This window comes from Pituophis catenifer, unplaced genomic scaffold, assembly GCF_029215685.1.
Source record: "Pituophis catenifer annectens isolate HBS135680 unplaced genomic scaffold, rPitCat1.0.hap2 SCAF_1, whole genome shotgun sequence".
Taxonomy (NCBI): domain Eukaryota; kingdom Metazoa; phylum Chordata; class Lepidosauria; order Squamata; family Colubridae; genus Pituophis; species Pituophis catenifer.
Window position 1 is genome coordinate 123,961,879 of NW_027256881.1, and position 282,383 is coordinate 124,244,261.

General features: G+C 38.1%; 1 protein-coding gene across 1 annotated transcript; it reads left to right on the forward strand.

The window, feature by feature from the left end:
• The first annotated feature begins 7,794 nt into the window (after window positions 1-7,794).
• DST (dystonin) lies at window positions 7,795-223,322 on the forward strand. Its single transcript, XM_070932929.1, has 92 exons — window positions 7,795-8,703; window positions 14,426-14,592; window positions 30,942-31,054; window positions 31,170-31,276; window positions 32,658-32,777; window positions 33,810-33,905; window positions 34,006-34,133; window positions 38,444-38,537; window positions 40,198-40,352; window positions 41,459-41,921; window positions 42,020-42,148; window positions 42,361-42,438; window positions 42,528-42,689; window positions 42,788-42,892; window positions 44,380-44,475; window positions 44,952-45,077; window positions 45,743-45,895; window positions 46,310-46,464; window positions 46,631-46,757; window positions 47,856-48,039; window positions 49,519-49,676; window positions 51,891-52,069; window positions 52,251-52,389; window positions 53,238-53,431; window positions 55,161-55,323; window positions 56,018-56,101; window positions 56,889-56,996; window positions 59,249-59,347; window positions 61,678-64,359; window positions 68,682-68,816; window positions 72,122-72,210; window positions 72,504-72,639; window positions 85,246-85,398; window positions 85,855-86,088; window positions 87,795-88,079; window positions 89,084-89,629; window positions 92,954-93,130; window positions 94,569-94,692; window positions 97,003-97,211; window positions 97,848-98,165; window positions 98,340-98,506; window positions 99,421-99,577; window positions 103,255-103,378; window positions 108,872-108,940; window positions 109,831-110,066; window positions 110,455-110,584; window positions 114,420-114,619; window positions 116,292-116,787; window positions 117,902-119,376; window positions 135,573-135,734; window positions 137,920-138,090; window positions 147,147-147,313; window positions 148,458-148,617; window positions 148,854-149,180; window positions 149,489-149,573; window positions 154,432-154,673; window positions 157,800-158,006; window positions 162,415-162,534; window positions 162,661-162,768; window positions 164,199-164,417; window positions 165,943-166,146; window positions 168,172-168,403; window positions 168,726-168,952; window positions 169,741-169,863; window positions 170,297-170,398; window positions 173,728-173,829; window positions 175,766-175,939; window positions 176,845-177,000; window positions 179,026-179,223; window positions 179,787-179,915; window positions 181,209-181,379; window positions 183,434-183,589; window positions 183,786-183,992; window positions 185,455-185,574; window positions 190,090-190,259; window positions 191,633-191,792; window positions 192,804-192,998; window positions 194,489-194,617; window positions 196,618-196,761; window positions 197,434-197,622; window positions 199,054-199,183; window positions 199,539-199,702; window positions 201,363-201,525; window positions 202,709-202,863; window positions 202,995-203,069; window positions 204,614-204,631; window positions 210,582-210,699; window positions 216,554-216,622; window positions 217,363-217,562; window positions 218,053-218,163; window positions 221,897-222,020; window positions 222,321-223,322. The coding sequence occupies exons 1-92, from the start codon at window positions 7,993-7,995 to the stop codon at window positions 222,584-222,586; spliced, it is 19,584 nt and encodes a 6,527-aa protein (XP_070789030.1). The 5' UTR covers window positions 7,795-7,992; the 3' UTR covers window positions 222,587-223,322.
• Window positions 223,323-282,383: the final 59,061 nt, after the last annotated feature.

Sequence of the window (282,383 nt, forward strand, 5' to 3'; positions counted from 1 at the left end):
GGTTGATTAGATCCAGGTGCAGCCATTGTTTGTAATGAAAACATTTGCTATTTCTAGTCCCCTCTTATTTGCTTACTTGAATTTCTGTGAGGCTGAGATGGAAAAAAGCTGTTGGAATATCTTATTGTAGTTTCCCAAAATTTCCAAGGTACAGGTAATCCTCATTTATTGACCATGATTGTGATTAGCAACTTAGTTGCTAACAAAGCAGTTGCTAAGTGAAACTGTCATGTGCTTGTAATTGTACATAAGCCTTCCTTTGCTTTACATACAAGGATTAGTTGTAAAGTTACTTTTCATCACCGTCATAACTGCAAATGGTTGCTAAACAAGGCAGTTGCTAAAGAAGGACTATCTCCAAGGGAGTACACACTCAGGGGCTTTATAAATGATTTCGTTTTGAATAGATATTTAAATAAAGTGCTGGTTCGAAAATGAATGAATGGCTGTCTGCTTTATTAGCTATGAATGGTTGATCTTGTCTTATATTGATAGAAATCTGTCCATGTGACAAATACTGTCCATTCATTTTATGTTCTGTCTTTTATTTTCCTCAACCTGTTCAACTTTTTCTAATTTATTATCTATGCTATTATCTCCTTTATATATAATAAATACATTTATTATCCATGTCAGAAATATAGGAACTAGAAAGGGAAAATACTTTCACTGCATCTCCCAAATATGTGAATAATTGCTTACTGAATTTCACCTCAAGGGACTAGTCTGCCTTTAACTAGGCCAAGACAGAATTGGTTCATGGTGCAGCCCTTCATACTCTTAGCAACTGCATCTAGAGCCATAATTTAAAGATTTGTCCCCTCTTTTTTTTGTTCCTTCTCATTATTCAGCTTTCCTAATGCGTATCAGGAAGGCAATTGCTTACAAAAGCAACTGTTTGCTTACAAGCTTAGAACAAATAATAGAGCCAAGCTATTATTTCAATAGTAGTAGGATTCAAACTTTACCTGATGATGTTATTCAGCTAATAGCGGCAATTAGCCTGGCATTGGAGAAGAGGTTTTTGGAAGGCCAACTTCAGTGTTAGAATTTTGTAATTTGAAAGAACATCTTATGCATAACCTTTAAAATTGTATATTTTGGTTTCTCTTTATATGGTCTCTTACCACAAATTATCTCAATGTTTGCTTTATTGCAGTAGACCTCAACTTATGAATGTAACGGAACCTGCTCATTATTGCCATAAGCCATAACAGTAATTAAGTGAGATGCCCAAGTGATTGCCTCACTTAACAACCTCAATCCCTGCTTTCTCTGTTGCAGTAGTTAATGAGAGCATGGGGTGCCTCAGGATGAGAGAGGCCCTGGGAGTCTTCGCACTGCACTTAGCCCAGGCCTGCAGTGTAGCACCTCCTCAGTTTACATGTGGCCTGCCCCAGGGACGGGTTTCAAAACCCATAACTACCAGTTCATGTATGGGTGCATGTGCACTTGGAAGTGTCCGGGTGGGTGGGCAGAGGCTCCTGCTGCTGCTGCTACCAGTTCACCCGATCCGGGGCGAACCGGTAGCAACCCACCACTGGCCTGCCCTGAGCCTCCTGAAGCCTCCCCCATCCCCTGTACTCCACTTCCCACCCCACTGTTTTCCTTGAGGCATGGGGCCTACTTTCCCAATCCACTGTGTCCCTGCAAGTCTTAGGCTTGCTGCTTTTCATGCTGCTAGGTCTCCCCATTCCCTATCACTTACCTTTTTGGTAGATCTTCAGCCTGGCTCCTTCACACTGTCTTCCCAGACAGTGAAGGCTGCTGGGCACCCACTTCCAGAACGGCACACGCAGCATCCATTATAGGGGAGCTGTGCTCTCTGGAACTCTGGAGATCACATTGGAGAAGGAGAACTGGCCCTTTGCCTCCCTGGAGGCTTCAGGGTGCCATCCCCAAAGTGGTTGCCATTTTGGAGCAGCCGCAATGGCAACTGCTCCAAAATGGTTTCTGCTTTCGGGATGGCCTACATGGCATCCACTATATAGGGAGGCTGAGGGATGGAGCTCCGAAAAAGGTGTTCAGGAAGAAGAGACAGCTCATCTGTTCCTGAACCTCCCCATACAGTGGTGGTCGCATGGTGCTATGCTGCAAGTGGGCATCATTACTTGGAGGCCAGAATTAAGTAGGAAGGCCATGTATCAGAGCAACTGCTTCCTCAAAGATCTGCCAAAGAGAAAACTACATTTAACAGAATAACAGAGTTGGAAGGGACCTTGGATGTCTTCCAGTCCAACCTCCTGCTTAAGCAGGAACCCTATACCACCATTTCAGACAAATGGCTGTCCAATCTCTTCTTAAAAGCCTCCAGTGACGGAGCACCCAATAAATTTGATGTGAATTCTTTAACATTATATTAAATGTAATTAAATTACATTATTTATTTGATTAATATTCCCCCTTTTGATCCTGAGCCCAAGGTAATATACAAAGCACTCCCTTCTCCCACCCAGTTTTCCTCACAGTAACAACAAAATCGTGACATAGGTTGGGCTGAGAGAGAAAGAGAGACAGGGTGGTTTCCCTTGGCTCAGATTGCATAAACCTGGATTTCCCCAGTGCAAGTCCCAAACCTTAACAATTATAAATGATTGCTCTTAATTTATATGTTTAATGTTCTCCTTACCTCACAATAAACATTACTAATTGGTAGCATTTTTAGAGGTCCCCAAAATCTGAGGTATCAAGATTTGCCTGTCTGAATGAGTATATAAAAAGTTCTGTCCATTAGAGTAATCTTGTGTCTCTGTTGTCATTGACAGATCACTTCTTGATGAGTGAATCCTGATTCCTGGCCAGGATAAACCTGTGCAAGAGAGGAGAAATGTTAAATTGCTTGATGTAATTGCTCAATTGGTTGATTCTGATGATACGCTTGGGCAATTTCTTACAACTTTTGTTAGTAATATTTCTTGATTTTCAGACTATTAATAGCATTAATCCTAGGCACCCTATTCCCTTTTGGGAAGGGAGGTCAGGTCCTTTAGTTTATTAAGGAGTTGGACTTGGATGGGGGTGGGGTATGAGCTGTAACCAAGTGGAATAATTTTTGAGACTGTTAATTGTGAATGGAATAATGAAAACCCAGTTGAATCACTTGCCAGTCAAGAAGGCTTAGATACTTTCTTCTGTTGCATCCACACACAATAGGACAGCATTGCGTTTCTCTGTTGTGCATCATCTTTGGCCTTCTGCAAGGTGCAGCATTTTCTTCAGAAGATTGTTGAGGAGGGAACTGGAATAGTTGGGAGCAAACTCTGAAAAAATTGTGTCTTTTTTTGGTGGCATGGTTCTATCTAAATTTGGTCTTCGGAGTTGATGCATGCCATAAGGATCTAACTTTGGTAGCTGCTCATTCAGCTATAATGGATTCTTTTGGGGATGCAGACATCTAAGATGTGAGCATGAGGAGGATATGTAGAAAGTTGAGGATTGCAGAGAGGGCATGTAGATATTTGACTTTCATATTTTTGGTTGGTTGAATCATCCAAAAGATGGCTAGTCAAGAGGAAATTATCAGTGCCTCCTTGAAAGAGAGGTTTTTCTCTCTACACCATAATAAAAGACAAAAATAATAGTTCATTTGTACATTTATAAACCATTAAAGAGCCGAGGTGGCGCAGTGGTTAGGGTGCAGTACTGCAGCTACTTCAGCTGACTGCTAGTTCAGCAGATCAGCGGATCAAATCTCACCGGCTCAAGGTTGACTCAGCCTTCCATCCTTCCGAGGTGGGTAAAATGAGGACCCAGATTGTTAGGGGGCAATATGCTATTTAGTATACTGTCTTTGGTGTAAGCCGCCCAGAGTCCTCGGAGAGTGGGTGGCATAGAAATATGACTAATAAATAAATAAATAAATCTCATATTTAGTTAGGCTGCTAACTATGCAAGGTGCAGGGACTACACAGTGCCTACTGAAAGATTTGCACTTGTTGGCAGTTGGCTAATGGGCCCAATATAAGATGTTGGCGTTGACTTTTTAAGCCCAAGTAGCTCAGGTTCTGACCTTTCTACCAGTTTGTATCTACTGCTTTGAAGGTATCCAGTTGTTAAGGTCAACAGGAAAGGCCCTTTGGAACTTACGGTTTAAGTCTCATCTTTCTGGCATTCCCTTGGGAGATGTGCTTAATCCCTACTCTCTCAGCTGTTTTGCCAGGATTTGAATTGTTAGTATGATTTCAGTAATAATTTTATTGATGTTCTAACATACGTTTTCAATTTTTTAATATTAAAATTTGTTTTACATTTTGCTAGGCATCTTGAGCACTCGCCAGAGCAAAACTAGGCTATGCATGCAAAAGGTAACAGGTAACAGTAACAGAGTTGGAAGAGATCTTGGAGGTCATCTAGTCCAACCCCCTGCTCACGCGGGAGACATACTAGGGATTCGAACCGCCAAACTGCCGACCTTTCTGATCGACAAGCTTGGTGTCTTAGCCACTGAGCCACCTAACCAGGCAAATCATTAAAAAAAAGTACATAAATTGGCACAAATTTTTATCTTTTAAGTAAGTGGCAAAATGTTTTTAATCAAGACAAAATCATCGCCAGATGTTGACAGTTTGAGAAATCCTAGTATAGATTATAAATCAGGAATTTATGTTGACCTTTTGAGTCTTCCTGTTGATGTTACTTTTTTTTTTTTGTTCTTGAAAGATGAATAGTGGAAGTGAGAGCACTGAACATGATACGTGTTCCATTAATCTGGAACAAAGAATAATAGAATATATTGTACATGTGTACATAATAGTACTTATTGTAAACTGGGGAATGGCAGCTTTGTCTCACTAGAAAGCAACAGAGAATCCTGCCAGTTTAGCTGCAAAATACAGAAGCAAAAGCTTTTTTATTTTTTTTTCCTCAAGGGAAGCAGATTTGATACGCCAAGGGAGTCTTAGTCCTGTTGGCTTTAGCATGGAATGGTAGTTCCATTTATACTTTAAACAAGCAGAGGTAAGGAGACTATAAATATAACCGTCAACTCCATCCTGTTTGCTGTTTCAGTTCCTGAGTTCCTAAGCTTCTGTTACAGATCAGAAGAGCACGTTCCTGGGCAAAACATTTTGTCCGTCTAAAAAATATTTTCTTGCTTGTTTGCTTCACTTCTTCCTCCCAAGTCCTTAGAATGAGATGCTAAATGAACTGGAAAGTGATGACCTCTTCCTCACCTCCGAAGAATTACATATTCCCATTTTATTCCTTGTCTGCAGAAGAAAATCTTACGATTAATCTGTATTATTTTAAGGTTCCACTAATACTATGAATTTAAAAAAAACGTGCTGGGGAAAATTTCTATGATTTTTCTGTGAATAATGATAGTATCTTCATTTTTTTTTTTTTTTAAGAAATAGAAGTGTTTAAGAAAAAAAAATCATTTCTGAGCATTTTTCATTCATTTTTTTTTTATTCTCTGAAGTGGGGTTTCTTCTCTTAATTTTCTATACACATGTACACACAGTTTTTTCAAGTAACTTACAATATGTATTTTAGTATTTGCTGTTCAGTTTAGTCTTTAGTGTTGGATATTCAATGAAGTAATGACATATACCAGTATGTATCACTAGCAATAGACTTATATACCACTTCATAATGCTTTACAGCCCTTTCTAAATGGTTTACAAAAGTGGCCCCCAACCTTTTGGGTTCCAGGGACTGATTCCGTGGAGAGACGTTTTCCCGCAGACCCGCGAGGGCATGGTTTCACATGTTGCCTGCATCCCATGGATGGGGCTGTCACTGCGTTTTTGTATTTACCAGATGAGCTATTATTTTTGGACTTCCAGACTTACCGTAGCTTGCCAAGTTTCTTATCAGTAAGCTAACTGCGCATGTCTACATTCCTTCTCTTTCTTCTTCTAACTTTCTTTGTTCTCCTGCCAAGAGAGATCCGGCAGGAACATTGCCAAGATGTAACTAATTAGACTAGTGAGATGTTTTATTTTCTTTATAACAAAGTAAATGAGTTTTTCTTAGAAAATATATCTTCGGGTTTATTTTCTTGCAAAAGTATGCACAAGGAAAATGCCACGATTCACCTCTAACTCAGGCAATTACCCCAGGATGGGAACGGGGCTGATTGCTTTGTTTGTTTGTTTTTGTGGCCCAGTTTCCAGAACCGGTCCATAGACCGGGGGTTTGGGGGCTCCTGATTTACAAAGTCAGCATATTGCCCCTAACAATATAGATAGTAAAGTAATTTTGATATCTTTTCTCTTTTCTTTATCAAATCATTATATCCTTTGATATTACTGTTACTACAGAGAATATTTGATACATGCTAGAAGGCCCCAAAATATTCACAATATGACTGTTGTGAATATTGGGGCCCTCATTTTTTTTTCCATTGTGCATTTTGTAAATTACATTAATCAGTTATGATGAATTTAAGCGCTTGCATGAAGCAAACACCAGTTGAAACCCACCATTGCTCTGCCTGCTTTAATCATACACATTTATCCCAAGAGCTGTGGTGGTGTACTGGTTAGAATGCAGTACTGCAGGCTACTTTTGCTGCCTATCAGCTGCCGGCAATTTGGCAGTTTGAATTCTACCAGGCTCAAGGTTGACTGAGCCTTCAATCCTTCTGAGGTCAGTAAAATGAAGACCCAGATTGTTGGGGCAATTTGCTGACTCTGTAAACCGCTTAGAGAGGGCTGTAAAGTCTAAGTGTTATTGCTATTATGTCGCATTCAACTTATTTTTAGGTTACTCCTGACATACCTCAAAAATGCTCATGTTATTCTATGCAAGTTAGGACTTCTAATCTAGAGAATATCTTGCTGGATAAACTAAATTTAATGTAATGTTAAGGCACCAGACTAAAAAGTATGAGACTGTGAATTCAACTTTTGCCTTAGCCATGAAAGTCAGCTAGGTGACGTCATGGTCGTCACTTTCTCTCAGACGAACCCACCTCACAGGATTGTTGTTCTCAGGAAAATAGGAGGAGGAAAGTGTGTTGGATACAGTATGTTCACCTCCTTGAGTTATTTGTAAAAATAATAGATGGGATCGGGGTGAAATGCTCCTGAATCAGACTGGGTCACCTGATCTGGTAGCAATCTTGGCCGGTGGTTCGGCGATCCATTAGCGATGGCCACTGGGTGTCATTACTTCCTGGTTTTAACTGGGAAGTAATGTGTTTGTGCCTTCTGCGCATGTGCAGAAGGTTTTGCGCATGCACAGAACGTCTGCGTGCGCATGTGATGCGTGGCACGTGCGCTTCCGAACCGGTAAGGAAGGTAAGTAGATTTTACCCCTGGACAGGATACAAATAAGTAAAATACTGCTACCCAATTCATCAACAAGGAGGCACATTCAGTGTCCTGAAACATATTCAGGAACTAATTTTCTAAACTTCGCATATGGTATTATTTTCTTGCAGTAGCTTTGACCAAAATCAGATATTAAAATCTTTTTGTCTGGACGCTCGTGTAGTACTTTCTTAATCTTCACATTTTTTTTTTTATTCGTTGGAGGGAAAAATCTATTACTATCTCACATTAATGGCCAGATTTTATAAGTTGTCTTTTGAATCAAATCTTTTATATATGGTGGCATTTGCTCTTGAACTCAAATGCTGGTTAAGAGTTTCAAACTGGTTTTGGCTTTTTGTTTCAGTTCGTAGTGAGGTAAAGTTCAAATCTACACTGGGCCTTTTATGGCTAATATATATTATGTCATTTCTGCAGAATGCTGTTGGCATTCCAGTTTAGTGCTGAGGCTGTGATGTTTGCTTAAGAGGATTGGTGGCCAGAAATAAGCCTTAGTGTCTAATCAGACACAGGCCCAGCCTGGGAACAGAGCCACAACATTTATTGCGTATGCATTTCTCATAAGCAAGATGGCTACATCCTGATGTCGGGGTTGCAGGCTAAAAGATAATCAGGCTATTAGCAGAAAGTCCGTATCTCTATCTGGAAACATTTATATTCATGTCAGCCTAATGAAAAGGCAACATCTGTGCCACTGTGAGACATTCTGAACTAAATGGGGAATCTCTGTGGATGTGTCAGGACTGACAAAGAAGAAAAGAGTTTGGATCCTGCGAGAGCTCCTCTACGTCCTCCAAAACAGTCTCCTGGAAGAAAGTTCTTAGCAAGAAGTTCTCGAAGGAAATGGGAAGAAAAGCCCCCTGAAAACAGTAAGGAAAAATGTGGAAAAGAAGAAAGCAAAAGAAAGAATTCTACAGAGGGATCAAAATATTCCCGGGAAGTGTCATTGGATAAATCTGTTGCACAGAAGTTTCTGACAGAAAGAACTGACCGGTTTGGGGGTAGCAAAGTTGCAGTTGATCTTCTTAAAACAGAGACCATCAGTGATCCATGCACCAGAGATGATGCTTATAAAAGAACTGTTGGTAAGGCAGAAGTGAAAGGAGAAACGCTGCTGAAAGAAATAGGGGTAAATCCAGAAAAAAAGGAGGGGGAATATTTCTATGATGGTATCCTAAGACAGTTAAACAGAGAAGGGCTTCATTTGAAAAAAGAGCCCAAGTCAAGCAAACACCCTGGAGATGATGCATTAAACAAAGATCGTTTTAGAACTGTGGGGGATGCCTCAGAATGGAAAAATAAATATAATTTGCATCTATTGGAATATCATGCTCAGAAATGTTCACAGCAAGTATATCCTTATTCTGAAGCTTTGCCTTTTTCAGTGGAAAATGCAGCTTCCACCATTTTACACAACAGGAACAAGGTAAATATGCTACAGAACTAAACCAGTATAAAGGAATAGACAAAAATAGAAAATAACAAAGACTTGAGTATTTAATTTGGGTTAGGAAAATGTTTGTTGGCTCTTGCATGCTGAAAATTCCATCAAATTAAAAATCCTAATTGTGGTGTTTCGTGGAGATTTGGAATAATGGCTCCAATGATTTTTTTTTATATTTTGAAAAATAACAACATAAATAATTTTGAGCAGGCCCCTCTTAAAAACAGTTACCTCTGTTATACCTTGAATATCTTTCAACTAAATTGTGTTCACTGAGCTTATTGGATGCATTGTTTTACTTGAGGGAATACAGTGCAAAAGCTGTGCATCCCAAATGTGTGTAAGCACTGAGGGAATTTTGGGTATGCTGTTGTTACCATCCCATTAAGCTTCATATCTGTTTATTCATCACAGTTTGGAACCACCCATCTCCCTTAGAGTAGAGTAGAGGCGGCGGCTTTGCTGTCATATGTAACCTATATGTGAAAGGAAGATTAGGATCTCATTTTTAAATGAGATAATTTTTCCCTTCAAATTTGCCAACAATATGCTAATGGGTTTTTCCTCTCTGTCAAACTTCCATTTATTGGATAATATAAAATGCAAGGTTTTCTTCCTTTGAGGTAAACATAATAACATCACCATTTTTTCTTCATATGTGCTCATTGAATTATTCTTGTATTGTTAGCTTTTACGCACAATACACTGAAGTGAATGTCCTTCATGCAATAGTTACACGTATCTAATTCCAAAGTGAGAAATACCCTGTTCTTGTATGGATGCAGCAACAAACCCCCTCACTTATTCAGCCATACACATTTTTTGTTTCAAGCTATCTCTCTCTGTTTCTTTTAGCATGGTCTTTTCCTACAAGGTAAACACCTTGGGCTTTGGCCTTTGTAAATGGCCATTCCTTCTGTACTTTGCCCCAAAGATCTGAGCTGAATCATTTCCATGTGATTTAACCCTTGCCCAAGTGATACCTGAAACTGAATCCTACCTCCGGCTCAGGGCAGCAGTGAATTAGTGCATTGTTTTATGATGGAATGATCAAAGGGCAAAGATTTATGAACTTGTTTAAATTACCCTTCAGATACCTTTGAGTTGCAAAATGCATTCTGAATGCTTGTCCCTTGTCAACTGTGCCCATTCGTAACATGTACAGCATTTTCCTGGGGCGAGAGAAACTTGCTTTTTTAAAAAAATCCTTTTGCTTCAGGATAAATCAGAGGGGATTATAGAATTAGAAACGTGGAATGTAAAGATTGGAGGGAATCTTGGGGACACAAAATCCAACCCTCTGCCAAGTGCACACTTACACTTCCCACTTACAGCATATCCCCAAGGATGGCTTACCAGTTTCTGCTGAAAATGAGAATCCATCAACTCCTATAGTAATCTGCTGCTTTGTTGAATAGCTGTTGCCACTAGGAAGAGCTTCTCTGTGTTTCAGAGGTTTCTGTTTGACACTGCTATTCAGCATATGAGCTATTATTGCTGTCTTCAAGGTTATAATTTAATCATGTGCCTCACAGATTTCCATGGGGGGGGGGGAACCAAAACTCAACATTTCAAGTAGCTTATCGGAATCATGCTTGTTAAAAAGAAAACAGGCACTTTTTCAAATCCCTCTCATAGGCCCAATACATAAGACAGGAGAAAGATTATGTTAAAGAACCAGAAATAATGATCTAAACTAGGATTGCTTATGCAAAAGAATTATTTTTTAGTTTTGTGGCTGTTGTGACTTTTGATGAGTTGAGAGAGGGAAGAGAATTCAAGCAGTCAAGTATATCAGCAGAGAGCAGGGCTTTATTTTAATTTTCTATCTAATCTAACCAATTGTTCGCAGACTTATTTCCTTCTCTCCCATAGGTCTGTGGGACTAGGGAGGGTGGGAAAAGAAAAGCTAGAGTTTTAATTCCTCCCCCAGCTTTCCCTTCCCCATCCCTAACTTGGAGTATCATTTTGGATAGAGAGCAAAGATGTAAGAATTCTGAAAGAAGAGAATGATTGCTTCCCCTGCCCCCCCTCTCCCGCCCCCCCGCCTCCCCCCCTCCCCGTGAAGCAAAATGATCTCATGGGATTCTCCCGCATTTTCCATTTGCTGTTTGTCCTTAATGACGGAAGGCCTGGTTTTAATTGCATGAAATTCTGATGAACATCTTCCATTGTATGAAAGGAGATGAAAGATGACTGTTGTAGGGGTGAGGGAGAAGAGTAGTTTAGAGACATTTTGGAAGTACAATCCACTTCTCCACTTCATGAGCCTGGGTTTAGCAAATCTTTAGCAATTGCAATTTAAATTCAAATTCTGTCCTTTTGTTTGTGTTGCTGGTGCATGCCATTTGCATGAGTCAGTGCGGATGTAACTGACAGTCTTGAGAATTCTGCTGCTTCCAAAAGTCACTTCTGAAGAGGAAGCAATTGTGCACTGGTTCTGCTGTGTTCTTTCCAATGTAGACAGTTGTTGAAAGTCATTCAACTGTAAAATAGGCCAAAGGTTTAGTCCATTTCTTATTGCACTGAGCACTAAAGAAGATACTTCCTTCAGTTCAGTTTTTGTCAGAATAGGGGAATGGTTTTGCTGTTAACTATATTAAAAAGGCATAAGGGAAAGGAAAATGTGATACATATTTGTAGCATACACTGTGATCTCGACTTATGACCACACTTGAGCCCAAAATTCCTATGGCTAAGTGAGACATTTGTTAAGTGAGTTTTGCCCCATTTTACGATCTTTCTTGCCACAGTTGTTGGCATTCACAGTTGTTGATTCACAGTTGTGAATCATTGTAGTTGTTAACTTAGTAATACGGTTGTCACGTGAATCTGGCTTTCCCATTGACTTCGCTTGTCAGAAGGTGGCAAAAGTGATCACGTGATTCCAGGACACTGCAGTTGTCATAAATATGATTCAGTTGCCAAGTGTCTGGATCAGGGGTGGGTTTTACTACCGGTTCACAACAGGATTGCGCAGATCGCTGATGACGACATCCGGGGAGGTGAGCGGGGGCCCCTGCTGGTTTTACTACCGGTTGTTGCGAACCGGTCTGAACCGGGGGCAACCCACCATTGGTCTGGATGTTGATCATGTGACCATGGGGATTGCGCAATAGTCATAAGTGTGAAAAACTTACAAGTTGCTTTTTTCAGTGGTATTATAACTGAACAGTCACTAAATGTATTGTTGTAAATTGAGGACTACCTGTATATTGTTTTAATAAACTCTCCTAAAGGATAACTTGAGGTATCTCTTTAATCTTGGAGTTTCAGTGCTTTTGTTTTTTACAATGTTGAATGTTCAAGGTTTTTTTAATTTCCCTTGATTCATAGAACTGATTGGAGATAAGCATCAACATTATGATATGCATTGCTGGTTTTCTTTTCTGAATGTATACAGGTAGTCCTTACAACAATGACTGTTCAAAGTTACAAAGACACTGAAGTCATTTTATGACCAGTTTTCACACTTATGACCGTTGTAGCATCCCCATGGTCATGTGATCAAAATTCAGATGCTTGGGAACCGACTAATGATGGTTGCTGGATCCTAGGATCACGTGATCTCCTTTTGTGACCTTCTGACAAGCAAAGTTAATGGGGAAGCCAGATTCACTTAACAACAGTTTGACTAATTTAACAACTGCAATGATTCACTTAGCAACTGTGGCAAGAAAGGTCGTAAAATGGGGCAAGCTCACGTTAACAAATGTTTCACTTAGCAACAGACATTTTGGGCTCAATTGTGGTCATAAATCAAGGATTAACTAGTTAGGAGTATAACAAGCTTGACGTTCATATGAAAGCTGATTTTTTTTTTTTTTTTTTTTGCTTTGATGCCTTTAAGTCATTTTTTTCATTCCTGGCAAATCAAAGGGACAAATCCCTGCAGTTTTCTTTTTAAGATTTCTGCAAAGATTTTTCATTACCTGCTTCCTGGTGCAGAGAGAGAGAGAGAGAGACTGACCGACCCAAGGTCACCCAGCTGCTTTCTGCCTAAGGCAGGACTAGAACTCAAGACTGTTCCAGTTTCCAATCCAGCACCCATAACCATTACACCAAACTAACTCCCTAAAACTGATTTAGACATCCGGTATTTGATCGTTCTTCCTATGGCAAAGATTGTGCATTTCCAAATACATGTTGGGGAGTAAGCAAGAGGAAAGAATGGTTATTGTTATTGTATGTCTGTCAGAGGTTAAATCTCCCTGTGCATATAAAGGTAAAAGTAAGCCATCTTTAAGGGAAGTTTGATTTCTGATGACTTACTCATACAGCTTTCTTGGCATCAGAACAGAAATGATTTGTCCTTGTCTTTTGGGGAATTGCTTTTGCAATTTGTCAATCTAGCCTTCAACCCTAACTTTCCTAGTAACCTTCCACTTAAATAGTAACTTAATTTATTGGAGATCAACTATAGTCTTCCAAGTGCTGTCACTTAGCAGATAAAAAGGTAAACCTTAAAAAAAAAAAATCTACTGTAAATTTTTTCCTGTTCTGTTCTTTTAGCCGCTGCAGGCTGAAAGGCTTTGAAGTCATCTGATTTTCCAAGGAGAAATCCTCCCGAATATTTTAAAGCAGTGAAATCTCTACAGACAAATGAACTATTTAAGCTACATATTTCAGAATCTCTTTTTCTTTCATCTTCAAAGAACTTCATTTTAACCATTGAAAATAATGGGATTCTTACGCTATCATCAAAAGATGCTATAAAAACTTGAGGAGTGGGGGGAGTGGTTCACCCTGGTTTTTCTAAAAAGACAGGAAATTATTACCCAAAAATGTTTTTCTACTTCATGTTAACATATATTGCTGGCACTGTTCCAATTGCTTTGCTCTCACAAGATAACATTCAGGTCAATTTTTTAGCCCTACTGTTCTTGTTTGCTTTTATGTATTTTATCTTAATTATGCTCTTAAATGACGTGACAGACAGTCGGAGGATTTCATTGTGCTTTCCTTCTGATGAATCATCAGCTTAGGGTCCATATGTTAATAATAATAAAAATGCATATATTATCTGACTCCTAGTGACTATCCACCCAGGGATTGACTTGAATTAGTACATTTCCCTAGTACACCATTCCTTGGTTAGTGACCAGCTCAGTCAGTGACCGTTTGCAAATACAGCACTAATAAAAAGTCATTAAAAAGTTCATTTTCTGATCAGTGTATGAATTTACAACCAAATTTGGTGCACCTGACAACAACGCATGCCAGAGTGGGAGTAACAACAGAGAGTAATATTTTTTTCTGAATGAGATGGACACAACCAGTGACCTTTACAGCATCTTTATCATGATCTCTGCTATGTTTTCTTAACGACAATTTCCCTTAATGACCTGGTTGCCGGAATAGAACTTGGTCGCTAAAAGAGGTGTATGAGTTGTTCTAGGCTCTGGCTGGTGTCAGCTTTGATGGTGTCCAGCCATCTTTGGCACCCTGGTTTCCTTTTACCATTAACACTTCCAAGCATAATTGTTTTACCCAGTGAATCTTGCTGAGGTATCTGTGCCATTTGGAGATTTTGTCCCAACAGATCAAGATTGTACTTGGAGTTATTTCAACTCTTTCAACAGTAATGGTATTTTCTCCACTCTAATATTAGTAGAGTGGGGAAAACATGAAGTATCACTGATTGTATTGCTATTAGTAATTTGATTCTTTATTCACTTGATTGACTTATTCTATTTTCATACAGATTTCTGATATCCATGTTACTGGAGAGTCAGAGGATATGTCTGCTAAAGAGAGATTGCTTCTTTGGACGCAACAGATAACAGAAGGTTATGCTGGAGTTCGCTGTGAAAATTTCACTACCTGTTGGCGAGACGGGAAATTATTTAATGCCATCATTCATAAATACAGGTATTTGCACTTTCGTTAAGAATGTATGTGGAAATAATTATTCTGAGGAATTAAAAAGTTGCGAAGATTTATCATTACAACCTGAGGTCTGTTTGGTAAAGCACGCATCGTACATTGTAGCAATTGAACAATGGAATCAAAGAGGTAATCATCTTAAAGACTGTGATGTTATATCTTATAAGGTACATTATTTGGAATTTGCCTTCCTGGGCCTTGATATTGTTGTCCAAACAGGGGTCAAAGTCTAGCAAAAAACATCTAAAAATGTATAATATGAAGGTAGTGGAGACATTAGAACAAAATCTCATTTTAACAGACCATCTGGGATGGAAGAAATATGTTGAACCTAAAATATCCGTTAAATTTGAAAGTATGTCATAGGTATGATTAACTATATTTGATTTGCGTCATGAAGCCATAGTGCAAGGCATATATTGTGGTGAATATTGTAGAATTAAGGTAAAATTTATCTACATTTAACTGCCTTGTTTGTACTACCTGAGATGCAGAGAAAATTGTTATTTTGCAGGGGACGGACGGACAGACATGTTTTTATATAGAACTGTAACCTGTTGCATCCATAATCTGCTAAACAGGGATGAATTATATCAAGATTTCATGGTAGTTTATTTAAGAAACTCGGCTTCCAATTGTATGTATGCATTTTTAAAACATGGCTCGGGGTCTTTAAGGGTATGTTTGAGAATTTTTGAGCAATGTCTGATGATAGCTCAGAAGCCAGAGGGGCATCTCATTGGGTTGTTCAGGATCAAGTGACCTCTAAAAATCTTTACTGTGGTTTTTAATAGGGATAAACATAGCTCTGAGTTAAAGACTGTCCTTTATGGGAACTGAAGACATTCCTGGAGGCTGGGATCACAGTGGCTGTTTCCTTGTCATCAGATGACAGGATAACAGAGATCATGTTCCCAGATGTGAGAAACTTTTAAAATACTGGTAGCTTGTTAAGTGTTTTTTATATAGGAGGGAGCAAGTAACCAACTATTTATAATGAGTGGAAGGAGCAGAAGAGGTGAAATAAGTTAACATTTGTTGACCTCTACATGACTTTCCCTTTTTCCTTGTAAGGGCTACACTGCAGAAGAACTGCAAGAGTTGGCATTTAAATTTAGGCTATGAATTGATTAAATCTGGATCCTATGTGTTGGGTGTATTAGAAAGTGTTCCTTGAATAAATGTGTTCTTTATTTATCCTGTCTGATAATTGATTCTCACTTTTCTGTGTATATTTAGATTACATATATAAAAAAAGTATATATCTGCTTTCAGAAAATTTATTGCTGAAGCCACCAGAAATTCCTTTCTGAACTAGTTAATTATTTTGTGTCCATGGGTGTTTGTTAGTTGTTTTGTCTCCATGCTGTATCTCTGAAATTATAAATGTTAAATAAAACAGAACATACAAAATTTAAAAACAGTTTAAAAATAATTAAATATTTTTGGCCGCAATTTAAAACAACCCAATTAAAATCAATTAAATTTAACCAAAACAGTGGGATCAAGCCAGCCCGGCTAGATGAAATAAATAAGTTTTCAGGGCCCGACGAAAAGTCCGGGGGTCTGGTATTGTACGTATCTCTGGGGGGAGATTGTTCCAGAGGGTGGGCGCCGCCACAGAGAAGGCTCTCCCCCTGGGGGTCACCAGCCGACACTGTCTGGCGGACGGCACCCTGAGGAGGCCCTCTCTGTGCGAACGTACTGGCCGGTGGGAGGCTATTGGTGGCAGAAGGCGGTCTCATAAATACCCCGGCCCTAAGCCATGGAGCACTTTAAAGGTGGTCACCAACACCTTGAAGCTCACCCGGAAGACCATCGGGAGCCAGTGCAGCTCGCGCAGGAGAGGTGTCACAAGGGAGTGCCCTGTCGCTCCCATAATCCCCCGCGCGGCCGCATCCTGGACCAGCTGGAGCCTCCGGGTGCACCCCAGGGGGAGCCCCATGTAGAGAGCATTGCAGTAGTCCAGGCGGGAGGTGACGAGTGCCTGAGTGACCGTGCGTAGGGAGTCCCGATCTAGAAAGGGACGCAACTGGCGTATCAGGCAAACCTGATAAAAAGCCCCCCTGGCCATGGCCGTCATATGCTCTTCTAAAGACAGCCGTGCATCCAAGAGGATGCCCAAGGTGCGAGCCCTCTCCGTGGGGGCCAGTGATTCGCCCCCAATAACCAGAGATGGCACCAGCTGGTTATATCGGGACGCCGGAAGCCACAGCCACTCGGTCTTGGAAGGGTTGAGTCGGAGCCTGTTTTTACCCATCCAGGTCCGCACGGCCTCCAGGCACTGGGATATCACTTCAAGGACATCGTTGGGGTGGCCTGGGGTGGAGATGTACAGCTGGGTGTTGTCAGTGTACTGATGGAACTCCACCCCGAAGCCATGGATGATCTCACCCAACGGCTTTACATAAATGTTGAACAGAAGGGGCGAGAGGACCGACCCTTGCGGCACCCCACAAACAAGGCGCCTCGGGGTCGACCTCTGCCCTCCTGTCAACACAGATTGCAACCGATCAGAGAGGTAGGAGGAGAACCACCGCAAAACGGTGCCCCCACCCCCCAACCCCTCCAATCGGCGCAACATGATACCATGGTCGATGGTATCAAAAGCTGCTGAGAGATCTAATAGGACCAGGATAGAGGAGCAACCCCTATCCCGAGCCCTCCAGAGATCATCCACCAACGCAACCAATGCGGTTTCCGTGCGGTGCCCAGGCCTGAAGCCGGATTGGAGCGGAATTGCTATCATACATCAGATATGTTTTTTATCTGGTAGTTGTATAGTAGTACCTGAAGTTCAACATCATTAAGCCGGTTTAGGTATAAGACATATATAACCTGTTGCCATGGGTCTTCTGTAATAGCTGTATCTGTCTTCTTGTTGAACTGGAACAGTAGGTTATTGGTAGCATTCAATTCAGTTATTTTATGTTATTTTGTAGGGGTACAATTCTACCCCATACTAAATACTTGATTGAGATGGAATAGGAAAAGACAAAGTATAGTTTACTTTCAAAAAAGTTAAAATGCATTTTTGTGGAAGCTTGTTTCATTGTTCTGTTTTATTTTTTAATTTATGTTATAGAATAGCAACTACAAAGCTGTTATGTTTGTTTTCTCAGAAATCAGTGAGATTTTGGGGTTACATCTTGATGATATTTTTAAATACATATAAAATAAGTTAAACTAGAATAAAATTTCTAGAATTGATGATATCTAGAAGGTTAATTTAACATTTTTATATAATTTGTTGGCACGACTTGGACTCCTCTTAGGAATCTAAAGATAATTATCCTATTTCAATATAGTATTGGTTCCTATTAGTAGTTGTGCTACAACATCGTAACAAAATATAAAAAGGCCATGTGTAGAAAGCATACAGTTTTAATCAAATAAAATCCAGGGATTTCCTGTCTTACTGTTCAGTTGTAATGATCCTAATATTGAAAAGCAAATACAATTTTGGGGTTTCCTTAGAAATAAGCAAAATTACTTCTAAGTAAATATGTGTAGTACAGTCAACATAAGAAAATGTTTTCAGATGTTTATGGGAAATTGAGAGAAATTAGGTAAGCCACACCAAAAGGTATAAATCATAATACATTGTTTTATTGTGACCCCAATTTTTTTTTGGCAGGGAGAGTATGTTCTTCCTGATCTCCTTAGAATTCATAATGAGCCTTAATATCATCAATCATGGTAGCTTTCATAATTGCTTCGGAAAGTAGGAGACGGGGACACAGTATTAATAAGGATTCCTTTCCTTCCTAAATCTGTCAGCAGGGAAAGTGAAGAGAGTGGTTAGTGGTCTCTTCATTCTAGAGTTGGCACGATTCATGTCTCTTTCCTTTCCTTTTTTTTTCTTCTGTATGAAAAAAAAATCAGTTTATCAGTTTCAATAGCTATCGATCTCCTTGACTTCCTTGGATTGGTCCAATCAAGCTCTCGTTAAAGTGAGAAGCCTGTGCAATAGTAACTTGTGCCTTTGTGAATTCTAGGATAGACTACTGTTATGAACTCTACAAGGTTCTGCCTTTGGAGGCTATTTTGAAGTTAGTATAAAATGAATTGTCCTCTATAGCTCTGATATAGTGGGTGCTAAATTAGCTTCCAGTAGGATTCTGAATACAATTCAAAGTGTTGATTTTGAACTATAAAATACTATTTTGGCTTGACTCCAAGCCAAATCTATCTCTAGGACAGTCTTCTTTAAATAGAATTTTAGAACAAACCAGTTCTGACTGAACATCTCATATAGGAATATTAAGAATCCCCCCTACGAATGAAGTTTAGGGAGAGAGGAGACCAGTGGGGAGATTTTTGGTCGTAAGAAGAAGGCTGCACCAGAGATTTGACTAGCACCCTCTGTCTTGGTTTTTAAAAATGAAGTTAAGACACAGCTATTTTCCAGAGTGTTTAGTTTGAGAGAACTGTTACGTGGCTTATAAATATTAGGAATAATGATAGTTTTATCTGTTTGATTAATTTTATCTTTTTCTTTTTATCTATATTTTAACTTTAATACTGCAAAGCCAGGGACTCACTGAGAAGTTTAATAATATATAAAAGTTTTAAATAAATGCAATAATTGGGGTGAAGTAGAGAAAATTATGGAGCCAGGCCTCTCCCTTTACTGATCTCTAGGCAAAAAGATAATGTTCAGCTTAGCAAAATAGTCATTTCAAACATCTACCTTTTAAAAGTTATTTCCCTGCCTTTTATTTATTTTTTATTTCTTCACAGATGTAATGGCTTAAAACTTGTTAAATCAATCTGTATTTATTTTGAAAAGATAAATACCAATATTACATTTATGATCATAATTGTTAATTGGGGTTGTGTGTACAAATAAAATAAGCAATACTATCACCATAGTCATGTTTCTAATAGGGCATAGCAGTAGATTGGAAGATGATTATAACAGAATAACAGAGTTGAAAGGGAGTCTTATAGTCCAATGCTATGTTCAAACAGGAGGCCCTATACCAGTGATGGCTAACCTTTTCCAGACGGAATGCCCAAAGCGCACGTGCCTGAAGCCCCAAAATACAATGCACACTCACCCCCATGCATGCACATGCCCCCCGCATGCACCCCACACATGTGCGTGTGAGAACCCCACATCCGCCCCGTGCATGCATGCCCCCACCCTCTGCCCCCCATGCATGCATGTGTGCCCTCCGCACGTGCCCCACACATGCATGGCAGAGACCCGACGACCAGCTGGCTGGTGGGAGGCGCATGTGCATGCGCGGTGGAACTGAACTGGGGCGACAGCTCGCGTGCCCACAGCCCTATACCATTACAGACAAATGGTTATCCAATCTCTTCTTATGGCTCTGATTATTTATTTTGAAGCCCAGGAAGGAAGCAGATAGGCACAAAACAGAATGTAAGGAATAATTCATTAATTATAACATAATTATAATTAATATAATTTCCCCAATTTCAAACAAGAAATGAACACTATGTCAAAATAACAGAGTTGGAAGAGACCTTAGAGTCTTCTTAGTCCAACCTCCTATTCAAACAGGAAACCCTGTACATTTCAGATAAATAGTTGTCCAATCTCTGATTAAAAACCTCCAGTGTTGGAACATCCACAACTTCTAGAGGCAAGTCATTCCACTGATTAATTGTTCAAATTGTCAGGAAATTTCTCCTTAGTTCTAAGTTGCTTCTCTCCTTGATTAGTTTCCACCCATTGCTTCTTGTCCTGCTTTCAGGTGCTTTGGAGAATAGTTTAACCACTTCTTTTTTGTGGAAGCTCCTTAGATATTGGAACACTGCTATCATGTCCCCCCCTTGTCCTTCTAGGAGGTGGTACTAACACTTCATGTGATCATGATTGTGACTGCTTCTCAATGCTGTCAATCATCTCTCTTTCTCTCTCTCCCCTCTCCCTCCCCTCTCCCTCTCTCCCCCTCCCCCCCTCTCTCCCCCCCTCTCCCTCCCCTCCCCATTTTCTCATTTCATATAGCTTCTGTCAGTTATTTTATGCTCTGGCTGGTATTAGCTTTGATGGTGTCTATCCTTTTTACCATTGCCTTTTCCAGTATGGTCCAGTACTTGCTTGAGGTCCCAATTCAGAAAAATGGGGAGAGTTGAATCAAGACCTCCCGACCTACCTTGTAAAAACCTTACCAGGAAAATATTATGGATAGGCTTTCAAATGAATCAGGTTGGATTTCCTTCCACCCCCCAAAATATAAATGTATAAGGTAATAGTAGAAAAAGCTAAGCTCAGAATGATTCGAATGCAGAAAAATAATATTACTCATTATTCCTTTCACTTGCGGATGAAATCTGTATGCAGCAAGTTTGAATAGGTTTTACGCACATGGTATAAAAATGCACATAGCCTCATGAATATGGAATGGAATGTGTCTTGTTTATCAAGCAAAGCTTTTCACCAGTTTTTGTGAAATGTCTGAGCCAACAGTCAGGAAAACCATATGAAAACAATAAATACCAGCCATGAAAGTATTGTGTAGCAATACAAAGAAAATTGGAGGTGCACAGGAAAAAAAAAAGACGTATAATAAACTGATTAAGCATCAAGCACACCTGGTCTGTTGTGCAGCAGACTTAGCTGGAGACTACAATAAGGCTTCTGAAAAATGTGGGAATATTATCTACAGAAGTAAAATAATAAAAAAACCCAGTTCAAGAGATTGCAATTGTATTGAGTAGATGAGAGATTAACTCAGAGCCTTTTGGCCCTGCTGAGAAGCTCTTTAAATTGAGCTTCCGATGAGAACCAGTAGCAATCCCCGAGAAGAGGAAGAGAAGCTATTCAGAAGCGGAGATCACGCTTCTCAGATTTTGTGAGGCAAACAGAGCTGTGTGAGCTGCCAGATCCATTAAAACATGGCAGAAGTCAAGGCAAAGAATTTTAGGTGGGGAAAGTTTGCAAGATGCAAGTCTTGCTTTAAGGCAAACAAATCATATATACTGTAGCAGAGGTTTGGTCTGGAACATTGGTTTCCTGCCAGCCCACAAGGCAAGGGCTGCACGCTCTGTACTATGGCGATTGTTAAAACATGTTGCAGGCGATCAAGATCTAACTTGAATACATTCCTCCGGGATAGGAGAAGCAAGGATGCCAACGTTTGCCGCAGCATGTCAGTTGCCTCTAGCTACAAATGGGGGAAGAAACAAAATATTACTAAGTGTCAAGCCTTGGATTGCTACGGGATACATTTGAAAGGAAGAAGGCCTCTATTATGTGCACCTTCAAGTTTCTGCTTGCTGTTTTCTACTGTGCAGCTTATTCTTGCTTTTTCTCCAAGCAGGGAAATAAAAGCTCTGCCCAGGAAGAGAAATTTGGTAAGCTTTGCTTGACTGAATTGAAGCAAGTTTCCACTTTTCTGCTGCAGGGGATCATTAAACATTAAAGCTTTCAGACTAAGAAAAGAAACAAAATTTCAGGTGGAGTCAAGTGAATGTTTAATAACAAAATAAAATAAAGTTAATTTAGGAAAATTCCCTTGATGAAGAAGGATCTTCAATATATCCCAGAGAGTATGTAAAACTTAAAAGCAGATAACTGGCCAGATCGCAATGTTAAGATCGCTGCTCCTTTAATTACAATTTTGCAGGAGTTTTTATTTTCTTATTTCTGAAGCTGGCCTCCCCAAAATCACATTAAACTACCTTGTGACTTTCTTGTGGTGCACTTTAGATCCATCAGAATTATTTAAGTTCTGTTTATTCTTTTAAGAACAGTCACGGTATATTGCAACATAGAAATTCTTTCTACTTGCTGCTATAATGTGGATATCAGAAAATAAGCCTACTCTTGTTTACTGTCAGGAGGTGGTGCCTCTGGTCTTCCCTTTTTAAGGAAAGTTGTTGAGAAAGTGGACTGTAGTTAAAGAGGATCCTAGAGCAAATTAATTATCTAAATCAGTGGTGGGTTCCTCCCGGTTTGGCCCAGTTCCGCCGAGCTGGTAGCGGTGACGATATGATGTCACCGAACCGGTTCTGCACCCCCCCACCCCCGTCCCCCACGTTATTCTTACTTTTTATTTGGCCCCACTCCCAATCTATTGCTGCCTCCTGAGTCCCAGCTGATGGGCTATAAGGAAAAACTGTTTAAACTCTTGCCACGGGGCTTCAAAGGGCCGCCCTACAGCTGATCAGTGGTAAAAGGCGGTTTGGTGGTAGACCAGTGCCTCCAAAAACAAATCAGTAGACCGGTGCCTGCAAAAATAAATGGGTAGACAGGTACAGCTCTGCAAGCAGTTAAAAGCCTGGTAGACCAGTACCTCTGCTAAATCCTAAAGAATTGTCACATGACCATCAAGACACGCCCACAAAATAAGCCACGTCCACAGAACCGGTAATAAAAAATTTTAGAACCCACCCCTGATCTAAATCCATTTCAGTTTAAGGTTGGGATTTAGTGTAGAGGCAGCTTTGGTTGCACTTGGACATGACCTATGGTGAAGCTATGATGGCAGTGAGCTTTTGATACTGTTAACCATGGTGTCCTATTGGACCAGTTGGGGGCACTATTTTAAATTGGTTCTTCTTCTTTTTTAAGAGCTGGTTTTTATTGTTGTTGCTTGTGGGGAATTGGGAAAAATCACTCCCTAGGGGCCTATTTTGTGGGGTTCCACAGGTGTCCTTTTAGTTCAACATCTACATGAAACTTTTGGTCTATATGATCTGCAGGTTTGTGGTTCTCTGTCATCAGGATGCCGATAATATCAAATTATAGCTGCTACCCCAGGCCACCCAAATGAACCTTCTGAGACTGCTGTAGGGCCTGAAGGCTATATAAGCCTGTATGGGGAGGAAATGAATCTGATTCAATCTTCTCCTGACCTCATGGATGTGGATATGAGAGGCACCTAAATATTGGAATATTCTACCTTTAATTTTGGATGGATTCCAAAATTCCTGGACTCACAATCCCTGTTTGATGAGCAAGAGACAGTTGTGGCCAGAAAGGTCTTTATACATAACTCTATTCAGTGCATCCTGGATCGAGAGTGCTTTCAGACAGTTTTCATGCTCTAATCACCTTTTAGCTTGACTGCTACAATACTTTCTACATGGGCTTGCTCTTTTTTTTTTTTTTTAATTTGATTTATATGCCGCCCTTCTCCGGAGACTCAGGGCGTCTTACAATGCGTTAAGCAATAGCCTTCATACTTTTGTATATTTATACAAAGTCAGCTTATTGCCCCCACAAACTGGGTCCTCATTTAACCTACCTTAGAAAGGATGGAAGGCTGAGTCAACCTTGAGCCTGGTAAGATTCGAACCTGCAGTAATTGCAGGCAGCTCTGTTAATAACAGGGTACCACTGTACTACCAAGGCTCTTGAAGACCACTTGAATGCCCTTGGCTACCATCTAGCAGTTATCTGGATTTCTGCAGGATAAGAGTTAAAGAGCTGAGTGTTGAGATCATAACTCTAGCAGGAACTTTCGAGTTGATGGAATGAACTTTTTAAAAGAACGTTCTACGAGAAGAGAAGCTAAGGAATCAGTGTAGCAACCACCAGGAAGGGAATTTCCTACTATGTACCATAAATTGCAGAAGCACAAATGTCAAGTCCTTTCTATTACACTTTCAAATATGAGGGGTCATTGGTGCTCTCTGAGTTTATATTCTGTTGTCTTGCCTGTCTGTGTGGGTGGGGGCAGTCTTAGGGATTCTTTGGTTGGGCTGTTTACGGCTCTCTGGCAGTTTCTTGATTGGGGTATTGCTTACTTGATTGTTGGTATCCCATTTTACAGTTTGTGTCTCAAAAATAAAATTTATGACAAATAATATAATTAATAGTAATGATCGTAATAGTTGAAAGATGCTATTGTTGTTTCGCATGGATGAGATAAACTCAAGAAAAAACCTGAGCAGTGTGAAAATTACATGATAAGTCAGTAAACAGAGGCAGGGCAGAGCAGGTTTAGCTCTGCCTCAAATGGAGTTACGCTTGCATTATAAACTTCGCCTGCCTGATTTTTGCATAATTAATCTGCAAACTCAGCATCCCATAATGGAATGACAACAATTTCTGACAATGGTGCCTCTCACTCAAAGGTGGGCAAAACCACTTTAATTCCTCTTTCAGTCATAACGTATTAAAAGAAATCACAATGTGCATGTTGGGACATGGCGTTTGAATGTGTTGAGTTGTTCTTCACCTTGGAGAAATTCATAGATGTCTCTATTGCCAGGCCATTATTACCCTTTATGAGTACAGAAGTCAGTATGTATATTATTTATTTATTTATTTATTTATTTTATTGAATTTCTATACCGCCCTTCTCCCGAAGGACTCAGGGTGGTGTATAGCCAAAAATAAAACCATGACAATATAAAAATTAAAAGCAATTTAAAACAATTAAATAAATTGCCCAAAAAACTCTAATAAAACAACCCATTAAAATAGTAAAATGTTATTATTTACAGTGTGTATGTTTCGCCCGTGTAAACCTTAAAGCTAATTGTAGTGATCAAAACAAAAGCTTTCCATTCCCAGCCCAGGTTTTCTGCTGATAAAATAATGGGGCTATGCACTGCTTCGGGTTCAATCCTGGAAATAAGTTTTGGAGCGCATGGAAACATGAATGCAGCGCCCATTGGCATTCAGGCTACCAAGTCCTGAACATTTCTGCTTAAATGAGTTGCCAGCAGTTTTCTGTGTTCTATACCTGTGCCCTGTGAAGCACCTTTTCAGAATGAAATTGGAAGTATGGTCTAACTATAGTAAATAAAGGAACTTCTATGAGAATGACACTGAATTCATAGAAGTAAAAAAAAAAAAAATTCTATTTTTTTTTGTAAAGAACTAGTCAGACATTATGCTAAGAACATCATTATGCCTTGCTGTGAAAGAACAATTTTGAATGAATTGAAAGTAGCTATATATAGTATATAGCAGTGGTGGCGAACCTTTTCGGCACCGAGTGCCCCAAACCAGAACGTGCATGCACATGCATGCGCCGGAATGCCAGAAACTCGAAGACCAGTTGGCCAGCGCACATGTGCATGCTGGAAACCAGAAGAGTAACTGGCAATGGCACGCGTGCACACAGACAGGGCTCTGTGTTTCACCTCTGGCACACGTGCCATATGTTTGCCATCACAGGTATATAGTTTTCTTAAAACTAAATTTTTCTGAAATGAATGGCTAATGGCTAATGAATTTAGTTTAACAAATTTACTGGGGCTGACTATTGAGGTAAAACTATATAGCAAGGCCATAGAGATCAATGAAATAGCATCTACTTTAGTTACTCTGGGAATATAGATAATCCCCGACTTATAATCATTTATTTAGTGACTTTTAGGCTTTTAGTTTGTTAGGATGTAAGAGTGTACTATGTGTACATAGAATACAGTTGGTATTGTTTGGCTCAGGTATAATGTCCTGTTCCTGTGTACATTTCCTTAGAACAGGAACTGTATTCTATGTACACATAGTATACTCTTATATCCTAACAAACTTTATTTGTGTTAACTTCTTAACTCTGGGTGTGTCTGGATTGGTTACTGTCCCTACCTGCTCTCCAACAAAGTTACTGTACGTGATAGAAATGTGCCTGCAGGGAAGTATTTGAATAATCTAGATATTTGCCTATGAATACTTACTAGTAAAAATTCCTGTGATATATATTTGGTTGTATTTATTGCTTTTGCTTCTTGGTAAAAACAAAATTATAAATTGGGGAATCAGTTAAGAAACTTTTAAACACATTTACAAAACAACTAATACCAGAATTATAAAAAAAAAAAAATACAAGTGCTAAACAGGCAGGGGTGAAATTCAGCAGGTTCTGGAGAACCGGTAGCGGAAATTTTGAGTAGTTTGGAGAACTGGCAAATACCACCTCTGGCTAGCCCCAGAGTGAGGTGGGAATGGAGATTTTGCAATAGCCTTCCCCCAGGAGTGGGGAGGGAATAGGGATTTTGCAGTATCCTTCTCCTAGAGTGGGATGGGAATGGAGATTTTGCAGTATCCTTTCCCTGCCATGCCCACCAAGTCACACCATGCCCACCAAGCCACGCCCACAGAACCGGTAGCAAAAAAATTTGGATTTCACCACTGTAAACAGGGATTTCATATCCTTTATGCACTAGAAATCTATTTGTTAAATATATTAAGCAATGTTGGGAATGAGGTGAAAAACCTATTACTATCTTTTTGGATGAAACAGTTGCACAATAAGTTATCTCTACTATTAAGGTTGCTTAGAAAAATTCCAACTCAATCAGTAATTCATTTTTAAAATATTTTTACTGTTGATTGTTTATTACTGAATCAAATATAACAAAGGAATATTTTTAAAATAACTTATAGATGTTCCTACATGATCAAGTTGCTTGTTCAGCCATACCTTAACATCTTCGGAAATATAAATTATTATTACATTTAAAAAAGCTGGCAAAGCTTCTGATCTGGTTGGCTACTTCAGTCGCACATATACAGCTAGTCCTCACCTTACAACAGTTCTTTTACTGATTGTTCAAAGTTAGAACAGCACTGAAAATAGTAACTTACGACCGTTTTTCAGACTTACAGTCATTGCAGCATCCCTGTGACCATGTGATCAAAATTCAGATACTTGGCAATTGACTCATATTTATGACAGTTGCAGTATCCCATGGTCATGTGATTGTCTTTTGTGACTTTCTGACAGGTAAAGTCAATGAGGAAGCCAAATTTAGTTAACCATGTTACTAACATACCAACTCCAGTGATTCATTTAATAACGGTGGCAAGCAAGATCGTAAAATGGGGCAGAACTCACTTAACAAATGTCTTGCTTAGCAACACCAATTTTGGGCTCAATTGTGGTCATAAGTGAAGGACTACCTGTACTATTTTATCCCAATAGTGCTGGGGATTGATAATGATGCCTTTTAAAATAAGGCATTTCCTACTTCTTCCACCGAAGTGTGTATAACTGATTTTGAAGCCTGGCAAAGATTCTGCAGATTAGGAAAACTCTTGTTTGATTTTTTTCTTTAAAATAGTCATCCAAAAATGTTGACGGTGACCTTGGCAGGTAAATTATAGATGATATCACAGGGGCATGGTGTTACAAATGTTCCTTTTCCTCTAGGATCAGTTTCAGTTGGCTTGCAATGGTGGCAATGACATTCAGCCTTAGACTTTGCAGGTTTTCACAGGGAACGATAATCTTCCAAATCCTAGTTAACATCTATTGCATTGTAACAGTTGCTTTGGATAGTCAGATGGATGGCATATAAATTTAATAATAAATAAATCTGCATGAAGCTACTGAGTGAGTTCATCTATAGCAGGGTTATCAAACTCAATTTCATTGTGGACTGCATCAGGTTTGTGTTTGACTTCTGTGGGGTGGATGCGTGGGGGTGGCCAGGGTGGGTATGGCCAAGGTGGCCATGGCCAGCTTGATGTCACTCATATCGGGGGCACAATATTAGACCTCCCCAAAACTAAGACCTGGTGCCTTTTTCGGTGGTCCAAAAAATATAAGACCTGGTCATATTTTTTGGGAAACGTATCTATTAAGAAGCCTTATGAAACCCATTAATATTTTTTATCTTCTCTTAATTTGATATTGGAACTATTGGCCTGCTTTATTTGACAAACAGAAGCTGGAGTTGAATACAGACTATTTTTATATTCCAAAGCTGAGGAAATATTTAACCTGTGTTCATTGACATCAGAGTAAATAGGGTTATAGTTGAAATTAAAGCAAGACTGAAAATTCTAGGGGAAAAAAAATACTACTGCATTGAAAACTAGAGAGATGTATTGCCAGCATTAGTGTACCAAGTCAAAGACAATCACAGTACAAGCAGTTTACATTTTTTCCCTGCTCTTTCCCTTTCTTTGCATTCATATATTTTCTCTGGTAGGTTCAGTGAGAAATCTGCTGTAGAATGACTCACACTTTTATAAAGTCTGGATAATGCATCTTTTATCATATGTAGAATAAGTACATCATACATGTATTTTCAACATGTATTTTATCATAGCTGGAAAGCTTTAATAATTAACAAATTCGGGTATAACTATATAGGTGTGCGATTTTTAAATATCCCTTTAGGATAGGTACCAGAGTTATCTTAGATATACATATACATTACTATATTATTTATAAAATGAGGCTGAAGATAATTGTAACTAATATTAACATTTTAAACGATGGTTAGTACCAATGAGAGCCCTGGTGGCGCAGCAGATTAAAGCACTGTTATTAACAGTTATTAACATCAGCTGCCTGCAATTACTGCAAGTTCAAATCTCACCAGGCTCAAGGTTGACTCAGCCTTCCATCCTTTCTAAGGTAGGTAAAATGAGGACCCAGATTGTGGGGGCAATAAGCTGACTTTGTATAAAATATACAAAAGTATGAAGGCTATTGCTTAATGCATTGTAAGCCGCCCTGAGTGTCCGGAGAAGGGTGGCATATAAATCAAATAAAAAAAAAATGATAAAGTGAAAGAGACAAATAATTTTTTTCTGTCTGATATTTCCCTATGCATTTATTCCGGTGAGTAATTTACCGAATGGATTTGAGCTTCATTACCTGCAACAACTGGAGATAATAGGTTTGAAATTTATAGCACAAACATGGTTGCCCTTGGAGTCACCTTCTTTTGTTATAGACCAAATTTCAGCTTGCCTCTTTTTGAATTAAAGAAAAACATTCTGCATTGCAGTCTGCTTAGGTGGTAGTGGCATATTTTTTTTTCCCACTAAAAAGCTAGCAAATATACTACAGCTTGCCCTTTCTTGTTTTGAAAAACTGGCAGCTGAATAGACATAGTTTTGTGTTTTGCATATCACAAGTTGCTTCATTGCAATCAACATGTGTGAAATGTCTCAGAAGTCAGGAGAATCAGAGCAACATCTGTATGTTTTTAGATAGATTTCCCCCTTTTTGCAGTTTCCCAATACATTTGCTTCAAAAACATCCTTGTTTATTAATCTGTTAGTGACACAAAAGACCTATTTTTCCAAGTCCGTTATTGTTATAGTGAATTTCATAATTCATTATCTGAATGTTGAATCCAAAGATAATGTTTTCCTAAATCAATTGAAGAAAGTAATAACTTTTATAGTTTAAATTGGGGAGTTTGGGGATAATAGGGTATTAATTGAAGGGCTTGGGCTTGTTGTTGATACCTTTGATTGAAGTTGTCTTTTTTTTTAAGAAAAAAAAATCAGAGCTTTTCCACTATTTAAGGGATTACGGCAAAAACGTACTTCAGCCAGAAACTGAAGAATAAATATTAGGGTAATGTCTTTAATGGTCGGATGAGTGGAGGGGACTATAAGGTTAATTGTATCCTAGCTGAAATGTACGATGACTATCATTAGGAAAAGGATGCTGACTAAAATTTATCATCCACCCATTTTGGAATTGGAAAACTGTATTTAGAGAGCACTGTGTTTTTAGACTCCATTTCTGTTATCACTAACTAGCATGGCTAGAGGCAAGGGTTTGTTAGAGTTACAGATATAGAAAACATCTGATCATCATCATGTTTTCTGCTCCTGTCTTAATTTTCTTTCTTTTTTTTCTGATGGTTGTTTCCCCCCACTTATGTCTTTCTTCACATGAATGGTCAGGATTCTCTTTAGCTCATTTGGGAAGAAGAAGTGACAAGATAGGCAGAAAGTGAACTATTTATTGTGCATGAGCATGCTGAAGCAGAACTTTAGTGGGGAGAGGAGAGGGAGGAGAAAGAAAGAAAGAAAGAGGAAGAGAAGAAGAACAAACAACAACAACAAAGACTTGTATGCAGCCTGCCTCTCAACAGTTCTGGTTGACATGTCATAGAAACTGCAGTAAAATCAATAACACATAAAAGATATAGAAAAAAGTTGGCAAGCATGATGAAGCAGGGAATTATAGTAAGACAATTTATGGTAAGACAATTTCATCATAAGGTGTAGTTTCAGGTCTCATCATTTTGAACCACCCCTCTCCTTAAAATGTTGTTCACCACTTTTCCCTTCTAGAAAAGGCAGAAGAGGTAAGGCACTTCTGGGTAATTGTAAGATATCCAGAGCTAATGTTTTGGAGTAACAAGGGATTCTGATCTCAACCAGTGTCTTCTCTATGTAAAAGACTGGAAGTTTCCACTCCGCTGTCTTTCCCTTGTGATAAAAACATATCTCCAAAAACTTAAGTCATTTTTTCCCCCGGAGAGAATATTCCATCTGGGACCTGAACAGCTGAAATGTAGGGCCCATTTCCTCTGAAGTAATAGCCTTCATCATTTCCCTTGAAAAACCTCATCTTCAGAAATAAATGAAGACCACCGTTCACATATTGTCCTCCAAAAACAGATTAAATTCTTTTCTTTTACAGGCCGGACCTGGTAGACATGAATACTGTTGCTGTTCAAAGCAACCTTGCAAATTTAGAGCATGCTTTTTTTGTAGCTGAAAAACTTGGAGTTGCCAGGCTTTTGGATCCTGAAGGTGAGTTGATGAATTGCAAATACTGTTGTTGACTGGCTTCAAAAAGCTTGACAGGAAGCCTGATGTTGTGGTATCTGTATTGTAAACATTGCCTATGTCCACTTGTACATTTTAGATGTCGATGTCTCCTCGCCAGATGAGAAGTCAGTAATCACTTATGTATCATCACTTTATGATGCATTTCCCAAAGTACCTGAAGGTGGTGAAGGCATTAGTGCACATGTAAGTAAGAAAGTAGTTTTATACACTCACAGCAATTTTTAAGCAGAAATACTGAAACGTTATGTAACGTTAAGAGTGTGAGCTGTCTGATTGGGGCGCAAAAACTTATATAACTGCTATTTACTGCATAGAACAAGTTGAATAACGAGGTCATAGAATGATAGTACTAAGAAGTGAGAGCTCTCCCTTTGGTCATACTTTCTCTATGCAGGGAAGGTGAATCTACTTCCTTCTTCAGATGCCATGTTCTGTTGGGCTTACCTGATATTTAAACTGTTGAGCCAGGGCATTTTGAAATGAGTCCTCATGGATATGATGCTAATTAAAGTATATCATGAAATTGGCCACTAAGTGTATGAGTGGGGCTTCTTCTTCAAGCCGACCCACTAGAACAGTGTTCCCCAACATTTCTGGATTGGCAGCCCAGCGCAGGGTGGGGGGGGGGAGAAGAGAGAATGGTTTTGTGTGAAGGGCAGGCACAGGCATGTTTGTATGAGCAGTGGGCGCGTACACCCACCGCTCGCACAAGTGGAACTACAAGTGCCTTCACCTGCTTCTCGTGTTAGTTGAGCTGGGTGCGCACACATGCATGCGCCAGCCCACCGCTCATGTGGCCTGGTTGTGAATAGGCCACAGCCCAGTAATGGGAACCTCTGCACTAGAGCATAGCCATGTGTGGAAAGAAAGCATAAAGTCCTGATGTGATAGAGATAGAGTTATGAAGTTAAAAACAGGTCACTTGAGAGGAAAAGAGGAAAAAAGGAAAAAAAGAGGGATATTGACAGAAGAGGACTTCAAAAAAAAAGTATAATGCTTATAATAAGGATGGACTGTTTCCCAGGGTAAGCAAGGCAAATGCTAGGAATATAAGATAGAAATCAGGTGAACAGTAGATAAGAGAACTAAAATCAGATAACAGAACGATACATGGACTACAAGTATAGAGGTGCTTTAAAGGAGAGTGGACAAAGAATGAGCAAAATCTCATACTGGGTATAGGAGAGGAGCAGGGGTGGGTTCTACTTACCTTTACTACCAGATCGCATCGTGCCCACACATGCGCAGATCACCTATAATGACATCTGGGTCAGTGGGTGGAGCCTCCCGCCGGTTTTACTATCGGTTCTTGCGAACCGGGGGCAACCCATCACTGGAGAGGAAAATTTGAAAGCCAAAGAAGTACAAGGCTGAAAGATCCAGTTTCTACAATGTTATTCAAAAATTGCTTGCAAAAGGAGGCTTTGCCAATTTAAATTGTAATTTTGTGGACACTTTAGGACTAAGTTAGATAGAGCTGATTGGTTGCTTATCTATAATGCAACAGATACAATTGACAAGCAATGTCTTTATAATTGGTGTGCTACTTTATTGCTTCTCTTAGGATGTTGAAGTCAAATGGATCGAATATCAGAATATGGTGAACTACCTCATCCAATGGATTAGGCACCATGCCACAATAATGAGTGACAGAGCATTTCCAAATAACCCTGTAGAACTCAAGGTGATTATTTTTTCTTTTGTTTATATTTCCAGAATACAGTTTTTAAAGACTATTAGGTACTACTCCTTTAGCGTAATCACCTATTCATTTATAGTGATTCACTAAATTCCCATGTCCTTTAAATGGCACTGCTGGAACATAAAATACTTATTTCAAGAAGGGTCTGTCTTTTTCCAAAAACAGAATTTTCCCAAAGTCAGCTGCACCACAATGCAGAATGGGTATAGAAGAGAGTGAATTAAATATGCCAGTACAGCTCTTCTTGGAACTTAAGAGGTTGGCATAGTTTGCAGTGTTAAATGTCCCTTTATGTAAAAATGCTGGAAGCTATTATGTCAGAGAGAATGTTAGGTTAAATTCCTTCTCCCTCTCATGTTATTTTCCTAAAACATAACTTTTATGCATGAAGTTCTCACCAATGGATTATCTTCTGTCCTTATCACATGATCTTGAGTTGGATGGCTATATAAATTTGATAAATAAATCCTCAATCAATCTACTATTACATGGCAATGGAAAAAAACTGGATTTCTGGTCAATTATGTATAAACATAGTGATTCTAGATATTAGAATCTTGGGAAGGAGCCACAAATCTAAATAGTGTTCATATAAAGATTAAGCAATAAAGGGCATCTCCCTGGCTTGGAGGCATTAAAATGCATTTTAATCTGAGGCTGCGCAAGCCACTGCCACGGCTAACATAAATTTAGTGGTTTGGATTCTTGTCCTGTTCATAAAAGAGACATCAAACAGAATTCTCTGCAGCACTTAACTATGGGGATTACATCCATGAACACCAACGGGTAGAAGATTTAAGTTAACCTTGGACTTAGAGAACCAAGATGGCCAAGGGAAACCTGAATGGGAGATATACGGTTTAATTCTCTCTTTTCTTGTAAATCCATGTATTTTGTTCTTGATATTAAGTAAGTTAGACAATTTGGTTTCAAAGTAATGAGGATGACAAGTTTTTATAAGCCTTAGAAAGCCAGAATATCTCAGTAAAGACTTCAATGTTTGTTTTCCTTTAGGCACTTTATAACCAATATTTACAATTTAAAGAAACAGAAATTCCACCAAAGGAGATAGACAAATCAAAAATCAAGCATCTATATAAACTACTAGAGGTAAGCTATATTGTGTGGACTGGTGCAGGCTGGATTTATTTCTCACTTTTATGGTTGATTTGGTTTTTCAATTTTATGCAATTATTCCTTGCCTTCAAAGGTTTGGATTGAATTTGGGCGTATCAAGCTTCCTCAAGGCTACCACCCAAATGACATTGAAAAAGAATGGGGGAAGCTAATTATTGCTATGTTGGAAAGAGAGAAAATGCTTCGACCAGAAGTTGAAAGGTGGGTTGATTTTTCGTTTTATAGGCATGTTTCCCTGCCGGATTGAAACTGCTCAGTAGGATGCATTATATAATAGACAGAGACATTTTAATCTTGAAACAAAGGCAGTCAAAATTTCCTTTGTAGAAATGAATTGTCGAGTGGGCTCATTAATTGGATATTGCTTTTAAATTGAACAAATATCTGTATTTATGCTTATTTTTATTGACATAATTATCAAGCAGCTTATGCAAAATTCTGTATTAAATAGCAAATATGTAACTATAACCTTGTCTGATGGTTTGCCCATCAGAATTTGGACAATTATTCCAGTTATCCAACATTGCTTACAGTTAAACAGTTTTCTCAAGGTTCATGTTTCAATCCTGACCAACTTTTGAGTAGATAATCAATTTTTTATTAAGGTCACAGACCAGCAAAAAGTAGATAATATTTTCCGAAGTTTGCCAGGGCATTTACAGAATTGAGTGGACTCCCACTATCTTTTTCTCAGAAGCCTCAAGAGGGTTAAAGTGGCGGTTACCCCAAGTCTTGGTGACCCCCCCCCCAACTGAGATGGCAGACCAAATCCCTTGGAAGGGCAGTCTTGGTAGATTGCATCAGAGCCTTGTGCCATGGTGTCTGCTCAAGGAAATTCATACTAATGCCAAGGACATTGTGTGCCATGAAATCAAAGCAAACAGGCTGACTCCCCAAGGCCACGTGCAGTCTTGGTAGTCTTTTCAGGACTACTTGAGCCTCCTAGATAATTACTGAGAATTCGCATTATGTTCCCTGCTAGTCTGAGGCAGAGAAGAGATGAAAGCTGTACCCTCGGCATCCAAATAAATTTAACAATGAAAAATAATGAATTCCTTGTCCCCTTTCAAGGAAAAACTGAAAATCTTGCTTGGGCAAGATATGAGACAATGGCTTTGCCCATTCCACTGGTTACCATACTCATCTTAAGTATGACCCTTGCCTTTCAAGAGTTATGATTTATACCAGATACAGATGTGTGTGTGTGTGTGTGTGTACATGTATGTATGTATCTTATAATAATTAACTTTATTAATTTAGTGGCATGCAAAATAGCAGTGTTGCAAATTCTATGCAATCTGGCAATTGAATTATCCCTGTCCACCTGTTTTCCCCTTGTATTACAGATTTCCCCGTTAAAGTCTGTCCCATTAGTCATGAGAGTTAGACTACCATTTTGTGGGCAGCATACTTTTGAATCCTAGAGCTGGATATAGGCAATCATGCAAAGAAATTCTACAGTTTTTTTGTTTTAGCCATTACAATTGTGTAAACTAAATCTATCTGTGGGAATGAAATGAAATTTAACTTCTTTGCAATTATTTTTAAGTAGAATCCCTCTATTGGGCATATAACATGGACATGGGCATCTATATGAAAAAATTAAGGGAGGGGATATGATATGTTCATTATGTAACTTGACCACTTGAGTCAGAATCATGACATAATCGCACAATTATGACATTAGCACATTAGCACAATTATAACATTATGTTTCCTTATGTTATCATGCAAGTACTACAAATGCTTCTGGCTGGACATAGTCAAAATTGGTCGTCCCCGTCCCCCCATCGACAACCTGCTTCTGAGCATCCCCTAAACCTTCATTTTTGGGAAAATGCTGAATTAAAGGGTATCCTGTGGGTGGGTTAAAGCAACAAAAAATTGGGAGGCAAAGACTAGATACCATCATCATGCTTGAGGTTTGTTGCTACTGCAAATATCCATTATGTAGAAAGTAAACCAGCAAAGGCCTAGAGCAGTGTTTCTCAACCTTGGTAGCTTGAAGATGGGTGGACTTCAACTCTCAGAATCCCCTAGCCAGCGCTGCTGGCTAGGGGATTCTGGGTGTTGAAGTCCACCCATCTTCAAGCTTCCAAGGTTGAGAAACACTGGCCTAGAGATTAATAAAGGCTGAGTACTCAGCAGCAGGTGAGATTGTCTCAAGCATCTATTCTATGATTACCATATTGCCCTTCCTGAAGCAAAATATTTTTTTCTCTATATATTTTGACTGATTGTGGACCTTAACTTGTTAATATTTTATCTATGTATTAATTTTTCTCTCAGATTATCCAACCAAGAAACCTTTAGTTTGCCTTTTATTCTTTCTTGACTTTGTCCAGATTTTCCTCCAGCTTAACAAAGTAAGAGAGCAAAAGAATTGCTCTATTCATTCAGGGCTTTGTTTCTTCTTTACACGGTAGCCAAAGGGATCCCTCCCACTTCCTAATGATTTCCCTCAGTATACATTGTGTTTAGTAGGAAAACAAAAAGTTGGAGTAATCTGTGGTCAAAATTGGTAGGAAAGGGACTTGATGGGCAGAGAGGGAGGGACCTTGCTTGAGGTCTGTGGGGAAATGGATTAGTTTGATGGGCCAGCTAGAAGTTCCTCATCCCTGCTGTTCATGGAAAGGGTGGTGTGCCTCAACCTAGGTTGTAGTATTTTTTTTTTTCTCCCATCATTAAACCCAACTTTTTCATCTTGTGTGTTGTCTTATCGAAGGGACCTTCTGTCATGAGGGGAACTTGGGAAAAACTAGCTATGTTTGAGAAGAGGCATATATAAGGCACTGGCATCATGGAATTATATCATTAATTCCCAACATTTCCAATCAGTGTAGCCTCTCTTGGAGTATAGATATATTCAAAGATTTTTTTGGGGGGGAGTATTTTGCATCACAGTTGTTGAAAGTGTCTCAGTAGTTTTGCGGTAGCATTTGTTAACTTTAGTGGGTAAGAGCTAAAGAGTGAGAAAACCCAGTCTTTGCTAGAATAGACATTTTGTATTTGGGTTGCAAAAATCCATTTGATTTCCATTTGATCTAGATTTAGATAACTAGATGCGAGCAAAGAGTTTTGAGTTTGCTTTATCTTTGCTATCATCACAATTTTCATATATGATAAGCCTAGTCTTAACAGTTTAGAATAGCATTAATATAAACTGGGGGGTCAGTTACAGAATAGGGATTTGTTGAACAATAAGATTCATTATAAAATAATTGCTGATAAAGGAAGTGTAGTGCTGAAGGAGAAGCGGCCTCAATTTCCTTAAGAAAATAAAGACTATAGAATTCTAATGGTTGGATATAATGTTGATACTCCTTGCCAGCAAGAAATCAGAACACCTGTGTGTGCTGGCATTTTTGCCTGTACACGTTCAAAATCTTTTTAATGCCAAACAGTCAAAGGAATCGCTACCACATTTTATAGAAAAAATTATAGCAGTCAGTAAACTGACATTAGTGTCCAAGCCTAGCCACACGCTAGCTGATTGCAAAAATAATCATTGACTCTGCAGGTCTGATCTTTTTAACCTAGTAATTGCACAGTGAATCTGTTTAAATAGAACAACAAAAACATTTATAAATACATTCTTAATTTGAATTCTGTGCAAGGTAGTCTGTGCAAGATGAACTGTAATGCCGGTCCTGTTTTTGCTGTAATATAAGCAATTATAGAAAGCACATGAAGTTGGAGCATAGCTGGATCAAAATGAAGACAGACCTGGATGAAAGACCACTAGAGTATCCCATGTAAAAGCAACTATATAATGAATAATGAATCATTTCATTAAAAAAAAACAACAACTCTATAGAATGACTATTGATCAATTATTTTTTTTTACAACTTGGGAGTTGCAGATCTTTAAAATAAGATCATCTTATCCTGTCCCATATCAGTTAGGTTTCTGAGATTGGATGACAGTTACCTAAAGGTATTTGGCACTTTTCCTTCAATGTTAACGCCCTAATCATTCTGATTAGTCCCTACTTGTACAGGCACTTAAAAAACCGAAGAAGCCAAGCCCACATTGGCATATATAGCTGAAGGCAAAATCTGAAGAGGAATGATATTTACAGGATTTTGAATATGCACGCTAAAGCCTATTTAAGGATCCAATGGTGGAACTGCTCTTAAAGCTAGCTCCTTTTTGGTAGCTGTGCACGTTCTGCTTTTTTTCAGTTTTCAAACAACCAAGGAGCTTTTTGACTATGAAAAATGAATGCTAACAGTTATGGCTACCAGAGTAGTGACTCTTTTAGTAATAGCACTAGTACCCGAACCAGCATTGATTCTAATGAAAACTTCGTATCTGTTAACTGTGGGCCAACTCTTGTTAATTCGTGTATAAGCTTCGGCAATGGTCCAATGGAAGGATCCAGGTAAGTTTGATATTACATTGCAGAATTTGGTTCAGTTTTATTTGGTTACAGTTAATACTGCTTTCTTGTATGGAGAACAAGAAATTACCAGCCTTATGGGACTTGTCTTAACTTTGATGTCTTTAGGTTAGATATGCTGCTGCAAATTGCAAACAGAGTTCAGCGGGACAGCCTGAGTTGCGAAGACAAGCTAATGCTTGCTCGAAATGCTACGCAGTCAGTAAGTAGTTTTGAATATCTAGTTTTTGACTTTTTTCCTAAATTGAAAACCCATGTGGATTATTGGATAAAGAGTAGAAGGACAGCATCTTTGTTTAGATCTTGTACAATCTGGTACTTACCCAGTGGCTAAAACAAATGGTTTTAGCCACTGGGTAAATGGCTTTAGCCAATGGCTAAAACACTCCATGGTTTCAGGCTTTGCATTTTTAAAACGGGAATTACGAAAACTCTTTTCAAGAATTATTTGGAAGATGAGAAGAATTATCTGTACTTATTAATAGCTCATTTTGGAGTACCATAGAAATGTCATCAGGCATGCAGTGAATTGACTAACAACATGAACTCATCTTTTACACATTATGCCACCTTTCTGGTTTAAAAGCATTTTAAAGTAGTATAAAGCTGTATTAAATTTTTGCCTATGCCAATAAGGCATTGGGAACATATATTGAGAGCCTACTAAACATTTTTAAAGGAAGACAGTATATGCTTATTATAATTTCACTGCAGTTTTGAAGACTGTCAGTAAACTTGGAGAAGGTAGAGAATGCTCAGGAATATTGTATCTGCCAGAAAGGAAAAACAAATGCTAGATATGCATTAGTGTTAATAGGTAATATTTCAAGTTAAGACTATGGAGTGTGTTCCCGCTATATATCCTGAATTTGATATTTATTTTTAATATTCAAGAATAGGTAAAGGTTTTTCAAATTGAAAATACATCAAAAGTCAAGGGATTATACTTTTTTTTGGCATTGATAGCTACCTTATGAAATTCATGTACTTAGGATAAATTAAAATTTCAGGAGGTATTTGACCACTGAGTTTAACCACTCAGTGGTTAAACATGCTGAGCTTGTCATCTGGAAAGCTGACAGTCAGGGTTTGAGACCCAAGTGCTACACAACGGGGTGAGCTCTCAATACTTGCCCCAGCTCCTGCGCACCTAGCAGTTCGAAAGCATGCAAATGCGAGTAGATAAATAGGCACCACTTCAGTGGGAAAGTAAGAGCATTCCACGTGCCTTGGCTTAGAGTCATGCTAGCCACATGATTACGGAAATGTCTGGACAATGTTGGCTCCCTTAGCTAAGAAACAGAGATGAGCACCGCCCCCTAGAGTTGGAAATGATTGGACAGGGGAAACCTTTACCTTTACGGTAAATTTCAACTTGAAAAACATAAAATCCAGTTGTCTCATGTTTTATCCAGTCAAAAAAAACCTCCTTTGTATCCATTTCAGAAAATAAGCAATCACAGCTGCTTAAGCAACCTTTTGCAAAGTATTTTAATATAGGAAAATAATGTTAATTAATCATTTTGATGATAATTTTTCAAAATAGTTCTGTATGTGCAGGTATCTTTATCTAAATGGAGAACCTACTATTTATGTACACTACTGTTTTTGGAGAGAGCAATCTATATTGAAAATTTGGCTTGACATAATAAATAGTTGGTCTAAAATTAAGCTGTTACAGATATATTTCATGAGAATTGATTTTATCTTACAACGTATTTTTCAGACACAAGCATCTAAAAAATTTATAAATGAGCTTCATTATTATCTGTCCCAAAAAAAGGTTATTAGTGTAGAAGAACCTAAGTATCTCATGAAGAACTTATTTGTGTGGTTATTTTTGTTTGTTTGTTTAAACTTAGGATAGGAAACGATTAGAAGCAGGCCTGCAGTTCCAGAATGAAGCTGAGATTGCAGGCTATCTACTTGAGTGTGAGAATCTTCTCCGCCAACAAGTTATGGATGCCCAGATTCTTACTGATGGAAAATATTATCAAGCGGATCAATTAGTCCAAAGGTACATACATTAAGATTACTATTAAGGGATAGGAGCTCCTAGTTTGTCTCATACCAGTAACTATTCTGCCCCTGGCAATTTTTGCAACTTTAATAGAAATTGGTTTGGCTTACTTTGTTCTGTGTTCAAGTTGTTTAAACAATTTATTTAAGCACTGCTAATCTTGACTTTAATTAGGATATCCATTAATCTATGCTTGAGCTAGAAAGTGATTTGAAAAGCAGTGCATAGATAATTCTGTTTTAAAGTCTCTGAAATCCTTTCAGTTGCCCTGTAGTCCAGGTTAAGACAATTCTATCGTATACCAGTAAGTATGGTTTAGGATATCCCATATTCAGCATGTGTCTAGCAATGTCTTCCGCTACTTTTATGAGACACTTTTCGACTGTAAAATCTTCACCAGGTCCTAGGTAAGGCCAGTACCAGCAGGAACACTGCCGTTGTCAGTCCTTTTACTGGATGAAAAGAAAACCTCCCATTTCTCCTTTTTTTCCTCAGTATAAAAGCCATTCCCTGCAGCCTACCAAGCTGAGACCTCATGTTAGCGAGAGCATAGTCTGCTCTGGGTGGTTTCCAGGGGCTATATGTGGCTCACAGGTTGACTTTTACTATCAAGTATGGACTAACATTGCTACCAGTATGTAGAATAGCCTTTTTGATGCTGTATGCATTTTTCCTATTCGTAGCTATATGGTTTGATTCCTGTTCTTAATAGTCACTTTTGTGCTTCCTTCTCAAAGATACACAAAGATATCTTAAAGAATCTGTCATTTTAATCTGAGAAGAGCATATTATTCCCAAGCATAATCAGTAATCGCATTTGAGACAAAACTGATTATATGGGCTTATTGGTCTTTTTATATGATTACTTTTTACATCCAAAAACATACAGCTTGACATTTTATGGTCTTAGTTCCATTATAGCATTAATGCATCAACTTTTTGCAGTTTATAAAAGGATTTATTAGAACAAATGGATCTGACTCTTTTATTATGATAGTTAATTTAATTATTTAATTCTGTTTTCTATTATTATTGTTCATAAAAATTCTGAGGTAGTTGATAGTCAATTTCTATGGTGAATGCTTTTCTCTCTTTTAATGTAGGGTTGCAAAACTCCGAGATAACCTTATGGCCTTAAAAGCAGAGTGTTCCTCAATCTACAACAAGGGGAGAATACTAACAACGGAACAGACCAAGATGATGATATCAGGAATAACACAAAGCTTAAACTCAGGATTTGCACCAAGCCTAAGCCCTAATTTAAACTCTGGACTAAATCAGGGCTTGTCTCCCTCCTTGACCTCATCGAGCCTGACGTCAGGTTTATCATCAGGTTTTTCTCCAAGATTGACCCCAGCCATCACCCCAGCATACACTCCGGGCTTCCCACCACGGTTAATTCAAAGCTACATAACTGGAGTTGACACAGGTGGACTTCAAACACTCAAGTTGACACAGATTCGGAAACCTCTGATGAAATCAGCTTTTATTGATCAGAATTTAACAGAAGAAGAAGTCAATATGAAGTTTGTCCAGGACCTCTTAAGATGGGTAGATGAAATGCAGGTAACATCTTGACATGCATGGTCTTCATCTGCACTTGATCATTGTTTCTTATTTATTCGATGGGATCAAGTTTAATTTTTTAAACGTCTCTTTACCAGGTACAACTTGACCGAGCCGAATGGGGTTCAGATTTGCCAGGTGTTGAAAGCCATGTTGAAAATCACAAGAATGTTCACAAAGCTATTGAAGAATTTGAGTCAAGTCTTAAAGAAGCAAAAATCAGTGAGGTACAGCATAACAACACCTTGTGACTGTACCTATTTTAAAAACAAGCATAGGTTTTAACTTGTTGTATAACTGCACTTGGCTTAAAGAAGAATCTCTTTGTTATATTAATTAAATGAATAACAAGAAATGCGTAATCCTTCTGTTAACTGTTGTGTATCTGGAGGCTTTTCTTTAAAAAAAAAAACCCTCTAATCCAATTTGTTCTACACAGATGCAAATGACTGCTCCCCTCAAACTCAGCTATGCAGAAAAATTGCACAAACTGGAGAGCCAATATGCAAAACTCTTGGTAAGATCATCGTCAAGAAGTCCAGGTCTCAGTGGGATGTTCCTTGATAATGTAAGCAAAATCAATCTTCGTTTTTTTGTCTTTTCAAGAATGCATCCAGAAATCAGGAAAGACACCTCGACACCCTTCACAATTTTGTATCACGAGCCACTCGGGAACTTATATGGTTGAATGAAAAGGAGGAGGCGGAAGTTGCACATGACTGGAGTGAAAGAAACACAAATATAGCAAGGAAAAAGGAGTATCATGCCGTAAGTTTTAGTAATGTCTTAAAAATAAAACTGAACGTATTCTTTCCTACTTGCTTCAAGTTTCAAAAGCTTTTTTTTCTGTTTTTTTAATTTGAAAGGATCTGATGAGGGAACTTGACCAGAAGGAAGAAGTTATTAAATCAGTACAGGAAATAGCAGAACAATTGCTCTTTGAAAACCACCCTGCGAGATTAACTATTGAGGTAGGTTATTAAATCTGGCTTTAGAAGCCAGATTTTTGTAGGATTCCGAATTTAAAGCAGCAGTTTTAAATATCTTTCTGAAGAATTGCAGCCTTCCCCAATTTGTATGTATGTTTGTTGTGTTTATTCTAACCCCAACGTCTTCCCCCCCTCCCCCGACTTGTTGAAAACCTTGGAGAAAGTTGATACACAATCTTGTATCATTCTTTTCTGTTTAGTCCTCTGCTGTATTTCTGTTTCCCACAGTAGTCAATGACAGGCATCACTGATTTCATCTTGTACACATTAGAGCTCCTGATAAATATTTATGTCTGGGTTCTGCTTTTCCATTTTGTGTTATTGCTGCGTATATAATTTTCTTGCGGTATACATTTAGTTGAGTATGACTCAGTGATTTATTAGTCTTGAAGATGCAGTATGACACCTTGCTAATGTCCTAAAATGAAAGAAACAAGATTGCAAAACATGGCACTCCTATTTAGGGTTCCCATTGTGATTTCTTCCTGAGTATTCTATTATATTCTGTTCTATCTCTTGCCCTCACTGGCTGTGTTTCACTGGTGATTGTTTTTGAGTTACTTAAAAAGGAATGCAGAGCACTCTTTTTTCCCCCATGGAGAATTCCAATACCACAGCACCATCTACTGTTTTGAGTAAGAGTGAATCTAGTATACCTAGAAGGGGGCAGTATTGCTCTTGTTCATATGTAATAAGAAACTTCTTTCTCCCTGTAAATGTTTCGTTGTTGTTATGTGTCACAGTGGCATATTATTATAGATCTTACTTGGACATTATATTTATTTTGGACTAGAATTAAGATATATAGTGTAGGTCAGTGCTCTCAAACTTAGCAACTTTAAGAAGAGTGGATTTCAGCTCCCAGAATTCTTCAGCCAGCCATGGGGGTTGAAATCCACTCAACGTAAACTTACTAAGGTTGAGAAACACTGCTGTATGTAACCGCTTGCAACTAAAGACAGTAGCTGGCCAATATGGGCACCTCCCAGTTTCAGAACTGACCACAGGTTAGTTGATTCTGTATCTCTGTCAGAATGGATATTCTGCAACAATACTTAAATACTAGAAGCAGATGGACTCTTATGATCTGTCCTTGTTATTAAACAATATGCCCTACTGGATTCTGTAGCGAGCTTTTTTGCTTCTTTGTTAAGTGTCAGTAATTTTAGCCAATTTGACAGGCAGCCACTGTACAATAATTCAAGCCATAGCCAAGGTATTTGGGTTCTAAATGGCAGTCAACCTGGCTTTCCAGAAAAAATTTATTCATTTTTGTAGAGCACTTTATATTTCAGAGGGTAGATGCTTTTGTTCTACTGCATACTGCTGAGACAATGGGGGAGGGAAAAATCAATGGGGGGATGGGGGAGGGAAAAAGCAATTCCTCATATTCTTTCTCTCATTAGAGAGAACTAGGGCTGGGGTTGCATAGACACGCATAGTTCTTTCTCTCTTTTTGTATCCTTCAGGCCTACCGAGCTGCAATGCAAACCCAGTGGAGCTGGATTTTACAGCTCTGCCAATGTGTTGAACAGCATTTAAGAGAAAACACTGCGTATTTTGAGGTATGGATTAAATTGAAAATACTGTGGCATGATTGCAGATTTCAGCTGTAGCTATACCACCAAGAAGGAAATTCAAATGTGGTTCTTAGCTAAGCAATATAGAAGAATGGTTTTATGATACAGTTTTTACCTGTTAAATTGAGATGTTTCAAACAGACTATTTTTTATGTTATTCCAATAGTGATTCTACTGATCCAGTATATTGTATATAAATCTTGTGAAAAAAGTCAGTAACCATTACTGTTTTGATCTCTTTGTTTGCTGTCCTAAAGGCATTTAAAGTTTGATTCTTTCCCAACCTCTTCCCAATTCCTTTTCCTCTCTTGTTTTAACAATTCCTCTGGTTTTATAATTTTATTTCCAACTGAAGGTGGGAGTGACAAGACTTACATAACCCCCCTCTCTCTCCCCCCCCTCTGTATAATAAACATATTTTCAGTAGTGCCTTATTAAATGAAAAGTTTGTTTCATTCTAGTTTTTCAATGATGCCAAAGAGGCTCTAGATTACTTGAAGAATTTACGAGATGCTGTACATCGAAAATACAATTGTGATAGATCCAGCAGCATTCATAAACTAGAAGATCTGATCCAAGAGTCTATGGTAGGAATGTCAATATGTTAGGTGATTTTACCCTTCAAGTATGTGCTTTTTCTAAGCTATTGTGCTTTTTGCTAGGGTGATGCATACACACAAAGACATGTGTGCTGTGTCTATTAGCAAACCTTTTCTTCTACTGAGAAGAAGAAATTCCCTATAAAAACAAAAGTAATTTGCATTTATTAGTTTTCAGTATTGGAATCTAATTAAGTGGCATGTATGAATCAAGCTATGCCCAAAATAACCATTATTCTTGAAACTGGAATGAATAAACCTAAATACATTGGTGAAATTATTTCAGATAGATCATAGCCTGCCTTGTTCAAGAACTGTTGTCATTTCTGCCAAATACAACTATAATTAATAGAGAATAGTAATTACTGTACAAAGCATCATTCCTTAAACTGGTTCCCTCCAGATGTATTGCAACAACAGTTCCTAGGATTCCAGCCATATGAGAACCCTGAGGATGGGAATAATCTCAACAAATCTGCAGATCATCAATTTGGAAAAGGCTGTCAAAATGTACCCGATTGTGTCTCTTGTGAATCACATCTTGGAAAAGAAACCCAACTTTGGGGGGAGGGGAGGGAACCAAAAAAACCTTAAAACATTTCCAAGAAAAGAGTGCTTAATGTTTAACATTTCCTCTTTAAATTGGCATCTAGGAAGAAAAAGAACAGCTCCTACAGTACAAGAGCACCGTGGCAGGCCTTGTGGGCAGAGCAAAGACAATAGTTCAACTAAAGCCGAGGAATCCCGAAAATTCCCTCAAAACGTCCATCCCAATTAAGGCCATCTGTGACTATCGACAGATTGAGGTTGGAAGCTTTTACCATCTTCGAATCAGTTACAGGGAAGAAGAAGATCCTGGGCTGGGTATTGATAACAAACTCCTGGAAGTCTCCTCCATACCCCGCAGAACTTATTGATTGATTGATTGATTGATTGATTGATTGATTGATTGATTATTGCGATTTATATGCCGCCTTTCTCCCTGGGGACTGAAGGCGGCTTACAAAATGACAAATTCCAATACAAATCACAATGAAATAAAATTAAAATCAGCAACCCTATTAAAAACAGTTTAAAATTATGACAGTGTGTTGCCACAGCTGGGGGCTGAATCAGTTTTACTTTGTTCTTTTGTCACTTTTTTTTTGTTGCATCAGTTGTTGACAGAGGTGCTTTGAGAAAGGCTCATTCAGTTCTTCTGTTTTTCTGTTCACAACTAGATAACCATTTACAAGGATGATGAATGTGTCCTGGCAAGCAACTCTCATCGAGCAAAATGGAAAGTGATCAGCCCAAGTGGCAACGAGGCCATGGTTCCCTCTGTTTGTTTTACCATCCCTCCTCCCAACAAAGAAGCCATAGACACTGCAAATAGGTAGGAATTTGGCAGAATGTGCATACACCAAACCCATATTAATGTCACTTGCTTTTTCAAATCATTCTGAAAAACGTATGCAGTCTAGGGAATTTATTACCAGTATATTCTTAAAATTCTCTTGTGATATTGCTTACTTAATCCCCTTACATTTTATGCATTTCAGAATTGAGCAGCAATATCAGAATGTCCTAGCTCTGTGGCATGAGTCACACATAAATCTGAAGAGTGTAGTTTCTTGGCACTATTTAACAACTGAAATTGAAACTGTTCGAGCAAGTAATGTGGCTTCGGTAAGTTCTTTGTGTATTCCAACTCTCATTTGGATATCTAGTTAGGTCCCCACCCCAGCATTCAGTATTTCAGAAATGTGGGCTTAAAATGAAGAATTTGCATTTTACCATTACAATGATAGGTAAAAATTGAGAAGAGTTTCATATTTTATATAGCGGACATGATGCTAAAGATGTATCAATATTATATGGGAATTTGCTATAAAAATGCTAAAAAAAATCTGAGTGGGACAATATCCAGTAGATGTGGTTCCATGGCTGTTTTTCCTTATACACTGTATGTATATACTGTAGACATTGTATTCCTGAGAGGCACCTTTCTGTAGGAGATGACCAGGCTGAGCCCGAGGGAAGGGTCAAGCATATCATCAGTCTTGAGTCTGTTTACACCAGGGGTGGGGTCTACTTACCTTTACTACCGGTTTGCAACGAAAAGCTTCTGTGCATGTGCAGATCGCTGATGACGACATCCAGGGTGGTGGGCGGGGCCTCCTACCGGTTTTACTACCGGTTCTTGCGAACCGGCCCAAACCGGGGGCAACCCACCACTGGTTTGCACCCACAAGTGAACTAAGTCCAACCCACCTTGACTTCCATTGACTTTTATCTACCACCAATTTACTTTGGCTGTTAGTAGTTCAGATTCTTATAGAGAACTTAAACTTGCAATAAATCAGTGGTGGGTTGCCCCGGGTTCGCACCGGTACTATAGAACCGACAGTAAAACAGGCAGGAGGCTCCACCCACTGGCCCTGATGTCATGAAAATGCTTCTGCGCTTGCACAGAAGAGTGCGCGCGCAAGCAAAGCAAGTGTGTGCACGCGGCCCCATTGTGAACCGGTAGTAAAGGTAAGTAGAATCCACCCCTGCAATAAATCTTTATATCCATTTGAACTGCCTGGATCTTCTGATTTCCCTGGCGCTTGATACTTCCTGGGCTTATTGTGTCAAAATTTCAGTAACTGATGGGTTAAAGGCTTTATGAATAAGAGCTTTAAGAGCAGTCTGTGCTATACGTTTATATCATGGAAAGGGAAGGAATGTTACCTATTGTTGGAAAGATTTTAAATTTGACTCCAATTTTAAAACATTTTCTAGATCAAAACACTCTTGCCAGGTGAACATCAGCAGGTTTTAAGCAACTTGCAGTCTCGCTTTGATGACTTCTTGGAAGACAGCCAAGAGTCCAAAATCTTCTCTGTTGCTGACATTGCCCAGTTGGAAAGGGAAGTGAATGTATGCAAGCAGTACTACCAAGAGCTCCTTAAGTCTGCCGAGAGAGGTAAGTGTGTAAATCATCTCAGAGAGGAGATTCTTATAAATTCCTTGATGTGATTGTGTTGCTTTAGATGTGGTTTTGTCATGTCAACTACACTCTTTTAATTGGATCATAGCAATACTAGTGCAAAGTTGAAGGTTCTTGTTTGCCAGTAACAGAAAAGAGGGACCACAGTCTTCTGTATCCTTTCTTTCCAGGGTCTTATCGTGTGATCAATTATTTACATGAGTCAGATATCTGTAATAGATTGCACATCTGATATATATATATGTGTAAAAGCAGGATGCTCTTCCTAAGATCAGGATAAAATCATACTTGAAAAAGAAGAAAGTGACCCCTACCAATGGCTTACAACTTACCTCCTTTTCATTATTATTGCTGGTAGTGCACTTTCTACATATGGATATGGAAGAAAGGGCTGGCACTTCTGCATAAGTGTTCTCATTTGAATAATATGCATTCTGATTTTATTTGAAGGTCTAAAATGAATACTGGAATATATTGATATTGTTGGAGAACAGATTATTATTTTAGCAGGCTCACGTGGATACATGCTTAGTGCTGTATCATGGATGTATCACAGATACTGTTAAGACTGCCAATATAAATTACTAGGAAGAGTATATCTACTGTTCTCTTTAAAAATAATATCTGTGTTTGCATAACATAACTCAATATTCATCTATCAAAATGTTTGAACATTCATTCTTACGTGTGTAAATGGCTCTTTTCTTAAAATGTTCAATACTCAAGTTTCCAATGCCTACATAATTCTAAAAAAGTGGGTGCATATATTGTAATTATTTATTCAGATTGCTAATGATACAGAACAGAATAAAGTAGCAGATTATAGCAAATTAAAATGTATTTAGGTCATTCTATAGGATAATGATATGCTGTGTTGAAATAAGGGATAAGGGATTCATTACTATAGCCTTAATATGATCCTGTTGTAGAATCATCTCAAGAAGAACCATGCACAGGCAATCCAATTAAACAGTACCAATGAAAATGGAATTATAGCACTATGTTTAATATGATAATCCATTTTTTTGAGAAATTGCTTGGATTAATAAAAAAAGCTAAGAATAGGAACATTTAAGAGAAGTTACATTATTTACGCATAAAGATTAATTCTTAAGCAACCTGTTTCTATCATCTGAACATTTCTGGGAAATTTGCGATACCCGAAATTCAAGATGACTTTATTTCTGTCAAATAGAAAAGATATTTTAAAGGTGGTAGAAAAGGTTGGAAACAAGAAATACATAACACCAATCCTTCCTTTTCACACCACCTTATTATCACATCCAGTATTTCTCATTATCACTATCCAGAACAGTTGGTTGCACGTTAATTTTGGGTTTCAAGGAAAGTTATATTTCTAAACTTTGAAACTTTAATTGTAGAATATTGCATGGCAGCAGATGAAAAAAATAAAATTAGTTGGCTTAACTTACATGTGTGCATTGGTTTCAACAGAGGAGCACGAAGAATCTGTTTATAATTTATACATCTCAGAAGTTCGAAACATCAGACTTCGATTGGAGAATTGTGAAGATCGCTTGATTAGACAAATTCGGACTCCTCTGGAGAGGGATGACCTACCTGAAAGTGTGTTCCGTATCTCTGAACAAGAGGTAAGTCTTCTCAAATTGCTGATGAAAACTATCCCTTTGAACATTGAAATCAGTTCAAATGACTTATTGCATTAAATTAATTGGAAAAAGCTACGTCTGTTAAGGTTTGTTTTTTTTAAAATACTCGGAATAAGTACGAATTATTACAGATTGGAATCAAAGTCTTATGGGAGAATAAATAGAATTCTTCTCTGCACTATCAAAATTCATATGAAATACAATACAGGTAATCCTCGACTTACAACCATTCGTTTAGTGACCATTCAAAGTTACAATGGCACTGAAAAAAGCGACTTAAGACCATTTTTCACAATTATGACTTTTCCAGCATCTCCATGATCATGTGATCAAAATTCAGATACTTGGCAATTGGTTCATATTTATAACCATTGCTGTGACCCAAGATCATGTGATCACCTTTTGTGACCTGACAAGCAAACTCAATGGGGAAGCCAGATTCATTTAATACCCGGGTTACTAACTTACCAACTGCAGTGATTCACTTATGTACTGAGGCAAGGAAGGTTGTAAAATGGAGCAAAATTCACTTAATAAATGTCTCACTTAACAACAGAAATTTTGGGCTGAACTGTGGTCATAAGTCGAGGACTACCTGTACTCCAGGGAAGTATTTAGTGTTCCTATCAGGCACAGTTCCAATCCCGATTGTTACTATTTCCTTCCACCCCATCATTACTCTTACGTAAAGAAAAGAAACTGGGCTTCCTTGCTTTGTCAATCCTCTGATGGTTTCATTTGACCTCTTCAGATGAAGATCATTCAGACACAAACACAAATTATGGTGCAAAAACAGAAACAACTATAAGGTTTGGCTTATAACGTGTGAAAATAGTTGGTTTATCATTCTGCACCTTGCAGTTTATCATAGTGGGCAAACTTAGCTAATGACGATTTGGTCAACATGAAACATGTTTAATTAGGACATACTTTCCATGTGGCATTTCTTGAAATACAACTGAGATAAAACTAAAAACAGTTCTCTACCTTCTTTTGTGTATGTATTTGGAAATATTATAGTTGTCACATAATGTTTCATGCCAAGTTCTTCACATAACCCCCCTTTTGGGGGAAAAAAACCCCAAGGGCCTAAACTGGGTGTGTCCAACCCGTGGTCCACAGGCTGCATGTGGCCCTGGACAGCTCATAATGTGGCCCCACAAGATTGTAAATAATAATAATAAAGGAAGTTTGTTATTTATGTACATTAACTCTAATGGTTGAAGACAATTCCATTTCACTCAGTGCAGCCTGAGTAAGCCAAAAAGTTGGACATCTATGGCCTAAACCATTGGACTGGAAATTAATGTTGAGTTGGAGATAGGTTTCTAATTAGGGAGAAAAAAAGATGTAGGTTTTCAGCCACATTAACATAAAAAATGTAACATGTTGTTGTGCTTTCATTTACAAATACTTATAAAAAAGAAATATGATGGGCACCTGTTCTGCCCCAGCTCTGGATTTCCAAGGATATTGACACACACCAACGGTCCTTATCAAATTTATTAAGTAACAAGAATAAACAAGACCGGCAAAGGTTGGCAACCAGCCCAGAAAACAAGATATGATAAACCAAAATACTCTGATAATAATACAAGTTGTTTCCAGCAAGAACGCACTAGCTGCGTGTAACTTAAATAGGCTAAGGGAGTGGCCAATTATCCTCAAGCCCTACTCTCAAGTAGACCTCCTCCTCCTGAGTAGCCACTCCTGCCTTTTGGCAGCCCTGTGTGCCCGAGCATTGAGGAGAGGCTCCTCCACTTCATTCTCTCCACTGGAAGGAGCCTCTGGAGGTTCTGAAGGCCCTGACTGGGTCTCTGTCTCTGGCACCACATCCCCTTCAGCCTCCTCGCTGTCCGACGCGAGCGCTGGCTGTGCAGGCTGCTGGCGCGACATCACACCAGCCTCCTCTTCATCGGGATCAGCCACGATCCGTGCAGGCTGCTGGCGGGCCACAACAGCACCTTAACCAACCAGCGCAATAGCCTTAATACAAACAAGGAAGGAATAAGATGGCAGGGAGGTAGGTGTTAATTAATCCTCCAAGAAGTGGATTCAAGTCTAGAAATATGCTATTGTAGCTGTGGCTTATGGTTCTTGGGGACTTCAGTTCATGCTCTTCCCTTCGTTTAAGAATATGATTTGTGAAAACTCTTTGCTGCAGATGAAATAAGCCTCACCATTCTTTTTCTGTAGAAGCTCAAAAAAGAGCTGGATCGACTCAAAGATGATTTGGAAACAATCACAGATAAATGCAATGATTTCTTCAGCCAAGCTGCTGGTTCCCCTTCGGTCCCAACTCTGCGGTCTGAACTTAATCTTGTAATTCAGAACATGAATCAGATGTATTCCATGTCTTCCATTTACATAGAAAAGTAAGTAAGGCCTTTTATTGCACACAATCATCTTTACTGTAGCAATATTTATTAGCCATGAAAATAGCTGTGTGAAAAAGATTTCTTCTTTCAAAAGGATAGAATTAAATTGAATTCAGTTATCAAAAACTTTATTGTTATTTTTAGAGGTTATTAGTAGCACACGTTTTATTTGTTTCAGGTTAAAAACTGTAAATTTGGTGCTCAAAAACACTCAAGGAGCTGAAGCTTTAGTAAAACAGTATGAGACCAAACTTTGTGAGGAAGACCCATTAACTGCTGACAAGAGCAATATTGAGAACCTGATGGGTACACTGAAGGTATGAATATGGGTATTAATTTAGTATTGTATTAATATTAAGATAAAACATGTTACAAACTACATAATGAGTGACTTTTGAGAGAGTGAATACTTGCAATGTGAAAGCAGAATTGGAATTACGGATAATTGGCTGATAAAATATAGTCAGTTCAAATAATTGTGAATGTCATCATTCCATTGTATCCCTTTACTCGAAGCTGAGCTACATATTACACTGACTGATAATAAAAAAACAGTCCAAATCTGCCAATTTCAAATATTGAAGTATTTCTTCCATTCTCTGGCCTTAAAGACAAAAATAGTTGAAGTAATCTACTAAAAAACTATTTCCCTTTTCCTGTCTTATATCCATAATAAAGACATTTCTTCAGGAACAATGAAGTTGTAGTCTAGACTTTTTCCTTGCTCTCATTTTTCCCTCCTGCTTGGGAACATTGAAAAATATTAACTTCATGTGGAATAAACTCTGGAATACTTAATTGTATTTCCATGCTACATGATAAGAATCCTGTAAATATTATAACATTACATGTGTTTGGCAATATTTAGTAAAGTGAGTATGTTTGTTTGAATATAATATTCAAATATGACATACTAAAATATGACATACTAAAATATGTGATTATGTATAATATAGTAGTCCTCTCTTATTTATTAATCCATAAATGTGTGAGTTATAGTTCTCATTGGCCTTACCTGGCATATTGATTGACCATGTTGATTGAGAATAATAATTGCAATTTGATGCATCTGGAGAGGGTTGGGTTTGGAGCCTGAATATGGCATTTGGGAAGATGCCACTAGGAACAATATTGTCTGTTTGTCATCACATAATTTATTCATTAGCAATGGAGATCCGAAGTTGATGAAAAAAGAGAAGTATTCCATGCCTTAGAAGATGAACTCCAGAAAGCAAAAGCAATTAGTGATCAGATGTTTAAAACACACAAGGAGCGTGATCTTGACTTTGACTGGCACAAAGAGAAAGCAGATCAGTTAACTGAGAGGTGGCAAAATGTTCATTCTCAGATTGAAAACAGGTTGGTATTTTCTTTTTAAAAACTATACTGACAAGACTCAACTCATCAAGGAAGTATAAAATAATCTCATTGCATGATACTGAACTGTCAGATGTGTAATGAATAGAACGACTACATTTAGCTGCATTTACATTTAGCCATTAATTTGAAAGACATCATTTTGACCATGATAGAAATAATATTGGAAAGAATGTGACAAAATAGTCAACTCTAAATGGTATGTAGGATGGCAGTAGATCTATCTGTCAGTAAAAGCTGAAGTCACCTTGTGCTTGCTCTTTTCCTCACTTTCCTCCCAGGTCACTTTTCTCAATGACTCTCTTGAGTAAAAAAGAGTCAGGGAATTATGATCTTCAGGAAAATTATCTGTTAGGGAGAGGATTCATCATTTTTTTCCTACGGTGATGTTAGATCAAACTTGGGCTTAAAGCAGCCGGGCCTGCCATTTATTAGAATAATGGTGAACTTCAGTTCATGAATGAGTAAGAAATAGGGAGTAAGGAAACCTATTTATTACAGTTTTTTAGAGTATAAAAAGTGTGTAGACATTAATTAAAAGTAATTGGTAGGTTTTTACATTTGAAATATTGTTTTCAAAACTAATTGCATTCTATAATGAACAATTAGACTGAATCAATCTGGAGGCTCTGTAATAGAAATGGAAATCACTGTAGGCAATAGTGGTTTTGTGGCTTTTCCCAGGAATGCTTTTGCAATTTTTATGAGTGTAGTACCTATCTGAAATGCCTCAAACATCTATTTTCCTGGTCAGCCATGTGATCCTGAGAAAAAAATGCAGCTGCTTTGATGAGTTGGAGATGGATGCTACATGAGGGTCCCTGCTCCCACTGTAGCACCAGTTTTTCTTTTGAATCCAAAGCACTGTATAGCCCCACTAATTATACCTATCATTTTAGTTCAGTTGCATTTAGCATAACATTAAATTATTGCCTACTATTCCTTAGTAGTTAGTATTTTTTATATCTTTGCCTCGGAAACAGGTATATAAAACTTGCCATGTACTCATTTGCAATACAGTGTGATATAATTGACAGAATAGTGTTTTCTACAATGAACTTGAATTTAAGTGAACTCGTGAAGAAATATTGATTGTTTATTGCTGGTTTCCACACTGCAGTTCCAAAATTTACCTAATGAGAAATAAGTTCAGAGAATAGCCCTCCAGTGGTGGTGGTTCAGAACTGCAAGATAAGTTTAAAGTTTGTAATCATTTCTGTTTTGAAGTTATTTACTGCCTGGCATTTCTAACAAGGGACAAGCAGAGGCTTCTCCCCCTCCCCCAAAAAACAGAATAAGGACCACTATATTGATTTTTAGTCTTTATGGAAAGATGTCCTGTTCCTTAGTATATATCCCTTATACAAGATAATTTCTTGATAATGTTAGTTCACTTGTAGAAGTTAAGCTTTCACTGAAATGTCAAAATATTGTTTTACTAGTTTTGCAGTTCTTCTATATTAATCCTGAGAAAAATACTTAATGAAAGATTTTACTAGTGAACTCTGGCAAGCACAGATTCTCAGTTTCAGCCCTATGTTAATAACAATCTATTACACGAAGAAGAAAATAATATGAGTTATCTTAAGGTGTTGTACAACTGGAGAATATGTGCCAAGTATTATTACATCTTTATAAAAAGCAGTTACTGCAGTGGTTGCATTAAAATAACAATTTGTTCATTTCTGAATGGCTCTCATGTCAACTATAGGTTGCGTGACTTGGAGACCATCAATAAATCACTAAAGTACTACAGAGATACTTATGGTGCACTGGATAACTGGATTAAGCAAGTTGAAGAAACACAGCAAAAATTTCAGGAAAACCCACCTCAGAACAGTAAAGCTCTGGCGAAACAGCTAAATGAGCAGAAGGTACAATCATGAAAAGTTCTGTAATATCCCTTAAATGAACCGAATTAATATTTCAGCTCCACTGATCGATTGTGTGCCATTGAATCATTTTTTTTTTTACCTCTTAGCGACCACATGGATTTGTTCCTAAGCTGATCTTTTAGGTCTTCCCACAGTGAACTCATTGTTATCATTACTGTAACTGAATCCATTCCCTTCTCTCCTCTTTCAGTCTTTCTCAGCCTTAGAAACTTTACCAGATTGCTAGGCGTTCTGCATAATTTGATTCTGGTCATTTGTGCCTCAAGTAAGAACTCCGGGTTAATTTGGTTGAAGATCTCCTAGTTTGTTTTCTTGGCTGTCCATGGTAGTTTTAGGAGTCTTCTCCAACACCAAAGTGCAAAGGACTCAATACTCTTCTTTATCCTGCATTTTCAAAGTCCAGTTAACCTAAATAGCAATGTTCGTTTCAACTATTTAAAACAGTCTCGTTTTAAATGCTGTATTGTAATGTCAGCATATAATTTGAGATAGTTTGACAGCATATGTAATTCTTAACAAAAAAAATAAATAGATTTAGTAGATCTAAACAACATAGTGCTTTTCTCTATTGGTTTACTTAAGTTATTTAGAAAGAGGAGGTTATAAAATGTATGCATTTAAATATTTTTTATAAAGCATTGTTATATATTGAGTGCCACTACTTATTTTATAGATGCTGGTGTCTGAAATAGAGATGAAACAAAACAAACTAGATGAATGCCAGAAATACTCAGAACAGTATTCAACTGCAGTGAAGGTAAACCTGCAATTCTGTGTGTTTACTTATCAAAGTGAAAATAATCATGTGTACAGGTAGTTCTTGACTTGCAACCATTTGTTTAGTGACTGTTTGAAATTACATCACTGAAAAAAGTGACTTATGACTGTCACAGCATCCCCAAAATCACTTGATCAAAACTTGGGCCCTTGGCATCCAGCGTGTATTTACAATGGTTGCAGCATCCTGGGGTTGGCAACTTTCCCAGCCAATTTCTGGCAAGCAAAGTCAGTGGAAGAAGCCAGATTCACTTAATACCATGTGATTCACTTAATAACTGCAGTGGTTCCCCTAATAAATGTTGCAAAAGCTGTAAAACCAGACATGATTCACTTAACAACTATATCTTATTTAGCAAAGGAAATTCTAGTCCCAATTGCAACAGAAGTCAAGAACTACATGTATTAAACTGTCACAGTTGTCTTTTTGCTGTAGTTGTTATCTGGAAATTTGGGGCTGCTTTCTCCTATTATTACTCCTATCCCCTTTGTGTAGTGATCTTCATTGGTGTTGCAAGAATGACCATCCTCATCCTGAGAAAATGTTTTTTATATTACCAAAGCAATATGCAATGACATGATAGAAGCTGCTTTTTCCCCAGCTCTGGCAACTCTAGAGTTCAAGAGGAGTTGTTCACCCCTTGCTATGTTCAGGTTTTACTACACTCGTATCATGGCCTTTTGTTATGAACTGTATTTATACTCTCAGAGAGATCCTTAGTAGGGAACGTGTGATACCCCACCCACCTCCTCTCTTTTTTTGGTAGGATTATGAATTGCAAACAATGACATACAGAGCCATGGTTGATTCCCAGCAAAAATCACCTGTAAAACGCAGAAGGATGCAGAGCTCCTCTGACTTCATTATACAAGAGGTAGGCTGTTTGTTTAAGTAGTTACTTATTTATGTGTTTTCAGACCTAGCCTTCACATTGCAAAACATTAAATGACAGAGGTTGGAAAAAGGAGAGCCATCAACCAAAGTTACACAAAAGTGGTAGTAGCACTAGCATTGGCACTTAGACTTATATACCACTTCACAGTGCTTTCCAGCCCTCTCTAAGCGGTTTACAGAGGCAGCATATTGCCCCCAACAATCTGGATCCTCATTTTATCCACCTCGGAAGGCTGGAAGGCTGAGACAAACCCTGAGCCTGGTGAGATTCAATCTGCCAAACTGCTGGCAGCCGGTGATCAGCAGAAGTAGCCTGCAGTACTGCACTCTAACCACTGCCCCACCGCGGCTCTTTAACTAATTACCCAGTTAATTACAACATAAACAGAAGCCAGATGAAGGAAGTTACCCTAGCAGCCGAACGTCAGGACATGTTTTGAAGATGTTCATCTGACTGTTGTCTCTTAGTGAGGTCTTTGACATATAGGGAAGATCAGGTTTTTTTTTTCCAACATGAAATTGCAGATAGCCACTTCCTTCTCATCATTTTGTCATTCATTAACATTTAAGCCCTAAAGAAACTTGGAGTCAAGACATCAAAATGATTAAGAATGGAGTTGATCAAGATTAGTTAGGATTTTTTAATGATAGTTTTTTAAAGTTTAGTTTCTGCAAATGATCTTTCCCATTTTCAAATAATTCAGATATTCAGTGTTTATTTAGTAGTCAAATTTATACCCCATCTTTATTTTGTTTGATTGAAGTCACTTCCTACCTCCTGTTTTCTCCACAACCATAACCCAGCGACGTGGTCAGGCTGAGAGAGAATTTCTGGTCCAAGGTCTCCTAGCCAGCTTTCATGCCTATGGAAGAACTAGAATTCAGTGTCTCCTGGTTTCTAATCTAACATCTTTAAGAGATGGGTCTAACTTGTGGAGTTCTTGCTTTTGCTGTATGTCATAGTTTTATTTTTGTAATAATAGTTATTAACTATGTTGGTCCTGTTTCTGTGACATACTAGATTAACTCCCGTTAAGGGAAAGTGTGTTGCATGAACTCCAGAACTGGATCAGTTGATGCATCCAGTTAACCAGGGAGCTAGATTTAGCTTCAGAAGGCCAGAGCTTGTTTGAGGCTTAGCTCAGTGCCCCAGTTTCTAAAAGCTGACTGCCCCTTCTGATGTCTGTGATTTAGATATAGTTCTAGAGTGCCTCCGAGAAAGCCACATTGACAGAAAGTGCATAATCACAACAGGCAGATCATTTTATTACAATCACAAGGCCAGAAAATAATAAAACACGTAATAGTTACCTACAGAAGGTGGATAGAAGTAAGCTTCTAACTTTGTCCACAGTGGTAATGATACTGGTTTTGCCAGTGCAGACTTTAAAAAGTGTTTTAGTAGATGACTAAGGATGCCTGCAGCACAGCCTCTTTTGCAGTGGCTAGAAGAGCCTAGAAAATGACTACCAGGAACATTGTTTGAGATATCCAAATTCATGTGTTGCTGGTACATAGAAATGAGCTAATGCAAACTATGCCTGTTACACCTTTAGAATCTTAAATCTCCTTTTCCACTGTACTGAACGATAAGAGGTCTCATTTAGAAAACACTGCTAGGCTGCATTGCATATGATTATTAAAGCTAGTGGTTTAAAGTATGAGGATTTAAGAATTAGGAAATGAATTCCATGACAGCAGTAGCATTTAGGCTTATATATCACCCCACAGCACTCTCTAAGCAATTTACAATGTCAGCATTACTTGCATATTGCCCCCACAATCTGGGTCCTCATTTTACTGACCTCTAAAGGATGGAAAGCTGAATCAGCCTCAAGCCCATCAGGATCAAACTCCAGGCTACAGGCAGAGTTTACTTTCCATTTTTTTACTTCCAAACTCGATTGCAAACAATGACTTCAGAAACAGAGTGGTCAATGCCTGGAATGCATTACCTGACTCTGTGGTTACATCCCCAAACCCCCATAACTTTAACCTTAGATTGTCTACTGTTGACCTCACCACATTCCTAAGGGGTCTGTAAGGGGCATGCATAAGCGCATCAATGTGCCTACCGTCCCTGTCCTACTGTCCCCATTTACTCGTATCCTTATCCTGTGTTCATAATCATGTTTATACTTATATCTGTTATCTTACGTGTTTGACAAATAATAATAAAACATAAATTTAAAAAAATACTGCATTTTCAGCTATTCATCTGTTTCATTTTAGTTTATGGATTTACGAACACGATACACAGCCTTGGTAACCTTGATGACTCAGTATATAAAGTTTGCTGGTGACTCTTTGAAAAGATTAGAGGAGGAAGAGGTAAGTCAATAAATATTATCAAAAGGAACAGTAGAACAATAAACTTGCAGTTATGCCTTTAGGTGAAAATGTAAATATCAGAATTTCTTTATCGGCTTTATGTTATTTATAGGCAGTATATGAAACTGGTGTAATAAATGCATATTATATGCATTTTGTATGCCATACTGGCTCTTTAATAATTCTGATTTAAAAACTTCCTCATCAACCTGATTATTTTTCACCTGTAAGTTGCTAAAACACTTTTCTGTGGTATTGGGTCTTCATAGAAATCTCTCAGGTACAGAGCAATCCATAAAATTAACTCCTTTATGTAAAGTTATGTTAAAGATAAATTTTATTGCATTGTTAAAGATGCAGAAGGAATTGATGATCTGTCTTTTCCATATATAGTTCTGTCAGGTAATGAGAAACCCAATCTCTCATGAACAAGTCAGAATGTCTAGTTTTGACTTAATAGTTTGCTTAGTCACCTTTCAGAAAAACAAATACTATTCTGTAAACAATTGATTGGACCAATTCATCAGAGTTCTTTCATTCTATTACACTATTTATTGTCATCATGAGAACAATGTACAGGAATCATCTACTAAAACTTTACCATACTTCGTATTTATTGGACCTAAACAGTCAGTAAACTGCTATTTTAAATATCTTTTATGGGATAATTTGGCATAGGAAATAACTTCATTTATAGTGTTGGAAGTTGGAGAAATAAATAGCAGCAGCCATTCTCCATTTTAAAATGTGTGGCCAGAAAGTGACCACAAAAAGAGAACATACCAGAAGAAACAAATCATATTGACAATACAGCTAACAATAAAGTCAAATTATTTAGTCTTTGGAAATGGTATTAGTCTGGGGGAGTCTGGACGAAGTCACATGCAAGTAAAGGCTCCTTAATTCATCGCACCATATGTAATATCGAGCAAAACAGTTGTAGAAAATCTTTGTAGAACGAGTATGGCTGGTTCTGAATCTGTTGTTCGGCTGTGAGTGAAAAAAAAACACCACAATGAGAAATAATAAAGAGAAGCAATAAATAAAAATAATAAACATTGGTAGAATCTTTGATGGGAAAATGAAATTAAAATTAAGAGATGGGCAACTAACCTACAGAGATTATGCCAAAAAAGTGTGATTTTCTGTCAGAAATCTAAATTTGAAACCATCATAAAGATCATTCCCTAGAACAGTATAGTCATAGGATGCCTGTGGGTTTAACTGCTTTCAAACTAATTCCAAATGGCCTTGTAAGGTTTATAAAAGTTATGCGGTGGATTTGCCTAATCATTTATTTATAATTGGTTTATATTTACATATAAAGTACAGCAATGTGAATCCTATATTACGCATAAATAAAATTGTAATTTCAGTGGATTTACTCTGAATAGTCAAGATCCAAACTCTTAACAAAAACATTCTTAGTTGTATCCTGTGCTTCCAGAATTAGAGGTTTACAGTGGAACTATAATTATGAAATTTTAAAAATAGTGCTGCAACATGTTACTGTTTCTTTAGAAATTGGATATGAAAGTAAAATTTTATCACAATCATTTGAGATATGATGGAAATTCAGTTCTATTTAAATAGTTTTTTGATTGAATGTGACTCTGTTAAATAGTGAAGCAGACGTGGGTAAAGGTGACTTTGCACTGGCACCTTGGTGCTAGTTTATATACATGAAAAAAAAAAACCTCTACAATTTTAGAATAAGGTTCTTCTGTTTTCATCTGGATAGAGGAAAAAATGACAAAAATTTATTACATGGATTATTAATAATTCAATTATTAAAAATAATTAAAAAAATAATAATGATTATTATAGTAGAAAGATATGCTTATTCCCTAATTCAGTCAGCTTTCAGGGCCATCAGGTTTATGAAAGTATTTTCAAACTGAATCAAGAATTGTCCTATGCACTAAAACTTTTCTTTTCGTATTCAACTAACCCTAACATGCCGAAATGCTTTTTTTTTTTCCTTGCATGATGTTTATTGCTGAGAAGTTATTCCACATTAGCTTTCAAGCAGAGACACATGCAAGTCTGCTTTGGGGCAGAAACTTCCAATCCTTGAACAGCTCTTGTCCTGAATGAGCAGAGAATTCTTCTTGAGGACATCAGTTGGTGGACTCCTCACTGCAGCTTTTTCTTTCCTCTTGTGGTGTCTTTCTGAGTGGGACAGTGGTGGTGGTGGGCAGCAGTCTGTGTTGCTGAAATATGCTGTAGGTAATAGTGTAAGTATTTGCAACCATGTGTTAACCATTTCAATACATTTCAGTACTGCTTTAAAACAAACAGTAATACTTCTTTCTTCTTTTACTTTTAAGACCTTGAAAAACAAGGAGGCCCTTGTACGTGGGGAATTTTCTAACCTGGAAGAACAGCAGAAAGCAGTGTTGAATGAGAACAAGAAACTTATGGCAAGAATAAGTGAACTTGAGAAGGTTCTGGAGGAGATAAGGAAACAGAAGTTGCAGCTGGAGGAAGAACTTCCAAAAGCCAAAGAAGATGCAGAAAGGGAATTAAAGAAGCAGCAGAAGAAAACTGAAGAGATCTGTCTTCAGAAAGTTAAGGCTGAGCAAGAAGCGAAGCGAATTTCCATGGAATTAGAGGATGTCCTTAAAGAGAAAGAAGCTGCAGAACAGGAGTTAGAACGTGTGAAACAGCTCACTTTGAAAGCTGAGGTTCAAAGAAATGCAGTTGAAGAAAACCTTAGGGCTTTCAGAATTCAACTTGAAGAAAGCAACATGATTCGAAAAACCTTTGAAGAACATTTAAAAAGGAAAGACACAAGTCTTCAGGACCTGGAGCAGCAAAAAAAGGCTTTAATGGAAGAGCTGAAGAAAAAAACAGCTGAAGAAGAGAAGCTTTTGAAACTAATTAAGGAAATGGAACGTGATCTCGAGCTGCAAGGTAGTTCAGTGAAAAACAAATTCAGAGAAAAGGAAATAACTGACATCAGAAGGCAAATTACTATAATAGGAAGAGAAACTTGCGCAGACATTTTCAGAGAAAAGCAAGACATAAAGAACATAGAGGAATTCCAACAAATAGTAGATGAACTAACGGTAGCCAACAAGAAGTCTGAAAAAATAATTAAGGATTTAAAATACGAACTTCATGAACTTGAGCTACAGAATGCATCCTCTGAAGAAAAAGCTCGTTTATTAAAAGAAAAACTAGATGAAGCCAATCATTCTCTCAGACGCCTTAAAATAGAGTTGGACCAAAAAGAACTGGTTGAGCAAGGTTACTTGGAACAACTAAAAGAATTTGACAAGCAGCTGCAGAAAGCCACAGGTAAAGCTGAAGAAATAATGCAAGAATCCATGGAACTTAAAAGAATTAATATGAATTATCAAGAAGACTTGAGGTCAATTCAGAAGGAAAAGGCACAGTTAAAGAGGGAGCTGGAGGAATTGACAAGGACACACACAGAAATCGAAATTATTGCTCAGCAGTTGCGTTCACAGATTGCCTCTCTTCAACAAGAGAAAATGATAGCTGAACAGAGAACTATATCATGTAAAGGGGAAGCAAGCAATCTGCAAGAGCAATTTAGAAAACTGCAGGAGCAATTGCTTCAAAAAACAAGAGAAGAAAAAGAGAGCCAGCTGACTATTCAAAGACTGAAAGATGACTTAGCCGACAGTAATCACTTGGTAGAAAAATTAAAGCAAAAGGTGGAGGAGCTTACCAGGTGGAATAGTGAAACCAAAATTATGATGACTGAAGTGCACACTGAATCAGAGAGGATAGTTCTGGAGAGACAGATTATTGACAGGAAAAATGACGAATTAAAAGCTTTGGTTGATAGCTTCAAGGAGCAACTCCGTGTTACAAATGAAGAGCTGCACAAACAGATCATAATTGAGCAAGAGCACTTGGATAAAATCAAGAGATTAGAAGATGAGTTAGTCAATGCAAAAGATGTAATTAATGAGTATAAGCAGAAATGCGACAGGGATATCACTTATAACATGAATACTGAGATGGAGCTAAGAAACTTAAACACTCAGGTGAGTACATTCGCTATGGAAATTAAAATGAACGAGCAGAAAATCCAGCAGCAACAAGCTCATATTCAAGAACTCAACAATAAGATAAAGAAGCTGCAAGATGATTTCCACCAGAAGACTTTAGATGAGCAAACGGCACGTAAAAAGATGGCATTGCTCCAGGAAGAGTCAATTAAATACAAGCATTCTGCCGAAGAATTTAAGAAGAAATTTGATAAACTCTTGGAATCGCACAACATTGCTGAAAATGACATTTCAGGCATAAGGATGGAATGCATCACTTTACAGCAAGAGAAACACATGGCTCAAGAAAACATCAGAATGTATCAGATTCAGATTGAAGATTTGCAGAACAGACTTCAAAAATGCCGTGATCAGCTGCAACAAGGGAAACATGCAGAAATGGAACATTTGCAGAAGTACCGCAAACTAGAAGAGGAATTCCAAATGCAGAAACGAACAATGGAACACTTGAAGCACCAAATAGATCTGCAGAAAAGAGAGCACTCCAATCAGTTGCGTTTGTTTCAGAACGAGATCAACAAAAAGAATGTCCAGTTGGACTTTGGATTGAAAGGACTTGACTATGGTTACTTGGGAGATGCCTCTCTGAGAGATTTTGAACAACGTAAAGTCTGTACAAATACTTCTCCTTTATTAAGAAGAAGGCAAACTGAGATTAGCAGCACAGGTTGTAAATCTGAACAGCTACTCGCTCAGAAATTGCAAATGGTTTCCACTGATTCATTGCCACGAGAAAAGCCATTCCAGATGTCTGGAATCGCTCACTCTTTGGGAAGTGGAGTAAACCAACAATCGTATTCGGAGTATGTTTCCCAAACAAGTACACAATTTGAAATCAGCATTGATAACAACAAACCCACCACAAGATTATCAGAAATAGATAACTTGAGAGATGGCAAATTCCTCAATTCACGACATGAAGAAAATTATGAAATGGGATTAGGGAAACAACTGCATCCGCTGGAGGTACACCATACAATTTGATATTTATGGCCTTCGTTGTACTTTCTGCCTTAAGCATTCTTTAGCACTTTTCTTTTCTTCTACTGAAGGTTAAAGTTAGTTATTTAAAAGGTGGCATCAGATCCGTAGAAAAAACATATTTATTTAGATGTACTTTCCACCTACATGTCTGGCTAAAAATGCTAAATGTGTATATATTATTAGAAAGATAAATACGCACAATTCAAATCAACATCTACATTATGAGATTTGTAACAAAAATGCCCCTTCCTAAAAAAGTTTCTGTTCAGGATTCTCTACTAATCCCACCTCAACCCCCTGCATGTTTTCCCTCTCTTCCAGTTATCACTTCTATTGTGTGGCACTTTCACTCTTCACTAAGCTTGTATTTTGTCCTTTTAGATTTTTTAAATAGATTTTTTTGTACTTTGTAAAAGATGACTTTCCCTTGGACACACCAATGTCTAGTTTTGGCTACAGTCCGACTATTGTGGATCGTGACACCTACCTATTAGCTGGAGTAAAGATCACCAGTTGCAATATTTAAATCGTAGGCACTAAAGCATATTCTTTCTTTTTCTATTGTTTTTCTGTGTTTCCATTCAGCTTTCTTGCTCATATAGCTTCTGTATTGTCAGTACTAATAAACTGGCTGATGCTTATTTGCTGTTTGTATTCTGCATTCCTCCCTCCCACTTACTGTAATACATGATGTTGCTTTCTAAATATAATATCCTTCACAATGTTAAAAAAAATTCCTGTTTACAGATAGTGAACAGCAAGCAGTATGGTGTACATGCTGAAGCTTCTACATATAATCAAGAAAATGGCAAGACATTTGGTAATGAAGGAAGACTTCTTGAGGGATACAGAGCATCAGAAGGGTTTAGAAGTGAAGATGTTTCAAAGATCAGTACTGCCTTAGAGGAGAAGCAAGCCAAGGAGATTCCTACTGAATATGATAAAATAAAATTTCAAGGCCTCCGAGAGGAAGTAAATGCCAGGCAGTTGATTGAAGTTAAGCTTCTAGACTTGACCACAGCTGGACAGCTCCACTCAGGGAAGAAGGCCATTGCTGAGGTGCAAAAAGACCTTGAGATTTTTTTAACAAAGCCTACTGCAGTAGCTGGGCTGTACATAGAAGCTAGCAAAAACAAGATCTCTCTTGCTTCTGCAGCTAAACAAAGAGTAATTGATAAAACATCAGCTCTAGCATTGTTAGAAGCTCAGGTTGCCACAGGTTTCATCATTGATCCCATAACTGGTAAAAAATTCTCAGTGGATGAATCGGTCATCAGCGGACTGGTAGATTATGAATGGAAAACCAGGCTTCTGGAGGCAGAAAAGGCAGTTTTAGGTTATCTGTTTTCTGGGAAAAAGCTGTCTGTTTACCAAGCAGTGGAAACTAGAATCTTAGAAAGGCAAAAAGGCAAAAATATTCTTGAAGCTCAGATTGCCACTGGGGGAGTCATTGACCCTGTCAGAAGCGTCCGTATTTCTCCCGAGATTGCAGTGGAGCTAGGGTTGCTGAATAACACAATGTTGAAATATTTACACGAACCTTCCAGTAACAAAAAAAGCTTTGAGAATCCCAATAACAGGCAAGCCATGTATTATAATGACCTGCTGAAATTGTGTGTGCTTGATGTAGCTAGCAAATGCTTCCTGCTTCCTGTTGGGGAGAGGAAAATAAGCACTCCATCTGCAGAAAAGATTCATAAGGTATCTGTGGTTGACATTAACACCGGTGCGGAAATGACTTCCTATGAGGCATATAAAAAGTCCCTGATAGACAAAAGTACATACCTTGAGCTATCTAGACAGGAATTTCAGTGGAAAGAGTCCACATGCTTTGATGCCAGTGGAAATTCTTACTTTGTTCTGACAGACCTGAAAACGGGGCTGCAGTTCAATATTGATGAGGCCTTAATTGCTGGCAAAATAGACAGAGTGTCAGTCAGTAAATACAAGGAAGGGCATCTTACAGCTAGTGAGCTTGGTGACATTTTGTTGACCAATTCCAAGCCACATATCGATCTCCATAGTCCCATTGCCGGGGTCTGGCTGCCTGAGACAAATGAAAGAATGGCTATTGCAAAAGCTTCTCGCAAAAACCTGGTGGACAGGAACACTGCACTGAGGTGTCTGGAGGCTCAAATCTGCACAGGAGGGGTAATTGATCCCTTGACTGGAAAGAGGTACCCAATGTCAGAAGCCTTGCAAAGGGAGTTAATTGATGAGGCATGTGCTAAACACCTTCAGCAATGTGAATTGGTCTTCACTGGCATTAAGCACCCTTTATCAAACAGTATTGTCTCAGTCACCGAAGCAATAAATAAAAACCTTCTAGACAAAGAAGTAGGCACTCGCTGCTTGGAATATCAGCATTTGACAGGTGGGTTGATAGATCCCAATTCTCATTCTAGATTGTCAATGGAGGATGCCATCAAGAATGGCCTAATTGATGCTGTTACTGCCACAAAAACTCAAGATGATAAATTCTACATAAAAAGCCTGATGTGCCCTAAGACAAAAAAGCAATTAACCTATCAGGAAGCTCTCCAGGGAGCTATTTTTGACTGCCATACAGGGCTACGCTTGCTAGAAGCCTCAGAGCTGATCACCTCAGGTATATCAAGGCTTTATTATTCTACCCAGTAATTAAACTAACCTAGCCGTTTATTTTTTGAGACAATTTTTTTGTAACAACAGATTATTCTTAAGAGTAAACAGGGAGCATACCCCACAATCACTAGCACTGATGACATTATCTTGTTGGGTAGTTTGAATGTTTGCAAGTTTACAGCCAAGTTCAAAGACTGCACCAAGGACTCCACAGTTCAACCCCGAGCTATAAATATTCTCTTCTGTTGGAACAAAGTTCTATTCTGTGGTAAGGGACCAAACTGTCACATCATAGAAATAATTCCCACTTATATAATTGTACAACATGGTGGAGGGAAAAAAATCACTCAATCCCTGAACCTTGCAACACAGTTTGGCTTTGCTTATATATGGTTGTTTGCATACTCTAAATCTCGTATTGCTCTATGCTTGTTACCTTAGAACACAATAAAATTTAGATATTTCTATGTTTTACTGGTTTCTGTGGAAGATTTAAATTCATGCTTAATTTTTCTCATAATGCAACTGTACTTCAGTTATGATTGGATTGTGCTTCAGTTGCTGTTGTTTTCTATAAATAAAAATAGTAGCTTATAAAAAGATGAATTATATTGATATGTTTCACTTCATTCTAATCTGGTTTTTGCCATTCCAGCTGAACTTTTTAAATTTATTTTTTTAAAAAATATATTCCATTGTAATCAAATCAGTGTAAGTTATTAAAAAATCATGAATTTTAGGATTTCCACCAAAGTTAAGTACAGTAGAGAGCTAAGTGTGTAGACTCTCTCATAATGACACTTAAATGTTTATTTTCATAACTACTTCTGCCCATTTTCAGGGAATAGTAAAACATGGAATTATAAACTTGCAGAGGTTCATAGACAAATTATAAGAAAAAAATATATATTAAAAAGGGTAAAAGATGCAAATTTCCATTAAGCTGAGTCTGTCAAAGTAAGGTAGTACAATCTTAAATACTTGATAATGAGTTATATTCACTGAGGCCTATATCGTAGTTTAAATATTTAAGATTGGTCAGTCAAAAAATTTAAGGACTGTTTTATACTCCTGTTATATCAATTAAAATGAATTTTTCTCTTTATTTTGGCACTTGAGTCTTTACATTGCTTCTAATTGGAGCCTTAAATTATCAGTGGAGATGGCTATACAACTGTCAAATGGGTTCCTTTCTGATGGATCAATTATCGCCTGCTGAATAAAAATTGTATGATATTTTGTCTATGGGAAGGGTTTTAGGTATTTTATATTAATGAAATGTGATAACTTCTTTAACTGCATGATATCAGGTGTGAGTTTATATCTAATGCAAAAGCTGCAGTTTAACTAATAAAAGTTTTCCTTCCCATTGTTAGGAGACTAACGGTTTCTGTCATACGCATTGAATCAGCTCTGTATAGAAGAATGTGTTCATATGTATCATAATGACTATCCTGATTTTTAAAAAAAAAAAAAAACCTTCAAATAAAGGTTGATTTTTTTTAAAAAAAATATTAATCCCCCCCCCTTAATCCATACATAATGATACAGCAGCAACTGGGATAAAAATAAAGTTTATTTAACTCTGGCATCTTCGACAATACATTTCTTAACAGAATAATTATGTTTGGTCTGTACCTATTGTTTAATGTTCAGCAGTTTTAAATATTTCTGTATTTGTAATGCCCATTGTTCATCAGAAATCAATGGAAGAAGAAAAGAAAGAACATGTTGAAAAAACTGGGGACTTACTGAAATGGGTTACAGAAATCACAAGGAGCCTCAACAAAGGCAGCGGAGAAAGGGCTGAAAAAGCAGATTTTCTTAAGAAGCAGGTATTAAAACATTGCTTCAGTGTATGTAATAAACAGCTGCATGGATCTGTAATGTTTTATTTTTGCATGTCTGTGGTTCTACTAAGGAGTCAACTATGGCTCGTGCACATTATTTCATTTCTTCATACCAGCAAGCTGAAGGGTCTCAGGCAAGATTCTTTGTATGCCCTATATCAGTCCCAATAACATTCTCCTTTGGTTTCAAATTTTCATAAAATTTATATTCAACTATACTAGTACTTAGATTTATACATCACTTTTCTCAAAGAATAAACTTGTAATGATTCCATAAAGTAGTGAACATTTAGAGAAAACATGTCGATGTATGATTTTGGAAATGGGCCATGAAGGCACCTGCTCAATTCAACTGGTATCTGGCAAGTGGCTGCGCGAAAGAAAGGAAGGAAGGAAGGAAAGAAGGAAAGAAAGAAAGAAAGAAAAAGAAAAAGAAAGAAAGAAAGAAAAAAAAAGAAACTACCTGGAATGAGGGGTACAGGGGTTATGACTGCTAAAATAATTTATGTCTCCAGAGTGTCAGGGCCAACCCTGTCAACCTAGTTGGATGATTTGTGGGGAGGGCGGGTTTTTTTTTAAAGACGTGAATTTTGGGGTGTCGTGGTTTTTTTTAACCATGGAGGGCCTGTTGGTTATGTGAATCACATGTTGCCACTCTTAGTAAAGAACAGTATATTCGAAAGTACAGTTTAGCAGTCCATGGTATTTTCATAGGGCCAACAAAATAACAGGAAGCACATATCTAACATTACTGGTTTCTGTTGCATAACCTCGGAAGAATCAACCTTCATATTAAGGAGAGTATGGTCTGCGAACCCAGCTTCTTCTGATTTATTCAGCAACATCTGGGTAAACAAATCATAGCAGAGAATGTTGTGTGAACTCTGCTAAAATCCATTCAAGTTAAATTTACACTAAATTAAAATATCCTTTTGTTAAAATTTAAAATTTTACCTAATACATAAATTGAACATATTAATTCTAAGTTTCCCTCAGAAAATAGTTCTCAACCAAGAATGGAGCATTATAGATATATTTTTGCTAGATATACTTACAGATTTTTGCATGAGTAGAAGATTTTTAACTAGTTTCTATCCATTCAGTGAATATTACTGTAACGGAGGCATATTTTATAGATTTGGATTCAAATTTCATCTTAAATCTTAGCAGTTATAGTCAGAAGAAAGTAAGCTCGATATTTTTCTTTTGAAAAATCCAAAACAATGTCATCATGGATATTGTAATTAAAGAGATGATTATTTGTTTGGCTACTACCCCTGCTGATTTCTCCCTTCAGGATTATATTGAACCAATATTATGATAGCAAAGAATATTCATTGTGCTCCGTATATCAGACTCTTCAGTGCAGACATCACAGAATTAGCCATCAGGAGAACATTTTTATATTCATCCTCATACCTTAGTTTCAAAATATAGTTCAGTGCTGGGAGCATTCAGAGAAACAAAAGAAAAAGGGAGTGGCTTAAAAAAAAAACATGGCCTGTGAGAATAGCCCCGGATTGTCACTATGAGCAATCCAAAGAGTCTATTTTAGTGCCTTAATTAGCTCACCTGGATCATTCAGGACAGTCATTTTTTAGAAACTAGAAAGCTGTAGCTACTTCCAGTGTTAACAAACAAGGATATTCCTTTGCTCTTCTGCCCCTTTTTTAAGAGGGACTGTCTCCCAGCTTTCTGAAGTAAGTGTTGTGATGTACCATGATAAGGATAGTAAGAATCTAATCTCCTGACAGAGTGTCATTTACAAAGAAATACTTTCAGTAGTAATACGGATTGTGGATGGCTATGGACTGTTTCCACCTTTATTTATATGACATTATTAGGTCTTTTCGTAGAACTGTTAGGTTATGTAAGAAAAATATTTGGAACTACAGCAAGTATTCTTTTAGCATATATTTTTATGACTGTTGTAGGCACCTAGTGGATAGTGTCCTTCCACAATGAATGAAATATTCCACTTAGTGCTCAGAGCAATTTCGCAATTACTATAATAATTTTAAATTAATTTGAACACTTGAAAAGCTTATGAACTGCGTAAGCTTTCAATTGCACTTAGACTGCACCTCATCTAATGTTTTGCTTCTGTCAGTCACATTAGGCAAAAGTGAATTAAAGATAAGAAGACTGGAGAATAGCAAATAAAAGCTTAGTCATTCAGATCTACAAGTTCTTCTATCTCATGTTAATGTTCTTCATTTTCAAGCTATGTCCAAGATAGGCTTATAGTAGCCATGAAGTAAAAATTCCAGTAGAAAAGATTATGTGTATCTCAGAATTGAACCCCAAAGGGAAAGTTGTAGTTTGTTCTTCAAAAAGAGTTTTTATTAATATGTCCGAGGTCCGAGGTGTTTGATAAATTACATCTTTGACTTGGCTCCAGTCCATTTTGGGAAAAGATTTGTCAAAGTTAATTCAATCTTTGTTTTTAACTAAGAAGAACTGATGATTGGTATAAATTACAACCCTTGACTTAGAATCAGTCATAAATGAAATATCAAAATCCTAATTTGTCATAGTAATTCCTGCATTCCACCTCCCCCAAACAGGTAAACAAAAATTCTGCCTGGTGATGCATTATATTCCTCCAGCTAATGTAAAAAATACAAAACTAGAAATAAGCTTTTGAGATGCATAATTATCTTCAACTATAGGTTGAATATTGAGTGTATTCACTTTAGTATCATAATAAAATTGTAAAAATAATAAAGGTGAAATACAAATAAATAATCAGCCTGTTCTCACTTGACAATATATGCTTACCTAAAAGCCACCTAAAGCAAAAACCAGAACAGTTTAGGGAAAAAAATTAGAGGCATAATTAGTACATGCTTATTTATTTAATATTTCTTTACATTCATAATTCACTGTTTTTGCTTCCTGTTAAATTAGCTGTGCGATTGCTCTCCTAATTAAGCATATGTTAGGGTATTTCAGTTCTAAGTTTTGATTTAAGTTCCTGGCTTCTGTTCCCAAGGAAAAAAGATACAAGAATGCCCATCTTAGCACATCTATGAGAGGCTTATTTTTGTATGTGTATATGTGTGTCTGTATATGTACACACAGTATGATCTGGCTTGTTCAAAAACAAGAAATTAATTCGGGGACAAAGCAGGCATGGCAATCTATTCTGTATTAATATCAAATGTGAATATACTTCAAATACACATTTTTTTTTGCTTAATCTTAAAATATTTTATATTGTTTAAAGTACATTTTAAGTCTGTTATAAGAGCCTTGTAGATATTTGAATGTACTATCTTATTTTCTAGATTTCTTCTGATGAATTATCAGCCAAGAAAGAACAGCTATCAGAGGCTTTGCAAGGAACACAGATATTTTTAGCAAAACATGGTGACAAGTACGTTACACTTATTTTGAAATGTAATGATGCTATTTCAACCTTTATAACAGCATCTAGCCTTTTGATATGTTGAATAGTATAGTTTCTGAAACTTAAGAAAAGGGGTTTGAATTAATTTTAAAAGGAACTTTGGTCTTTCCTATACCAAAGTGCTTTTGGAATGTTGTTGTGAACCATCCTAGTGTTCAGGTTGTTGGTAAGCCAAGATTTATCAGAATCATGGCTTCTTATTCTATGCTATTGCAATCTATTTTTGAAAATCACATATGTACCTTTAATTTGTATTATAGAATGACAAATGATGAGAAAAACGAAATGGAAAATCATATAAAGTCCTTGCAAGAGTGTTCCAAACTCTTATCCAATGAAGGTTTGATACAGTTGGAGGAAGAAAGAAATATAGAAGATGAAAACATGGATGCAAAGGTAGCCTAAAACCTATATTACTGATGATCATGTATGGTCTAAACCTTACTTATTGCATGGGTATTGAATTGTATATTAATACTATTTTTTTAAATCCTGCATTAAATTGTGTACATCGGACAAAAGGAAGACTAAATGAGAATTTTCAGTATTTTTTGTGTAATAAGAATTATTACTGAATGTATAAAAAGGAAAATATAGTCATACATATATGAATAAATCTTTAAATTTGTGTCTTGCATGAACTAAGAACAAAAAAAAAAATCATACATCACTTACCTTTCTTTTTAAAACCCATCTTTTACAAATTCTGTTTCAGAACCCTGACACCCTGCAAAAATTTGGTAGATTATACTTCTTGCTTTGTATATTTATTTCAAAAGTTCATTAAATTTCAGCTGGTTACATACTTTTGAAAGGGCGCTCTCACTAACTGTGAGATAAATACCTTTAAGGCCTATCATGATCTGTAAAAAGTATTACAAAATGTCAGTTAATATATGCAATATATATAAATATATTTAATATATGAAAAAACATATCTTTCACATGTGCATTAAATGTTTCTAATGGATGACTTTCAATGCAAACCAATTGCAATGCATTTAGGTGGTTACAGTGGTGTCGACATAAAAGTGCTGTATGCTGTAAACATGAGTAGCATGACTATTGGTATCACTATTTTCTGAATATCCTTAACTTCTCACCAACCACATAGATGGCATGACAGTTTGTCTTCCAGGAACGTGTCTTTTTCTCTCACTCTATGACCATTGGCTCTTGTATTCCACTAACCTTGTTGATGTGTGCAGAACATAGACTTTTGGTTTGCTGATGCATGCCATGTCTCAATCTTGTATCACACCATGTGCAGTTGAATCACTGACATAGATCATTTCTGCATTGACTTGCTAACATTCACAGTCTTGCTCCAAATCTGGTAAGTAAATTATTTTTATTGCCGTCTACAGATAAGTATTTAAATTCAGAGATTTCATGTTTTAATATTTATTGGATACTGAAAAAAAAAATGTATTTTTATGTTCTTAGGTAGACAAAGTCATAGCTGGCATCATTGATCCGACTACCGGAGAGATGTTTTCAATCTTCCAGGCAATTTATAAAGGCCTTATTGACTATGATACTGGAATCCAATTACTTCAGAGGCAGATTATTTTATCTGGTTTAATTTCACCTACCTTGGGAAGGAATTTTGATCTTGAACAAGCAAAGACCCTTAAACTTGTTGATGAACAAGTTGCATCGGAATTGCAAGGTTTGCAGAACGCTAAGAAGGTTATTTTGCAACTGAGTGCAACCACAATCCCAGTTGTGACTGCTTTGGAGCAAGGAATCATTTCAGAATCTTTGGCTGTTAAAATTCTTGAGATCCAGCTTTCTGGAGGATACCTAAAAATAGCTGGCACAGAAGAACCACTAACTTTGCACAAAACTTTCCAAAAGAACCTGATTTCTGGCACGCTATATGCTAAGATCCTAGAAAGCCAGGACAGATCTAGAGAACTTATTGATCCCAATACTGCAGAAAAGTTATCATTTGAGGAATTGCTTGAAAGAACTGTCGTACACAAAGAAACAAGCTTAAGGTTTTTACCAGTGGCTCTTCAAGAAAGAAGCAAAATAACACTAACGTGTGGAAGGAAAATAACTGTTATGAGGGCAGCTCATGAAGGACTCATAGAGAAGGAGACTATGTTCAGGCTGTTAGATGCTCAGCTACTTTCTGGGGGCATAATTGATCCCAATTCAGATCACAGGATGACTGTCGAAGAAGCAATGAGAGAAAGAGTTATAGATCAAGATACTGCCTGTGCTCTTTTGACTCGTCAAATTCAAACAGGTGGAATCCTATCACCGAACTCCCCGAAACGTTTGACTGTAGATGAAGCTGTGCAGTGCAACCTGATCTCTTCTACTTGTGCCTTGCTGGTGTTAGAGGCACAGCAAGGTTTTTTAGGACTCATTTGGCCACACAGTGGTGAAATATTCCCTGTATCTATATCTTTGCATCAAGGCATGATATCTAACGAACTGGCCTGCAAAATTTTAGATGGGAGGCAAAAAATAGCAGCACTATATATTCCAGAAACCTCTGAAGTAATCAGCTTAAATAATGCAGCCCAGCAAGGAATTATAGATAGTAACATTTTATCCATTTTGAGTAATATTACTCTTCCTGATGAATTGCCAAATGGGGATAATGTGCCATTCCCATTGAAAAGGTCTGCAAGATGTTTCTCGTTTTATGAATTCCATCCATCTACACAGAGTGAACAAAGAAAGGACATTGAACATCTGAACACCAGCAAACCCACAAGTCACCACTCACAACAGAATCAAAAGCTATTCATGTCTTACCTAATGATAAACAGTTATATGGATGCAAATACAGGCCAGAGACTTTTGTTGCATTGTGGTGACTTAAATGAGGCTGCCAGTTTGTTAATGGATGACAAGAACCCTGAATGCATTACAGTTGGAACTGAAGAACAATTTTGTGAATCTTCTGAAAATAGGGAGGGTCCATATCTTGAGCAACTGCCTAAAAATATAATACTTAACTCTGTTACTGGCAGTGCTTTAGGTCAAGAGACAAGTATCCAAAGTATGCTTAGCAACAATAACAGGGGGGAATTTCAAGAAGTTCACCAGAATTTAGTTAACCAATCATGTGCTAAAGCTGATGAGGCAAAAGAGTCCCTTGATAAGCATTTGCAAGGAAATCTTCTTTTAAGCAGAAATGAAGTTGGCATATGCATGATAGACAGGGAAAATGAGAGTGGCAATGAAAATCTTTTAGGTAGCGTAGATAATGTTTTGGATATAAATAATCCTTCAGCATTTATTAATGGAAGAAAACAACCAAACAACACTGAGGAATGTTCACCTCACTTTCTGCAGGATAATGAAGAAATTATATTAATAAAAGATGAAGAAAAAGTTAATTTCCAGAATAGTTTACTTACCACTGTGAAAACTAGAGATAAATCTTTAAAAGAGCCTACTCAGGAAGAATTAGGGGCTTGTAATGAAAAATGGATATTACAGTCAGATGCTAACATCATTGCTGCATCCGATAATAATAATTACAGAGTATCTCCTTTGGAACCTAGAGAGCCTACTCCTGATAACCTATTATTAGATAGTTGTATGAATAGCCATTGGACATCTGTGATGGAAAATAATTTTTCTAAGGATGATCAACCATTGAAAGACAACATCGCTTTGATAAATCAAGAACAGATTAAAACTGAAAGAAATGAATCTCTGGAGAGCAATATTAATATCAATGACAAACCTGTAAATGAGAGTAACATAGATAGTAAAACTTTGCATGATTATTGTACTAAATCTTATAGAGTTCCACCATCAGAATGTGATGTTACATCCATTGAGCCCTTTCAGATAGATCATATTATTATCACTCATACTGGCCTTCCAATGGAAGGCAATATTGGTACAACATTGGCAGGAATCAGTTCTGGATTTCTTGATGGCTCACCTGTCAATATAGATAGCCCTCTTAGATTACTTAATGAACCATCTGTGAGTGATAATTACTTACGTCTAGAAGGCAGCAATAGTAAACCTAGTGAAACACAGGATGAAAGAAAATGTATCATTCCACATTTGGAAAGTAGTAATGAATACAGAGATAGTCAAGGCCTTTGTGATATAGCTCAGCATAAAGATGGCAGCATACATAATTATCATAGTGATGCTATTGTTGATAATACGGCTGAAGTTGATACAGGTAGGTCCTCTACAGATAAGGGAACTATTATTCCAGAAGCCAGTGATGATGTGCAGTGTATTAAAATTGCTGTAGATAAACCAATAGAAGAAGCATCAAAATATCTTCTGCATGAGAAAGAGGAGAGTTTTCTATGCTCCAATGGTCAATTGGATAATGATGATACACCTGAAACTTTGAGTAAGAAACCATTCAGTGGAGGCACTGTTCAGGAAGAGAAGGGAGAAGGGACTGGAAATGTAGATAAGGAATGGAGGGAAAAAGAAAGAGATGAGGTTTTTACCTCCCTGAGAAAATTGGATGAAGCCGAAATAAAACAAGGTAGGCAAGAGCAGAGTAGTACTGAAGAAGAAAATTATTTTGATGATACCGAACAAGAAAGCATTTCTGTAGATAATTACTTAGGCAATAAGGATAAGGAAAGTGAAGATGACTTTGATAGTTACGATTATGTAGATTTTGATTATTATACTTCTGATGAGACCGATTATGAGAATGAGGAAGTGATGGAAATGCATTACGCACAGTGCCAGGGTATAAGCACTGGCAGCCAGTGTTTAGAAGACAAGAGAGAACAGTTTCGAAAAACAGCAGAAGGCAACTTTACTCATCATGACTGCAACTTGCAAGTAGAACTGAAAAATGGCTTACCGTGTTTTAAAAGAAACAATGTCGATGACTGTCAAAGTATAACAAATGATAAAAGTAAAGGTGAAAGCCAGAAAGATGCTGAAAAGGTTTTGGAACCTTTCTTAGAAAGAAAGTTTGAAGCATACTGCAGTCATACTGTGGCTTCAGGGAATGCCACTGGAACAAAAGATGTTCAGGCTGAGTCAGACATTGTTCTTCAAAACACTTTGCCCTCTGAGCACAACGAGGCAATCGGGCAAGATGTAAAAGCAGTGTCATTTCTGAGTTGTAAGAAAAGTCATGGAGTAAATGAAAGACAATTAGCACAAGATATCATGGGTGATGGGAAACAGAATAAAAATGGAGTTCTGTGGGAAGATAGTAGCTGGGAATCAGATGGAAGCTTGCCAAAGAATTGTTCATTGGGTGTTAAAAACACTTATGAAACTATTCCCTCATGTCAGGAGAACCCGAGTCTCGATCAGTTTTCAAATGAAGCTAAATCTCTTGTACAACCTAGTGGCTTGGCTACAGACGTAACTATTGACAGTGATGAAGTAGTTGGTCTTTCTACTTACTTAAAGCAGTGTGCACAAAATATCAAAACCAAGGATATCCTAGTGCTGCAACAGGGAGTTTCATCTGACGTCCTGGAAATTGAAAGAGGCAATAAGAATGGAATGGAAACTGAAAAAGCCCAAACAAAACAGCATTCTGAAGAACCGAGTTTCCAGATTCTGACATCAGATACACCAGAACCTATTCAAATGAATGACACCAAAGGAAGAGAAGGACATTCCAAATTATATCATGAAAATCTCCAATTGGAAAGCTTTGATATTATGGAAAATAAAACTTTTAAAGAAGTAATTAACAAAGTTGGAATGGGTTGTAAGGAACATTTGCAAACAGTGGGCTCCTTTTTTGATACTTTAGGCACTATGGGTAACAGCTGTCCTAGTACAAAACCAAATGAGCATGAAATACTTGTTAATCACAGTAGTGAAAAAAATGATGAGGTAGAGGACATTCAAGATAATAATTCTACTTTCTTACAAAAAGCCACCAAGAACAATGTGCAATTATCACCGAAAGAAACATGTTCACTTGATTTTCCTCTAATAGAGGATCAGAAAATACATTTGTCTAATGTCTCTGCTACATTGCATGAAACCTTACCAAATATACTTAAAAACAGAATAGACGATTTCTGCATTCACTATAATGAAGAAGATAAATCTTTAGGTTATACTGGCACAAAGGCTTTAATGCAAAATGTATTTAAAACAGTTAATCATATGCATCAAGAACAGTCTAATCAATCTGATATCAAAGATGAAAACAATGTTGCCAAAACAGCCGTTCTGATCAATCCATTTTGCATCAGTGCAAATGAACACAATCCTCCCCCAGATATTTGGCTTGATAATAGCAGTCCTGATCTCCTCCTTGATATCCTGAAGCAAGATCATTCTAATCCTAAAAATAATGGCAAACATGGAATCATCAGCGACAAAAACCAGACTGAAAGGAATCAGGTGAAAATAGTTTCTCAGCTTGACCAATTAGGTCCAAACCCAGATGGAGCTAAAGATGCTTCAGAATTAAAATCAGTTGCCTGCTCAAAGAACCCAGCTAAGGAGCTATACCATTCAGGAGAATACTTTTGTGATCATGCCTTGGAAATGAAGGAATCTTTTCCAGGATCTGTGGCAACAAGCACGGTGAGCAGCAATTTGTACGTTTTTCATGTTTTGTTTGAGTAGCTTGGCTGTACCATTTCATCAAACATGTCAAAACTGAAGGGTAACCATAAGCAGGGGGCTGGACTAGAAGACTTCCAAGGTTCCTTCCACCTCTGTTATTCTATTCTATTCTAAATTCCCTATAAAGAAATGTAAATGCTCTCTAGTTATTGGTATTGTAGGATCACTGGTAAACAATTAAGTTGATCCTCCAGGCTTATTTTAAACTATAGCTGTAAAGAGTTTGTTTTAATGGGAATAATAATAAATGCAGATGAATTGCTTTTATAAATAGTTTTGCTAAAATGACCTGTTGTTCAATAATGTTTCCAGTTATCCAGTGCTCTGCAGCCCTGTTCTTGCTACACAGAGAACCTGGGGAGGCACTTGATAATAGTCCAAGATATGAAATTTCTCTTAGATGATCTGCAGCCCATCAGTAATGACTTGGAAGCTCTAAAAATACAACTTGAGCAATTAGAGGTAAATTATTGGTTTTCATAGAAAGTAGGATTAGTATAGAAATGTTTGTTTATTTAAAAAATGTATATGGCTTACAAGATCCAAACTTATATGACTAGGATAGGATTTCAATCCAGGTCTTCCCTATTTGAATTATGTGTTTATGCACTATATCATTTTCATGTAAAGAAAGGTTAATGTGTAAACTTACAATTTTTAGTAGGAGTAGTGCAGCGGTGGAATGTAAAATTGGTTACTACCGGTTCTGTGGGCGTGGTTTGGTGGTGGTGGGTAATGTGACTAGGTGGGCGTGGCCAACTTTTTTTTTTTTTTTACACTTTTAAAACCATTTTTTCTATTTTTTCTTTGGCCGAAGGGGTTGTAAAAAAATGCTTTTAAAAGCCTCTGCCGATCAGGCAACTTAGCTGGGATCGTCAGGCTTTTAAAAGCATTTTTTTACTTTTAAAAGCAGTTTTTTGGCCAAAGAGGTTGTAGAAAAATGCTTTTAAAAATAAAAAGAAAGCCTCTGATTATTGCACGGTTCAGCTGGGCATGGTGGGGGGCAGATATTTTTGGTACCGGTACTCCGAACCACCCACCTCCATTGCTACCGGATCACGCGATCCGGTCCGAACCGGGAGCATTTCACCCCTGGAGTTGTGATAATATTACCCAGGAGTCAGTTTCCTTATTCCTTTTTTCTGATAGGCAATACAAATTTGTTTTAGCCCTGATATTAGTTAATTCTGACTAATAGAATGAAGAATAGAATTCATCTACTTTTATTCTCATGTCATGTTACTATATGGTACTTTATTTTTTATACATATAGGCATTTGAATCAGGACTTGCGGGGTTTGCTGTCACCTTGCGAAAAGATATGAAGTTGGCAGAAGACTTTCTGAAATTACATTCCACAGATGTTTCTGCACAGCAGGAACTGGAAGATCTAAAAGAAAGCTATAAATGCTTAGAGAAGGAATTCTCTGTGGTCTGTGAAATGTCTTCAAACCGAGCAAAGCAAATAGTCTTTGCCGTAGACTCTGAAATGGTAAGTTCATTTACTTACTTACTTACTTACTTACTTACTTACTTACTTACTTACTTACTTACTTATTTTTTAAAAATTCACACAATTCCAAAGCTCTGGTTGGAGACATTACCTTACAATAATCCCCAGTTTAAAATATAATAGAGTAAAATCACATGAAATATTTGATCACAAATTTATGGTTGTAAATTGATATTACCTCGCTTTTAAATTCAGGTACAGGTAGTCCTCAACTTACGACCACAATTGAGCCCAAAATTTCTGTTGCTAAGCAAGATAGTTGTTAAGTGAATTTTGTATGATTTTACGACCTTTCTTGCCACAGTTCTAAAGTGAATCACTGCAGTTGTTAAGTTAGTAACACAGTTGTTAAGTGAATCTGGCTTCCCCAGTGACTTTGCTTGTCAGAAGGTCATAAAAGGTCATCACCTGGCCCCAGAACACTACAATTGTCATAAATTGTCAGTTGTCAAGTGTCAGAATTTTGATCATATGACCATGAGGATGCTACAATGGCCATAATTGTGAAAAATGGTCATAGGCAGGAGTGAAATGCTCCTGGATTGGACAGGATCGCCTGGTCTGGTAGTGATTTTGGCTGTTGGTTCGGCGATCTGATAGCGACCCACCCGGGTGTCATTACTTCCTGGTTTTAACCAGGAAGTAATGTTTTTTTTACCATCTGCACATGCGCAGAAGGTTTTGCGCATGTGCAGAAGGTCTGTGCATGCATGTGACGTGCCTGCGGCATGTGCGCTTCCAAACCGGTAAGGAAGGTAAATAGATTTCACCCCTGGTCATAGGTCACTTTTTTTGGCGCTTTTGTAACTTTGAATGGTTACTAAATAAACTGTCGTAAGTCGAGGATTAACTGTACTTTATCCCTTTCATCTCTTTTTTATTTCTTCTGTTCCTCTCCCACCTGTATCCTCTCCATTCCTCTCAAATTGAAAAAATATTTATTTCAAAATTCCCTTATTGTATTGTATGGAAGAATGTTATGGATTAGAAGGGACGCCTCATAGTTTCTCCATTGATAACATAAAATGACTTTTGGAGATCTTCAAAATTCCTACACAGTATAAGAGTAATTTTATTTTGCTCTCATCTAAATGGAACGCTCTGGTATCTTTCTTAAGTCTGAAAAAGCTGTTAGCAAAATATATCTTTTAAACCCTTTATTTAGGCCAAGCTCGCTGTGTTGCATCAGGAACTTTTAGTCAGTCTTCAAGAGTTCACAGATTGGATCGTTGAAAAGAGTGACACGATGAATAATTTGAAGATGGTGAATGTTGGTGATGTGGAAGATGTGAAGAAAAAGCTTCTGTTAGCCAAAGCAAGTATTAGTTATTATTTATTAAATTTATTTCCTGCCCATCTCGCCACCAGGTGAGTCTAAACCAGGGGTGTCAAACTCAAGGCCCAGGGTCCAGATCCAGCCCATGTGGTACTTAGATCTGGCCCGGGGGACCACCCTGGAAAAAGCAAAGGACAAGCCTGCGGTGCCCCTGCCAGCAAAAACGGAGCTCAAAAGGGCCCTTCAGTTTTCGCTGGCAGAGGGTTGCAGGAAGCCGTCACAGCCAAAAACGGAGCCCAGGAGCCCATTTTCATTGGCAGAGCACTTGGGCCACCACAGGTGCCCCCGACACGAGTGATGTCGAGCTGACCACGTTCACCCTGGCCCCCTGAGGTCAAACACAACCCTGATGCGGCCCGCAATGAAATTGAGTTTGACACCCCTGGTCTAAACATTTACCGATTGATAGTTAATGATAATTACATATACTTCCAGACAGTAATATTTTGGGGAGAATGATGGGGGAATAGAATAATAAAAGCAACATTGGACCATTGTGATACAAGCCCCATTGTTTTTATACCTGTGTTGTGACATCACATACATATGAAAAGGATCAAATTTAAGGCACAAATGCAGCAAGCTTCCACTGCTCCCAGACATGGGACATTGCAAATGATTTTAACTTGGAATCACTCTCACTTACCAATAATCCAAATTACTAATGATGCTTGAATCAGTTACTCTGCATCATATGTTGTATAGGTGGCAAAGTAATGATTGCGCTAAATTATAATACTAGCCATAAAGCTCTGTAGTAGAAAGTAATCTATACAATTCATTGTAGGACCAAATGTGTATCTCTACAAATACTAAGGATATCATTTTATAAATTAGTAATTATATATTTTCCGTATGTTTCTATTTAGAATAAAGTAGCTACAGCTTTAGCATAGTTAAAACTTCATTAGTATGATTCTAAAATCTGTAGCTTGAATATTAAAATCAAAGATAAATATAATAGGTTTGAAGTATCAATTTTCACCAGAAAATTGGACTCCATAAGTGTCACAGATACTATGAGAAATATGGCTCTAATGTTATAACTTTAATGTTTTTATGGGAATAAATGCTTCTGATGAGAAATACTACAATTCTTTTTGTGGAGTTTAATATTGTAGATCAGTGTTTTTCAAACTTGGGAATTTTAAGTTGTTTGAATTTAAACTCCCAAAATTCCCTAGTCACATCTTAAAGTTTCCAAGTTTGAAAAACAGTGCCATGAAGTATGGTGAGTTAATGTATTTGAGCAATGTTCAGCATATACAATCAAATGCCAATATTCATTGTTAACTAAATCTTTTAAAGTTTTGAATAATTTCAATATCCAAAGTATTGATTAATAGATTCTGGATTATGAAAATCCAGTTTGATCAATCTAAATGTGATGAACATCTTACCAATTGTTTGTCTTATATAATTCAGATTCCAGAATTTTTGAACCAGTCTTCTCCAAGGAGGTACTTCCAGGTGAATTGGACCCATAACCTCATCATCATAAAACATAGCATGTTAAAAATGATAGGAGTTGTAATTCATTACATGTTGGCAGCAGTTGGTTTAGATAAATTGTTCTTGACAATGTCATGAACAAAATGAAATCTGAAACACGCTCAGATACATCTTTAATGATCCTGGTTTTCTAATTCCTGATATTGTTTAGAATATTATCTGGCTTTCTTTGCTTAATTTGCAGGGCCAAGAAAAAGAGCTTGGATGTAGAAAACTGCAACTGGAATCCACAGCATTTGATATTCAGTTCTTCATTTCTGAACATGCCCAAGATCTTTCCCCAAACCAAAACAAGCAACTCTTGAGGCTATTAAATTCTACACAACGACGCTTCCAGGAAATGCAAGAAAAAATAAGATCTCAAGTGGATCATTTTGAATCTCTCTTACAAACAGCTCAAGTTCTTATTGATCATCAGGTTTGCTTCTCTCTGTGGCCTTGTGCTTACTATTATTAGATAGATAAAGCAACAAGGTGCCAAAATTACAGTCCACCTAAACTTTGAAGCTGTTGAACACTGGATTTATCCTTCAGAAATCTAGAGAGGCATTATCAACAATTAGTTTAACGATCATTTAAATTTACCCTTCATAATAATAATTTTTACAACATAGGAGTGTTTTGGCTTCAAATGAAACTTAAACAAGCAACAATAATACAGAAAGAGTGGGATCTAAATTGTAATTAATTGTAATTAAGTGGGATCTAAATTGTAATTAAGGTTTGAGTATGTAGAAAAAAAAATTTGGAATTTGGTGATTAAATCCTACTTCTTCCTGTCAAGTTCAGCCAAAACCATCAATGCCTTTGTATGTGGGAAAACCATTGAACAACTTATTAACTTTCATGGTCTTTCATGGGTGAAGTGATACATTGTTGGGATCTTATTTTATATCCAAAGCTGCCAGAGGTGGGTTTCACATAATTTTACCACCGGTTTGCCATGCACCGAAAGTGTGTATGCGCACGGGCAGCCTTCCGCGCGTGTGCTTTGCTCGTGCGCGCAGCTTGCACACATGCGCGTGGCGTAGAAAATGTGGCTAAATAGGATGGCATAGCGCCTTGGTGGGTGGGCAGGCCCACCTGCAGGTCGCCACTATTGGTTCACCTGAACTAGTCTGAACTGGCTGAATACCACCACTGAAAGCTGCCCAACTGGAGATGCCTTAACTAGTACCGTGTTTCCCCGAAAATAAGACCCTGTCTTATATTTTTTTGAACCCCAAAATAAGCGCTTGGCCTTATTTTCAGGGAAGTCTTATTATTTTGGGACACATGGAGCAAGATGGGGCTCCTCTTGCCATCTTACCTGATTTCCAGCGCTGTGTTTAAATATTTTTGGGGAGGGCTTATTTTTGGGGGAGGCTTATTTTAGCACATGCGCTCAAAAGCCCAATTGGGCTTACTATCAGGGGATGTCTTATTTTTGGGGAAACAGGGTATATGAAAAACAGAGACTTCATCAGAAGACTTGTTCAAAACAGAGCTAATAAAAAAGGCAATAACTCCAACTAGATTCAAGAGATAGTGTTTAAGGGCCAGGAGTGGAAGTCTTCTTACTAAAAAGGCTAGGACTTTATTAAAATAACAGAGGTGAAAAAAATACATGGAATGGGAAAGTAGGATAAGTGAGCCAATGAATCTTATTGCACGTGTGCTTCTGTAGTGTTTAAAATACATACATAATCTCAATGCTGATAACATTTACATGTACCAACTACCTAACACATAGTTTTCAACTAACATTGGTTTTGACATCCCTGTTTTAGAATTAATGCTTGTGTGTTACAGATTTTGAACAAGACAGAAATTTGGATTTTCACACGCCTAATGCATGGCCAGACTTCTGCTGGGCGATTCCATCTCAAACTGGTCTCTTTACTTACAGCATTTGTGAGGTTTATCCATACCTTTTATATTCCATTTCTTTAAACTGTGTGCAACTGCTCTCATGTTTACAGCATACTTTCGGAAACAATTTCTAATGAAAGCTTTGCAATGTGATTGCTTGAAAATTAACTTACGGAACAACTTTTGTGTGCCTTTATGCAGCTTTGTTCTTATTCCAAAACAGGATTTGATGGATCAGCATCAGGAATTCCAAGAAAAATTACAGGATATATGTGATCTACTCACACAGACAGAAAATCAGATTATTGGTCACAAAGAGGCCCTTGTGATTGAAGATAGCAAGACTGAATTACAGCAATACCAAGTCAGGCAACAGGTAAATTATCAAGTATCAACAAAGACGCTAAACAGCCTGAATTTCACCAAGGACCAATTTGCAATGAGTGGAATCACTTCTCATGTTTAATCATGTCATGGCCAGGTTTTTTTTTAACTTATGGGCAAACCAAAACATTGTGAATGCAAACCATGGATTATTGCTAAACCTGTGACATACAGTAAGCCCCAAATTGATACATTTTTCAGCAAATTCTCATTGAAGCAAACAGCCTGTACTGAGGAAGTCAGGAATGTAAGAGTTAATACAGGTGCCTTTAATCTTTCAATTCTATTTTCCCCAATAAATCTCCCAGAAATGCTTCCAAAATACCAGAAAAAGGGAAGGGAATTGAATAGAGTTGCCCTGTGGTTAAATGGTTGGTCAATAAATTTAATAAATAAAAATTAACAAATATTTTCCTGATTTGTATTACTATTGTCATTCTTCTTCAAGGAATTGCAGAGAAATATGCAAGCAAATACACAGTCCTTGGCAGAAATTGTGAAAGATACAGAAATGTTCTTGAAAGAGAATGGGGAAAAGCTCCCATTGGAAGATAAGACTGCTCTTGAGAGGAAATTGAATGAAGCGAAAACCAAGTGTTTGCTGCTAAGCCAGAAAGCAGAGGAATCCAGAAAAGAGCTGGATAAAGCTGTGACAACGGCTATTAAACAAGAAACAGAAAAGGTTTTTTGGCAAATATTTACTTTACCTTTCAAAATGATTTATTTTCATAATTTACCCTTGTGTGTACTTGTTGATATGAGTGAGAGATTTCAGAAAAATCATTTGACAACTGAAAGAGTTGATCATCGTTATTCATTCATGTTTGCATATGTTTTCATTTATTCATCAAACATATCTAGATTTCCATATTCATTTATAAATATATTCATCAAACTACAGTTTAAAAAGAAATCTCAAACCGTTCCAGAAGGCTTAGAACTGGTGTAGTTCCACAATGCATCCTTAGAGCAGAGGCTTCTCTAAGCATAATAGCTTTCCAGTGATTTTTTTGATTTTTCTAAGAATGGAATACAGCAGTTAACCTTTTTGGTGCCGAGCAGCTAAAACGCGTGGATGCGCGAATGCACATGCGTGCCCAAACCCCCAAAATGTAATGTGAGCACCCCTGCACATACGAGCATGTCCCCCACGCATGCACGCGTATCCCTCGCGCATGTGCCCTGGTGGCCCCCATGCATGCCCCCTGGGCCCCGTTTTGGCTTCCAAGTTGGTGCAGGAGGCTTTCCAGGCCCAAAACAGGGCGTGGGGGCTCACGTTGTGCCCCCGAGCCCCATTTTGGGCCTGGAAAGCCTCCTGCACCAACCTGGAAGCCAAAACAGGGCACGGAGGGGCCTCGCATGGCACTCCTGTGCCCCGTTTTGGCTTCCAGGTTGGTGCAGGAGGCCTTCGAGGCCCAAAACAGGGCATGGCGGGCATACATGCAAACCCCTCAAATGCAATGTGAGCGCCCCTGCGCATGTGCCCCTGCGCATGCGCCCCGCCCCTGTGTGCATGCACAGCAGAGACCCAAAGACCAGCTGGCTGGTGGGAGGCGCACGTGTATGCACGGTAGAACTGGGCTGGGCAACAGCTGGCGTGTCCGCAGAGAAGGCTCTGCGTGCCACCTGTGGCACGCATGCCATAGGTTCGCTATCACGGGAATAGAGCAATTATCCCTCCATGTTTTTTTCCAAATAGACAAATGCTCCTAAAAACAAGTAATCCTCTCTTAATAACCACTTATTCAGTGGTTGGATTTATGATGGTGTTGAACACTTGATACTTAGGACTTAGGCAACGTCCCTACAGTCACGTGATTGTGAACCAGATGTTCGGCAATCTGCTTGCAATTACAACATTGCAATATCCCATAGTCACATGATCACCATTGTGAGACCTTCACTGCTAGCATCAGACAAACAAAGTCAATGGGGAAACTGGCAGGAGGTTGCAAATGGTGAACACATGGCATTGCACCGAATGAGGGCACAGAATTTGCTTAATGACAGCAACTGAAAGTACCAGAATGGCTGCCACTAAGCACCTTGGTTATGCAGCAGTGTTGGAAATTCCAGTCTCAATTACCATTGTTAAATGAGACTACTGCTATCTATTGCTGTTGGTATCCAAATAATCTCGCCATTGTAGTTGTGTCCAATATCTGGGAATATTTTAAGGAATGAAAGCAAGCATAAAATCAGGATTTTTTTAAATCAAGGAGTATCTTTGTTTTAACATTTGCTTATAAACTCACTGTTTTGATAGCCAGAAAGTTATTTCATTTTCAACCAAAATTTGAATTACTATAATATATTGGGGACATTTTGTATTTGTACTTGTGAATATTTTTGAGAAAGCTATTGATGGTTTGAACTTCAATTGTTCAGGTTGCAGCTAGACAACAACTTGAAGAGAGCAAAAATGAGATAGAAAATCTTCTGGATTGGCTGTCAAATGTAGATAAGGATGCTGATCATAGAGATACAAAATGCAAGCCAACAATCAAACAGAATGGTACTCATTTTCATGAAGGAGATGGAGAGGATATGATTGGAGGGGAAGATGAAGTAAATGGCAACTTGCTAGAAACCCAAGAACAGAATGAAACTCTTATAGATGGACAATGTGCACTGTCAGATGATAATCTCAATATGAAATACCAGAAGGCTAAGGTAATGTATACACCTATTAGTAATTGCAAATCTAGGGGAGAAAAGGAGGTATGGATGGAGCAAAATGAATACACATTCTGGACTCTGCTTAAAACTGAGACCAGAATATGTAAAATAAGATCTAGTGCAAGGGTGTCAAACTCACGGCCTGCGGGCCGGATGCATCACATGCTGGCCACGCCCATGCCCGGTTTAGCGAAGAGGGGAAGTCACAATATGTCACATGACGCAACCGTGACAACACGAGTTTGACACCCCTGGTCTAGTGGAATCAAACCAGGGATGAAATGTAAAATGAGTTACTACCGGTTCTGTGGGCATGGCTTGGGGGGGGGTGGTAATGTGACTGGGTGGGTGTGGACAACTTTTTTTTTTTTAACTTTTCAAAGCATTTTTTCTAATGCCTCTGGTGATCAGGCAACTCAGCTGGGATCGTCAGAGAGGCTTTTTAAAAAATGCTTTGAAAAGCCTCTCTGCCAATTAGGCAACTCAGCTGGGATCGTCAGAGAGGTTTTTTAAAAAATGCTTTGAAAAGCCTCTCTGCCGATCAGGCAACTCAGCTGGGATTGTCAGAGACTTTTCAAAGCATTTTTTTTACCACCTCTTCGGCCAAGAGGTTGCAGAAAAAAATGCTTTGAAAAGCCTCTGACGATCCCAGCTGAGCCGCACAATCATCAGAGGCTTGTTTTTTTACTTTTAAAAGCATTTTTTTTGTCGGAAGAGGTTGTAGAAAAAATGCTTTTAAAAGTAAAAAAAAAATTTTTTTAAATGTATATTTTGCCATGAACTCAACCAGAACCTTTTGAATAAATTTTATCATGTTGTTTGCATGTGGTCATTTTGGCAATAGGTGATTAAATGAGATTAGCACCTTGGTAGCATATAGTAAAGAATCAGTTATTGATTCTAAGTAATTTTCAATATCCTATGAATAGAGAATTATTAAAAAATGGTAAAAATGTAAAACAAAAACCTAATTCCAGGCACTCTGGGTTTCTCCCCAGGCGCAACATGAAAAAATTATTTCGCAGCAACAAGCCGTCATTGTAGCAACACAATCTGCCCAGGCTCTTCTTGAGAAGCAAGGACATCACCTTTTACCAGAGGAAAAAGAAAAAATCCAAAAGAACTTAAAGGAGCTGAAGATGCAATACGAGACTGCATTGGCCGAATCCGAACAGAAGCTGAAATTAACACGCTCGCTACAGGAAGAGCTCGAGAAGTTCGATGCGGATTACTCCGAGTTTGAAAGTTGGCTGCAGCTGGCAGAGCAAGAACTGGAGAACCTGGAGATTGGAGCCTCTGACTTTGGCGGCATCATCATCAAACTGCAAAGGCAGAAGAGTTTTTCCGAAGATGTCATTTCTCACAAAGGGGATTTGCGGTTTATCACCATTGCTGGACAGAGAGTATTGGAAGCTGCTAAGTCCTGCAACAAAATAGAAGGTGTCAGATATGAGAAAGAAGGCATGGATACTTCATCAACTTACATGGAGGTACAGAATAAGCTGGATAGAGCAACTGGTCGCTTCAAGACGCTCTACTCTAAGGTAAATTGAATTGCATGTGCATGGGATTTTTTTTTTTTTATGGCATTATATCTCACCTTTCTTCACTGTTTTCCAAGTCTGGCTCTCCCAGTGTTTTTTTTATCCCTACAAGTCCGATTGGGCTGAGGGAAAGTGATTAGCTGATATACAGCTAGTCCTCAACAAACCACAATTGGTACTGGAACTTATTGGAATTGCTGAGCCAGGTGGTCATGAAATGAGCTGTGCCTGATTTTATCATCTTTTTTTGTCACCGCTTTAAGCAATTCACTCTGTTCATTAAGTGGGTCACGTGGTCATTAAGCAAATCTGGGTTCTCCAATTGACTTTCCTTGTCAGAAGCTGACTGGGAAAGTCTCAAAAGGCAATCATGTGACCCCAGGAATCTACAACCATCATAAATACATGCCGGTTGTGACCATGAAAATGCAACAATGGTGGTCAGTGCTGCAAGGACCAATCATAAGCAACTTTTTTCAGGGCTGTTGCAATTTTGAATGATCGCTAATCAACTGGACCTAAGACAAGGACTAGCTGTATTGTGGTGAGCGCAATGACTGGGACCACTCCTGAATTTAGCCAGTGAAAACCCAGTGGCATTTCTGAAAATGAGGCTGAAAATTGGTGGGGAATATATACATAAATCAGCATGAATGATCAGCATGATTTTCCCCCCTGATGATTTATGTACTGTACCTATTCCACACCAGATATACTTTATACCTGTGCTTTGGGCCTTGATTGTTTTTCACGAGGTTTCTGGGTATAATTCAAGTTTTAACCTATGAACTTCTGTTTGGTTTGGCCTTTACCTGCATGAATCAATGTAGGCGAATCAACCGTTTTAGCTGTGTGTTAAGACAATGCATTCATTAAATACATACAGGTGAAACTCGAAAAATTAGAATATCGTGCAAAAGTTCATTTATTTCAGTAATGCAAGTTAAAAGTTGAAACAAATATATGAGATAGACTCATTACATGCAAAGCAAGATAGTTCAAGCCTTGATTTGTCATAATTTTGATGATTATGGCTTACAACTCATGAAAACCCCAAATTCACAATCTCAGAAAATTAGAATATTACATGAAATCAATAAAACAAGGATTGTACATAGAACAATATTGGACCTCTGAAAAGTATAAGAATGCATATGTACTCAGTACTTGGTTTGGGCCCCTTTTGCATCAATTACTGCCTCAATGCGGCGTGGTATGGATGCTATCAGCCTGTGGCACTGCTGAGGTGTTATGGAAGACCAGGATCCTTCAATAGCGGCCTTCAGCTCTTCTGCATTGTTCGGTCTCATGTCTCTCATCTTTCTCTTGGCAATGCCCCATAGATTCTCTATGGGGTTCAGGTCAGGCGAGTTTACTGGCCAATCAAGCACAGTAATCCCATGGTCATTGAACCAGGTTTTGGTACTTTTGGCAGTGTGGGCAGGTGCCAAGTCCTGCTGGAAAATGAAGTCAGCATCCCCATAAAGCTCGTCTGTGGAAGGAAGCATGAAGTGCTCCAAAATCTCCTGGTAGATGGCTGCGTTGACCATGGACTTAATGAAGCACAGTGGACCAACACCAGCAGATGACATGGCTCCCCAAATCAACACAGACTGTGGAAACTTCACACTGGACTTCAAGCATCTTGCAGTGTGTGCCTCTCCATTCTTCCTCCAGACTCTGGGTCCTTGGTTTCCAAATGAGATGCAAAAGTTGCTCTCATCAGAAAAGAGGACTTTGGACCACTGAGCAACAGACCAGTTCGTTTTTTTCTTTAGCCCAGGTAAGACGCTTCTGACGTTGTTTGTTGTTCAGGAGCAGCTTGACAAGAGGAATACGACATTTGAAGCCCATGTCCAGGATCCGTCTGTTTGTGGTGGCTCTTGATGCACTGACTCCAGCCTCAGTCCTCTCCTTGTGAAAGTCCCCAACACTTTTGAATGGCCTTTTCCTGACAATCCTCTCCAGGCTGCGGTCATCCCTGCTGCTTGTGCACCTTTTTCTTCCACACTTTTCCCTTCCACATAACTTTCTATTAATGTGCTTTGATACAGCACTTTGGGAACATCCAACTTCTTTTGCAATTACCTTTTGAGGCTTTCCCTCCTTATGGAGGGTATCAATGATGGTTTTCTGCACAACTGTCAGATCAGCAGTCTTTCCCATGATTGTGATTCCTACTGAACCAGACTGAGAGACCATTTAAAGGCTCAGGAACCCTTTGCAGGTGTTATGGCTTAATTAGCTGATTAGAGTGGGACACTTTGCGCCTAGAATATTGAACCTTTTCACAATATTCTAATTTTCTGAGATTGTGAATTTGGGGTTTTCATGAGCTGTAAGCCATAATCATCAAAATTATGACAAATCAAGGCTTGAACTATTTCACTTTGCATGTAATGAGTCTATCTCATATATTAGTTTCACCTTTTAAGTTGCATTACTGAAATAAATGAACTTTTGCACGATATTCTAATTTTTTGAGTTTCACCTGTACTTCTAAACCTTAAAATTCTTCCAGTGAATAGAAAGTTCAGTGTTAATTATTTTGCTACAATCTGTAAATTTCATAGTTTTTTTAAAAAAACATTTATGTAGTTTGGTATTTATCCACTAGGTGGTGCTAAGTGTATTAATAAAAAAAAAATGCTCAGTAGTCAGAAGAGGGAAAAAAATGAAAGAATGATGAGAAAACTTCTAAAATTTAGATTCTTACAATGCATACAAAGGGAAGTATCACATTTCCTTTAAACTATTGTCTTTATCTTCATTAAAAGAAAATGCTATATGCCAGTATTTTCAAACCCAATTTCTGATAAAGCTGATAAAGCAGTGAATAAGAGGAAAGTTCTACTGTACTATAAAAAATTGTAATAGTATAAAATCAGTAACATTTTGTGGAAATATAGATAGGAAATTTATTGAGGCACTAATTATATTGTCTGAATGCAGTCAGTGGGACTACGATAAAATTAAACACATAAATAATTTGTCATCAGATTTTTGCATTTCCTGGGGAAACAGCCACAAGTATTTTCTTGACATGATTTCCTAGTTTGTTTCCATCTATCTTACCACTATGTGTTTATATCCATGTGTTGATTTATTACAACAGAAACATGAAAAGACCATATATCAAAATTAAGTACAATAAAGTTTTATCCACTGAGGGAACAGTTTCTGACAAAATCAGAGTGGAAAAAATGCCTATGACAAATTGCAAGGGGCTAAACATACAAGAAGAAATTCCTACTATTAACTACAAATATAATTTAAAAATAATTTCTATTTTTAAATGCTGTTTTTTATTCTATGTCCTTCTAGTGTAGTATTTTTGGAAATAATCTCAAAGATCTGGTAGATAAATACCAGAATTACAAAGATGCTGCATCTGGGCTTCTGTCCGGACTCCAAGACTGTGAAGAAGCTGTGAAGAAGCAACTATCTGAAGCGATTGCTGGGGATCCAAAAAATCTTCAAAGGCAGCTAGAAGAAACCAAGGTAAATCTTGTGCCTCCAAGGCATTAAGGCAAGAGCAGATTACAAAGTAAAGAATGGAAAACACTCCATATTTTAATCCAATTTACCCAGTTTAAATTTTCCTGAAATTACATGATAACCTGAATGAGCAGTGTAGTGGCCTAAAGATGGAGCTCTTGCCTCACAGACAGGAGGCTGTGAGTTCTTCCTAGACAGTGGCAAATATTTCTCTCTCTGGGCCCAATGAGTAATTGTCTGCTGCGAACTCCACATAGGAGTCAGGAAGGGCATCCGGCCGGTAAACTCTCCAGCTCTGTTCAGTCGCCCGACTCCACCCTGATGCAAGGGATTACAAGATTGTTAAAAGAAAATAAAATGATAGCCTGAATAAAAATACCTTTCAATACTTCCACTTTTTAAAAGTGTACATATTACAGAAAACGTGTAAGAAAGTGATATTAAGGGAAAGCATACACAAAATACTTGCTTGAGTCTGTCATTTAAGACAAAGCTTCTTTTTGCAGCTGATACAACTACTTAGTAATCCCGCGAGACAGTGACCCAAGACAGTGACCTTGGCTGCATGAATAGGATAATCCTTTTACCAAGATTAAGTGTTCAAAATACCCTTCACTCTCCAAGGTCCTTGGTTTGTTTCTAGTATTCTCTAAGGCTTTCCTTAAAAAGCAAAGCAACACCTGCCTCAGCCCTCATGGGAAAAGTGATTATTGTTGCAATAATGAAAAATAAATACATCTTAATGCAACAAAGTCAATACATTACTGAAACTGAAAATTGCAAAATAATAAATCAAGGCACAGCTATGGGATAATCCAAAGAAATAAAACAAGAATTTTATCTTCAATAAAGATAAATGTTTTATTCATGTGACATAAAACAAAATGTTCAGAGAAAGATGAGTGAAAGAGATGTTCTGTTGCAGCCTTCTCTTTTTTGTTCCAAGTGATATCTGTCAAAGCAGGCTGTAGTTTTAAAATAATAAATATTTTTCCCAATGAAGAAGAGTGTATTAATATGGTATTAAGATGAAGCATAAAGTATATGCCGATTGACAATGATGGCTTATATTGGTGAAGTGCTTGACATTCTACTTGTCTTCTCATCATTAGAATATTGTATATAATGAACAAAATGGGTCTATTATTGAACTGAAACTTTGCATCACAGATATTCAGCTTCCCATTCATGGTTTAAGGTGACTCTACCAAAAGCCGGTGTAAGGAAAGAGACAAATGATGTCACAGAGAGCAAAATATTTGAGATGTTTCTTCTAATCTCGTGGAATTGAATAAGAGTACAATCAGCAACATGCTACATAGGACTGTGCTTGCTCGAATCAAAATTAAAATTCATTTCTTGTGCTGCACCAGTTATGTTACTAACTCTTACATCTCCCAGTAAATCTCATTGCTCTTTTAAATCCATGTATATTTTATAGGTGCTCCAAGGACAAGTATCTAGTCATCAGGTTGCAGTAGAAAAATTGAAAAAAGCAGCTGAAGTGCTCTTTGACACCAGGGGAGAATTATTGCCAGACAAAGATGAAATCCAGCATACACTGGGTAAAATGAGTCACAGTCTCCTCTGTTTTCTTCTTCCATTGCTCACATTTGGGAATATCTGCTCTTTGTGACTCCCACTTTTTTTCCTTCCTTGACTCATCTATTTCTACCTTTGTTCTTTAGTTCTGAGCCAAATTTGTGATCCAGCTCCTCCAATACATTTGATGTATACAATCTACAGATAATAAATAATTGTCCAGCTTTTATTCAACTTTAGAGGGAGGGAGAGCCATTGTTTAATATGAAGTCATGAGATTTAATAGTGCTTCAATTTGGCTCAATTGTGCACTAATATATTTGAACCACATCTGATTGTAGCAGATCATTTTTTTAAAATGCTGATTCATGCTAACTTTCTAATTTTTGTGTGTACGGTATGTATAAACCAGTTTGAAGTGCAAATGGAGCGCGGGGGCTGAGATGAAGGACAGAGAGTATACAACAGTAAATTATATGAAGGTTACAATGACCTTCCACATTTATTTATGACATTATGAAAGAGCATCTGCTCTACATCAAAATGTATCCTTGGCTATATAATGCAAGTCATATCTTTTAACCAGATGTAAGACATCTGCAAGAAAAAAAAATCAGAGAATTTAGCAAGATAAAAGCTGTTTACCAAACAAACAAAGAAAACAAACTTTTCAGATTTCTACTGAAAGAGCAGGTTACATTTAAAGAACTTCTGTACATGCCTAGTGAGCATGAAAACTAGCCAGGCATATGTAGAATTTTGGTTCATATTTTAATCAGAAAAGAATTGGAGAAGTGTGTTTATAGTGCATTCAAGCATTAGCTGGACATACCTGAATTCAATTAGGGAATTACGAATTTCAGTGACTTAATTTAAAATGTATATTGATGTAGAGACTGTTACCAAGAAATGTGTGGTCAATAACTGGTTAAATTAAATTTGGATCTAGGGCTGATCCTCTTATTTCAATAAATTAAAACCCTAGAATCTAGAGAAAGTGATATTTGAAGTTTTTGCATTTCTTTAAAAATTATAATTGGTCTTGTTTAACAAGCAAACTATACGGATTACTGAAACTTGTATAAAGACCTAAAGATGTAAGAGAAAACTTGGCATGCTAATTTAAGGCTTAACTTCTTTGATTTTAATCCTGGATTATGTGAAATCTGTTTAACATAGCTTCTAGTCAACATATATTGCTATTTTTTAAATTTTTGCCTTGCAGTGCTTAATGCTAATAAATTTCTATAAGTCTATTTAGCCATCTAATCTTTTTATGTCTGTTATTTTATTACCCATGATTAATTATGCTTCATGAAAGTGGGCAAAAGATAGGCCTGTAATTTCATAGAAAAACGGATATTGCATATTGGGAGATGTAATTCATAAAAGCCCATTTTTATCTACCAATCTTTATTTAACAAGATGGACCCACCAGGGTTATCCACAAATCTCAGGTGCTTCATTTCTAGATATACATCTGGAATAAAATGAATAAAATGTTCTCAAACCCCTGGAAATATATTGTCAAAGTGACTAATGTGAAACTTTGGCCATATTTCATGTTATGAATCCATGGATTCATAATAGATTCATAATATCCATATTATGAATCCATAATCCATAATATGATTGTCTCCAAGGATCCATTGTCTTTTGTATTTTACCAGTTTCCTAGACATAAATGGAAAAAATGAATATAGGAAAACCAGTTATTGTGGGTAAATAAATAGAGAGAGAAAAGAATTTTCATTTAAATGAGATGAATCTTTTAAAAACTAAAAAGAAAAATGAATAGTTGGAAAAGGAAAAGCAGTTTAATCCCTTTTGTTAACTGACAAATGAGTTTAGCTGAATATGTTCTTCTTCTGAGCCATTTTTAGAGTCCAATCTGTAACAAGTCTGACACTCTCAAAATCCTGATTGTGAAGATAAATGCAAGATAGGATCCTATACTGTTGATCTCAGAAATAGTACAACATCCAGACTGTAGCTTTCTACGGCACAGAAATGGAAACTTGCATTTCAATTTTAAGTTTGTATTCTGACTACAGTAAACAAAATTTACATACAGATTTCTTCTTGAAGACTTCTGTAGACTGATCTTATTACTAAAGGACATTTAGAAGCCACATTCAGATTGGCAAATTTCCTTTTAGAATTAAGTTCTGCTGTATCATTTAATATAATTTTATAGAAGATGGACTGTTGGATATAATTCTATAGAAGATAGCCCCTTCTATTATAAGGTTCATCACCATGAACTCTGTCTCTGTGTGAGTGTGTGTGTGTATCTACTGTCCCAATCCAACAGACTTTTCTTTTCTTTTCAGACACTATTGTAGATAAGTATAACCAGTTATCTAAAGCAGTGAACAATCGTAATGAAAAGCTCCAAATAACCTTGACTCGTTCATTAAGCGTTCAGGATGGATTAGATGAAATGCTAGATTGGATGAATGGTGTTGAGAAAAATCTTGAGGTGCACGGTCAAGTGCCTTTAAACTCTGCTGCTATTGAAGATGTAATTAGCAAAAATATGGTAAGTAGAACTTTAATGGAACCAATTCTTTCTCTAATAGGAGAGACTTAATTCTAAGAGAAGAGAATGATTTGAATAGCATGGAAAGAATCAAAGAAGAATAAAATATGCTTCAAAACTGGCCAGTACCAAACCATAGTACAGTTTGTTTGATTTTGTCTTCGTGTGATTTGTGATTCCAGCAATTGCAGATGACTAGGCATGGTTTATGATTTAACCTTGTGTGTGAACTAGGATAGTGTGGTTTATTAAACAAGCTATTTTTCGGGGAAACTATAGTTATTATGTGAGGCCACCCAGTTACTTTCTTTAGGGCTCATAGTACATGTATGTTCTAATGATATTCTAATAAACTGACAAATATTTCAAAGTGAGATATTTCTATGCAAATCCTTTAGTCTGAATACACTGACATAAACTCCATATGGGGGCTATCAGTTGATGAACAAAAGCAAAGATATACTTTACCAACATTCTTAACTAACAATTGTCTTTTTCACACCTAAATGTGTATTGAACTGCTGAAGTACCTGACTTTAGAAATCAATTAGTCATTTGTGCTGGCAATCACATTTCATATATAATAGATACGCAAGCACGTAATCTTGGACATTTTCTGAAACAATTTTATTTCAGGCACTAGAACAAGACATTGTAGGCCGTCAGAGCAGCCTAAATGCCATGAAAGAAAAAATGAAGAAATTCATGGAAACTGCAGATCCCTCAACTGCATCTTCTTTAGAAGCTAAAATGAATGAGCTTTCCAAAAGGTTTTGCGAAGCTCATAATAAACATAAGAAAAAACTAGAAGACATGGAAAAGTTGAAGACCAGAGTAGAGTTGTTTGAGTGTCTGTCTGACAAACTTCAGTCATTCTTCGACAAGAAAACTCAAGCCCTCAATGAGGCTGATATTCCAGGAAAGGACGTTGCTGAAATGTTCCTTTGTGTGCAGGTACAGTGTATTTTTCAATCTTGTGCTCTTCTGACCTTTACTGAGTAACACATTTGTGAAGTAACCATCCGCTCTAAAATGATAACGGAAATTGTTAAATTCAAGGACTAAATGTTGAATCTTCGGGTTATCCAGTCAGGTATAAAGCAGTTACTTTCTTTCTTCATTTTATAGGAAACCAACACAGAATTGATGGAGCAGAAGAAAGATCTTGAAGTTTTGCAACACCTCATTGAAGAACTTTCTCCTCATGCTCTACCAGGAGACAAGTCATTAGTGTTAGAAAAAGTAAATGTCTTGTCAAAGAAATTCAGGGAAATGGAAGAGATGATAGAAGAAAAGTGAGTATAGTCGCTGAATTTTAGAATGGAGATGGAAGATAATGATGACGTGACAATAGCAAGGCTGTCAAAAGGTTACTGGGGATTAATGATTAATAGATCTATAATTATCGTGACTTTATTCGAGAGCCTTTTTGTCAATAATTTAGAATACAACTAATGACATGTTTTATAAATGAGAGATAGAATTATATTTAATACAGACTGGTACTTTTGTATTGCAGTAACATTGGATTGCTCTAAATTGGATGCTAGCTGGACAGGGAACTTAGTTTCTAGTAAGAGTTTGAGCGTGTTGGTCTTAAGTGGACATAATTCTTTATAATTTCACTTCTGTCCTCTATACTTTGGTTTTCTGCCTTTCCTGATTGGTGATAGCTTTTGAAAGTTAAAAGGAGGTTCAAGCAACGATGACCATAGAGGTTCAATCCTCTATGGTCATCGTTGGATCATGCCTGGATCTCATCCTGTTTGGATTACTGCAATGCACTTGGGGAGGGGGGGATGCCTGTGAATATTATGTAGAAGCTGCAAATGGTCGAGAATGCAACATTTCAATAGTTACTGATGCAATGATGTGATATGCCAGTGTTACATCTCTGGTGTGACAGTTACACTAGTTGCCAGTTTTCTTCCATGTGTAATTCAAGCTGATGGTAATAATTTTTAAAGCTTAAGATCTGGCTATCTGTAGAACCTTTTGCCAGTCTCTGTGTAAACAGACGCAGTATGCTTTCTCAATGAGTTTTTTGTCCCAGTTGTTTGCTAACTTTATCAAATTATTTCAATATATATCGGCACTCTGAATACAGCTTTTACAACCGGTTTAACTTAGAAAAATACTACATATTTGATTTCGAGGTTAGGGAGGCCGTAACTTCCCCAATTCATTCATTCTGTTTTTAATTTTATAGAGAGAAGGATGTGTCCTCTTGCCAACAACAAATTGATGCATTCAGGGGCTATGTTGAGTCTCTGAAGAAATGGATAGACGAAACGACAGAAAGAATTCCCCCTATACAGCCCTCTTTAAATACTGATAGCTTAAAGAAACATTTGCAAAGCACCAAGGTATGAAATGTGTTTGTCTTTACAGGCAGTACTTCCAGACAAGGATTTTTATGTCCATTAATTAAACAATGGTCTCTAAGCTGAAGGGGCTGCAAACACTATCATCGCTCATTTAATGCAGGCCAGAATGGATTAAACCTGTGTAGCATGTGCAAGGATTTTGCTATGCATTAATAAAGGAGAGAGCCACTCATTATGTAGAAAAGTTTATTTGTATAATGGAAGCATAAATAAAATGGAAAATAAGTGTGATTTCAAACCCAAAATAAACATGATCTTCCAACTGTTCTGAGTTTTGGTTAAAACAAATCTTGCTATGCTTCAAGAGACAAGTAGGACAAGGTGCAGTGTACAGGTAGTCTTAGACTTATGACCACAACTGAGCCCAACATTTATGTTGCTAAGTGAGAAATTTGTTAAGTGAGTTTTGGCCTTTCTTGCCACATTTGTTGAGTGAATCACTGCAGCTGTTAAATTAGTAACACGGTTGTTAAGTGAATCTGGTTTCCTCATTGACTTTGCTTGTCAGAAGGTCACAAAATGGGATCACATGATCCCTGGAGACTGCAGCCATCATACCTGTGAGCATCCAAATGTAAATCACATGAGCATGGGGATGCTGCAAGGGTCATAAGTGTGAAAAGTGGTCATGTCACTTTTTTCAGTGCCATTGTAACTGAACGGTCACTAAATAATAATAATAATAATAATAATAATAATAATAATAATAATAATAATAATAATAATAATAATAATAATAATAATAATAATTTTATTTCTATACCGCCCTTCTCCCGAAGGACTCAGGGCGGTGTACAGCCTATTTAAAAACACAAAAAACACGACAACAATTTAAAATTTAAAATCATTAAATAATTAGGCTCCAATTAAAATCCCAGAAATTTAAAATACCCCAATTTAAAACGTTATGTTAATAGCCCTGCCTGGCGGAACAACAGGGTCTTCAGAGCGCAGCGAAACACCCGGAGGTCGGAAATCTTTCGTATTTCGGGGGGCAGTTCATTCCACAGGGCTGGAGCTCCCACAGAGAAGGCCCTCCCCCTGGGTGTCGCCAGCCGACATAACTTGGCTGATGGCACCCGGAGGAGACCCTCTCTGTGGGAGCGGACTGGTCGGTGGGAGGCTATTGGTGGCAGAAGTCGGTCTCGAAGGTACCCGGGTCCTATGCCATGGAGCGCTTTAAAGGTGGTAACCAACACCTTGAATCGCACCCGGAAGACCACTGGGAGCCAGTGCAGCTCGCGCAGGAGGGGTGTCACGTGGGCGCAACGGGTTGCACCCATAACCACCCGCGCGGCCGCATTCTGGACCAGTTGGAGCCTCTGAGTGCTCTTCAAGGGGAGCCCCATGTAGAGAGCATTACAATAGTCCAACCGGGAGGTGACAAGGGCATGAGTGACCATGCGCAAGGCGTCCCGATCCAGAAAGGGCTGCAACTGGCGAATCAGGCGAACCTGATAAAAGGCCCCCCTGGCCACGGCCGTTATGTGCTCTTCTAAAGACAGCCGTGCGTCCAGGAGGACACCCAGATTGCGAGCCCTCTCTGTGGGGGGCAAAGATTCACCCCCAATAGTCAGCGATGGCACCTGCTGACTATATCGGGGCGCCGGAAGCCACAGCCACTCGGTCTTGGAGGGGTTGAGTCTGAGCCTGTTCCTCCCCATCCAGGCCCGCACGGCCTCCAGGCAGCGGGACATCACATCAAGGGCATCGTTGGGGTGGTCTGGGGTGGAGATGTACAGCTGAGTATCGTCAGCGTACAGATGACACTTCACCCCGAAACCACGGATGATCTCACCCAGCGGCTTCACATAAATGTTGAACAGGAGAGGCGAGAGGACCGACCCTTGCGGCACTCCCCATGCGAGATGCCTCGAGGTCGACCTCTGTCCCCCTGCCAACACAAACTGCGAGCGGTCGGAGAGGAAGGAGGAGAACCACCGCAAAACGGTGCCCCCTATTCCTAACCCCCTCAACCGCTGCAGCATGATACCATGGTCGATGGTATCAAAAGCCGCCGAGAGGTCTAATAGGACTAGGACAGAGGAGCAACCCCTGTCCCGAGCCCTCCAGAGATCATCCACCAACGCGACCAATGCCGTTTCAGTGCTGTACCCCTGCCTGAAGCCCGACTGGTACGGGTCTAGATAGATAGCTTCATCCAGGTGCCGGGGAAGTTGTCGTGCCACCACGCTCTCAACAACCTTCGCCACAAAACGAAGGTTGGAGACTGGACGATAGTTGGCTAATTCAGCCGGGTCCAGGGAAGGCTTCTTGAGGAGGGGCCTCACTACCGCCTCTTTCAAGGCGGCAGGAAAGGCACCCTCACTCAGAGAAGCACTTATAATCCCCTGGAGCCAGCCTCGTGTAACCTCCCGGGAGGCCAGCACCAACCAGGAGGGACACGGGTCCAATAAACACGTGGCGGCACTAATCTTACCCAGAACCCTGTCCACATCCTCGGGAGTCACAGGATCAAACTCCTCCCAGGTAACATTCTCAAGACCTGCCCTCGTCTCCTCCCGTGGACTCATCCAGTCGGAGTCCAAGCCATCCCGAATCCGAGCGACTTTATCGTGCAGGAATTGCACAAAATCCTCTGTTGTAAGTCAAGGACTACTTATATGTCCCTGCCAGTTTCTCCTTTGGTCACTAGCTTCCACTGTAGCTAATAAACTTCCTGTAGTAAATAAACACTGCAGAATTTCGAAGAAAGTTTGAGTTCTGATATTTGTAAGGTTAATTCTTTAGTATAGATTATACATGAGGCATGACATGACTGGAATCATAATGGATAAAACAAGATATGAGAAAAGCATATCTAGTCATATTAACTCCTTTAGAGCAGGAGTGTCAAACTCAAGGCTCGGGGCAGTGATGCAATTAAAAGTTTTTTACTACCGGTTCTGTGTGCATGGTATGGTGTGGCTTGGTGGGCGTGGCAGGGATACTGCAGGGAAGGATACTGCAACATTTCCATTCCCATCCCACTCCAGGGGAAGGATACTGCAAAATCCCCATTCCCTCCCCACTCCTGTGGGAAGGATATTGCAAAATATCCATTCCCACTCCAATCTGGGGCAAGCAAGAGGTGGCATTTGCCGGTTCTCCAAGCTACTCAAAATTTTCACTACTGGTTCTCCAGAACCTGTCAGAACCTGCTGGATTTCACCCCTGCCTCGTGGGCCGGATTTGGCCCTTAAGTTCCTTAGATCTGGCCTGTGGGTCTGCCCTAAAAACAGCAAAGGACTGACCCACGGTACCTCTGCCAGCGAAAATGGAGCTCAGGAGGGCCATGCACAGCCCTCCCTGGCTCCATTTTAGACTGCGACAGCCTCCTGCCGCCCTCTGCCAGCAAAAACGGAGCTCCATTTTCACTGGCAGAAGGCAGCAGGAGGCTGTCACAGCTGAAAACAGAGCTTGGGAGTCCATTTTGCAGGCAAAGTGCTCGGGCCACCACAGACGCCCCCAACATGAGTGATGTCAAGCTGGCCACACTCACTGGCCACACCCACCCCAGCCGCTGAGGACAAACACAACCCTGATGTGGCCCTCAATAAAATCGAGTTTGACACCCCTACTTTAGAGTGTAAATATGTTCTCTCCGAATGATAATTGTAGTTACTATTGAAAATAATAGTTCGTTCATTCCTTAGGATTTGGAAGATGAATGGAATGCAAAGGCACCTGATCTTAAGAAAATGAATAGTAGAGGAAATGCTTTGTGTAACCTAATTGTTGCTGTGACTTCCACTGCAAAGTCATGGGGAGTAAAGTCAGGTATGTTGGCTGGATAAGTATAATTCTGAATGTTTGATACATTTGAAATGATGTATAAAATGATTAATAAAATACATTGTTTTAAAAAATACTCCCCAAATCATTGCTAGATTTATTGAAAAAAAACATTGAACAGTCATGATGTACAACTGGAATAAAATTATTAATAAACCATATAATTCTAAGAAATACTCCCCAAATCATCGCTATATTTATTGGGGTGGGGGGGGAACAGTCATTTTGGTAATCCTGAAAATGATGTCTAATTCTTACTTAATATTTAATAAGGCTAGTGCACAGAATGGATTAAGAAAATGATTTAATATACCACTGATTCATTTTCATGTCCATATTCTTTATTGCATCATGTAGCCTAATATTTGGTGCAAATCATTCAGGTTCTCAATCGATGAAGTGGTTTTGCCTGCTTACCACAGTACGTACTTCATACTATAATTCTGACCACTTTGTTCAAAAATAGCTTCCATATTGTCTTTCCTTAGGTTCATTTTGCATTCCATCTCTTGGGAGGATTCTGTTTTCTGACACTTTTTCACTCAGGATTCCTACTTTCTTTTTTGCCAGTCATTTTACTTTTACTCTTGTTTCTCCTATATCTTTCCATCCGTGTCATATTTTTTTTCATAGCCCTACCAAATAATGGCTTATTCCATGTCAAGAACTGATCATTGCACATGTATCTTTTACCAGAAACAATCATATTGATCATGCTTTTCAGCATATTCCTTCTCCAAAGGTGTGTGTGAATAGGCATGTTTAAAGCATGTATTTAAAGCAAAGGGACTTTTTTTTCCTAAACAGATACTCATCAGAAATAATATTCTCAGTTGTTGGGTATCCAGATGGGTCAATAAACTTACTCTCTTGTTTTATTTCTTTCTATCCATTCATACTACCTAATAGAACTTTTTCCCCCTTGGGTCACATTCAGAATATTGTACAATTTCCTCCCCAAACAAAATCTAGTTCTTTCACTGTTACCATTTATTGGGGCATAACATGGTGCTGACTGAAGCAAATTGTCAGTAGACAATTTGAAGGAATGGCAGATTATGACCTCCCATCAGCTTCCTATCTATTGCTACTCTTAGACACCCACGGGTATCATTCCAATTGCTTGCTTACCACTGTATGGTTTCAAGCAAGATGAGATACTGTTCCTGTCAACTCTTATATTCCTACTTGAATAGCAAAACGTCCATTTTCTGATTCCATTGGGGCCATTCTGTCCTATTACGCCCCTTTGAATTATTTTGTTTTGCTGCTTTTGTGCAGTTTGTTTTGTTCCAAATTTCATTTAACTCCTGTGGAGAAATAAACACCAGATCAGAAGCGTGCTATTCATGGAAGGAAGCAGGGTAGGCAAATTGTTGAATATTGTATTGCGATATTTCAATGAAAAGTTTGCCCTTTCGTAATTTGTGTTGTAAGATCGCATGCAAATAAGTAAGCCTCCAAACAATTTTGTGATGCCACAGCTCAGCAAACTTGGCTTGTTGTAGGTGCTTGTCCATAATTGTTGAAATAGGATAGAAGGATGTTGTTTAAAGGCAAAAAGCCTACTCCGAGGTTTATCTTCACAATCTCTTCATTCATAATTATTGTGGAAAACATTTTCTTCTTGTTACTGGAGATTATGACACAGTTTACCCACCAACTCAACAACAACAGGCCTGCTCCATCATGTGATGCTCTCACAGGGTCTTTAGGCCTGAGTGCTCAAAAGAGACTAGGATGCAGTTCACAGAAGTGACAATCCCACATGGTTGGGCTAATGCATCCACTGTGTAGTGATCAGAACAGCTATGATAGCTTAAAATACACTGGATTGGTGCTAGCATTAGGTAGATAGGCTGCTACTTTAGGTATCTGATTTTGCTGATATTGAATGTAGTATATCTTAATTACTTGATGTACTATTCTGTAAGGGTAAGATTTTTCTGCCTCACTGCCAGAATGTATTGATGGAGCTTGAGTACCGCACATCTTGACTGAGTAAGGGAAAATTTTTCATTGTTCATGAATGGGGCTACTTTGCTTCAGGGTACAACGTATCTTGGGACAGGCCCATCATTCCTTTTCATTCTGCGTTGTAACAACTGGGCATTGTGTTTCAAGATCTTATGGGATTTTATCCAGAGGTGAATGCACATTAGGTACAATCTTCGGGTTACTGGACTAAATCTGCCCGGTAATATTTTGAGAAAGCCTGCTGAGTTTTGTCTCCTGGTTGGGTTAAGGAACATTGATTAAGTGGTAGGCTTTTTCTATTTTGGGCCCCGTGTTTCACAATTTGATGCCTTCAGAGTTTCTTGCAGTTCTGTCCTCCTTCTTGACATTCAATAAGGGAGTTAAAATAATTCCATTCTCCTGGGATCTAAAATCCAGCTGATTGTTTAGTACCATCCATCTTGAGGTTGCTGTATCAATCTAAACGCTGTTTTGATTTGTTTACTTGGTTGTATGCTAATCAAAATATCCATATTGTAGCATGTTACAAACTGTAAATTAATTAAATGTCTCACCTTCCTATAATACACAGTCCAGAATGTGAGAATGATTCAAGGATATAATGTGGCAATTTGCATCCCCATTAATGTTAGTCAGCACTTCAGACATGACTGTCTGTCCTCTGCAACTGCCAAAGGATAAAAAAAAAAAAAAGGCACAGATGCTTTAAAGCAGGAGTGTCAAACTCATGTCATTACAGCGGTGTCACGTGATATATTGGGACTTCCCCCCCTTTGCTAAACCGGGCATGGGTGTGGCCAGCGTGTGACACATCCGGCCTATGGACCAGGAGTTTTGACAACCTTGTTTTAAAGAGTTATAGTCAAGGTCCTAATATGAGCCTTTTCTTACTCTGAAGCACTCTTGGGGAACTCAACCCAAAGCATTCCACAGTCTGTACATTTTGTTCCATGATATTACTGGCTTTAAGTATTATCAGAGGAGAGTTTAAGCTGAAAAACTGTGCATTTGAGTGTACTGGGTACTGTGAAAATCTTTCTTGAGGAGAAGGAAAAGAGCTGAATCTAATCTCTCTAAATTACAGCATTTTAAAATTATATAGTCAATTCCTAAGGCAGCCTTTTGTAAAGGAAAGGAAAGAAAAAAAAAACTAGAAATCTAGTATTATTCACCATTGGTAACTGTAGCAGTCTAGTTATCAGGCTATAAAATTTGTAAGATGTCCTGACTCCATAATGACTCTGAGCACTAAACAGTTTGGAATAATACAAAACACAAAAGAGAGAGGAACTTCTAGCAAGAGTAAAATAAACTCATGGCTTTAACATAAAACATTCCCACAAGCAGCCCACCATCGATCTTAGTCCAAGGCCTGATGGAGAAAACCAGTTTTAAAGATGCCATTCAAACAAGGTTAGAATAGAGACCACATGGATCTGCTGATTCATATTAATAGTTAAAGAAATGCTATTTTAATAGCAAAAATCTGCTGAGAAGGCTGCTCACTTCTGTATTAGATTTACCGGTACTTTGAAAAGTGGAACCTTCGTGGCTGATACGTTAGTGAGAATTCTGCCACAGGGTGAAATATAGGAAGGTCTTACTGTATTATGAGAATATCTCGCTTACTTAATTGACTTATTTTGTCTCCTTATGTTCCAGCTGTCATTAGACTAATGCTCACTTCCTAGCTGTTAGTGAGAAGTGAATAACCTGGCCTTTTCCAAGGCTCCAATTAATTCTGTTCCATTAAATAATCATCTTTTTGCAATCTTACTTATAAAGAAAAGCAATAGATACTAATAAGAGTGCTTATTTCTGTCATAAATAATTGATATTTTAATGCATCATCAAGTTGGCTTTGGCCCAGCTCAGCGTGGGCTGAGTCAGCATTTCTGAAACCCATTTTGCAATTTAGAAATTTACTAATCACACAATAAAGTGATGATTGTGCTAAAATTAAAGTTTGGGTTGCCTCCTACATCACATGTTGTTTGCCCTAAAATGATCTCAAACAATATTTAGGATCCCTTTGCACAGTTATAGAGTTATGCTTGTTAAGTCATGATCGTAATTTTTCAACCTAGCCATTCAGAGCGTTTCTCATTGTTTCAGAAATTAGAACAGATGGCCCAGAACAAACAAGTGCAGGGTTGACTTTTTATTTATTTGCTGAATTGTACCACTGTATTCCAAAAGAGCGAAGAAGTGTTTGCTATCCGCTTTCAAGCAGCAGATATTATATGCAAACAAGCCTTGCCTTTTTGCATAATATGCACAGGATGATTTCTCGCACAAGTTTTGGACATGAGTCTTTGTATTTCCGATGGAGGACTGGTTTTATAATGAATAATTGTATTTTGTTAGTGTAAAGATAATCCCCTTAACTAAGATGTTGTTTAGATTAGTATGGTTCTACTGGTAGCAGTAAGATATAGATAGGGGGCTCAAAGCCCTTTTCAGGCACTGAATTTAAGCAAGTTATTGTATAAGTCTCACTTTGATATTTGTACAGTGGGGATAATAATCTATTGCTTACTCCTAGAAGATTTAAATAACATAAAATATATAGTTAAACATTAGGGACATAAAAATCTATTGTATGAATACTGGACTGTTTTTATAAATCTTTAGATTCTAAATGTGAAGAACAGGACAGGGTTTTTTTGTTGTTGTTAATGGAAGAGTTCCCTGTATAATATAGTAACAGTGAGAGAGCAGAACAACTTGTCTCCCTACCGCTGGAAACCAGCCTACTGACTATGATTGCCTGGGCTGGCTTCTGCTGCATCTGCTAGTAAATATCTCTTTAGTGAAAGCCACATGAAGGACAGCATGACTTGGGAACACTGTTTAGATCAGGGGTGTCAAACTCGCGATGATACGTTGTCACGCGACATATCACAACTTTTTTTCCCTTCGCTAAACCGGGGGTGGGCGTGGCCAGCGTGTGAATGCATCCAGGCCGCGAATTTGACACCTCTGATTTAGATGAAACAGAAGATCCTACATCAGTGCAAGGAATCTCTTGGTAGGACAATTCCTTGCTCATAATAAAATTTTTAAAGCAGCAGAGATCACCTTCCAATGGTTGAGTATTGTTTGTTTAAATAATGACATGCATCCTTCCAAAGACAACTTTTACAGCTGCAAGATAAACCGCACATAGCATTGGAATCAGTTATGATGTGATCTATTGTAAAAGTTAAAGACTATCTAAGGAGGACTAGTGAGGGAAATTAGGGTTTTTCTACCCATGGTTTCTGACCATTGTTCCTTATGGGAAAAATGGGATAGAGGAAAATGGAGGGTTCTGTTCTACTGGTAACGTACTCCCAATCAAATATGTATTACCTTTAATTAAGGTAATTTTTAAAAAATGGATGTGATCATTTAGGTTTCCATGTTAAATCTAGTCTAGTCCTTATATCTGATGAAAAAGAATTATAGAATGACTTAAGTAATTATGAACTCTGAATCTTGGTTTTTCATTTTTTTTAGATGTACCTGGGGCAATATTGAATGGAGATGGAACAGCTACTGGTAATCAGGGTTTCATGACAAACAAAGGTAAGCACTACTTAATTGCATTTCAGGTAGATTTATACTAGAATGTTATTATAGTCTTAACTTGGGCCTTAATGGATTTCTTGAAATCCTATAATTTTCCTAGTGGTTATCATTATTTAAGAATCAGGGCAAGATCCAGAATTCCAAATTTGTCTCATCCATGAATATTAAAAAGCAGTTATGTTGGTTGATGAAAACAAAATCCAATTCCATATATATATATATATATGTATCTTTTTTTCTTTTTCGTAGGCTTTTATGTGCATATGCATATATATGTATATGTATATGTATATGTATATGTATATGTATATGTATATGTATATATATGTAATGCCTCTGTTAGGATTAAACAAAATAACTCAAAAGAATGTGCAAGGTACTATGGGGAGTCAGACATGAGATAATGAAGTTTTCTTCGCAGGATTTGTTTTAACTGAGGGTGGTGGTTTGAAGAAACAAAGATGATCCAATCTAGTTTGGCCACTCATAATCTTCCTTGGCTAAATCAAACTGAAATATGTTAGGAAGGTAATAACGGTATAAATATATCAAATGGTACAAATAAAGAAATCAACAGTATAAATACCTTTGTTCCTCATGAAATTGACAAACAGAATCTTAAAACAAGAATCCTAAAACAAGATACCTACATAATTTTAACTTCATACAGTAACAGTTTGCAGCTTGGAAAATATTTTTTTCCTAAATAATTTTCTTTTAATATTTATTAATTTATCCATAGATAGCTATCAGTGGAACAAGCAAAAATCTCTCTATGTGTGTATATAAGTAGGAATTTAAACTTTTTATTGTACTTATGTCTTCAGACAAAATATTATGTAATGTAGTGTTTAAGATGAACACATGTGGGACCTCCTTTCTCACAGAACTGACCACGATTCAAAATAGCATGTCAACTGTGAATCAGAGTTACGATGACTTGGGAGCAACACTGAAGGACAAAAGATCAGAATTGGAATCGATGCTTTTAAATATACAAAACATTCAAGAAGAAACAAGTTCAATGATGGAATGGTTACAGAAAATGGACACAGTTGCAGCCAAATGGGAAACAACTGTTCTTGACAGTGAAACTGTTAAAGAAAAAGTTGATCAGCATAAGGTAACATCCATCTTCAAAACTTATCTATGGAGAATAATTAATGTGTAAAGTGAATTTTTAGATTTATGGAAACATCAGGTTAATAATATAGAAGACCATTCTGCCATACATTTTTGCACAGACTCATTGTGGACATCTGCTAAATACGTTAGGGGAGTTACTGCTTGGTGATTAAGCAGTCTTACAAATCCCAAAAAATATTTAACAATAAGTAAGTTATATCTGTAGTACAATCAGAATTTCACTTTTAATAGTCCGGATTATACTATTAAATTTGTGTAAACAGATAAAGAGACCATCTGGTCACCATTGAAGCCAAAATCTTGATTTTATGTACTTTTAAGTTTTACACACTTGCTTGTGTTTTTGTTCATTTTGTTTGTTGTAGCTGTTTGAAACAGAATTGAAGCAGAATGAGAGTAAAGTGCAAGAGCTGAAGGACAGAGTCACAGAGTTGCTGGAAAAAAACCCTGATTCTTCTGAGGTGCCAAAATGGAAACAAATGTTAGAGAAAATAGGTATTAACTTTTTGCTTCCTGTAGTAGGCATTGGATAGATCTGAAAGTTAATATGCTAACATATTTAAATTCAGCATTCGTTACCTGCTTGTATATTACTATATTTAGCACTACAGTGTCATTTATACAGCTGTATGTGTTATACTACTTACTCTTGTGTAGGTTGAAGTTTTCTATAGCAGTTCAGCATATACTGTAATTCAATACATTTTTGAGTGTAAACTCTCCAACTTATTCAAGATGAAAATATTAGAAGGTTAATCAGCTATGCCCACTCTGCTGCTATTTCAGCTTAATCAAGACCAAGGCACTGTAGAGTTAGTACGGAAAACAGACTTTTTGTGTTTCTTCATGCTGTTTTTTGTTCTGTAATTCATTTTCCGTGTTTTGTGTCATTTGGCTATTTTTCTAAAACATCCCTCTTAGACATTTTTGCCAGATATTGAGAATCTGACCATGTTTGGACAAAAAAGTTATGCATAACAATTCTCCCATTCCCACCTCTCCTGGAATTGTTGAACTTCAAAAAATGCTTTTTAAACTTGTGCATCATTGATTGTGGTGAACATTGCCATACAAACCTTCAAGACAGGAAGCTATAAATATGTAACAATAAAAAATTGTGAAAGAAGTTAAGGAAAGGGCATAAGCAAATAAGCAGATCAGCCTAAAAGAACAATTACATTACGGCAGTATATAAATAGACAGAGATTACATACACGATTAGGCTTCATTTTAAGTTCAGGAAAAATATGTTATGCCCTATTTTCTAAAAATATCTTTTGTTAATAATAGTAAAAGGAGAAAAGCTGCCTCATGACAGACATGGAGAGCTAATTCACATGAAGAATTAGCTCCCTCTTCTTTTGTGTAAAGTATTAAAGTTTCCTAGACTCACTCAGATTTCAGCAAAACTCAATTGTGTCATCAAGACATATCTGAGTGATGCTTAAGCATTACAACACAAGTCCCAATCCTTTTCCAACAAAAGGAGGAACATGGTTACAGATACAGGTAGTCCTCAATTTACAACCACAAAGGAGCCCAACATTTATGTTGCTAAGTGAAAAAATTGTTAAGTGAGTTTTCCCCCATTTTAAGACTTTCCTTGCCACATTTGTTAGGTGAATCACTGCAGTTGTTAAATTAGTAACCTGGTTGTAAAGTGAATCTGACTTCCCCATTGATTTTGCTTGTCAGAAGGTCACAAAAGGGAATTGTGTGATCCCGGGACACTATAACCGTCATAAATGTGAGTCAGTTGTCAAGCATCTGAATGTAAATCACGTGATCATGGGAATGCTGCAGTGGTCATAAGTGTGAAAAATGGTCATAAGTTACTTTTTTCAGTGCTGTTGTAACTTTGAATAGTCACTAAACTAACTGTTGTAAGTCGAGGTGGTTTATTTTAGCTTCTGTTTGGTGAAAAGTATACTGTATACTGATAAGTGAAAAAACAACTTGTTATTTATTATAATCGTAGAGATTATTTGTAGCTCACGGTTGAACTGTTCAATGGTTGGTGCTCTGTGAGCTTGGTTTTTTACTTCCAGACGTTTTATTACCTATCTATGTCACATTTTCAGTGCTAGAAAAGGGTGGGGTTTGCTCTCTGTTTATATATAGTAGCTTGCCCTGTTAGTGTTGGTGGAAGTATTGTTTTCTCCTTGGTAGCTCCTTGATTAGGCTGTTCTTTATTACATAATTGTCTGAGGTGGTAGTTCCTTGATTAGGGTATTGTTTCCTGCTTGATTGTTTATTTGATGTTAATCCCTACTTATCTTGGTGTTGATTGCTGATTAGGAGCTGTTTTGGGTTTTTTGTTTCCTTTTTTACCTTTTTTATTGTCTCTTTGGAATTCTGTATAAACATCAGTGTGCCTGTTGATGACTGATGTGGCTGGATGCCAAGCTTCCAGGGATTCCCTAAAGTTTTTGGATTTGGTTTGGTCTAGGATACTCATGTAGGATGCGGTGGCTCAGTGGCTAAGATGCTGAGCTTGTCGATTGAAAAGTCGGCAGTTCAGCGCTTCGAATCCCTAGTGCTGCATAATGGAGTGAGCTCCCATTACTTGTCGCAGCTTCTGCCAACCTAACAGTTCGAAAGCACGTAAAAAAATGCCAGTAGAAACCACCTCTGGTGGGAAGGTAACAGCATTCTGTGCGCCTTTGGCCTTTAGTCATGCCGTCCACAAGATCACGGAGACGTCTTCGGACAACGCTGGCTCTTCGGCTTTGAAATGGAGATGAACCTGCCCCCTAGAATTGGGAACGATTAGCACATATGTGTGAGGGGAACCTTTACCTTTACGTAGTGAGGAGGCCCGATGGCTCAGCAGTTAAAGATGCTGAGCTTGTCAACTGGAAAGCTGACAGTCTGGGTTTGAGACTCGAGACCCGCATAATGGGGCCCTGCCAACCTAGCAGTTCGAAAGCATGCAAATGCAAGTAGATAATTAGGTAACACTTCGGTGAGAAGATAGCAGTGTGCCATGTGCCTTGGTGAATAATCATGCTGGCCAAATAATCATGAAAAGGGTCTTCCGACAACACTGGCTTCCTCAGCTAAGAAACAGATGAGCACAGCTCCTTAGAGTCAGATACAATTGGACAGGGGAAACCTCTACCTTTAGGATGCTCATAGTTTCCTAGTTGACACTTTGGTTAAATTGGTCCATGTCCTGTGAAATTAAGGAGGTTTCATTGTGTCTTCTGACTGCTAGTTGTGTCTTCATGGATGTGCTCAGCTAGTCTTCTGCCTGTTTGCCGTAGATAGTACTGTTATAGTTCTTACATTGGATATTGTAGACAACTCCTGTTTTTTTCTTCTTATCCTATTGAGTCTTTTAGTTTACTTAAAAAGTTTTTGGAGAACTTTAATTGGCTTGTGTGCTATGGTAATGTCATACGTCTGTGGTTGTTTTTGAGAATTTTTTGATGTATGACAGTGTTCTCCTTTTCATAGCTTATGTTGCTTGTGATATAATGGGTTGTGTGGTCAGGCCCTTTTTGATAAAGTTGTGTGGATATCCATTCTTTGGAATATGTTGTATAGGTGGTCTGTTTTTATTTTCTGGTGTTCTGGGTTGCTGCTAATCAGATGTTTGTAGTCATCTGATTAATATTCTTCTATAGTTTATTCTGTGGATAGCTTGTTACTTCGGTAGTAAAGCACTTGGTTAATGGAGTAGTTGAGGATATCCAGGAAGGGCAGTGTATTGTTGTTTAGTTCTTTCCCTGAGAATTTTATTCCTTTGAAATGTTGTTGTTTGATGTGTCTTCTATAGTTGTCAAAAAAGTGTTATCTACATACCACATCCATACTTTTGCTTCTATGTGTGGGAGTGCTATAATTTCCCAGATTCTGCATTGCAGCCTGTGCTATGAGTCCTGAGTGTGGTGATCTCGTGGATGATTTGTTGGTAAATTACTCCATCAAACTGAAAATAAATAGTGAGGTAGAATTTGATGAGGTCCATGCTCTTCCACTCTTGAGATTTTTGGTAAAACAGCCTTAGACATTTTGTGTCTAAGGTATAATGGTCTGAAAAACTGTCATTATTCTAGGCACTTTATGACTAACCTGTCATATAGTTAAGAATAAATTTCTGAAAAATACTGGACCAGTTTGAATGACCTATTATATTGACTTAACATATTACAGACAGCTTGTAAGCATCCATTTACCCTCTTCCAAAATATACCTTTTCCTCTTCTGGTATGGTTTTCTGCCAGTATATTATTACCGGCTTAAGAGGTTTGCTGTCCAGTCTCCATTAGTGAGAAAAGCATTTTCTAAGATGTAATTTTAACATTCAATGTTTATTTTGTCATAGATTCCAAATGGAGTCAACTTAGCCAGGTAGCAGCTGATAGACAGAAAAAAATGGAGGAATCGTCAAATTACCTGACCCAGTTTCAGGCAACTGAGGCTCAGTTAAGCCAATGGCTGATTGAAAAAGAATTAATGATCAGCGTGCTTGGACCATTATCAATTGATCCAAATATGCTAAACACACAGAAGCAGCAAGTCCAGGTAAATATTTTACTATGTTTTTATAATGGAGCTTGTGGGGATTTTTTTCTGTTCAAAATATAACCAAAGTAAATTTTTGATTTATTAATTATCAATTTATTAATAACTCTAGTGTAGTATACTTTTCCCCCATGCAAGCTACATATTTCCTAATGAATATAAAAAACTAACAATAAATTAGCTAAAACAAATTCGGTATCTGTCTTTCAGAGGTTGTATTCACTGAGGCAAAGGAGGCCTACTGTAATAGGTGTTCTCTGAGTTTAGAGTAATCTACAACATACAGTATAAAGACTTCAATAGCCACCATATAGGACAGATAGGCAGAAGACTAGCAGAGTGCATCCATAAACACCAACTAGCAGTCAGAAGTCATGATGAAAATTCCTTAACCTTACTGCACATGGACAAACCCAACCATAGTTTCAGTTGAGATACTGTGAGAATCCTAGATCAAACTAAATCCAAAAAAGCTAGGGAATTCCTGGAAGCTTGACATTCAGACAAATCAGGCATCAATAGACAACGGGTGAAATCCAGCAGGTTCTGGAGAACTGGTAGCGGAAATTTTGAGTAGTTTGGAGAACCGGAAAATACCACCACTGGCTGGCCCCAGAGTGGGGTGGGAATGGGGATTTTGCAATATCCTTCCCCCAGGAGTGGGAAGGGAATGAAGATTTTGCAGTATCCTTCCCCTGCCACGCCCACCAAGCCACACCCACCAAGCCACACCACATCCACCAAGCTCTGCCCACAGAACCGGTAGTAAAAAAAATTGGGTTTCACCACTGATAGAGACAGAAAAATAAACTACATTTACATACCATTCAAAGTGTGTGATAAAATTCAGATATATTGTTATAATAATAAAAAGAAGAAGAAGAAACAAAAAAATCAGAACATATTATCTTCAGCAGTCAGTGAAACAGGCATTAACACCAGATAATCATACAGAAAACAATATTCTAATCAAGGAACTGCCAAGGGGAAAAACACCGCCCTCAATCCTGCAAGGCAAACTAGTATATGTAAATGTGAAGTAAACCCCACATTCACTAGCACTGATGATGTTACCTAGTTGAGTAATGAAATGTCTGCAAGCAAGCAACCAAGCTCAGAAGATCCTGCACAAAGGACCCCACGGTTCAACCCGGAGCTACATATATTCTCTTCTATTGGCAGTATTAAATATTTTCAATCTATCTTCAAAGGTGTACTGAAGGTGTATCTCTCAGTATACACCCACTCACCCACATTAAATTATATATAATGGCGTTAGCCAAGGTAGATTAAAGCAGTTATATTAAGAGTATGGAACTAAAGTTAGAGATAGTTGACCTGTTAGATAGGGTTGATTGTGACTTAATCTCAGGTAACTATATTAGAACTGAAGTCAGTATTTATTATCCTTAAGCCTAATTACTGACAAATAAAGGACCATATGCGGCCAATTGGATTTTTGCTATTTTATATAGAGAAGAGATAAGATGTTAAACAGGAACAGCCTTTCTGAGACAAGTCTAAATAATGAATCTGGATGTACAAATTTGGCTTTGGCAGAACAGCTTCCGTTTATATGAGAAATGGTGCAAACTCAAGTACAAACTAGGGTGATGGTGGTTCTTCCTTGTACTTGCCCAGAATTAACTTCTAACATGTTCTGCCTCCTCAGATTCTCCTCAAAGAGTTTGATACCCGGAAACCCCAGTATGAACAGCTGTCTGAAGCAGGTCAGGGAATCCTGCAGAGGCCAGGAGAGCACCCACCTACTCATGAAAGAGTGAAGCAGCAGCTGACAGCAGTGGCACAGAAATGGGATGGTTTAACAGGACAGCTGAGCGACCGCTGTGGTCGAATTGAACAAGTCATTGTCAAAAGCACAGAGTACCAGAACTGTCTGAAAAACCTCTCCGAGAAACTTAGCACACTGGAGAATAAGCTCAGCCAGAACCTGGCTATAAGTGCAGACCCTGATTCTGTCAAGCAGCAACTGGAAACGGCTCAAGAAATAAAAGGCGAAATAAACCAAGAAATGTTACACATAAATGCGGCTCAGGTTGTGTGCGAGGAATTGTCTGCGTTGGTGGTAGAAGATTACTTGAGAGCTGAACTCGTCAGGCAATTAGAAGGTGTCTTAAAGCCTTTCAAGGAGATGGAACAAAAAGCAGGTAAGTGGCAAAGCACTTGAAAAAATAAAATACTAAATAGTGGGAAAATGTACCATTTCTTGGAATGAAAATTAGCCTTACACTAAAATCAGGGTTGCAGTTATCCTCCAGATAGCTAGAACATGTTTGAAAGAAAAGAGATATCCCCTGGGGCCTGAATTGTGTGGATGGGTAGTGATAGGTCTGTTTTTCTAGATTTGACTGGTATCTTGGTTCTCTGTATTTGATACTGAATGAGACACAATTGATAGAAGATTTATACACATGAACAGATTATTTCAGCACCACGAACTACCACTTTCCTTGTTCCTTGATCTAAGGAACATTGAAGAACGCGTATATTTCTCCTGTGTAGATATATTTTAAGCACAATGGAGTTTCACACAGATTCATTGGGAGGTTTAGAATATGGAGGAATTATACCATGGGAAGCAGTACTAAATTTCAGATTTAAACAGGGCACACTTTAACAGAGCATAAAACTCTTTTAACAGGCATTGGCAGTGATATTTGCATTTTCTCTGGCACAGCTTTGAAGAAAGCTTTTGTAGTAAAACGTATTGCATGTTTATTATAGACTAAAGGAGACAGTTAATTGCGTAAGCAATACATTTTATTTCTATTACACTGTAATTGGAAGCACCTCGGAAACCAATGACAATCCTGGACATGATTTTTTTTTTCTCAGATTCACAGGAGTATCTCAATTTAAGATTCTCCCAAAGGTGCTTTTTCAAGAGTCAACTGGAGTTTCTGGTTTTTCTTTGAAGAAGCTTCTTGGCTGAGAAGTGAAACGTCTTCAAAGAAAAACCAGGCACTCCAGTTGATTCTTGAAAAAGCACCTTTGAGACAACCATGACCTGAATGACTGAGAATTTCCATAGTCAATTTAAGGTTGTTTTGTTACTTCTGACTTTATTTTACACCTTAAAATAATCTTACATTATTCAAATACTATACATTTTGACTAGCTAAATCCAAATTGTTATATAACTATGGGATTCATTTCTTAGAAATAACAATTCCCTTTGACTGAAATAATAGCCATCCTATTTTAATTTTGACTTGGCTTACAGTATTTTCAAACAGTATTTGTTTTAAAAATCTTTTTCAGGCAGTCTCATTGAACAACTTCAGTTAACATATGCAAGTTCTCATCAATTCCAACAAATGTCTAAAGACTTTCAAGCATGGCTGGACACAAAGAAAGAAACACAAAATCAGTCTCCTCCCATTTCCACAAAGCTAGAAAGCCTGCGGTCATTAATTGATGATCAGAAAGAATTTAAGGCAGCATTGTCTGACCAGATTGGTTCATATGAAAAAATAATTTCAGAAGGTGAAAATCTTCTTCAGAAGACTCAAGGGACAGAAAAAATAGAATTGCAGTCCCAGCTCAACAGGCTCAAAGCCAACTGGGATGAGCTGCATAAACAAGTAAATGAAAGGCAAGATAAGTTGAATGATTGTTTGGAAAAGGCTCTCCGATACAAAGAACACGTGGAGGTCCTGCGACCCTGGATAACCAAGTGCCAAAATAACTTAGCAGGTATTAAAATAGATATCGATCCTGTTGAGGTAGAGAATTCCATTGCTGAGGTGAAGATTTGGCAGAAGGATTTGGACAAACACCAAGGGATTGTTGAGCTGTTAAGTAATGCAGCAGAGAGTTTTCTTAACGCCTGTCAAATTGATAAGGATATTATTGAAGAGGAAAAGAAACTATTGTTACAGAAGATGGATACGGTCACAGAACAGTTACATAGTAAAACAGATACTCTGGAAAAGATGTCTCGGAGATTAAAAGAGTTTCAAGAATCATCCCAGGACATTAAGGAGCAGTTGAAGAACACTAGGGAACAGTTAGAAATACACAATGCTCTTCAACCTCAGACTTACAGTAATAAACACTTAACTATTATGCAGACTCAGCAGAAAGCCCTTCAGACATTGAAGTCACAAGTGGATGTGACAAAAAAACTTGCCCAAGACCTGATAGTGGATGCTTCTGATTCAGCAAATGTCTCTGACGTCTTGTTGCAGGCAGAATCATTGGAAGAAGAATTCAACACGGTCAGCCAGCAGGTTGAGGACAAATGTTCCTTCCTGGAGACTAAGCTCCAAGGAATTGGCCATTTCCAAAATACCATTCGAGAGCTGTTTTCTCAATTTGCAGAGTGTGATGATGAGTTGGATAGCATGGCTCCTGTGGCCAGGGATCTTGTCACTCTGCAGACCCAACAAGAGGATATCAAAGTTTTCCTTGAAAAATTGCAGGAATTGATAAGCAACAATGAAAATGCAAACAAGTCATGTAAAGTGATGTTGGCAAGTGAAGCAGAGGCGTCTCCTGATCTTGCGGGTATAAAAAGGGATTTAGAGGCTCTGAATAAGCAGTGCAACAAATTACTGGACAGAGCAAAAACCAGGGAAGAGCAGATCGAAGGGACTATTAATCGTGTTGAAGAATTTTATAGCAAACTAAAGGGATTTGCCAAACTGCTTGAGGAAGCTGAAGAACACGAAGAATCCCAAGGCCCTGTTGGAATGGAAACAGAGATTATTAATCAACAACTGAAAGTATTTCAGGTAAGAAAATTCTCCCTATAGCTTTAGAACAGAGCTGTCAAAATACTATACGCAGCAAATTTGTTACCACTGTTAACTCATTATCTGTCGTCCAACATATTTGTGATTGATGAGTACAGGCCTTGGTGTGCGTTAAAAATTTTGGAGTATCCACAGTTTTAGCCTTGGTTTGTTTTTTTAAAAAATTAGTTTTATACATGTGCTAACTTTTGCATGTCTTAAAACTTTTTGAAATGCACAATATGCTTCTACTATTGTTTCCCACTCTTCGATGCAGTTCTCACTGGCTTCTATATGCTGCAGAATTGTTTTACCGTGTTGATGGAGGTGCCTCCTGATTGTGTTGTTGGATGATAGCACCGCCCATATAATCCGGGGTCAATTATAACAACATTGTGACTGTGTATAGATGTAAATGAAATGGAATCGGATGTAGTCTTCGTTTGCATCTCTTATGTAGTCTTGCCCTTTTTTGAAGGCCAAATATGGTTCTCATTCCCCCCCTCCCCCAAAAAAGAAGCTGCTTTAAAAGTTTCAGTAGACCTTGAGATGCTTTAAGAAACTGTATATTTTTTCGCCTTTTGCTATCATTCTGTTCTGCTTAGATACTTTCAAGAATAGTTGGAGGGATAATGGATAGTACTGGCAGCCTCAAACCATCCTTCTTTCCATATCCAGGTGAAATGCAGGCAGAATAGTAACCTGAGAGACAGATATTGGGTAAGGAATTCAGTTTCAGTCACCTCACACCAAGAGCCATTATACTGTCATGCAAGAAGAAGCAGATGCAGCTCTGATTAGTGCTTTAATATCAAACAATTCCAAAAGCAAGACAATAAGGAGAGCAAGAGGAGGAGGAGGCTATATAACTTGTTCTTCTTCTCAACAGCTGGCACAGACACATAAATTTTCATACTTACAAACATTACAAAGCGCTAGGTAAAGCCAAGCCAAACATTTGTTCCAGGGGGTTGTCCAAGAGTCACAACCTGGGATCAGGCCAAGGATTATGTACTCAGGAGAACCTGTCTAAATTAGGTTCCCAAGATCAGAGAAAGTGCCCATCAGTCAGGAAAACAAAAGAATGCGGAGGTAAGGCGAGGCAAAGGCAGTGGGCCAATAGCTTGTGTAATTCTGCTGAAACACAGCTCTGGTTTCTATCTTTTAACCCAGGCCCCCTTCCAAAATAGCCGTCTGGCAGAATATATTTTAATCTCTAGTGAGTCCAAGGATCCCCACTGTGAAAGAAAAAGAAATTACCCTGCATTGGACTTCAAGGCATAAACTTGCATTTCATAAACTGTTCATTAGAACTGCCCAGGACGATGCTGTAGGCTGGAAGAGTCCTTAGGCTGTAGAGAAAAGAAACCAAGCAAAAGCTTTTTGTTGTTGTTGTTGTTGATCTGCTATATTAACTCAGAGGAGACTGATGTAACATGCTTAACGTGGGGCTGTCCTTAAGAAGGTACTGGAAGCTTAAGCTGCTTCAAAGGTATGCCACCGTATTGTTACCTAAGACTTAAATTAAATTCAAATTTGTTTATTACAGCCCTCAGGCCAGATACAAATAAGATATTGAATAAAAGAAGTTTTAAAATGAAATTAATATGAATATATATATATAAATATATATATAAAATACTTTTCTAGTCAGGGTTTTTTTTCTACGTAGCTCAAGATGTTTGTATAGCCATAGTGGGGTGATATCTGAAATCACCACTTTCAGGCTTTATCAGACATTTTGTGTTGTCTTGTGAGACTTAAGGGAGACAACACAAAATGTCTGATAAAGCCTGAAAGTGGTGATTTGAGATATCACCCCACTATGGCTATACAAACATCTTGAGCTACGTAGAAAAAAAAACCATGACTAGAAAAGTATTATACATATGAACCTACGAATTAAATAAATAAATAAATAAATAAATAAATAAATATATATATATATACATACATACATACATACGTACATACATACATACATACATAATAAATGAAGTTTTACGTGTGTGGGTGGGTTGAGAGAGAAAACAAGTATAATGGGGTCTAAAAATAATTAAGAACATAGTTACTAAAATAAATCCACTATTATAAGAATTTCCAATCCTAAGTATGGAGTATTATACAAATGGTAGCACAGAGCTGGGCAACTTGAGAGGTTATTTTTGAGTCCTTGGTAGAGTAGTTGTTGTCTAGGGCTGTACAGGTACATGATTTCATTCCAATATGTTTGTGCTTATTTTGGGCTTGAGTTCAAGATACTTCTTATTTTTAAAACTCAGTTGGGTTTGAAGTTGCTTGAATGTGCAAGATCGAATCTGGATCGGTTACCAGGACCAGAGAGATTTAATTTTCTGAGCTTGTGGCCTCTAAGACACTGAGCTTGTCGATCAGAAAGGTTGGCAGTTCGGCAGCTCGAATCCCTAGTACAGGTCTCCTGCATGAGCAGGGAGTTGGACTAGATGACCTCCAAGGTCCCTTCCAACTCTGTTATTGTTATCATGCTAGAGCCCATCTTCAGGGAACTTCTCTCTACTAAAATAGAGTAGAGTAGTGTTTTGGGCTAATTCTAATTCTCCTGCATTGACATCACACACAGAGATAGATAACTGGCATAAGCAGACAATAAGTATTATAATTAATATATTGGAACCTTGATAATTAAAGGATCATTTTTCAATGGTGCACTCCAGGAAGAGTCTGTAATCTTGCTCTTTGCGCAACCTCAACACAAATATGGTTGGAAAGAGAAATGGAATACCTTCAGTTGTGGCGAATTTTGTAACATCCTTCACAGAAGCTGTACATGGCCACATCACTACAAAGATTCCATGAACTGATTTGACTCCTGACACTTCTAGGAAGCTTTTAGGCAGGGTCAAAGACGGTTTGAAAAACTTTTGCTAGTATGTCCAACTGCTGTCCATTCTATTGCCTTGTTTTTTGCTTTCACAGAGAACCATTGTACTTAATCACTTTGGCCTTCTATACTAGAGTGTCACCCACTTGAGACAGGCCAGGTCAGAAAATAGATACCATAAGAACTACTGGAACCCTGCTTTAATGTTGTATGACATAACAACAGCATTTTGAAGGTCTGACAGAGATTCTCTCTATCTTATACCAAAGAAAGTCAAGGCACGGCAATCTAGAGTTTCTTCCTCACTAATTCCTGTCTTTCTGGGCTAAACTCATATTTTCACAACAACTTTTCATAATGATTATTGCAGTCCTTCTTCATTGTCATCACCTTTATATGAAGAAAAGCAGAGATAATACTGTTTCCCAGAAAATACAGGTCTGACTGGGTGAGAAAAATAAAATGTCGGGAAGCAATGTTGTCCATTCCACCCTCAAACTGCAAAAGGGAACTAACTCTACCCTTTTTCAAAAGCAGAATAAAACCTAAAGAAAGGAATCCAAATATGAGATAAATTTAACATTAAACAATATAGAATCCATCCCAGCTGTATGATGAGAGAAAAAAATAAATAAAAACCTGATAAATTCTCCTCCCCTTTACTTAGCAACTCTACAAATAGTTATAAGCTCTCCCACTCCGATTTAACCAAAATACTTTTACTGCTTTGATTAGAGACAGTACTAGACAGCTTTATAAGAGACTGGCAGCCATTTGTGGACTTTCTAGGTGTTAAATACAATAGCAGATGGTTAACAGAGGGATTTGAAGATTAGTGCAATGTTTGAGTTAACCTACTGACTTTGTTTTTTTCATATATATGATCAGATATTGGGTCGATTTGATTATCAGCTAGAGATCCCCACACCTGAAATATTTCTTTGTCTATTATAAGGATTGGTTTTATAATGTGGAGGCATGTGTGCTATGCACTTTTTGCTATATTGGTATCCCAAATAATGTGATTTAAAAACAGTAAAAGCTGAAATACCCCTCTCCATCGAAACTGCTATCAGTTTCAATACAACATTTGTACAACATTTTTTCCCCTAATTCTTGCTCCCTATTGTACAAAATCAATTGATATTTAGTTGTTTATTGCTTATACGAAGGTAACTTATATGAAGGATTTAAAAATACAGTTAGGACAAGTGCGAATGAAATAAGTAGGTAATGTAAACGGTTGGTGAGATTTTTTTTTAAAAAGTGTACCAAGAATGTTGGTTTAGCAAGTGTTTATTTAGCAATTGTAATCAAATAGAATTATTTTTCAAACAGTAGCTGAGAAAGTAATCTAATAATTCTCAGTCATGTATTGGAGCTTTTCTAGCAAGAGGAAGTCAAGATCACCTATTCCAGGATATTGGAAACTTTTATTTTCAGCCATTTACAGAAGCTAGTATATTGTATATTATGGAGTCATATCTACCATATACTTAGATCATATACATCTTTCGCCTATATCTTTAGTAATGGCATCTTTATTATGTACCATTTCTTATCTTTTCTTAATCTAATGTTCATGATGGTTCATGATATTTCATTTTATATTATATTTAACATGTTGAATGGGTATGGACAGATCAGTGGATGACAGGTATAACATAACTATGTTATGCTAATCTTTCTGATATAAGTCAAACAAATTGAAACAATTCTTGGAAAAAAGCTTTTGTAAACTTGATTATTTAACGTAGGGCTTGTGGGAAGGTAGAGTTTGATTACTGTCATATAATGACACTTGAAATGTGTGCACATTAATTTATTAATAAACCTGCCACATTTCTTTTATTAAAGTATATGAAATTGATGTAGTCCTCGACTTATAACACTTCATTTAGTGACTGAAGTTACAGTGGAATTGAAAAAAGTGGCCTATGACTACTTTTCACACTTACGACCATTGCAGCATCCCCATGGTCATGTGATCAAAATTCAGCTGCTTGTCAATTGGTTTATATTTATGACGATTGCAGTGTCCCATGATCACCATTTGCCAACTTCTGAAAAGCAAAGTCAATGGACAAGCCAGGTTCACTTAACAGCCGGGTTACTGACTTAACAACTGCAGTAATTCACTTAACTGTGGTAAGAAAGGTTGTTAAATGGGGCAAAATTCATTCAACAAATGTCTCACTTAGCAACAGAAATGTTGGGCTCAGTTGTGATCGTAAATCGAGGACTACCTGTATTTGAATAGTTCATTAAGTGCTTTTTTGCTTCCTAGGTGATTAATGTGGGTGCTTTAAAAGGTAAATTTAATATGTTTCTAGTCTTCAAATATGGGTCAGAATATGCCTTCTGATAAAACTTCAGGCAAAATCTGGGCCTAAATAGGTATTTCAATAGATAAAATGAATTTATTTTAAATTACTTGAGTAGATTATTTGAGTAGTAATGGAATCAGGATTAATTTGCTTGCAAGTATCGTTCTCATCTACAGTAACTTTGTACTTTTTAATCTCCACATATATAGATCAGATTCTCTATTCATATAAATGAAAGTTATCTTTCAGGCTATATCCCTTTAATACAGGGGTGTCAAACTCAATTTCATTGAGGGCTGCATCAGGGTTGTGGTTCACCTCGGGAGACTGGGTGGGCATGGCCAACTGGGTGAGTATCGCCAACTGGGTGGGCGTGGCCAGCTGAGTGGGCGTGGCCATCTTGATGCCACTCCCCAAACTACTGGCATGTTTTCTCTTCGCATTGGGTAGACTGAACCGATGCCACGCTGGCCCGATCTTTCCTGTTTGCACTGGGTAGACCGGGCCGAAGCTATGCTGGCCTGATCTTTCCTGTTCACACTGGGTAGACCTGGACGGCCCCGTGGGCTGGATCCAACCACTTCGTGGGCTGCATCCAGCCCGTGGGCCTTGAGTTTGACATCCCTGCTTTAATATATACTTACCAGGTATTAGAAAATAATGGAGCAGGTATAATAAACTTACGTTCAGGTACCCACAAATGCATTCCAGAACTTTAAAATTCAGACCCAAATCACTGTTGGCTTATTTGGGTTGTCAAATTAAAGCCGGCATCCTCAAATTCAGCATTAAAGGTAGTCCTCTCTTACGAAGACAATTGAGCCCAAAACTTTGGTTGTTAAGTGAGACAGTTAAGTGAATTGTGCCCCATTTTATGACCTTTTTTGCCACAATTGTTAAGTGAATCTAGCTTCCCCATTGACTTTGCTTGTCAGAAGATCACAGAAGGTGGTCATGTGACCCCCCCATTGCAACCATCATAAACACATGGCCAGTTGCCAAGAATCTGAATTTTGATCACATGACCACAGGGATGCTGCAGCAGTCGTGAGCGTGAAAAATAGACATGTCACTTTTTCAGTGCCGTTGTAATAATCACTAAGCAAATGTTTATAAGTTGAAAAACTATCTGGATTCAGATACGATCATCTGTTCTACTACACACAGTACTGCCAGAAGTAAGTTGCCTTCCCAGTATTTTGGTAGGGCTAATCCTAGTATAGATTTTTCCTGATGAAGACATATTGATTCTCATTATTTGCATTAGGATTAGAGTTTGCATGCCATTAAAAATAGCCACAGTCATTCTCTCCTCACTTGCTAGTGCAGTATAAATAACTAACTTTAAAAAAAAAGTCAGATGCTGTGAAGATGATGATCCTGGACTGATCCTCTCTAGTGATAGGAATTCTGTTCCTTTTGAATCATTTTAAGAAGCCACATTTTATGGCTATTCAAAGTGTCACTTCATTTTAAGGAGGTTAAAGAGGTGGAAGTGTACTGTATTAGAACTTAACGGTTGTTAAGTGAATCTGGCTTCCCCATTGACTCTGCTTGTCAACAGTTTGCAAAAGGAGATCACATGACCCCAGGACACTGCAACTGTCAGAAGTATGAGTCAGTTGCCAAGCATCTGAATTTTGTTCATGTGACCATGGGTCATCATCAATTTTATTTATTGATTAGCCCTTTGGGCCATATCAAGTGTAGAATTACAAAGACAAATCATTACAAAGGTTTGGTAAAACAAATTAAGTAAGATTGGAATAACTCGCAATTAAAATACAATTAGAATAAAATACGATCTAAAATAAAATCGGGATAAAATACAATAATTTAAAGTACCATTTAAATATAATTAAAATTATATTATAATGTCGCCCCTGCATCTACCCAATCAGTGTTAACTGCTATTAAAATTACATTGTTAGATCAAGTGGTCATTCTTACAATCTACTGCATTTTGCTGCACCAACTTTGTCCTTCTTTCCCATGTGACCATGGGGATGCTTCAACGGTCGTAAGTGTGAAAGTGCGCATAAGTCACTTTTTTCAGTGCCGTTGCAACTTTGAACAGTCACTAAACGAACTGTTGTAAGTCGAGGACTACCTGCACTTGATCCTTGTCTCTTTAGAATTCTGATTAGCATATGGAATTCTATATGGGCCCAGATCCCATTGTTTGAGTTTTATTTTGAGGAATGTACCCAGTTTGTTAGATAAGAGTTCTCCAACTTTTCCAGGTTGGCGGCCTGGAGTGGGAAGAAAGGGAGGAAATAGAGGATAGTTTTGTGGGAGGGGCATATGCGAGTGGGGCCTCAAGTGCCCATGACGCTCATGCGAGGGGCCCCGAGTGCCCGCAACGCTGGCATAAGTACGACCCTGAGTGCTTGCGACGCTCACGCGAGTGAAGCCCCAAATGCCCACAACACTCATGTGAATGGGACCCAGAGCGCCCACGATGTGAGCATGAATGGGGCCTGGAGCGCCTGTGACACAAGCACAGCCTGAGCTCTTGCATCGCTTGTGCAAGTGTGCCCCCAAGCCTCTGCAATGCTTGTGCGAGTGGGGCTGTGCGCGCATGTGTATCAGTCAGCCACTCACATGGCCCGGTTGCAAATAAGCTGCCACCTAGTAGTGGGCTGCAGTCCACAGGTTGGGGACCCCTGAGTTAGATGGAGAAACACATGGGAATACTTTCGTGAAATGAATGGCATAGTCATGATCAGATGGAGCTTCCTAAAATGTATATTTGGAAGCTTATTTAACATTTCAGTGGACAAATACCTGAATTAGGGGATGGTAAGCAGTATACGGGGTGGAGAAAATAGTCTTTCATGATTGTTCATTTTTGATGGGGATATTTTTATTCAGAAATGTGTTATTTTCCTTAATTAAAATGGTTATTCTGCCCAATACTGTCACTCTGCTTTGTTTTTCATTTTTAATTCAAGTCAGGAATAATGGTTTACATTCTTGCATTTGTTTGATTTTCACAGTGTAGTCTGAGAACCAGGAAATGAAAATAAGGGCAAAACTATCAATTCCATTTCCAATGGCCTGAACTGAGATATAACAAAGGGCGCATTGTTAGTTTTTCAGAGGAAGTTGTTAAATAGAATTTTAATTGTGTGTGTGGATTACAAATATCGAGTGAAGGAAACGTAACTTTGCATCCTTTTATTTCCAGAATGTCTGCTGATGTCGACAGTAATTGTTTATGAATAAGACCAGCCTGTTAATTTAAACTGATTTTTTAGTGTTGGAGACAGTTCCTAGTAGCCAGGACCATCTTGTAGAGTGTCAGGTTACTCGGCTTGACATTTTGAACTAATTATCATGGTTTCCTACTCTGTTCTATACCATTACCTTCTCCCTTTTCCGTCAGGGTTACAGAGGGATAGATCTGATGTGCTGAGTGCTGATAGGAACTTGCTCCTCTGTTTATCCCCCCTGAAAGGGCAAAAAGACAAGACAAACAGTAAAAGTGAGACATGGCTAAGCTAAGCCATGTGAGGCAGGAAACGTAAGGGCGGGGGGGGGGGCGGGAAGCTGAGAGGTCAGACTTCTACTAATGCTCTGTTAGCATAATGCTCAGAGAGTGAATGGGTTTAGCAGCAGATGTTGCCTGAAGAACAGAAAGGGTGTTTCTTTTAAGCTCACTCTAGGGAGGATGATGCCTGTCAGATCAGAAGAAACCAGGGAGAGATAGAAAGCTTCCCAGCCACACTGGGCAGCATGGCTGAACATTTATGGCCGGGAATTTCCTTTTATGCCTTCTTTGCTACAGCTAACGCTAATCTGAACGTTGACCGGGCGCTCTCTCTTCGGCTCCAGTGAAATCAGAAGTCTTGCTAGATTTAAAGAGAATGTAAAATCTGCCGTGCCTTTGTGGAAGGAGAAACGTTGTGGCTTCCTGCTGCTCTGCTGCCTTACAGAGGATAGCCAGTTTTAAGCAGAACGCTGCCCAAGTGGTCGGAGAGAAGTTTTCTTCCGTAGCTTTTTTTGATCAATTCGTTTGGCTGCTCAGAAAACGGCACATTCCATAGAGAACTTCTGAACGCTTCACACAGGAACTTTCAGGACACAAGCAAGAAACTGCTTTTCGAGTGGAGATCTTATTCTGAATGTACCTGAGTTACTTTTTTTCTTGAATTATTTTTTTTTCCCCGAAAACTTTTCAAGTGCCTTGGTCGTAACATTTTTGCAGTTGGACTGGATTGTTTTTTTTCTTTTCTCCTTAATGGGCTTCTTCGGCATGGCTTATTGATAAAGGAGACGGGTTTTTCCAAGCCTTTTGAATGGATTACAGTTATCCACTTCCTGAAGATAATATGCTACCTGCTGTAAAGATGATTTGCTTTGAAGACTCAATCGGGGGATTTAACTCACGCATTTTAACCTGAGAAATGAAATGGAGCGATCCAAGGGAAGGTCTGACTATTTGAGCCACTTAGATTTTGTTGGGGGCTGTTCCTTTTTTTTTTTTTTTGGATGTATATACTTGAGGCAGTATTTTAAAGTGTTCAAAGATAGGGTTTTTTCCCCTCTGTTCCCTCTTTTCTTAAGCTCAGGCACTTTATATTTTTAAGAAGGGAGCATTTAAATCACAGCCAGGTAAACGTATACTTTCCTTTTATAGATGCACTGATTATAACCTTATCCACCTCATAAGTTATGTTCTTGGTTTAGTATGTACTGAAGGCAAGTTTACTGTAGTGGCATTCGGGTCTCTTTTTAATCTGTGTATTGCACGACATCACTAGTAAAGACATAAGAGCAGCACCAAGGCAAAGTTCTGTAAATAACTGCAGAAATGGGAAAGCCACTGAGCAGGCCAGACTGTTTACGCCAGAATCCTCCCTGTGTAGGAAAAGGTGAAGAAGAGGAGGATATAAATATTGAGGACTGCTATGTTCCTCAGAGGTCAATCTACGACACAGTTCGGCTGAATGAGCAGATTGATTCGGGTTCCAAAGGCAGCCTTTCCTCCAGGCAATTCTCCGATCGGACCTTGCCGTATAGTCATAGAACACTGGACCTCAGCACCTTGTGCTCCAACGGTGCCCTCTCTTCCTCCAGTGCGTTTGAGCTGAGAGGACGGGAAACAAATAAGCTAGATGAAAAAATGATTTTTGACGCCCTTAAGCTGAATGGTGACATCATTCGAACAGCTGGAGTGCCCAAAGCAAAGTATCACACAGAAAAGAAAGAACATAGGAGATCCTGGAGGATGCTCGTCTTGCCAAATTTTGCAGACTCTGCAAATAAAAGTGAATCCTCAGTTGCCGAGACTTTCGAAATGACAGGCTTAGCAGTGAGAAGCCAAGAGGAATATGGCACAAATTCTCTTACTTCAGAAGATGATGATTCAGGTCTGTGCAGCCCTCCAACAGAAAGGGAAGGAAAGCAAGTTGGGCTGCCAGAACGACCCCATCTGATTAGAAGCCTGTCTTCCATAGAGGACATTCAGTTGATAGGCAGATTTGGAACATTTTTCTCTCCTGTGTCTAGCAGTGAACATAACACCTCAAGGAGTTCCCTTCTCAATGGATCCAACCAAGTGAAGTTGCAGGATACTTTACACACAAAGCATAGAGGAGGGAAATCTCTATTGAGCCTGGAAGGTCACCAGGATGGACCTTTTAATCCAGGGACTTCTTCACAAAAGGATATTTTAGCACACGCAGAATGGCTTCAGGAGAGTGATCGAGAGTGTGACATCCCTGTAGATATTGTAGACGAAAAGGACTTGAAGAACAGCTCTGAAATTAATGAGCCATTAGAAAACCATGACAGGATGATTGAAAAGGATATTTCACCTCAGGATATGGATATTTATTATGAAGATGCAAGTATACCTGCTGATAAAATGGACTTAGTAAAACATGGACACGTTCACCAAACAGAACACAACATGATACATACAGATCCAAATGAAATTCAAATTTCTGCTCAGGCTTTAGAATTTGAGAATACCTCATGTCACCAAGCAAATCCAGTGAGAACTGACGTCAGTTTCAGGGTTGCAGGCATACCTATAGAAGAAACCTTGGATACAATTTATAACGGGCTGAGGTCTAATAAGGTAATTAAAACATAAACACATTTTGTAATATTGCTATTGACTTTTCCATCACTTGGGTTTTGCTTCTCTGATTGCCTCCTGAACGTTTGTGCACGTGTTTGGTTAATCTTTCCAAGAAGGTGCCTAACATCATTTGGTGGACATATGTCAGAAGGCAGAAATTGGTAGATGATCATTTTGCTAAATTGATTTAGGGGTAATTTGTGACAGGGTCGATTAGGTCCAGCTGTTTCGGCTTGGTTATTTATTGTCCAGATGGGACCTGCCTCCCTTCAGATGAAATGCTTTCATGATATGTTGACGTTCAGCTTCTCCTCCTGCCCTTCCTTTTATTTCTGGTAGCACAAACTGCTTTTCAGGCCTTCACTGCCATTCAAGGCAGATAGGCCTGGGTTTTTTTTCCCCAGCTGATAATCCTCTACACGTTTCCCTAACAATAACTTATTTGAGTTTAGTGAGAATGACTTCTGAGCAGGCAAGCATAGGATTGAACTGTGAACTATAAATGGCGATGATTGTTGTGGTTTTCAAACCATGCAGATTAAAGGCAAGTTACATGTATTAAAATGGTTTCTTTGCATCTTCATGCCAAGACATACTTCTAAAATGGCAGGGGTTTTACAAGGGTCATGATTATTGGGCCACGTTGTAGAAAGAAGAAAAGTAAAGAGAGGGTATTTGTAAGTTTCACATTTTTAAATCTTGTTTCATCCAGTTTGGTGATACCTTTGCCAGGCTTGGCACTTTAGCTTAAAGTTTGTTGATAAGCTTTTCCAATGAAGTTAACTTCTTGTATTCACATATTAATTATATATTGCTAAACCATTCTGAGGAAATACTTGGCTTGGAATGCTGTGGAATTACCTTTAAGAAGTGTGGATTTTTGAAACAGAGATCTGTATCCAGGGATGAAATGCTCCCGGTTCGGACCAGATCTCCCGATCCGGTAGCGATGGAGGCGGGTGGTTTGGAGAACCGGTAGCAAAAATCCCTGCCCCCCCCCCCATACCCAGTTGAGCCGTACAATCATCAGAGACTTTTTTTTTTTTTTTACCTTTAAAAGCATTTTTTCTACAACCTCTTTGGCCGAAAAAATGCTTTAAAAGTAAAAAAAATAACCCTTTGATGATCGCGTGGCTCAGCTGGGATCCTCAAAGGCTTTTAAAAGCATTTTTTCTATAACATCTGAAGAGGTTGTAGAAAAAATGCTTTAAAAGCCTCTGATGATCCCAGATGAGTTGCCTGATCGCCAGAGGCTTTTTAAAAGCTTGGATTGTCAGAGGCATTTAAAAGAAAAAAAGCCTTTTTTTCTTTTAAATGCCTCTGACGATCCAAGCTGAGTTGCCTGATCATCAGAGGCATTTAAAAGAAAAAAAGCCTCTGCGGATCAGGCAACTCAGCTGGGATTGTCATAGCCTTTTGAAAACATTTTTTTACAACCTCTTCGCCGAAGAGGTTGTAGAAAAAATGGTTTTAAAAGTAAAAAAAAAAAAAGGCCACGCCCACCCAGTCACATTACCTTCCCCCCACCAAGCCACGCCCACAGAACCGGTAGTAACAAATTTTGGATTTCACCACTATCTGTATCCAAAGAATTCTGAAACTAGTTCCACAGAGTTAAAACGTAGCTGGAGTTGTATTTTCCTTTAGTAGGATGTTCTTCTTTGTCTTTGGAATTTTAACAGGCACTTCAGATATCATTTAATGTAGGAACTTGTGGAAAGAACAACTCAAAAGACAAAGTTGTCCCAAAATTAATAGCTGAATGTCACTCTTTGCATCTCAGTTATCATTGATAGTTGTTTGTTGCTCTAAAGCAGGAGTGAGTTTAGAACTGGCCCACGGGACCGCCCTGGAAACAGTGAAGGACCGGCCCGTGGTGCCTCTGCCAGCGAAAACGGAACTCAGGAGGGCCACAAGCAGCCCTCCAGAGCTCCATTTTCACTGGCAGAGGGTAGCAGAAGGCTGTCGCAGCCAAAAGAGAGCTCAGGAGCCCATTTTCACTGACAGAGCGCTCGGGCCACCACAGGTGCCTCTGACACGAGTGCCATTGAGCTGGCCACCCCCCCACCCCCCGCCTACCAAGGTCAAACACAACCCTGATGCGGTCCTCAATGAAATCGAGTTTGACCCCCTGCTTTAAAGGGAATGTTTTAGTAGGTAGTCCTAGACTTAATGATCACAATTGGGACCAGATATTCCACTGTTAAGCAAGGCAGTTGTTAAAGTGGCTTGCCATGGTTGCTAAGCAAATCATTGCAGTTGTTAAGTGAATCACACAATCATCCAGCTTCTCTCATTGGCTTTGCTTGTTGGAAGCTGGCTGGGAAGGTCACAAATGGCGATCACATGACTCTAGAATACTGCAACCATCTAAAATACATGCTGGTTGCCAAGCACTCAATTTTTGATCATGTGACCATAGGGATGCTGTGATATTCATAAGTGCAAGGACTGGTCGTAATTCACTATTTTCAGTGCTCTTGTAACTTTAAAAAAAACAACACTAAATGAATGGCTGCAGGTCAATGACTACCTGTAATATACTTTCTTGAAAAAGGCAAGAGCTTAATGCACTACCCATGGGTATTATAGATCTAAATGTTTCTTTGCAAAACCTTTGTGAAGTTGCCAGTGATGATGTTTCCTGCTTATTCTGAAATCCGTATTTTTTCATATTCTTGAAATGAATGAAATATTGGATGCATCAAGAATAGCGTTATGTTTGTAATGTGCTTTGCATTCCACAAATATGCATAGTATTCTTGGTGGCTTCTAGGCATCTTCCCTTTATCCCATGAAAAGATTGTTAAAACGTGTAAAGAAAGGCATCTTTGCATGTTTGGGATTAATCCCACATTTAGTTTTAGTTTCTCTCTCTGTCCAATCTGTAACTATTTCAAGCAGGATTCTTCTACTTCTTAGTGTACTTTCTTTGTATGTGAGTGGTAGCCTCTCTATTATGAAAATTTGCAGGATTTCTTTGTAGCTTGAATTCTTGTTTTTAGTATAATTCTTTTCCAATAAATTAGAACATGCGTTAACCAGTTGATACACAATTGATACCTCCCAGTTTTCAGACTTTAATTCAGCAGCCTCCAACCTTTCCAGCTTGGCAAACCAGCAGTGATGGCAACAGCGGCACGAATAAAGGATGGTTTCCTGCATGCGCGCCACTTTCACAAATGCAGCTTCATGCACATGTGCACACACATCCACCACTTCTGCGGCCCGGTTCCAAACTGGCAGACCTGGGGTTGGGGACCCCTGCTTTAATTGGCATTGCGTAGATTTGCAAAGGGTGTTGAAATCCCTTAAGTATGGCTGCGGGTCTTTGATGCCAGCTTTCGAGCACGTATTGTTTTCAGACTCTCATCTTTTAAGATGATAAAACTTCTCATAAAATTCCTTGTAATTGGGGGCATAAGTATGAGAAGAGGGTCTACTATGTATGTGTAAGCTTATCTCCTACATACGTACTAACAACACTTTGTGTAATGGAAGTTACACTTTTGGTGTCAGTTAGCATTCTTTGTATTAATTGCCACCAACGCCAAATGTTGGTGGGCAACGCCTTATTGCCCAAACTGCCTGAGGGCTAAAGGTTGCATATTATTTGTCCCAAATAATTTTGCCATCTCAATAACTGGGAAATGTTTGGTGTTGGTTGCCTTTTCATATCCTCGGATGACCCTTCAGACTGATGGATTGAGGTTATTATATTTACGTCCTTTATTATGGTGATGTTATGGTTAAATCAAAGGGGAATCTCAAGGAAATGCAGCAGTGCTATTTACTATTGGTTTTACTGTCACTTTTTGTAAGCATTCCTGCTGCTTTTAAAAGGATAGTGTTGCTGTTCATTGCTTTTGCACCAGAGATAAGACCAAATCCAGTTCCATTGCTGCAGTTGCCTTGAGGTTTTTTTGCCATAAGATAATACTGTTTTAACACTGGATCTGGAAATCCAATCGCCCATTAGCCATTTGGAAATAATGACAAGCTCCCTCAGTTACGGCTAAGATCACTGGACTGCTTTTAAACCGCAGCTGTGCAGAGTACTGCACTTGATGCTGATTCTGTTCCGATGAAATGATTCCAAACTATTGTCACTGTTGGGTATAGGTAGGGAAAAGTCTGCTACCTAATGGTGTGTGTTTCCAAAAAGTACAGATGTGAGCGTATATATTCATGTAAACAAAGCAGTTAGGTAGGACTTTGGAATAACATCTTCAGATTACCTTCCCTAATAATTCTCTTCGGCCTGGCATGAATTGCCATATAGAATACTGATTTTGGAAGTCTCTGTGTTAGGAGAGTTAAACATTAGGATTGTTGATGCTTTACAAGTGAGAGGGAAAAGGTACTTCGGGTGGAATAGGAGATATTAAAACAGGCATAGTTTTTTTTTTCAGGGTTCCTTATGAGCCTGAAAAAAGATACATCAATTTAAGAAATCCAAAAGTAATGAGACTTTTAAAATGTTAGCACTTATTATTTTAGCCTTACACAGAAACTGGAAGATTCAGGCTGTTTTGCTAGTGGAGAGAGAGAGAGATGGCATTCACACTGAAGGTTTGAAATCCTTCTTCCAAGTCATTTTTGACACATGCACAGTTCTGTTAAACTCAGATCATTATGGTCATACTTTCACTTTTAACATAGTGTTCGTTACCACTTTTATAATAACTGTTTGTTAATCCTTAGTGTCTGCCTATCTGTCTAAACATCTAAATTTACCTTGAATTGTTTTAGGCTATTAAGTGCAATTTTACATGTGTACATTTTACATATAAATATTATCTTTCAACACAGAAAAAGCATGCTTTGCATATCTGCTCCGGTTGCTGCTTTTGTTCAACATGCTGTTCCAGGCTCTTTTGCCCTTTACTTTACTTTACTTTCCTTTTTCATTTGATAGGCATTTGAGAAAGAAGAGATTGAACCACTGCAACTTAAGCAGCAGGAGGTAAATTGGTTGGGTCAAGGCCTTATTCAGAGTGCTGCTAAAAATGCAAGTACTGATAACCTTGAGCGGGATCTTGAAGACATTAATACAAGGTGGAAAACTCTCAATAAAAAGGTACTAAGCTATGTTTTCACTGTAAATACTTGTTGCTTTTACTGGGTTGGATAACTCACCACAAAGTCACTAAATAGTTGCTAAATAGTAGTTCCTGCTGTGTGCTGCATAATAATATGTAATCTCCAAAGTATGAAGCATCACCTAGGCTTCAGTAGCCACATAGAGCTCCTGACCTCACAGGCTAATATTTATCACATGGACGCAAAATGTTATTTTAAAAATGACACCTATCAGTAGCATTACATATGGTTTTGGAAATAATTTGGAAAAATATATTTGGTTTGAACAGGGTGGTAATATAGTACCTGTCTACATCTCTTAAGGTGAGGGGTCAAATGGCTGCTCCCATAGCTGTACTGTGATTGTAGGAAAACATGTTTCTCCTTTAGAAGATAGAACAAGAATTGCTCTGTTAATGCTCTGCATCTAACAGAGTGTACTAAAAGTCAAACCTCCTAGGCCAGTCGCATTATGTTATATTAATATTTTTTTCAAAGAAATTATTACTATACTTAGGAATGTTCAATGTTCATGCATCAAATGAGAAAGGAATAATTACTCATTATTATTAAAATAAATATAAAATGTTTATCATATAATGAATATAATAACGTGATAAACTTACATAGAGAGAATACCAAAAGTTGGGATCCATTGACAATTTATTAGATTAAATCTTCAGATAAATGGTTGATGGGGCCTGATTTTGGTATTCTCTGTATGTATGTTTATCATGTTACTTATTGTTGTGGCCCGCCAGCGGCCTGCGCGGATTGTGGCTGATCCCGACGAGGCTGGTGTGGTGTGCCAGCAGCCGGCACACCCGGCGCTCGCGTCGGACAGCGAGGAGGCTGAAGAGGATGTGGTGCCAGAGGCAGAGACTCAGCCTGGGCCTTCAGAACCTCCAGAGGCTCCTTCAAGTGGAGAGAGTGAAGTGGAGGAGCCTCTCCTCAATGCTCGAGCACGCAGGGCTGCCAAAGGCAGGAGTGGCTACTCAGGAGGAGGAGGAGGTCTCCTTGAGAGTAAGGCTTGAGAATAAGCCTATTTAAGTCACATGTCGTTAGTAAGTTTCTTGCTAGAAACAACTTGTAATTATCATCAGAGCATTTTTGGTAGAGTCTTATCTTGCTTTCTGGGCTGGTTGCCAACCTTTGCCGGACTTTGGTTTATTCTTGCTATTTAATAAATTTGATAAGGACCGTTGGTGTGTGTCTATATCCTTGGGAATCCGGAGCTGGGGCAGAACACTTATATTATTATAATATGATGAGTATTTTATATTATAATAAATAGATATTATAACAAATCTTTATACATTTATTATGGTCTTAAGTTTAATGTTTATTAAAACTTTAATCATCGCATTCCTCCAAAGCATCTTTTTTTTTGGATTTGAATATGAAGGATTACATTGTGTGAGACCTTTTATGTCTGCTGATAACACATAAAGTCAGATAGTATCATTTCAAAAATCTTGGAAAATATAAGAAAGTCTATCCTAAACAGACCATTATTTTATTGATGGGAATAACAGTAAGTACAATGGCATTTTCTGTATCATACTGATTGAAGACAACTGAGGAGACACTTTGTTTACCATCCAAGTATTGATGCAAAATTCAAGAGAAAGAGAAGACACTGTGAAGATTGTCTTTCCCATTCTAGATGTAGAATTAGGTCTTTTGTCTTGATGACTGACAATATTACAGTTCATATATTGTGGAGATGATTTTAAATAATTATCTAAGTACAGGTAGTTCTTGATTTATGACCACAATGAACCCAAAATTTCTGTTACCAAGCACGACATTAAGTGAATATTGCCCCATTATGTGACCTTTCCTGCCACAGTTGTTAAGTGAATCATTGCAACTGATAAATTAGTAACATGGTTGTTAACTGAATGTGGCTTCCCCATTGACTTTGCTTGTCAAAAGGTCGTAAAAGAATCACATGACCCTGGGACACTGCAGCTGTCATAAATACATGCCAGTTGCCAAGCATCTGGATTTTGATCACGTGACCATTGAGATTTTGCAGTGGTCGTAATTGTAAAAAATGGTCATGTCTGTGCCGTTGTAACTTCTAATGGTCATTAAATGAATGGTTGTAAGTCGAGGACTCAAATATTGTCACATCCAGGAAGCATCAATAAATACTGGATCGAATGCTTAATTTTTAGGTTGCACAAAGAGCAGCACAGTTGCAAGAAGCATTGTTGCACTGCGGGAGATTTCAAGATGCTGTTGAATCTATTCTTAGCTGGTTAATTGATACAGAAGATCTTGTGGCCAATCAGAAGCCCCCATCTGCTGAATTTAAAGTTGTGAAGGCCCAAATACAGGAGCAAAAAGTAAGTGAAAGTTAGTTATTTATCTTTCCCCCCCCTTTCATTGTAGAGCTAGAGATGGAGATACTTAGAAGGAAATGCAGCTATCCTTTCATGCACTGTGTCCACTTTGAATTAGGATAGGGAGGTAGGCAGAGAAGAATTTGATGGGAAGGGATAATAGCTCCTCCCCCCCCTTTCTTTATGCTGTTTTAAAAGACAGGGGAATTTGTTTCACCTCTGGGAGGGGAGGAAACATAGGCAGGGAGGACAGAATCCAGAGTCTACAGGAATTTATCCATCACCAGCTGCATTTTAGAATGTTCCATGCTTGTTTATCCAGTTAGAAGTACCCAATCAGAGATTTCAGAAATGAATAAGGTCTCCCCAGAGGTTCTTTAGAAGTGAATACCAAATTATTATTTCAGAGTAACAGCACAAGTGTTTTGAGATAAAAGCAACTGATTCAATTAACTCCCATTTGGATTTTTTTTTTTTTTTGCCTTACACTCATTCTGTAATTTGAGCCTTGCTCCAGGCATACCACATAAAGGATTTTACACTACTTTTATTAAAAAAATCCAAGGTGCATGTTACCTAATTTATTTTTTGTACATTTACATACCATTCTATCCCGGAATATGAGAGAATAAAAATGGAATTTCCAAATAGTCCCTATCAAGGCACTGACAAGACCCAGGCTTTCTTAGCTCCACTAATGTTATTTCATTACTCTGGAGTGCCCTGGATGGATTTTGGCATCATTTATGCACTTGAATATAAATAAGAAGGGAATGGTCTACATAATAAGAGCCACAGTGGTACAGTGGTTAGAGTGCAGTACTGCAGGCTACTTCTACTGATCACTGGCTGCTAGCAGTTTGGCAGTTCCAGTCCCACTGGGTCAAGATTTATTCAGCCTTCCATCCTTCCAGGGTTGGTAAAATGAGGACCCAGATTATTGGGGGCAATATGTTGACTCTGTAAACTGCTTAGAGAGGACTGTAAAGCACTATGAAGCGGTATATAAGTCATCTAAGTGTTATTGCTATTGCTATAATCAAATAAACATTGTTCAATCCACAACTCTATTTTCAGAATCAGCCCTTCGAAGAGAAAATGATGAGTATGTTGGGGTCAGGATTAGCAACTGGCAGTTTTTGAACAAATCTTAGTGCTGGGTGAAAGTCAGCTTCCTGAATCGGCTATAGGGGGGGCGGGGAGATGACCTCCATTTATGGCAACAAAATTTGCAGTTTTTTTTTTTTAAGATAGGAGTAGCACCTTTACTTTTTTGTTTCACCTTTTTATAGTTTAATAATAGAATAGTAAAATGTCTACTTGACAGAAAAAAATAAACGCAAAGAACGGTATTTATATTGGAGCTACCTACCACAGAGAACTGGCTTACTCATATTTAAGTAGTATGTAGTATGCAAAGTGCAAAACATAACCATAACCTTCAAAATAATACAGATACTTTATTTCCTCCCTTCCCAAATTCTACTGGCAGCATTGAAGCTTCTACTACACTACCTTATCATGGCAGAGCATGATAATATTCATGAGAGGGATGTGCAAAGAATGCCAGGAATATATGCCAACATTATATACTGTTAACAGGGTCACCTCTAAGTCATGAAGATCATCCTAAGAAGGTGCCCAGCTAAAGCAAGCAGGCCACCCACATTGTTGCAATAGCAATGTATAAAAATAATGGGGATGGCAGATCACTTTAGTGAAAGAGGCATCATTTCATACTGCATGAGATAATGCAGTGGTAAACCGCTTCAGTATTTGACCAAGAAAATCACATGAATAGACAAGATAAAGTGATTGATGTTATAGTTCCAGGTAATTGACTTCTCAGGTTGGATGGTACTCAACATGCTACCGAGGGAAAGCTGATGACCTATTGTACAATCACCAGCTAAAGAGAGGAGGGAGTAAAGAGGTGAGCCAGCATGAAGTTACCTCATGGGAGGAAACATGATAGACCAGATTAGTGAAACTCTATCTACTGGGTCCCAAGGGAAGGTAGCGAGTCAGGCGAGAATAATGTCAGGTGCAAGAAACCAGAACAACTTTGTGAATAGGCCATAGCAGTTCCTCTATTGTTGGTCACCTATATTACAAGAACCTTGCCAGTCTGGCTGCATTCCCTTGGGAACTAGTAGATAAGACATCACTAGTCTGCTCTGACATTTCCTCCTATATAGTGACTCCACATCTCTTTACTCCGCTTTCTCCTTTAGCTGGTGATTCCAACACATAATCTTTCAGAATGCTAATGGCATTTATGAGAAGTTCCAAGGGAGGTATGGCAAATTGAAGAGAGCTTTGTGAAAGCGGAGCCAACAACCACAGCAAAGACCAAGGAACCAGTGGTTCCTTGGAATGTCCCTAGATAAGGACAGAATGTCCACATGTGCTCCTAACAAAAAGCAACTACATGTGTTGCTGCTTCTTGTGAGGAGACAAGATAACAGTGGTTGTTCACGGGTTTGAGCATTGAGAAGTAATAGGATCAGTCATCTTGTTTGCAACCACAGGAGAGCCTTTTAAAGGACACTAAGTTCACAAAAGCATCACTTTTGGGAAATTGCCTATTAACCATTTTAAAGCTATTAGAGACTTTTTGCAACAACAAATTTGAAAACCCTTTATTCAGTGAATTTATCTTCAACTCTGAACAAGTGAAAAATGAATTACAAGCTTAAACATGTAAAAAATGGGAAATAAACAGCAAAACGCTAAATAAGATTTTAATCTAAGAAAGTACATGTGGATTAAGAGTCAAGATATATTTGGAATATTTACTTTTATTATAAGATTTTGGAATTAAATATAAAAAATAAACAACTCTTTTTTTTTTTTTTTTTTAATTGAAAAAGTTTTCAAATACAAATTTTTCCCCCTTTTTCCCCCCCCCTCCCCCCCCTCCCTAACCCCCCCTCCCCACCCTTCCCCCCCTGTGACTTCTTCGTAACAAAAAAAAAAACCCTAATTCATAACAGATTACTTACTCCCTCCTCAAAATACTGACCTTTACTTACTAAAAGTATTATAAATCCCCCTTTATCCATACATCTCAGAAAAGAAGAAGAGAAAAAAACAAAACAAAAAACAAACACATTATACTATAACTATTATAAAATAACTTCTAATTTAGCATAATAGTGTTTTATATCTATACATTATTGCAACAATTCAAAACCACCTTCCACTTTAAAACTATACGATAAGTCCTACTTTAATAACATTTCAAAGCGGGCTCCCCATAAAATCTAATTTAACATTTATTCCACTCTATCCATTTCCTCCACTCCCCTAAATGTATCACTTAAAAATCCCTTTTCTTAAACTAATCAATCTGTAGCTAGCTTATTCACCCACTGTCTTACAAATTTACCATACACAACAATTCTTGATATCTTTAATTCACTGCCCACACTACTTAAAAATATATATATATATATATATATATATATATATTCCATTATATCTAAATAAAAAAAGAAAAGACAATAACTTTAAATTTATAGTCCATATAATATCTTCTTGAAGTCTTTCCACTGGATTGTTAGAACCAACATCCATAATAGGGTAACATAGCTTGCTGATGCAACAGTTTATTCAAGGTCTCCAATCATATCTGCCCCCATCAGTAGTAAACATCTTCTTATATATATAAAAGTAAAAACAACCACCCGAGTGACATTATAATTATATTCCATATAATAATAATTGTGGGTTTCATCAGGATTATTAATTTCCATCATCGTATTGGGTAACAACCCGATCTTCTGCATGTCCCAATATGATTCTCTTGCCTTATAATTCAAAATAATTATAATATATTTATCAACACAAAAAGAAGTTTCAAAGTAGATAATTCAAAACCATCAATTTGAGGCTCTTTCCATGTCCCAAAATTACGGCAATGCAGAGATCTGCCACTATCCTCAGGATGATATTGACCAATGTGTCGCCTCCTCTATGTTTTCACATAATCATTCATATTTTAAAATCACTGGCTTCACTGTTGCTTGGGTTAGAAATTTCTATTTTTGCACAACCTATTTCTTTTTTGTTTTCTTTTTGTGGGTTTGACTTCCATCCTAATTTTTTGTGTCTCGCGTTTCTTTTTTATCCCTTGTATATCCTCTAATTGGTTTCCATGCTTGTCCTTGCCTTGATAAGTCATCACATTAAAATCAGATGGCACTTCTCTCGAATTTGTAGATAATCCAGCTGGGGTATCCGATAAATCCAAAGGCAATTTATCTGGTACAGTCTCTGTCTTTAGTTCCAGCTCCTTCTGCTTATCCTGTATTATATCTGAAGACGTTAAATTCATTTTCAACCTATTTTGATAAAATTCTTCCGCTCTTTCAACAGTATTTAACTGGTATCTTTCTCCTTGATATCTCAATATAATACCAACTGGGACGTCCCACCGGAATTGAATATTTCTCCTTTTTAACTCAGACACCAGAAAGCCAAATTTCTTCCTTTCCATTAATATCTTAGGTGGGAGTTCCTTGTAAATCCAAATCTTTCTTCCATACAATTGCAAATTAGAATTGAAGGAATTTTGCACAATTTTATTCCTAATTTCTTTATCTGAAAAATAGATTACCACATCTCTAGGCAATTGCCTTTGCTTGGCAGTCCAGGAGTTTATTCGATAAGCTCTGTCAATCCTACAAAACACTTCCTCAGGTTGAATCTTTAAAATCCCAGCTAGAAATTCAGAAGATATTTTCCTTAAGTCATCTCTGTTATTTTCCTGCAAACCTCTAAGTCTTATTGCATATTCTGTAAAATTATATTGTATCTTTAGAACCTCTTTTTCAATCCTCTGTTGCAGAGTTTCTACATTACCAGACTTTTGATCAGCATCCATTTTAAATTTTTCTTCTGAACTATAATCCTGAATATTTAACAAATCATTTTCAATTTTTTGAATTCTATTGTCCAATTTGTCTTGAATTTCATCCATTTTTGACTCTAGTAAATTAGCATTTATTTCCAACCGAATCATGAATTCTGACATTTTTAAAATTTTTTGCTGCAAAAAGTCAAACTTGGATTTCACCAATTCCTTAGTTTCCTGCTTAAATTTTTCAAGTTGCTGATTCACAATCTCATCCCTTCTTTCAATCTCCTCTAAGAGAAATTCTATTATATTAAAATCAGGTTTCTGGGACTGAAGAGTTAAAACTTGTTCCTTTAAATTCTTAGTGGGGGAATCCCCCCCACCTATTTTTTTGTCTGACTTCACAAGCCTCAGTGCCATGTTTCCGCCTAAGCAGGCTTTGTTAGAAGAAAAAAAAAAACAAGACAAAAGACTTCCAGCCAGCAACAATCAGGCCTCCAGGGGAAAAAGAGAAAAACAAAAACAGGAGCGGAGTTTTGTCTACAAATGTAGCCAGTGGTATTTATTCCGCTACATTGTAATAATAAAAAACGGAAGAACTTTCCCTCTCAAACTCTTCTCCAGCCGCGGCAGACGCCATTTTAAAAAAAACCTTTTTTCCTCTTTCTCTTCCTCTATTCTCTTAAGTAATTTTTAAAAGATAAGTAAAATACTTGCGCTTCAGTATTACAGGTCCAGCTCACATTTTCTTTGAGTAATCTGTCAAATTCGCAGGCTTGCTTTTGACGCCTAGCTCTGCATTAGCAGAGGTCTCCCAAAGCCCGGAGCAGCGGCTGGGGATATGGGGCATCTCATCCGCTCCATCCCAAAAGTAAAAGAAAAACTTTTGGGACTCTGCAGAGAGTTCTACCCACCCCTGCCGGCTCTATCTCCGTTTCCTCATGGGAACGGAGTTTTTTCGAGCCGCCGTTCCGTTGTGAAGGCGGCTCTGACAGGCTATGGAAGCTGACGATCCCAAAGGAACGTCTGGCGGCGGCCAGCAGCAAACAGGAAGTCAAAAATAAACAACTCTTCACAGGAAACATTTATTTTGGCTATTCTGGCAATTGCAAATGGTAGCAAAAGATAAGTGATGATTTTGGAAACTGATTACTACAGAGAAAGCCTGATCTCAGTTAATACAGGTACTCCTCGGCTTATAACCACAATTTTCATTGCTAAGCCTGATAGTTGTTAAGTTAATTTTGCCCCATTTTACAGAGTTTATATTGGATGAAATCTAGATTGAAATCTTTGGCACATCAAGTTGCAATGTTGCCACATGGAAAAAGAAAATCTTAACTTGCAAAAACAGAATTACAGAGGGAACATGGAATGTAAAATACATGAACATAGGAAAGCTCAACACAGAGAAAGATGAAGTAATTAATATAATTCTGTAGAAGTCAATCTGTGTGGTTGCTAAGAATTAGCACTAGCTTAATACCATGTTATCAATTAATACTTTATTTACAGTTATCAGGGGAAGTATCACATAAAAAGTCTATACACAAGGTATGGATAACAAAACAAGCCTCAATGTAGGCTAATATAACCCTAAAAACCTAATAAACTCAATGTGTATGAAACCCTGATGTATTTTGCTGCATTTTCACAAAATCCTTTCCTAAAGCTACAATTTTAAGGGCATTCCAAGAGTAAAATCTTTCTTACGATGATCATAGTAATTAGATAATCCTGAGAAAAATAAATACAGCTCAAGGCTTGGCCGTACGCTTAATTTCCAATTAAGAAGTTTAATTTATCTGGATTGTCTCCCAAGCTAACTTTCAGTATACACCCAGGAGACTCTCAAATATAGTTTTTCTTCTGCACAGCTGCAACTTGGCTGCTTGCTTTCCCAGACAGCCTGGAGAGATGATTCACTAAACACCATGCGGTGTCTTTTCTCAGAGGGTTGCCTTCAATTGTTTAACCAAGTACTTCTGTTTTCTGATTAGAACAATTACAGAGCATGCTTTCTATTTTGCCCTACATGCTACCACATGCTCTTGAACTGCCCATATTTTTATCTTCAAGAACAGAATAAGCAGGGATTTAATTGGTGAATCTGTGTGTGTCGTTTTCTCAGCTGTTGACAAATATGATTTTTGTAGGCCAATCTGCAACTAGAAAAAAAATGTGTTAATGGTTCTTGAAAGAGTTACAACTTGGTGTGACATAAACAGACAGTTGTCTATGAAAGTTGATTATATGTCTAAAATTGTTCCACTGAGTTACAAAGCCATATGATGGAAACGGTAAATGTTGAAGTCAAAGAGACACAAAGCGAAGAAAGCACAGGCACTTACTACTGTGAAGAAGGCTTTCTGAATCTCATTTTACAGGTTCCAGGTCCAGACACATTGACATTCGTTACCAAAACATAAAGCATTTAGTGAAAAAAGGTTTTGTCAAAATGCAATATGTATCTACACATGATCAAATTGCTGATATGCTCAACAAACCACTTCCAGCAGCTCAACACGAGTATCTGCGTGAGAAGATGTGCCTTATTTGATGATGAACTGATATTCGCTCAACTGGCAAAAGAAGGGGAATGTCACTGCGTTATTTTATTTACCAGCTGAGCTCATTATTTCTGGACTGTCAGACTCTCCGTAGCTTTGCCAACTTCTTATCAGTAAGCTACGTGTTTCCGCATCCACCCACATTCCTTCACTTGCTTCACACTCTTCTCTTTCCTTTGTTCTCCTGCCAGCAAGGTCCGTCTTTGGACCGGCAGGAAAATTATTTTCAAAAATGTAACAATTAACTTTTCTTAGTTAGTGAGGTGTTTTATTTTCTTTATAACAAATAAATGAGTTTTATTAGAAACCTTTCTCGCGTTTCTTTTAAGATTATTGACAACTTGGATTAAGCCACGACCCATCTCCTCTAAACCAGGGTAATTAGTCCCAGAGCCAAACATGGGATTAATAAATGCCCTGACACCTTGAACCCCACGGTTTATCATTCACAACCACTCCTCCTCAACCCTGTAAAACAACAACTGGTTTCTTGAGTACACTTAACAACAGATTACTCTATAATAAATTAGTATCTTAAGATATCATAACATTTGCTGTTGTATGTAATACAACTATTGTCTTGTAAAAAGGATGGATACGGGTCTTCAGCTGTAATCATATTATAAATAATTATTCCAAAGGCTAATGTAGGGAAGTTTGATGCTAGCAATTGATCATACAGGAATACTGATGGTCGCAGAATTGTGCTAAATCAAAAATATAAAGCCATTGCTACAGAATTAACAGGAAATGAATTGATAGAAAGGAAAGACAACAATGCAAAAAACGCAAAACAACACATCTGTAGGTAGTGTTCAGAATAACAACTACTTTGTATATCCAGGGTCAAAGAATGGTGGGCACAAATAATATTATACAAAGCCCTGTCAGAAGAGAATAATTTTAAAGTAAGAGCAAGTATTATATTGTGTTCCTAGTAAGAGAGTTCATCAGCATCTTTTGAAAATACAATGGCTGCTGTCATACAGAGAGCCAGGGAGATGCTCTTGAAGCAAATATTCAGAAATCATCATGTAAACAAAGAGGAAGGAAGCATTCCTTACATGTTGGGAAGGGAAATAGTATTAAGAAGAGTCTGAGGCTGACTTTTCCTTGATTCACTAGGGTATAAGAAGGTGGGGATGAAAGCACAAGCAGACATTGGGACATTTTGTTATTGTAGCCTATCTCAATAAAGCTAATTCTAGCCTTCCTGTGGTCGGTTTCCTGATCTGGTCTATCTCGAAGAGCTGTTGCATAACTTAATGGAATGTCCTATTCTGAAAGCACTATATTTCATAAAAGCAAGGAAGGCATGCTTATTTGTAGCCAACCTGAGATGTCAGTGTAATGTTGAAACAAAATTTAAAATAAAAATGGAAAATAATATGGTAACTCTACAGCTGACAACAGGATTTATTTAGTCCATCAGCGCTAAATAAATGAATAAGCTATTTATGCAATGGGAAGCATAAATGCTGGTCTGTCTGTTGCCTGCCATTTCAGAAGACAGCTTGCTTAAATCTTTCCCGTTTGCCGGTAAGCCAGACCTTGGATAATCAGCTTCTTCATCTTGTCACAGAGGCATCATTTCCTGGCAATTTAATTTTTGATTATTTTGTCTCAAGCTTCTCCAGAGATTGTTAGATGACCGCAAGCCTACTGTTGAATTGATCAAGCGTGAAGGGGAAAAAATTGCAGAGTCAGCAGAGCCGGCAGATAAAGAAAAGATCTTGAAACAGCTGAGTCTCCTGGATAGCAGATGGGCTGCATTGCTTGATAAAGCAGAAATGAGGTACTTGAAACATTTTCATTCACTCGTAGAGTAGGGAGCTCTTCTAGCTACAGCAAAGAAAACTGTGTAATTTGAAGTTGCTGTATAAGCATTTTTGTTCTAAGATGAGCGTTAACTTTTGAGGCTGGATGAGAAAATGCATTAGCATTGTTAGGACTAGAACTGCAGGTGAAATAAACATGATTTATCTATTCCCTCGGTTAATAAATAGACTGATAGCTAGAAGGCAGGCACTGTGGATTATAAAATGGGCATAAAGACAAGGTCTACTGCATGGAGGAGCTGGCAAATTAAGTATTATTTTAATAAAGGGTTGATATATTTTGCACCTGTGAGATTTAATTTAATACAATTCTAGCCTAGAGTAAAATGGTTCAGCAGATCTAACTAATCTGTGTGCAAGTAGTTAAATATCAATCAATGAATAGAGCTTGAAGGGACCTTGGAGGCCTTCTAATCTAACCCCCTGCTCAAGTAGGAGACCCTATGCCATTTCAGACAGGTGGCTGTCCAGTGATGAAGCACCCACAATTTCTGAAGGCCAGCTGTTCCACTGGTTAATTGTTCTCACTGTTGGGAAGCTTCTCCTTAATTCCAAGTTGCTTCTCTCCTTGAGTAGTTTCCATCCATTGTTTCTTATCCTTGCCTTACTTATTTGGAAAATAAGTTGATCCCTTTTTCTTTGTGGCAGCCCCTCAAATATTGGAATACTGCTATCATGTCCCCCCTAATCCTTCTTTTCTCTAGACTGGCCATACCCAATTTCCTGTAACCGTTCTTCGTATGCGTTTGTCTCCAGGCCTTTAATCATCTTAGTTGCTCTGCTTTGCACTTTTTCCAAAGTCTCAACTTCTTTTTTGTAATGTAGTAACCAAAACTGGATGCAATATTCCAGGTGTGATCTTATTAACGATTTATAAAGCGGTACTAATACTTCATGTGATTTTGAAATATGATTAACACAAAGTACAAAATGTTGCAAACTTTTGTTCTGTTGATGGAGCTAGTGTTTATTTTGATTACTTTTTATTATTAAGCCACAAAGTTTAATTTCTGATTTTTTTTTAAACTTTGTAAAGTCCGGAATCTTTTACCTGCATTTGATCCCTAAATGTTTGTTTTTCATTCTCTTGGCATTTTGTAGGCATCGCCAGTTGGAAGGGATTTCAACTGTAGCGCAGCAGTTCCATGAAACCTTTGAACCATTGGTTGAATGGCTAGCAACTACTGAAAAGAAGCTTTCCAATTCAGAACCCATTGGCACCCAGGCTTCCAAACTGCAACAACAAATTTCTCAACATAAAGTAAGACCTTAATGGGCAGCCTCTTGGAGTTACTTTTATAGTTTCCTCATTCAGAAGAATTGGAAATTCCTCCTCTACTTTCTTGCCTGAGTTTTTTTTAATGCATTTCTATATCACTCTAATTGCTTTATTCTTTTTGCTTTTTTATTTAGTTGTGCTCATATTTGTTTACATGATTTTGTTAAATTTTCTTTTCATTTTTTTTTTCTTTCTGCTGCTTTGAAAATTTCATTTAGACTTTAGAGGAAGACATCACCACTCACAATAAAAATCTACAGCAAGCAATTAATATTGGTCAAATTTTAAACACATTGTGCTCCAGGGAAGATAAAGAGATGGTTCAAGAGAAATTAGATTCTTCAGAAAGCCGATACATTGAGGTTCAAGAAAAAAGCAGAAGTAGGGCTGAGCTCCTGAAACAAGCCTATTGCAATGCTCAGATTTTTGGAGAAGATGAGGTTGAATTGATGAACTGGTTGAATGAAGTCCATGAGAAACTGAGCAAATTGGGAGTTCAAGACTACAATACTGATTTACTAGAGAAACAGCACGCTGAAATGCTGGTATTTGCCATTATTTTCTGTTATTTTTAATTTATCATCATTAATCATATTATTAACAATTTCTTTTGTATTTTATTAGTTATTTAGTTATTTCTTATAACTAAATCATGCATAATTTCTTTAGTTACCTCATGAACTCTTTCCTTTTTATTTCCCATGAAGAAAGAAATGAATGCATTATTCCTTAGCAACAGCAAGAAGTTATTCCTTATGAAATAGAAGAATTTTTAGTGACGATTTCTTTGATGTTTATGTGCTGTTGCCTTTTCTCTCTCATTTCCCAATTCTTAAATCGTTAAATTTCCTAGGTTCTTCAAGAAGAGATTAAGATCAGGAAAGATAATGTTGATCAAGCTATTCAAAATGGTTTACTGCTTCTTAAACAAACTACAGGTGAGAATGATTTATATCAGTGGCAAGTTAAATAACATCTTTTTACTTAGTATTTTTTTACACTGTAAAAGTAACATTGTCCAGAATAAATGTGCTAATATTTACAGTTAATGTACCAATTTTTTTAATGACTTGGTTATTATATACTTGGATATTGACTTGGATATTGACTTGGATATTGATTGACAGCTGGTTATAACAATATGGTTGAGAACATAAATTGTGAGTTGGCAATCTTTTTCATTTGGAAAATTAATTTCTCTACTTAAAAAAGTAAACATTTGAATTAGTGGTATCAACAGGATTTTAAAAGGGATCTTTGGGGAATTAAAACAGTTACAGCTAAGGTGAATACACTGTACCAAGTTTCATTCTATGTTGCATATCCTGACATTCTATGTCAGGAACAAGAAGGTAGCGATAATAAATAAATGAAAATCTAGTCATCCCTCATGGCTTTCTTATGCTCCAAAGCCATAAAATATAAAGCATAACTTCAAGGAGTGGAATGGTGATGATAATTCATCTCAGTCCTTATTGATTATCTTTTCCTGATGTGATGTTGGGCTAGGATTATAAATACCAGATTCCTGCCAGAAAACCAACATACCACCCTCTCCATGCTACTCAGACTAGCATTTGTTGCTTCCTAAGGTGTCTTTGTTTACGTCTTGACAGAAGTAAATGTTCAGTCAGTGAAAATGTCCAACCACAGCCGTTGTGAGGAAAATTTGTAGAGGTTTCTTTTTGTAACCACTAAAATTTCTCAGTCTCCTAAGTAATTGATGGAAACATTTTTTTAAATAATTTTTTTATTATTAAAATGTAAACAAAGATATAAAGTCAATACAAAGACAAACAAAACCCCCACCACCTACAAAACCCACACAACATTCTATATATATATACTTTTTGTCATCAACAGAATATATAGTATTTTACTTTACATATTAATGGAAAAATAGTATTAGATTCTTAATTCAAATACTTTAAACTAAAAATATACTTGCATCATCTCTTTATTCATCTCCTACTGTTAATCTTTCACCTTAATTTCTATCATCTACGGTTATGCTAATTTTCCTTTCTAGCCATTGGTACCATTGGTGCCACACAAGGTAATAGTCACTTTCTTCGTTATCCTGGAGTTCCAGCGTTAATCTATCCATTTCGGCACATTCTGTTATCTTTGAGATAATTTTATCTTTGGTTGGGAGTTGGTCTGATTTCCAATTTTGAGCGAACAGTAATCATGCTGCTGTCAAAATGTGTATAATAAGATATTTCGTCTCTTTGGTGTATTGTGCTGCTGTCATGCCGAATAAAAAAAATTCTGGGCTATCTTCTACTTATAGATTTGTTATTTCCTCAATGATCTTTTTTATGTCTTGCCAATATTGTTGGGCCTTCCTACATTTCCACCAAGCATGATAGTATGTCACCTTTTTTGTTTTACACTTCCAACAGAGTGAGGGGGCATTTGGGTATATTTTGGCTAATCGAGTCGGTGGTAGGTGCCATCTGTAAAACATTTTGATAAGATTCTCTTTATAAGATGTGGCCCTTGTCATTTTGATATTTTGTTTCCATAGTTTCTCCCAATTTGCCAATTGAATATTATGCCCTATGTCCCTAGCCCACCTTATCATGTTTTCTTTAACTGTTTCTTCTAATAATTTGTGTCTAAGAAGATAGTTGTATGTTTTGGTTATCATCTTTTGTTCTGCTCCCTGTAAAATCTTGTCCAAATCGTTCAGGTTATTCGAAATTCCATATTGTTTTTTGTCTACTCTATACCTTGAGTGTATTTGGGTATAGGGCCACCAATCAATATTTATGCCACAATTTTGAAGTTGATGTCTTGGGATAAATTCGCCTTCCTGGTTTAATAGATCTTGGTATTGCATCATCTTTCCTGTCTCGAGGGTATTTGGATGTATCAGCACCTCCATCGGGGACCACCATTTTGGTATTCTAGTGTAATGATTTTTCTTGATTTCCTGCCAAATCTTAAATAGTGAAGCCCGAATTATATGTCATTGGAAATACATATGTCGTTTGTCCGGTCCGTCCCATAAGAAAGCGTGCCATCCTCATGTTAGATCAAAGCCTTCTAAATATAGAGTTCTTTTATTGTCCAATTTCATCCATTCTTTGATCCAGGTCAGCCCTGATGCCTTATAGTACAGTTCCCATTCTGGTATTGCCAGGCCTCCTTTGTCTCGTGAATCTTGTAAAGCTTTGATCTTGATTCTGGCCTTCTTTCCTTGCCATAGATAAGTCATTATTGTTTTATTAAGGTTCTTGAAAAAATCTCTTCCCGGATGTATTGGTATTACCTGGTATAGGTATAATAGATGGAAACATTTTAAAACGTTTAGCCTCTTTCTAAGCAATCAAGAATTAGATGGCTCCATGGTTTTTGGTAATTAATCGGAAGAAGTGTTTTGGATCAACTACCTTCTTAATACAGTGCCAGCCTTTTTTCAATCCCCTGTGGAAGCCTGAAAAAAAAGCAGACTGCCTTAGAATAGAAAGATGCTCTGTTTTTGTGGGGTCCAGACACTTCTTTTTATAGTGTTTTTGACACATTTTAGCAGTCTGCAGAGTTTTACTTATTTTCCATTTATAGTTTCACTATATGTGATCTTGGAAATACTGATTATATTTGTCATGTTTTGTATTTTTAAATTATTGCTTTTATAAATGAAATCACAGTTCTGAATGGAGTTATATATCCATTTAGATATCAACCAATAGTTTAAGCTGTGGATCTATTGCATTAGTGTTTATTTCAGTCTTTTTCTGTTCCCCCTTTTCCTGGAAGAGGAGGAGGAGGGCTAAGTAGATGATTGTGATAGTGAATGTTGTTGTAAGGTTAAAAATGATTATATTTTTAAATTGATAAACAGGACCACAACCTCTGTAATAGAGAAAGTACTGTGGAAAAATTGCATTCCAAATGCACATAGCACATTCCAAAGGCAACATCTTATGAATTTTCTAGACTTTATTAAGTTTCCCAAACATAATAGTTTGAGTCTGAGAAGGGTGATTTGTGGGTGTGTGGGTGTGTATTAAACAATGTATTTATCATTTCCATCTGTTTTATTCCATTGAATTAATTCACAATGAGTTCATTGGTTACAAAATAACAGTGCTGACATTTTTTGAAAGATTTGGATTACTAATATAAATTGCATAGTTAAGAAAACTGTCATTTGGTATTATAATAAAAAGAATTCAGTCTACTCTAACATTTGGATATAACCCCTTAACTACTCTGGGCATACTAGAAGCAATAGGATTAAGGTTGACTTGGCCAATGGGTCTGTAAACTCTTCCTCAGATATTTTAAAACAGACCGCCCACCCATGTAATTCTCTGTTTTGAAGAGCTATAGATCTCTATATCCAATCTTAATAGTGCTAGATAGTGAGTTCTGTCATGTTCTGGATGTATATTGAACAATAAAAATTAAACTATTTTTACTCTTCTGCCGTCAAATTATGCAAAGGACCATGATCTGGTCAAAAGACCATGCTCTGGTCCTTTGAGAAGGACCAGAGCATGATGAAAAATGTTCCTCCAAGTCTTAGCTGGTCATATTCAGAATTAGCCAGGCTACAGGTAATCTTGTTTGCTCCAGGATTATCAGAAATCTAATTTTTGATGAAAGTACATTCAAAACCGGTTAAAGATAAAACTTAAAGTACTCCCATATATCTACCAAAATAATCCTGGAGTTTGGGCATCCAAAATAAGTAAAGCCATTTTAAAAATAAATCCTAGGAATATTGTGGGTTGTATATGATTTGAGTATAAATTGTATTATTTGCTGCAATGACCATGTACCTGTTTACCTAACAAGCAAACAGTATTTTCTGGTACACATTCAAAGTCCAGTGTGTTTGTCCGGTAATAATTTGAGATACTTGATGTTCATCTGAAGAATATATTTGCCAGAATAAGAGCCCTAATATTTGGAACCAACAAAAATAATGAGAGACTAACAAGGCAAGATCCTTAATTTACAGTGTTTCCTTACAAAATGTATTAATTAGACAGCCTTTTTTTTCTAAATCAGAAATTCTGGGTTCACAATCGATCAGGAACTTATTTGTGAATTCTACTGTACTGAATATTGCCAATATTTAAACAGCGTTTTCATACAACTAATTTTCAGTGAACGAAGTCTCTTGATATTAAAAGTTCTCAGAGAAAAAATCCTAAATAATTTGCTTTGGGTTTTGGTTATACATTGAATCTTGCAGATAAAGAGATCTTTGCATAATTTAGGTCAATTGTAGGTCAAGAGGTCTTTAGGTTATGTAGGTCTAACATTTTCAAGGAAATGATGTTATCATATTTGACAAATCATCTCTTGGTGTATTGATCAGATTTCAATCTGAACAGAAATAAAAAGTCCTATCATCTATATATTCTGAGATATATCAAAGGACCTATTTAATAAATGTTATATTTTCTGGTTGTAATACTTTCATTAGACGTTAGTACATTAACTCCCTGTACCTAGACAGTTTTGGCAGAAAACTAAACAATGGAGGCTGTGATTAGTACGTGGATTGGAAACTATTCCAGATCTGTAAGTTAGACTGGAAAGTAGAAAAAGCCTCCTGGAAAGATGTTTCATAATGTGTCCATGTAACTCACAATACCTGAGCTCAATCTTAAAGCAACTTTATTATACTGGCTTTTATGTATTTTATTTTACTCTAAATATAGTTTATAAATCTGCCCCAAATTACAAATTATTAATACATAAATAGGAGTCTTATTCATTTTTGCAATTAATAACTTGATGGTTTTTGGCAATGATATTGTTTTCAAATTTTAGGAGATGAAATTGTTGTAATTCAAGATAAATTGGAAGGCATCAAAGCAAGATACAAAGATATCACTAACCTGAGTTCTGAAGTGTTCAAGACTCTAGAAGAAGCTCTTCAGCTTTCAGGGCAGCTCCAATCAGCTCACAAAGAACTCTGTTCCTGGCTTGACAAAGTTGAAGTCGAATTACTTTCATACAACTCTCAAGATCCCAAAGGCAAAGAATTAAGCGAAACACAAGAAAGACAAAAAGTGAGTATCAAGCTAGAAAATAAAAATTGACTTAACATTTTGTGGTTTGGATTTTGGCTTAATCTATTGCATATACAAGGTCATTGTGGTTTGTAAATTATATGTGTTATGAAAAATCAGCCAATTGAACATGGCCAATTAACTCTTCGCTATAACATGACTAGTCATATACACAAGTAATAATTTTAAAATATTTTACTACTTGTTTGCCATGTAGATGTTTACCAAATTATAATCATATTCATAAACCTTATGATATGAGAGATCAACCATAGTAAAATCACTTAAATCTCATTTTATAGAGGTGAGAATGCAATAATTTAACATACAAGCTATCCAGTTGCAAACCACACTATTCTTTTACTAAATATATTTACTTAAGAAACAATTCCATAATAAGATAAACTCTTCTTTATTGCTCAACTGCTAAAATGTTGCTTGAAGATGAATCCAGTGTCTACATTCTTGAAAATATACTAAAATTTGATTTTTTCAGTGGTGAAATCCACTTACCTTTGCTACCGGTTCTGGAATGGGAGCGCTCAGAAGCACACACCTCTTCTGTACATGCATAGAGCCTTCTGCACATGCGCAGAGGATCAAAAACAGGACATAATGACGTCCCAGTGGGTAGGCGGAGCCTCCTGCCGCCGGTGCTACCAGTTTGTGCGAGCCGGATATATCCGGCCAGATTTCACCACTGGATTTTTTGTTACATCATTGCTATTATAGTTACTTATTTTACTGGCAGGAGAGGTAAATGGATTATAAATTGTAAGTGACACACAAGAATTATTCATATTACTTATGATTACATATGGACTATGGTAAAATGCCCAGCGAATCCCCAGAACATATTCAAATCGTATTTTGACCGAGCTTCCCTTCTGGAATTAACAAAAATAAAGGTAATCAAAATTACCTTTACTTTTCCCATGTACAGCTTCTTATTTGCAATAAATCTTTTCATAACTTTATTTCTTGATCGATTATGTTCATTAAGTTGGTGTTGATAAGAGTTGGTGTTAACCCTTATTGATCACATAGATCAGGGTCTCCAAAGTGGACAATATCTATAGCCAAGGATGGTGTAGATATGGTGTAGATATAATGGAACTATCCATTATAGTTGTGGTTTATTATTATTATCTATAGTAATATTAATTAAAGTAGTATTTATTAAATTATTTTCATGTGATAAATGTTTGGGGTTGATGAACATCCTGAAACTTCATGAAGGGGTTAGTGAGGTGAAGAGCTTCAAGGCCCTGACATAGATTTAACCTTCTCCAAGGTGATCTATCCTCACCTGATTCTTCAGGTTTTCCATTGGTTCACCCACCATCTCTATAATTGAGTCCATGGCTACTGATCATTCCCTTTCCTTCCACCTTTCCCAGTATTATAGACTTCATTAGAGAGCTAGGTCTTGACATACCATGTCCAAAGTATTTAAGTGTGCTTATTTGTGCCTCAAATGAGAATTCTTGATTTATTTGTTCAAGGATTCATTGGTTTGTTTTCTGGGCTATCCATGGTATTCTCGGGAGTTTTCTCTTAACACTGCTTTCAAAAATGTTAATGCTCTTTCTATCCTGTTTTCAAACTTTTCAAACTGTTTTCATTTCCACAGACTCATAGGAAAAACTATTACCTGTACCATTCTGGTCTTTTTAGGTTTAGACATGTCATGTCACCTGAATATCTTTTCGTGGGCCTTCATTACTATAGTACCAAGTACTAATTGCAATGTGTAGTACTTCTTGTCTGCTGTTTCTTTATCAAGAACAGTCAATCCTAAAAGGTAGAAGCTACCTTCCATTATCAGTTCCAAGGCTGTCCCTGTTACCATTATTTGGTCTTGGTATATTGATTAAGGAAGTGGTCCAGAAACATATGAGTTCTAGAGCTCTCTGAGGCATGCTGGGTGGCTTTGGGTAAGACACTCCATCTCAGCCAAACACACCTTTACAGCAATGGTGAAATCCAAATTTTTTTACTACTGGCTTTGTGGGCGTGGCTTGGTGGACGTGGTGTGGCTTGGGCGTGGCAGGGGAAGAATAATGTAAAATCTCCATTCCCACCCCACTCCAGGGGAAGGATACTACAAAATCTCTATTCCCACCTCACTCCAGGGCAAGGATACTGCAAAATTCCCATTCCTTCCCCACTCCTGTTTTATTCTGTTTATTCTGTTTATTCTGTTTTTAAATTTTGTATTTATGTGTTTTTATCTTGTGGCTGTTCACCGCCCTGAGTCCTTTGGGAGTAGGGCGATATACAACTAAACTAAACTAAACTAAACTAAACTAAACTAAACTAAACTAAACTAAACTAAACTAAACTCCTGGGGGAAGGATATTGCAAAATCTCCATTCCCACCCCACTCTGGGGCCAGCCAGAGGTGGTATTTGCTAGTTCTCCGAACTACTCAAAATTTCCACTACCGGTTCTCTGAACTGCTCAAAATTTCTGCTACTGTCAGAACCTGCTGGATTTCACCCCTGCTTTACAGGGTGGGGAACATTAGAGATAGATATGTTTATTGCCTGTAAGGGGGGTGTACATGCAAACACACACAAGGCAATAAACATACATGAATAATAAAAAAATTTTTGGAAAACATTATAAAATATTGGGTCTTTCAGATTGAAGTTGAACACTTAACGGAAAAAGAAATCTGTCACACCAATCATGACTGAAGCCATTGGAGCAATATCCAATGGACTTTCTTGATATCTGGAAACATTTTGTTTATCAGACCTGAATTCTCGAAATCTTATAAAAAACCACCTTGTTTGGAACTGCCTATATTTTAGATGCTTTCTTAATAATTCTTAGATTCTTGGTTAGGACTTAAATTATTATGTTTCCACCAATCTTAGACTGTGAATCTAACTGTAGATTATCCATGCATAATCATTCTTGACTTTTCTTACCTGACCTTGCAGATCATTTTTAGTATCAGAGTAGTATCATCAGCATAGTGCTGGTTAATAATGTTTCCTCCAGCAACCTTAAATATATATTCAGCATATAATCTTTCGTATAGTAATGGTTAAAAATGAAAGGAAGAGTATCACATAGATTTTTGCCAGAGTGTTTATCTCAAATATTCTTTTTTAGGAACTGAAAAAAGAAGTAAAGGATAAGAAAAGTTTATTGGACAATCTCAATGAAGTCAGCAGTGCTTTGTTGGAACTGGTGCCATGGAGAGCCAGGGAAGGGATAGATAAAATGGTTACAGAAGACAATGAACGATACCGGTTAATGAGTGACACTTTAAATCAAAAAGTGGAAGAAATTGATGCTGCAATTTTAAGATCACAACAGGTAAAAGTAATATTGGTTTAACCTTCTGTAACCGGAGTAATATGTGTTTATATCAGGTTTGCATTTCACACACACACACACACACACACACGCCAGTTCATTTACATGGGAATTCGTGTCAAAATAAAAATGTTCTTTTCGTTTTACTGTACTCTCCTTGTACACATTGGCTCTATTATTCAAGAACTGGGGCTCATCTTGGGGAGGAAGGGGATCCTGGCCATAATTTTCAGACATGAATCTTAGAACAAAGCAAATCCAATCATTCTCATAGCCATCTGTCTCCTGATTGATGCAAAAATTGCAGATCAGCCTCATACTGGGAAGCTTTATGAGGAACATCATGCAGTGAACTAAGTAAGAATTTCACCAGAACAAAGGATTAAATCTAAATCCTTTTAATGCCTGCAGTTTATGGTGCCTGATAGGATCAAATGTGAGGTTGTATAAGTGATGCAAAACTGGTAGGCATAGGTTCCTGTGAATGATAAATATTATTCATATTGCATGTAGCATGAAAGTGAACTTAATGTCCACATCAGGATGTTTCTAGGATAATCTGTGTGTATGTGATTTTAAACATCTGATTTACTAGCCCTTTAATTTAATATGACTCAGTTCAAATGTCTCTATTTAAAGCAGAGTATTCAGGCCAAGTATATCTGCTCTGATTATAGTTGTAAAAAGGCAGTGAATGTTTGTGGCCTTTTTCAAATATTAAACAGTATGATAAAGAATTACTCATGGGAGAATCTTCAGGCCACATAATTTACTTTTCAGCTATGATTCATAATTAAAGAACAAGATATGATAGCTTATCCATTAATTTCACTTTCCTCAGCTGTCCCTTCATTCTAAGATGGCAGCTGTGACAAGAAACATATTTGCACAATTGTGTCTAGCGTGCCAATTTGTTCCAAAGGCATTTAGCAACAGTTATTCACCCTTTGGTTACATCGTATCTTGATTATGGCGCGCGCGCGCGCGCGCGCGCGCGTGTGTGTGTGTGAAATTCAGTGTCCATATTTTTCACATTCACATTCACACATGTGCATTAAGTATTACCATTTGTACAGAAAAAGTTACATGACCAAAATAAAGGACAAAAGTTTTTGAAAAAATAAATGTGAAAGACAGCTTTTTCAAATAAAGGACTGTCCTTTATAATAAAAGGGCTAGCCTTGAATGAAATCTAGAAGCTGCCTTTGTGCAAAATGGGGTAGTAAGGCTATTAACCAGTCAATGTACTGATCCCTGTATGATCTCTCTCTCTACTGGTTGTCAGCTGCTTATCGGGCACAATTTAAAGTGTTCCTTTTTATGGCTTTAGACCTGATTATCTAGAGAGCAGCCTTTCCCAGTACAAATCTGTCTGACAGATCTCAGAAGAGGCTGACTTAAATATGCCTCCTAGTTGGCAGCTTGCCTTTCTGTTCCTCTCCTCCTGAGTTGGTGCCATACACTGGGCAACACTTTCCCTAAGGAGTTGTGTTTGGCTTCCACACTACATCTCAGTGTGTAGAAAATCTGTAAAGGTATAATATCTCTTTTGCCATAGTCTTAATTGTTAGAAGCATGCTGTTTTCACTTTAATCTATATCTTTTAGCACTTTAGAACATGAGTTGTGTGGCGCAGTGGTTAGAATGCAGTATTTCAGGCTAACTCTGCTCACTACCAAGAGTTTAATCCTGACTGGCTCAAGGTTGACTCAGCTTTCCATCCTTCCAAGGTCAGTAAAATGAAAACCCAGATTGTTGGGGGCAATAGGCTGACTCTAAACTGTCAGAGAGTGCTGTAAAGTACTACGGAGCGGTATGTAAGTCTTAAGTGCTATTGCTACATTCTGAATATTCTTTAAAAATTGACCAGCTACTTTAAGTGTGATAAAGTACAGTACATTAACTGATACAGTTAATATTCTAACTTCTAGATCAATGATACAATAGTGACTTTGAAGAAACAAACATATACTTTTGTAGGACAATTTAGATTCATACAATACCTTTTCAGGTGTTATGGTCAATTCTGGATGACATAAAAGAAGCATGAAGGGCAAGGACCTCTGTCTAAAGGGAAAAGACTGACCTTGTTGGCTTCATCTTCAAATTCTGTTGCACCTCCCTGCCTTTTTCTTCAAATCTGGAATATGAAGAGCTCTTAACCTCCGGATGAACAGCTGAGCAAACATTAGAATAGGGGTGTCAAACTGGTCGCCCTCGGGCCAGATGCTTCATGCCCAGGGCACGCCCACCCCAGCTCCACAAATGGAAAAATATGTGAAACGTCATGTGACGGCAATGTGACGCTGCGAGTTTGACACCCATGGATTAGAACTTTTCCTAGCTATCAGGAAAATTGTTGTGCAGGAAGGTGGAGGAAGGAATGAAGGAAAAGTTTCAACTGGGGAGGGAAACAATACATTTACCTTCTCTGATGCTGCAACTTTTCCCCTTGAAATATTGTCTTGGAGGAAGAGGGCACACTGCTGGGAAAGGAAACTCATCTCCCCCAGCACTGTTTTGTCTCCCACTGAGAGATTGTTTGCTGATCCTGCCAATAGTAATAGCATTTAGACTTACATACCGCTTCACATTGCTTTACAGCCCTCTTTAAGCAGTTAACAAAGTCAGCATATTGTCCCCAGCAATCTGGGTCCTCGTTTTACTGACCTCGGAAGGCTGGAAGGCTGAGTCAACCTTGAGCCGGTCAGAATCGAACTGCTGGCAGTCAGCAGGGTTAGCCTGCAATACTGCATTCTAACCACTGCACCACCACAGCAATAGGCATTAAAACAGCTGTCCTCAGTGTCAAGAGACACAGTTTTAAATCCTAGTTGTGAAGACTCTTTTCAGAAGTATGGTCTATAAATGAAAGGTATAAATGTGATTGTATTGTATGGGTTTCGCTAAAGGCAAACACATTAGGGACCACCTCCTCACAATGGGGAATAGCCACTGCTGATATGCAACTTTTGGCACAATTGCCCAGAGTTATTTTGGCCCTCAGCCTGAAATCAGTTCTTCACCCCTGCTTTGAAGGCTGTGTGTGCTTCCAAAGAGTAAAATATCAATTTTTTGTCTCATAATTTGATAATGTATTGAAGCTTGCTTCATATATTTATGGATTCAATTATCTAGTTAAGCAAGCTAGCTGAATTGAGTCTTAAGTGGTTCTGTAGAACTTTCTCCCATTGGGAAGGCAGGGGTGCATCTATAGAGATGGAAAAACGGTGGGTGTGGATTTTCTTTCTCTTTCCATTCAACAGTAAATGCAGGGAAAAGAATGTTTGAAGGGATTATTCTGTCCAGACAATCTGTAAAATCACCAGAATACTTATAAAGGAGATATATATGATATAAGTGACTTGCATTAGGAATGAGGAGCAATTTGCTTTCTAGATTTAAATGTTAATGTTAAATAATAGGGCCTGTATTAAAGCAAGAGAGTAATCTTAAAAATGGGCAACAGCAAAATGTAGATCGAATAGTCTTGTGCTAAATGTGTTAGCTTCCTAAACTTCTGGACAGTTCAGTTTTATTTTAGAAAGTCAAGAAATCTCAGAATCACTAAGGAACATAAAATAGGATTGATGTGAAAATGACAATGGACACGATACAGCTACTTTGAGACCTCTTGACTTTACAAAAAATAAAAATAAACTGTCCTGATGTTACAAGAAGCTAACATATTTAGCACAAATTTATTCTATGATTAGCACTGATTCTTGCAGCTTTCTGGAAAGTCTGTATTTCCCCCCACAAAAAAAGTACAAAGAGAGATTTTAACATGGAACTGGATCCATGATTATAAGTAGATTTCTACTGAAATTCAGCTGAATACAAACAAAGACTTTAGTCTTTTTCTGCCCCTAAAATGCTGAAGAAAGCAGGAAGTGAGCCAGCAGGCACAATCCCAGCATCCCTCCCCCCTTAGACTGTAAGAAGAGTTTTATTGGAAATTACTCTTTTATTCTATATTAGTGCAACTTTTCATGGAAATTCACAGCTTCTTGCATTTCATGGACTTTGATCTTTAATGCTTGCTGATTTCCATCATTACATGCCTCTAAGTGCATGTCTGTGATACCTGATATCAATTGAAGAGTATCCTTCAGGCATCAGATAGAATAGGCTTATGCTGTACAAAAGCTTACACAACAATAAACCTGTTCATCTTGAAAATATTAAAAACTATGTCATATTTGCTGTAGTAGACAAAAAGCAGCACACTCAATAATCTGGACACCATTTTTCATAAATCCCTGAATAGTAAATACGGATTGACCATAGCTACTTGAGATGGAGTAGTTTGTAACTGAATTGTGATAAGTGTACTTTTAGGACTCTTTTGTCTATAAGTGAACATTTCTATTTTTTTAATAACTGCTTTTTGATGACCTTTCTTTAGTTTGATCAGGCAGCTAATAATGAATTAGCCTGGGTTGACAAAACAGAAAAGAAACTGATATCTTTGGGTGACATAAGACTTGAACGGGACCAGACCTTTGCTCAGCTACAAATTCAAAAGGTAAACAAACTCCATTTGTGATGTGTTAAATCAATTCTCATTATAAATTTCATATTATTTATATTGCATGTGTTACAGTCAACTTCCTGCTACTCTTAATAGCAATCTGTTTTGTTATATGGCTAGGGGTTTACCATGGAGATTTTGAAACACAAAGATACAATAGAAGAACTTGTTTTGTCTGGGGATGAGATCATGAAGACATGTACAGAGGAGGAGAAACAAATTATGAAGGTAATAAGGCATTACTTGCACTTATTTGGTAATGAAACTTAATATCTAAACACAGATCCAATTTTTAAAGCTTGTGAAGCAATTGTTACTCACATGCACCAGTTAGTGCTCATCTTCTATGTGGAGGCCCACAGAGGTAGTCACCTTGATAGGGAGAAAAACAAAAAATATAATTGAATAACTGCTCATTAATTTATATACATGAACGTTCTTAGTAGTGGTTATGATGAATATACTAGTTTCTTGTAGAAAATCCACTCATGCTTTATTCCTTGAGTACATAATAAGGGTATATTCTTTCAGCATAATTCTTCTTAGGGTACTTTAACTGGTGTGAAAACGCAGTTGATTTTCACTGATTCCTATCTGCGGTACCATCTCCCACACTGAGGAAACCATGGCCTTCTAGATTAGATATTTGAGGGGAATGGGAATTGCAGAGAGGACCTCATTTTAAAAAATGTAGTGTTCTCTGATTTGTTATTGGAAATGCTTTGCTGAATGTAAAGCCTTTTGGGCATAGAAAAAACTCTTTGGCCCATTGAAAATAAAGTTTAAGTTAAGGTTGATTTCAGGAAGTTTGCGACCCATTTACAAAATACTCTTCTCCACAAAGGGCTGCCTGTTCATCTCCTATCCAGGATACATCACAGTCTTTCTTTAATCTTATTTCATACTTCCCAGTTGTGCTTCCTTCTTATCCATCCCTAGCTTTCTGTTTGTTTGTTTGTTTGTTTGTTTGTTTGTTTGTTTGTTTGTATGTTTGTTTTAATGAAAATAAGATTCTGCAGTTGTTATGATAGATATATATGTATCGAGCATACCATTTTTCAAATCTGTTGTGGATAAGAAGGTAAGAGAAATACCAACATAGTTTTATTTGTTAGTTTTTTGTTAAAAATAGGATTGGAATTTTTATTCATTTTTTTATTTATTTTATTAAATTTGTTTACCATCCATCTCACCATGAGGTGACTCTGGATGGCTTCCTATCCTACCAAAGGGGGCAATTAAACCAATGTTGAATAAATCTGTGATTCCTTAATTCTCTAATTTCTCACTCTGATCATAATTATTGAAAACAAAGATCTACAATAGTGTAGATGTCCTTTCGAAGATTCCACTGCCATCTGTTTCATATGGGCAAGAGGGCCTTCTTAGACTAGATGTATTTTGCCCCCACTCTCCCAATATTTAGGAAAATAATGAAAGCCCATCTGTTTCACTGATTTTTAAATTGTGGATTGAATTTTCTCTGCTCTTATGTTCTATAATTTTCAATTACCAAACCATCTTGAGTGTTATATGGCTAGAACAGCAAGCTATGAACTTGATAAATCAGTTAATAATAGTGTACAAATTGTTTGCCGAATTAAAATCTTGCAAAACTGATAGATACATGCTGTGGTTTCTTGATAACTTTGTTACAGAACAAAATGGAAACTCTCTTGCATAAATACGATATGCTCTGTCAAATGAATTCCAAGAGAAACTTGCAACTAGAACGGGCTCAATCTCTAGTTAGCCAGTTTTGGGAGACCTATGAAGAGATTTGGCCATGGCTAACTGAAACTGAGACGATCATCTCACAGCTTCCAGCACCAGCTCTTGAATATGAAACTCTGAGGCAGCAGCAAGAAGAACATCGGGTAAGGTGTCTGTGGAGATTCTCAATCATCTAGGTCATGGTTGTCCCAAAGGATAACCCTTTGGGACAACATTGGGTCAGGTTGCAAGCATCTTTGAAAGTGTCATTGATTCCAAAAATCAAGAGCAATGCCATATTCTTTTCCTTATAAGGAATCACACAATTTTTAAAATAATCAGGGCTGTGCAGTTTTTACACCTTTATTGTCTCTTTCTCTCTGATTTGCAATAAGTAGTCTTCAACTTGTGACCAAAATTGAGCCCAAAATTTCAGTTGCTAAGCGAGACAGTTGTTAAGTGAATTTTGCTCTATTTTACAACCTTTCTTGCCACAATTGTTAAGTGAATCACTGCAGTTGTTAACACACTTAACACAGTTGTTAAGCACATCTGGCTTCTCCATTGACTTTGCCTATCAGAAGGTTGCAAAAGAGGACCACATAATCCTGGGACACTGCAACCATCATAAATATGAGTCAGTTGCCAAATGTCTGAGTTTTGATGACGTGGCCATGGGGATGCTGAAATGGTCATAAGTGTGAAAAATGGTCATAAGTCACTTTTTTCAGTGCTGTTGTAACTTTGAACAGTCACTAAATAAACTGTTGTAAGTTGATGACTACCTGTATTGCTTTTGTACTTTCAATTTGTTACCTTCTAAAAAATAAAATTTGGATTATATGCTTAAATTGAGATTATTTTCATCGGGCCAGAGAAGCCATTAATAAGGACTGAATTTCATAAATAGCAGTGTCCTGAAATGAACTGTTATACGTCAGGGCATGAACATAGATATAACCATATGACAATATATATGTTTTGTGTTTTTATAATGAAGATGAAAACAAAGAACTTAAAGGATAAAATTCAACTTTAGTCCTTATTAGAATAACTGACAAGATTTAAGTTAGCGTTTAATTTAAATAATTGGGAATCTCTTAAATAAATATCATTTCATGGCATACTTCATTGCACTTAATTTTAAAAGTATACTATGAAAACCAGTACTTTGAACAACCAGAATATTTTTTAAAAACAGACTAGAAAGTGTAGGCAGAAAACAGAATAACATAGGACAACTAATAAAAACATTCAGCCGGTTATCCAGCACTAGAAATGATTTATTAAGTACCAGCATTGTAAAAGTTTCCAAATTGTTTAAATGTGACTAAAAATAGCTTGCTAGTGTTTGAGAGTGCTATAACAAGCAGGCAAGTCAGAATATTTTCAATTTTTATTCATAATGCATAGGCTTATTCATTTTTTTTTTACATCTATAGAAAGTATGGGTACAATATTTCCTTTTAAGTGTACTTGTAAGTAAGATGCAATTTCTCTCACTTTATTCAGTTACAGGTGAAAGCAGTTCGGCTGTAGGCTGTGGTTAAATACATACATCCAGTATGAGTTACTCTTTGGCCTTGTTTTTAGAAGAGATGTTTAGATTTTTCTTGCTATTTGAATTTGTAGGAGATATAGACAACTAGAATGTGGCAGGCATACTGAAAGTATTTTGCTCTGTTACAGCAACTGCGAGAGTTGATTGCTGAGCATAAGCCTCACATAGATAAGATGAACAAAACTGGACCTCAACTCCTGGAGCTGAGCCCACAAGAGGGATTTTTAATCCAAGAGAAATATGTAGCAGCTGATGCTCTTTACAGTCAAATTAAAGAAGATGTCAAAAAGCGGGCCCAAACACTGGATGAAGCCATTTCTCAATCAACTCAGGTATTTGGGGGATTTTTTATTGCTGTTTTTTGTTTTGTTTTGTTTTTTTTCTCCAGAAGAAAAGCAGATCTATTCCCATTGGACAGCCTTGCTAATTTATATCACTGTATTTGCAGTACATATTCAGCTTATCAGGAGTACAAGTCACCATATGCTAGGTGAAAAAAAAATCACATGGTTACATAAATTTATTTTTCTTACCTGCTCAAGGATCAGAACCATTGAGAAATCTGTTTGGTGTAAAAGAAAATAATCTGATTGCCTCAAAAAAAAAAAACATACTTTGAGGGTACTTTTGTGATAAATACTAAATATGTACATTTTCTCAACTTACAAAAAAAAAATCCCCCAAAATAAAGAGCAGGGCAGTGTGTTTTCACAGAACGTTGGTCAACATGTCAGACCTAGATCTATCCATCCACACTTACGCGCACGTACACATATTCATTTTATTGTTAATGAACTTTGATTTAAGAGTGCTTGCCAACAGCTGATGCCTTCAAGATAAATCTACCCAAGGTTAAAATAAAATGAATTCTCCAAGTGACATTCTTAAATATTGTTGTAGGAATTCACTCTTTCTTGGTACTAGAAAGCAATGATTTGTTGCATTCACTATAAATGGGCTGCAAGTTCGTTAGAGGCTATTTCTAGACAAGGCTTTCATTGTGCAGTCCTCCCATCCCTGTTACAGAATTTATGGCGGGCTAAGAGACATCTTCCGTTTCTAATTGTGGGTTTCTTGTATAATACCTTCTGTCTTTTTTTTTCTTACACAAAACCCAGCAAAAGAGAAAATTGTAATAGCTGCCCAATGGCTTTGGACTGGTAGCACTAAGGCCCCTCCACATGGAAGTACTATAAACATCTGATAGCATTTAACTTAATTAACTAAGTACTGGAATCTACCCTTAAGAAATATCACGAAGGAATCTCCCTCTTTCTCTCTCTGACTGACTTCATCCTGGCCAGAAACAGAGATTGCATTAGACAGCTGAAAGGTTATTTAAAAGTTCCATGTTTGAAGAAACACAGTAACATTTAAATTAAATCTTCTGTTTAATCATTTAGACCAGCGGTCCCCAATATTTTGGCTCCGTGGACCGGAGGGAGGGGATGGTTTCACGCATGCAACTTAATCCTGCATATGCACAAATAAAGCTTCACGCATTCGCTCGCTACTTACAACCTGGGGGTTGAGGACCCCTGATTTAGAATACAATATTAGATATAAAATCATATTAATTGAAGAAACCTTCACTAAAGCATGTTAACCGAGACTATTGATGCAGTAAAAAAATATTTCCTAGTGATACAATTTAAAAATATGATATGGCATTAATTAAATCTACACTAGATTGACACATTTATAAAACATTTGCATTCTATGGATTTGCAGTGCTTACTGAATAGATCTCCAAAGATCAAAAGAAAAGAGAATAATTTTGTCTGAAAGTTTGTATTTTATGGTTCTTTTCATCTTGATAGATTCACATCATAATAAGAGAGTAAGCTGTAGAAATAATAGCTAGTCAGCATAGCTACCTGATCCATATAATTCTTTCTCTACATAAAGAAGGGAGAAATTGGACATGTGATTGAATATCTACATGAAATCTCTTGGTTTTATCCAGTATTACTCATTTTGAGATATAGAAGAGAGAAGGGCAGGATTATGATTATGATGATGATGATGTTATCCATTTAGTTGTTCCGACTCTTAAAAGTTCCATGGGCCGAGTCTCTCCACATCTTTTTCTATGCTCTTTCTGGTGTCAGTTTTGATGGTGTCCAGCCTTTGTGTTCTTTGACGACCTGGTTTCCTTTTACCCTTAACTCTTCCCAACATAATTGCTTTCACCAGTGAATTCCTCCACATAACATGGCCAAAATAGGTGAGACACAGTTTAGCCATTTTTCCTTCCAGTGATTTTTCCTTCCTTCCTGATTTGATTTGGCTCTTTGGGGGGGGGGCATTTTTTGTGTCTCACCCAGTTGCCCCTACTTATCCCTTCTCTATTGCAGTTCCATGATAAGATAGATTCAACTATTGAGAACCTGGACCGGATCGCTGAACGTTTGCGGCAGCCACCTTCAATCTCAGCTGAAGTTGAAAAGATTAAAGAACAGATCAGTGAAAATAAGAACGTCTCTGTAGATTTGGAAAAACTACAGCCAGTGTATGAAACGCTCAAGCTGCGTGGAGAAGAAATGATTTCACGTTCAGAAGGAGCTGATAAAGACATATCTGCTAAAGGTAATGGAGGTTACCAGATTGGAAACTCCTCCCCTATTTTTGTTGGAAGCATTAAAAAGAAAAATATAAACATCTGCAACAGAAGAATTATCTTGTATTAGCTGTTTCTGAGGGAAGGCATATATGTTTCATGTTTTATATATAGTTGTATATATATTTATTGCTTTATATTCCATTATTTATCTCATCCTTTAATAGCACATTTTCAGTCCTATAATATTTACATTGCAAGATAAATGCATAACAGATAATTTACAAGCTCCTCTCAAGGACATGTAGATTGCTCTGCCTGTGTAACTGTCATGTTGTTTTTTCTGCTTAGTTGTTCAAGATAAGCTCGATCAGATGGTCTTTATCTGGGAGGATATCCATGCTTTGGCTGAGGAAAGGGAAGCAAAGCTCCTTGATGTCATGGAATTAGCAGAGAAGTTCTGGTGTGATCATATGGCTCTCATAGCCACCATCAAAGATACTCAAGATTTTATCAGAGAACTAGAAGGAGCAGGGATTGATCCTTCAGTGGTGAAGCAACAGCAGGAAGCAGCAGAGGTAAATAAAATACTTATACTATCTAAAGGATGAAATTCTATGCCCACTTCCTGGAAAAGGTACATTAAGTACCATATTCCTCCTTCAAATCAAAATCATTATTGGATACTTCTAAATAGGTTTCTATCAGTATGCACATTTCGGAGGACTTCACCATCCGTGAATGTTAAGATGTAGATTAGCACTTGATATCCTAATACCATGGTATCAAGGTCACACTCTCTTCTGCCCACTCCTCTCCTCCCACTCCTCCCTCCTCTCCCTTAGTCCTGGACTAAAGCTAAGTAGGCCTGGACCTAGATTGTCAGGCTTGCCTCCGTTCAAAGCTCAAGAAAGAAGAACCCCAACACAATGTTTATAGAGAAAGGTACTTTTACTGAGTATCAATGCAGCGGAAGAAAAACAATTATCAATTTACTGAGTATGAATGCAGCGGAAGAAAAACAAAGTCTGAGGCAATAGGCACGAAAATTATATATTGAATACATCCCCCAGATCCCTTCCCCCACAGTCCCAAGGCAAATGTCCAATCCACATCTCCCCAAGGTGTCATGTGGGATACACAAGGAATACAAGGAATACTAAAATGCTTCTGCATTAACTTCCTATTGAGTTGGGAGAAGAGATCAGGCAACATACAAGTATAATTATTATAATTATTAAACATAGATAATATGTTGTGCTCTTTAAATACCCAGAGCAAGTAAACTATATTTGTCACTAAAGCTAATTTGCTTTTCCTAAATATTAGTATGATAGTTTGCGAAATCATGTTTTTTTTCATCTAGTCCATCAAAGAAGAGATAGATGGGTTACAAGAAGAACTTGATGCTGTTGTGAATCTTGGCTCTGAACTCATAGCTGCATGTGGTGAACCTGACAAACCATTAGTCAACAAAAGTATAGATGAGGTACTGATCTTGTAAATATTTGATGCTTGATGGTTCTCTGAAGGGACTAGAAACCTCTTAATTTTGGGAGAGCATGGCCTATATTGAGTCAGACACTGATTTAGTTATACCAAATTGTCCATACCAATTGTCTGTGATCTCAGATTTTTTTTTACTTCTAATAATAATTGAACTGTATATTTTCAACATACATGCCGTATGTTCTTCTGTTAAACAAAATAAAGCCACTGTGGTTCTAAAGTTTGAATGAAAGGAATTCTAATCTTAATTGGAAATCTCATTAACTTTTAGTAACTAATAATTACTCTCCCTCTCCTTGCAATTTTAGGGAGACTTAAGACTATTGTTTGCATTGTAATCAATGTTTTTTATATATATATTTAAAGACGTAAAACTCTTGTTCTTTTAATTTTATTCACTGTTTAAAATGTAGCTAAATTCCATTTGGGATGGTTTAAATAAAACATGGAAGGAACGTGTTGACAAACTTAAAGAAGCTATGCAGGCTGCTGTTCAGTATCAAGATGGACTGCAGGTACAATTTTTAATTAAATTTGTTTATAATCTTTATTTGGTAGGATATTTAGAAAAATGTTTCTTAAAAATGAAACTACCAATTAGGGATCATAAAATGTTCTAATAATCATCTGATTATTCCTCAAAATCTATAAACATAGGGTTGTGCATGTTTTATGATTTGGCAAAAGTGCTTCTGATCAGAGAAGTGATAGACTATTTTTTTAAAGCACCTGTCTTTTTTGTAAGTGATGGGGGTTGAGGAGAAGGTTTGAAGTGTTGTGCTGTCTTTGGGAATCATCTCACCCCATTTCCAAGACAGCTCAAACTACACTGTCTTCAGAAGTCTTTGCCTGTCCCAAATCCAAAACTTTTCCAAAGGGGTCTAGGACAGCTTGACAAAAAAAACCAGAAATAATGTTGAAGAAACGATGGCAGATAACATTTATTGCATTGAGCTATCCCATGTGGAATTGTCCATGGCGAGATATGCCGTGGTAAGATGGCCGCAGTGAGTTGCCCGCGGCAAAGTGTCCTGTTCCATTTCCAAAGATTATGCAATTTCAGCAGTGTGCAGGAAACATTTCCCAGAGAAGCTGGGTCCCAAAAGAGACAACAAAGGCAGTGAGGCACTAAGCGCAAAAGATGAAAAGGGGAATTGGGAAAGAAGGCAGCTGGATGAAGGAATGATTGCTGGTGTTTGGTAGGAAGTGAAGGAATGCTCTCTGGCTTGCTTGCTGGGGCAGGCTGGAGCCACTGGGGAGAAAAGGCAGCTGGGCAAGTGAATATTTGCTGCAATTTACTGAGGCTTCCTGGGTTATGGCAGACAGCCATGGAGCTATATGGTTCTGCGGCTGCTTGTGGCCCCACAAGGCAATGTGTAGGGCAGCCAAAAGAGCAGAAATGGGTGGGAGACAGGCGGGTGGGGGGAGTGGAAGTAGTATAAGTATGCGTGGGCTACAAAGCGCCGAAATTTTGATTGGGGCACTGCAATTAACATAATTTCAGGCACAGGTCATAACCCTTTTTTTTCTAGCAACATCAATTTTGAACAGTCACTGAATGAATGGTTATAAATCAAGGATTACCTGTAGTAGATCAGGAGATACTCTACTGAAAGTGTATACAGGTAGTCTTCAACCTACAACCACAACTGGGTCTGGAATTTCTGTTGCTAAGCGACGTGATCGTTAAGCGTCATCACATGACTGGGCCCGATTTTACGACCATTTTTACCATGGTCATTAAGCAAATCACCACAGTCATTAAAATGAATTAGGTTTCGCCAATTGATTTTGCTTGTCAGAAGCTGGCTGGGAAAATTATAACTTGTGATCACATGACCACCAGACTGCAACCATTGTAAACGCGAGCCAGTTGCCAAGTGTCCAAATTTGATCACATGACTCTGAGTGTGGTGCAGTGGTCATAATTTTGAGGACAGGACGTAAGTCACAAATTCTGATGCTGATGTAACATCAAATTATCATTAAAGTAATGGTCGTAAGTTGAGGACTATTTCTATTTATTCAGTTACAATCAGAGTTCAGGTACCCTGACCGTTGGTTAGGATACTTGATTTATCTGTAGATTTTTCAAGCAAAGTCTTTGAAAAGGGCAAGTGGTTAAACTATGGAAAAAGATTATATATTAAATCTCTTTTGTCAGCCTCTTTGCTGTACAGTTTCCACATTAAATGCCCCTTTTAATATATCAATAAATTAAATTACAAAATCTATTCAGTAGTTCAAAATTCTTTTTCTTCTGCAATTTTTTATAGTGCATTTCATTTATGTGTGGATTTGAACAAATTTCATTTGATTTAAGTTCAAACTATTCATAGTTATTTGTGACGTCTATAATGGTAGAAGGTTGGATTTCACTCAGTGAACATCATCTCACATTTTATAAAATCCTATCGTATTACCTCATTGGTCTTACTAAATATTACCCTGCTCAGCACATTATAAGTTTTAACATAATTGGGTCATTTACAATTCCAAATGAAATCTCTGCTTCACCACTTTGGCTCATAGACATCATCCATCTATGACAGATAATGCATATTATCGATACCAAAATTTTCCAATAGTTAGAAGTATTTTACTTAAACAGCATTCTTGTACTCATTATCTGAACAAGTCCCATTAAGCTTAGTAGACTAAGTGATTAGTCCACTAAGTACTGATTTGAAGTCAGATTCTTCTATTAAATATTGTCATCTTGTAAGGCTGAGGAAGTGTGCCTTCTCTGTCACAGCCCCCATCCTCTGGAGCAGCATCTCCCCAGAGATAAGGACAGTGGTGCCCTCTTTGAGAAATAAAAATTAAAGGATGGAAAAATGGGCTTGTGTCCATGCCCCATCCCCATCTTCACTTCTGGACAGCATTTTTTTTTTTTAAGCACAAAGGGCAAAAGCCACAAAGCCCACCCCTTGAAGCAGTGCCAAAGGTTGTAGGGAAGTAGCCTAAGTCTAATGGCACCTTTACTTCAACCAGGAAGAAGCTCCCACTAGTGGGAAGCCACCCATTATTGCAGCTCCAAAGGAAATGCTGCTAAACTGTCTTCCTGGTATTGCTGTGGAGTTAGAACTGAGCTAAAAGTTAACGGTTCAACTTCCCGACCTTAAAGGAAGCCTCACTACATTTTGGTGTTGAAGAAGGACTGCATCAATGTTAGGTCTGTGGCATCTCTAGGTGGAAAATTCCATATCGGCAAGTTCTTAGAGATGACTGAGGACATCTTGATTGAAGTTACATAGAGATATATTGGCACCTGTGGCAGATTCAAAATGGTGGATGCCCCATCATGATGCAGGTCCCATTCGCACACACAATAGAGACAGGACTTGCATCTTGCCTATTTTCTCTCCCTCCCTCCCTCTCTCTCCCTCACATACATACACACACACACACGCACATGCACACGCACCAATGCTCATGACCTGATGTCCAGCTCTGAACTTCCTTCAAAGGTTATTGAAGACATTCAAGACCCCAGTAAATGAATTGGCAGCTATCAAAGGAAACTGTTCTGTGTTAGACGAGACTGAACTTTCTTCTTCATGTCTCCCAACTCCCCCTCTAAATTCTAAAACTATTTCAGAATGTTCTCTAAACTTCAGAGCAACTGGGGTGGGGGAAATGTGTCATGATGTCATTATGTATAAAGGCAAATCAGAATTTTAAAAGAAACAGCAAAATATACAGCATGCGGAAAACTGAGTATAAATGTATACATTCTTGCAGTTCTTCTCATGTAATAAAGAATATTCTCTATATACACAGCTCATTGTTAATATGCTACATCATTATTTGCCCTGTTATTTTAATTATATTATTTTAACAGGCTATGTTTGACTGGGTGGATATTGCTGGTAGTAAATTAACTTCAATGTCACCAGTTGGAACAGACCTAGAAACAGTAAAACAGCAAACAGAAGAGATGAAGGTATGAAACGTAACTTTTAATTTTTTGTGTGTGAGGGGATAGTATTTTGCAACTTCTTTGTACTGTGTGTAAATTGAATTCCTTCCTGTCTTGTGAGTATGACATAAAATGAAATTCTTTTTTTTCTTTCAAAAGATAATTGTGAGGGGTATTTTAATACAAGGTTATTTCTTCTGATTGCTTTGTTTTCTTAAGCACTCTGTTTCCCCTTTAAGGTAAGGAGTTTGCCCATACCTTAAAGGGGAAACAGAGTGCTTAAGAAAACAAACTAGGGTTTTGGATACCATGGATTATTCTTAAATTTTCAGAATTTATTCCCTTTCCAGCTTTCTGGTGTGTGAAACAGAAAACCCCAGTGAATTCCAAAAGATGGCTTAGAATGAAAAGATGACTCATTCTCTTCATAATACTTGGATACTTAATTGTGCATTTTATGCAGGAAGCAGAGATAATGTGGGATATCCTGTTTTGCAGCACTGTTTTAGACTAGATGATCCAGTCTAACTCTGTTTTTGCGTGTGCAAAGCTGAGGTGGACAAGTTGTAAAAATAAACAGGAAACCATCAGCCAAAGTAAGGTTTTACAGTGGTTTGACACTGAAAATTTAGAATTCCAACATTTCTATTAGTATTGAAAGCAAGGATTAAGAAATCATTAGGGATTGAGTCAGACAGTTATAGTGATACATCACCCTGGTTTAGCAGAATGTGAAACATTTATGCACGTCTCTGCTTTACTCTTTTGTAATCATGCATAACTCACACAGATGCCTCTCAATATCTTTACTAGAGAGACAGTTGGAGCCACAGAAACCAAGTCAAGAATTTTTTTTTTTAATGCTTGTCAAAGGAGTGGGAGGAAGGTGGAAGAAGTCCACTGTATCATAAGCTTTGTTGGAACAGAAAGCAGTACCCAGTGGGATCCTTCCCATGTGGGACTTTGGAAAAACTGCTTTGCCTCTGTACATCTAGATCAAATTGTGTTATATGATACGTATCAGTTTGTTCTAATAAAGTTTATTAAAAAGGACTTTAGAGCTTTGAAGCAATGGCTTTTAATAAAATGGGAACATAATGGCTTATAAATCCCTAAAAGTTGAAATCCAATACAAAAAGTAGGCTGTGTGTTATTCTCTCCCCCACCCGCTCCGAACTATGCATCTAGAAAAAGTTCTCTGATTTATTTTACTTCCTTCTGTCATATGCCTCGGTTAAAGAAATAGGAAGAGATATTTTTAAAAAATAGAATACATCTGAATATGTCCACAAGGTAGACATCTACTTCGATTCTATTCCAGACAGAAAGAAGGTGAAGAGTTGCAGAGTTTTGGACTTGCCAAAGCTTTGCGTTGTAAGTTACTCAGGAATCCTAACTGTTCAGTCACAGACGAGTATGTGTGTGTGAGAGAGACTTGTGTGTGATATATTATTATGGTTTCCCTCTCTTCAGTTAATTTCTTCTGGGATGGATCTCTGCACCAGGTGTAATTGCAGTGCACTTCCAGTGCAGAGCTCTATCAGATTACCTTCACTTTGAGGAAGCTTTGAAAGACTTCCTGTTTTATAGACTAAATTGAGTGTGAAACATTTCGAACATAAGAATGATGAAGTATGCTGTCCATTTATATTTCAGGAAAAAAGGTGTGCTTTAGTTTATGAAGAATACTAGGTTAGAAAGTTTTGTAAATTGCATCCCGTTTCACAGAAAGGTCTTTCATTCAAAACAGGCTTCCCCTAGGAAGAAGAAAAGATCTTCCACATTTTATACTAATTTTTTTTAGAGACATTGGGTTCCTTTTGTGCTTTTTGCTAAAAAATAGTTTTCCATAAACAGAAACCTGCTCAGGGAAAGGCTCACACTAAATTTCACAATAAACTACGGTAATAAGGTCAAGGTGGTATTCCCCGTTGATATTTGTGTCTTTGAATTTCTACAGCAATTTAAAAAAGAAGCCTACCAACAACAGATAGAAATGGAACGACTGAACCATCAGGCCGAACTGTTGTTGAAAAAAGTCACAGAGGAAAGTGAGAAGCATACTGTTCAAGATCCTTTGTCTGAACTCAAGTTATTATGGGAATGTCTAGAGGATAAAATCATTAGCCGCCAGGTAAATTAGGTTTGGCTGAAACCTTATTCTATATAGCAGAATATTTTATGAAACTGTAATGGAATATTTGAACTAAAGGCATTAAGATCTCTGAATTTCAAATGCAATCATATCATTTTTTGAAACTAATACATAATGGTTAATTAATTAATTTGGTCATTCTATTTCTTTTGAGAAATTTTAAACAATATATAACAAGTTGAAAAGAAAATGGCACAACAAACATTAATGTCCGTAGCACGTTCCTGAATGTGCTATGTTTCCCACAAGTAGTTTAATAGTAATTGATTTCTTACTAGTTTTCTTTTTCCTATTCCTTTCCCCCTCCTTATGATCAAATTGTTTAAAAAGTTATGTTTTTTACTCTAAATCATGTTATATTATTTATTATGTTTCACTAATATATTTTTTAAAAATGAGAAAACAACATACTGCAACAATTATTCGCTTATTCTTGTAAGCTGCCTTGAGTCGCCATGTGCGAATAGGCAGCAATATAAATTTTCTATATAAAATTAATTAATTAATTAATTAATTAATTAATTAATTAATTAATAAACAAGATGTGAGGTTCACAGTGAGAATATTCTGGGACTTTGATGTTATTAAGATGTAACTCCCAATTTATCATGAAGTTGTAAAGTCACTAACTTTTACATTAACCTCTCATGGGGTAAATGAGGCAACTGTAAGCCACTCAAGAATTCTTAAATAATCACAATAAAATATATTACTAGTTTTAAATGTTCTTCTCTAATCTGGTTTTCAGATTATATTTTATATATAAAATAAATTTTGGATGGCACTTGTAGGTGTTCATATGAGTTTTCTACACATGTTGAAATGATTGAAGATTTAGCATTTGTGTCATGATTTCAATTTTTTATATTCTTGTTTTTGAACAGCATAAATTGGAAGGTGCTTTATTAGCTTTGGGACAGTTCCAGCATGCTCTGGATGAGTTGCTGACATGGCTGACACACACTGAAGACCTGCTGAATGAACAGAGGCCAGTGGGAGGTGACCCCAAAGCTATTGAAATTGAACTGGCCAAACATCATGTACGTAACTGGTATTTCTGGGATTCACTGTTAGATATGATTACTGAATGGAAATAACTGCTCCATATTAACTGTTGAAATAGGTCAGATTTTGAAAAAAGGTCTTTATGGGAGCTCAAATCTCAATAGAGTACATGAATGCGGAACGCAGGAAAAAGCAAGCATATTTCAGAAGCCAAACTTCTGTGCAGACAAATCCAAAAAATGAGAGCCGAGTTAATCATGTGCCAGTCTACAATCAGTCGGGGAACCAGAAGGAACACATATTCAGGAATTCAGGTCCAAGGCTTGAAAAATTGTTTCCTAACTGAAGACTGACTCCCTGTTGTGGCCCGCCAGTGGCCTGCGTGGATCATGGCTGATCCCGATGAAGAGGAGGCTGGTGTGGTGTCGCGCCAGCAGCCTTCACAGCCAGTGCTCGCGTCGGACAGGGAGGAGGCTGAAGAGAATGTGGTGCCAGAGGCAGAGACTCAGCCAGGGCCTTCAGAGCCTCCAGAGGTTCCTTCAAGTGGAGAAAGTGAAGTGGAGGAGCCTCTCCTCAATGCTCGAGCACACAGGGCTGCCAAAAGGCAGGAGTGGCTACTCAGGAGGAGGAGGTCTACTTGAGAGTAGGGCTTGAGGATAATTGGCCACTCCCTTAGCCTATTTAAGTCGCACGCAGCTAGTGCTTTTTTGCTGGAAATAACTTGTATTTATAATCAGAGTATTTTGGTTTATCATATCTTGCTTTCTGGGCTGGTTGCCAACCTTTGCCGGTCTTGTTTATTTTTGCTACTTAATAAATTTGATAAGGACTGTTGGTGTGTGTCAATATCCTCAGAAATCCGAAGCTGGGGCAGAACACTCCCAAGCCCCTTTTCTTATAGCACTGATTCTTGCATACCTATTTTACTGAGTCATGTCTCTTGTTTTGCTCGCTTTATTTTATTTATCTATCAAATTCATATGACCACCCATCTCACAAAAATGACTTTGGATGGCATGCAGCAAAAATATGTAAAACAATAAACATACCAAACATAGTCACATTGCAAAAGATTTTTCTGCTTGTGTGCAGGAAAGATATTTTCTCCTATTCAGGTTATAGGTTAGGTGACTCCAAGCTCTTTTTTTTTCTATTATACATTTTTTTAAATCATTAAAACCACAAGTCATAATTACATTTTTTTCCCATTTCATACAAAATGTCTATAATGGGTCCCTAGTCAGCCATAAATGTAGTATTGTCTTTTCAAGCAAGTTTCAGTCTCTCTCTCTCTCTCTCTCTCTCTCTCTCTCTCTCTCTCTCTCATTCTCTCTCTCTCTCTCTCTCTCCCTCCCTCCCTCCCTCTCCCCAAATTCATAGGGTTAAAAGTCATATATAAATAAAACAAATAATAATAAACAATATTTGGGATTTGAGGATTTCAGCTTGTATTTAAGAGAAGAACCCTCACATCTCATCCTTATATCAATAACTGCAGTATAAACAATATGCTCCCTCCTTGAGGTACATTAAATGGATCAATAAAAAGTATGCTGATTTGACAGAACCATGGTGGTGTAGTGGTTAGAATGTAGTATTGCAAGCTAACTCTGCCCATAAGCAGGAGTTCAATCCTGACCGGCTCAAGGTTGACTCAGGCATCCATTCTTCCAAGGTCAGTAAAATGAGGACCCAGATTGTTGGAGGCTGATTCTGTAAAACTGCTTAGAGAAGACTGTAAAGCACTATGAAGTGGTATATAAGCCTAAGTGCTATTGCTATTGACTCTCTACAGCAGTGTTTCTCAACTTTGGCAACTTTAAGATGTATAGCCTTCAACTTCCAGAATTCTCCAACTGTTCTAGAATATCCCAAATAAGTAAGAATTGTTATTCAAAGTGGATATCTTTTATATCTCAAAGGAATTCGCTCAAACCTTCTAATTTATACTATTTTTAAATATTACCAATTAAGTTTTATTGAAATGATATTGCAGAGGGAACTGAATGAAATGAGTGATTTAAAAAACAGAAAGGAATTACATGTTTTTGTTCCTTCAGGTGTTGCAAAATGATGTCTTAGCTCACCAGTCTACTGTGGAAACAGTTAAAAAAGCCGGAAATGATCTGATTCAATCAAGCGCTGTGGAAGAAGCTAGTAATCTGCAAAGCAAACTTGAGCTTCTGAATCAACGATGGCAAAATGTCTTGGAAAAAACAGAAAAAAGGAAGCAGCAGCTGGACAGTGCTTTGATCCAGGTATGTTTGAGAAGTGTAAAAGACCATACAGGTATTAAGTTAAATTTGGGCCTACTGAAGCCAAAGGTAAGCACTTTAAAATTCTCCTTACACTTTGCTATCTCTGCAATAGAAAAACATTGGAACTTAGTTTTTGAATAAATTACTAATAGCTTGAAATACCTAATTAGAAATCTTAAATTGGACAGATTGTTCTGTGTATATTTTTAGCTTCCAAGTGGAAATTCCCAGTCATAAATTGGGATTTGAACTGTAAATCCATGATCAGCAGTACATTTTATATAATTGGTATAAGGTTACTTAGTTTTTTCCTTTTCTTCTCACTGAACAGCATTTCACTGTATGTTTAATTTTTGTTTTAACAATTTGTTTTGTTTTAAAATTAAATTTAACAGTTTTGTTTTGTTTAGGGAATTCTTAATTTAACAGCATTTTCCTTTTAGGTTTGTAGGCTTTTAAAAATCCTGTGATTTACTGTGTTCCACTTTTGCAATGTCTTAGCTGATACAGCAAGCCTGTGTAATGAAATATACCCTGAAGTGTTATGATGACATTTTGTTTAGGCCCAGGGTTTCCATGGTGATGTTGAAGACTTACAACAATGGCTGACAGAAACTGAGCGTCACCTTTTGGCATCAAAGCCTGTTGGTGGCTTACCAGAGACTGCAAGAGAGCAGCTTAATATCCATATGGTAAGGATCTTAGTTGTACAGATGGCCCAAATTTGGAAACTAATGCTTTGTGGCTGTTGGGAATGAAAAATTTGCAAATTCTGCACAGGAAAATAGCTCTAAAGGCATTAATTTTGTAAATTACCATAGGTGAACAATCCTCACATTAGTTTAGAGACAAAAACAATTTTAAGGAAATATGGGAACTCTGGTTAGCTGCTATAAAGTTGTATATATAATTTATATTCTTCCACTTGCCCTAATACCAAACTGTTAATTTCCTCCAAGTTCTCCAAATAGAGAATTTACTATTATGTGTCTTAATCCGTCAACTTTATTGTCCATTTATTATTTCTTGATTTCATCCAACTCCAGTTGCCAGTGTTTAAAGACAGAATCTATTTTTTTTCTGTGTCCAGACAGCACAGTTGTATTACTTTATTTTCAGTGAGTTGAAGGCTCATTAAAATATGCCTATCTCCAGGACTTAGAATATAACATACCCAGGTCCAATTTTACTTGCATATTCATAACTTATAGTTAGTGGTTTGGTAAGCCTTGCCAAAATTCCAGTCTAGGTTTGAAATGCAAAGATGTGATTGAGAATGCCTCTCTTGGGGTAGGGTTTTTTTTTAGTGGCTTTCTTTGCATCTGAGTAATAGATCAGATTTTCCTGGGATATTTTTCAGTTGCAGAAATGCTCTTTCAAGAGGCAACTGGACTTTCTGTTTTTTCTTTGAAGACATTTCGCTTCCCATCCAAGAAGCTTCTTCAGCTCTGAAGTTGAAGAAAAGATTTGCTAAAGTAAAAGGCATTTTTATTCTGGGTATAAAAAATCACTAAAAAAGTTTTTCTGAATTTGGAATATACCTATTTTTTTGTTATGGATTGAAGATTCCACAGATGAAATTGTCTTTGGTCTCATATGATCCCAGAATTCTGCAAGGCCAGTTGTGCAAAATAACCTTGAAGATTACTTAATAGATAACATTAAAATATTTGCTCAAATGTTTATTCAAAGCACACAACAGAATGCCTATAAAGACTTAGGGAACTCATGCATTTGACAGATGTTTTTTTTAATTGTTGACTCATTTTGACTAAAGAATGCACACAATTCTGTATGCTGTTATGGGCATATTCCTAGTGACATCTGGTGAACATTTCACATTATCCACAATGTGTATTTCTTAACTCATGCAAACTTCCCCCCACAAAACTAGAACTCATAGTCCCTTCAACTGCTTTAGAGGTTAATAGTTTAGAATCAACATTGATTGTAAATGATGTGGCTTATTTTCTCTTTCTGTCTAGGAACTTTGTGCTGCCTTTGAAGCTAAGGAGGAAACATACAGATGTCTGATGCAGAAGGGCCTACAGATGCTTGCAAGATGCCCAGAGTCTATGGAAACTAACGTTGCACAGGATATAAATAATCTTAAAGAAAAATGGGAATCAGTAAAGACCAAACTTAACGAAAGAAAAGTATGTTATAGAATGAATATGAGAAATTTGTCTGCGCATTTAGGAAGCTTAATGTTAGATTATTTTCAGTGTAGGAGAGTTGTGATGTTCTTTAGCAAGAGTTAATGGAACCATGTAATCTGTGTAGTAAATAATGCCAAACATCCATGCCCATAGGAAAAACTGTATCAGTGAACTGTAAGGAGTAGTCCAGTGTCTGTAAAACAAAAAAGTCTCTTTAGAGTCTATAGATTACATACATGCTTGAGGGATAAATAGTCCCCTAATCCATCATTTTGCCATTTGGAAATATACAGTATGCTTTAAAGCATTGTTGACACTGTAAATGTAATAGTTCTTCAGAGTATTAAGTGAAGAGACCATTTGTGTCTAGGGAGTCAGGAGCAACTTACTGATAAAAATACACTTTCATAGAAGTAAACATGATTTTCTCAGTTAAACAATTTAATCTGATTTGGACTATACATTTCATCTGGAAGCCATAGAAATACAAATATAAAAAACAAGTGAATGAATGAATAAATGAAGATATTTGGGGGGAGAAGAGCCTTTGGGGTTATTGGGGTTTTTTTGGTCATATACATGTAGTCCATGGTGTGCGTGGCAGTAGAAGGATACTGCAAAGTCTCCATTCCCACCCCACTCCAGGAGAAGGATACTGCAAAATCCCCATTCCTCCCCACTCCTGGGGGAAGGAGCCTGAGTGGCACAGCAGACTAATGCTACTGTTAAAAGGTAGTATTTAGCGTCCAGCTGCCTGCAATTACTGCGAGTTCAATTCTCACCAGGCTCAAGGTTGACTCAGCCTTCCATCCTTTCTAAGGTAGGTAAAATGAGGACCCAGTTTGTGGGGGCAATAAGCTGACTTGTATAAAATATACAAAAGTATGAAGGCTATTGCTTAACGCATTGTAAGCCTCCCTGAGTCTCCGGAGAAGGGCGGCATATAAATCAAAATAAAATAAAATAAAAAAATAAAATAAAATAAAATAAAATAAAATAAAATAAAATAAAATAATAAAATAAAATAAAATAAAATAAAATAAAATAAAATAAAATAAAATAAAATAAAATAATAAAATAAGATATTGCAAAATCTCCATTCCCACTCCACTCTGGGGCCAGCCAGAGGTGGTATTTGCCGGTTCTCCGAACTGCTCAAAATTTCCATTATTGGTTCTCCAGAACCTGTCAGAACCTGCTGAATTTCACCCCAGTCATAAGTGTGAAAAATGGTGATAAGTCATTTTTTTCAGTGCCGTTGTAACTTTGAATGGCTACTAAATGAATGGTTGTAAATTGAGGACTAATGTAATGGAAATTAACAGACTGGCTCAGTATGCCCCTTTTAGCTATAAGCACTTAGTCATGTCTGGGAGGTCCCTTTTTCACTTTCTTGCATGTGCTGTCACTTGTGATGTAGGTAAGCCTTCCTTCACAAAGTGCTTTTAAGATATTTTGGGATCACATTTCCCAAAATTTGGAGCTATTGTGATTATAGGCAGATTTGTTTTATGAATACTAGGAGCCACAATTTATTTGGAGGGCAAGGTATCAGTGAAATATTTTTAAAGATAAACTCTCTGGTTCATAAGTTCTTCTGTCATTTGTGACATGTGTTAAATTATAATGTTAACTTCACCCAATGGTTTTCTAAACCATTGACATCATAGAGTTCCTATTTGTGCAAGGTTCCTATTTGTGCAAGGTTTATCAAAACTAGAAAGCATGCGTGTTTCAGAATTTCTGTCTAAATGCTTCTTGGTCTTAACATTGGACATGTAATGGTGATACTGTTTTTGTTTTAAGAGGTCAGTATGTCACATGGGATGCTTTCTTTTTTGCTCAATCCCCATTTTTTACCGTCTTGTTCTGCTTAACTATTGTGCTGCAGTATTTTATCAAGATACTGTTTTAGAACAAAATGCATGTTAGCATTAGCTTAGAAAAATTATTAGAGGGAAAAGCTAACAGCAATGGGCCTCTTCCAAATTACATTCAACAATAACATGATTTACTGTTCCACTGTGGTTAATTATGTTGTGTTCTTACAGATCAAGCTGGAAGAAGCTCTCAATTTGGCAGTGGAGTTCCACAACTCGCTACAGGATTTTATCAACTGGCTTACTCAAGCTGAGCAAACTTTGACAATGGCTTCTCGGCCAAGTCTTATTTTAGACACTATCCTATTTCAGATTGATGAACACAAGGTATGAAAGAAAGGAGCAGAATCATAACTTTCCACCCTATATGCATTGTGCTGAATTGTACATAAATTAGCTCAGCAATATATAGCTTCTGAAGATTGGTTTAAGTAACATCATACATTTTCTCTGCCAATACGATAGGCAGCTTTACATTTCTAGATATTTTTCAAATTTCAGTATTACCTTTTTCCTTTGGAAGGTCTTTGCCAATGAAGTAAATGCTCATCGTGACCAGATTATCCAGCTAGACAAAACTGGAACTCATTTGAAGTACTTCAGCCAGAAGCAGGATGTGGTCCTCATTAAGAATCTTCTCATTAGTGTCCAGAGCAGGTGGGAAAAAGTAGTTCAGCGTTTAGTAGAAAGAGGAAGAGCCTTGGATGATGCAAGGAAACGTGCCAAACAGGTAACATGGCAATGCGCCATCTCAATTTTAAAGACTACATCTCAGATCAACCCACACTTTGTTCCCAGGATTATGTATGTGAACTTAACTAACTCTCTCAACTTTTTCGTAATCTGAAATGAGATGTAAATTGTTATGCTGAGGTTTTTAATTCTAACTCCACAAGAGCCTGAAAGGGAAGGGGGGAGGAATGATTCAAGGATCATTTCCTATACGTAATGTTAATTCTGCATGGTTCTGATGAATGCATGTAAGGCAGTGTAATACAAATAGATGGTGCAGCAGGAAGTGGTCTTTCCCAGTGGGGGAATTCAAATTTTCTTACTATCAGTTCTGTGGGCGTGGCTTGGTAGGCATGGCAGGGGAAGGCTACTGTAAAATCTCCATTCCCTCCCCACTCCAGGGGAACGTTACTGCAAAATCCCCATTTCTCCCTATCAGCTGGGAATCGGGAGGCAGAGAATAGATGGGGGCGGGGCAAGACAGACGTGGTATTTGCCGGTTCTCCGAACTACTCAAAATTTCCACTACCAGTTCTCCAGAACCTGTCAGAACCTGCTGAATAGCACCCCTGATGTAAGGGGAGCTAAGGCATGGATGACAGCAACAATCATAAAAAATTCAAGTGTTTCATTAATGGTCAGTTGGGTTATTTTTAAAGAAATAAGTAAAAATGTGTTCGTGTAGTGATATTGATAGTGATAGTTGTTTTTGAGAAATATTAGTAACGGCAGGCAAATGATGGAGCAATTATGAAGAAAGGTTAGGTTTTTTGTTGTTTTGTTGTTGTTGTTTTTGCAGATAGACATATTCACATATAACTAGCAGGTTTCTGCCATCACATCCCATGTTCTGACCAGAAGGCACATGCACAGCTTCTCTGAAAGATATTGAATAACTAGAAGACCCTTCCTCCTTTTTTCTTTTCATTTTCCCCTAAGCCCAAACTAAGCACTCAGATAAACGATGGGCTGTCTTTATTGATCTGTTCATATGGTAGGTGAAGAGATACTGCCAGAATTACTTGGGTTAAATGATCATTTCCAGCTCTCTGATTCTATGACTCATTGTATTGTTGACTTTACCTGAGGCCTGACATTATCATCTGTGCAATCAACTCAGTGAAATAGTTGAAAATACTTTTCAAATTCACATTAGATATAGCAAGATTTATTCATATGCATTAATGCATCACTAAGTGCATTAATTATCCATCAGTGACACTTGCATTATATCAACCTTACTGGAAGAATTAGACTAAGCAAGAACAAATATGTATTGTAAAATAATTTGCAAATCAAAAAGACTGTTTGAAAGAAAAACAAGCCTTTTCAATATATTGTCCAGGCCCATTTTTAAGTCCTTGATTTTGATTATTTTTCACATTTAATATCTTGAGATTAAATGTTTATTAATAATCTATCACTGGAAAAACACAAGCAAACCTCTTATTTTTCTGCAGTTCCATGAAGCTTGGATCAAACTTACTGAATGGTTGGATGATTCAGAAAAGACTTTAGATGCAGAATTGGAAATTGCAAATGATCCAGACAAAATTAAGATGCAGCTTGCCCAGCATAAGGTGAGTCACTAATAATGGAATGTAGAGCCTGTCTGATCTGTTGGCAAGGCATCATGAGGTAATGAGCAGGAGGAAAGCAATTCATTGTTGACCCAGTTAGAATATTTGCTGCTATCAAATTCAGACATTGGCTGCTTTCCAGCTTATAAAAGAAATAGAAATTGGAAGGCTTCTCTATAGAAAGCTCTATTTTTGTGGAAGGGACCATATGTGATCAGGAAGGATCATATTAAAGGGTATTTGAGCCAATAAGTTACCCAATCTGAACTCAATACTATCCATTTCTATATGAAATCAGCTTAGTTTGATGATAGGATTCACAAGAAGTTAATTTATATTTTTGCTTTTAATTGTTTTAACATTGTGGGGATTGCTTTAAATTCAACCATTGTTGTTCAGAATTTTGATAAAGTTTTAATTACTTTAGTAAAATTTTCTCCATCCCCACACCATTTGAAAAATATGAATATTTTTCTCTATAGCTTTCTGGAAAAGGACATAATATATGTCCTTTATATCCTTTATAATATATGCAGGTATATACAAAAGTATGAAGGCTATTGCTTAACGCATTGTACGCCGCCCTGAGTCTCCGGAAAAGGGCGGCATATAAATCGAATAAATAAATAAATAAATAAATAAATAAATAAAGTGAATGATAATTGTTACTAATAATTATAACAAAAGATAAGTGGATAAAGTGCTAAATCCAGTGTAAACACCTGGCTGACTAAACAACCAACCAGTACTTAGATTTGCATATGCTTGACTTCAAACATCGGTCTACACTTGCATAATCTTAGCTGTCAGTGCAGTGATAGAATTTCGTCTTGATGCTTTTTGAAATCTCTCTGAATGCATCCCGTGAATCTGTTGTGTTGCTTTCCTGCCATACTTTAAGGATTAGAAATTTCAGTTTCTCGTCCATAGGAAGTGAAGTCTTGTGCCATAACAATAATCCAACTAGTTCAATTTTGTGTAGTTGGCATTCTGGTTAGCGGTTCCAAGTGGTACAATCAGAGCATTCCTGGGGGCATCAAGTTGTGAAAGGCTTAATGATTCAGAACACAGTTGTTATACTGGGGTGGAAAGATGAGGGGCTTCTTTCTGGGGCCCATGTGATTCAGTGGTGGGATTCAAAAATTTTTACTACTGGTTCTGTGGGCGAGGCTTGGTGGGCGTGGCAGGGGAAGGATACTGTAAAATCCCCATTTCCTCCCAATCAGCTGGGACTCGGGAGGCAGAGAATAGATGGGGGCGGGGCCAGTCAGACATGGTATTTGCCGGTTCTCCGAACTACTCAAAATTTCCGCTACCGGTTCTCCAGAACTGGTCAGAACCTGCTGAATACCACCTCTGATGTGATTCCATGGCAATCTATTACCCCTCTGTAACAGTTCTTCTATAGACCAGAGTTATGAATATGAAAATGGGAGGGAGGAAATGTACAATTGGATTGTTACAATCTGCTATATAGCATCTGCTTTATACAGGTAGCCTTGGACTTACAACAGTTCATTTAATGATCGTTCAAAATTACAACAGCACCAAAACAAGTAATTTATGACCGTTTTTCACAGTTACGACCTTTGAAGCATCCCCATGGTCATGTGATCAAAATTCCCCATGATCATGTGATCAAGATGCTTGGCAACTGGTTTCATACTTATGACTGTTGCTGTGTCCCAAAGTCATGTGATTGCTTTTTGCAACCTTTTGACAAGCAAAGTCAACGGGGAAGCCAGATTCGCTTTGCAACCAGGTTACTAATTTATCAATTGCAATCATTCACTCAACAACTGTAGCAAGCAAAGTCGTAAAATGGGGCAAAACATGCTTAACAAATGTCTCACTTAACAACAGAAGTGTTGGGCTCAATTGTGGTCGTAATTTGAAGACTACCTGTATAGCATTTTGAACCAGCTGTAGCTCAGGAAGCCACAGCTGATTCAAAATGCAGTGTCCTAATTACTGGTTGTCCCAAGTGCATTTGCACATGTGATAACATCTACACTGTGGGAGCTGCACTGGTTGCCATTTGGCTTCTGGATGCAATTAAAGGTTCTGGTTGATACCTTTAAAGCCCTGTTTAATACCTGGATAACTTTGAGATTGCCTCTCCAGCTAGAATCTGCTCCTATTGGAGAGAAACCGTGGTATGAGTTCATTTCCAAGAGAGTGTTGATTTCAGGGGCCTCAAGGGTGAGCCATCTCAGTGGTGCCCTCTTCTTCCCAAATTGTTTGCCCCTAAAGATAAGGACAGCTCGTTCCCTGTTACAGGTAGTCCTCGACTTACGACCACAATTGGGCTCAAAATTTCTGAGTTGTTAAATGAGTTTTGCCCCATTTTACGACCTTCCTTGCCACAGTTGTTGAGTGAATTATTGCAGTTGTTAAGTTAGTAACACAGTTGTTAAGTGAATCTTGCTTCCCAATTGACTGCTTGTCAGAAGGTCACAAAAGTTGATCACGTGGCCTTGAGATACAGCAACAGTCATAAGTGCATATGAACCAGTTGCCAAGCATCTGACTTTTGATCACATGATCATGGGGAGGCTTCAAAGGTTGTAACTGAAATATGGTCACAAGTCACTTTTTGAGTGCCATTCTAACTTTGAACGGTCACTAAATGCACTGCTGTAAGTCGAGGACTTCCTGTACTTTTCTGAAGAGCAGTGAAGGTGCGGCTTCTCTGCAGGGCTCTGGGGAATGAAAAGAAGTTATGATTATATAAGGGGAGTAATAGTATGTTTTGAATCAGTTATCTAGATAGCCTGAAATACTTTGCAGGATTAAGTGAGTCTAACATATTCGGTAGGATCTGAAGTTGTCAGCTCAGATAATTTCAAATCAGCCCATAGAAGAGAACTCAAGAGAATTTTACAATATGTGCGTTTTTACTAGCATAATTAATTTAGTTTAAAAAGATCAACGTCTCATTCCCAGTACAGGAATAATAATAAAGTAGCATCCACAATCCTAGCAAATCTGTTTATCCAATTGTTTGCCTGTGGTCTGTTGATATTGCTGTAATCTTCTGTTTCCTTGAAACTTTGCATTATGATGTAAGCCACAAAACCACGGTTTCATTGGTTTTAGAATCTTGCATCAAGGACATAAAAGCAGGATATGTGTAATACCCAGAATTACTTGGATTTATTCCATCAAACTTTCCTTAGCCAAAATTAGAAAGAAACCAAATTTTTTTAAAAAATGTCTGTCTCATATTTGTGCCAAAATAAGGCACATTCATTGCTTTCTTGTCAGTTTTTGTCTCCATTGGTATATTTAAATGTAAAATAACATAAAGTATTGTTCATGTAGTCCATATCCCAAGATTTTTTTTTAAAAAAATGAAATAATATTTAAAAATGCTTTAGCAATTAGCTATATACTTTTGCCTACATGTCTGTACAAGATGTTTTCCTGAAACATTATCAGAAACAAGGGAATAGTTTAAAAGTTGCTATTTTCAATTACAAACTGGACAATAAACAATTCAAAAACATTAAATTGAAATATGAATCAAGTTATACATGTATAATATATAGAGATGGAGATCAAATTCATATTTACAAGAAATGTATTCTAAATTTTATTTCTTCTGAGTATAAATTAATTCAGATTTATAATTGCACTGGCTAAGATAAGCAATCTAGAATACAGAGTTAAGTCTTTTTTTTTTTTTTCTGCTTGTTCTGCGAAAACATACTACACATTTAGGGGCTCCATGGCAAAAGCTCTGGTGCAGCTTTGATCAAAGATTTGCATCAGATAACTCTTTTGATATTTACTGCATAAAAGGCTCTTTGAGGTATAAAGTGTTGAATGATCAAGAAGAAGCCAGGGTTGTTAAAATCAAGCATGTGCAATTTAAATATACTTTAATTCACTTTGTCATTGAAGTGATCTTACAAAAACTTTAAACTTATAACTTACAATTTGATTTAAATAATGTTTGTTTCTGAAAGCCTACATGAAGAGATTGATAGTATTTTCTACCGTGGTAAATTGTTCAGGAGTTCTTTAACCATAAGGAGAATGCCTAAAATCATAAGAACTGTTATGTTATTTTTTAACAGCAAGAAATGGAAAGCAATTTGCACCTTCAGAAGTCAACTAAACCAGACAGTGTTTGCCGCTCATATAATTCTGATCCATTTTAAATTAAAAAGAATAGTAATAGTTTTGTTTATGTTAATCCCAAATTGATGGACTGTTAAACTATACTGAAGAGCTTTGTTCTTCTGCCATTTTTATTAGATTACATCTTTTCATTGCCCAGTTAAATTCAGTTGATTTGCTAATGTTTTAATTTCGTTGTTACAAACTAACTGGTTCTGGTTTCTTGCTATCTCGATGACATTTTATGAGTTTTCTTCCCTAAATACAGCTTGTCTCAAAATTGTAGCCATTGTGATCTAACCCAAGTAGCACAAAATAAGTTTTGTCCTATAGTTTACGTGCCCTGCTTGTTTTCTATGACAGTATTTCCTATTCTTATTTTTTGCACAGGAGTTCCAAAAATCTCTTGGAGCCAAACATTCTGTGTATGACACCACAAACAGGAGTGGACGCTCTTTAAAAGAAAAAACTTCCCTCGCTGATGACACCCTGAAATTAGACGATATGTTGAGCGAGCTTAGAGACAAATGGGATACCGTCTGTGGAAAATCTGTTGAAAGGTAGAACCTAAAGCTGTGCATCCCATTTCAAAGATGGCCCATAAAACACAGTACTAAATGGAAAGGCCTCTGTTTTCTTTTTTTATACCATTGCCTTTTCCTTTTAATTTATTGTCAATATCTGACCTTGATTAGTCTAATCTTACAAGAGGCCACTCTGAGTACAGGATGGAGTTCTTGGCTGCACATGCAGCCTTTGAAATGTTTAAATAAAACTGTTTAAATCTCAGCCAGCTGTAGGATAAGCATATGGTTTGTTTTTATCAGTGTGATGAAATGAGATCTGTTCCTTCTCAACCAATTTCTGTGGAATGACATAGGGGTCTATATCTTAACAATGGGAAGTAGATGGCTGCAAATGTGCACCTTTTTCTTCTTTGCACATCTGTTAGGACTGAGTATGATGATCTTGTTTTCTTAGAGGAATGAATTTTGCCCTGATATTCTATTCTATTCTCCTGAAACTAATATTGGCAAACATACCTAAATACCAGCATCTCAGTGTTGTATTAATCCATCTGAAAAGAAGCATAACATTTTGTCAAAGTTGATGGAAGGTTGCGGTTGGGACACTGCAAGGGTATATAGCCTCCCTGGATGAGTAGGGGATTGTGTAGGAAGTAGGGGCTGGCATACTAACAGAAATATCATATCTTTATTCAGAGAAAGACTTAGGTAGAAGACTGCAGCAACTGCTTTGCAATCTCAAATTTTGAACTACTTATTCATCAGTCATTCAGATTGGTTAGCCACCCATCTCACTAGAAGTGACTCCGAACAACACACAACAAATTCCATAGAAACCACAAATAAAAAAACATCAGATGTAAAAAAAAGTATAGAAATCTAAATAAATTGTATAAAAATACAAATATATAAACTGCTAGGCAAAGAGGGTATAAAAATGGGCCGTCTCAATATCCGGTTCTCTAGGAGTTCCAAGCCTGATGACATAACCAGGTCCTGAGGGCCTTCTGGAATGAAGCTCCTTGTATTTCAGGACGAAGTATGCTCCATAAGGTGGGCATTATTACCACCATTATGGTGCTTATAGAGTGGATAAATGTACATCCAAGCGTTGGTTTACATAGTAGGGCAAAGAATAGCTGAAATTATTCAGTGCTTTTACTGCATGTCCATTGGGACATGAAGGAAAGCAACACATAGATACTTCCCCATGTACTACTGCTGCAACAAAGGAGCAGTTTTAGTTAGCTATGGTTACTGATAACAACATTTTTTTTACCTTTTTATATTTTCTTAAAATATAAAACAAATCAATTTTGGTTCTTTCTTTTATTTATATAGTGCTTTTCCTAATGAATGCACACAAAAGGGCTTATTTAAGTGTTTGTTTTATCTTCTTTCTTCAGACAAAACAAACTGGAAGAAGCTCTCCTGTTTTCTGGACAATTTACTGATGCTCTTCAGGCTCTCATAGATTGGCTTTACAAAGTGGAACCACAGCTGGCCGAAGATCAGCCTGTGCACGGAGACATAGATTTAGTGATGAATTTAATAGATAGTCACAAAGTAATGACCATATTACAGTAACGTTTGTATTCTTTTTAAGTCTGGTTCTACAAATTGTTTTGATTGAATGACTGATATCAATTTATAAATTATAAGAAAGTCTCATGAAACTGTTTAATAAATTAAAAACCCTACATTGTAGGTTTTCTGGAAAAAAAAATCTTAGGAAAAACTATGGGGATTTGGTTGGCTTGAAAATTTGTTTTGGAATCTGTGCTACTTTATAAAACTAAGTTATTTTAACTGATTATTTCAAGATGTTTGCAGCTTGGGCCTTATAAATTACCTGTGGGTAAGGCAATAGTCTCTTGAGCTCAAATAATATAAGGAAGTTTTATTTTTGAAATCAAATAATCATGGTTTACTGTGTTGGGATTTGGCCTAGTTTATTTCCAATTCACAGAGAGCCTGCCCCTTTCTTTCTTGATATGATAATTTAAACTAAATGAAGTGTCCGATGTAGATTAGCATTGCATTTGGATCCTGAATTGTCTAATTATAATTGGTTGAAAAATAGTTTAATAAATCATAGGATTTAGTTGGTTTCAACTAAATATTAATGAGTAATTATTGCAGATTGCAGTAGCACAGTAGACTTCAGTTAATGAACCAACAAACATTTCTACCTCTCAATGGTCCTACAGACCATAGAGCTCCTAAAAACATTCCCATTAGAAGAACCCATTTTCTAAATGAGGTTTGAATATATCCATTCTGACTTTTATTGTAGAATGCTACTGATTAAGAGCAAAGCAAGAAGAAATAAACTTACATTAGAAAATGTAAAGAATAAATGCAAAGGATAGAATACAAGACTTTAATAAAGTATTGAAATGGAAGTATTTAGCCCAATTTATCTTTTTTTAAAAATTAAAAATGCAATTTACGCTTTTAAAAACTGCTGTGATCAAGCGGGTTTTTTATATAGAAAAAAAAAGTCATATTGCCTGTAACTCATAAAGAAGCTTAACAGTGTTTAATAGAGGATCATTTTTTATTTCCTTTGCTCAGGGCTTCCAAAAGGAACTGGGGAAAAGGACCAGTAGTGTTCAGGCCCTGAAACGCTCTGCTCGAGAGCTGATAGAAGGTAGCCGTGATGATTCCTCTTGGGTTAAGGTTCAAATGCAGGAGCTTGGTACTCGATGGGAGACTGTGTGTACACTCTCAGTCTCCAAGCAAACTCGACTGGAACAGGCCCTTCATCAGGTGAGAAGCAAACGCAGTGCACTGAATTCCATCTATGTAAGGAATCATAATGACCTGATCCACGTGTGATATCAAGGCAGGAGATTAGTTCTTAACCTTTTAAACAGAATAACTGAATGAACAAGTGCTTGCAGGCAGATTCATACATTATCCCATTTAATGGTCTGCAAATGCTCTGATTTTCCAGATTTTTTCCCCCCCAGTCTTGTTCAAACTGTCTGGAAATGTTTGGAACTGAAAACAACCTGTACAAAAGTAGCAGATTTATTTGTACAGAACAAATTGAATTTTAAGCAACACATTTCTGGTTCCCAACTACACCCCATTTATATATAACTATAATTATATATAATTTGAGATAGATAGATAGATAGATAGATAGATGATAGATAGATAGATGATAGATAGATAGATAGATAGATAGATAGATAGATAGATAGATAGATAGATGATAGATAGATAGATTGATTGATTTAAATGATAACTATTAAATGTCTCCACCACTTGCTCCAAAGTGTATAGGTAGTCCTTGATTTACAACCATAATTGAGCCTGAAATGACTGTTGAAAGTTTTGCCAGTCAGTATGCTGATCAATGTGTGACCCCCACCTGATTCTACAACCTTTTTTGCAACAGTCATTAAGTGAATCATTGCAGATGGTTAAGCGCTTTTTTGGCAGAAACTAGAAGTAAATGCTGGTTTCTGGCAAAAAAAAAATGTTATAAATTGCAATCGTGTGATTTTGGGATGCTGCAGATGGCTATATATGTGGACTAGTTACTGAGTGCCCAAAATGTGATCATGTGACCATGGAGGGAGGGGTTCCCCCCATCAGAATTTGGGTCATAAGTAGCCTTGGGGAAGTCCATTGTAAATTCAAACACTTGATAAACAATTGGTTATAAGTCAAGAACTATCAGTACATGCATGTTTGGGAAGACCCTGTTTTCCCTGTTTGTTCAGGACTCTGAAAAACTGTATTATAATTTGAAAAACTAAGGCTTGTACAGTACCTAAGTAAAAGGAAAAAGGGAACTCTGTCATCAGAAATTACCGTCTCAGTGGTAGTGTTGCTTTCAACTCTCAGAGAGAAACTTGGATCTATACACAGGTTTAATTAACTTCCCCCTTTCTCCCCCAGACTAACTGATGTTCATTAACATGGCTCCAGCTCATAGACTTAAGCATTGTTTTTGTAATCTATAAGCAGGATAGCAAATTGCTCATACAACTTTCATGTGTGGCGTAAATCTTACATTTAAAAGCACCCATAAACAGTTCATTGGACTTTCTCCAGATTTTTTTCTTAAAAAAAGTTTGATATTTTACAGTCATGGATAGCAAAGGGTTTTAAATCAGATTTCTTACTTGAAAGTTAATATGACTTTGTTGCTGAATGATAATTAACTGCCATTCTGGGCCCATTGTTTTCATACATATTAGTTTTGTCTTTTCTTCACACACACACACACACCTCCATTTGTGCAGGCAGAGGAATTCCACTCAGTTGTCCATGTGCTTCTGGAATGGCTGGCTGAAGCTGAGCAGACCCTGCGTTTCCATGGGATCCTACCAGATGACGAAGAGGCTCTGCGTATGCTAATAGATCAGCATAGAGTGAGTTGGATAATGGATTGCTTCTCAAAATTAGATTTATAGAAATGTGACAATAAAATGAAAGCACTCCTGGCTTATTTTTATCTAGCAAAGAAAATATGTTTTCTGTCCTAGAAATGAGGTCTTATTAACCAGAGCAGTTGCTACAGACTGAAATCCTCTGTTTATTTAACTGATACTTCTGATAATACTATAAACGTAAATTCAACTGGCATATCCTCAGTGTGCCATCACAAGTTCTTAATTACTTAATGGAGGTGTTATTATGAGACAGCAGTACACTTTATCATTCTTACAGATAAAGTAAATCTTGGAAGGGAACATTGATTCATCGATTCCAACTCCCTGCCCATTACAGGATTCTACTACCTCAGGATCCCCAACAAAAGGCCATTGAGCCCTTTATTTAAATACTTCCTGTAGGCAGTCCTCTATTTCCAGAGGCAGTCTGCTTCATTGTTAATCAGTGAATTGTTAAATAGCACGTGATTGAGTATTATCAAGTTGGTGTCAACTTCTAGCAATCACATAGATTTTCTCCATGATGATCTGTCCTTAAGCTGGTCCTTCAAACATTCCAATATTGCACCTGTGGTTAATCTTGCTGCAGTTGTCCTCTTATTCTCTTTGGCTTTCTTAAACATTATAGCTCAAGTTCTGCTTTTTTTTCCCCCTGCTTCTTTTGGAAACAGCTCATCAAAAGCAGTCAGCTGTTCTCAGGTTTCACCTTCCCAATCTCCTCCCACCAGTCTTTATTTCTCTTCCAGTATTCTTTTTGATCTGCCTCCTTTCCCATCTCCCAATGGGTTTATAGAAATGCTGCTTCTTTCTCCTTGGCTCAAAGGTTTTAACCACCAAGGCAGGATTGAGGGATTTCCTTTCTCCCTAAACAAATCTCGACTTTCTTGCCCATGACTTTCCAGCCATGCTGTCTTGTCCTTGAAAACATTATGAATTCTCCTGGTGCCTGGGACTTGTGCATTGGATGAATGAGGGTTTGCCTAAATGCAGCATGTGCTGCAATGAATGTGGAAAAAGTGAGGCCTGGCCTGGCCTTGGATTTTATCCTAGGATACAGGAAGGTTCAGTAAAATAAGCATGTTACTCAAATTGGAAGAATAATGCACGGATAATACTTTTTAAAAGAGCAGCTGAAAAAGATTATTTCATACCATTAAATATCGGTGATATGATTTTCTGTGTTTTTCAAACTGCAGATAAAGTGATAGTCTATATTAACCCTACTAGCCTCATGAGGATAAATCAGAAATTTTGTCTCTCAGAACTTATTCTGCCTGAAAAAGAATTCAAGACCTCACAGCAATCACCCCTTGTGTTGTGCATTATAAGCACATTCTGTCCAGTAGTAAGAAAATACTCCAAAAGAGGCCCAAGAGCCCACAAGGTGAAACCTGTTTCTGCCGGGTTCTATTATTTGTTTCTACAAAATTGAATCTCTACTTTAAGGATTAAAGATACATTCTGTCCTGTTTACTCAAATTCTTACTGAGTATTTTAATAAAGCAGACAGTAACCACAAAATTAAAGTCGCTGGAGTAGCTGAAATTTGTTTTCCTGAATCATTAGGAACAAGCAATAAGATCTGAATAGTATTGTATTATAAAGGAAGTGTATCTATTGAATGGCAGCATGCTCAAGGTACATAAGGATATATGTCTTTCTTTAAGGTTATAGCAATTAGAATTTTGTCCACTTTATTCCAGTATTAATGATTTGCACACTGAAATACGTTCCTCGCTATTATATGACTTTTTACTTCAGTTGGTTCATATCTGCAACTGTTCAACTCTTATTTCAGAACTTTTATTTTAGAATGTTAGACTTTTCTGCTATTTCCTTCTGCTCCTATTCTGCCAATGCTTCATGTGATTCAGTTAAGCATTCGCCTCTTTGATCTTGCCAGCAAAGTCTGAAATTACTTGAGTTTTTCCCTTTGAATTGGTGCCAACATCTCACAGAAATCACTGTTTCTGCCTTAGGAATTCATGAAGAAACTGGAAGAAAAAAAGATTGAGTTAAGTAAAGCCACAGGTATGGGAGAGTCCATCCTGGCTATTTGCCATCCAGATTCCATCACTACCATCAAGCACTGGATAACCATCATCCGAGCAAGATTTGAAGAGGTCAGTCCAATTCAATCAGTCCTATGTGGTCACAGTCAGTCCTTGACAGCCAGCAATTGGCAAAGCCGTGTTATGAGGACATGTTCCAACTGTTGGGAGCAAAATGTTTAACATATCCATGCTGTCTTGTGTACTAGACCTTTCTTTAGACTTTTTTATGGTTATATTATGAGAAAGAAATTGAGTAGAACAGAAACTTGTATCCATTTACATTTGTGTCAGTTTCTCACCTCACCTCTTAGAAAATGGGATTTGAACATAAACCATAGCTTTCAAACAGGAATGGACAACCCGAATATTTCCAAATAATGTTGCACTCTAATTGGCACAGGAAATGCAATCTGACATTTAGAGGACTCTGTGGTATTCATCCCTGTCTTAAATTGATAAATACAACAGAAATCAATCATAAGTGGTTTTTCAATAATCATATTAAGTAATAGTTGAGCTTGTTTCTTGAGCAGCTAATGAAACCTCTTATCTAAGGCACATGAAAGTTCCATTAACAGTAATTAAAAGTTGTATAGTGATGGCCCCTTAAGAATTGGCCATCAGCTCTGTTCCTTCTTGCCCTGAAGATTTCTTGCAAGAAGGGAGTAGAGGGCAAAACCCCTCGGTTAACAACAACAATAATGTGGAAATCATAACAGATTGCTGTTCCTCCTTTTTAAGGTGGTAGCATGGGCAAAGCAACATCAGCAGAGATTGGCAGGGGCCCTCGCTGCCCTTATTGCTAACCAGGAGTTACTGGAAGCATTATTGTCCTGGCTGCAGTGGGCAGAGACAACGCTGACTGAAAAAGATAAAGAAGTCATTCCTCAGGAGATTGACGATGTCAAGGCACTCATAGCAGAGCATCAGGTAAGAGAACCATGACGAGAGTCCTCAAGCTCTTTCTCAGCAAGGGTGGAGGTAGCACTTCAAGCAAATCAGAAATTTACAAAACTGAAAATCCTACATCACTCACATATCTGACAAAAACATATACGTTCCTTAAATGTGATGTATCTGTTTGTTGCACTGTGGGACTTTTGTGCATAAAGCGAAGCAGTAGCACAGAGAACAAAAGAGTTCTTCAAAATGACATTGGCAAGAAAACATGTCAGTAGCGTATGACTCTTTTAAGCTTTTCTTTTGTTCTTGCAGAGGGCAAACTAAGCCAGTATTTTAACAGTGCAGTAGGTTGTAGCTTGAGGGTCTAAAAGTCTTTGACATAAAAGAAAAGAAAAATAATCCAGAGTACATGGTAAATTAGGATGCCTTTGTTTCAAGCATGATACTTCAAGTGCTGTATCTTGAAATGGAGAACACGTCTTTCGTTCATTTCAAAGAAAACTGCTTCGGCTAAGGGGAATAGTTTTAACAGAGGATAAGCAGCATTTCCTCTCTTCTCTGTAGCCTGCCCCCAAAGTCTGCAGAAAGTTTCTTTTAAACAAGTCAATCAGACCTCCAAAGGAGATTTTGAGGCCTGGGAACTTAAAAGAAGAAACAAAAATGACTGTTTGGTAAATAGAAGTGATTCATGCAAACATTAGGTTTGTTCTAAACGTATTTCTAAAAAATCTTTTTGTAATATGAGTTTGTCTCTGTTGGACAAAACATACTTTTCTGTCAATTTAGGTGGTGGTACAAGTATTTTAGTTTCACTTGAATTAGAATGTTGATGATTTTATTGTCATCCACTCACAGCAGATCAATTAATCCTATTACACTTCAGGGGTTAGAAAGTTGGTAGAACAGTAGTCCTTGTTTTACAACCACAATTAAGGCAACATTTTTGTTGCTAAGTGAGAAATTCCTTAAGTGAGGTTTGCCCCATTTTACGATTTTTCTTGCTACATTTCTTAAGTGAATCACTGCAGTTGTTAAATTAGTGACATGGTAGTTAAATGGTTTCCCCATTCACTTTTCTTGTCAGAAAGTTGCAAAAAATGATCACATGACCCCTGGACACAGGCCATCATAAATATGAATCAGTTGTCAAGCATCCGAATGTAAATCACATGACCATGGGGATGTTGCAATGGTCATAAATGTGAAAATTGGTCATAATTCCCTTTTCCCAGTGTTTTTGTAACTTCGAACCATCACTAAACAAACTGTTGTAAGTCAAGAACTACCTGTATTGATACAGACCTTAAGGTAAATACTGAAAAAGTCATGTGTGATGCATCAGCATTATGTACATATGATAGGCTCCATAGACCACTACATCAAAGATGTTGTTTTGCTGAGTATTTTTCAGGTTATTTTGATGCAATGTTAGTCAAAGTAATCACTGTTTAATTGCAGACATTCATGGAAGAAATGACCAGAAAACAGCCGGATGTAGATAAAGTTACAAAGACACATAAAAGAAAAGCAGCTGAAACTAGTCCAATCCAATCTCATATTCCTGTATTGGATAAGGGAAGAGGAGGAAGTAAGTAATGTTCTATTGTGAGGCATTGAGAGTATCATATTTCAACATTACTTGGCTATTTATAGATTGCAGCAGTAATTCACCATTGTTTTATCGCAGAGTGGTTTTAAGCTCTCTTTTTTTCCTCATTTAAAAAATGGCAAGAATAAACCAGGAGTTGACAACTTGTACTACTATGGCCTCTTGTATGTGACTCAGCCATCTGGGTTTATAGCTGCCTTCCATAAACAGAACCAAAGTATTATTTGCAACCAAACAAACATATGTGTCATATTATTTTTCTTCTAAATTGCTTTGAAAGGTGTAGTTTTGATGCAGTTTTTGATGCATATGTAATTCAGTTTATGTTTAACAGGAAAACGTTCTACAATCCCGAGCATATATCCTTCAGGTGCTCAGACCCAAATCGAGACAAAGAATCCACAGGTTAACCTCTTGCTCAGCAAATGGCAACAAGTCTGGCTTCTGGCCCTGGAGAGACGAAGGAAACTTAATGATGCCTTAGACCGATTAGAAGAGGTTAGTAATAGTAGTTAAAACAGCCACCCTGTTCTGTCCCCGTCTCCACACACACACAAACACAGCCAGCCAAGGGTTAAGAAAGCACTTGGCACGCACACAGGTTGTTATCAGAAACTTGGCAGCAATACGAGCACCGACTGCCAAGTGCTTTTACTTCAATAAACGGAATATCCCTTCACTAGATAAACAGAAATACACACATTTTATAAATAGTCCAGTTCCAAACAAGAAACCTTTCGGTAGCTTTAAGCGTTGTTCAAGTGACTAGCCAGAGTTAGTTTTTGTTCGTCACAGAGTCTTAAATGGCCACCACACTCTCTTATATAGTCTCTGGGGTGTGGTCCAGTGACTCAGTTATAATCCCTGGCACGCCTCCTTAACTGCTGCAACCGTTTATCACGCCTTCGTTGGCGTGGATCCAGGAATGACAGATCACCTCCCTCGCTCTCATCGGAGACACCTGGCTCCTGGCTAATCTCCTCTTCCTCGGCCGGCACTTGAGGCAGTGCCAGAGGGGAGGGGCCTGGAGAGGGAGGTCTGGCCGACTCCTCTTCTTCATGTTCGGAGCCTTCTTCCTCCGATGAGATAGGCTCGGAAGGCAGGGCCACAACACACCCCAGGGCCTTAAATGAAGTTCTGTTTCATGCATAAGTGGCAGTGGCATTCCTCTTGAGCAGGGGGGATCAGCCATCATCATCTCTGATACTCAGAGGTTATGTGGTTAGCTGTTGATCATCAGCGCAGTTACTCTTACAGTTTGGAGGGAAAGTACCCACCCATACATTGAGTACTCTGCACGCTCCATAGAAGGACAGGGCACCCAATGCTTCTGCATGTACCAACAGGAAGGGTATGACACACATGACTGAAAAAATAGGATATTATTACCAACTGTTTTTTATTTATTTTTTTTATTATTCAAACTTCTATACCGCCCTTCTCCTTTCGGACTCAGGGCGGTGAACAGCCAAAATAAAAACATTTATACATAAAGTTACAATTAAAAATAGATTTAAAATAATTAGATAAATTTGGCCCGTTTGGATCAGCATTGCCTCTAGATGAGATGGGTGGCACACAAATCTAAATATGGATGGATAAATGGATGGATGTTTGTGTGGCACCAAGTCATTTTTCATTCCCAGCAGTCAAATAAGTTTTTACATCAAAAACGGGGACCAAAGGAACTGTAGAATCATGCATTGGTTGGTCAAATAGTAAAATGGAAGGCAAGCACCAATAGTCTCTTCAAAAGATGGCTTCCGACCCTATTAGTCAAAGTTTAGAGTTATTTTTGTATTAGGAGTATTCGTGATGAACGCTAACTACCTTTTAAAAATTGGAAATAATTTTAAACCTTATTTTCAAATGACAGATAAGTTAACTTCTGCACGTTCTTCATGCTAAGTTGATATATAGCTTGGGATCCACAAATGAAGTTGAACTGCAGTTTGAAGGAGCCTTCAGGCTCATACACTTTGGGATACAGCTCGGAGTCCAAGATCAGAAACCTAGGCAGGAAATAGAAAGGACTAGATTGATTTTCACTTTAGAGAGGAAACCAATGTTCACTTCTGTCCTAAATCTTAGCATCATGGATATTGGATTCCGTAAGCCAATTCATGTTTTAAATCATTTTAATGTTTTTTTTTTCCAGCTGAGGGAATTTGCCAATTTTGATTTTGATATTTGGCGAAAGAAGTATATGCGATGGATGAACCACAAGAAATCTCGAGTAATGGACTTCTTTAGGAGGATAGATAAAGATCAGGATGGCAAGATAACAAGGCAGGAATTTATTGATGGGATTCTCTCTTCAAGTAAGTTTTAAAACAAACCATTATTCTTAAAACTTCTGATTGCAGGTGAAGAAAAAAGAATGTGAGAGAAGAAGGCTTAATAGCACTTCTCAAATATCTGAAATAATGTTATTGCGTTCTGTAGTGACCGATAGATGCAATTAGATCTAATAGCTATAACTAACCAGAGTTTAAATTAGTACAATCCAGTGAAGCATCAAGATAAATGTTTAGTAGGAAAAATCAGAAGAAATGATAACATAGAACAGGGGTTCAAATTCAATTATATTGAGGGCCGCATCAGGGTTGTGTTTGACCTTGGGGGGGTCGGGGTGAGAGTGGCCAGGGTGGGCATGGCCAGCTCAATGTCACTGGTGTTGGGGGTGCCTAGGGTGGCACGAGCACTCTGCCAGTGAAAACGGGCTCTTGAGCTCCATTTTCGGCAGCAATGGCCTCCTGCAACCCTCTGCCAGTGAAAACGGAGCTTGGGAGCGCGGCCACATGCGGCCCTCCAGAGCTCCATTTTCACTGGCAGAGGCACAAAAGCACAATGGGTCAATCCTTCACTGTTTCCAGGGCGGCCCCGCAGTCCAGATATAAGCACCCCGCAGACCGGATCTGGCCCCTGGGCCTTGAGTTTGACATCCCTGACATAGAATGATGTTTCTTAAAGTATGGTCCAAGGAGGGTTCCCCCAAGACCCTCTCAGAGATCTGTGAAGTGAAAATTATTTACCCACTATTGAAAATATTAGCAAAAATTTAAAACAATATCACTGCTCTCATTTTTTTGTTGTTAAAAACACAGGAATTTTTGTGAAAGATATTTTATGTTAATATATAATAGGTTCAATATTGTTATAGTTACATGATTCAGTAAATGTTCTTCAAATGCATCAGTTTTAATATTTAATATCGATAAATATAACCCATGTATACAAAAGCTCTTTTGGGGTCATCCATAATTTTTAAAAGTGAGAAGAGATTTAAAAAGTTTAAGAAATGCTGAGCGAGAAAATTGTTCAAATCTTGTTACATTCATTCAGAGTGGATAGCCATCTTTTCCTGATCTAATTTTTGCTTTCCCACATCAAGCAGGAATAGACTAGAAAGCCTACAAAATTCTCTTTAATTCTATGATTCTAGGAGTAATCTATTCCTAAAATGTTGTAATTCTAATGTTTAGTATTATTTCTTTTCCATAGAATTTCCTACTAGTCGCCTGGAAATGAGTGCAGTAGCAGACATTTTTGACAGAGATGGCGATGGCTATATTGACTATTACGAATTTGTAGCAGCACTTCATCCGAACAAGGATGCATACAAACCTCTGACAGATGCTGACAAAATTGAAGATGAGGTATTCTATTCACCTTTTATTATGAGTATTTTCCACTAGAATTGCATAATGATCATCATACTCTACAATTTACCAATTATACAGAATGGCAAAAAATCTAATACATGATAATCTGATTATCACATTGACAGGTGACAAGGCAAGTAGCAAAATGTAAATGTGCAAAGCGGTTCCAGGTGGAGCAGATTGGCGACAATAAGTACAGAGTAAGTCTAAAAAAATACATTCATGTCATCCATTGATTTATACCTAGCTACTCTAAAAAGAACCAGAAGATCTGAGTTATTAAACTAAATTTAGACTCTCTGGATTCTGTAAATTTTCTCAAAGTATTAAAACCTATTTCAAATCTTACTAACAGTCAATGATAATAATAGTCACAACATAGACAAAGTAATAGAAAATGAAGAAGCTAAATGCTCTGGGACTTTAGAATTGAAGCAGGCAAGCATTTTCCACACAATGCTTTGATAAGAAAGACCAAGAAGTCTGGATAGTGGATGTTGCAGGACATCGACCCAGCAGGATAGAGGAGAAAGAACTGGGGAAAATCATGAAATACAAAGACCTGCAAAAAGAAGTATAGAAGAACTGTGGCAAAAGGAAGCCAAAATAGTACCAATAGTAATAGGCACTTTGGGTGTAATTCCAAAACATCTGGAGCTTTAGCAGCATTGACAAAACCACCACCAGTCAGTTGCAAAAGGCAGTTTTACCTTTAATATTATTATTAAACAACATCTGCCTATCTCAGGCACTTGCCTTATTAAGTGGATAAAAATGTCAAATCCAGTCTAAACATTAATTAACTGTGTGACCACCCTAATTCCTATTGTTACTCACTTGAAATTATATATGGTGATTATCTCATGTTTTTCAAAGGGATGCAGTTTTATGAGAAATTAAAGAGATGTGAGTTCATTTAAATACAGCCTCAGGATTGAAAGTGATTTTTCCAAGACACAGTACAAAGGGCAGTGGTTGTTTACTTGAAAGAAAAAAAAATACCGTGGCTGCCATTTTGTATTTCTGGGACTCCATTTTTTTTTAAATAGGTCCCACCCCTTGAAAAAGTTTAAAGGCCCTGGTTTTTTTTCCCCTTTGTGGAAGACTGTTCAGAATAAGTGCATGACTGAAATTAAAAGCACAAGATCATAGAGATTGGCTTTATACAGTAGGTCTGTTACATTAGAGCTCATCAACCGCCCCCCAACCGGGCCGCCAAAGCAGTGGGCAAGTGTGCAAAGCTTCCTTTGCACATGAATGAGATTTAGGTTGCGTGTGTGAAACCATTCCCCTCCACTGCCAAAGCCGCCACTAGCGGTCTGTGGAACCAAGAAGGTTGGCGACCCCTGTGTTATGTAATACTTATATGATATCATGCCACCAATGTTCAGGATCTTTTATTGTACTATTCATTAATATTTAAATGGTGTTCTTCCCAGAAGAGTTAGAATTCAAAGATATTGAATAATATATCTCATTATCATCCTGTTCTTATAAAAAAGAACTTGTCCCAGTTTTATTAGTTAGATCAAAGATGATGCAAGGAAGCAACAGATAAACTTGAATTCCATTCTCCATCATTTACAGTCCTAACATGTAATGTTACCTGCATGTATGTAAAGTACATATTATATTGAGCTATTTGGAATACATATGCACTTTCATAGTGTGTTCTAGAGTCATGTAGACCATTTCCTGTTAAACTAATTGTGTTTTTTTCCCCCCATTTTCCATCTCTTGTCAGTTCTTCCTGGGAAATCAGGTATAAACAGTGGAATGTACATGGAGTTTCTAGTATTTTTTTTAATACATTATCATTTCAGCTTGCAGTGATTTGTCCTCCCACTTCCTTTCACCCTGAGCTAATTCCTTGTTTGCTCAGCTTTGGTGCCTTAACAGGTGTCTTTATACTGAGAATTGCCTCTTTGCCTGTCGCTGCCTCATAATTAAGATTACTTTAAGGGAACCAGATAATAGTCAAAAATGCTCTTCAGGTGTAAATGCTTTCAAATACTTTCTCTGTAATTTGCACTTGAAAACTGTAGTTAAGATTGTGCTGTGATTGCTATATGGAATGGCTTTTAGGTTTCCATGCTGCATCCCACTGTCAGGTAATTTTCATCACACATTTTTTTTAAACTAGTAGGAAAAGGCCAGGGTACTCAAAAGCAAACCAATAGCATGCAACCAAGCTCCTTTCAGACTGTATCAATCAAAAAGGGAATTTTGTTTATTTTGTACAATAGACCCTTGTTTCTGTGCTTACTCTTAGCTTTTTTTTTTAGCAGAGCAATATTATATCATTCAAAACAAGAAAAAAAAAATTAAACATTTGGGGGCGAGCGGGTTTCATTTGGCGGAAAGCGACCCCAGATTTCAGCCAGGATTTAACATATAACGAGTGAACATGGATTCCACTAAATTTGAAATTTGCACAGATGCCAGACTCAGAGAATCTTCAATTCCTTTTAAAGTCCATCTTCCTGTGGTTCTTTTTATACAGATATGTATTAAAAAGGAGTTCTGATACATAATGATAACATAATGTTATCATTATGAAACTATGTCTTTAATAATGGACATTGCTTAGGTTTTTTATATATATCAGTATTAATAAAATTCTGGGATAGGATTTTCCATCTACTCCTTACCATGGAGCTCACTCGATATTTGAGGCCAATTAGACACACTCTCAGTTGAATCTTTGCTTAGACAGTTGCTATGATGAGGATTAAATGAAGAGTATTGTCAGATATACTGTCTTGAATGTTTAATAGAAATTATAGAATATAAAACGGTATAAAACTAATCAAACTGTTGAGCTGGTGCATCTGGAGAGAAAGGCAGGTAAGAGCCGCAATAGCTGGGCATCCTTATCAAAGGAAAGGAGTTCTGTTGCATTCCCCGATTACCTAAGGGAAATATAGTAGACTTACTTACCCGTTTTGTTTTTTACATTTTTGAAAGGCATGGTCAGGAATATTAAGTATCTAGATACAGGACTGCAATAATGTAGTTATTTTAACCACTACAAATAATTATGACAGGTTGTGCTTGTAAGGATTTTAGAAAAACACAACTAGAATAAAGGATAAGTTTTCCAAAGAACACTGCAAAAAGAGGAGACTCCTCAAACAACTCCTTAGTTTTGATTGGTTAGAAATGAAATTGTGTCAGATCCCTCTTGATCTACTGCTTAAGCTTCTGGATATTGAAATGTGAATATTACAGCTTGGAAACAAGGTAGAATTCTCAAAAAAAAAAAGTTTTAGGAAGCAAGAAAGGATATTCTTTCCTGACTCATCTATGTGGTCATAACTTCCCACTCTGCTTTAGGAGAATAACTACAGTCAGCATTTGGATGAAAGTTGTAGTAAAGCCTGGGTGAATGTCTCATGTTATCGTTCCAATTTCTCTGGCTAATTCTTCCCAGAACTATTTAAGCAAAGTCCATTTTCCAAAGGACTCGTATGAAAAACAGTTGCTGCAGCATAAAACCTTATAAGAAGAAAGGAAAAAGTCTTCATAGCTATTTTTATTGCCATAATTTCACACAGTGCACATTCCAACCTAGCCTTTTTACATACTTCTAAAATAACGTTTTGTTCCTGGCACAGTGAGCTTTATCTGCTACACTGTTATTTGGTTCCTAAGAAGTAATATGCTTTCCCCCCTTTGCTTAAGCTGTATCTCAAGTTATATTAAAAAGTAAGCTCAGTTGTATGATTTAGCAATGAAAGATTTACTAGACAAACAATGTTTGCTTGAATTTTGAAAGATAATATTTGGCTTCTTATTCCAGTTGGACCTTTGGGGATACATACCCTCATGAAAGATCAGGCATTACATATTAGAGAAGTTGTGAATTCTTCTCATAGCAGAAGCTAATGGCAAATTGATTTGCAGCACAAGGCACTAGGGTAGATCATACAAAAGTTTTTTTAGGCAGTGATTGGGATGGAAGTGTTTAAACCTAGTGAACTTTATTATACATTTAATGAAAAGTTAACTAGTTGTGATTTCCTGGGCTTTTTTCCCCAGGCCTTGTCTGTTCTCTCACCTGGTTATTGAAGTTATCAGGAGTGCAAATATGCTGCAGAGCAAAATGAAGGGAGAGAATAACAATCAGAGGAAATAGAAAGGGAAGTATGTTCTTCCTCTAGCTTAAAAGTAAAGTACAAATTTCTAGATTGCAACAGCCTTTTTGGCTTTACAATGCTCATTCCATGTTCCCATAACATGGGGGGCAGCACCTGGCCATTATGATCCCAAAATAACAAAACAGTGCAAGCTCTGTCCTTTTGCCTGTTTGACCAATACAAATAATCCTACATTGGTTTCATGTCATGAGGTGCTCCTGCAGCTCTTTTTTCTTAATTTTCCTTTCCTGATACGCTGTAATAAGTAAATCAGAAGCCTCGGATTCTCTGTTGAGTATCAACCAGGAGACTATTAAGATTCTGAATAACCAGTTCAGTTAAGTTGGCTTCCTGCCATGTTCCAGATCTGCTAACCGTTGTTTTCTTGTTTGGACATGATAAGAAATTATTCTTTATTACAGCAGGCCAAGAAAGAAAGGAGCTGTGTAAAAACTAGAATCAAACAATAGATAAAACATCTGTGATTTAAAGATTACCAATACATGCTTAAACAATCATGTAGTACAGGGGTGTCAAAGTTGTGGCGTCATGTGACATATAGGACTTTTTTCCCCTTCACTAAACTGGGTGGGGCTAGGGCCAGCATGTGACGCATCCAGCCCAAAGCCCGTGAGTTTGACACCCCTGCTGTAGTAAGCTTAATGATTACTAAGATCAGAGATGAAGAAAATTTATTTTTGTTTCATTTTAATATTATTATATCTAAGCACACTTCTCTAAACAAATGTTTGAATTCATATGAAATTACATATTAGAGGTTTCAAAACTTTGATTTGGAGAATTAAAGTTGATTGAATTAAGTCTCCAAATCGAGCATTTGACTCAAAAGGCTTATACAAAAGTTGTTTCTTCATAATTGATTTGGGCAATCAAATTAAAGTATCAAATGAATTCTGCTATCAGAACTGATGGTTCAATTCTGACCAAAGCTGATTTACATATTCCTGTTATATATGCATATTTGAATCTCTCTAGTTTTATAACGTCGTTCACAAATAAAAAAGAGTAATGCCAGCACCTTGAATTGAACCCAGAAACATACTGCCAACCAGTGCAACTTGTGGAACAAAGGTGTCACATATTCTGGATTAAAGATTACCTTAATGCTCACACTGCTACATTTTGCATTGGCTGAAACTTACATGTCCTGTTAAAGGGCATCTCTGTGTGCAGCATATTGCAGTAGTCCAGTTAGGAGGTAATCAGAATGTGAGCAGCCATGAGCAGAGCCTCTTGTTCTAGGAATAGGCACAGTTGGTAGGCGAGGCATATCAGGGCAGTAGCCATAGCTGCCACCTGTTCTTTGAGCTGGGTTTACAAGTCCAGGAGGGCCTCCAAAATTGCACACCGTTCCATTTAGAGTAGTGCAACCCCATCCAAAACAAGAGATGGAAATTTCCCATAACCAGGGGGGCTAAAACTCAGAGCCACTGAGACTTGCTACACTTGAAGCCTGTTGTTCCCCATCCAGACACTCACAGCCTCTATACACTGAGACAGAGCTCCATAATATCCCATGGCCAGTCCAACATGGAGATGCAAAGCTGGGTATTTGCAGAATACTGATGATACCTCACCTGGAACTGTTGGATGATCTCATCCAGTGGTTTCATGTAGACGTTAAACATGAGAGGGCTGAGCCCTGTGGCACTCCACAAAGCTGGGGCCATGGGATGGACTTCTCTCCCCCCCCCAAACCCCTGGAACTGATATGGAAATATAGCATGGTCAGTGGATTAAAGGCTGCTAAGAGGTCAAAACAAAATAAAGAAGCAATCTGTCTATCTAAATCTATCTATCTAGTCTGAATAGTAATTAACATAATATAACATAATACTAGGAAAATTCATGGCAAATAAATATATAAACTAGAAATTGCATACAATACATACATACATACATACATACATACATACATACATACATACATAACATTTGTGTGTATGTGTGTAACACACACTGTGTTTTCCCGAAAATAAGACCCTGCCTTATATTGAAAAAATGAGAAATTGAATGAAATTAAAATAGATACTTATCAATCATACTTGATACTTATCAATTTTTAATTTTAAAAACTTAAACTTTTAAAAAATTTAAAACTTCATTAATTGTTTGCTTTTGGAGTTTTTCACACTTTAACAGCCATTTGTTTCTGTACAGTTATCAAAGAACCTTGAAAATTGTACTAATGCATATATGTTTATATATTCTGCAATACTTAGAAGGACTGCTTCTGACCAGCAGATAGTGAGGATCATTAGAAACATAATTTTTCCATCCTCAATGTTTTCCACACCACTGCATTTTGGGAGTTGTAGTCCTAACACTTCTGCATTCCATCAGACTGGAGAGGTTTTTATTTTGATCTTTGAGGACACTAACTCCTCTCTACATGTTTTTTTTTTTATTGCTTTGCTTTGCTTGTTTGCTTAGTTAACATTAAAACTAACAGGCGTGCGAGACCAGTAGCAAAACTATTAATGCTTTTGTGGTTGGTGTTGAAAAAGGAAGCTCTCAAGGAGATCCAATCGCTGAGGAATCGTAGATATGCAATAGGTTTTATTGAAACTTTATTTTTTTAAAAAAAGAATTGAAAGATAAATTAAGTACAATTATCTAAATAGTAGAAGGATATGTGATCAGAATATAGCAGTGTAAATAGTAAGTAACAGAAGAGAGAAATCATAAATTGCTTATCTCCCAGATATGAGAAAATCTACACAAGAAGAAAAGGTAACTGAATCATACCATGCAATACACTGGATATACAAAGGGGAAGTTTTCCTGAAAGCAAGAAAGCGAAAGGAGCTTCATGTCATGATTAAAGTTACTTTTTTTCTTTCCCAGGATAAAACTTTTGAGTTCTCTCCATTTTATGAAACTCGTAGTGTATTTTTAATTATTTCTGCAAGGAAAGCTCAGAGAGGGTTTTTGTAATGAAGGAACAAGTTGTCTGATATAAGAACTTTATACAATCTCTTAGTACCCTGTTTCCCATAAATAAGACATTCCCTGATAATAAGCCCAATTGGGCTTCTGAGCGCATGTGTTAAAATAAGCCTCCCCCCGAAAATTAAGCCCTACCCAAAAATATTTAAACGCAGAGCTGGAAATCAGGTAAGACGGCAAGAGGAGCCCCATCTTGCTCCATGCACCCCAAAATAATAAGACCTCCCCGAAAATAAGGCCATTATTTTGGGGTTCAAAAAAATATAAGACAGGGTCTTATTTTCGGGGAAACACAGTATTTTTTTTTCTCCTACTACATGATTTTTGAAAATTGATTTTTGTAAAATGAAACCAGCTTTTGATCTTTATGTTCTGCTTCTACCTCCCTTCACCCCAATCTCATTGCTAGCTTGTGGATTAATACATTGAGTTTGACAACAGCTTTGATCATCATATGCTTAATGAAAACATCTTTGGTAATTATTCTACTAATGATTTAAAGCAATCTGTCTGTGGCTAATTTTAACCTACTTAGCTTGGAGAAGACATTGCTGTTTAGAATATATAGGAAAGCTTTAGCTTATTTTCCTTTCTTCGGCACAGTTTGGTGATTCCCAGCAGCTTCGTCTCGTCCGAATCCTGCGGAGCACCGTTATGGTTCGTGTTGGAGGTGGTTGGATGGCACTAGATGAGTTCTTAGTGAAAAACGATCCCTGCAGAGGTATGTAAGAAAATTGCTTGGATGGCACACTCAATAATTGTGTCCATAACTGCCGCCACTGCTTAATTGGAGGAAGAAAATGTCAGCTGTATCAATTCCGCAGCTTAACTCAATCTTAATTTACTTATAATGGTATACTTTTATACATATTAATATGCAAAAGTACTGCATACCAAAAAATCTAGGGGCAGAGGTGAGCAGAAACAAATGGTCTTCAAATGTTTTTGATTTCAATTTCTGCCATGCAGATAACACGGATAATGGCAAGAAATGGTGGAGGTGGCATTCTAAAATAATCGTAGAAGCCTCTTGTTGGCTGAAATTTCGCTTACGTGCTGAGAAAACTGAACAAGATAGATAGTCTTCTACTTAACAACCATTTATTTAGTTACTCTTCAGAGTTACAGTGGCGCTCAGAAAAGTGACTTCCAACCAGTTCTTGCATTTACAACTATTGCAGCATCCCCACAAGCACTAGATCAAAAGTTGGCCACTTGTGGACCGGCATGTATTTATGAAAGTAGCAATAACTGCCATTTGTGACCACCTGTCTTAACAACAAGCAAAATCAATGGGGAAAGCTGGATTTGCTTAATGACTATGATTCACTTAAAAACGGCATGATTCGCTTAACAACCATGACAAACAGATTCATACAATCGGGCATGGCTCACCAACTTCCTTGCTTTAGCAGTGGGAATTCTGGTCTCAATTGCGGTCGTAAGTTGAGGACTACTTGTACTGAAAACATACCTACTGTTAAAAAAAGAAAGCTGTTATCCTACTGTATATGTTATTTATTTCCCCTTTTCTCCTTTCTTAAGAATCTAATTTGACCTTAGAGATGGGAGGAGCAGGGAAGATGCTAGAACCAACCATGAAGTTCTGTCAGGAAAAGCTAGCCATTCTAATGAAGTTCTCATATAGTTGTCTCCCGCCTCGAGGTGGAATGTGTCAAGCAGTCCAAAATACCAGTTGGTCTGCTGCTATAGGAAGCAAGATTTTTTCCCCCACACTTATATAAAGGTAGTTCTTGACTTATAACTGCAATTGAGCCCACAATTTATGTTGCTAAGTGACAAAGTTGTTAAGTGAATTTTGCCCCATTTTATGACCTTTATTGCCACAGTTGTTAAGTGAGTCACTGCAGTTATTAAGTTAGTAACACTATTGTTAAGTGAATCTGACTTCTTCACTGACTTCTGGCTTGTCAGAAGGTTGCAAAATCTGATCACATGACCTGAGGATACCGAAACTATCATAACTATGAGTCAGTTGCCAAGCACCTTAATTTTGATAATGTGGCCAAGGGGATGCTGCAATGATCATAAATGTAAAAAACAGTCCCAAGTCACTTTTCCCAGTGCTGTTGTTTCTTTAAACAGTCACTGTCGTAGGTCAAGGACTAGCTGTATTTCAGTACTGGGAGGAATGTGAGTGTTTACATTCTGTCTTCTGCCCTTTATTGATGAGATTTGGAAAACTGACAGTACAATTCACCTCCTCCTTCCAGTGAGCTGCACAGAGTGATTTACACGCTGCATTTAATGGGATTAATCCCTCCCATGTATACCCAACAGGTAGTGGTATCGATTGTGGCTCTAGTTCTTAGTGCAAAAGTAAAAGTGAGAGGCCTCTCGGAATAGTGGTCTTCATTTGCCAATGGTAGTGAGCTCAGATTGGGTATCAGATTGCTCTTCCCTTCAGCTTTCTTTTCTTCCTTGGAAGCAAAAGACTACAGTTTGGTTTTCCCCCTACATTTTAATTCAGGCTGTAATATACCTGAATTAATTAAGGCTGGTTTCTAGACAGTTGCAGTTCTAAAAAGAATCACTCTGGAAGAAGACAGATGTCAATAATAAGTACTGTTGTCCTGCTACCTATGAGCCGCGGTGGCGCAGTGGTTAGAGTGCAGTACTGCAGGCTACTTCTGCTGATCACCGGCTGCCAGCAGTTTGGCAGTTCGAATCTCACCAGACTCAAGGTTGACTCAGCCTTCCATCCTTCCGAGGTTGGTAAAATGAGGACCCAGATTGTTGGGGGCAATAGGCTGACTCTGTAAACCGCTTAGAGAGGGCTGGAAAGCACTGTGAAGCGGTATATAAATCTAAGTGCTATTGGTATTGCTACCTGATTAGCAGGAGAAAAGTGTCATTTGATAGTTCACATTAGGGGCAAAAAACTGCTTAGATTAGTATCGTAAAACTCTGATTTTAAGGTTGCAAATGTTAGCTTTTAAAAATGCTTGGGTCTGAATGGGGTTAATTTAACAATCTTGTGATGATGCAAATTTTTTTAAAAAAATCTTTGTTTGCTCCTGTGGCTTGTGCTAGCAAGAAAAATGGATTCAGTCTGCATTTAGGAAATAAGAGACACTAGAAAAGCAAATAGCTGACACAGATGCAATGATTTGCATTCCTCCTTTCTTCCTTTTCTCTGGTTTTTGACTGCCCTGCCTTCCTCTTTATTCAACAAATGTCACTAGTGGTTTCTGATGTACTGTACTGAGGCAGAACTTGGTACCATGATGCACATAAATGGACCCTATATTCCATGGGTGTCAAACTCACGGCATCCCCTGATGTTTTGCAACATTTTTCCCATTCGTGAAGCTGAGGTGGGCGTAGCCTGTGCGTAACACATCTGGGCCACCAGTTTGACACCCTTGTATAGTTCAAGCATTATTACTCGGCAGTGGTGAGCAGGCCCTTTGAGGTTTTTGCGAGTATTTTTCTGAATTCTCACAAGAAGCAGAAGAGGAACAGAAGACCTCACATGTGTTGTTAGTACTAAAATGGGATGATGATAGTACTAAGATGGGGCATTGTTTGGCCTTTTCTTTTCAATATTCTCAGTTAGACCTTTGCAGGTAATGTTTCTTTCTCCCAGTATATAAGCCTTTACTTGCTTAGCCTGGCAGGAAAATATGAATGTCCATAAGCAATGGTAACTCTATTGTAGCTATTTAATGATTAGTGAGAATAATATAGGATTATTTTTTATTTCAGATCGAAAAAAATATTAAATGTTAAGATGGGATATGAAAAGTAGTGTTTACATTTATCTTTACTATAGTCTCCTTCTACAAGAGAGAAGTACTATAAATTCAGGCAAAAATCTTTTAGAACATGAATATTGTACTTCATTTATCAAATTTATACACCTCCCATCTCACTATCTGATTGACTCTGGGCAGTTTAGAAATGAAAGACATGTACAAAGAGACTGTTTAAAAAACAGCGTCAAAAGCAGCATGTATAAGGTAGAGGGAGTACCCTTAGGCCACCTCCCTCCCTCAAGATTGCCTGCCACTCTTAGACCCATGCCAGTTGGCAGAGCCAGATTTTCATCTTCTGGAAGGCCAGAAGGGTTGCACCTCTGGGGGCAAGATGTTCCATAGGGTAGGGACAGTGTCAGAAAAAGCTCTCTTCCTAGTCCCTTCCAATCAAAATTATTTAACCAATGAGGTCTATAATATACCCATCTTGCCTGACTGGATGGGGCAAGTCTTGAGACAAGACAGTTCCTTAGGTAGCCTGGTCCCATGCCAGGAAGGGCTTTAAATGTGATAATCAACACCTATCGGTAGAATTGGACTTGAAAGCAAACTGACACCAGTGCAACCCACACAACAGATATGGGCAGCCCTTGGGTAGCCCCAAACTGCTCATATGGCCAAATTCTGAATCAGCTGCAAATTCCAGATACTCTTCAAGAGTAGCCCCATGTAAAGTTCACTGCAGTAGTCCATGCGGGAGATAACCAGGACCTGAGAGACTGAAAGAAGGGTTTCCCAATCCAGGAAGGAGCACAACTGGTGCACAACACAAGGTTGTAACATGGTATAACTCATATTTTAAAAAATATAATGTGGCTATAGCTTTTCTCACTTGTAAACTAGCAGACGGGGGCTGTGTGACCTCTGTAGTCTTCAAGGACAGTACCACGAACAGCAATTTGCAGTAGTACAACCCTGAAATAACAAGGATGTGAATTACTACTGCATGTATTTTCCGTTCCATGAATTGCAGCAACTCATGTACTGGCTTTCAAATCTGGCAAAGGAAGTTCTGACCATGACTTCTGCATGTTCTCCTGGGTAAAATGTGAATCCAGGAGAGCCCCCAGATTATGGACCAACTCTTTCTGAGAAACTGCAATCCTGACCAGTTGCAGAGGATATTGTCCTGGAATAAGAAAATTTCTGAACCAACAACGATTCCATTTTACTGGAATTAAGATTACTTTGTTTCATCTTATTTAGTGAAAACATTACTAATTAGTTTGACATATTTTGGCCAGTGCCACAACACAAGCAGAGTTTTATCCCAAATCTGTTCATGTTGTTTTATACAAGCTGTGATCTCTAACCTAGAGCCTGACTTGCCAGCTAGCGTACTATTGTCCATATGCAACATGCTAAGAACATCAAGGTTTACAACTTATTTTACAACATTAATGGATCATCAGATTAGAAAATGAATCTCCAACTCTATTTACAAACCACTCTCTCCTGCCAAAACTTACATTTCTGTGTACACACCCTCCTTTTTTCCAGCAGACATGACAAAAGAAAAGACAAGGGGTGGAGGGAACTTGATAGACTCAGAATAAGGGGAAGGGATTCTTTCATGGGGAAGGGAAGAAAAGAGAAAGGAGGAAATAGACATTTGGTGAGGTGACAGTAAGAAATGACTGGAAAGGAAAAAGAATCTATAATAAATTGTTTCAAAAGGGTTAAACTAATAAAATTAGCAGCTAATACACAGGCTAACAAAGCAAAGGCATTCTAGTTTTGAAACACAGGCAGTTTCTACAAATAGGTGTTGAATAAGGAGACATTATGCTCCTTTTTTTTTTTTATGAACACCAATGTTTTGTAACACAACCAGATCTTCTTCATTTTCTATACAAATCAAGAAAAGGATTCCTTTAATATTATATTTTGTGTTGTCATAAACAAACTTCATCTTGTAAGAAGAATGAAATTCTTTTAAATACCAGTGTATAGAAATACGGAAAGTTTTGAATTGTTTTTTGTGGTTTGCTGAAATAAATTTCAATGTCCCTGAACAGGAATCTAAAATGGATGTTTTTAACTTTCCAAAGAGTTTTACGACATTAAAATGAGATATTTCATCCATAGTGATCCAGATTAGCCAAGCATGATCTAGCTAACTGGAGGGACTCGAGTTCAAATCCATCCTCAGCCACAGAAACTCACTGGGTGACTTTAGGCCAACCAGTCTCAACCCATTCATTCCCACAGAGTTGCTATTGCAGGAAAAAATGTGCTTTCGGGAGGGAGTGATTTGTAGGCCACATCAAACTCCTTGAGAAAAGATTGAAAATAAATTAACAAATAAAATAAATGACATTTATTTCCAAGCAGAATAGAATTTTTAAGACTGACCTCACTCAAGAAGGAGAAGAATAAGATTTCAATCTTCTGAAAATCTATAATTTAAAAAAACACAGTGTTTAGAAAGATATGTGAATAGTAGTGATTATTGAAATACTGTGTGGCATTTTGTCTTCTTTTTCAGGTTGGCACGGTTTGTTCCATTCCTTTTCTTTTTTGTTTCATTTCTTCATTTTGACAGAGAAGTGTTGTTTTTGTTTGTTTTTAACATAGATGGCATTGGAAGTATTTGCTATTGAAATCATACTAGGAGTCTTTGGTATTTCCTGAGAGACTTGATCTCGGGTAGGAAGAGCTAGCAAAAAGTTGTGTCAGATTCTCTTTCTTGCTCTTCAGCTTTGAGTCTCTTGCATATGCATCTGCTGTGATTGATTCTTCTTCTGCTAACAATTTTCTTTTAATATGATCCATGTCCTGTGTCATTTTTTCTAGTTCATCATCATGGGAGTAAAATGTTACGTTCGGAATCAAACTCTTCAATTACCACTCAGCCTACTATAGGTGGGCAAATCCCTCTCTTTGTCTCTCCTGTTCTTATTTTCTTTTCAATTTCCTTCTCGCTCTGCTTCAATATATATCAAAATCTGTTTTAACAAAACGCTTCACGTATTGCAGTTTTAGCTTAACATTTGCTGCACTGGGCTGGTGCTTGAAAGCTTGCCTCTAAATTTAAATAATGACTTTGAGAAAATGTCTCAAAAGCCATTGCTGCTAACCCAAAGAGGCATCAAACGCTAAACATGTTTACGCATCTGATCCTTGTGCATTGTCCTCTCATATTATAACAGCATTCCGTTGGTATTTAACATCCAAACCCTTCCTTAGAGTTTGGGAGTTCCTATTTGCGTTGCATGTTACCAAACTGTATGATTTCTAGTTTAGAATTAATATGGTTTACCCTTTGCTCTCTCTTGTCTGCTTATCATAGCCAACATCTGTTTCTGAATCACCTAAGAAGCAATAGCATTAGTTGAGTGGGTCCTCAGGTTGTGTCTGTGCCTCAGTAACCAAATAGCATGTTGAGCCATTCCATTATCATGCTGATTTATGTTGACCGTGGTTCATCTTTGCTGGCCTAGAGCATTAGATGCGCACAGTGAACTCTTTTCTTTCAAACGCATTACTAATGTGTTTGATTTGTTTGGCTTATTTGTTGAGACTTGGCAAGGCAATGGTGTGTGGAGGAGGAAGGGGAGGCAAATGATCAGATTCCTAATTTATCTTCTTTTCATTCACTGTAGCAAAAGGGAGGACAAACATGGAGCTCCGAGAGAAGTTCATGTTAGCAGATGGGCCTTCCCAAAGTATGGCTGCCTTCCGATCAAGAGGACGTCGATCCCGGCCTTCTTCGAGGGGCGCTTCTCCCAACAGATCCATGTCTATATCCAATCAACCTGCTCAAGGAACTCCAGTTTCAGCTCTTGCTGCTAGTACACCCAAGGTACAGTTTGAATAATCTTTGATAAGACTTGATATACATTACAATAATCTTTAATGTTACTTAATAGGATTGAGCCCAACTGAACATCAGTTAGTAGCAATATAGTTACCTTAAAACCAATAGGGAGATTTTAGTTATTTTTTTCCAAAGACTCTAACAAAGTTTTTTATTGTTTCCTCCTCTCCCCTGCCTTACAATATGCAGCGGTCATGCAAGACTGGGAAAAAACATGTAAGCCATTTAGACCACAGAACCAACTTGTTCAAGGAGTGAAACATTGATACCCCCTCCCCCCACCATTGCATTTTAGAAAACACACATAATCCTTTTCCATACAGAATGCTTGTCATCACTTGCTCCTGCTCGGTTTTGATGTCTTGTTTCAGACTTTTACTGTGAGATCCATTCTTCATAACCTGACTGTTCCATTTCATGACATTGTTTTCCAACAACTGTTCTTCACATTGTGATTTGCCATTGTTTCATACAGACACCCCAACCTTTAACACGCAACTATGGTAAACCATGGTTGATAAACAGCAAAACGTCATCTCCTTGTAAACCATCAGAGTGCTCTGAATATCAAGTATCATCCACAGAGGTACAGTAATGGACAGATTTTTTTTTTTTTAGCCTAACCACATTTCCTTCACTAAAACTATCCTGTTAGCTAACAGTGATTTCCATTCCTTATCAAGTGTGCTGTACCTTCCATATTAATGCACTCTTATTTGTTTTCACTCTTCTGTCCATCAATTTTGGTTTCCCCACCTCTTTTTTAAACTTGTAAATTAATCAATTGTTGGAAGTTTGTTTGACTCCTATTTGAGCCTTGCTGAGCATGTAGTCCTTGTCAAAATAATAATTGATTTTATACTAGTGAAATTTATAGATTTGTATAAATTTATATATACAAATTTATAGATTTGTATAAATTTATATATAAAATCTTTGTTAACAAAGACTTACATAAAATAACAGATATCTTCATTCCTATGTTTGACAGTAAGTTAAATATAATTGTATTTGATTATATCTCATTGATATCAAGACTAATTGGTTCTTATTCGTAAATTAGATTGCAATCTAATGTTATTTTGCTTGTTGGAAGGGTAAAACGTGTATAAGTTTAATTATTCAGATAATTTAACCTATCCAACACTTAGGTTTAAGTCAGGAAATTTATTACATTAAAAATGACTGGGAAAATCTATTAGCAATATAATTTACAAAACTCTAAAATGTACAATAATAAATATAAATTTGAGGTGTTCTAGCCTCAAATTTCACATACCCTCAGCTGGCCTACAGCTAGCCTTCCTCAACCTGATAATCTCCTAATGAGCTGGAAATCAACTCCCAACACCTTCCTGCTGAATGAATATTACGGGATTTGTAATCATGAAGTTATGTGACACCAATTTGGGAGATTATTGTTAGTGTGTCACTCCAGAAAAAAAAAAAGATTTGCCTGCAGGGTAACGTTTCAATTCCCAGGATCTCTTGCTATAACACTAGAGAATTGGAGTGGCATGCTGTGGATTGGCCCATGGGGTACAAAGAGTCCTTGTTCCTACAACATGAAATTTTCCATCTCATTTGTATCATTTAGAAGAGGGAAGAGGAATGGGGAGGAAATCCACAATTCCCCATCTTTTGCCCTGACCAAGATGAGCCAAAGCCTAATGAGTTCACCTGCCAAAAGCATTGATTTACCTAAAGGCATCTTGAACAAGGATCTCATTTTGGCCCTTATTAAATGTATTAACGGATTTAAATAATTACATACTTCAAATTATGCAGAATATATTAATTTAAACCATATAATTCCTACTAAATATAATCTCACATAATAATCACATTTCTGTATAGATTATTACAGCAGTTAGAACAGAAAAAATACCAGATTATTTCTGCTGATTTAAGTATAAAACTATATGGAATATGAATTATTGTCAATTTTTTAAAATACAGGTAGTCTTTGACTTTTAGCAACCATTCAAAATTACAGTGGTTCGGAAAAAAAAACTGAAAAAACTGACTGACAACCACTCCTCACCCTTACAACCATTGCAGCATCCCCATGATTCACATGCTAAAAATTCAGTTGCTTGACAACCAGCTTGCATTTACAACAGTTGCAGAATCATTTGATCGCCATTTGTGACCTTCCCAGCTGGCTTCCGACAAGTAAAGTCAATGGGAGAAGCCGGCTTTTCTTAACAACCACATGATTCACTTAACTGCAGTGATTCGCTTAGCAAGTGTGGCAAAAAAGGTCATAAAATCAGGCACAACTCACTTAATCACTTTGCTTAACAATGAAAATTCTGGTCCCAGTCATAAATTGAGGAATACCTGTACTTCGTTCTATTTAGTCCTGTTCTTAGCCAATAGCTAACTATAACACACGCGCAAAACTTTCCTCAGCATATTGAATTTGTTGGAAAACTTTAATTGGCAAATATTACCACTATTGCTGGTAAACTATATTGAATGTCATATTTGGGACAGAAGAGGGGTGCTGCAAAAATTAAGAATTCTAAAGATTGGTGAAATTGAGCATTAAATTGTTACCGCACATTGAAAAGTATTTACATCACCTTCAATATTACTGTATTCACGTCACATTAAACCATTTTACTTTGGAATACAAATGAACAAAATACCTCCTCCTATCAACTGGAGTATTTAAATAAACCATAGAAGACATTTCTGTGATTTATTTAGCCTGGGGTTCATATTGGGAAGTCTGGCTTCTATTATTCCCTCACTAAAAGATCAGAGGGTTCCTCTGAATTCCATCAATTTAGGCATCTTGCTTCTTGATGTTGAACATTAAGAAGAGAGTTTATGACATCACGTCCCAACACTTTTTATACATAGACAGTAAGAGTAATATTTATTGTAATATTTAGTTCATTTCTTTTCAGTCTCCAAGCAAAAAAGGCACAGATGGTACATTATGTCATGCCCCCATGTGCAAGGTTTTATACCACCAACAGCATGCTGAAGAGATGGGATTTCAGTTTTTACACAATGTTTTGAGTTACACTGGCCAGAACATAATGTGATGCCTACTGGTGGACAATGGAACTCTTTTTCATCCATAAAAATAATATTTCAGATTTTTTTAATTACTGTTCATGGACAGTATCTGCGTTTAATCATTTTTAGAGTAAACCCATTGATACCAATGCAACTTTTAAGTCATTCACAATTAGTCAAGTCCCACTAATTTCAAGACATCTGTGCTAAGTCTTGATCCAATGAAATGTATTTGCATTTTTGTAGATGTTAATTAAATATGTTAACTAGAAATAACTCCAGAAGGTGCTATATGTTTATCCATATGGATTAGTACAGATAGTCCTCGACTTACAACCATTTCTTTAGTGACCTTTCAAAGTTACAATATCACTGAAAACAGGTAACTCATGATTGTTTTCACACTTAGGACCGTTGCCGCATCCCCATGTTCACGTGAACAAAATTCAGATGCTTGGCATGAATTTATGACAGTTGCAGTCCCACCTTTTGTGACCTTCTGACAAGCAAAGTCAATGGGGAAACTATGTTACTAATTTAACAACCGCAGTGATTTGTGTAACAACTATGTCAAGAAAGGTTGCAAAACGAGGCAAAACTCACTTAACAACCATCTTGCTTAGCAACAGAAAATTTGGGCTCAATTGAGGTCATAAGTCGAGGACTACCTATATTGATTCAGCAAAAATACTAAAATAGATGAAAGAATACATTTATGCATTATTGGATCCTGCTGCCAGAAAGGAGCAATATTTGTCTCCGTTTACATTCACAGTCCTGCAGACTCTCTGGTCCTTGGGCCGTATGCAGGATATAAGAGATGGGCCCAGGTTGTAAAGACTCAGAGGGCCTTTGAAACCTCTAGTCTTCCATTTTATGGGCTCAGTTACGGTGCTTATACTGTGGTTTGTGTGACAGGAAAAAAAAATAGCTGCACCATAAACAGTAATAAATGTAAATACACTATGAGCTTTCAAAGGCTGTAATTGACTTCTCTGAAATCTGATCCTATATCTTGACATGAAAGAATTATTTGTTCATATACTGTAGTCCCATCAGTGTATATAATAGTTCGATACATTGCACAGACAATAAGAGACAAGTCCCTACCTCAAGAAGGCAGCAATAAATACAGTCTCTCTCTCTCTCTCTTTTCCTGTTGACATGTTCCTAAACAGTGCTATCTGGTCAATTTTGGTAAAAGCATTTTCTTGTGATTTGGGTGGAGTTCCAAATTCAGCCCTGTTCAATGCATGTGCTTTATTCAGTACTCTTATATTCTACAGGGAACTCCAATACAGGGGAGTAAACTTAGACTTCCAGGATATCTTTCTGGGAAAGTTTTTCATTCTGGAGAAAATAATGGCCTAATTTCAACAGCAGCTACAAGAGCCAGAGCACATTTTGCAGGTGAGTGTTGGATTTGCCGGGATGGGGCACCTGCTTGGGCACATCCCACTTGCAGAAGTTGAAAGGTTCTGTCTCTCCCTTAGCCTTCAATCCGTAACTCTTTTTTTTTTACTGCTATATAAATCTTATTACAATCAAGACATGTCGTTTCAGTCTGGAATGCTATGAAGCAGTAGAAGGTGCCAGTTGCATTTACCTTGAGTCAGACAGAGTTCAAGTATGTGAGAAGGCCCTCTTCAGAAGCAGCCTCCTTTTTGCTCTGTTCCACTAACCATGGATGTCTTTCATCTTGTCTTGCAGAAACTAGAAAAACATCAAGCAGGCCTGGAAGTCGTGCTGGAAGTAAAGCCGGGAGCAGAGCAAGTAGCCGCCGGGGCAGCGATGCCTCTGACTTTGACATTTCAGAAATCCAGTCAGTGTGCTCAGACCTGTCAGAAACTGTACATACCCCAATTAGACCAACACCCCGGCCGAATTCTCGGTCTGCCTCGGGAAAGCTTTCCAAAATTCCAACTCCGCAAAAACGATTGCTGGTCAGAAAATTAGACAGGTCCTCCAAGAGATAATGCAATTGGCTCCTCAAAGTCTTTTCTTTTCTTCTGTGCATTAAATATTTAAGTTTCTAAGATGTAAATTATCCTGTAGAAATTATTGTGAAATATGACGAGAGTTGGATTTTTAATTTTGCAGATGGCCTTATTTGTGTATCAGTCTTGTTATTTTATGTGTATAGTTTTTGTTAACTTTTCTTTTGTTTATGCCATATTCTATGTGAATAGGAGAACATTTTTTAATGTAAACTAACAGTTGTTTGCAGTAACATATAGAGAAATCACTAAAAGCTTTTACCGCTAACTCTTTGCATCATACATCCGCCTGGCCTGTTGCTTCATCATTTACAGTAAAGGATACCTCAGAACTTGATCTTCATACAAATGACAAAAACCTAAATAATACGTTTTGAACTAACAATGTGGACGTTAATGACATGTGACCGAAACTTAAACAACATTGTGAAGACACAGTTCTTTTTGCCATTATATTAATTAAACAATTTCTTCCAGTAAATTCATACATATTGCAATATATTCCCATGGTTTTCAGTGTGCTGTTGCTTTAAAAGACGGCAGAAACAATCTTGGTCCGGGGAAGCGGGGGTTACACTAGCATTAGAATATCAGTATAACCTGCATTCATTGTAATGTGAGGTTTTCTTTTGCTTGAGTGGATGATAGCTTTGTATCATTGGACTCATTTTATATCAAAGCAGTTTTGCTTGCAGAAAGAAAAATATACAAAATAAATCTTGTCCACTTCTCTTTATTGCTGTGGTTTTCCTTTTATCCCAGAGAAAGAGATGTTCTTCATCATGGTTGCCTTGTATCTGCTCTGAAAAATGCAAACCGTTTCTTCAAGACAAAAATTGCCTATTTATTTTATATTAAAAGGCATTTCCTCCCCCCATAACAAAAATATCATCTATATTATTTGTTTCTTATCTGCAACCTTGGCCTTCCCCATTTCTTTCTGCTTTTATCTGCAGAAAAAGTTTCTCCATTTCTTTTAAGTTCCTGATGTGATAGGTTTTTCACATACTGTTGTATCCAACTGTTCACATAGAGCTTTTACAATTATTCTTTTCTATTTGTGGAAAGGCTCTTGATCAGGAGACACCTCTGCTAACAAAAAGATATTCGATATGCTTCAGATGTCTTTGTACCAGAATGCTGGAAATCAGCCAATACAATACTTGTTTTTAAAAAGGACTTGAGGGTGGGAAGTGTAATCTGAAAAAGTGGCAGGCTGATTAACTTAAAGTCTATACCAAATAAACTGTGCAAAGCCATGCTTTAGTTGAAGCTTCAAGCATATAGCCAGACATAGCTTTAGCAAAGTTTTAAGTTTTCTCACTTTAAACATACATTGGATGTGCCAGTGGTAATAAGTGAAGTTTATTTTTACCATGTGGTGCCTTTTAATGAAATTCCTTATTGGAGTCACTGAATAAACAGGCTTGTCTCATAGATTGGTAAAAGAACATAAAGTAGAAAATATGGATAAATGGTTGGTGTATATTATGAAAGAACTGAAAGCCATTGTTCTACAATGGGACCATATAGTTTCAACTGCCTGGAAGATGAGAGATGACTAGGTTTGCAATTGACTCCTAATTATCAACAGGTTTACAATGCAAAAAAGGTTCAAAATGTAACTAAGCAGCCTGAAGAAGTAGTGTTAAGATAATAAATATAGTTTAGCATAAGCCGGAATGAAATGATGTACATGGGTGCAAAAATTGCTACCTTGTTAATAGACAACTTCTAGGATTTATGCTGGAAGTTGACCAATGTTCAGAAGTCCAGCTGAAAGATTGGTGATGTTGGGGAGGAAAATTTTGTCTCCATAGTAGTTGTTTTTTGTTTTTTGTTTTTTGTTTTGGTACTCAATGCACAAGCTAGAACTGGTGTTGGTTGCCTCGTGCTATTCCTTATGGGAAAATTTTGTTTGATACTTGTCATTTTTGGTATTTATCCTGCCCCCCAGAACCAATGAATGAGGACCGAGATACCACTGTATTTAATAATAGGTGTGTTTTTCCAGAAGACCAATGTATACAGGCGCTGTACTGCAAGCAGGTACAGGGAGTCCTTGACCTACAACCACAATTGAGCCCAAAATTTCTGTTGCTAAGCAAGACAGTTAAATGAGATGCGCCCCATGTTACGATTCTTTTTGCTACCCTTGTTCAGTGAATCATGGGATTGTTAAGTGAATCTGTCTTCCCTCATTGCTAGTCAGAAGCTGCTGGGAAAGTTACCAATGGTGATCACCAGTGATGGGATTTTACTACCGGTTCTGTGAGCGTGGCTTGATGGGTGTGGTGTGGCTTGGTGGGCATGCCTTGAGCGTGGCAGGGGAAGGATACTGTAAAATCCCCATTTCCTCCCGATCAACTGGGACTCGGGAGGCAGAGAATAGATGGGGGAGGGGCCAGTCAGAGGTGGTATTTACCGGTTCTCCGAACTACTCAAAATTTCCGCTACCGGTTCTCCAGAACTGGTCAGAATCTGCTGAAACCCACCTCTGGTGATCACATGACTTTGGGACAATGCAACTGTCATAAATACATGCCAGTTGCCAATCACCCAAATTTTGATTAGGTAACCATGGGGATACTGCAACGGTTGGATGTGGGGAAAGCGGCCATAAATCACATTTCAGTGCTGCTGTAACTTCGAACCATCCCTCAACAAACGGTTGTAAGTCAAGGACTACCTGTAGTGAGTCCGTTTTTTAAGGAGATGCCACAAACAAATGGAGCCTCTTTTTTAAAAAACGGAGTCCGCTACAGTCTGGCAAGGAGTATTACTTGCTAGGAGAATGGCACAAATGCCATGAGCTTGGCAGAATCTGCAAGAAAGCCGAGCCTCTCATTGCAGCAGCCAGGCTCCTTTGCAAAAAATCATGGAAGGTAGGAAGCTGAACCCTGAAGGTGAGTAAAAAGCAGGCCAAGTCCTGTAAGTTCCTGGAGTGGGCAGATGAGAAGCAGACTGAGGCCTACAGGCTTTTACCATCCCCAGACACCAGTGGCTTTTGTTGCTATTACACATATGTGCTATCAGGTTCAGCTTATTGTCTCACACACACACACACACACACACACAGCCCTGGGAAATTGCCACATTCAAAACCATTTTTGACAACACTCAGACACAAACAGTTCTTTAGAATACATGGAGACCCAGTGAATTTAATATAACAGCAAACTTTATTGATTACAAAGTATATCTATTTGCTCTTTTACAGACACACACAATCTCTCTCTTTCTCTCATCCACACTTTCCCAACATCCTCAACTAGGCTGCCAGACTCTAGCCAGAGGGATGGAAGCCGTCATATCTGGATCCATAAAAGACAAAAGAGTGAACAGGTTTCAGAGCCCCTTTTATCTCCCCCCCCCCCAATCCTTTGCTTTGTTCCGGATGGCGGGACTTGGAGAGAGGCTTCCCATGTGCTCAAGACCAGCTTCTTTTGTCTCATTCGGATGACATTTTTTCCCTGTTTCCTTAATGACTTGGTTCCTTCTTAACTACTTTCCCTGTGGGAGTTTTTCCTGGCTTTTGTCCACCCTGCTTTATCTTTAGATATGGTGGCTTAGGCCTAGTCTCACACTGCCCACCTTTGGGCTGCCTTAGGTGGCTGAATGGCCAGGTTGGGACCAGGATGAGGCCGGTGGTGAGGGGCAGGGAGTGGAGCACAAAATGCCTCAGGGTGGGGGAGGCCTGGGCCAAGCAGGTCTGGGCCTGTGCTAGGGCCTGGCCTATCCCTGAGGCCTCCCATGCTATGCTTAACAACCCACACATTCATTTAACGGCCTCGTCAGGGAAAGCAACCCCTAGCCACATCCTCAAAAAGTTCACGAAGGGTAAATTAGCATACAACTTGTCTAAGCAAAGAAGCTCTCTTCAACTGGAAGAGTTAAGGGCAAAGGTAGATTGCCTCAACTGTGGGCACTGTAGGCATGAGACAAAGGTTACAACATGAGTATGTTCACAACTCAAAAATGGTTTGGGTTGTGATTAGCAAATCCTGCAGAAGGCCTGCTGTCATTTTATATGTGAGAAACAGAATGACTGAAAAGGATTTCAAGTTAGGCACCTGGCCCAATATTTGTAGGACCAGAAGCATCCACAAGAGGGGCCAAAATCTGCAAGATGGGTGAGTGTGACATCGCAATAGAACGCCCATCCCCTTTGTAAGTGCAGTGATGTCACACATAAAAAGCACACAACTTCAACCACAAAAGTTGCACCTGCCCTGTTGCAGATTTTGATCTTCCGCAGATGCTCATGTCTTGGACTCCCAGTGAGAATTTAAGGAGCAAAGAAATTGGTATGTTTCTGTTGAATTTAGATTAACTACAGGACTATCTACTTTTCTGCAGGACTATATAATTCTGTTGTTCGCTATTTTGGGGGGGTTATTTCTTGGTTTGTTTTCAAAATTTCTTGTAGCATTTGTATTTAATTAGATCTAATTTTCTGTTTGCATTTTGCCTAGCAGCAAAATGGCAGGCAAAGTTGTCCATGAAACAAATGGTTATTCATAATTTACTGTGCTATGGATCAACTGCTCTTTTGTCTTTGTCAAGGTTAGTTTGTGCAGCTGCCTATAGTTTTTAAATCCCTGACCAAATATAAGAGGTGCCCATTCATGAAATACTGATGATTACTTCTTAGAAGTATTCCTCTGATGGACTGCAGACAACAATAATAAGAGAAAAAAAGCCTGAGGTGCTTGTACTGTGTGGTGTGAAAGCTGGATTACTGCATACTGGTTTTTTACCACAGGGATGCTCTCACACACACATAATTCAACTAAGTAGTCATCTGAATAGGTTAACCTGTGGAATGAAAAACTTGCTCACACACACTTCACACATTACCATAAAAGGTTATTTAGTGTGTTTTTCCCAAGAACAGAAAATAGTTGTTCATAACAAGAAAGCTGTTCATAATAAAGGATATATTTAATCTCCCCACTCTTCTGTCTTCCAATTCTCTGAAAGCACTGAAACTGGCAAAAATGAAATTCATGGTTAAAAGGCAACAAGAGTCCATAAAAGCATGCACTTTTTTTATTATAAGACAAGATCATTTTGTTCTTTTGCAAGGAAAGCAGTGTAGTATGATGAAGAATCTTTATAACGGTGTTTGCCTGACCTGGCAGTTGTGCACTGAAACCAAAGCTTTTCTTATATTGGCTTTAGCTGGGACAGTATTTGAGATACATTGCTCTACGGTTAAAAAAAGAAAAAAGTCAAATAACATAATCTTTGAATTTATAATACTAGACCCTGATCTATCTGTCTCTAAACTTTCCTTAGTGCATATCAAGACCTCTGCACAAAACCTGAGAGCCAGGGGTGAAATGCTCCCGGTTCGGACCGGATCAGACGATCCAGTAGCGATCGTGGCGGGTGGTTTGGCAATCTGGTAGCGATGGTGGAGCAAAGCTCCGCCCACCTGCCCGGGTGTCGTAATGTCTTTTTTATGCGGCGCGTGCACTTCTGAACCGGTAAGGAAGGTAAGTAGATTTCACCCCTGCTGGGAGCTGACCAAATCAGTTTTCAAAATGTTGCCTGGCAAATTATCAGAAAAGAGCATGGGGCTCACTGTCTACCCAGCGTGGTAGTTTTCACCTCAGAAATGTTAGCTAATGTTTGGCACTTTCAGCAAAGATGACTGCAACAAATTCAGCTCACTTTTCATGCCTTTTCATGGCATTAAAAAAAAACCATCAGTACCTTGGGCTACCTCTGGCCAATTTCACAAAACTCTGGATGTTATATAAAAAAATGTTGAACTGTTTGAAAGTTTCAGCAGTTTTACAATCATTCCTGCTTTAACATTGCTGGAAAACTGGCTGAGGCATAAATAGCACCTGAATCAAATTTAAGAGCCTTTTGCTTACTATTGTAACAAAAATCAAGGGGATAGATCTTCAAAATAAAAACAAGTATAATCCAACAGAAATTGTGAAAGTTCCTGGATTTCCTTTCTTGAGTGTGAATACTTCACAGGATACAAGTGACAGAATAACAAAAATATATTTTAAAAAATCAAATTTATAAAAATACATTTCAAAGTTGAATTTTAGGAATCTGAAACAGAAGATGGAGAAACAGGAAGAGATGATAAGGTCCACAAAAAGCAAAAAAAAAAAAGTTTTGATTGTGAGGAACAAGATACACAGTGCAAAAAAAATCCTGTTCAAATATTCCTTTTGTTCACTTACTTTCCAAACACGTTCACTTCAGTGTCATACATTAAAGTGTGGATGATGGCAGAGCCTTTGCAGCATGGAAAAGATCATGGATTGGGCAGATCCACATGCCAGTATTTAGGACCAAGTGGAAAATTTGAAAGGGGGTTGTGATTCAAAGCAACATGCACTTAACTAAAAAGCAGCAAGACTTCCAAACCAAAATTAATTACTGGCATGATATTTACTTCAAAGGGTTTTACAATGGGCTGGAGAAAGGACCTGAGATCAAAGCACATACTATATTAATTACTTAGCATAGACCTGACTCTTTTGGCACTCACATAAGCTATCTGTATTCTTTTCTCTCTGCTCCTACATATATCTAGGGAATGGGGTGAAATTTGAATCTTTCTGGGGAAAGCTATCCAGTGTTGTTTAAAACCCCACACGTATAACAGAAACAAACAAATCTAGAGGCTTAACTGCATTGCTTGTAATTAATTTAAGGTTTTTATTCCTGTAAGGGCTTTGACTTACCTACTAACCCATTCAAGTTTCCATAGTGGGTGACAGTATATGATCAGGCCAACTGGATCACAAATTCAGTGCTTGTGGGTGAGTGCAGTCCCTCTATATGGGGAGGGTTCCTTGTCTCCGATGAACTTTTCCAGCAGAACAATGCCAGTGTGCTTTCATAACATCCCCCACTTCTGCATTGTCCAGACAAACATCAATGGAAGAGAAAGAAGAGGAGGAGAGAAAAAAATTACCAAATGTGAGGGGGAGTGAAGGGAGTGAAGGGAAGAAATAGCAGTACTTAAATCCCTGATTCATAGCAAGATATAAAAGTCCCCCATCCCTCCCCTTGGCCCTTTGGACAAGGTCTATTCAAAGATATGTTTACCAACCCTGTCCTGTTCACATCTCTCACCCTTACTCATCCCACCACTCCATCAGACTGGCGCTCCAAAAATCAAACCATGATGTCCTTTGCAAGGAAAACAAAGCTTTTGAAAAAAGAAAGGAAAAGTGGCATAAAGTAAACTGCCCTCAAATTGCAATGACATTCACATGAAGGGGAGAAACAGGAGCAAAAGAAGCACCCAAAAGTAACCTGGAACACATCCTTGACAATTCAGGCCACCCAGATGAGTCACAGAAAGATGGCAGCCCCAATTCTCCCTCCGCCCCAGTCATCCTCCCCAGACATGCAGACAGTGTGCCCATGAACTGTGCAGGCAGAAGTTGATCTCAGGAGCTCCTCACAAGCCTAAAATGGAAAGTGCTGCTCTAACACTCTCTGGATTGATGGACACTCTCAAATGCCTGACAGGACCCCACAGTCAAATACCACAAAATCCAACTTGTTCCAAAGTTAGAATAGCCCAGTATTTAGCTGAATTCTTGAATCAGCTATCAAAGCAGAAATTGTTTTGGTGGAAATCTAGGCATCAATGAATGCATCAAGCAGCTGTATTTCTGTGAGCTTGTCCTTGCTCCCGTGCCAATTTAATTTCTTCATCTCATCTGAATGGCATAGGACAATTCTCAATGGAAATACATTTGAACGTTGGTGAAGGTACTATGCTATGTAGAAAATATTAGCTTATTTAGTATTCACTTAATTAATTCAATGCATTAATTAGCAGAAGAGCATAGGGGAAAAGTCACCAAGTAACTTGATAAGTGATAGCCAGTTTGGTGCAGTGTTTAAGGCATAAGGCTAAAAGACCATGAGTTTTAATACCAATTTAGGCATGACCCCTCTGGGTGACCTTGGGCCAGTCCTTCATTCTCAGCCCTAGGAAGGAGGCAAGGGCAAGCTACTTCCAAAAAGGTTGCCAAGAAAACTGCAGGGATTTGTCCAAACAGTTGCCAAGAATCAAGGTTGATTTTAAGATTAAAAACAAAACAAAACTCTTAATAAGTAATTGTGTCAAATGTGTATTGTTGGTCTGATGTTAAACTTGGAGTTAATCCACTATTGCTGAATGTCACTTTTGCACAGCGTGCAAAATACTGTTCATGTCTGTGTGTCTATTGATGACAATCAAGAAGCCAAAAAAGGAATAAAAAGACCAACACACCTCACTACCAGCAATCAACACTCAGATGAACATAGATGAACACCAAGACCAACAATCAAGAAGTAAACAATACACCAATCAAGAAACTGCCAAACAAACTAAGAATAAACAGCCAAACCAAAGAACCTCAAAGACCACTCCCACAAACACTGACAAGGCAAACCACTAAAATATAAACCGAGAGCAAACCCCATTCCTTACTAGCATTGATGAAGTTACCTAGTTTGGACAATGAAACGTCTGCCAGAAAACAACCAAGCTTGGGAGCACCAATGACCCCTCATTTCAACCCTGAGCTACAAATATTCTTTTTTATTGGTTACTTTCTTCTTCTTGCCTTTGCTGATTAATTCCTTATGCAAATTGTTGTCAACCTGACCTTACATCTGCAAGAATCAAAAGAGCTGCTCAATTCCTGGTGACTAAATGGATACATCTGGACATATTTCTTGGTAACAGAATAGTCATTTGCCATTGCTTTCTTCTGGATTTCTTTTTCTCTCTCTCTCCGCATTTCTCAGATTAGTCCACAGCCCTTGGAGTTCCTGGAAATCTCCCTTCCAAGTACTTGCCAGGACTGATCCAACTTCATTTTTTTTTTTGTTTAGATCAATCAAGAATTAGTAAACGCTGCCATCTACTTTGGCCATCTGTTCTATAATATTATCTAATAAACATCACATATGCTATGCCATGTTTGTAAAAAGATCTGAATCATTATTTGCAAACTTTTGTTAATAACCTTTTAAGCCTTGATTAAACCAAATATATTAAATAAACCATGAATAAACGAAACATATTCTGATATTAGTGGAAGGCAATCAAGATATGCCATAATTATACATCTATTTCTTTCAGCATCAACGTCAGCACGTGTCTAGTCTGAAGATTAAAACTTTGGAACACTGCATTTTCCCAGCAGGTCTATAAATAGCTGATGCATGAGTCCTTTATATGGCATTCCATCCTATGATAATATTGAAGGGGGAAAAAATAAGAAATTCAGTTGAATACAATCATTAAAATTTTATTGTTGGTTTTGTCGTATTGGTTTCCACCAATCTGAACTAAAAAAAGACCTTTTTTAGAAGAAGTTCTGCTCAGTGTGACTCGGGAGACTGTTGACAAGGAAGGAATGTCTATGCTGAGGCTTGTTCTTCCCAGCTGGACTGAAACATAGGGACAAACACAATTGAAATAAAAGGTCACAGCAGCACACAAATCTCATAAGACAGCTTGAATAAAAGTGGGGCCCAAAGGGACAGTTTCTCTTCAATTTCTCTCTGGGAAAGCCCCAACCCTACCCCAATAAAACTAGAGGTGCCATCTGCTGACAATCTCATTAACACAGGCATTCCCAGAAGTATGCCAGATGGTGTTTTGTAGCCACATTTGTTTGGCTACGATGTTCAGCTTCCTTTGGTTAATCTCTGAAGACCTGGATGCTTTTTCATAGACTAAGTCCTCTGTAAGAAGGGAAGAACTTTGCTGTCTATCCACACTTGCAACTACATTGTTTTCATAACTGTTTAGCAAACCCGGTTTTACATTTTGTAGTAGAGAGAGAACTTGTAGCTTGGTTCATATTATAGCAAGACCCTCGATCCTATCCCAACTGTATTTAGAGAAGATCCTGATTTCTTCCTAAGCCCATTCCTCATGGAGCCCCAAATTTCCAGAGCAAATTTGAGAAATGCATTAATTTATGGTGAGGCTAGAGAAAGTCAAAGCAATGTCAAAACATTGAGAAAGCATTCATAATTTGTCATGATTGCCTGAAATCTTTTTAATGTTAATTTTATGTAGAATTATATAGAATTAAGCCTGACTTCTGTCCAAGACATTTCTGCAGTCCCTGAACCGTATTCCAGATTAATCACAGTTCAGCCTTTTACAGAACTAGATAGGAAAAGTCTCATCTAAGAGCTTGTAGTGAACCTAGATCTTAAAAACTACAATATTTAATCTTATTGTATATTCAGTTTCTTGTTCCCAGCTATCTCCAGCAAGGAAGGGGTCACTGCCCCCTTCACTAATTTTGTTGACATCTATCTTTCAGTGGTGTTTGTCTAAACAGATCAATCTAATAAAGCTGTCCATTGGCAAACCTGCTGAGCAATTCAGCACATCATTCCGTTCCCATCACTTGACTATATAGAGAGGATTTTTCCACCCAAAGCCTCTCATATAGCCCAGGAGCCATAGCAACCATTAGACACAACAGGCACTTGCTGTTTCCTGGAATTTGAACAAGGTCAAAATCTGGAGAATATTTATGCCTGTTCATTTTCCAGTTCCTTTGTCTATAGGAATTTGAAATCCTGCTGAGGTCTACATTATGCAAAAGATGAGAATAGACCGAAGCAAAGGGGGGAGGGAGGAAAAGGAAGCCCACTTAATTACTATGGACATGGAAATACATGACAGAATCCCAGAAGTAAGTTCTGTTCCTCCTGTTCATAGCATGCATAAGTTGAACAAGGACTTGCAGATCCCCAGTTCATCCCCCTGATTGTGCAAGAATCCTCTACATAACTTGAGTATTTTTGTGATAAAAGCTAGTCTTTTGGTGTGGGCAAAGGTGTAAGAGCTGAAGTTTTGTTTCCCCTGCTGCTTATTGTTTAATCAATGCAGGGATGTTCTCCTCTAGGGATCCTGTACACCATAGATGGAAGAAGTCAAGATTTCAACACAGTCCTTAACAATATTCAGCCTGTTCAGACATCCCACCCGAAGCATATTTTCATTTTATCCTGCTATCCTGGAAGTTAGACTCTAAAATTGTACCATGCTTTAGATAACTGCTTAAAAGCTTTATAGAATTGCCCATCTCAGTATGACAACCATATGATTGGTTGATTATGTGCCATCAAGTTGGTGTTGATTCTTGGTGTCCACACAGATAGATTTTCTTCCTGAGAAATGGTAAGTGTAGCATGGTACCAAGGCACTGAAATCTAACTTTAAAACCTCCCAACATAGAAATCGTTCAACTCCAAGCTCCCCTAGTGTCCAGTTCAAGGCTTGATGGGACAACCTAGTCTTTAAGGCTTTATGAAAAGCCAACAAGGTCAGGGCCATCTAAAGCTTGAGTGGAACTGTTCAAAGGGCAGTTGCCATTTTCAAATCCATTTTTGTGGCAATATGCACCAAAAAGTGTATAATAAGAATCACAGAATGCTGAATAATACAATCAATCCTTGCTTCTCTATATAATCATGGATGCACAACTCCATTCTGAATATCCAAAGGATGCCAAAAGCAATGAAATAAATGCCATCCCCCCCCCTTTTGAATCATATCTGCTGCTCTGCAAATGTAATTCTTCCTTTGTGCAATGGAAGGAACTGATGTCATAGTCCTATATCTAGTACAATGAAGTTCATTTGGATCGCAGCCAGCACAATGTTTCCTGCCAGCGTCTGCTCGTCCAATCAGCTTAATTATGAGCAATTGTTTGAGTTGCAGAGAAATATTAGAGAATGGAAAAAAGGAGCATACCTCAAGCCCACATTTTGTAACTGATTCATGCTTTGGCAGTAGTCACTAACTCGATTTTCTGCTCTACAGCTTAAGGATTGTATCACAGCAGATTGGCCTTGCCATATAAGCACATATCCACCCTTTATTTTGACAAAGTTCTGGTCCAGGCATTCAGAAAATGAAGAAATCTCATCAGCCACAGGCTAGCTTTCTTTTGTGAAATGCACACCTCCAAAAGATCCAGGATTTGCTATTGGCACTTCCAGCTTTCAACTTCTATGCCTTGTTTTAGTGATACAATTTTTTTTTCCTCCTAGACTTTGTAGGAGGTTAGCACCCACCCCTTTCCTGGAAGAGTGAAATATTTTAGGAAATATGAAAAAGGCAGAATATTATATTTCCCTGGATGAGAAATGGATAAGCATGTTTTGAAGCAGCTCCCATCTTCCTGCCCCCACCCTTTGTCAATGGGCCATTAAGGCCTGGGCCAGTCTATTCTACATAACAAAGATCTACCTCCTTCAGGCAGAGCCATAGTAGGAATTGCCAGAGATCCAACAAAGATAGGATTAGCCCTCTACACAATAGCAGCAGAAACTCACCACATGTGACCTGGGAAGCACATGTCACCATCAGCCAGCAAGGCTAGCTAAGACCCCCACCCCCTGGGAGTCTGACAACCAATCAGGATACTCTTTCGGGGCCCCAAGAAATGCAGAGCCAGAGAGAGCATAAAAACCCGAGGATTTACTGTATCTGCCCTTTTCTGTTCAGGAACTCAAACCATGTGATCCTGTCCACCATTAAACCATCTTTCCAAGCAGTCTCCATGTTTTCAGTGTCTGTTTCCCCACTTGGAGCAGAACCCAGAAGGATGTTTCTTCCAACAACTTTGACAAATATCATAGTTGTCTCTGTTTGAAGAACATGCTAAAGGTCATATAAATGGGACCGGCTGCCATACATCAAATTCTTTTGGTGCTGTTGAACTTGAAACCTATGTTGAAAAACCTTTCTTTAAAGGCACAATCTGGGTAGAAAATAATCTTATCCAGGAGAAATAGGAAATACAGAAAGGTTAATCAGGAAGTTTAGGACCCTTAAACGTCCTCAAACATTTGTGCTGAGGGAGAAACATAAAATTTGCTTCCGTGTTGTTTTGCACAAAAACTGATGGTAACCTTGGAACATGCCAAATCTTTGAGTTTTGGCTGGTTTTCTCATAACACTTTTGCATTCTCTAAGAATGTCTCTGATTTGCAGTTCAATTTGCTTTGGATATCAATTCAGAATAGGCTTTGCCTGGGGGACACTTCTTGAAGACGGAGTTTCACCCATGACATTCATACAAACATTCACCAATATTCTGCAGCCTAGATCCTCCAATTCCCTTGATGAAGCATGTTGGAAATATTTGCTGAGCACTGGACACAATAGGCAGAAAGGCTGGGTGTTGAAGTCTGAAAGCCCTTTCACTATACTGGGGAAATTCACTCCATAGAATTGCTCTCCAAGTAAATATGCTCCCTCTTTTTTGTGGTGGGTTGACCACTGAGTGCAAAGGCACAAGGTTAAGTAATGGCTGAGGAGTGGGGCAAGATCAAACTATCATGACTGGGTTGACATAATCTGTTAGGCAGGGGTGGGATTCAAAAATTTTAGCAACTGGATCTCTGCCCAGTTGCTGGGTGGGTGTGGCCATGGTGGGTGTGGCCTACTCCACTTCTTCCATCATGGTGGGGGGGGGGCGTTTTCGCCCTCCCCAAGCTCCAGAGGCTTTCCTTGAGCCTCTGGGGTGAAAACAGCCTCCCCTACGCCTCGTTTCCGGACTTCTGAAACTTCCAGGAGACCCATTTTTCGCCCTCCCCAGGCTCCGGAGGCTTTTCTCGAGCCTCTGGGAGGGCAAAAATGGCCTCCCCTGGGCTCTGGGTGCTGTATTTACCTGGCATCCCAAACAGGCTGCGTAGAGACTCTTGGGAGGGGAGGGGTGAGTAGGACGGGGCCAGGCAGTCCTTGCAACTACCAGTTCAGCAAACCAGGTATAAAATTAGCATCCGGTTCATCCGAACAGGTCCGAACCAGCTGAATCCCATTCCATTATGGCTGTTAGGCCATAATATATCATAATTAATTTGGCTTAGTGTATCGTGTGAACCCAGCCAGCATGATGAAAGCCAGAAGCTTGTGTAGGATATTGAACAGCATGTAAAATAAGATAGCATTGTGTGTTCTTTAGATCAATAACCAGCAGACAAGCCAAATTTAATGATCCATAAGAAGCAATGCTCAAGCAAGGAAAAGGCAGTTTTCATTTCTGCTTACAATTTTGATCCACAGTCCAAAACAGAGGGCAGGTCACTGCAGAAGTTAAATCACCAATCCCAGTCCTAAAGTCTAAACCAGGATGGAACCAATCAATTTCCTAAAGGATGATGCACACTTCTCACCATGAGCCAACAACTGTTCTAGCTCCCATTGTCTAAACTGGCATCATCTTGATTCAGGGAACTGCTGACAAATTGCCACTTAATGGAGGCAGTTATTCATTATCTCTTGGGGCAGAACCAGAGATAAAGCCTAGAAAACCCTTGGGCACTAACCCTATGGGTCCTCAGAGGAGTGTGTCTTTGAAACCCCCAACCCGGGAAGCTGATGTGATGCTGGCCAGAGACCCTGTGCCAGAGCAGGCAGTCAAAAGCCTGAAGCAAATCTCTCTCACACTTTCTTGTAGGCCCCAATTGGGAGGTCTCCTTCCCTGCCTCTTTTGGCACAGCAGACTGATGCTGGTGGGTCATTTGATGTTTAAGGCCTTGCAAATCCTAAGGCATAATACAAAAAGTGCATAAAATAGCTGGATTTCTATATAAAGTCCTAGGCAATGGTTTGTTACAGTGCTGCTTGGCTCTGCTTGGCTATTCTTATTTTTAGATGCATGTTGAACATAATATGCTGGGAACGAATTAATTACTTGATGAGTAGCTATGCATGCCAAAAAAGATTTCTGTTTTTAAGTCAGAAAAAAACCCTAAACCCTTAATGGAGTTTCAAGTCAGCAAGGAAGAACTGTTTGTGAGGCTATGTTGTAAATTTCAGCTATATAGCAATAGCACTTAGACTTATACAGCACTCCATGGTGCTTTACAGCACTCTCTGAGCAATTTACAAAGTCAGCATATTGCCCCCAACAATCTCATCAACAGTCCTCATTTTTCCGACCTCGGAAGGATGGAAGGCTGAGTCAACCTTGAGCAGGTTAGGATTGAACTGCTGGCAGTGGGCAGAGTTATCCTGCAATATTGCCTTCTAACCCCTGCACCATCAGGGCACTATAGTATTGCATACCTTCACAATCATTGCACTCTGGTTTAGTTATTCCTTGCAGTAGATTTTCTAGTTTTGTAGGAGGGACTTCCAAGGAAGGGAAAACAGGAGAAGATGTTTTTATTAGAGCAGGGATTTCTACATCCAGCTCTTCTTTGAGTTAGTGATAATACAGCTTTTGTAATATAAATTTATAATAAAGATTTATTATTCTTTATGATAGATGAACATAGACCAGGAGTTGACAAGGTAGCATATCCATTATACATTGTACCTTTTAATGCTATCCCTCTAACTTTTTTAAAATAAAAATGGCCAGACCTTACGAGATTACCAAATCAGTGAGAATGAAAAAAACCTATGAGTTTCTAGAGGTCTGATACGGTATCTTGGCATGAGATCGCATTGCACTTGTGTTGGAAGCACTAAAGTACTTCTGGGTTGAAAGGATTAGTTGGTGACATCACCATTGCCCAGAGGATGCCCATTTGGATGCTCCATTCATATTCCTGGCAGGAACTGCAGTGAAGGATGGGAGCTCACCCCATCACATGGAAGCATTCTCGAATGTGGGCTTGTTAACCTCCAACCCAGAGTCTTAACCATGCTAGTCACCGTGCTCCTTGGGCATGAGATGACTAAAATCCTTTGAGCTGAGGGGCCTTTATGAAATTGTTGACAGTTTTTAAAATTAAAAAACAGAGACAGTGCTCCACCACACAACTTGAAAAGGTTGGTTATCCTGTGGCTGAGGCCATATGGAAGGAAATCCTTTGTCCAGGCAGAAAATGGGGAAGTTGTCCTGCCTTGTCCAGAGTGAGAGAAAGAGCTCCTCTTCAGGAAGGGAGGGTTTGCTGATATTTGTACCAAGTTTAGGCTTCAAGCCCCTGAGTCATCCAGCCAGGACAAGCTAGGAAAAATCTGGTCCTTTAGTTAGAGGAAGTCAGAGGCTGAGGAAAATACTGAAGCAAGAGCTGGATATTTCTGCATTTCTACTTAAAAACTGAAAGTGGCACTTCTAATGGTTGCAATTGTTGTGTTAAAAGTACAATCAATGTGAGATGGTGGCAGAAAGATGGCAATATAAGTACTACCTCTTGTATACATTTTCACTGTTGTGTTTTGAAAACACCCTCCCCACTTCTTTCACTGTCACAACAGCCATTAAAGGCTTCAAATTAATAAACCTCAGCTAACAGTAATTCATGATATACCTCTGAACCCTCCTACAAAGAATGGCAGCATCTATCTGCATTAGTTATTGTTTTGAAAGTGTTGTCTGTTTTGAAAACACCCTCCCCACTTCTGCAGAGGCTTCTGGGGACTGTGATTTTACAAATCCAGCCATCACTCAGTGTGACTTCTGTGTTCAATGGCATTGTCTCCCAGGTCAACAACAGACATAAAACGATAATTTTCCTGATAAAAATAGATGCTTCCATTCTTTGTAGGATGGTTCAGGGGGTATATCATGCATTACTGTTAGCTGAGGTTTATTCTCAGGTAGTATTAATTTGCAGCCTTTAATGGCTGTTGTGACAAAGAAAGAAGCCCCTGTACATCTTGGCCTTGCTTAAATTGACAGATTTAAATGTGAAAGCCATCCAGCCAAGAGTGGCTTTGGAGAAGAGGAATCATAAAATGTTTCATATGTTTGTAATTCCTGGGAACCTACTCAGAGTTTCTGTTTACAAGATCCTGGACCAAAATAACAGCTGATTTACCAGTAGTTACGCATCAAGAAATAAAGTTATTGAAGAAGGCCTGGTAGACTATTGTGGCTTTCTCTTGGAAAGCAAATTGAAAGGTTGCTTAGACTGTGCTAGTAAAACCTCAGTTGAACAATATGATGACCATCTGTAACTCATGTTCATTTTTCTGCTGACGGAAAAAAAAGAGCTGTTCTATTTCAAAATCAGAGTCTAAGAAAATCCAAGAAAAGTGTGGGTGTGTGTGTGCATGCATGCACACACATATACACACACATATGAGAGAAATAAAACAATGAAATGAAATGATTGAAATAACAGACATTACTAAGCACAATAAATTTCAAAAAGGTTTTCTTTTAAGAAAAAGCTTGATCGTGCTGATCGATGTCAAGGTGCTGCCATGCTATCAAAATAATTTGCAAAACATTAGAAATTTTAAACTTCTCATGAGATTTCAGACACCTCCTGCCTGCTCTGATGGGATGATCAGCCTTCTTGTAAGAGCTGGTTTGCAGTCATTTCTGATCAACTTGTGTTGGATAATATATTGCATTATGTTTTTAGAATTATGCTGTTGGCTACATTTTACATTATAACTTTTTAATCACTCTATTATTAAGTATTTGTAAGATGATTACAAATTATTATGTATTTGTAAGCTGGTTAGAGTCAACTGACCTTTCCAGCATGATAACTCTTCTCATAATAAATGAATAAACAAAATAAAGTTTTTATATGAAGTCTCACCAATTCTGACAATATAACAGTGTGGCAAGCTGCTTTCTTCTGAGTCAAATCAATAGCCCACATTTGCCAGTATTGTCAATGGCTTTCCAGGATGTGGGGCAGGAGGTTTTGCCAGCTCTATTTAGTGACCCTGGGATCACATGGGACATACTGGAGTCCTTCCAAGAGGCCAAAGCACTTCTTCCAAATTATTTTTGAAATTTGTTCAACTTTATCCTTCACAAATCAATATTTTCCAACCAGAATCCTGCTTTTGTTACTGATTAAAGAAACTTATTTGTTATGGTCCAGCTATTGATGTTGATGGTATTTGAATTCTGAAAAACATGTATATGTATTTTAAGATGGTAGACACAATGGAATGCATTAGCATAATGGCACACCCAGAATGTCATGCCATACTTTTTTCCCCAGGTTTTGGAATACCTAAACTAGAGTAGACTGCCCATTTTTTAACTGGATTTTTTCCATTCCCAGACACAGAGTAGGGGGTGAAAAGGCCTTTGATTGGTTGTCTGGAAAAATAAAAACATCCCGTTTCATTTATTTCTCTTTCCTTTCCTCTTTCTCTTTGGAACCAAGCTAGTCGATAGAGATGAAAGTAATTAATGCCGCTTGTCCCTTTTTTAGGACTTCCTGCAGCTTTCTTGTACTTGGCATCCCATACACAGCATCCAATTGCAGCTTTTGGTGCAGCTGCCATTGTTTCTTTCCCCAGCAGATGTGACCAGCTGTTGGATCTTTCCTCAGCTCTTCTCTCCACATCATCTCTCCCCTCCCCCCATGGTTGCATCATTCAATTTTATCAGGGTCAGTTTTGAGCAAAAGTTTTCAATGATCCCTCAAAATGTAAGAAAGGACTCTGGCAATCCCCAGAGGACCCCCTCTTCCACCTCCACCTCCCGGGTCAATTGAATGGCACTACAGGAATTGCTTAAGACAAAGAGAGTAGTAAATAGGAAACCTGTTTACTATTTATTGTGGATAAGGTCTCACAGCCTCCATCTTTGTGCCGGCTCTCTGCTGCGGTAGGTTGAAGCTGAAGGTCAAAATGACTTCGTCAAACACCATCTCACTGAGCTGCATTTGCATTAAGCTCCAGATGGATGAATCCGTACATTGTATTAAATTGTAAAGCATGATTTACAAACTGTGTTTTAATATTTGTATTTGATGTTTTTATCTGGCTGTTCACCTCCCTGAGTCCTCAGGGAGAAGGGCGGTATACAAATTCAAAAATAAATAAATAAATAAATAAATAAATAAATAAATAAATAAACTGAAAAAGCTGCCTTATACGCCATGTTATGTCACAATCAATGAAACTGTAGAAGGGCCTCAGTCCACGCATATCCTCAGCCACCAGAATGGAAAACAGGTGTTTTGCTCTTGGCCAGATCTCTGTTGATCAGGCTGGAAAAACTCTTTTAACCAAAAGGCCAAGAATCAAGAATGTCTCGTTGTAATATGTAAAAGTTTGTCTTCTGCCGAGTAAGTGATGTCAAGTCTGGTAAATTTAAATCCCTTTGGTATGGCTCTAAGAGCTCCAATTATTATTAGTATTTGGATGGACTCTTTCTTCCAGCTTAATGTCTTTCAATTTCAATATGCAAATCTTGAGATTTTGTTACTATTCTATTTGTTTTTTGCCAGTAAGGCTGTCTTCTGATACTGCTACCACTATGAATCATACAAAAATATGAAAAACCATACTTTTTTTTCCTTTTTACTAATAGCAATGTACGGTGTGTGGTGTTTCAGGAGTCTGTCAGAATATAGTTCACGTTCCCACAAGATGTTAAGCTCCTCCTTTTCTAAGACTTTTTCAAGTGTGTGCTCCAAGAAATTTTTGTTAATTGCAATCCAATTTTCTTCCCAAAATTTTAGTAATTCTTTAGAAAAAGAAATAACACCCACTACTACTGTAGATGGCCTCAGAATACAGTAGTATTTTATACAGCAAGCTTAACCCTAGCCCTTTGCTGTCCCCTGGTGGTGATTGAGAATTTTGCAGTCTGATAAAGCCTTCCTGTAGGAAAGATGTGAGATGCCAGCTGTGCCAGGATCCCTCTCCTTTCTGCTTATATATCTATAGAGTTGCTGCTGAAATTTTTAACATCAGCAACCATCTGCCAAAAATGAGATTTAACAATCCCACAAACCTTCTTCGGAACATTTGCCCAGGAAAAGCCATGTGTAATAAAGGAAAATCTCTACTGCTATCCTCATATTGTTTGTTGCACAATACTTGGATGCCCTCTATAGGCTGCTCTGAACAGAGCCTCAGCAAATAAAAGCAAATTTGGGGTCCTGCCTATTATCCAGGCAACTGCTTTAATGTTGCCTATTCTCCTCACAAAATGTAACAGAAGTAACAGAATAACAGAGTTGGAAGGAACCTTGGAGGTTTTCTAGTCCCACCTCCTGTGCAAGCAGGAGACCCTGCACCATTCTGGACAAATGGCTGCCTAAAATCTTCTTAAAAACCTCCAGTGATGGAGTACGCACAACTTCTGGACAACTTCTACCCATTCCACTGGGTAATTGTTTTCGAGTGGTGAGCACAGTGAGTCCTTGATTTAAAACCATTCATTTAGTAACCATTCAAAGTCAGAACAGCCCTGAAAAAAGTGACTTATGGCCATTTTTCACACTTACAACTGTTGCAGCATCCCCGTGGTTAAGTGATCAAAATTCAGATGCTTGGCAACTGGTTCATAAGCAACAAGAAAGCATATATTATCAATAAAAACAATAAATGCAAGACAGGATTATTATTTTTTTCCATTTACCAATTATTTTTGAACACCCTATAAAACAGTAATAATCCATATAACATCATAAAAGTATGGTATGCATTTTAAAATCATAATTGCATCTCTAAAATATATTACTCTTTCAAAAACAATATCAGAAAAACTTTAGCTTCCGTATTTTGGACAAAAGGAGGGTTAGGATTAAGATTAGGTTTTAGTTGAGGGCAGTGGTGAAATCTGAATTTTTTTACTACCAGTTCTGTGGGGGTGGCTTGTTGGGCATGGCAGGAGAAAGATATTGCAAAATCTCCATTCCATCTCCACTCCTGGGGGAAGGATATTGCAAAATCTCCATTCCCACCCCACTCTGGGGCCAGATAGAGGTGGCATTTGCTGGTTCTCTGAACTACTCAAAATTTCTGCTACCAGTTCTCCAGAACCTATCAGAACCTGCTGGATTTCATCCCTGGTTGAGGGTTAGGGTTAGGATATTTTAGATCAATTTATAGGTGTATGATGCATCCAGTCCCACTGTTTTGTTTCTCTGCAAAAGCTGAACAAGGATAGATTCTTCATGAATCTCCATCATTTTGAGCCCTTTTGAGTGTTCGTAGAAAGACATTCAAGGTAGTCTTTTTTTCTCCCAACATTTAAATAAGTAGTTTAAATAGGTTTTTATTTCAAGAAGACTGTGAGCCAACAGCCCTGCGAATTTTGATCTTTTGGCTGCAGAACAGGAGTGTCGTTCACCAGAAGTAACTAGATTTCACATAGTCCAAAAATGGTAAGGGAGACATGTTTCAGAAAGAATGAGCCAGGACTTTTACGTTTTTCATGGCCATATTTCTCTTACAAGAGGAGACAGCAGAAGGAAAAAGTGAGGATGTGGAGACGAAGAAAAAGGGCAAAAATAGACAGTTGACATCGTATTAACTCAGGCGCAATACTGTATAGCAACAAATGAGAATAGACAATGTAACCAAGACTATTATTTTTAATAAGTATGATAGGAAACAAAAAAAAAATTACAGAATAACAGGGGTAGAAGGGAACTTGGAGGTCTTCTGGTCCAACCCTATACTCTTCTGGACAAATGGCTGTTCAGTCTCTTCTTAAAAGTTATGCCACTGATTAATTGTTCTCACTGTCAGGAAATCTCTCCTTATTCTAGGTTGGATTTCTCCTTGATAATTTCCTATTGGTTACTTCTTGTGCTGTCTTCAAGTGCTTTGGAGAATAGATCAATCCTCTCTTCTCTATGACAGCCCCTCAAAATATTGGCAGACAGATATCATATCATCCCTAATCCTTTTCTTTGTTAAGACATACTGTACCTAATTTCCTTAACTGACCATCATTCCATTTAGCATCTAGACCTAACCCTAACCCTAACCCTAATCATCTTTGTTGCTTTTCTCTGCACTCTTTCTAGAGTGTCAACATTTTTTGTGCCTCATGGGGATGAGGACAGTGTGGTCTTTCTAGTGCAGTATAAAGTATTTCAAGTCTATCTTCTAAAGTGTTGGCTATTCTTCCCAGATTGGGTCAAAGGGTCTAAGAAAAACCTTGAGGTGCCCCACTACATGCTTCCCTCCATTTAGATGTAGTTCCATTGGTGTCAAATGTGTTTGGTTAGCCAGTAACAAATCCATCTAGTGGTGATGCTGCCTCTCCCACATTTTTCTATCTTACCAAGTAGTAGACAGTGGTTTGTATCTTTGCCATGAAAACCCCATGGACAGTACCAAAAGGAAAAAAGATATAATGCTGGAAGATGAGCCCCTCAGGTCAGAAGGTGTCCAATATGTTACTGGAGAAGAGCAGAGGGCTAGTACTGGTAGTGCCAGAAAGAATGAAGCGACTGGGCCAAAGTTGAAAGGACGCTCAGTTGTGGATGCATTTGGTGATGAAAGGAAAGGCCGATGCTGTAAAGATCTATTCTCCATAGGAACCTGGAATGTAAGATCCATGAATCAAGGCAAGCTGGATGTGGTCAAACAAGAGATGACAAGACTGAACATCAACATCTTAGGAATCAGAGAACTAAAATGGACAGGAATGGGTGAATTTAATTCAGATGACCATCAGGTATACTACTAATGGAGTAGCCTTCATAGTCAATAAAAGAGTAGGAAAAGTAACACTGGGATACAATCCCCAAAATAACAGAATGATCTCAGTTCGAATCCAAGGCAAACCATTTAATATCACAGTAGTCCAAGTCTATGCCCCAACCACTGGTGCTGAAGAGGATGAAAATGACCGGTTCTATGAAGCACTACAGCAGCTTATAGAATTAACACCAAAAAATGATGTCCTTATCATCATGGGGGATTGGAATGCTAAAGTAGGAAGCCAAAAGAGAACCAGAATAACAGGCAAGTTTGGCCTTGGAGTACAAAATGAAGCAGGGCACAGGCTGATAGAATTTTGTCAAGAGAATACGATGGTCATAGCAAACACTCTTTTCCAACAACCCAAGAGATGACTCTACAAATGGACATCACCAACACAGAAATCAGATTGACTATGTGCTCTGCAGCCAAAGATGGAGAAGCTCTATACAATCAGTAAAAACAAGACTAGGAGCTGACTGTGGCTCGGATCATGAGCTTCTCGTTGCAAAATTTAGGCTTAAATTGAAGAAAGTAGGGAAAAGTACTAGGCCACTTAGGTATGAACTAAATCATATCCCTGTTGAATATACAGTAGAGTGACAAATAGATTTAAGGAATTAGATCTGATAGACAGAGTGCCTGAAGAACTATGGACGGAGGTTCACAACATTGTACAAGAGGTAGCAACTAAAACCATCCCAAAGAAAAAGATGCAAGAAAGCAAAATGGCTGTCTGAGGAAGCTTTGCAAATAGCTGAGGAAAGAAGGGAAGCGAAAGGCAAGGGAGAAAGAGAAAGATACACCCAGTTAAATGCAGAATTCCAGAGAATAGCTAGAAGAGATAAGAATGCCTTCTTAAACGAACAGTGCAAAGAAATAGAAGAAAACAATAGAATAGGAAGGACCAAAGATCTCTTCAAGAAAATTGGAGATATGAAGGGAATGTTTCATGCAAAGATGGGCATGATAAAGGACCAAAATGGCAGGGACCTAACAGAGGCAGAAGAGATTAAGAAGAGGTAACAAAATTACACAGAAGAACTATACAATAATGAGCTTAACATCCCTGATAACCATGATGGGATGGTCACTGACCTTGAGCCAAACATCCTAGAATGTGAAATCAACGGGCCTTAGGAAATCTAAGCAACAACAAAGCTAGTGGAGATGACAGTATTCCAGCTGAGCTATTCAAAATCTTAAAAGATGATGCAGTAAAAATGCTACACTCAATTTGCCAGCAAATTTGGAAAACTCAACAGTGGCCACAGGATTGGAAAAGGTCAATTTACATTCCAATTCCAAAGAAAGGCAATGCCAAAGAATGTTCAAACTATTGCACCATTGCACTCATTCACATGCTAGTAAGGTTATGCTTAAAATCCTACAAGCTAGGCTCCAGCAGTATGTGGATCGAGAACTACCAGAAGCACAGGCAGGATTTTGAAGAGGCAGTGGAACTAGAGATCAAATTGTCAACATACGCTGGATCATGGAGAAAGCTAGGGAGTTTCAGAAAAACATCTACTTCTGCTTCATTGACTATACTAAAGCCTTTGATTGTGTGGATCACAACAAACTGTGGCAAGTTCTTAAAGAGATGGGAGTACCAGACCATCTTATTTGTCTCTTGAGAAATCTATATGCGGGTCAAGAAGCAACAGTGAGAACTGGACACAGAACCACTGATTGGTTCAAAATTGGGAAAGGAGTCCGGCAAGGCTGTATACTGTCACACTGCCTGTTTAACCTATATGCAGAGCACATCATGAGAAAGGCGGGTCTAGATGAATCAAAAGTTGGAATTAAGATTGCCGGGAGAAATATCAACAACCTCAGATATGCAGATGATACCACTTTAATGGCAGAAAGTGAAAAGGAACTAAAGAGCCTCTTGATGCGGGTGAAGAAGGAGAGTGCAAAAGTTGGCTTGAAACTCAACATTAAGAAAACTAAGATCATGGCATCCGGCCCTTTCAATTCCTGGCAAATAGATGGGGAAGAAATGGAGGTAGTGACAGATTGTTTTCCTGGGCTCCAAGATCACCGCAGATGGGGACTGCAACCAATAAATTAAAAGATGCTTGCTTCTGGGGAGGAAAGCTGTGGCAAATCTAGACAGTGTACTAAAAAGCAGAGACATCACCCTGCCAACAAAAGTGCATATAGTCAAAGCTATGGTTTTCCCAGTTGCAATGTATGGCTGTGAAAGTTGGACCATAAGAAAGGCTGAGTGCCAAAGAATTGAGGCCTTTGAACTATGGTGCTGGAGAAGACTCCTGCGAGTCCCTTGGACTGCAAGGCGATCAAAATGGTTAGTCCTAGAGGAGATCAACCTTGACTGCTCTTTAGAAGGCCAGATCCTGAAGATGAAACTGAAAGATTTTGTCCACCTAATGAGAAGGAAGGTCTCACTGAAGAAGTGCCTAATGCTGAGAAAGATTGAGGGCAAACGAAGAAGGGGACAACAGAGAACGAGGTGGCTGGATGGAGTCACTGAAGCAGTAGGCATGAGCTTAAATGGACTCCAGAGGATGGTAGAGGCCAGGAAAGCCCAGAGGAACATTGTCCATGGGGTTGCAATGGGTCAGACGCGACTTCGCAACTAACAACAAGAAGACTGTGGTTTACTTTATCAGTTCTGGCCTTGACATTATGTGGTGTATTGAAGAGAAGGACTGGGCTGATATGATAGAAGTCTATCAGGGGCTATTCGAGGTGCTGACATAGAGAAGAAGAGGTAAACCTACTCCCCAGAGCACCTAAGAGCTGTAGAAGAAGTAAAGATGGAAGATTATGTAGGAGAGATCCAATCTAGAACTAAAGAGAAATTTCCTGACAGTGAACATAATTTTAAGAAGTGACTGGACAGCTATTTGTCTGGAATGATATATAGGGTATCCTGTTTGGCAGGGGGTTGGACTAGAAGACCTCCAGGATCCCTTCCAGCCTTATTATTCTATATTCTAGGTTCTAGGTTTCCATAGAACCGATGCTTCAGAATAAAAACAATGCCATAGCTGTGCTGACTTCTCTACTGCTGATTCGCTCTGCTGTATCTCTGCAGTCTGAGTTACTTCTGGCAAGGTTTTGGTTTTTCTGTTCTGAGTAGACTTTTGCAATTCTCCCAATTCTTCTTTGAATATTTTGTTTTATAAAGCAACATTGCATTTCCTGTCTTGTTCTACACCTAGAGCCATCTTCACGTTTTAATGCAAAAACCTTCTTTCTTGTATTTGTTAGCTTGCATTATGCTCTATTAATCCCTTTGTTTTCTTCAATTGCCTTTTTCATAAGCTTCACGTTAAACTGACACATTTCTTCTTAGAAATGTTTCCTTATGGTCTTGCAAAGTTTATTAGTGAAACGTCTGGTATTCTTCATTGTCCATTGTTTTTTCATTAAATCAATAGTTTCATCAGAGATTTTTGACTGTACAAAGTCAAAGTCTCCAGCAGTGCTATAGATGTAGCAGATTCAAGGATGAATCTGCAAGATCCAAATCTTGCAATACAGCGAAGTGATATGACAGATTAATCTCAAAATCGCTGTTCTCCTCTAACAGCTGATCACTCTTTATTTTTGTTTTTTTGTGACGTCTTTATCATTTTCATGCTCTCTTTTCAACAGCCTATCTTTACTTTAGCTCCTTCCATTCTATGGTCACTTCCAAGGTTAAAACAATGGATGACAGACAGTACAATTGCAGAATATGGTATTGCGGGCCCAATTGGCAAGAGAAAGCTCAAGACCTTATTGATTGGAAACATGTGGAAGAAGCTTTCATCCTGGAGTGGATAGACAATGGCTAAAATGATGATGATGATAATGAAATCAATGTTGATATGCTAGTCTCTGTTCTATTATTTATGATTCAGGATGTTCTTTCCAGAATTGGTGCCTGTGTTTCAAATATCCTCTTCTTGTTGAGCTGGATTTATAATAACATATTGTTTCTTTGTAAGCAGACTAAAAAGCAGGGATATCACCCTGGCAACAAAAGTGCGTATAGTCAAGGCTATGGTTTTCCCAGTTGCAATGTATGGTTGTGAAAGTTGGACCATAAAGAAGGCTGAGCGTCAAAGAATTGAGGCCTTTGAACTATGTTGCTGGAGAAGACTCCTGCGAGTCCCTTGGACTGCAAGGTGATCAAATCGATCTCCGAGAGGAGATCAACCCTGACTGCTCTTTAGAAGGCCAGATCCTGAAGATGAAACTCAAATACTTTGGCCACCCAATGAGAAGGAAGGACTCACTGGAGAAGTGCCTAATGCTGGGAAAGATTGAGGGCAAAAGAAGAAAGGGATGGCAGAGAACGAGGTGGCTGGATGGAGGCACTGAAGCAGTTGGCATGAGCTTAAATGGACTCCGGGGGACGGTAGAGGACAGGAAGGCCTGGAGGAATGTTGTCCAAGGGGCGCGATGGGTTGGACACGACTTCGAAACTAACAACAACATTTCTTTTTAAGGATAAACATCTTTTCTTCCAGCTGTTATTAGTAAAGCTGACTTTTGGAATTGACCGGTGGTGATTTTGTCACTGCCAATGATGTCCAAGAGGTGCTCCAGTTGTTTTAGGATTGCACCCTAGGTGTTTCTTACTATTGGTTACTACTTTTGTCTTCTTTTGCCACAGTTGTTCTATTTCTATTTGCAGGTCTTTGATTTTATTATCTTTCCCAGTCTTGACATTTGGTTTGTTATATGGCAGGCACCTGTCTTTTTGAAGTCCAGACTCCCGGAACACTTTAGCTTCTTCATTGTCTATACCTTTACCTTATGGTCCCAACCGGTTCTTCCAGGCAGGCAAATGGTGTTTCTTGTAGATCTTGCAATGCACCCATGTTGCTATTTTGTCATGCCGTTCTTTGTAGTAGTTTGTGTGATCTTCTTGGGTTGGGCCATCTACTGTTGGCTTGTTTGGCAGTTCCTTCACTGGGGCGTGGTTTACTTTTTGATTGGTGGTTTGATGTTAATCTTGATGTCTAATCAATCTCATCTGAATGTTGATTGCCGGTTTGGTTCCCTTTTTTGACTTGTTGATTGAAATCTCAGAAAAAAGAAAACTGGAAAAAATCAGAGATAATTTTTTTCTTAATTTTTTTTTTTGCATGACTCCTATATAAATCTCCTGTGAAACAACAACCTCTCATTATGATTATTTCACTTTTGCTGAATAAACATGGCATCTCATCTTTATCTATGTTGGTTGAAGGGTTTGAATAGGTGTACCTGGCAGCTCATCTCCTCTTCCTCCTCCCTTGCCTTCATCTCTCGTTGCCTCAACATCTCTATTGCTTTTGGGACATCAGGAGTAAGCTGGACAAGCCCTGGGAAAAAAATAGCAAAATAACTAGTACTTGTAAAGTTAAACTTTGCATGAAATCAGTTGTTTTCATTTTTAAAATGCAAAGATTTAAAATGCATAGAGTTAAAATAATACTCACTTTCTTCCATTTGTTTGAGTTTCTTTTTCATTTCGTTGTTTTCTTCCACAATATGTGCTATATTGCTGGCAAGTATTTTATTTTCTTCTTCCAGCTAAGATACAGAAATTAGAAGTGTACATCAGTCATAGAATAGAAACAAGAGGACCAAAAAAGAAGCTTAAGACAGGATTGTAATGGAATTGAATGACTTACAGCTGTTATTCTGGCATTCTTTTCAGCCAGCTCCTCCTGATGCCTTGTTGTTACTTCATGGATGTACTCCCTCTGTTTTCTTTGCTGCTTGAGGTATTTTCGCAGACATACCTGCGAAAAGAAGACATTTTGAACACCTTTGAGCACATCATAGTATATGATACTGTCTCTAGACTCTATTGCTATTAAGGAAAAAACTACAAGACTCAGAAAGCTGTCCTCACTAACCACTGTTAAGCAACAATCCTCATGACATCACCTGAAGTTTGCCTCTAGCCAGCTGTGGGGACAGCTGAAGTTGCTTTTAGTTGGTCTGCTGTTAAAATGATGTTATAATGGCCCTCTTCTTCCAATATCAACCTTGCTGTATGAACATTGACAGTGCCTCCCAGGTAGTGCTGATGACAGCATGGTCAGAGCAGGGGTGAAATCCAGCAGGTTCTGACAGGTTCTGGAGAACCGGTAGCAGAAATTTTGAGCAGTTCGGAGAACTGGCAAATACCACCTCTGTCTGGCCCCAGAGTGGGCTGGGAATGGGGATTTTGCAATATCTTTCCCCTAGGAGTGGGGAAGGAATGGGGATTTTGCAGTATCCTTCCCCTAGAGTGGGGTGGAAATGGAGATTTTGCCGTATCCTTCCCCTGCCACTCCCACCAAGCCACTCCCACCAAGCCACACCCACAGAACCGGTAGTAAAAAAATTTGGATTTCACCACTGGGTCAGAAGCTCGGATCCTGCCATCTCTAGTTTAGTGTAAGGTGACTCTGGGCCTCCTGACTACTAATTATATGGATTTTAGGCAGCTGTTTGTAAATTGTCAAGAATTCATATACAGTCAGCAGTACAAAAATACTATTAAATCAGCCAGTCAGTGCCAGCTTCTATCCATCTTTCCTCTGATATGGTTCTGGCCAGATTATCATAGAAGACTTTGGTACATGTACTGTTCTGGAAGGCTGTCCTGTGGATGTGTTTAAATTGAAAATATTAACACAATTCATCAAGAAACCCTGAAAGAGGTTGTGAAAATACTTTTTTAAATAATCAGGTTAAAAAGTTATACTAAAAGTTATTCTAAAATAATTTTACTTATTCCTAGGTTCCTTTGATTTCTATTTTATTTCATTATTAAATTTTAATGTCATGTATCTGTCGTATTATCTGTCATGTTACCTTTTTGAAATCTAAATCCTAGAGTCAGACATGCAAGCTAACAAGTAAATAAATAAAACCGAAGATCTCTTACCTCAAAGAGGGCTTTCCCTGCGTAATAGAGGAAAGTCTCCATGATGGAAATAAGGTGAACGTTAACTAAGATAAACTACTCCTAACTAACTAAAGAAATATATTACATATGATAAATAAAGATATATATATAAAGATATAAATAAATCATTTGTAAATAGGTATAATATGAAGTAAATAGATTAATAAATAAACAAATAAATATTGTAAAATAAAACAAACCTAAACTGTAAATAAAGTTAACTAAAAACAAAAGCAAATTAACCAACCAATCCTCAAAGTACCCCACAGACCTAAAAGCTCTGCTGAATAGTTTTCACTCAGCCCACCCAAAAGTTTTAATTACTTCTCCTTTGTGAGCTCATGCACCTGTCAGCAGTATTATGAGGCGTGACCTCATGAAGGAAAAGCAAAGCAAACTGATTAGTTGAATGAATGCTACTCAGAGTTTTATCTACTTTTCAATATTGGTAGAAAAGTAAATACAAAATCCTGCTGATGAGTTTGGTGGAATCAGAGGATGAAATAACAAGAAAAATGCAAAAGAAAAATTAGCGTCCCTGAAGAAAGCACCGAGATGTCTGGAGAAATACGCAGAATTGAGAGTGAAAAACTGGAGAGATTTCTGTCTTTGGGAGAGTAAATTACACCGTGGATGTTGCTCCACCAAACTTCAAGAAATACACAGTATTTTAACTTAACCATTCAGCAACAGCCCTTTATTTTCTGGCCTGAGCTGCCAGAACTGTAAGTTGAGGTAGTCCTCAACTTACGACTACAATCGAACCCAAAATTGATCTTCCAAAAAACCCTTATCAAGAACTGGTTGGGTGACCGAGGTTGAGTCTGATGGAAGGTGCACCTGAAGGAGCTGTGGGGGAGAGTTTGGGAAACACAAAGTTTTCCCAGAAAGAGATCTGGGTCAAGAGATCACACAACCCGGAGCAGGATGGTGGAACATGAAAGAGGGTCAGGTTAGGGTAGTCATACACTAGACTCTCTCAGGGTATCTCTAGTAGTTAGAAGGTTATAGTTCAAGATTGGCATGGTTCTATCTATTAGATGTAGTAAATAAAAGATTGAAGTCAATTGGATTTGTCAATGTGTCATTTCTGGGCTTGGGCCTGACACTGGGGTTCCCTGGAGCCACAAACCAGGGGTGAAATTCAGCAGGTTCTGACAGCAGAAATTTTGAGTAGTTTGGAGAACCAGTAGTGGAAATTTCGAGTAGTTCGAAGAACCAGCAAATACCACCTCTGGCTGGCCCCAGAGTGGGGTGGGAATGGAGATTTTGCAATATCCTTCCCCTGGAGTGGGGAGGGAATGGAGATTTTGAAGTATCCTTCCCCTGCCACGCCCACCAAGCCACGCCCACCAAGCCACACCCACAAACTGGTAGTAAAAAAATTTGAATTTCAACACTGCCATAAACCTATCTAAATCGTTCCATTATTGAAGCAGGGGAACATTTTTGTTTCTTTCAACTATGAGACCTCCAATATTTTAGGATATTTATTATGGTCTTTTACATCTGTATTTGCTAGTTTTATATCCTTTTAAAAATATATATATTCTGCCTGGCTAGAGTCATCTTGGGTGAGATGGGCAGCTATATAAATTTGATAAATAATTAAGTAGGTAAATAAATAAATCGTTTATGTCACTTGATTTTCCATATAAGTTAGGAAGTTTTGCTTTGCTTTTCCCTTTTCACAGCGTTTTTTTCTGATCTCATTAGAGTATATCGTAAGCCTGAGCCCTGCTTTTCACATTGGGTTTTGCTTGTTTTTGCTATTGACCCTGAATAACAGATACTCTAAATATTAAGTCTTCTACTTAACAAGTGATCAAAGAGATGACAATATTTGTAGCTCAAAGTTGGGCTGTGGAGTCCTTGGAGCTCTCTGAGCTTCGTTATTTGCATACAGATGGTTCCTTACCCAACTTGGTAACTTCTTTGCTAGAATGGAGCTGGATTTGCTCCCGATTTATATACAGCAACTTACCCAGCCAGTGTTGGTGGAGCTGTATTTTTGTCTTTGGTAGATTTTCATTTGGACTTCTTTGTGGAGCACAATAAAATGCATGGGAAAATTGCATTGCCAATGAAAATTAATCTAGGGTAAAGGCTAGGATTAATTTTGTGGTAGGGTATAAAAAGGAAGGAAAGAGAAGGAAAAGCCAGGCAAGGCAAAGAAAAGGGTCAGGATCAGAAGTAGTCAGTTACAATTATAAATAAGGTGGTTTGGGTTAGATAGCAGGAGGAACTTCCTGAGCTGTCACGTAGTGGAACTGACTGCTATAGAAGCAGAAGTTCCCTCTTATGAATTTTGGTATAGCTGCATAGTGTAGCCCGATAGTTTAAGAATATTCTGTTCTATTATGTTCTGTTACTCTATTCTATTCTGTAACTCTACTCTACTCTACTCTACTCTACTCTACTCTACTCTGTAACCCTACCCTACCCTACCCTACCCTACCCTACTCTCCCTTCAAGCCCACTACCACGTATAAAAAAGCAGTGGAATCTTTAGTGCCATCTGAAGGTCTTGAAAAGCCTGCTCCTAGAATGTTTATTGAGCTTGTTTGTACTTCCAATATATCTATTTACCTTTTGTTTGTAATCTCTCTCTTTCCCCTCTTTCCCTCACCCATGAGTTTTTCAGCTGAGATTTCAAAACAGATTATCATTCAAGTGAATGGCAATCCCAGCACTCACTCATTCATTCCTCCTCCCATTATTGCTAGAAAGGATTGGCCCTCCTTATAAATGTCACTCACCTTGCCGAAATATAGGACTTAGATGTTAATCTAAGTCAGCACACCAGTCCATTCAGTTCCATATTGATTCCAACAGGGCATCTTCAAAATGGTGTGCATAATTATGGCTTCAAAATGGTGTGAACATCAATCAATGTTCAATGCCCTTCTAACATGCATCACACACACACACTGAAAAAGGGTGGGGCTTCAATTGCCTGGTCTTACCTGCCATTTTGGCACAGATGATCCCAGGATGTCCTGCTCCCAACCCCCTACCAGGGGTGTCAAACTGGCGGCCCATGGGCTGGATGTGTCACACGCAGGCCATGCCCACCCCAGCTCCGCAAATGGGGAAAACATCACAAAATGTCACTTGACGGCAATGTGACACCACGTGTTTGACACCCGTGCCCTACCTGAAGGTCCTTGGGTTGAAACTAAGAAATTCTACAAAGCCTGCACTGTATACCTGAGTTACAGTCTCTCTCCCTTGGTATGGCTTTTTTGAGTCAAAGGAAACCCAGATTTGGAAACATTTAAGGGAAAATGATAAATAGCCCTCAGTGTGTACATGTGTGCATCCTTTATTGCAACCCAATAAATGTCCTGATAACATACAGCAGAGCCACAATGTTAAGCATCTGTTAATTAAATTCTTCCATCTGCATCATCTGAGGATCATTGAACCTGATCTGTCTTACTCATGGAGTAAGGATACTTTTTTCCCAGGAGATATTTTGTGTTTAATTTTGCTTAAACACAAAATGAATGATGCAGGGGGAAAATGGATATTTATTTCTCCCCCCCCTCATTGGAAATCATGCGCTTACCATTAAAGATATTAAAACCCTTCCAGAGCATTTTTTTGTGTTTTCCTTCTTATTTGTTCTTAATAAAAGGCTTGGGAGAAAATTTAAGGAATGAGTTGTAGGAGAGAAGCAATGGAATATTTTCTTTCCTCTTAACCCAATTCTCATTTCTTCCTCAATTTCAAGTTGTTTAAATAGGAGGCAAAATGTGTCAGCCTTCAAGGTACTTCAGGCAAGAAGCACCAACTCTGAGTATTAACACTTAACACTATTCATTTATTTAAAAATAAATTGAATGCAATGGGAAGCATATGTTGCAAAACCAGCAATAAACACAAGAATCAAGTAGGCTGAATGAAGGCAGATCAGATACTAAAATGAGTGGCTGGATACTTGGAGGAAGATCTAATGCAGGGGTTTCAAACTTCCAGTGTCATGTTGTCGTCACGTGACGTATCGTGACTTTTCCCCCCTTCGCTAAATCAGAAGTGGGTGTGGCCAGCATGTGATCCAACTGGCCTGCGGACCGTGAATTTGACACCCCTGATCTAATGGGTTGAAAAAACGAAGAAGACCTAGAAACTTGTGGTTAGGTTGAATCTGCAAGAAAAGAAAAGTGAGAAATTTGAAAAACAAAAAATGATATATAAAACAACATATGGATGTAATGGAAGTAAGTAGTGCTATTGTAAATTAGACAGTTTTATTTCTTATCCTTTTCCTTATCTGAATTTTATTATTTTGTCTTAATTATTTTCTACAGTTTGAGTAAGATTTATCCTACAAAAGTAATGGATGATGGGTAACTATGTCTATATGTAGTTCTCCACAATATCTACATTATTTCATTTTGATAGAATAATATGTAGGGTTAATTTTAAGGTACCAGAAAACCTACTGGTGACTTTTTGATTCTGCAGACAATGCCAAAGTCATTTTCTAAATAATAAGAACTTGCTGTTCTTTATCTTTCTCCTATCTCTCAAGGTTTTTGCCAACATCGGCCAGATTTTCTTGGCACAAACTGGCTTTAAGTATGAATGTGGGCGAAGTCAATACAATTCCGGAAAGGAAGATATTTACAGAGGATGAGATCATCCTTGAAAAGCACCCGGAGGCTCCAACTGGTCCAGAATGTAGCCGCGCGGGTGATTATGGGCGCAGCTCGTTACGCCCATGTAACACCTCTCCTATGCGAGCTGCACTGGCTCCCGGTGGTCTTCCGGGTGCGATTCAAGGTGTTAGTTATCACCTTTAAAGCGCTCCATGGCTTAGGACCTGGGTACCTACGAGACCATCTTTTGCCACCAATAGCCTCCCACCGACCAGTTCGTTCTCACAGGGAGGGACTACTCAGGGTGCCATCAGTCAAATTATGCCGACTGGCGACTCCCAGGGGGAGGGCCTTCTCTGTGAGGGCTCCAACCCTTTGGAATGAACTGCCCCCGGAGATACGGAATATCCCTGATCTCCGTGCTTTCCGCCATGCCCTCAAGACCCTGATGTTTCAACAGGCGGGGCTAAACATATGAACATGTGAATGATTTTTTTTTTAAATGTTATCTAATTCTGGGTTTTATTTAATTGACCAAACTAAGTAATAATTTTAATTAGCAATTTTATGATGTTTGTGTGTCTATATTTTTCTTGACTGTACACTGCCTTGAGTCCTACGGGAGAAAGGCGGTATAGAAATTAAATAAATAAATAAATAAATAAATAAATAAATAAACATCATTGTCGTCATCATCACCTTCATCATCAGATGAGTTTCATGCAAAAAAGAGCACATCGCAAACCCCCACCCCACCCCCCAAAAAAACCAATTTCAGTGTGCCTTTATAGCTCCTATTGATTTTCCTTCCAAGTATTTTCTTCAAAGAGAATTATAGATGCAGGTTTGACTGGCTTAGGAAATTTGTTCTCCATATTATGTTCTGCATCATGTGACAAATTGTTACTATCCAAGCATTTAGGCAGCAGCCTTTCTGCAGAAGGCGTCTCTGTTATTCCACCTTTTTCTTTTGTGATCTAATTCAATAAGAAACAATGCAATTGGACCAAAGCAGGCACAATATGGTTCAGCTGTATTGTTTCTTATTGTATCAGCACTCCCTCATGTGGCAATTATGTGGTATCACAAACCTTGAGAAAAATCTATCCAACAGGCCTGAGGACTTACTTACAACCTGTATGAACTATTCGGGTTCCATTAGGAGAGTGTTTTTCAATCCTGTTAACTTTAAGGTACGTAGACTTCAATTCCCAGGATTCCTCAATCAGCATGCTGGCTGGGGTATTCTGGGAGTTGAAGTCCACTCATCTTAAAGTCGACAACGCTACTCTAGGGGTGATAGAACAATTACTACTGTTTGTCAACTTTTACCACTATTTCTCCACTAGACCTCCAAGAACAGGTGGAGAGCCAGTTCTGTTTCCAATAAATTCAAAACGTGAATTCTTTGCAGCGAATCCACTCTGAGCTAAGAAACCCTAATATTCTTCCTTATTTTTTGTGCTTGTTGCATCTGGGTTTAGCTTACCGATCCCTCCTAAAACTCACTTGGTTCGCTAACTGATCTCCAATATCTAGATTAATTTAATGCCTTGTTAATGCACAGGTAGTCCTTGTTTAGCAACCACAGAGTGGGCAAATTGGTCATTGAAATGAAGTGGTCACTAAGTGAAACCAGAACTGGGTTTATTCTGAGCAAACATTTTATTGAGTTACAAGATAAAATAAGATACAAAATACAAAAGTAAATAGGAAAGCAGTGGGGGAAATGGTGGGGGGAGGGAAGAGAAGTGAGGAAGGGTTAGGAAAACGAAGTGTCGACTTCTAACTCCCTCTGTTGCAGCAGAATAAAGCACTACAACTGAATTTGTGATCTTACTTCAGCTTTGCTTTACAAACCTGTGAAGGTTGTAAATGTAAGGATTGGTTGCAAAGTTAACTTTTTAATCCCCATCGTAACTGCAAAAGGTTGCTAAACAAGGCTGTCGTGAAACCAGGACTACCTATACTCATTAAGGTTTTCTTTGTGTTATAAAAACACTATTGTGTTATAATGCAACCTTCAACCAACCACTTGTTTATTTGTTCATTTATCTGCAGCACTTATATCAGTGGTGAAATCTAAAATGTGTTACTACTGTGGGCGTGGCTTGGTGGTGGGGGTAATGTGACTGGGTGGGCGTGGCCATTTTTTTTTTAACTTTTAAAACCATTTTTTCTACAACCTCTTCGGCAAAGAGGTTGTAAAAAAATGCTTTCAAAAGGCTCTGACGATCCCAGCTGAGTTGCATGACCGGTAGTGGGTTTTTTAAAAAGCCTTTGCCGATCAGCCAACTCTGCTTGGATCGTCAGAGGCATTTAAAAGAAAAAAAGGGTTTTTTTCTTTTAAAAGCCTTTGAGGATCCCAGCTGAGTTGGCTGATCGGCAGAGGCTCTTTTTTTTTTACTTTTAAAAGCATTTTTTGCCCAAAGAGATTGTAGAAAAAATGCTTTTAAAAGTAAAAAAAAAAACCCTCTGATGATTGTGCGGCTCAGCTGGGCATGGGGGGGGCAGGGATTTTTGCTACCAGTTCTCTGAACCACCCGCCTCCATCGCTACTGGATCGGGCGATCCGGTCCGAACCGGGGGCATTTCACCCCTGACTTATATCCTACATCAGTGCAAAAGGATTCTGGGCAATTTAAAAGATTTAAAAAAAAAAAAAAGACAAGCAATGATTACAGGTAGTTTTCGACTTACAACAATTCCTTTAGTGACCATTCAAAGTTACAACGGCACTGAAAAAAGTGACATGACCATTTTTCATACTTATGACCATTGCAATATCCCCATAGTCACATAATTTACATTCAGATGCTTGACCACTGACTCAAATTTATGATGGTTGCAGTCAGGGGTGAAATCCAAATTTTTTCCCTACCGGTTCTGTGGGTGTGGCCTGGTGGGCGTGGTAGGGGAAGGATATTGCAAAATATCCCTTCCCACCCCATTCCAGGGGAAGGATACTGCAAAATCTCCATTCCTTCCTCTCCTGAGGGAAGGATATTGCAAAATCTCCATTCCCACCCCATTGTGGGGCCAGCCAGAGGTGGTATTTGCCGGTCTGCGAACTACTCAAAATTTCTGCTACTGGTTCTCCAGAACCTGTTAGAACCTGCTGGATTTAATCCCTGGTTGCAGTGTCCCAGAATCATGTGATCCCCTTTTACGACTTTCTGACAAGGAAAGTCAATGGGGAAGCCAAATTTGCTTAACAACCGTGTTACTAATTTAAGAACTGCAGTGATTCACTTAACAACCATTGCGAGAAAAGTCATAAAAAATTTTATTGGCCAAGTGTGATTGGACACACAAGGAATTTGTCTTTGTGCATATGCTCTCAGTGTACATAAAAGAAAAGATATGTTCATCAAGAATGTACTTCTAGATTCATACTCAAAAGATTTATCTCAGCCATGCTGCGCAAATGGGAATTTTCAATTAGCCCTTTAAATTAAAAGAGGCCTCTAAATGGTGTTTAAAGGCAACCATTTAGTCTTAAAGGATGATGATCAGGGTTCGAGTCACTCTGGACCAATCCTTTTGCCCCAGGTAGCTGGTTCACCAATCAAACTGACCAAAGACTCCCATGATCACAGTTTCTATCTGTTGCAAGGATAGGAGCGCCTACAAGTTGTGGACCCACTGTTTTAGGGGTAGACCCTCATAGTCTTCAAGCACTGGGGTTGGATATCAGTGGCAATCACCAGTTTGGCCTCTGGTAGCAATGGAAATCTGGTTATCATCAGCATATTGAGATACTAAACCTCAACCTGCCATATGACTGCCATTAAGTGGTTTCAAGGAAATATTAAATACAACAGAGAAAGGACCAGACCCTGTAGCAACACAAAAAGAAATAGTCCCTGGGCTCACCACCTTCACCCCAACTGAGTGGAACCACTATCTGAAGGAGGAGTGGAACCAATGGAAGAGTCCTCCAATCCCCACGTCCTTCAGGCTCTCCAAGAGGATACAACACTCAAACACTATTGTACCCTTGTAGAGTCAAGATTTGAGAAAATCTGTGATTTTGCTGACAATATGGTGCATTAATGGGTCATAATAGCCAGATAGGAGCTGATGATGCTGGTTCCTTCCTAATAGAAACCTGGCCACTTAAAAGTTTGCTATTGGATGATCAGTCACTGATGCAGTAAGACAGTAAAAATCACAGTGTAAGTGCTAATCATGTCACTAAAGTAACATATAGACCATGATATAGGATTTATTGGATTGCACTTCAGTTTTTTCATTTGGCTTCTCTCCTGAATCATGGGTCTAGGAACTGAAATCACCATGAAGAGTCCTGTTGTTTAAGAGATAAAGGGAACTTTTTCTTTCTTTCTTTCTTTCTTTCTTTCTTTCTTTCTTTCTTTCTTTCTTTCTTTCTTTCTTTCTTTCTTTCTTTCTTTCTTTCTTCCTTCCTTTCTTTCTTTCTTTCTTTTTCTTTCTTTCTTTCTTTCTTTTTCTTTCTTTCTTTTTCTCTCTCTTTTTCTTTCTTTCTTTCTTTCTCTTTCTTTCTTTTCTTTTCTTTCTTTCTTTTTCTTTCTTCTTCCTTCCTTCCTCTCCCGCTGCTTCCTACTCTTCAAAATGGAGCTTTTCTAGAAGTGAAGTTTTAAAGACTTTTTGTATTGTTTCAAAAATCTAGTTAAATGCAACGAAGGTCTGCTGCCATTTATTGTCAGCTGGGCAAAACCCACACTTTGTATTCAAGGCAACAGCATTCTAATTCCCTTTTTAATAGGACCTCCTGCTACTTAATTGGTCAGAATTCTCCCCAGCACTTGGCTGGTATTCAAAAGCACATCCTGGAATAGCACATTCTGATGGATTCATATTTCCAACACCTTTTTTTTGTTTTTTTTTTCACATAGGGAAAATATTATGAGAATAAATTAAAAGCAGTTTCTATTGTTGGCATGGAGCTCTAATTGATCTGGGAGGAACTTCCCTTTTCTGCTTCTTTTTATCACCAGTAATATTTTAATATAATTTAGAGCTCATACATCTGTTGTCAAATGTGGTCATTTTCTCCAGATGTAAATTATTATTAATGGGAACATTTAAGAAAATGTCAAATTTATAGGCGCAGCAGAATTAAAATGTAGTTTCTTGGCTTGGCAGGCAAGTGGCAAACATCACATCAAAGTTTCAACAGCCTGTCTCCAAAAATGAAGGAAGATTTTTCTTTTTTTCTGCCTCGATGTGTATTGTGCTGAATATTTCTTCTGCACCTTTCTCATCAACTGGAGGTGTGCTTTTGTTCTCAGGACTGTAGAAGACGAGCAGGCAGTGCTGGGGGTCAGAGTTAAACACATCATCAGTTTAGAGTTGTTGCATTGCCACAAACAGTCCAACCTCTCTTGAATTCTGCTGACCTTTACCTAGAGCCAATTCAGTATTAAACTTTAGTTGATTAGATCCTTGTGTATAGGCTCCAGCAACAAGTCTTCGAACTGCAACTTAACATACGATCCTGACAGGTCATGCTAATCAGATTGTTTTGCTGCTTTTGAAATAATGGCATCCATCCCTGGCATTTCTATCAGAAATAAAAAAATATTAATAAAGTATATGCTCCATCTGAGAATGAAGTTACAATTGCACAACATGTACCATCCAAGCATTGCAACGTTCTAAAAAGTGTATTGGCAGAGCATTGATTTTGTGTAACACATGTATTCTTCATGTATTTGTATGTATTTATGTGTGTGTGCCTACATAAAATAATTAGATCTAGATCTAGATTAGAAAATTTAGATATAAGCTTTTCTTGGACTACTGGATTTTCTTTAAGACAGACAGAGAAACAATTTGTTATAACTCTGTCAGCAAATTGGAGTCAATCCTCTAGATTCTTTTAAGGTGACATTGATTTAATATTACAATTTTTCCCCAGGGGATTTTCATCCAAAGAACCTTAGCCACAAAGCCAAAGCAATTGTTAAATAATCAGTTACTTTTCATTTTAGCCACAAATATTAAAGGAAAAAAACCACAGTATTTCCACATTCAAGTGAAATAATAAAATACGATCTGACATCTGGGGTTTCTGAGGCTTACCCTTCCCAATTATATCAAGTAATGTAAACCAGTTCAGTCTGTGTTGCAATTGGTCATTTAAATGTCAACAACATGTTATTTGTTAGGACTTTGAAACTGTTATCAATGGAAAGAACAGAAATGGGATGCTTGGAATTAGATGAATCTTTGAATTATACGAATCTGTCTTCATGCTTCTATCTGAGATTGTATGTTGGAAAGATAGTCTAAAGGTGTCTGGGCATTTTGGGTCTTTGGGCCAATTTGGACTCCTGCTGAATACATGGACAACTCCATGTAATTTTCTTGGCAGCCTTTTTCAGAAATGGTTGGTTGTCATCTGTTTTCAAGGGCTGAAAATGACTGGCCCAAGGTCACATGACTGGCTTTTGCTTAAGTAGAGCTGAGGATTCTCTACTCCTAGTCCAGCACCTTAACAACTAGACCAAGCTAGCTCGTATCTAAATAAGATATTTAGATGCATCTTATCTAAAGAAGATATTTAGATGCATCTTATGTAAAGAAGATATAAATGGCTTGCTGGCAAATTATACTATGCTCCGTAACTCCGTATGCCCCAATTCTGTTATCTGCAAAGAATATGATCCCTTATCAGCTGGGGAAAAAAATAAGACTTCTGAATTCATTGTTCCATTCATTGGAAGTCCCAAAGGTGCAAGATCCCAATAATACATCAAGGCAAAAGTTTGTCTACCCCAAGGATAAAACACCCAGACACAAAATGAGCAATGTGGTATATACAGAACAATGGACTGAGATGTGCAGATCTGTACATTGGAGAAACAAAACAACCACTTCATAAACTCACGCCAAACATAGGAGAACAAACCCATCAGGACATGCTTCAGCAGTCCATCTGCATTTGAAAGACAAAGATCACTTTTTTGAAGACAGCAAAGTCCACATTCTGGACAGAGGGCCATTGATTTGAGAGAGGAGTCAAAGAGGCCATCTATGTTAAAACTGAATAGCCCTCTCTCAGCAGGGGTGGGTGGGATATAGCACCATTAATCTCCTGTCTACAACACTGTCCTTTCAGCAGTCCGAAGAAGGTTCCATACCCATTTGAACTCTGATTCAAGTGATCCTGAAGGTACAGATAAACCCCCCAAGGACCTCAACAACTCCCAGAGAGCTAATGACAGAACTTCAGAGTGCTAATGATCAGATGTCTGCAAAGAATATAAATCCTTTCATTCCCCGCCATTCAGTCAGAACTGAAGAAGCTTTTTGGATGAAAAGTAAAATGTTTTCAAGGAAAAAAAAAACGAAGTCCAGTTGCCTTTTGAAAAGCAGCTTTGGGACAACATGACCCGAATGATTGAGAATCTCCATAAATTTTCATTGGAAGTCTGCCCCAAAGAACCCCTCCTGCCACGCCTTTTCCTAATCTCTTTCTCTGCTGAATTCCTCAGTCCACAACACTTCAGAGGAAAAAAATTCAGCACCAGGCCTGGCAGATACTTAGGAGCAGTATATTCTTTATTTGTCTCCTATAATATTTAGACATGCTTTCTTTCTATCTGTCATGTGAGGTGCCCAGGTGGAGAATTGGTTGGCCAGTTTCAATCTGTCACTTTTTTCAATACAGGTAGTCCTCGACTTACAATCATTCATTTAGTGACCATTTGAAATTACAACGGCACTGAAAAAATGACTTATGACCATTTTTCACACTTATGACAGTTGCAGCATCCCTATGGTCACATGATCAGAGGTTGGACACTTGGCAACTGGCATGTTTTTATGACGGTTGCAGTGCCTTGGGGTCATGTGATCAACTTTTGTGACCTTTTGACAAGCAAAGTCAATGGGGAAGCGGCAATCATTTAACAACCGTTACTAGTTTAACAACTGCAATGGTTCGGTGGTGGCAAGAAAAGTTGTAAAACAGGGCAAAATTCCCTTAACAACTCTCTTGCTTAGGAACATAAATTCTGTCCTCAATTGTGGTCATACGTTCAGGACTACCTGTGTCCTACCTCAAGCAGATGTTTCTTTGAACCTCCTGAGAATAAACTACTCAATAAACACTCAATAAACCAGTGGTGAAATCTAAAATTTGTTACTTCCGATTCTGTGGGTGTGGCTTGGTGGGGGGGGTAATGTGACTAGGTGGGCGTGGCCATTTAAAAAAAAAAAACTTTTAAAACCATTTTTTCTACAACCTCTTTGGGGAAGAGGTTGTAAAAAATGCTTTCAAAAGGCTCTGACGATCCAAGCTGAGTTGCCTGATCCACAGAGACTTTTTTTCTTTTAAATGCCTCTGACGATCCAAGCTGAGTTTTTAAAAAACCCTCTGCTGATCAGGCAACTCAGCTTGGATCGTCAGAGGCATTTAAAAGAAAAAAAGCCTCTGATGATTGTGCGGCTCAGCTGGGCATGGGGGGGGGGGCAGGGATTTTTGCTACCAGTTCTCCGATCCACCCGCCTCCATTGCTACTGGATCCAGCAGTACGGTCCGAATCGGGAGCATTTCACCCCTGCAATAAACTACATTTAAGTATTCCAGGAGTAGTTTCTGAGCAGCCAAACCCTCCAGTAATTGAGCCCATCAGACTCCATGGAATCAATTTAACTGGGATAATAGCTGGGAGTGGCCTTCCATCCCCTTTTCCAGAAACCTTCTTGGTCAATTCATTTCTGCCATGACGTAGCTGCTTAGTTGCTCTCCCTGCCACTCCCTAACATCCATGAGGTACGTCCTCACCTGGCGTGTACAAAAGATAGCGGACACATCTGGAAAGTGACTTCCCCTCAAACAGCTGCTACTGGAGAAATAGCATTAATAAAATACCCACCGTGGTGCAGACAGACTGATCACAAAGCGTCAGTTTACAGAAGAGAATCTACCAATGATGTTGCTAACATCCAGATTCCCCACAAATGTGCAAATATCACCTGCAAACCCACCAGATCCTTTTTATTTCCTAAGCCAGACAGGGATGCTCCCTGGTAGCCTAGACAGGCGTGCTTGGAAGTCAGAGTGATTCAGAGGTGGGTTTCAGCAGGTTCTGACCAGTTCTGGAGAACCGGTAGCGGAAATTTTGAGTAGTTCGGAGAACCGGTAGTAAAAATTCTGACTGGCCCTGCCCCCATCTATTCTCTGCCTCTCAAGTCCCAGCTGATCGGGAGAAAATGAGGATTTTGCAGTAAACTTCCCCTGGAGTGGGATGGGAATGGAGATTTTATAGTATCCTTCCCCTGCCCCGCCCACCAAGCCACGCCACGCCCACCAAGCCACACCCACAGAACCGGTAGTAAAAAAATTTGAAACCCACCACTGGAGTGATTGATGCTGGAGGCTGCTAGCTCATCATTTCATAATTAATTCAGCCAAATTTATTTAATTCATTTTATTCGATTTTAAATTTTGTATATCTATGTGTTTTATTTCATGGCTGTGCACCGCCCTGAGTCCTTCGGGAGTAGGGCGGTATAGAAATTCAATAATAAATAAATAAATAAATAAATAAATAAATAAATAAATAAATAAATAATCAATGTCCAGGTTTTAAAGGGAAAAAAAAAAAGAATCTTAAAACACAAGGCTCAAGGTATACCAAGATAGATTTCTGGGGGAACCCAGGCTGATATTTAAAGGTTACTTAGCAAGGTTATTCAGACTCGGGAATGATCGAAGCGTACAATATTGGTCTCCGGTATTCTTATACAGGATTTAACTTTTCTCGACGCCCGTTTGTTGAAAGACAAGATCGCGCCGTTCCAGGCTTAATATGACAAACCTCCCACTTCCCCCGCGTTATTTGCCCCCCTCCCCACCCTCCGCCCCTCCTTCTCAGGCGGCTCCCTCGGCAAAAGTTTATCCACGCGCAGGCGCAGCGCGGACGGGGAATCCCTCCTTGCCCGCCCCCTCCTCGCCAGGGCTCCTCTCCAGGTCCCGCCCCCCAGCAAAGCGCCTGGTTAAAGCAAGTTTCGGGAGGATCTGGAGAGAGGCTGGGTTTTATTTCCCCCCCCCCCTCCTTCACCAGCTGTAGCGTCTGAATTACCAAGGGAGATTCCCGTGCCAGTGTTTGGGAATCTGGAAAAGAACGCTTACCAGTGCTCACTCCAGAGTCTTGCCTGTTTGAAGCCGGTTTTTTTTCCCCCACCCCCGTGGTCTTTTTGCCCATCATCTCGCTGTTTCACAGAGCTTGGATTTTAAGAGCGAAGGCTGTCAGTCTGAAGCAGCATTAGGATTTTTTTTTTCTTTCTGGGCAACTGCAGCAGGTAGGAGACCCAATGAAACTCACATTTGCAGGATGTAAAATGAGGTGTAGTCATCTCTCTCTCTCTCTCTCTCTCTCCCTCTCTCTCCTTTTCTTTCCTGGGATTGAGGTGTTGCAGTTGGAGCGCTAGGTAAGCAGGTGAGTGGGTGAAGAAGAGGAGCAAACCTGAAGGTCTTGCTAGAAGTGCTTTGTGTCTATTTCTTTCTTGGAATCTTGTTGGTTTCTCTGAGGAAGCACCTGTGGGAGTGATTTGGGGCCATCCTCCTGTCCACTGGAGCCGGGATGCTGATTTCATCATCTAATCCTATTCCTGGTGCCTGAACCAGTAAATCTCCTTGAGATTGGCAAGGTTTATTCCAAAGAGCCAGAAATATACCGGTAACGCTGGTTGAATTTGTGTCTATTGGCTTCGGGTTTTTTTGGGAGGCTTTGTGTTTGGCATGTTAACAATAATGAATTTTCTTTTTTCTTTTAGTTCAGCATGTTGCTCTTAAGGCTAATATGAACCAGGAGGGTGATAACAGCATTGATGGTTCAGCTAGAAAGATTAAGAGCAAAAAGCAAGAAGGAGGGGAAAAAAAAAACCCCTCGCTCTGAAATCAGTGTAACTTTGGTGACTTTGAGGTCCTTAATATTTTCTGCTAAGTGCCTTTCTAGTCATTGTGCATCCAGAACCGAAGCTATTGAAAGTAAAGGGATGTTGCGTTAAGTACAATTTTTATTCTAACAGGCCTGGAAACCTGTTCGATTCTCAGATGCTTATGGTCACAGATAGGACTTGTGGACATGCACTACTGCTTTTATTAAAACTTAATTCAAGCAGGACAGAAGTACCTCTGCTTAATGGAAAGGCAATCCAAGGAGTAAGGATTCAAGCTTTCTTAGATATCCAGACCCATAGCTTGAATGTACTTGTGGATTCAGCCCTGAAACTGAATGACCAGATTTTGGCAGTGACCAGAAGAGCTTTGTCTTAACTAATGTTAGTTTGGCAGCATTGCCAGTTCTTAGGGATTTCATATCAGGCTCTAACACCAAATGCTCTATCTCATTTGGGCTGTTTTAACACACTCCACATGGAAACTTTCTTGGAAAAATCTTCAGAGGCTTCAGCCGGTCCAGCACTCTGTCAGTTGGTTGGCTCCAGAGAACAGGCAAATCCTTTTCTCCAATATTTGCACTTCATAGCTCTCTGTTTCTGCTTGCAAGTCAAGATGTTGGTTGTGACTGTACAACCTCATGCAACTGTATTGTCCCAATGCTGAATGTGTTCAGGTCCTAGACTACACTCTTTTCCTCTAGGAAGAGAGTAGTGGTAGTATAAGTTGTGTAAAGCCCTGCACATGAGGGCATAACAGCTGGGTAGTATAACATTTGTATCTCTGTGCTCTGAAATTTCGAGGAAGAACAGATTATAGATACCAGCACCATTCTGACAGGTCCTTGAGAGAAGTCCTTCCCCTGCCTTTAGTGACCTGTTTGGTGAACACATTAAAATAAGCTTGGATTTAAATAAGTGAGGTATCTACTCCTAGTTTCTGGAGCTCTCTTCTAAGTCAAGTCATATTAGTTCCACCTCTGTTGGCCTTCTGTTGGTAGGGTATACTATGTTCATTCAGGCTCACTTTGAGAATTTAATTTGCTGTGGTAAAATAGGATTAATCTAGTGCTGGTTTATTTCCTAACTAGATTTTAATCTATGTTTTTATGTTTTGTTTATAATATTTGATTGCTTTATTGTCATCAACTTTGGAAATTTGTTTTTCATGAATAATGTGAGATGATGAATTATTTTCCAGAAACCGTTTCTGAATCAAAAGGAAACATTTGTACACCTTGCAAGTAAAGATTGCTTTTACGTTGTTTATGAATTTGCCTTATTCTGCTTGAAATCATCTTACATTTACACCTAACATTAAGTCTTGCAGAGAATTCCATAGCTGAGCCATTACTTTGTGGAGCAATATTTTATTTGATCTATCTTGATAGATATTAAGTTTCATTGGATTACTTTAGGTTCTAGATACATTTGTGCACTGACACACATATAGATCATACTGTATATAGCATGTCTTCTTACACCTTATTACTATTATAAATGGAGGTCCCCTGTCCTATCTAAAAGAAAAAAAATTGAAATGCTGCAATCCTGTTCATATGAAATTGTTTTAGCCTATTAAACATTTTGATTGTCCTTTTTTTTTTTGCATTCTTCTAACTAAGTGATGACTTCCCAAACAGTCTCTTTTTTCATTATTTATAGGTCCTAAGCCAATGATGGCGAACCTATGGCATGCGTGCCCGAGGTGGCATGCAGAGCCATCTTTCTGGGCATGCAAACTGTCGCCCAACTCACCTTCAGTGTGCCTACGCCCCAGCTGCTGTTCGGGCCTCCGGTGCGCATGCGTGCAAATCAGGGGACCCAGCTGGTATTCGGAGCTCTCCTGCGCATGCATGTGCATTTGCACATGCATGCGAGAGTACTTGTGCGTACCATGTGCATACGTTGATGGCGTTCGTGTGCATGCATTGCATGCGCAAAAACTGCATGGGTGAAACCTGCATGCATGCGCAGATGGTGCGATTACATGTGCAGTGCACGGGGGACACACGTGAAAGCCGTGCACATGCGCAGATGGTGTGGTTGCATGCACAGTGCATGGCGAGGAGCCACACGTTAGCATGGATAGCACACGCATGCACAAAGCACACAAAGCATGTACCTGTTTGGCACTCGGTGAGTAAAAGGTTCGCCACCACTGTCCTAAGCCATTCAAACTTATATTTGGCTACTCTGTTGGTCTTAAGGGGGCAATCCTGTAAACTGATAATTACAAGAGTGATGCTTATTGTGGAACTCAGCTAACTCATCAAACTTAATTATGTACTTCTATAATATCATTGGCATGTGGGTAACCCATGCCTAAGGAAAGACGAGTATTGGACAAATGCATCTGTCACAAATGCATCATTGTTATCTCAAAGGAGCATAGCCCTGAATTTAATAATGATCTCCAATTCTAAAGGATTGAAAAAAACCCTTCACAGTTAAAACTTGGTTAAAAAACAGTTAAAACACAGTTAAAACTCTAAAAGAGCCTTGGTAGTACAGGGGTTTAAGGCACCCTGTTATTAAGCTGGTTATTAAGACCAGCTGCCTGCAATTACTGCAGGGTTCGAATCTCGCCAAGGCTCAAGGTTGACTCAGCCTTCCATCCTTTCTAAGGTAGGTGAAATGAGGACCCAGTTTGTGGGGGCAATAAGCTGACTTTGTATAAATATACAAAAGGATGAAGGCTATTGCTGAGCACATTGTAAGCCGCCCTGAGTCTTCAGAGAAGGGCGGCATATAAATCAAATTAAAAAAAAAACAAAACTAAATGAACTGTGGTGTGCTCAGGTTTTGTATTTTGCCAAGTAAGGTTGCTAATTTTAACTAAAACCAATCCTGTAATTTACCCCAATGAAACGTATGTGTATATGTGAAACACTTTTATTGTATTTATTTGCACTGTATGTATTAAGCATTGTTCATGAACCATTTTTATTGAAAGCCATTGTCATGGCATATGTGTATGGAGATAATCATCTAGGTCATGGTTGTCTCAAAGGTGCTTCGCGCCCCCCCCCCCTCCCAAAAGGCAACTGGACTTCTTTGTTTTTTCTTTGAAAATGTTTCACTTCTCATCCAAGAAGCTTCTTCAGTTCTTCAGAACTTGGATGAGAAGCAAAATATTTTCAAAGAAAAACAAACCAAGAAAGTCCAGTTGCCTTTTTAAGGGGGGGAAAAAAAGCACCTTTGGAATATCTGGTCATTGTAGTGATGCTGGGTAGCACACAGAAAATTAAAGAAATAATAGTTTGTGTGAACCTAAAATTCCAACATTAATACGTACAGACCCACATCGTTCCACCAACATGGCTGGTTTAACCTACTGGCTCTAATAAGATCTAGGTCTTCAATGCCTTATGGAAGTCTAGAAGGGTTGGAGCCCTGCTGATGTCTGGGGATTGCTGTATATGTCAAAGGATCAGGTAAAACAAAAAGTTACATTAGTTGAATGAATTACTAATCCAAACTATTTGCCTATAAAGTAAGGTTTCCATTTAAATGATTCCTCATTGTGCGTATCCCATCCCTTTTTTGTCCCAGGTACCTTCTTTTTCCTTCCTTTTTTCACCAGGATGGAGCTGGGATAAGAAGATGAGATAGCTGCTCTGAGAAGAAGGGCTAAGAGACAGGGAGGAACAAAACCAGTGATGGTGATGATATTGAATAAGTAGAAGTAATTGGACAGGGAAGGAGAGAGATGAGAGAGATGCTCTGCTTAGACAGTATAAAAAGGATTAAAATTCAGCAGGCAGATAGTGCCTTCCAGCCAATGGCTAATCTTCAAAGGGATCTGCACTTTTAAGCAGTGTATCTATAGATATCTATATCAGGATTTCCCACCTGTGCAAAATCTTTTATTCTTTGCAAATGTAGAATGACCCCTTCCCCAATTCTTAAGAAATGATAGTGGGAAGGAAGGAATTCATGCTTTATTTATCTGCATTGCTTCATTCATTCGTATTAGCCATGCTCACTCTTGAGCAACTGCTAATGTACTTGACTGACTCTTGCTTGGGCTCATCGGTGCTGATATTGGCTACTGAGCTGCTATGAGCTGTTAATTAAAGCTTTCCTCAGTGTCCTGGAATGTCTTATACGGCGTTCTTCCAATGCAACATAGGACATTTTTGTTTGAAAGTTCACTCTTGGGGCCAGCTAAACCTGCAGCTTAAGGGGGTTGGGAAGAACAAATGTTGGCCCATATAAAAACTCTACTGACTCTTGGTCCCATACCAAGAGCTAATGTGTAATTGTAAAAATCTTGAGTTTGTAGGTCTTAAAGTTTAGGTCTTTGGTAAATTTTTCTGTGTTGGAGCTATGAACTGTTTCACTCATTGTGCTAATGTACGATTGAATCGTACATTGTGCTAATGTACGATTGTTACATCACAATTACATAGATTTGTACACCACAGCGTGCTAAAAAGTTCATGACACTTTCCTGGCATCCTCTGGGAACTCCGTGTCACCCACCTCACTTCCGCAATAAAAAGCAATTTAAATGAATTGTTACAGAAAACAATTTGTAATCTGCCTTGAAGGCTATTTTAAGGCTAGATTCACACATTAATCTGAAATAGTCTTTTATCCAATCATGTTTATCAAACATGACATGATGGAGTGGGCTTCCTAACAGTACATCTTAATTTATAGTTTACAACCCATAATAGATGGCTTTACACAACATGCTTGGTTAAAACCAGATAAATGCTAGTGTGTCGCTTAGCAAAATGTTTTTGCCACTAAATTAGCAAAGAGGTGGAACTGTATTTGAGGAATAGCTATATGTATTTTTTATTAAAAAAAATTTCTGATAAAGCATAACAGTTAGCTGGAAGTAGGAATTGTAGATTGTTGGTGATGATGATCTTCCTAATATTGCTGTAGTATGATAATTATGATGCTTTGACTCTTATGGCATTAGAATTGACTTTGTGGATTTAGTTCTTGGAGATTTTAATCTGATACCTAAAGGTTTTAACCACAGCTGTAAAAATACTATAAATACACAAGACTGGAATAAACTGGGGAGTTAACTTGGCCCAATAAAATATTTGTGCAGAATTTGGCCAATCTTGGTTGGTGGAGGGCCCCTGGCAACCTAGAATATGAGTAAGAAAGCATAAGGAATCCTATAGTCCCCTAACATTTGAAATAGGACTAAGCAGGATATTTATTGAAACAACACTGCGAGAAAAGTTATTTTAGCACAGTCATAGGTAAGCAGTTACTTTTGAAATTATTCCTAGATATTGGATTGCCAGATGCTTAAAAGTGGAAACAAAGCAATCTTACAGTACTGCTGATTAATGAAAACCTCAGCACTTTATATACTATTAAAATATTATCTGCCTCACATTTGCTATAGCTAAAGATTTTACTTTGCAGTAATTTCCTATACCCTTCCCAATCTAGTTTCTGCTGTGATGTAACAATAGAACTGAAATTAATAACACAAGTTCAGAGTCATTATGTGTAATGGCTTCCTATTTTTAAATTGAAACCTTATTTTTAAAGCTGTCTTTCGAAGAGCAGTTGAACAACATGCAACTCACACTTGGGCCACCCAAATTCAAATGTCATCTCTCAATATGGCTTCTCCATCCAATTCCCAGTCTGATCAGATCCAAAAATCAAGAAAGTTTTCAAGCAAGGAGTTATGGATGTGGCTGCCCAAGTTAGCACTTAGATATGTCAAGTCTTTGAAGTCGCTTGTTCAACACAAATGAGAAAAATATTTGACAACTTATATGCCTCAATATCTTAGAAAAGCTTTTTTTAAAAAGCTTGATTCAAACAACTAGACTCCGTGGAAAGATGTGGAAAGTTTCAAGGAGCCAGTTTGATCTAATGGTTAAGACACCAGGCTAGAAACTGGGAGATAGTGAGTTCTAGTCCCACCTTAGCCATGAAATCCAGCTGGATGACTTTTCGGCCAGTCATTCTCTCTCAGCCCAACTCACATCAGGGTTGTTGTGGGGAAAATAGGAGCAGAAAGGTGTGTTAGATATGTTCACCGCCTTGAGTTATTTGTAAAAATAATAAAGACAGGTTAAAAATAAATAATACAAATTTTTGTAGGCATTGTTCAATGCCTGGAGGTTTGCTGATATTTGGACTTGGTTGAAACATCATGTGTTTTATGTGCTTCCAATGTAACTTATATTTATGAAAATAAATTTGGGTTATGATTTTCTCAGTACAAATAATGTATATATTTTGAATATATTAGTCATACTAAGTTCCACTCCCCCAGTTTGTGATAAATAACTTCTTTAGTGTTGAGCCCAATCTCACATTCCCAAAGTAGGAAAGTTTTCTTCTATAGCTAATGTAGATAAATTGGAGGGAAATTTAATGTCCCCACCTTAAGGTTGGATGCTCAATAAAAGAATATGTCTGTGTATGGAAGAAACAGTGAAAGGCATTTCAGGAAAATTTATACTAAAATGTTTTTTTAAGCAGTAAGTGACATAGAAGCTGAACCATGACTTGTAAAACCAAGATTAGTAAAAAGTCAATTTATCCCTTAGAAAATCTTGGCTGAATTATATTGATTGTCCTCAATATTGGTGAATTCCTATTGCTTTAAGACAGTGGTGAAATCCAATTTTTTTTACTACTGGTTCTGTGGGCGTGGCTTGATGGGCGTGGCTTGGTGGGCATGGCAGAGGAAGGATACTGCAAAATCTCCATTCCCACCCCACTCTGGGGCCAGCCAGAGGTGGTATTTGCCGGTTCTCCAAACTGCTCAAAATTTCCACTACCAGTTCTCCAGAACCTGTCAGAACTTGCTGGCTTTCACCCCTGCTTTAAGATAGGGTAAAAAAGAGCAAAGAAAGTTGGAAAAAAGATGTGAAATGAAAAGTGGAAGCAAATTGCTGCAAAATAGAACTACCACAATGCATTGGAACCAGTCCAGTTTAAAACAGCACAGCAACTGTTAAATTATTGTCTCTTGCACTAAGACTCAATCTGTGTGTCTTTTTGTAGTCCAGGTGTCTTAATATATCTGCAGAATATAAATATGCTCCGGCATAAAAGCTGTTGTCACTTGAGTTAAGTCATGATTTTTTGGTGGAGGTGGGTCCAATGGCACTGATTCTTCATGACCACAAGGGGACAATGGGGTATAGATAGAGAGTTAAGGATTTATTATGTATCCTCTCTTGGTTTATACTCTGTCCGCTGGCTTTGAGACAGTGTTTTTCAAACCTGGCAACTTTAAGATATATGGATTTCAATTCCCAGAATTCCCCAGCCAGGAGTTGAAATCCACACATTTTAAAAGTTGCCAAGTTTGAAAAACACAAAGAGATTGCTAATCTGGGGTCCTTTTCTTCCCAAGTAGATACAACCCAGCATATGGTCTTTCGTTTTCCTTCTGATAGGTTGAGCTACGTTTTGCTTATCCCTAAATTGTATTTTCTGTAAATAAATCTACTTCCATTAGTGTTGTCAAACCAGCTTCCCCTAATCATTGCTCAGATCAGATTCCCAGTCTTAGGAACACAGACACTTCCAGCTTCAACATTTTCCTTACTGCTTCTTTCTGACAAATGATCATCTTTGGGGTCAGGGTAAATATTTATTGAGATAAGATGTTTAGTGTTGCTTTTGCTTTGAGACAGGATAGGAGGGACTCCTTGGTTCCTCTCCAGAAAGCCCTTGATAATGATGTTCTGCTAGCAACTTTTGCTCTCCCTTGTTCTTACTTTAAGATCATTTGTTCATTCATAAATTCAAATTGGATGCAAGGGTAGAGAAGATGTTGGAGTGTCTCTAACTCCTTATTGCTATAATACATTCATACGGCTGCATTTTCATTATTTATTTTTTATTATTGCTGTATTTTCATTGTTTATTGTTTCATTGTTTTACTATTGTTAGTTCTACATTTTTTAGAATTTTACATTCTACTTTTATAAGTTCAGAATAGCCCATGGCGAGATGGGCGGCAAATGAATTTAAAAATAAATAAATAAATTCTATCCATCTCAACTTTTTGGAGAATTGTAAGTGGCAATTCTCTGGTGTTCATGTAAATAATATCATGAATATTATGTGTACTTAGAAACAAAGTGCTGAATATAAAGATGGAACTAGGCATTGTGCAGTTCTCTTTTGAAGGTGAGTGGAAATTATCTTATTAGTGAATGATTTCATATTGTACAGCGCTACGAGATCTGGCTTGCAGAAAAGATTTTGTTTTTTCTTGCCATTTAGTGATTGTCTAGGTATTATACATTGGCTCTGGTGTCAGTATAGATGGTGAGAATGAAGGCAGCAAAATTGCAAATGTAGTAGTCCTGCATCCAGTTTTGATCAAGGTTTAGATTGGATATGGCATGGAAGACAAAGCTGTCAAGAATGAGGCTCTCATTCTTGTTGCAAGCAGAGTACCAAATTATTCTACCTTTGTACCAGAGGTGGGTTTCAGCAGGTTCTGACCACTTCTGGAGAACCGGTAGTGGAATTTTTGAGTAGTTTGGAGAACCGGTAGTGAAAAGTCTATTCTCTGCCTCCCAAGTCCCAGCTGATCGGGAGGAAATGGAGATTTTGCAATAAGCGTCCCCTGGATTGAGATGGGAATGGAGATTTTGCAATATCCTTCACCTGGAGTGGGGTGGGAATGGAGATTTTGCAGTATCCTTCACCTGGAGTGGGGTGGGAATGGAGATTTTGCAGTATCCTTCCCCTGCCATGCCCACCAAGCCACACAACCCAAGCCACACCACGCCATCCCACACCCACAAGCCACACCCACAGAACCGGTAGTAAAATTTTTTGAAACCCACCACTGCTTTGTACTGTACTGTAAGATCAACGAATTCATGAAAAGAGCTATTTGGAATGGGGTGGGGGGGAAGTAGAAGAAGCATTCCAGATTGATTAATGGATATTATAAAAACAAGTCATTATTTTTATAGAGTAAATGATGCATTAGAATAGATTATCCTCTGACTGGGCATATGCTGTTTCAGGAAGAACCTCTTTGGCAACTGAAGTTCAGTTGTAATTTCTCATCTTTAGCAGTTGGATTGAGGCTTTTTACATATGTAATGTTTTGACATTTAAAACTTAACAAGAAAATTTCCCCATGGCCTCTGTATAAGAGAACTTCTAGCTCTCAAAGGACAAACATTGCATTCTTTATGACACTTATTCTGTGATGTCTCAACACATTACATTTGAATTTAGCTTTAATGTTCTAAAAAGCAATTTCCATGTAGACGTTTATTACAAGTGGATCAAATACTTTTAAATGCAGGTAGTCCTCAACTTACCACCATAATTAAGGTGACCAGACGTCCCGCTTTTGGCGGGACAGTCCTGCTTTTGAGCAATTTGTCCCGCGTCCCGCGGCGTTTCAAAAAAGTCCCGATTTTTCTTGAGCCCCAGCTGATGGCTAGAAGAAAAAAAAACTGTTTAAACTCTTGCCCGGGGCTTCAAAGGGCCGCCCTACAGGCAATCAGTGTAAAGCAGTTTTTTTTCCCCCTAGCTAAGCTTCAGAAACGAAACCGAAACCAGAGTCTTTGGTGCAGCGTGACAAAATGAGGCAGAGAGAGATTTATTTTTATTTTTATTTTTCCTCCCCAAAAAAGGTAGGTGAAAAACTGCAAACAATGGGAAATTTAGGAGGAGAGTTCAAGATTTTAAAACACAAAGGAAAAAAAGCTGTATTTAACTAGGGAATTGTAATAATTGAGATACTATTAATTGTATATTGTGTTGAAAGCAGAAATGGTTAAGTTGTGGTTCGGAGGAATATATGGGAGAAATTATTTGGTTTATTATTATTGGTAAATATAATTAATTGATTTGTAAGAAATTGGATTGCATGGAAATAATTGGAATATTCATGTTCATATTGATTAATATACAAAAAAGAGTTTTATAACTAATTGATTTATATTAAAATGTTGAATTTGTATTAAACAACTGTATTACATAATTACATAATTAAACAATGTGAGGATGGATATAAAAATAGATGATAATGGGAAGGGGTATAATATAGAATAGAAGGGAAAAATTGAATTTGATTAAGATTAGAGATGAGGATGAAGGGTAATATTGGTTTTTTAAAAAAATAGATGAGGAATAAATATGGCAAAAAGGAAATATAGAAATTGTAAATTTAATTGAAATGACTAAACGCTGTTTAAATTTGTGAACCAGCCAAATATTCTGTTCAAAGAAAATACATTGTATGTTTGTATGTGTGTTTCTAATTATTGCTATTTATTCATATTTGTTCTCTTTTATTCTTTAAAGTTTAACCATTCATTCTTTATCTTAATATCTTTATATTTGCTTGGGGTTGGCTTTCTTCCCTTTCATCTTTTTTATTGTACAGCAATCTTTCTCCTCAAACCTACCACCTCTCTTTTCTTTCCTTCTTACTTTCTCTTCCCCCACCCTCTTTTTCTCCTCCCTACTTCCTCTTTCTTTCTCCTTCTCCTCCTCTCTTCCTCCCTCTCTTACCCTCACTCCTACTCTAATTTCCATTCCTTCATCCCTCTCTATTGCTGTAATCCTTTAATGCATATGGACTACTCAGAGGGCTGAAAAAGTTATTTTTGACTGGTCCTCTCCCTTTTGACCAGTCCTCGAACTTACGACTGTCTTCACATTTTACGTGTTTTTTCCCTATCTTATCACCATGGTGAAGAGAAGCAGTTGTGAAATGAGTGACATGGTTGTTAAGAATGCTGCACGGGCATAAATGTGAGGATGGTCATAAGTGTGAGGACCAGTCAAAAGTGCGAGGACCTGTCAGAAATGACTTTTTTCAGCCCTCTGGTTAGTCCTTTTGTGCATATGGACTACTCAGAGGGCTGAAAAAGTTATTTTTGACTGGTCCTCGCACTTTTGACCAGTCCTCGAACTTACGACTGTCTTCACATTTTACGTTTTTTTCCCTATCTTATCACCATGGTGAAGAGAAGCAGTTGTGAAATGAGTGACATGGTTGTTAAGAATGCTGCACGGGCATAAATGTGAGGATGGTCATAAGTGTGAGGACCAGTCAAAAGTGCGAGGACCTGTCAGAAATGACTTTTTTCAGCCCTCTGGTTAGTCCTTTTGTGCATATGGACTACTCAGAGGGCTGAAAAAGTTATTTTTGACTGGTCCTCGCACTTTTGACCAGTCCTCGAACTTACGACTGTCTTCACATTTTACGTTTTTTTCCCTATCTTATCACCATGGTGAAGAGAAGCAGTTGTGAAATGAGTGACATGGTTGTTAAGAATGCTGCACGGGCATAAATGTGAGGATGGTCATAAGTGTGAGGACCAGTCAAAAGTGCGAGGACCTGTCAGAAATGACTTTTTTCAGCCCTCTGGTTAGTCCTTTTGTGCATATGGACTACTCAGAGGGCTGAAAAAGTTATTTTTGACTGGTCCTCGCACTTTTGACCAGTCCTCGAACTTACGACTGTCCTCACATTTTACATTTTTGCCCTATCTTGTCATCATGGTGAAGAGAAGCAGTTGTGAAATGAGTGACGTGGTTGTTAAGAATACTGCACGGGCATAAATGTGAGGATGGTCATAAGTGTGAGGACCAGTCAAAAGTGCGAGGACCTGTCAGAAATGACTTTTTTCAGCCCTCTGGTTAGTCCTTTTGTGCATATGGACTACTCAGAGGGCTGAAAAAGTTATTTTTGACTGGTCCTCGCACTTTTGACCAGTCGTCGAACTTACGACTGTCCTCACATTTTACATTTTTGGCCTATCTTGTCATCATAGTGAAGAGAAGCAGTTGTGAAATGAGTGACATGGTTGTTAAGAATGCTGCACGGGCATAAATGTGAGGATGGTCATAAGTGTGAGGACCAGTCAAAAGTGTGAGGACCTGTCAGAAATGACTTTCCAGCCCTCTGAGTAGTCCCTATACACATAGCCATGGCCACCCGGTCACATGGCCTCCAAGCCACGCCCACACAATAAGCCACGCCCACAATGGTGTCCCTCTTACCAATGTTAAAATCTGTTCACCTTACCCTATACACATAGCCATGGCCACCCGGTCACATGACCAGCTAGCCACGCCACCCAGTCACATGACCAGCTAGCCACGCCCACAAAATAAGCCACGCCCACAATGTCCCTCTTTACCAATGTTAAAATCTGGTCACCTTAACCATAATTGAGTCCAAAATTTCTGTTGCTAAGTGAAATAGTTATTAAGTGAGTTTTGCCCCATTTTACAATCTTATTTGCCACAATTGTTAAGTGAATCACTGCAGTTGTTAAATTACTAACATGGTAATCTGCCTTCCCCATTCATTTTGACAGGAGGTCACAAAAGATGATCGTGTGACTTTGGGACACTGCAACCATCATAAATATGAGCCAGTTGCCAAGCGTCCAAATTTTGATCACATGACCACACGGAAGTTGCAATGGTCATAAGTGTGAAAAATGATCATAAGTCATTTTTTTTTCAGTGCCCTTGTAACTTTAAATGTTCACTAAACGAATGGTTATAAATTGAGGGCTACCTATAAATATGTTTTTGTGAGATGGGGATGGATCCAAAGGTTTAGCTCTACTGACACAGTGAGATTTTTCAGCTCAATGAAAACATTGTTGACTGTATACTGTATATACTGAATATATTGGTTTTGTTGTGGCCCGTCAGAGGCCTGTGCAGATTGTAGCTGATTCTGACAACGAGGAGGCTGGTGTGGTGCTGCGTCAGCAGCCTGTGCAGCTGGTGCTCGAGTCAGACAGTGAGGAGGCTGGAGAAGATGTGGTACCAGAGGCAGGGATTCAGCCAGGGCCTTCAGAACCTCCAAAAGCTCCTTTAAGTGAAGAGGAAGAAGAGGAGGAGCCTCTTCTCAATGCATGGGTACACAGAGCTGCCAAAAGGCAGGAATGGCTCCTCAGGAGGAGGTCTCGTCAAGAGTAAGGCTTGGGGCTAATTGGCCACTCTCTTAGCGTATTTAAGAAGGAACACCACTTGCAACAAGCTGTAGAGAACAATTTTAGTTCACTCTCTTTCGTGTCTGCAAAATTGCTTCTGGGCTTTCTGCCAACTCTAGTAAGAATGTGATTACCTTATCTTAGAATTCTGGTAGGCTGTTAAGACAGTTCATTAACAGCCTTTGAATGATAAAGACTAAGTTATTTGAGTAAAATAAGCTTTGTATAGAGTTTGTGTGTGCTGTGTTCTTTGGGGTCCGTAGCTGGGGCAGAACAGGTTTAGATTGCAGTAAATACTTCTGTTAATTTGTCATGCCAGCATTCAGGTCTCTTGGAAGAGGTAAATGCCTTCTTTCCCATTTATTGATGAGCTTGCCTTATTTGTCTTACATTCAGGAAAGTCCTGTAGAATCTCTTAGCATTAGATTAAAAAAATAAGTTTTTTCCATAGACAGTATGAGATTCTAGGTTTCCATAAGCCATTGATCTAGCTAGTTCTTATGTTCAACATTTTAAATGAGCCAGCCTGGGATGCCACACAATCTGTTTACCCTATCTTACACATGGTTTCCAACAAATCGCGCATATCAAGTCAGAAGCGTTTTGGGCTGTGGTCAAAGTTTCTCCCCACTTGCTTCTTAATGGTTTATTCTTCATGTTATCTGGCATAGCGTAATCTTAAAGTGGGTCAAATTCAGCAGTTCAGTACAGCTTGCCAGAACAAATTGCATTTAGCGGCACAGTCCTTCTGCCTTGCATCAAATCCTGGAGCACGCAACAGGAACTTCCTCTGTTGTAGACAAGGAGTCTGTAGGTTCAAGGGCCTCTGTTGAGTCATAACAAAAATTGAAATTGAGTTGTTCCCAACTTTTTAAAAACTTTATTGTGGTTCTTTTGGCTCCACTAGAGATGTCGGAGAACTTCATTCAGATCCTATTTTTATGTAAACGAGCCTAATTTACACTTTCCAGACTACTGTGTACATTGGAACATAACTTTCATCTGGATTTTGCACTTTGCCAAATTTTGCGATGCAGTTTTCGGCAACAACATTTGCAGACCAAATTGAATACATTAGGAAAGTTACATCAGCATGCATATGTTTAGGAAGATTATCTATGCAAGCAAACACATAGAACTGTTTCGCTTTTTTAAAAAAAAGGAATCGCAGAATAATGTAGACATTTGAAGAAACAGAAGCATGATGGAGTTCATATGAAACTGAAATGGACTGAATTTAGATGGATCTGTATATCCCTAAGTTCCATCTTTGAGAGAAAGTCTTCAGTGTTTTAATAACTTTATGTGCCCTTCAGTTTAAAATGCCAAGTACCTGAATTGTGATGGGGTACTGACAAGGTCCTAACTTCAAGGACAGGTTATAAATAACTTTTTCAAATACTATTGTAACTTTGAACCTTTGTTAAATGAATGGGTGTAAGTTAAGGACTATTAAGTATATTTGTATCTTCCATCACTCTTTCTTTCCTCAAACCTTGGTACTACAGTGGTTTAAAGCACCCTGTTATTAACACAGCTGCCTGCAATTTACTGCTGGTTCGAATCTCTCCAAGGCTCAAGGTTGACTCAGCCTTCCATCCTTTCTAAGGTAGGTTAAATGAGGACCCAGTTTGTGGGGGCAATAAGCTGACTTTGTATAAATATACAAAAGTATGAAGGCTATTGCTTAATGCACTGTAAGCCGCCCTGAGTCTCCGGAGAAGGGCGGCATATAAATCAAATTAAAAAAAAAAAACAAAAAAAAAAAACCATCAAATCCACTCATTATCAAACTCTGAATACTTGGCTTGCTGTTTGTGAAATCAAAAGCTTGACAAAAGTGGCTTTTTTGTTGTGTTATAATCTTTGTTACTATAACATGCATACTCTGCTAGATGACGGTATAGTATATAATGGCTGATTGCTCTTATCCTTTGTGTTCCCTTGGCTGCTCTTTGTAAAAGAAAGGAAATGACTGTTTAGTTACATAGAACTACATCCCTCAGGAAATTTA

Bases quoted from the DNA above. Each gene is read 5' to 3' on its own strand.
- DST (XM_070932929.1), top strand. From the start codon at position 7,993: ATGGGGAATCTCTGTGGATGTGTCAGGACTGACAAAGAAGAAAAGAGT. The intron at 14,593-30,941 runs GTATTTGCACTT...TTTCTTTTACAG, and splicing joins GCCATCATTCATAAATACAG to GCCGGACCTGGTAGACATGA. The intron at 116,788-117,901 runs GTAAGTGGCAAA...AATCTTTTTCAG, and splicing joins GGAGATGGAACAAAAAGCAG to GCAGTCTCATTGAACAACTT.